We start from the raw sequence: 288,358 nt of genomic DNA, 5'->3' as shown, positions 1-288,358 counted from the left end.
CAGTCTCATTAAATTCATTACATAATCTACATTTCATATTTACATTTTGATGCAAAATCACACATTGACGCTTTCGATAGGGAAAGCCTTCTGTTTCACTTTTTAGGCCAGACGACTTCATCCAAGCAAAAGCCTCTACAGGATTGCTGATCTCCTAAACACACTGCACATAAACTCGATGCAGCAGCCGTTCAGATAGCCTCTCTTTTAAAACCTGAGTCTGGGCCGATTTAATATGGCACTTCGTTTGGTTGACACTCATTTCTGTACCGTCCAGTAGTACAGAACCATCTACAAAATCAACACCGACATTGAGATTATGTCCCACATCCTTGTCTCGTCCTATAAAACTGTGGAATGCCTTGTTTTCATCATGGGTATTGACATGCTTCACAAAAGGATCATCAGACAAATTAATGTGTGCAAAAGTGCACAAAACAATTCTATCATGAAGAGCCCCAACTTTAATCAAACCACGCCCTCCCATAATGATTGGTACATATAAGGGATTGAGGGAAGAGCGAGGGTGGTGGGATCTATTGTGTGACATGATTCTTCGTGTGAGGGTGTCAATATCCTGAATTTCTTGTTTCGTCCAATCACCAAACACCAAATGAATATGAAAGGACGGGCACAGCATACATGTAAGTATTTGTGGCTTTGACTTTGAACTCCAGATTTTCTTAAGTCTACATTTGTACTCTGCCCCAAGGTTTTCCTTGATATGGACATTCTGGAGTTATCCCTGATCTGCATCCACAAGTACGTATAGCCTGACATTATTATTATTATTATTATTATTATTATTATTACTATTATTATTATCATTGTTATACTCCGAAAAAGTTGTGTTCCTCATGATAAAGACGTTGACATCCATAAATTATCTTGCTTATCATTATTACTGCTGCTACTACTACTAGTAGTAGTATTAGTATTAGTAGTAGAAGTAGTAGTAGTAGTAGTAGTAGTAGTAGTAGTAGTAGTAGTAGTAGTAGTTGTTAATGTTGTAGTAGTAGTAGTTGTTAATGTTGTAGTAGTAGCAGTAGTAATAATAATAATGATGTAGTGCCGGTTTATAGACATCCTCATAGCTGTGCTTAGTCTTGCGAACGAAATATTGTTCGTTACAATATTCATTAATGCATCGTGACATGTCAAGGTTACACGTGTATGAGTACAATTTTTCCTTACCTAGGAAGTGTTTTATTGCACCGACTTCTGTTTGTGATTTATGACATAACAAAACAACAAGCGCGTTCGAATACTGGACTGCTTTCATAACATCTTTCACCACCATTGCCATCAATTATAGTACACTGTATATGTTTTGTAATTACCACCCAAAGGATACTGCAAACTAATTAAACTTCCTGACTAGAGCCTGACTAGACGCTCATGCCAACTGACTAGAACTACATGCCAACTGTCCCCTGCATCATGACCTAAGTGTGACCCTGGTAATAATGCTATACCATTTCCAGTGATTCATGAGTGTTTCAGCTTCAGCCTTGATCAGCCGGGCGCCAAGACGAAATCAAGCAACATGCGAGCAATTTGCTTTATATGACCTGTTATGATACAATATGTCACTAATTTGAATACTAACATGTAAGTTGTTCTACTTGTTATATGCATTGTGTTTCAGGAAGTATGGATATGTGTAGTTCAGTCAGCACAACAGTGAACGGGTCGGTGTACCTCCATTCCCCGGGATTCCCTGACAGTGTCGGCGTGAACGGCAGCTGTGTTGTTAGGATAACAGGACAGAATATACGAGTAACATTGGTAGAAGAGCGGACAAAGCCAGGGACACTTAACATCTCAGGTGACGGGAGACAGATCTGGACAAGCATAGTAGTAGACCAGTACAACAGGGTGTTGCTGGGAACAGCTGCCGAAATAGTAATAGTCTACGATAACCATGATCAGACTGGGTCAAATGTATGGATACGTGTTGATGGTATGTATGAGAGTATACATCAAATTAATCTTTTGACGTGTCTCCTTATTTGATAACAATTAATTTATCAATAAATTAACAAAAAGAATCTACCGGTCTTGATTTGAATTGTGCCTCGCTTTCAGAGAAAACGTGTAAATATTTCAATATACTCCAGTGCGATCAATTTAATGATAAAATTCATTTCATGAACCAATATATCCTGACAATAAAATATACATAGTTTCTGATTTCTTCAGTGTATTATATTGAAAAATACAATTGTGACAGCCTCTCCAGAGCTGCTGGTTCCATCAAAGGAAAAGTACGGTGTAGCCATAATGAAAAGAAACCATATTTTAACAATTTTCCGTAATATACTAAGACAATAGTATGTGTTGACTGGTATGCAGTAGGTTTCAACATATATTGTACTGTATTCACAGTTATTTGCATGGTAACAAGTTCCTCAGTAAATAAATGACATGACCTACGACTCTATGGTCAGCTAGTTTCCGCCGTGTCCAGAAGTTGCATCACTTTTTTAAGATCAACATGGAACTCGAACCTAGAGACTGCTACAGAAATGATTGTTCACAGCTTCAGGTCAAATGAACATAACTAGGCGACAAACATTGGATGTATCAACCACCCTATCACCCACGCCAACACAGCAGCCATCACGTTCACAAGGTACAACCAGTCGAAGTACTTTGGACACACTGACCACTGCAGCAACAACAAGTACACCTTTGACATTTTTGGGTGAGTGGCACCTGATGATGTTTCATGACCCTTCTCAACGGTGATCAGTTGGATTACCATTATATTTGTGTGGGTATGAGTATAAACATTTGTGATGTCACGCATTTGAGAAGACTAGTGTGGCCCATGGCAACAGTGTTATTACCTTGAGTTTTCCTGAGTCTGTATCTAATTACTAAAACATGTAATAGCTAACATAGACTGCCCTGTACAATATGCTAAAACATCAGTACAGCACAACTCCAGAAGGTGTAATCCGAGAGCCTGACTGAAGGAAATGACAGGGCGGTTTGTCCCATGTTTAATTAGTAACGAGAACGGAACTTCTATCCCTATCTATTGTTCCTATTCTGTTAAGAGGTCGATATATAGTTTGATTTGGTCTCTGTGTGTTTGATTGCCGTACTATTATTGCAGATACACGATGGCGGTTTGTAAAAAATCGAAACTGGACCAGACAATCCAGTCATTGTTATTTGTGAGCAACGATCCACGCCATCAGGGTGCGTAGATACGCAATCAACCAAGTCACCGGGCCTGACCACCCCGATCCATTTGGACGCCTCTTAAGACCAGCCACGGTTTCTTAGAACCTCATGTATTCTTTTCCGGAATCCCCACGACGGCCATGCATACTGACCACAGAGGAAATCACTCATTATGTTTCATTTACCATACAGATTCACTAACTACGTCAATAGCCACACCGCTATGGATATCCAACGGCATCACTACAATGTCTGGTAGAACTACCTATACTACTGCTAAGGGATCAACCGACACAATGACATCCCTTACTTCTACAGCTCTGTCATCAACACACACAGGTATCTATTTGTACATATAATAACGACAACCAATGACATTGTTATACGAAATATGGAAATAATTTCGTGTAAGAAATGCACTTGTAAGCCCAAGTTGTGCAATGAAGGCACGGACAAATGAGGAAATCTTCACGTTAAAGGCTTCATGTATCTCGTTTCAGACAATGGAAGTATTGTTTTACCCTTAGCATTGGTGTGTGGTATCATGGGTCTCATCAACGTGGCGCTCATCATATATATGTAAGTACAACAAACTGTTTGATTTATAAATGTGATATTATGGCACTTGGCTATGAAGTCAAAATGCAACCTTGTAAATATTATACAATGATCGTATGCAAAACGTCTATTGCTGCAGCATGGTAAACAGGCTATTCAGGAACTCGCACGGTAATCCATCTAATACTGAAACGTCAGTTCATTATGGCGTGCAGAGCATCACTAATGGATCCCAGGGAGAAGATGACCTTATTCCCACCAGTGGCACCACCAACACATATTCTAGCCTCAGCCATGATTTTGAAAGAAATATCTACAGTGGAATACAACGTAAAGCAGGTGAAGACGGTGACGAGCATAGCTACGGTCACATAAACAGTTCTGAAGGACCTTCCTACGTCAACTCGGTCAGTGGAGATGGTCCATACATTAACGCCTAAAGACAACACACAAGCTAGAGTTTCAGATTGTTACAGCATATACCACTGTTCGCAGGTATAAGATCAGTCAGTGCGTATTTGCACTTATCAAGTATAACATGTAAAGTTTATTTTGTAAATTATGTCTCTATATCATGTTCCATATATACTCAAAGCCATTGAAAACCCAATTCAGTGTTCAGAAGGTGTGTATGACATTGCAGTAAAAGATAACCAAATGAATCCAACCAAAATGACAAACACACCCATCACATGAAATGTTAAAAATAATGTCCGTAATAGACACGCCCGTGGATGACGTCACGGAGGCTCAGAACGAAGCCGGGACCACCCAGGATCAATGGCGGACATGTCCACCATGTCCACTGACGTATGCCTGTAGTCGCCGAGGCATGGACTGACAACTCAGGAAACGTTGTTGAATGTTCTGCCAGTGATGTTGTAGGGGTGAGTGAGTATGGTTTTACGCCGCTTTTAGCAATATTCCAGCAATATCATGACGGGGGACACCAGAAAAGGGCTTCACACATTGTACCCATGTTGGGAATCGAACCCGGGTCATCGGCGTGACGAGCGAACGCCTTAGCCACCAGGCTACCCGACCGCCCCTGATGTTGTAGGAACTGTGTTAACTCTGCCACTGTCTGAGGCGGTTGCTGTTGAGTTTGAACCTCCGTCAAAGCTTGTCCCACAAGTATTCAATTGGATTCATGTCAGGTGACATGGCAGAATGTTGTTCCTGGTCAGAAAGTCTCCCGTGAACCTTGTGGACGTGCATTGTCATGCTGGAAGACACGCTAATGTAGGGCGCAATGTTGAGCCAGTAATGGCAATAGTGCTAGGCGAAGGGTATCATTCACATAATCTCGAACATTGAGGTTGCCTTGGATAACCACCAACTGTGGGAACGAAAATTGATGGTACATCCGATGCCATTGTACCGCCTCCTCCAAAGCGACACCTTTCCAAAACACAGCGGCGTTGACGGGTCCCAAAAGTACCAAAAGGTACAAAAGGTTGAAATGATGCCACAGTCGTCTGGCGACGATCACTTGAGTTCCCCCTTCTTGCAGCATTCCGATCGCTTGGTTCCTGCTGGCTTGGTCGAGTCTTGGCATATTGAACAAGTGACCGATGACCATTTTCGTGTGTGCTTTAAAAGAACCTGGGATCTAGCTTTTCACGTGCAGCATGTGTCCAGCAACAGTGATTGTGTTTCGGTGCAGTGTGCACAGTTGCGTTTTTCACTTTCTGATTCATGGCTCAAAGATGGTTCGAACCCGAACTGTCACAAGGGGACACATATCTCTCACACCACTATCATGCTGTTTAAAAAGGTTTTGGGCAATTGCTCTTTTCACAAGTACTCTCATCAAAAGCTATTGTGTTTTCAATGGCTTTGTGGTAAATCCTCATTCCACCACATTTTTCAAAGTTTCGTTTATCACCTGATCAATCAGCTTGCTTGATAATTATATTTACTTTACCTGCTTTGTTATGAATTAATATCATTCTTAGCTTTGAACATGTCTTGTTATGCTTTTTCTCATTTCTTTGAAATAAAATAGTCGTCTGTATATTCAGTGTGAGACTAACCAGTGTTTCTATAAAGGCGAACGTATAATATAGACTTTATTTTGGTAATTATTTCTCTAAAGTTTGAAATTGTGTTCCATATTTGTTCCATATTATACACATTCCGGTAAATCCTTATTCCATAACATTTCACAATATTTCATTTATCAACTGATCAATCAGCATGTTTGATACATATATTTAGTTTATCTGCATTTTTAAAAATTATTATTACTTTAAGCTTTGAACATATGTGGTTATGTGCTTTTACATTCCTTCCGAAATAAAATATTCATATTCCAATAATTATTCATCATCCGATATTTTCTGGTTAATAATTCAACTAAATGTCATGACGTTAGACAGTTCTTAGATAAATCTGTTATAAGTGTATGCAAATGTTACATGTATATTACTATCACATGTTTATTAACCTCTTTCATCTAATTTGATATCAGAACAAATTTGACATTAAATGTGTGTCGCTGGCAGGGGTCTGCATCGAAAGGCTATCAAAGACATGGAAATAATTAAATAACCATTTCATTATATATATATATATATATATATATACAATAATAATAACAAATCTGCATTGTGTGATTCTGACTATATCATTAGTGTTTATGAATCTCTATCAGGTGGTGATGATACCAGGTGTTTGTGAAAAGGTAGGTGTATCCTGCCCCTACGGTGACACCAGTCACATGCAAAGGCAACCTAACTGTTTACCTACAGAAAAAACACACGAAACATAACGGTACAAGTCAAAATAGGGAATTGTAACGGACATGAATTTTGTCACTGATATTTTAGTAATATAGGATAGTACAAATCGGGGTGTTTGCGTTTTGTACATTTCAAAATCTGTTCTTTTAACGAACGTAGGTTGTCAAACATAGACGTTTAGAATATACATGAGAATCATCAAAATATTGTCAAAAAGACATTGTTTAAATGCTTGGGATCTTAGCCATGATATAGAAGGTAAGGCCACTCGGACCTGCGTCTCGGGTCTAACTGACCATGTCAACGATTAAACACCGGGTGTTCGTGGTCTTAACTGTAACCATGCTGGTGGGGAAAACTAACTACATAATTCACACAGTTGCGTCAATCTTGTTAAGGATTTGTGACCAGATATGTTTCTTCTTATTTACGAAATACTGAAGTCACGTTTACACTGACATGTAAATACATTGCCCACATTTTCCTGGTATGATAACATTCTATGCATACTACTATGCATACGATCATGCCATCTGTTGCGAACTTTCTCTCTGTGTAGTGTCATGCTTTTCATGTAAATGTCACAATGTGTTTAAAGGTAATGTTGCATTTCATATCGAAAATTCAGCAACACTAGTCAGAAAGTAAGAATTATCCTGTTCGATTTATGTTGTATACTTGAACACGATACCATCACAGTAAATAAATTAAAAAAGACTAGTCATATTTTTACGGAAATCATGAAAATGTAACTTAACATGATTAAGCATTGCCTACAATGTGCAAAACACTCCCTTTCGAAATAAAAAATCAATTTCCATTGAAACATCTTTGTTCATAATCCAGTATTTTCTTTTTGTTATCAATTCGACTACAGGTCGTAACGTTAGACAGGTCTTAGATAGGTATATTTTAAGTATACGTGAATGTTTACTTTCACATGAAACAGATTATGTCGATGATGATTCAATGTTTATTTTTGTCTGTCATCTAATATGATGAGAGAAGAAAATGACATAAAACGTGTGTTGCCGGCAGGGGTCTGCACCCAAAGGCTAAAATAGACATGGAAATATGAGCGACCTTCCCATAATCCATGGTATATATAATAATCGCGTGTTTGTAAATCATTATTAATTAGTAATGGTGAGAGGTTAAGATGGTAAGGCCACACGGATCCCGCGTCTCGGGGTCTAACCCATGTAAGACATCGCGTCCTCGTGGACTTAACTGTATTCGTGCCGATGAGGGAAACTATCTACATCATTCACACAGTTGCATCAATGTTATTGATGATAAGTAACTTGATACGAAATAAAGAATGCTAAATTGGTGACAGACATGGTGTTCGAGAGCAAATGAGCAACATATGTAGACAATTAATTATGACACAAAGAATACTTTTCTTCAAGAATACATTGATATGTAAATGCATGGCCAACATTTTCCTGGTATGATATATAGCTCTGTGACAATTGGTTCTCTTACTACATCATGCAGTATGTTGCGAACGTTGTGTTATGTCATGCCTTTGCCCGCAAATGTCATAATGTGTTCTATTGCAATATTGCCCTGAATACCTTTAATCCAGCAACACTTGTCAGAAAGTCAACATTGTCTTGTTCCACTTGTTATATATACTTACACGCGGTACCATCGCAGTCAAACAAATTTGGAACACACTGTCATATTTTTACGGAAATCTAGGAAATTAAACTTAGCAATATTAAAGATTGTTTACAATGGACAAAAGGGTCATGTCACAACAATTACCTATGTCTGAACCCATGTATACATCACCACTGCTGAAAGCTGTCACAAGCATTTCTCATACACTGAAAATGTTTTTTTATATTGCCTACAATTGAGGAAACCATGTTTGTATATATTTGTAGTTTACCTTTTTCAGATAACAATATCTGAACTGACGATGTCTATTCTTTGAATACCTTGGCCGCCACCAATACCAATTCAAGCTACCAATCCTACTGTATGCTGTATATGGTAGTGTAAAAGAATTCTACATTGTTTTCCGCGCGGTTGTGTACTTACGTTTACTTACAAGTCAGGAAAAATAACTTTAAAAAGTTAAACTGTGGAATAATTCATTAAATATATCTCTCACATATTAGATATACCACACATTACACATATTAGATATACCACACATTATTCTATTTATGCTATCTTAGATATGCAATAACGCCTGCCATCATTCTAAAGTCATCCTCTCATATGACCTCTCTCTCTCTCTCTCTATATATATATATATAACGGCAGCGTTATGGTATGGGGTGGGATAACAGCAAGACAGAGGAGCCGTTTGATAGTGGTAGAGGGAATTGTCAATGGACAGCGTTCTACCGTTTTTTGCGTCGTCATGGCCCAGGCATTACTTTTCAATATGACAACGCCCGGCCTCATATTGCTCGACTTGTTCAGGATTCTCTTCAATCTGGCCGTTCGCTCCCCTGATCTCTCACAGATGGAGTGAGTGAGTGAGTTAAAGCTTTACGTCACATCGGCAATATTTCAGCCATATCGTGACGACACACTAATCGAGCACATGTGGAATGAGATGGATCGGCGCCTTCGACGCCAACCACGTGTTCCACAGATACTCCAGGAACTTTGAAACATGCTCCAGCTGATATCGACAGATATCCCACAGGACGCCTGGTCCATTCCATGAGTCGAAGATGTGTTGCTTGCATCGCAACCAGAAGTAGACATACACGCTATTGATTTGTAAATTGACATTTTGGCCTGTTCAGGTTTTTTATGAAATCACGCATTTTCTGAAGTCAGTATGGAAAATTAAACGATTTGAATACTTACAGGAGTCTTTTATCTGTTGCAAACCGAAATTGAAATTTGCATTAAATCTTATTCAATGTCATGGGAACTTTTGTTGTTCAGTATATATGCCCGTTGTGTCAATTTTGAATGAACAATATCAAGATCAGACATTTAAACTGCTTGAACATCCGAACACAAGCAAACATTTGCTGTATCGTAAAAACTGTGTCGAAATATATAACTTCCGAAACTTCCACAGTTTTTCGTCAATATATTCAGTAAACCTAACGCTTACTCACATCAGAGAGTCATAGTTCTTATGTTTTCCGGTCATCATCGGTCTTATATTACTCTACCACTGAAGATGATTTATGATATGTTTTATTCATCAGTCGCAAAACAAACACACACCAATCCTCGAGTATTTAGATTATTGTTACGCGCTTAACATGATGTCACAGTGACACATATGGGAAGTTATCTCCATTTTACAATACAGGCGTGAGTCAATATGTGAGTCAATTCATATATTGCCTTTATAACATTGTTATTACTAATTATAACCTATTATCAAATGCCCACATATACAGGCACATACGTCTTTAAGCAGTTCAACACTCGTAATTGAAAGTTCCATACATTCTGCCTCATTTGAAGCACCATAACCTGCTCATGGTGGATGTTAAATAAACACTCTTCACAGTTGTAAGTAATGTAACGTTTCGATGTATACAATGTATGCACAACCATCCAGCATGAAAATCAGTTCACTCGCAGTACCAACACCACACCACCCCGACACACATATACACACATGCTACCCCTACCTCTACTCACACACCACCATCACCCTCCTCACATCCCCACCCCCAGCCGATTGTTAGCTATAATGCTAATATCCACAATACTTTGCAAAATAACCTTTGTTGAACGGGAATACAAAAACAAGCACAAGGAAGTTTTTTGCTGTATAGCAAGAGAAGACCTGGCCGACGAGAAAAGGACAGTGTGCTATATATATATAGTTACATGTACGCTACATTAAACATACATGTTTACAGTCATTTTACTTCCCTGTTCGTTGATGGCAGTGGTGGTGAAAGCAGTCCATTATTAGTAGGTCCGTGTTGTTTTGTTATGTCATGTCAGAAGTTGAGTTTACCCATGCATATTTGCTATCAGCAATTCTGAGCTACCTGTTGAGGTTTTCGTGTTCGTATTTACATTGTCTTGGTTATAACATTTCATTTTTCAGCTTACATTGAAATACTACTTGTCGCCTGTGTGATATGTGTAAGACTCAGGTGTTACGTGTTCCTGTATACCCGGATGATTCATGGGGACGGGTATTAACACATTGAAGTTGTCTCAGGAGTGATTACGTGCTGACATGAACCTACGAAAGTTGTAGACATTGCCTGTGATTCTGTTGCGAATGTGTGGGACATTCCTACAGGCGACTTGCTACATACTGAACACAACAGTTTAACGACAGGTCATGCCTGAATAGAGTCGGCGTGTTGTGTATCCATGGACATACAAAAAGGACGTAGTGTGCTCCTGAGGACTGGGATTTAACAGCTATGCATGCTGAAAGAGCACTTGTGCTTTGCGTGTATTTCTTACTGGCTGTACACGGTGAGTAAAAGATATACGTTCATTTGGTTTGTTTACTTGAGTATGGGTTGCATTGTTTCTTTTGGCAACAACGATGTATATTTTCATCAGATTTCAATATTAAAAAAGTGGCAATCCTGTTCGTTTGTTTATAAAACGTAGAATAAGATCCAGAAATTGCGACAGCTTTTGCGATATGATCTTGGTACCTGTGATTTGTTGTGACTGAAAGGACAAGTATACAACAATACAAATGCTCAAATGTTCAACCCCTTGATGTCACTGAATGTAACAGCGCACTAGCATTTACACTTTCTAGTGTTGCTGCACTATGTATCTAGGAAACAGAAAGGAGTATCAAACAGCATGAATATATAAGAAATTCAAACGATGTATTAGATGTGGAGATAGAGTCAATACTTTATTTGCGCAAATGCGATCTTTGGATTCCTGATAGGTTATGTACTTTTGAGATCATTACAATTTTCTAAGGGGTAATGTAATAGGCGTTATCAGACTTAGAAATGTCAGTCATGCATCACTTATGTAAAGTACAACGGGATTCGTCTGTGTGAATTATCATAAGCATTATACATAACTAGTTACTTATGAGACATGAAAGCTCTTAATAAACCACTCAACAGCAGCATATTGTGTATTCCCACATTATGATTTCTCATTAATGTTTTATTTGATAGCTACATGATTACAGCTTTTGTTTATGCACACGGCGTTACCTGCCACTGTAGTAAAAATGTTTAGATCTTATTAGCGAAGTATATTTGAACGAGTTATAATATATTCAAAGGTGACACCAGAACTGAGAACATATGTATAGAGAGGTTGTTGAGGACCTTCACAATACAGCTTCAGTGTTCTGCCGATGAATGGATACATGTCGAGCATGAGGCGTATGGGGATGGAGACGCCGCGATATGTCGTCTGAAATCAGCAGAGCTGTGTAGTAAGGTTCACAACAGCAGCCAGAATGGCCTGATCGCCAACTGTAATGGGAAACAGTCATGCCGTGAAGTCATGATCGCAACACCCAAAACAAACTGTAACTTTACAGATACTGCTGCTGAAGTAAAGTATACCTGTATCAAAGGTGAGACGTAAATTTAGTATCTGGTCAAACTGACACAATCAACATGGTTTGCTTTTAATAATGAGGTACTGATTCAATAAAAACCCATGTATGATTGTAGATATAAAATCCAGTAGTCATAGATGCATATGTGAATTTTAGAAGAAAACAAAATGGTACGTTCATGACACAAGGTATATTCTGTTTTCTATCGATCGATGATATGTCACATTATGTGTCTGCCACACATTCGATCTGGACGTGCACAGCATCTCACCTCGTTCTTAGCAATCCTTCTTATTGTTAGCACATCACACAATACATCTATACATGCATTTACCCCAAGGTGATTATTGGAGTAGAATACCTTAACACCCATACAAGTAGCAACGATCGGAAGAATTTATGCGTTAAATTTTTACGTGTTGGTAATAATGGAAAATATACTACCTGTCTCTATCCATGTGAAAACAGATGGAGAGACATTAGGGTAATGTTGTGCATTTGTGTTTTTCAGCTTTTAGCCTGAAGTTGTAAAATATATATTATAATAAGAGGTCATGGGTGATTCTGTTTCAATTTGAGTGTCAGAAACCTGTGAACGTATGATCTTCTATGATTGTTTCTAGTTTCCTTTGTACCATACCACTGCTTGTGGGTTACGCCAAAGTGGTAAACTCCTAAGACCTGTATTACGTCGAGCTTTGCCACCACATCAGGCTGATACCCTGTGATATAATTGAAATATTATTTAAGGCTGCGATAAATCCAGTTCACCCACGTTTATATTATAATTGAGAGCTCTCTTGAAGATACGGGTTATAAATGGTCTTCAGCAATCAATGCTTCTAGAAAGAGAGTTGAGACTCGCGGACATGCCTGATGTAGGCCATCGTATCCCAGTTGCGTAGATCGATGCTCACGATGTCAGTCACAGGATTGTATGGTCCAGACAAGAGTATTCGCCGTTGTGTATATTTCTGAGTGCGGCGTTAAACAACAAACAGCTGATATATTCTTAAGTTTGATATGAGACACTGCCGGAATAGATTAAGACTAGTAAAGAATGTTTGGAAGATGTTTGTCTAAACATGACAATATGTAACTGACGTACAACACACAAATATGTTTTGAAAAATAAAGTTAACGCAACAAACAAGACCAGTGTATATCGTCTGTAGATTGTTGATGTCATTGCAACATGGTATGTTCGCCTGTTGATGTCATTGCAAGACTTACTGATGAGCCTTATGATCATGATGGACTCGTGGATGGAGTGTCTGCTTGGAGATCGGAACATGACAACATGCAACTGACATACAGTACACGCACATGTATTGCAAGTCAGTAAACGGAACAAACACGTGTATATTTTCTGTAGAGAGTTAACATATGTGTTATCAAGGATTCGCGGTTCAACGTATCATGCACCATGTGATAACTGTTACTGGTTATGCATGTCTGGATTGTATCGGATCGGAAACGTCGTCCGTGACATCTCGAGGTGAGCGTGTAGTTCCTTGAGGCCACCGCCACGATTTCACAACTGATTGAGGCAAAAATGTAATTACATTTACAACATCGATCGTGTCAAGCTTCTGGGATATGAAAAGTAAGTCACATGGGACAATATCGACATTATCGTGATCAGCCACATATTTTCACTGTGGCTTTGTGCATCTATTGTGTTGATTATTTCGCATCATCACTATTCTAGTTTCTTCCATAGTTACATGTACGTATGAGATACACATATGGTAACAAGCATCATTTTACAGATAATTACACAGATTGTTATTATTTACAGATTAAAATAAAAAAATGCAGCAAAGAGTGTTTGGGTGATCAGGCTGGTCAGGCTCATCATCAGCTAAGCGCTGCCTAGTCAAACCTACCTAACTTTTCGGAAAATGTGAAGATTCCCCAACATTGCAGCCTTCTGCATTACCCAGACTGTCAGAAGGTCTGTATTCCTGGTAGCAAACTAGGGTATTTACCCAATGTCAGTCAACAAATTAGGAGGTGCCAATCCGAAGGCACCGAGAACAATGGGGAGTCGGACAACTTGGTACTTGGGATGCAAGCGTGACATTTCGAAAGCGCAGTCCGCATATTTGCCATGTTTTTCCTCAATCTTGTCAATCACATTAGTGTCAAAGGGGACAGAAAATTGAATGATATAAATTATTACATTGGATTTATCAAAGGGGACAATTATTATTATTATTATTATTATTATTATTATTAGGGCTCCAAGCCGAAAGGCTGTAGAGCCCTATTGAAATCGTTCGATTTATTATTATTATTATTATTATTATTATTATTTATTATTTATTATTCCGCCGATTTTTGTACCAGACCTAGCAAAATAACCACTTGCTCGATTCTGTTCAAATTTTGTGTGTGTATGTAGACCGTTGGGTACTAGTGCCCGCCAAAAACCCAAGGCCGTAGGCCCAAAGGCCAAGGGCAGATAACCAAAAAAACAGATTTTTTTAAAGATGTATTTCGACCTATTGCTCGGCAACCGCTTATCCGATTACTTTGAAACCTTGCATGTGTCTGCTGCTTGAGCTGCTTGACATTTTTTGTTCTTTGGCTTTTGTCATTGGTCACGTGGTTTGGCAGCCATATTGGATTCAAGGTTTTTACAGTGTCTTTTGGGTACCTGTCTTCAAATGCAAACAACTTTGAGTCCACTGCATGAAATGCTTTCAAACTTTCTGATAATTGTCTCCATACATAACACATCAAACGTTAATAGCCGATTTTGGATATCTTTTTTAGTTGCGGACATATTGGATTTTGATTTTGATCATTTTTTCACCGAAATGTTACTTTTAAGATCATAGCTTCTAAGGTTCTTAACAGAAACTATTGAACGTTTGCATAAAGTTTTAATACTATATGTACCTAATTTTATTTCTGGGTTGCATACTGAAAGCTCCACCGCTTGGTGGTAGTATTTGATTTTAGTAAAAAATTAGACTTGAGTACAAATACTGAAGGAAGCGCCTCATAAATCTACCATAAACCCCCATTCACTGGCTTTGCAGATACCCAAGCGTTCTCCACAGTCCTCTTTAGTATGATGTGTACTACCCTGAACGATCAGGGTAAGAATTGGCCTTTTTCAACCGATGCTTGTCTCAAGAGGCAACTATGCTTTTCACAGGAGGCGACTAATCGGATCGGGTGGTCCGACTCGCTGGCTTGATTCTTCATTTCTCAATTGCCAATTGCTACGGTACCTTATTTTTGACGGCGTTGTTAAAAGCAAACTATTTGCGGATTAGAATATGGTTGAGGTCGGAAATTGGTTTAGTACACTCTGGGAAACTGTGGCACACGCCAATTTGGTAGCGGTAATGTCCTGCAAACGGTGACTATCTTTTGTTGGTACAAGCAAACTATATGCGGATTCGAACATGGTCGAAGTCAAACATGGGTTAAGAACACACTGGTACACATGTCGTGATGTCTCACAAGCGGTTCATTACATTTTACGGCGTTGGTACAACCAAACCATATGCGGAATCGAACATGGTCGAAATCAAACATGGGTTAAGAACACACTGGGACACATTTGTTTATGCCTCGCAAGCGGTTCCTTACAATTGATGGCGTTGGTACAAACAAACCATTTGAGGATTCGAACATGGTCGAAGTTGAAAATTGGTTAAAACATCCTGGGACACTCAGGCACATGTCAATTTAGTAGTGGTGATGTCTCACAAGAGGTTCTTTACATTTGACGGCTTTGGTACAGGTAAACCCTTTGAGGAAAGGCTGAAGAGTCCCAGTTTTAGCGTTTGATTTAATATTATTATTATTCCGCCGATTTTTGTACCAGACCTAGCAAAATAACCACTTGCTCGATTTTGTTCAAATTTGGTGTGTGTATGTAGACCGTTAGGTACTAGTGCCCGCCAAAAACCCAAGGCCGTAGGCCCAAAGGCCAATGGCAGATAACTAAAAAACATAATTTTTTAAAGATGTATTTCGCCCTATTGCTGCGCAACGGCTTATCCGATTACTTTAAAACCTTGCATGTATCTGCTGCTTGAGCTGCTTGACATTTTTTGGTCTTTGACTTTGGTCATTGGTCACATGGTTTGGCAGCCATATTGGATTCAAGATTATCATAGTGTATTTTGGGTACCCGTCTTAACATGCAAACAACTTTGAGTCCACTGCATGAAATGCTTTCAAACTTTCAGATAATTGTCTCCATACATAACACATCAAACGTTAATAGCCGATTTTGGATATCTATTTTAATTGTGGCCATATTGAATTTCGATTTTGATCATTTTTTGTCACCGAAATATTACTTTAAAGATCATATCTTGTAAGGTTCTCCACAGAAACTATTGATAGTTTATGTGAAATTAGAGTGCCATATGTACCTCGTGTTTTGTTCTTTGACTTCGGTCATTGGTCACGTGGTTTGGCAGCCATATTGGATTCAAGGTTTTCACAGTGTTTTGGGGATACCTGTCTTAAAACGTAAACATCTTCGAGTCCACCCAATGAAATACTTTCAAACTTTCTGATAATTGTCTCCATACATTACACATCAAATTCTGTTAGCCGTTTTTGGATATCTTTCTTAGTGGCGGCCCTATTGGATTTTGATTTTGATGATTTCTTTCACCAAATCTTTTCTTTATGTAAACATCATATCTTGTGAGGTTCTCCACAGAAACTATTGAAAGTTAACATGAAGTTAGTCGGACATATGTACCTCATCTTTTGTTCTTGGCTGCATGCTAAAAGTAACACCGCTTGGTGGTAATACTGACAAAATACCGAATGAACTGCTCTGAAAACCTAGGATTATCTCCCTTTCACTGTCAAGTGTCTTTTGCAGTGTGTATACTACCCTTGAAGATGAGGGTAAGAATTGGTCTATGCAACCAAATTGAATGCTTGTCTTAAGAGGCGATTATCGGGATTCGAACATTGTCTGGGTGGTAAATGGGTTAAGAACACTCTGGTTATCTCTGGCACACTCCAATTTCGTAGCGTTGATGTCATGCAAACAGTGACTATCCTTTGAAGGAGTTGGTACAAGCAAACCCTTTGAGGATTCGAACATGAGGATTCGAGGTCGGAAATGGTTTAAGAACTTATTGGGGTACATGTGATAATGTCTCGCAAGCGGTTCCTTACGTTTGACGGCGTTGGTACAAGCAAACCATATGCGGATTCGAACATGGACGGCATCTTAAACCTCGCTTGATGTCTCGCAAGCGTTTCCTTACATTTGACGGTGTCGGTAAAAACCAACCATTTGGGGAATCGAACATGGACGAGGTCGGAAACAGGTTCAGCACTTGAGCATTGCGACAGAAACCCGAAATCAGAACGCTAATCCATTTGACTGTAGCTCAATTGACAAATAAGTTACAGCCTGTTAAATAGGGAACTCTTGACCCCCCTGAATTACACTGCCATATAAGCACACCTGAAATGCTGCAGAACCCTGTTGTTATCGTTCAATTTATAATTATGATTATTCCGCCGATCTTTGTACCAGAGATAGCAAAATTACCACTGGCTCGATTTTGTTCAAATTACGTGCGTGTATGTAAAACGCTGAGTACTGGTGCCCGCCGTAGGCCCAATGACCAAGGGCAGATAACTGAAAAACAAGTATTTTTTAAAGATATATTTTGCCCTGTTGCTCCATAACCGCTTGTCAGATTACTTTCAAACCTTGGTGTATCTGCTGCTTTAGGTCTTTGACATTTTTTGTTCTTAGACTTTGGTCATTGGTCACGTGGTTTGGCAGCCATATTGGATTCAAGGTTTTAACATGGTTTTGGGGGTACGTGACTCCAAATCCTATATCCCCTGAATCCACTGCATGAAATGCTTCCAAACCTTCTGAGAATTGTCCACACGCACGACACAACGAACTCTGTTAGCCGTTTTGGGATATCTTTTTAAGTTGCGGCTATTTTGGATTTTGATTTTGATCATTTTTCTCTCCGAAATTTGACTTTAAAGATCATACTGACTATTTGACTGAGTATGGCTTTACGCCGCTTTTAGCAATATTCCAGCAATATCACGGCGGGGGACACCAAAAATTGGCTTCACACGTTGTACCCATGTCGGGAATCGAACCCGGGTCTTCAGCGTCATATCTTGTAAGGTTGTTCACAGAAACTATTGCAAGTTTCTATGAAGTTAGTGTGCCATATGCATCTCATATTTTGTTCTTGTCACCCTGCGTCACTCCTGAACACGCAAATTTCTTAGCGACAATGTCCCGCAAGCGTTGCCTACATGAGATGGCGTTGGTACAACCAAATCCAACATGGTCAGGTCGGAAATGGGTTAAGAACATCCTTAGACACCCTAGCACATGTCAATTTCGTAGTGGTGATGTCAAACCATTTTGGGATTCGAACATGGTCAAGTTGGAAATGGGTTAAGAACATCCCGGGACACCCTAGCACATGCCAATTTCGTAGTGGTGATGTCGTACAAGCTGTTCCTTACATTTAGGATTTTGCTTCTGATTGATTATTCAAAGAAATAACACCAGGCTGAATGATACATTTTTTATTATATTTCCAGTAACATGATACATAACAGAACATGGAACATTGTTATTCAAAACATTTAGCCACTGTGTAACTTTGTTGTGCTTAACATAAAAAAGTTGTTTTTTTTAAAAGCTATCATTTTAGGGGATAGACTGAAATATCCCCATATCTCTTACAGTCTACAAATTTAGCCAAGAGCAAATGCGCTTTGTTCTGATCATAAAATGTTCACAAGATTGATCAGTTGATGCAAGTAGCATGTTTTGGTGTACATCCCACTCTTAAGAACAGGAAATTATGGCTTGATAAAGGTTTACGGTTTAAGTTTCTGCACAAAAATTGCTCTTGAAAAGTAAGATGATTAAATAGTCAATGGTATTGCTATGCGCTATATACCCTCTTGGGGAGAAATTAGGGAACACTGAAACTACGGAAACATTGCTATTACATAAAATTCGATTTCTTATTAAAAGAATTGATCATGGGTCAGCTATGATAACATGAGAACTGGAGCTTGAAATGACTTCTTCAATGATGAACACTGATGGATTTGGAACGATGTCCCTGAAATCACAACTGTTATACTAGTGCTGGACTAGTTACTGACAACACTGTATGACGTGACATGGTGACTTTGGATTACAATTTCAAACATTGGTCCAATCAAATTGGAGACAAATTCAATTGTTCACAGTCAGGAATCCCGTTTAAGGTTGAGTGAGCACACAAAGCGTTGTCATACATCTGGCACCTGTCGTCAGTAAAGGTAGAGGTCACGACATTCTGTTACTCTCACACAAGTCAACAGTTCTTGTTCAGTTTCCATATGTACCATCTGATGTCCTCTGGTTGCATCAGAAAGATAACAGTTTTGGTTGATAGAAGATATACTTGGTAATAGATGACAATTTAAGGTCATGGTCGTCCTCAGGTGATTCATCATCTGTTAAACTCTCATTGAGTCTGGAGGTAACGTCATGCATCTTCTTCATTTACTTGTAAAATGATGTCTCTTCAACTGTCATATACTGTATTTGAGAAATGTTTTCAAATACAGGGTAACACATTCAGTTTTCAGTCCAGAAACTTGTCATCACAACATATTTTGTTTACCGTTCATTGAACATGTTGAAGCAGAACCAATCAGTTCCAATTTAGATCGACCCGGTAACAATGTGGAGAAATCAGTGATGTTTTCTTCATTGCCACCTGTTCATACAATAATACAACAGGAGATTGTTGCCGAGATAAAATACTTCTACTGAACTTTTTTTAAATATTAGCATGATAAGTATTCCCTAATTTCTTTCGGACATCACACGGCAAGAACACATGGCTAAGATAAACATTACACAATCATAACAAGCGTATATCTGACGAAGTCATCTATATCCCCCGCCCATTTTAACACAGTTTCATTGGAAAATATTAAACGGCTTATGAGTCAAGCTCTGGAAATAATGCCCAGTAATATACATTTCGAAAATTCTTAAATAGCAAAAGGCAACAATTCAGCATGTGTCTGATAGGTGTGGAAAATTTCATCCGGAATCGAACCCTACCCTTATGGTTTTCTAAGTCCAACTTGTTGCCATGGAAACGTAAAATATAAAAATTTCTAAAAGTGCTAAATATCAAAAGGCACCAGTTCAGCATGTGTCTGGTAAACATGCAAAGTTTTGTTAGAAAGACTTGAATGGGTTTTGAGTTATGCGCCGGAAACAAACTCTACCCTGTAGAACCGAAGTCCAACTTCTTGCCATGGAAACATAAGAAATACAGATTTATAAAATTCCTAAAAATAAATAGCAAAAGGCATCAGTTCAGTTTGTGTCTGGTAAACATGCAAAGTTTTGTTGGAAAGAATTAAATGGGTTTTGACTTATGCTCTGGAAACGACTTCTACCCTATAGAACCGAAGTCCAACTTGTTGCAATGGAAACAAAAAAAATTTTTTTTCTAAAATTCCTAAATAGCAAAAGGCACCAGTTCAGTATGTGCCTGGTAGACATGAAAAATTTTGTAAGAAACTATACAACAGTTTTTGAGCTACGCTCTAGAAATGAACACCACCTTAGTCCAACTTCATGACATGGAAACGTAAAAAAATAAAATGTCTAAAATTCCTAAATAGCAAAATGCACCAGTTCAACATGAGTCTGATAGACATGCAAAGTTCCATAGGTAAATATTAAACGATTTCTGAGTTTTGCTCCGGAAACGATTTCGGGACGCACGCAGGCACACACGAAACCAATTCCAATATCCCCCGCCAACTTCGTTGATGCGGGGGACAATTTAAATCGTCAAGTCTTACACTGAAACAGACACATGCAAAAATGTCATAATCTTTCATGAAACAGGGAAACAATACATCAATAAGCATAACCAGCTCACCTAATTGACATCGGATTATTCATATGTCAGTTGATTTGTACATATTTACAATGACATTTACACATGATAGACATTTTCTGGCGTACCAGTATCTACAGGGGGGGCCTTCCAGCTCAATGCCCCCTACCCCCTACCCGCCTGGCTTTGATTGTCATTATTACGTGACAAATCATTCGTTTTCATCATTTGTACAGTTTAATTCAGAGTTTGATTTCAATAGCTTCATGGTAACCATAATAAGTTGGAAGAATATGCACCGATACATTCGCAAGTCCTCGGACATACACGTGGTCAATAAGCGTTCCACTTTCAGTGGTAGATTCTGAAACCATTTGGGTAAAACCATTTGATTCCATCAAAGTCTGTATGGAAGATGATGAAAAGACATTCTCATTGAAATCACCCATGATAATCGATCGAGCAGAATGTTTGTCAAGTTCCTGAACAAGTTGCAATAAATACTTTCTGAAAATATCAGCTTTGAATGAGTTTGGCCTGTAGATGATAACAACATGAGCTTGCAGTTCCGGGACATAAAATGCCAGATACTCTAGATTGGATACTGTAAACAGAGGAAATTCACAGGTTTTGTGTTCACTACAATAGACTCCAACGCCACCATGACTTTGATTCTTTAATTCCATCAGTATTGGTTCAGACGATTCATAGGACTGTGCTCTGGGTTTATGATGCAATGTAAATCCATCAAGTTTTGGTTCATCAAGTGGATGTGTATCAGATAACCATGTTTCTGTCAAGCAAATGAAATCGGCCTCAACAAACCTCCTGTCATTCTGCAAATCTTGAATATGTGATTGAAGGCCCTCAATGTTTTGCATAATGAATGTACATGTAGCATGAGCATCATTTAGTGTCTGATTTGCATTCATGAACTTTGGCATACAAGACACTGCTGCCTCGACCTTTTCACTGCTGTATATGACTGACTCTTTAAAATTCTCAATGATTAGACCTCCAAGAGAGGATACACGACTTAATGCCACATAAGCTTGTCCTGCTGCAAAGATCTTGCCCAATGAAACGACAGCTTTGTTCACTGTTATCCCTTGTACTTTGTGTATGGTGCAAGCCCAGGCTAGTTTGAGTGGAAATTGTCGTCTAATGCCTCCATTGTTTGAAACAGTTTCTTCAAGTGGTGCGATTGGAGTACTGTTTGTTTGTAATGCAGATGCTGTCCCTTTCAGGTTTCGTAGTTTGTGACCAACTTTATCATTGTCAAACACAACGTATATTCTCGAAGGAAATGCTTCACCATCAGTCAAAGATATGTGGCTAATAGTTCCAAATACTCCATTCACAAGACCATCTGATGTATCAATATTTTTTGTGATCATCACACGAGCACCAATTGCTACAAATAGATTTTTTGGTAAGACTGAGTTATGAACTTTCACATGAGGGTTTTCTCTCTTTTCAAGTTTCCTTGTTTTCAGGTTTCTTGAGAAATCTTGTGCTTGAATGGAAATTGGATCTGTGCATTTAGAATGAAGGGCAGTGACATTGAATTCATCAACCTGAGCGTTTGTTGCAAAAATGTGAATGAAATTGGCATCGTCTTCACCAGTTTCTTGTTTCATGAGCATATTGATATCACTTGTTTCAAGAGGCTCTGATCTTTTTCGTGTTCGTAACCGATTCAGAAGTTGTGCAAATGCAGGGTCTTTTTGTCTCATAATCGTGGTCAATTCTGCGATAGAGAAATTGTCATTCCACAGGTCAAATCCATTTGTGCCAACATATAAAGGTCTACCCTTAACGGGTGGTAACTGATAAAAGTCTCCAACAGCAATTACAGATACATTTCCAAATGGTGTATAATCACCCGTTTGTTTGATCTGTCTCAGTCTACCATGAATGTAAGATAACAGCTTGTGATCAACCATTGATATTTCATCGATGATAAGTATGTGAATACTTTGCAGCTTTGATCGAAGGCTATTGACTTTTTCCTCACCAAGTGGCTGGTATGGCAGTTTTGCATCAATTCCAATTGAGAGTGCACTGTGTATTGTGGATGCATTAATGTTAAATGCTGCAACACCAGTTGGAGCTACCAAAAGTACAGAGATATCATCTGGATTGTTTTGGATGGGGGCTAGAAGTCGTGTAGATTCATAGCAAATTGCCTTGATCAAATGGCTTTTTCCAGTACCAGCTCCACCAGTCAGAAATAGGTTAAATGCATCAGGATTTTTGCCATTCTTTTTATCCAAGCACCATTGTCTTATTTTGTAGAAAACATCAGCTTGTTCCTTGTTCATTGATCTCAAAATAGTATCAGCTTCTTGCCTCGACAATGTACTCTGAAGTACCTCTGTTTTAGACAGTGTGTTATCAGACTGGAGCAAATCAGGCATATTTCTAACAGATTCAGTTTCTGTTTCCTCATCGGACATACATGTTTGTGCATCTTCACATTCTAGTCTCTCAGATTCAGTCTCTGGACAAATTTGAGCCCAAGCATCTTCCAATTGACCACATTGTTCAAACAATTCCTCTGCGTCATCAATTACGTCAGCATCCTTCTCAAACATTGCTTTGTTTCTGTCAACAATCTCTTTCACAGTTTCTACAGGACAGTTTGCAATCTGGACAGCACCTGTTCGATAGAAATCTTCATATGAATTGAAGGCGGCTGGTTTTAACTGGGTATCAAATGTATATGGCAAGAATAGCTGCAGCATACTGTGATAGTATTTTTCTGGATCTTTTGTACGAGAAAATCTGGCATATCTGATAACTGCTGCATCAGTTCGAGTACGTTTTTTCACATGGCCAAGGCCATTTTGCAGTGTTACTAGTGGACTATGCCGTCTTTCATCAGACACCCTTGTTACTTCAGATTTTGACACCACTCTGTACTCTGAGCAAAAAGTAGCTAGACACATGTTATTGAACTCGTCACCTTTTGGTCTGCTCTTGTATCGATCAACAATGCTTGTCATCCACATTTCATCTTCATCTAGTTCACCACTCTGTTGTTTGTTTTTCAAAGTTTTAAGGGGCAAACTCATTCTGACAGGGTCTACGGTTGGTATGAACTGTACTTTACGTGATCCTTCCTTCAATCTCAAATTGCAAACTCGAAACACAGCTTCCTGAGCACTCATTTCTCGATTGTGTAAGTACACAGCACCAATTTTCTTCAGAGCAGATTTTGCATCAGTATTGTCCTTATTTGCTTCTTTTTGTGCATGATTCAACAGTAATCCCATTTCTCTTTCTGCCTTTGAGATATACGAAATGATGTACACAACACAAGAGTAGGCATCAACTACATACTGAATGTCCATGTTTGCGTTCCAGCATCTTAGGAGATCAGGATTGTACTGATTTATCCATACATCATTAGGATTGCGTTTCAACACAACATTTGTTTTTGTGGCTAGGGTTGCACATGCCATTTCAAACATATCTTGCGAAATCCCGATAGCAGTGAATAATGCATCGACTGACTCAAATGTTTGCTCATCATTTGTTAGTGCTTGCCAAATTGGTTTTAAAATTGCTTTTGCATCTTTGTTGGTCATCACTTTGACAGATTCACATGTTTGTTCCAAGGTTTTTGGCTCATCTTTATTTGCCATATCTTGACCGCCTGGTCGTGAAATGAAAGATTCATTGCTTGGTGGACGAGGGAAATTGAACCTGCATGTTGTGCCATTTTTCTTACAAGACTTTGAATGTCTGGTGCTATGTTTCTGCACACTGCTGACAATATTGTACAATTCTTCGTCATTCTCAAATGAAGGCATTTCACATGTAATGTAGTTGTCAATAAAGGATTTTACTGCTTCATCATTGTCTTTATCAATCTTTGGGGCATTCTCAACCCAGAAAAGGCAATGAGTGTGTGGGGAACCACGGTGCTGAAATTCTACACGATAGAAGTAATCTTTTATCTTTCCAATTGGTTCTGCAGGAGACATGATAACCTCTTTCAAGAAGCAATGAAATCTTTGGTCAAACATTCGAGCTGCTGTCACGGGATTCTTTCTCAGTACAAAACATTTTTCTGACCAGTCAAGTTCACAGGCTTTGCGTTTATCCCCTTCTTCTCGAAGGATTGATTCGATCATTTCTGGCCACCTCATATCAGCTGATGAGAATGAGCAGAACCAAGTTGGTACACCCAGTTGTCTCAACATTGCAAATAAATCTTTTTGAGCAGATTGCCAAAAAGGTGGAGTTCCTCTTATGGGTTTCAAGAACCTGTAGCCTTCATCACATTTTAAAATCTCTCTCAGAGAATCAGAATCTGTAAGATTTTCAGAGGTAACATTTTTTCCATGTGACTGTGATCCCTTGCGCATTGCAATGGAAACATTTGACATAACTTGTTCAACTTCAGAAAGATACTGAGCATAAAATATGTAGTCAGTGTTTTGAGCAAATCGACGATCGGCGTTCATGAGACGTGTGTGCAGGTAACGTGCTAGTGTTATTCTCTCTTCACGATCATCATGGAATGTCGGGGTCCCTGAAGGGAACAATACTGGGAAAGACCTCGCTTCATTGCTCTTGTCTGTCAATACTCGTACAGGACTATTTTCCTCAGCAGGTGCAACACAGGTTATCTTTTCAAAATGTTGATCAAGAACTTCTTGGCCAATATCAAGAGGTTGCAGACATGTATTCATGAGTAATCCATGCTCTTTCTCAGACTCAATATTGTCAGTAATTTGTACGTTTGATCTATCCTTATCAAGATCAGGTAATGTGTCAGTGTCAGTTTCAGAATCATATATTCCATTTTCTTCATCAATAACTGGTAAGGGATTGACCCATTCTTCATTAATAGTCACATCTCTGTACCATCTGTTGCTTGTTTGAAGATATTCTAAAGCATTCTCAACATGAGCCTTGTTGACAAACTGATATTGATAATGGCCTTTGTAAGTTATCTTTCTCTTTAGTTTCACTCTGATCATCTGATCATCTACGTCACATCTCGGTAAGATACTGGTGCTTTTCTGAATGTTAGAAGGAACACATACTACAGGTCCGTGTACGCCATGTTGTCCACCTTTCGGTAATGCCATCATTTTCATAAAAGGGATATTCAAGGCAATTAAGTGCTGCTCTAGTTCATTTAGACATTGCAGCGGCATAGGAACAGGACTCAGTTCTAGGTTGTTCACAACAGCTTCTCCAGGCATTTTACCAGACAAAAGTTTTCTATGACAAGTATAGCAAATCCACAATGTGCCTATAGGACAATTGACAAACGAACATTGGTCATCACAACTGTCTGTGCATTTGTGTAGGTAAGTGTCAGTGATGCATTTCTCAGATACAGATGTTACCTTGCTTCCTTTGCTTTCATACACAGTTCTTTTACATTGAACTACTTGTTTTTTTAAAAGTCTTCGATGACACACTGAGCAAACAAATTCGGGACCTTCAGAAATGTTCTTCACAAAAGATCGTGTAACATTCGCCATTATTTTCGTTTCTTTTGCTGTTTGCAAAACCCTGACTGACTGTCTCTCTTTCAAATTCTCTCTATGTTCGCTACTAGTTTTGTACTTTGCAATGCTTGCTGATTTAACGGATTCCCTGTGGGCTGTATCTTTGTCATATTTGTCTGTGCTATAGGTTTTTACAGTTTCCCTGTGTTTGGCATCTTTTGCATATTTGTCAGTGCTATAGGTTTTTACAGTTTCCCTGTGTTTGGCATCTTTTGCATATTTGTCAGTGCTATAGGTTTTTACAGTTTCCCTGTGTTTGGCATCTTGTGCATATTTGTCAGTGCTATAGGTTTTTACAGTTTCCCTGTGTTTGGCATCTTGTGCATATTTGTCAGTGCTATAGGTTTTTACAGTTTCCCTGTGTTTGGCATCTTTTGCATATTTGTCAGTGCTATAGGTTTTTACAGTTTCCCTGTGTTTGGCATCTTTTGCATATTTGTCAGTGCTATAGGTTTTTACAGTTTCCCTGTGTTTGGCATCTTGTGCATATTTGTGAGTGCTATAGGTTTTTACAGTTTCCCTGTGTTTGGCATCTCTTGCATATTTTTCAGTACTGAGAGATTTCAATTTTTCCTTGTGCTTTGGATCTTTGGCATACTGCAGACTGCTATATGTTTTAAATGCTGCCCTGTGTTCAGAATCTGTGGCATATTTCTCACTGCTGTACATTTTAAGTGTTGCCTTATGGTTTGCATCTTCAGCATATTGTTTTCTGCTGTAGTTTTTGACAGATTCCCTGTGTGCTTCATCATCTCTGTATCTACTTGAACTGGCTTCTTTCTTTCTGTTTCTGAGTTCAGGTACAGTGTTGTACTTTTGTTTCTCTTTTGTCAGTTTACTCTGTTTCACATTCAAATTCGATGTCTCAGACATATCTTTCTCTGGTTTCCTTTTGGCCTGGATATACTCTCTTTTGGCTTTAGCAAACTTTTTTTTGTTTTTTGTTTTTTGTCCCTCAGCAGGAGTCACTTCATGAGAATGAATAGATACTGCACTATCAAGTTTATGTTTTTTCAAAACTGGTTGTCTGTCATCTACAGGTAAATGGTCAGCTTTTCTCTTCCTTGTTGTACGAACACTGCTGTTCAAATGTTTCTCACAATATTTGTCCGTACACGAGTTTCTCAAGGCGCCAAGAGTGTTCACACAAACCACCACTTCATAATGTGAACCACAAACATGATTTAGATATATGCATCTGCCAGTGTTTGGTGTGCCTGTGTTTATCTGACTGCTTGGATATCTCAACCATCTGTTATCAGTGAATGTGCATATGTCAATTCCGAGTAGATTTGCAGCTGCAAACATTTCTAGTTCTGTTGCCCATGTTCCAACATACCACATTCTTGATTGAGAGATGTATTGTTCAACAGAGTCATAACCTGCTCTTAAGAATGGATGGAAGCTTTCAGCATGTTCCCTTAGGTGTGCCACAACAGCCAGTCGGACTTTTCTGTGATTGTTTTCTTTGCCAGAGATTGCAAAGGACAAACTTCTAAAGAAACAATTGCCATCACCTTCAATAGGTACTGATCTACATGGTTCACCAATTTCCACACCAAACTCATGGTCTTGACAGTTTGATAAACAGTGATGTTGAATATTGAGTTGTTCACACAACTGTTCACATATATCTGATGATATTGGGCAGAAAAGCATTGCATTTTTGTCAATGTCGATTATTTCCACACTACCATCTTGTGAGTTCTCGTGTTCATCAATGTGTACCACATCATTTTCATTTTCATTTTCATTTGTTTCACTTGCGGTATCAGGCTGATTATCAGAGTTGCTCAAATCCTGATCATTCACATGTGCCTCAACATCAGAGGTGATTGTCATGCCCGTCACTTCAAATTGCGTGTCTGCATTTAGGTTCATTGAACGTGCAAGATTCATACAGTGTTGCTGGACCTTAAGGAAGGCTGTGTACTGGATAAGAATGCTAGCCCCATTAGGCACTTGTAAACCTGCAGTGTTCCGAGAATGGGAATCAAACACATAATATTTCTCATTGCTTTTTGTAACTGCAAATGTTGCTCCTCCAAATGTCACAAATGCAGAGTTATGTTCTGAAAATACTGTGTGAAGTGCAGTATCGAGACACTTGATTTGTGGAGTATCTACACTTTCAATAACATCCTTAAGCACAAAGCCACTAAAAGATTCACCACGGCTGAATGTATATTCTTTATCAAAGATGTTTACGTTTGCAGGAATCTCAGACACAAGGAGGTATGGATTATGAGTAGTTGATGATCTCTCATCTAATGAATCTCCATAGAGTTTATTTCCTATGCAAAGAACGTTATCAAGATCATAACGGTCCCACGAGGAAATATCCAAAATTTGGTTGAACAACATTGCAGATGCACTGTTAGCAACACATTGTCTTCCACTGTTTTTGCCAAATCTAGGATGACCTTGATGAAAAGACCCTTGAACACACAGTGCTTTTCCATTTACACGCAAGTCGTACGATGTTTGGGCATTACCAGTCGACTGATCATGACTTTGTGCAGTGCTTGTAGATGCAAAGTTATTTTCATTCATCTCATTTTTGCAGCTAGCAATATCCCTTACAGGTAATGGTTTAGGTGTGTGACCAAGAATATGTTCAGTGTTTGCGGTTTGATGACAAATTTTAACGAGGCTGACTTCCTCAGTATCATGTTCAAGGATATGTTCAGGGTAAGCTTCCCCCTGATGACAATTTGTATCAAGACCAATTTCATTTGTTTGATTGCTCAATTGCTCATTCATTTGATCACTCATTGGCAAATTCTTGTGTGATTTTCTAACGGGGTTTCGTTCCCCGGTATCTTTTTTAGGGAGGTGATACTCCTCCATCCGCTGCTTCATGGCTTGCACCTTCCTCCAATTCTTCCTCCGTGCCATATCTGAAACGAAAATATGAGTGATAACCACCCCTAGGACCCGTGAAGATTCCGGGGTAGAATAGGTCTTCAGCAACCCATACTTGCCGTAAAAGGCGACTATGCTTGTCGTAAAAGGCGACTAACGGGATCGGGTGGTCAGGCTCGCTGACTTGGTCGATTCATGCAATCGGTCCCAATTGCGTGGATCGATGCTCATGATATTAATCACTGGATTGTCTGGTCCAGACTCGATTATTTACAGACCGCCGTCATATAGCTGTAATATTGCTGAGTGCGGCGTTAAACAACAAACCAACAAACCTTCCAACAGGTAAACACATGTGCTTTGTTTATTTGTTGTTTAACGCCTCACTCAGCACTATGAGGGCGGTCTGTAAAAAAAAAAATGGACCAGACAATGCAGTGATTGACATCATGAGCATCGATCCACGCAATTGGGATCTATGGCATGCTTCAACCAAGTCAGCGAGCCTGATCAACCGATCATGTTAGTCGCCTCTTACGACAAGCATTGTTGTCTTCCCCGTATGTGTTACCATGTCTCTGCACATGGCAAGACTTTCGTGTGGTTTCTCACATAATGTCTCAGTTTCATAGCAATGAGATGCTCGGCTGAATAACACCATGATCAGTAAGAACCAGCCTAGAGATGACGGGTCATGACAGGGTGTTCAGTTTTCTTGACATGTTTTCACCCTGACCTTTCAGCGGCGTAAAACCATACTCACTCACCCACTTGTCCGTTGACGGGGGCTGGGATTTTGTATTGAACATTAGATATTTTTACATCCACACCTTTATTTATTTAAAACTTTATTTTATATATATATTTTATTTGAGGGGGGGGGGGGGGGGGGGGGGGGAGATACATTTCAACAATGACATTTTTTGTCCTTTCGTGTTTGTTGCAATATTCCGGTGGTCTAAATAATCGAGTCCGGACCAGGCAAACCAGTGATTGACATCATGAGCATCGATGACATGCTTCAAACCAAGTCAGCGAGCCTGACCGCCCGATCCCGTTAATCGCCTCTTACAGCAAGTATGGATCTTAATTGTGAAGAATACCTGTATTTAACAAACCAATCGTCTATGATATGTGTCTCCCAGACTATAGAAAATACATTAATTGACTACAATTAGTTGGCAAGTCTAGATTGCCTCAGCAGTGAAATTAAGAGTTTGGGTTCCTTTTACTTTGATAATATTTTACTTATTTTGTAGATACAAAAAAAACCTTGTTATTAAAAAATATGTGACTAAATGTCAATCTATCTTACCTAGTATTGTTTTAGAAATTACAATGTTGGTTTTGAAACCATTTACTAAAGTTTAAACATCGAAGAATCTAGAAATTGACACCTTATTTTCTCCACCCTAAAATTGCAAATATCACGCAAGATTCTTCATTTATCTTCTACAACTTCAAAGTGCAAAAACTGACAACACACTTTTCTTCAATCTTGACTATAACTGTAAAATATAGCTGGAATATATCAATTTATTTGGTGGTATTACTTCACACTCTGCAATATTCAAGCTTTTATGAGTGATGTCATGAGCATCGATCAATGCAATTGGGATCGATGACATGAATCAACTAAGTCAGCCGGCCCGACCACCCGATCCCGTTAGTCGCCTCTCACGGCAAGCATGGATCTTAATTGTGAAGAATACATGTATTTAACAAACCAATAGTCTTGGATATGTCCGTCTCCCAGACAATAGAGAATACATTAATTGCGGAGTCAAACTCAAGTCTAGCTTGCCTCAGCCATGAAATTAAGAGTCTGGGCTCCATTTGGATTAAATGTTACTTATTTTGTAGATATATATTATTAAAAAACATAAGTTTATTTCTGTGACTAAATGTTTATCTCTGTTACCTAATATTGTTTTAGAAATTACAATGTTGGTTTTGAAACCATTTACTAAAGTTTAAACATCGAAGAATTGAGAAACTGACACAACACCTTGTTAATGTTAATCTGTTACCTAATATTGTTCAAGAAATTACAATGTTGGTTTTGAAACCATTGACTAAAGTTTAAAACATCGAAGAATCGAGAAATTGACACAACACCTTGTTTACTTCACACTTTAATCAAATGCAAATATCACGCATGATTCTTCATTGATCTTCAACAACTTCAAAATGTAAAAACTGACAACACTTTTCTTCACTCTCTACCATAACTGTGAAATCATAGTTTACTTATTTTGTAGATATATGTTTTTAAATAACATAAGTTTATTTCTGTGACTAAATGTTTATCTGTTACCTAATATTGTTTAAGAAATTACAATGTTGGTTTTGAAACCATTGACTAAAGTTTAAAACATCGAAGAATCAAGAAATTGACACAACACCTTGTTAATGTTAATCTCTGTTACCTAATATTGTTCAAGAAATTACAATGTTGGTTTAGAAACCATTGACTAAAGTTTAAAACATCGAAGAATCGAGAAATTGACACAACAACTTGTTTACTTCACACTTTAATCAATTGCAAATATCCCGCACGATTCTTCATTGATCTTCAACAACTTCAAAATGCAAAAACTGACAACACTTTTCTTCACTCTTTACCATAACTGTGAAATCATAGTTTACTTATTTTGTAGATGTTTTTAAATAACATAAGTTTATTTCTGTGACTAAATGTTTATCTCTGTTACCTAATATTGTTTAAGAAATTACAATGTTGGTTTTGAAACCATTGACTAAAGTTTAAAACATCGAAGAATCAAGAAATTGACACAACACCTTGTTAATGTTAATCTCTGTTACCTAATATTGTTCAAGAAATTACAATGTTGGTTTAGAAACCATTGACGAAAGTTTAAAACATCGAAGAATCGAGAAATTGACACAACAACTTGTTTACTTCAAACTTTAATCAATTGCAAATATCCCGCACGATTCTTCATTGATCTTCAACAACTTCAAAATGCAAAAACTGACAACACTTTTCTTCACTCTTTACCATAACTGTGAAATCATAGTTTACTTATTTTGTAGATATGTTTTTAAATAACATAATTTTATTTCTGTGACTAAATGTTTATCTCTGTTACCTAATATTGTTTAAGAAATTACAATGTTGGTTTTGAAACCATTGACTAAAGTTTAAAACATCGAAGAATCAAGAAATTGACACAACACCTTGTTTACTTCACACTTTAATCAATTGCAAATATCCCGCACGATTCTTCATTGATCTTCAACAACTTCAAAATGCAAAAACTGACAACACTTTTCTTCACTCTTTACCATAACTGTGAAATCATAGCTTACTTATTTTGTAGATATGTTTTTAAATAACATAAGTTTATTTCTGTGACTAAATGTTTATCTCTGTTACCTAATATTGTTCAAGAAATTACAATGTTGGTTTTGAAACCATTGACTAAAGTTTAAAACATCGAAGAATCGAGAAATTGACACAACACCTTGTTTTCTTCACACTTTAATCAATTGCAAATATCCCGCATGATTCTTCATTGATCTTCAACAACTTCAAAATGCAAAAACTGACAACACTTTTCTTCACTCTTTACCATAACTGTGAAATCATAGTTTACTTATTTTGTAGATATGTTTTTAAATAACATAAGTTTATTTCTGTGACTAAATGTTTATCTCTGTTACCTAATATTGTTTAAGAAATTACAATGTTGCTTTTGAAACCATTGACTAAAGTTTAAAACATAGAAGAATCAAGAAATTGACACAACACCTTGTTTACTTCACACTTTAATCAATTGCAAATATCCCGCACGATTCTTCATTGATCTTCAACAACTTCAAAATGCAAAAACTGACAACACTTTTCTTCACTCTTTACCATAACGGTGAAATCATAGTTTACTTATTTTGTAGATGTTTTTAAATAACATAAGTTTATTTCTGTGACTAAATGTTTATCTCTGTTACCTAATATTGTTTAAGAAATTACAATGTTGGTTTTGAAACCATCGAAGAATCAAGAAATTGACACAACACCTTGTTAATGTTAATCTCTGTTACCTAATATTGTTTGAGAAATTACAATGTTGGTTTTGAAACCATTCACTAAAGTTTAAAACATCGAAGAATCGAGAAATTGACACAACACCTTGTTTTCTTCACACTTTAATCAATTGCAAATATCACGCATGATTCTTCATTGATCTTCAACAACTTCAAAATGCAAAAACTGACAACACTTTTCTTCACTCTTTACCATAACTGTGAAATCATAGTTTACTTATTTTGTAGATATGTTTTTAAATAACATAAGTTTATTTCTGTGACTAAATGTTTATCTCTGTTACCTAATATTGTTTAAGAAATTACAATGTTGGTTTTGAAACCATTGACTAAAGTTTAAAACATCGAAGAATCGAGAAATTGACACAACAACTTGTTTACTTCACACTTTAATCAATTGCAAATATCCCGCACGATTCTTCATTGATCTTCAACAACTTCAAAATGCAAAAACTGACAACACTTTTCTTCACTCTTTACCATAACTGTGAAATCATAGCTTACTTATTTTGTAGATATGTTTTTAAATAACATAAGTTTATTTCTGTGACTAAATGTTTATCTCTGTTACCTAATATTGTTCAAGAAATTACAATGTTGGTTTTGAAACCATTGACTAAAGTTTAAAACATCGAAGAATCAAGAAATTGACACAACACCTTGTTTACTTCACACTTTAATCAATTGCAAATATCCCGCACGATTCTTCATTGATCTTCAACAACTTCAAAATGCAAAAACTGACAACACTTTTCTTCACTCTTTACCATAACTGTGAAATCATAGTTTACTTATTTTGTAGATGTTTTTAAATAACATAAGTTTATTTCTGTGACTAAATGTTTATCTCTGTTACCTAATATTGTTTAAGAAATTACAATGTTGGTTTTGAAACCATCGAAGAATCAAGAAATTGACACAACACCTTGTTAACGTTAATCTCTGTTACCTAATATTGTTTAAGAAATTACAATGTTGGTTTTGAAACCATTGACTAAAGTTTAAAACATCGAAGAATCGAGAAATTGACACAACACCTTGTTTTCTTCACACTTTAATCAATTGCAAATATCCCGCATGATTCTTCATTGATCTTCAACAACTTCAAAATGCAAAAACTGACAACACTTTTCTTCACTCTTTACCATAACTGTGAAATCATAGTTTACTTATTTTGTAGATATGTTTTTAAATAACATAAGTTTATTTCTGTGACTAAATGTTTATCTCTGTTACCTAATATTGTTTAAGAAATTACAATGTTGGTTTTGAAACCATTGACTAAAGTTTAAAACATCGAAGAATCAAGAAATTGACAACACCTTGTTTCCTTCACACTTTAATCAATTGCAAATATCACGCATGATTCTTCATTGATCTTCAACAACTTCAAAATGCAAAAACTGACAACACACACTTTTCTTCACTCTTTACTATAAATGTAAAACGCCAGATTCAACAGTATTTCAGCTCTGTGATAGCAGTCTGTAAATAATTGATAATGTTTTGGACAATCCAATGATCGGTCACAAAACGGTTGGTTGGTGGTTTAACTCCTCACCCAACAATATTCCAGCTTTTTACAATATTCCAAATATATCGCGGCGTGTCAGCTTAATGAGTGAGTGAGTGAGTGAGTATGGTTTTACGCCGGCGTGAAGAGCGAACGCTTTAACCACTAGGCTACCCGACCGCCCCTGTCAGCTTAATGTGGGAGGAAAGAAGTGATGCAGGTCTCAGACATTAACCACTTCTGTGAAACCCACGAGCACGGGTATGGTGCTGACAAACCTACAAACGTAATCGCAGCGAACCAGGATTCGAACCCACAATCATAGCTTTCTGGCGTACCCAAGAGACGCAGTTCTGCACAGCAAATCAAGGCGCCTTAGGCAACTGGGCCACCCATGCCCCCTATTCAAGATATACGACGGAGGTCTGTAAATAATCGAGTCTGGACCAGATAATCCAGTGATTGACATAATGAGCATCGATGACATGTTTCAACCAGGTCAGCCGGCCTGACCGCCTGATCCTGTTAGTCGCCTCTTACGGCAAGCATGGATCTTAAATGTGAAGAATACATGTATTTAACAAACCATTGTTGTTTAACGCCAGATTCAACAGTATTTCAACCCTGTGATAGTTTCTAAATAATCGATAATGGACCAGACAATCCAATGATCAGTCACAGAACGGAGTCGAAATCCAGTGTTAAATAATAAAGTCTAAAATAAATAAAGCTGTAAAAATATCTGTTTGTTCTTTAACGCTGCACTCAGCAATATTCCAGTTATATGACGGCGGTCTGTAAATAATCGAGTCTGGACCAGAAAATCCAGTGATTGACATCATGACCATCGATCCACGCAATTGGGATACAGCTACATACATCAATAAAGTCGGAGAACGTGATCACCCAATCCTGTTAGTCACCTTTTAACGCAAGTATGGGATGCTGAAGACCTATTCTACCCTGGATCTTTACATGTCATAAAAATGTCTTATCTCCAATACAAAATCCCAGGCTACTGTCAATGGACAAAAGATAATTGTCATTGTTGCAATGTATTTTTCTTTTACAAATAAATCAAGCTCAAAGTTTGAAATAAATAAAGGTGTGGCTGTAAAATATCTTTCTTCAAAACACTACCCCCACCCCCCACCCTTCCCAATTTGTTCAATCACACATTGAAATAAATGAAATTATCTTGATTCTAAAAAATTCTTTTGTTGCAATGTAGTTCTCTTTAAAAAATATACAAGCTTAAAGTTTTAAATTAATAAAGCCGTGTCTGTAAAAATATCTAATCAAATGTACTTTTGTTTAACAAAAAAATCAAGCTCAAAGTTACAAATAAAATAAGCTGTGGCTGCAAAAATATCTAATGTTCAATACAAAATCCCAGCCTCCATCAACAGACAAAAGTGGGTGAGTATGGTTTTACGCCGCTTTTAGCAATATTCCAGCAATATCACGGCGGGGGACACCAGAAATGGGCTTCACACATTGAACTCATGTTGGGAATTGAACCTGGGTCTTCGGTGTGACGAGCAAACGTTTTAACCACTAGGCTACCCAACCGCCCCCAGGGGACAAAAGATAATTTGACATTGTTGCAATGTAATTTTCTTTTACAAATAAATCAAGCTCAAAGTTTGAAATAAATAAAGGTGTGGCTGTAAAATATCTCTTTCTTCAAAACACTATGCCCGCCCCGCCCCCCCAATTTCAATTTGTTCAATCACACATTGAAATAAATGAAATTATCTTGAATCTAATTTTTTTGTAATTTTTGGGACATATGCATTGAATACCTATTAATTATAACAGATACTTGTCTGGATAAATCCCTGAAGTCTGGCATCATCCTACTTTGTGGTTGGTGGCATTGTGTCCTGTTTTTGGTCCTAACTCCTATTCGAGCATCCATACAAGTTCAGCACGAGGCCGCGCGACAAAAGTAAATGATGAACTTCTATGTATAATATGAAAAGTTTGATAAAATGAATTACAAAATTGCATGAACTATAGAGAACACGAATAACCATAAAGGTTAGTGAGCGCGGTTTATTCCGTTCAACTTACATGACACGTACTGCGATAACCGAGAATGCATGCTTCACGCTACGATAAGCCGAGAGCCGCGACATGACCCAAGGCTACGATGTAATTTTCAAAAATCTCACATGTCTCCTACATTATGGCTACATGTAGTCAACATGAACATCAAATATCTGTTTGTTAACATATTTAAAGGAAAACAATGATGGCATAATACTTATTTGCCGTATTATGTCAGTTTCAATCATGCACAAATATGACCTGTCCTCACCTGCTGAAAATGTCGATCGAAAATGAGGCATGGGGTGAAGAGAGTTACCTCCCTTTTGAGAATTTTGCGCCAAACCGGCTAGCAGCAAAACGGACCATAATTCTGACGAAAACTGTTTGTCAAAACGGACCAGTGAACTACCAGATTGAAAATAAAGACCATAGTTTACTCATATGAAAGTAATTATGAACACCGATACAGCACATTCATCAATAAATTAATACAGTTTTTTCACGTGTCATAATATTTTAAAGTAATTTGCAAGATATTTAGTCTGGGCTTCCCGCCTTATAGCTGTAATAATGCCGATGTGACTCAAACGATGCGATCCCGTCTCAACCCAAGCCGAGTCGGCGCGACCGTCCTGAGCGGGGCTGGGTGTCACGTCTTTGGCTGCGTTTGATTGTCCGCAAATGGGCCCTACGGCAGTAAACTCCCTTCATTCAGTCACTGAGGCTCATTCGCTTTGCGCTAAGTGGTATTAAAACTGTCGTTTTTGTGTCCTATACGGCCACACCATTGTGAAAGCACCATTTATCGTTCGCTCAGTTCTTCGATTATGTTTAAATTGTGTATGCGTATGCAGACAGTTGAGTTCCAGATACTTTTTAAATGCCAAGGTCGTGCGTTCGTTTTTCCGTACGTTTGTGCGTGCGTGTCACTCGGAGCCCGACATTGCTGCATGTATGTTTATTATTATTATTCCGCCGTTTTTTTTGTTCAAGAGCTAGCAGAAAAAAACACTGGCTCAATTGTGTTCAAATTTTGAATGCGTTTGCAGATAGTTAAGTACTAGATACCACACAAATTCCTAGGCCGTGGGACGAAGGACAGATAACTGAAAAAAACAAGTAATTTTTAAGGTACAGTTTGCTCTATTGCTCCGCAACCACTGGTCCCATTACTTTAAAACTTTGCCTGTATCTGCTGCCTTTAGTGCTTGACATCTTTTGTTCTTTGACTTTGGTCATTGGTCACGTGGTTTGGCAGCCATATGGGATTCGAGGTTCTCACAGTTTTTCTTTTGGTATATGTCTTCAAACCCTCTCAACCCACTGCATGAAATGCTTTCAAACTTTCTGAGAATTGTTTCCATGCATAACACATCAAACCCCATAAGCCGAGTTCTCACAGTGTCTTTGGGGTACCTGTCTTCAAATGCATACTCCTCTGAATCCAAAGCATGAAATACTTCCTAACTTTTGGAGAATTGTCTCCACACACAACACAACAAACTCTAATAGCCGTTTGTCATATCTGTTTTAGTTGCGTCCATAATGGATTTTGGTTTTGATATATATTTTTTACCGAAACTTTACTTTAAAGATCATATCTTGTAAGGTTGTTGAGTAAATGTAACACCGCTTGGTGGTAATATTTGATTAATATTTGGGACACCCCTGGAACACACCAATTTAGTAGCGACGATGTGCGGTGACTATCTTTTGACGTCGTCGGTACAAGCAAACCTTTTCAGGATTCGAACATGTGCGAGGTCGGAAATGAGGCTCATTCGCTTTGCGCTAAGTGGTATTAAAACTGTCGTTTTTGTGTCCTATACGGCCACACCATTGTGAAAGCACCATTTATCGTTCGCTCAGTTCTTCGATTATGTTTAAATTGTGTATGCGTATGCAGACAGTTGAGTTCCAGATACTTTTTAAATGCCAAGGTCGTGCGTTCGTTTTTCGGTACGTTTGTGCGTGCGTGTCACTCGGAGCCCGACATTGCTGCATGTATGTTTATTATTATTATTCCGCCGTTTTTTTTGTTCAAGAGCTAGCAGAAAAAAACACTGGCTCAATTGTGTTCAAATTTTGAATGCGTTTGCAGATAGTTAAGTACTAGATACCACACAAATTCCTAGGCCGTGGGACGAAGGACAGATAACTGAAAAAAACAAGTAATTTTTAAGGTACAGTTTGCTCTATTGCTCCGCAACCACTGGTCCCATTACTTTAAAACTTTGCCTGTATCTGCTGCCTTTAGTGCTTGACATCTTTTGTTCTTTGACTTTGGTCATTGGTCACGTGGTTTGGCAGCCATATGGGATTCGAGGTTCTCACAGTTTTTCTTTTGGTATATGTCTTCAAACCCTCTCAACCCACTGCATGAAATGCTTTCAAACTTTCTGAGAATTGTTTCCATGCATAACACATCAAACCCCATAAGCCGAGTTCTCACAGTGTCTTTGGGGTACCTGTCTTCAAATGCATACTCCTCTGAATCCAAAGCATGAAATACTTCCTAACTTTTGGAGAATTGTCTCCACACACAACACAACAAACTCTAATAGCCGTTTGTCATATCTGTTTTAGTTGCGTCCATAATGGATTTTGGTTTTGATATATATTTTTTACCGAAACTTTACTTTAAAGATCATATCTTGTAAGGTTGTTGAGTAAATGTAACACCGCTTGGTGGTAATATTTGATTAATATTTGGGACACCCCTGGAACACACCAATTTAGTAGCGACGATGTGCGGTGACTATCTTTTGACGTCGTCGGTACAAGCAAACCTTTTCAGGATTCGAACATGTGCGAGGTCGGAAATGGATTTAGAACAGACTTCTGCACACGACAATTTCGAAGCGGCTATACCCTGCAATTGGTGCCTACATTTGACGAATGTGGTACAAGGAAACCCTTTGAGGATTCGAACATGGACGTTTGTGCACAGCGTTACTTGGAGCCCGCCATTGCTGCCTGCAGCTTTAATTATTATTATTATTATTATTATTCACCTGATGTAAGGTAGTGGTAGTAGTAGTAGTAGTAGTCGTTGTTGTTGTTGTTGTTGTAGTAGTAGTAGCAGCAGTAGTAGCAGTAGTAGTACCGGTAGTAGTGCCGGTATATAGACATCCTCATAACTGTGTTTAGTCTTGCGAACGAAATATTTTTCGTTACAATATTCATTAATACATCTTGACATGTCAAGGTTACACGTGTATGAGTACCATATTTCATTACCTAGTAAGTGCTTAGTTGCACAGACTTCTGTTTGTGATTTATGACATAACAAAACAAAAAGCGCGTACGAATACTGGACTGCTTTCATAACATCTTTCTCCACCATTGCCATCAATTATAGTATATGTTTTGTAATTAACACCCAAGGATACTGCCAACTGATTAAACTTCCTGACTAGAGCCTGACTAGACGCTCATGCCAACTGACTAGAACTACATGCCAACTGACTAGAACTACATGCCAACTGTCCCCTACATCATGACCTAAGTGTGTCCCTGGTAAAAATGCTATACCATTTCAGGGGATTCATGAGTGTTTCAGCTTCAGCCTTGATCAACCGGGCGCCAAAACGAAATCAAGCAACATGGGAGCAATTTGCTGACCTGTTATGATACAATATGTCACTAATTTGAATACTAACATGTAAGTTGTTCTACTTGTTATATGCGTTGTGTTTCAGGAAGTATTGATATGTGTAGTTCAGTCAGCACAACAGTAAACGGGTCGGTGTACCTCCATTCCCCGGGATTCCCTGGCAGTGTCGGTGTGAACAGCAGCTGTGTTGTTAGGATAACAGGACAGAATATACGAGTAACATTGGTAGAAGAGCGGACAAAGCCAGGGATACTTAACATCTTAGGTGACGGGAAACAACTCTGGGCTGGCGTGAACGTGGACCAATACAACAGGGTGTTGCCGGAAACAGCTGCCGAAATAGTAATAGTCTATGACAACCAAGATCAGACTGGGACAAATGTATGGATACATGTTTCTGGTATGTATGAGAGTATAAATCAAATTTATCTTTTCCCGTGTTTCTTTATTTGATAACCATCAATTTATCAATAGATTAACAAATAGAATCTAATGCCGGCCTTGATTTGAATTTTGCCTCGCTATCCGAGAAAACATGTAATTATTTCAATCCACCTTCAGTCAGTCCAGTGTGATCAATGAAATGATAAAATTCCTTTCATGAACCAATCTATCCTGACAATAAAGTATACATAGTTTCTGATTTGTTCAATTTATTATATTGAAAAACACAATTGTGACAGCCTCTCCAGAACTGCTGGTTCAGTGTAGCCATGCTGAAAAGAAACCATCTTTTAACAATTTTCCGTAATATACTAAGAAAATATAATGACTTGACTGGTATGCAGTAGGTTTCAACATATATTATACTGTATTCACAGTTATTTGTATGGTAACAAGTTCCTCAGTAAATAAATCACATGACCTACGACTCTATGGTCAGCTAGTTTCCCCCTGTGTCCAGAAGTTGCATCATTTGCAAGATCAAGATGGAACTCGAACCTAGAAACTGCTACAGAAATTATTGTTCACAGGTTCAGGTCAAATGAACATAACTTCTAGGCGACAACCATTGGATGCATCAACCACCCCATCATCCACGCCAACACAGGCGCTATCACGTTCACCAGGTACAACCAGCCCAAGTACTTTGGACACACTGACCACTGCAGCAACAACAAATACACCTTTGACTTCTATGTGTGAGTGTTACCTGATGACGATGTTTCATGACCCTGGTCAACGGTGATCAGTTGGATTATCACTATATTTGTGTGGGTATGAGTTTGAACATTTGTGATGACACGCATTTGAGACGATGTGTGGACGATGGCAAAGTGTTATTACCTTGTGTTTTCCTGTTTATATCTAATTACTAGAACATGTAATAGCTGACATAGACTGCCCTGTACATTATGCTATAACATCAGTACAGTACTACTCCAGAAGGTGTGATCAGAGAGCCTGACTGAATGAAATGACAGGTCGACTTGTCCCATCCTAGCAAACAATTCTACGTTCTGACAACGTTGTGACAACGTTGATTTTTTGTTGCTAAAACGTTGTGATGTTATGTTGTCACAACGTAAATCTGTAGACTCCCAGATGCTACAACACTGTGAGTAAACCAAAATACAACCAAATCAAGACGTTGTCACAACGTCTATTTTTTACGTTGCTACAACGTTTAACCAAAACGTCGCGACAACGTATGTGTCGCATACAAATGGCGACACAACAGCCATTACAGGACGTTGTTGCAATGTCCATGTAGATTAACGCCTGTTTTCTTCCTCAGTACCTCCCAGGCAGCCTGACAATTTTGTACCAATCTAGTTAAGACATCAGGTACCAAGCAATACATTCTGCAAGCTGAATTCACTTTAACCCTATCCATGAAACAGCAAGTCAATGAAATCACTCTCTTTTGGCAGAGTTTGAAATACGGCCAAGATATAAATCTAAATGTTTTTAATTTCATGTACAATTTGGTTATATAATATTTATTTTCCCAAACAATTTTCAAGGCTATGGGCAAATTGTTCACAAATGTTTCAACACAGTTAAATTATTTGATTTTCCCACGAATTTGCAAATGAAAAACCATCAAACAATAAGCCCTGCACAAATTGAAACATTTAAATTTTCTTGGCCTCACCCCATACATTCAGCATTGAGGGCAACACTGTGACAAACAGAATAGTCTAAGATCCATTTCTCGGGAACGAAATGACAATAGAATTCTGGTTGAGGCTATCTTTATTTATTTATCAAATGGCAAGTCAAAACTTGGGCTGAGTGGCTGAGGAGCCTTTTCAGCCCTCAAATGAAAAGTCACAGGGGTGATCTTCAACTCTATCCATAGTCTCTACTTATGCCTTGGTAACTAAATAAAAAATGTCACAAATGTTATAAAACGGCAAGGCAAGGGACATATTTCTGACATAACAAAATAATGGTTGCATTCCCCAAAATAATATTTTGATGTCTGTTAAAAACTGCTGAAAGTGCGAAGAAGGCGCTGACAGTGATACCACGATGCTCTTGGAGCATACATAGGCAGAAAGGCTTTTAGCACTGAACTGAACAAGGCAAAAGGTGAGCACAGCTCATTAATAGCCCAAACTCCATCATATTTCTAAGTTCAAAACATAAAAAGGCAATATTTTCTCAGAAAATCCACTCATTGAAATCACACTTTGCACTGTACTTTTCCTATTAGCATGGAAAGGGTTCTTTAAATTTGAAAGCATCCATGCAGTGCGCACAAATGTTCAAAACAGGAAAAAAAGTTATATATTGATCCTATGGGTATCAAAACTTTATCCCCTATTGGAAAAGAATCTATGAAATACAGTTCAAGGTAAAGGTCGCACAAATGTTGAGATAAAAAACAACATTTGAAGTTAAAAACATGTAAAGAATCATATTTTTTTCAGAAAATACATGATGAAAATCAAACTTTGCACTGCACTCACACCAAAAAACGTCCTCAAGAACGGAAGGACGGACGAACGGATATCACTGGTGTAACTTTATACCTCCGCCCTTTTAGATTGTGGGTATAATTTAATAAGAATCATCTTAATGTTAATTCTTGAAGATGTTTGTTTATATTATTGCATCATACATACATTTCTGTCAGTGATGTACTTTAAACACATATGCTTCAACAATACTGTTTACTCCACCTGAAAGAAAAACAGAAACCACAAAGTATCACATTCTTAAAAAAACAGTACTGAATAGATACATCCCATTTTCTAACAGTATCATGTAACTGGTGTTAATATTGGCAAATCGTTTTATCAGTCAATAGATCAACTGTAGTTATTCAAAAGCAGTAAATTTACCTTTCTGCTGTATCACAAACTAGTCATTCAAGTGAATATGTTTATATGAATAAACCTTATTTGAAAAATATATACATAAATCAAAAATATATATTGCCAGATAAAATAAATAGTTCCCATATTTGAAGCATGAATGTTGGATATTAATTATGAATTGACCCACCAATAAGTGATAGAAGTGTTAACACTTTGGGGTATTTATCCTAATTAAATTTGTGGAAACACTGCCAACCACTTCCAACGTAGGGCCAACTTCTGAATGCTATCTGGGAAGGTTTGACATGAGGTTTTCTATGTAAGAAGATTAATATTTCTCACAGTAACGTATAAGGTACGTTGTTATGGAGGGGGGCAATTGCGTTCAGGCAGTTTTATTATATGCACGGGATGAAAGTCCTAATGCCGAATATATAGAATAGTAATGATTTGTTTTTCTGACGAAAATCAAGTTGATTTTGATGAAAGATTCCAATTTCTATGACCATCGCGAACGAAGCGGTATGACGTCGCAACAACGTTCTAGAAACATACATACACAACGTTTTCACAACGTAAATATGCAACGTTGGTATAACGTTGTGAAATAACGTTACGCAGAGACGTATTTATAATGTTGTGACAACGTTACCAATCTACAACCTTACCACAACGTTGTGAAGACATAGTGTGTTAGCTGGGATGTTTAACAGTAACGAGAACTGAACTGCTATCCCTGCATAACAACCACAGAGGAAAACACTCATCATTTCATTATGTTTCATTTACCATACAGATTCACTAACTACGTCATTAGCCACAACGCTACGGATATCCGATGGCATGAGCAAACTGTCTGAAACAACTACCTATACTAGTGCTCAGGGATCAACCGACATAATGACATCCCTTACCTCTACAGCCCTGTCATCAACACACACAGGTATCTATATGTACATGTAATAACGACAAACAATGACATGACAATATTAACATAATTGCCTTTAAGCGTGTGTACGCATGTGTGTGGATATACTCGCGCGCACACGCGCGCGCGCGTGCGTTTGTGCGTGTGTGTGTGTGTGAGCCCAAGTTGCGCAATGAAGGTAGAGACACTAACAGAAATCTTCACGTTAAAGGCATCATCATATGTCGTTTCAGACAATGGACATATTGTCTTACCCTTAGGAGTGGTGTGTGGTGTCCTGGTTCTCATCATAGTGGCGCTCATCATATATATGTAAGTACATCAAACTGTTTGATTTATACGTGTGATATTATGGTACTTAGCGATGAAGTCAAAATGCAACCTTGTAAATATTATACAATGATCGTATGCAAAACGTCTATTGCTGCAGCATGGTAAACAGGCTATCCATGAACTCGCACGGTAATTCATCTAATCCTGAAACGTCAGTTTATTATGGTGTGCAGAGCATCTCTAATGGATCCCAGGGAGAAGATGACCTTATTCCCACCAGTGGCACCACCAACACATATTCTGGCCTCAGCCATGATGTTGAAAGAAATATCTACAATGGAATACAACGTAATGCAGGTGAAGACGGTGACGAGCATAGCTACGGTCACATAAACAGTAGTGAAGGACCGTCCTACGTCAACTCGGTCAGTGGAGATGATCCATACATTAACGCCTGGAGACAACACACAAGCTAGTGTTTCAGATTGTTGCAGCATATACCACTGTTCGCAGGTATAAGATCAGTCAGTGCGTATTTGCACTGATCAAGTATAACATGTAAAGTTTATGTTGTAAATTATGTCTCTATATCATGTTCCATATATACTCAAAGCCATTTAAAACGCAATTAAGTGTTCAGAAGGTGTGTATTTTATTACAGTGAAAGAAAACCAAATGAAACCAACGAAAATGACAAACACACCCATCACATGAAATGTTAGCAATAAAGTCCGTAAGAAACACGTCCATCGATGACGTCACAGAGGCTCAGAACGTAGCCGGGACCACCGAGGATCAATAGCGGACATGTCAACCATGTCCACTGACGTATGCCTGTAGTCGCCGAGGCATGGACTGACAACTCAGGAAACGTTGTTGAATGTCTGCCAGTGATGTTGTGGGGGTGAGTGAGTATGGTTTTACGCCGCTGTTAGCAATATTCCAGCCATATCATGACGGGGGACACCAGAAATGGGCCTCAGGAAACGTTCTGTGATGTTCTGCCAGTAATGTTGTACTCTGCCACTGTCTGAGGTGGTTTGCTGTTGAGTTCGAACCCTCAGTCCAAGCTCGTACCATGTGGATTCATGTCAGGTGACATGGCAGGCCAGATCATCACAGAGATGTTGTTCTTGGTCTCCCGTGAACCTTGCAGTGTGTGGATGTGCATTGTCATGCTGGAAGACAAGCTGATGTAGGGCGCCAGTAATAGCAATAGTGCTGGACAAAGGGTATTGTACACATCACCTCGAACATTGAGGTTGCCATGGGAAACCACCAACTGTGGAAACGAGAATTTATACCATACCATTATACCGCCTCTTACAAAGCGATCCCTTTCCAAAACACAGCGGCGTTGACTGGTCGCAAAGGTACCAAAAGGTGCAAACGAAGGATATGACGGTCTTGGCGAGATGTCGTGACAGGTGCTGCACCAGGTCTCGGGCGTATAGCAGCTGTTCCTGCAGCGTTGAAACGATGCCAAAGTCGAGTTATCGTGCATGGATGGACGTTAAAATGTCTGGCGACGATCACTTGAGTTGCCCCTTCTTGAAACATTCCGATCGCTTGCAATTGGTTCCTGCTGGCTTGGTCGAGTCTTGGCATATTGAACAAGTGACCGATGACCATTTTCGTGTGTGCTTTTAAAGAACCTGGGATCTAGCTTTTCACGTGCAGCATGTGTCCAGCAACAGTGATTGTGTTTCGGTGCAGTGTGGACAGTTGCGTTTTTCACTTTCTGATTCATTGCTTCAAGTTGGTTCGAACCCGAACTGTCACAAGGTGACACATATCTCTCACAGCACTATCATGATGTTTGAAAAGGTCTTGGGCAATTGCTCTTTTCACAAGTACTCTCATCAAAAGCTATTATGTTTTCAATTATTATTATCATCTTTTTACAAAGTTTCGTTTATCACCTGATCAACAGCTTGCTTGATAATAATATTTAGTTTATCTGCTTCATTATTTTATATTATTATTATTATTATTCTAAGCCTTGAACATATGTGATTATGCTTTTTCATATTCACATATAATATTCGCCTGTATATTCAGTGTGAGACTAACCAGTGTTCTGTATAAAGGCGAACGTATACATATAGACTTTACTTTGGCAATTTTTTCTCTAAAGTTTGAAAATGTGTTCCATATTTGTTCCACATTATACATTCCAGCAAATCCTTATTCCATAACATTTTACAATATTTCATTATCACCTGATTAATCAGCATATTTGATAAATAGATTCAGTTTATTTGCTTTGTTATGAATTAGTATTACTCTAAGCTTTGAACATATGTGGTTATGCGTTAGTACATTACTTCCGAAATAAAATATTCATATTCCAATAATTATCTTTGTTCTTCATCCGATAGCTTTGTGTTATTATTTCAACTACATGTCATGACGGTAGACAGTTCTTAGATAAGTCTTTTATAAGTGTATTCAAATGTTACATTACTTTCACATGGAACAGATATGTCTCCGTCATGAAATGTTTATTAACCATTGCAATCTAATTTCATATCAGAACATATCAAATATGTGTCGCTGGCAGCTGTCTGCATGGAAAGGCTATCAAAGACATGGAAATAATTGAATAAACATTTTCATTATATATATAATAATAATGATAACAAATCTCCATTGTGTGATGCCGACTACATCATTAGTTGGTGTTTATGAATCTCTATCAAGTGGTGATGATACCAGGTGTTTGTGAAAAGGTAGGCGTATCCTCCCCTTACGGTGGCACCCGTCACATACAAAGGCAACCCAACTGTTTACCTCGAAAAAAAAACCCACACATAACGGTACAAGTCAAAACAGGGAATTGTAAAGGACATGAATTTTGTCACTGATATTTTAGTAATATAGGATAGTACAAATCGGAGTGTTTGCGTTTTGTACATTTCAAAATCTGTACATTTAACGAACGTAGGTTGTCAAACATAGACGTTTAGAATATATATGAAAATCATCAAAATAATGTTAAAAAGACATTGTTTAAATGCTTGGGATCTTAGCCATGGTATAGAAGGTATGGCCACTCGGACCCCGCGTCTCGGGTCTAACTGACCATGTCAACGATTAGACACCGGGTGTTCGTGGTCTTAACTGTATCCATGCTGGTGGGGAAAACTAACAACATAATTCGCACAGTTGCGTCAATCTTGTTAATGATTTGTGACCAGATATGTAACTTGTTATTTACGAATAATAGACTTCTAAATTAATATCAGATGGCGACAAGCACAATAAAAAAACAATATTTTTCCTGAAGTCACGTTTACACTGACATGTAAATAGATAGCCCACATTTTCCTGTTATGATAGCACTGTGACGAGTGGTACTATTCATACGATCAGTCAATCTATTGCGCATTTTCTCTTTGTGTAGAGTCACGCTTTCCCTGTAAATGTCACAATGTGTTTAATGGCAATATAATTACATTAGATATCGTAAATTCAGCAACACTTGTCAGAAAGTCTGCATTGTCTTGTTCCACTTGTTTTGCATACATGGACATGATAGCACGGCAGTAAAACAAATTTGAAACACACGGAACCCGTGAAGATCCGGGGTAGAATAGGTCTTCAGCAACCCATGCTTGTCTAAAAAGCGACTCTGCTTGTCGTAAGAGGCGACTAACGGGATCGGGTGGTCAGACTTGCTGATTGGTTGATACAGACAATCGAGCTCGTCCAGTTCAGACTGTTTCTTAACTATGCCTTGTTGTTGGGCAGCAGCAGCAGTCCAACTTCTCCATCAACTCACTCACAAATGCATCCTTCTCTGCCAAACGGGTATGAAAGGCAATGGTAAGCATGACACGGTAAACCTGACGCCTTGAATCATATAACACTTGCACTGAATATTTAAAAAATGCGTGAGTATTTCAAGCAGCACATATCAATTGCCTTTGTCAAATTTATTTGTCCGAATTTGCTTCTGTTGGGTAGAGATCGAATGTACGAATGCAATGAATATGTGCATATTTTCTGTACTCTATTTAGAAATGCCCCTGATAATATAACACAAGGCAACTACATGTATATGATTAACTTCCGCACTCTATTCTTCTTCGTCCGATAACATTGTGTTCATAGAACGCACTAGTTTGACATATCACAACTGTGATCTAACAGGCATGTTAGTATCACAAGCATTGCCAAGAATAAATCATGATTTTGGTTGATTATCACCGGATTTAGTCTTTATCACAGACCGCCCCCGTGGTCTTGTGGTAGAGCGGAAGATCCCAGGTTCGATATCCAGCCACGTCATACCAAGAGACTTTGAAAGATGGTACTTCTGTCTGGCGCTTAGCGTTTTTGTACCATGTATTTGAAAATTACTATATCTGATTTGAGGTTATTAAATGACAATAAACACCCTCTGAGTGAAATAGCTGATTTGACGGCCGCATCACCGCGGAAGCGAATATTCATAGAATAGTACTTTTTAGTCATTGTCGGATGGCATGTTTAAATAATTAAATCTACAATTAGAGGTTACAAAATTTGCGGTTACTATATTTCGTGCAGAAAACACGATATAAATCTACAAAGAGAATGTATTTTAAATTTTGGGGACAACAGAGAGCTTGGAATTTGGCGTATTGCGGTGTAAACACACTGCTTGTGTATATACTGCGCCATATTTTGTTTTACAGGCTGTTGTCGGTGATTCCGTATTTCAGAACGACAACCCACTCAAAACACTCGACTCAACCAATGACGCTTCAATCAATATATTTGCTAACACCAAAGTGTTCGCGGAAAAGTGGAGATAAACGTTCGGTTCCAAATTCAGTTTAGCGCAGTTTAATCTACAGGTAACCTAGCTCTACATTGAAAACAGTACGTTTGTCTCCTATATATATAAAAAAAACTACCTTCACACGTACATTTTGTGCTTAAGTACTCTTGTGACCCCTCGGGAAGGGATTTCTATTCCTGTGGAGACAATATGTATCACACCGATCTCCTCCCATGCTCCAAGCACCAAGTATATCATCTTGTCATAATTGGATAAATATTCTCATTTCATTAGTTCAAATCCTTTATTGTAACAAATCAAGGTTAAACACCGTTTCTGGTGGAAAAAAGCATGTTCCGTGTGGACACTTTGAAACTGCAGTAGTAGTGGTAGTAGTAGTAGTAGTAGTAGTGAACATACTTGTTGAGATGGTTGATTTTCACGTCATGGTATCGCTGTTGCGTGGATCGATGTTCCAAATGTGAATCACTGGATTGCCTGGTTCAGACTACGATATCTTACGACCGCTGTCCAATACAATGTAGATGGAATATTGCGGAGTGCGGCGTTAAACAAAAAACAAGAAAGACTATGAAATGGAAACGGTAATGTGTTACCTAAACATAACCTACAACATGCTACATACATAATGCAGGAGGAAAGACACATTGGCGAGCACCTGTTTGACAGTCCACCAATGTTCCTCCTAATCGGGACGAGCCACTTTGAGCAGTCTGATCTCGGTACTAAGGGGAACAACTCTTCACAGCCTATGGTGGACCTAACAACACGCGACACAGGCCCCCAGCAATTTTTCACCGCAAGTGATCCCGTGTAACTGTCTTCCTATCTATGGACGAGAAAACCTGAAGCCACAACCCAGTTCAATTCAATAACACAATTTATCCTCCCACAAAGACTCTACTTTATTGCTTGAATAACACTGCTCTTCCCTTTGTGTTGACCGTTGGGCTTTCTACCTCGTTTGTAATGAAATGTGTTGTGTTTAGTCTATACGCGTGTTGAAAAGACGCAGAATGTTGATCTATTCAATGACATTTGCTGTTAGAAACGGCCAAGGCGCTGTCAGTTGTTATTGCAAATGTTATGATTTATGAGGGCAGCCTTTATGTATAAAAGAAATATAATATAATAACGCATTTACGTATGTGACTATATGTGGTGTCAGTGTGACATACGATTGGTGTTATATATAGCGCGACACCACACTACCGCATACAGTGGATTCGGTTGTTGGACATTATGGATGTTGTCAATCTGTTTTAATGTTGGAATTTACCAGGAGACATCCAAAATGAGTGAAAAACAACCACTATCAAAGGTAGGTGAAGCATTTGAGACATAAACTGCAGCGCAAGAGAAGGTATACCCCTATTAATGGTGGCTGAACGTGAAACAAGCAAGAAATGGCAATTCGACGGCGGTGAATTTGATACCAGATACCAGCTGGGTTTTTTACTTTATGGTTGTAGTGTTTCGGCAACTGTTTCAGCCGCGGGACGTTTAATTAAACATTTTTTGGTCAAATTCAATTTTCAAGTGTATGTATTCCTATCATATGCCGTCAGATTATATACATGGGTGTGCGATATGGTGCGCGTGTATGTGGCTGAGTATTACTACATGATTAAATAGTGTTATCTAATAACATCATTATCGAACTCCGTCCAACTCTTGTATTCCCGAGGGGGCGCGGGTGGCCCAGTCGTCTAAGGCGCCGCGATTCGCTGTGCAGAGTTGCGTCCCTTGGGCACGCCAGAAACCTATGATTGTGGGTTCGAATCCCGGTTCGCCCCGATTATGTTTCTAGGTTTGTCAGCACCATACACGTGTTCGTGGGTTTCACCGAAGTGGTGAACGACCTGCAACACTTCGGGCTTCCCTCCCACATTAAGCTGACACGCCGCGATATAACTTGAATACTGTTAAAAGCGGCGTTAAACCCAACTTACTCACTCACTCACTCTTGTATTCGCGCCCTTTAATATTGTCTTGTTCTCGTTCATGACGTTACCGAATCCCCGATTATAACTATATAATATCATTTTATCTGCAACACGATTGCTACATACCATACAAAATGTCGCATTTTGAAGTTGGGACACTGCACAACGTATAATCTGTTATGAGGGATTTATATCTATCATAGATCTCCGACTACGTGATGGCAGGTATATCAACTACCCTTATAGAACAAAACCTTGTTAAATTGAACAAAAACAACAGCGAATTATCCGAAGTAACACCGTAGTCCAGATGTAAACATATTGCAAACCAGGACTTTGATGGGACCATTCGATACATTGTCTTAAAGGTCTAGGTACATCGAGCTGACCCGGTTTATATCGTATATGTTTGGAAGATAAACAGGATGTATATTTATCCAAGTTATAACCATTTTGACTTTCCTTTAATATATGCCTGAAGCTAGGTACACTTTTTATTAATATATTCATTGTTGCTATTAAACTTATTCCATATATAACAAGGGTGGTGGAGCATGCTCTTGGTTAAAGCGTTTGCTTGTGACACCAGTTCCATTCTCCACGTTGGTACACTGTACCTGCCTCGGTCGAGTATAATCCTCTCTAAACCTTACCAACAAATGACTCCAGCTGTTACCATTCAAGCAGCATGTAACAGTCTGTGAATCAATACTTCAATCAAAGTATGGATTTAAAAGCTATATTGACTTTGATTACATCTACCAATCTGACTATTACAATCCGCTAGACATAGTACTAGACATGATCACAGTAAAAGTGTTTCGACATTGGTGGAACATTTAAGAGGCGTGGTACTAAGACAACTGGCCGTCGAAGCAAGAGTGAATGAACTTATTCATCATCTGCATCCATGATCATGTATTTATCATAAAAATCTGACAATGATTCACAGAGACAATGTCCCAGATTCACCGATGGTACTACTTATAATGTTTGCACCCAGGCAGTCAGTGGGCATCATGCCGTTCAGAATAAGCCCTCTTTAAACTGTAAAGTTCTGAAAAACGCCAATAAGGTACATTTTGAGTATTAACGTTTCCTCTGTTCCAGGTATTTTTACAACATTTAGTATATTATGCTTTATCTTTGTAAGAGAAGGTGAGGTTTGGTAGCCTAGTGGTTGAAACAGTCGCTTGTCAAGCTGAATGCTCGCGTTCGATGCCTACATGGGTTCAAGTTGTGATTCCCGTTTCCGCTGTCCCCGCCCATTCGTGACCAACTCATATTATTCCGGGTTACGGAAAGGGGCGAGTGGTGACAAATGGTCCCCGTCGTGATATTCTTTGAATAAATGCGGCTTAAATCCCAACTAACTCACGCACATCGTAGGAGGAAATATGTTTTTAAACTTTATGTCTGTCGTTCCAGAAACAGCTCAAGCTGAGGAGTGGTAAAGTTGTTCCGCCACTTTTCCCCGAGGAGGTACTGCCACACACGAATAAGCGTGCAGTAAGATATTCCTCCCTCGATAACTTCCCTGACGCCAGATCACCAACACGATCTCTCGGCAATGCCCGAACTCGGACATCCAAGAGCGGAACACAATCGGAGAGAGACTTCCTACTCCTCCGGAAGATGATTGAAATGGGAGAATTCCAACGACCCAATGAGAAACTTCCTTTCAAAAACAGACGACTCAAGGCCCAGGAGAAGAGAATAGACACTCCCCCAACCCCAAAGCCATGTCAAAGACAACCAGTACGATCCAAATCTACTTCCAGGAGAGTGCCGGACCGATTCAACATGGGACAAATAAAACGGATCTCCATTGCTGACTTTCGACGCACGAAAATGCCCGGATTTCTGAGTTTCGTTTGTCAACGAAAACACGCACCGGTGGATCTACTTGAGAAAACACGATCGATTCACTGTGACCTGTTTGGTCCGGGTTTGTGTCCAGATTGCCAGAAGTTGGAGAACAGGTATGACTTTACCCAGGCCCAAGATGACCTGTTTCCTTATCTGAAGGTCACCTCCCGATCCTTGGTCGCGGCTCCTAAACTGAAGAACCAGCCAACGCCGATCTACCTTCAGGGTAAATGGCATCTTTCCGAGAAGAAGGAAGCTGGGACTAAAGCCCTGGGGAGTGTGTACACTCAGCTGGATCTGTATCACAGGATGGTCAGGGACAAGGAGGGGAACAAGAGATGGGATCTTATGACATATGGCTAGCTAATGTTAAGCCAATTCCGATATGTACTCAACAATGATCATCAGGATTTATTTCCTTCTAGAATTACATTAATGTTTATGGACTTCGTGGCGTTTGAGATTGTGTGACTTTTAACCTCGGATGATGAAAATCATCGTATTGCCTCACCAGAACTGCACAGAACATGCTATAGTTTATACTTTGAAACAGAGGTATACAAGTGTCAATTTACAGATTTCTTGTTGAAAGTAATTGTTCGTTTATTACGCATTATGTTTTTTATCATTATGTGAATATTATCAATGTGTACAACATACTACCTTCCGATGAATGTTGTTATCTCCTGACAGCATGTTTGTTTGTTTGTTTGTTGCTTCAGGCCGCAATATTCCAGCTTCATGAAGGCCGTCCGTAAATAATTTATTCGGGACCAGATAGTCTAGTGATTGCTATCATTAGCACCGATGCGTGCATTTGAGATATGACATGCATCAACCAAGTCAGTGAGCCTGACCACCCAATCCCTTAGTCGCCTCTTACGACAAGCATAGTCGCCTTTTACGGCAAGCATGGGTTGCTGAAGAACAATTCTAACCCGGATCTTTACGGGGTCGATAGCTTGTCGTCATTGACACGCAATAAGCCAGGTGAGACATTTCGACTGAAAGTCTGCTTGTGCGGCAAGCATGGGCAACAAGAGACCTGTCCTGGTTCGGAATTCCAAAGAGGTCGTCTAGTGCGCTGCTACTGATCAATTACGATCGATTAATTGCAATATTAATCAACATAAATGGTTCAAATGTATGCCCCTGAAATTGATAATTTGGTTAGAAATTATTTATCTGCGACAAGAATATGACAGTAAATTGAAAATGATGAGCGGAATTTCACGCTATCAAATATATGAGGTCGAAACTGACTTGAAAATCAAATATACGAACGCTTCAATGTAATTTAACATTATAAGACTTCCACCGACTGGTAGCTATTATTATTAGTTTGCCAACATTGTAATACATATCTTACATATTATGTGTCTCTGGAACAATATTGATCAATATTTTCAATGCAATCAGGAAGGCTCAGAGCAATAACACATGGTCAGTTGTGTAAATATATATATGTCAATGCAAGAGAATAAACAATCTTGATTATCCACCGAAATTGGTTCTAGTTAGCGTAAAGGGCAAAAAAGATGTGAAAATTATATATAATGGACCACTGAAAATCAGTGATGACATCAGGTGAAGGCTTTGTCATGAATTGGTTCATGAAGCGCCAGTAAAAGTAAATCATTCGCTTGTTACGGAGTTGGCTGTTGGAGCGGGTTTCTTCACATGCTGTGCGTGGGTGTAAGTATAAGTGTTCTGCGTGTTTAAGACATATCTCTGTAGAGCCGCATCATTAATGTTTTCTATCATGTTTCACATATCACAGCAACAACGATATATTGTTACCGCCTGTTATTTTTAAATGTTATGTTGCACCATTCGTATCTGCAAGTCTTTCTTCTTACTGATCAAATGCACATATGGAGAGTACTATTTTACTATTTGTGAAATACCAAAATTTGATATTAGAATTATGTCAAGAAATCCCCGAGGCCCAACTCATGCTTGTCGAAAGAGGCGACTAACGGGATCGGGTGGTCAGGCTCGCTGACTTGGTTGATGTATGTCATCGTATCCCAGTTGTCTAGATCGATGCTCATGATGTCAATCACTGGCTTATCTGGTCCATAATTAATTATTTAGAGACTGCCGAATATTACTTGGTGCGGCGTTAAAAAACAAACAAAACTAACAACCCAAGGCCTTGTTCCTGTATCAACTACCTCATATGTCAAGCGGTTATTTATAAACGAATATTATTCAGTTACGCATAAATGAATAAATTACAAGCGATTTTCCTGGCATTTTTTCTTTTGTGTTTCCATTAACCTTGAAACAATAGGCCACGCCCACTAGCGGGCTACTGTTTACTGACTGGAGGATAATAGAGTGGGCGGGACTTGGTTGTATTGTTATGATGAACTACGTCACTGATTTCGCATTGTTGTGTACATTTTTTTTTTAATTAAATAGCCAGTCTGTGAAGTTATTTTTGTTGACCTCTTTCTTTAAAATAAGTGGTATTTATTTGTGTGTGTCCACCTGTTTTTACGTTCATATTTCGAAAACAAATTGAAGACAATTCTTTGTCTGTTTTCACTCACTCCATCATAGAGTTCCATTCAAGCTGATTTGGGCCACACTTTATACAGTATTATACTTCTATTGGGGCCTATCAGTTTAATGAGGCAGCAAAACATGGGTCGTGGACTACTAAACCGTGAGGCACACACAGATACGGCCTGATATATGGGATTATAGGATAAAATGCTTCATAAGTTGTCCTCAGGTTCACAAACATCAAACTAACCGTTCACTTGAAAAGAGGAATGTGTGAAAGAATAACAGCGGCATACAAGCTCACTCACTCACTCACTCACTCACTCACTCACTCACTCACTCACGTAATTGTCTCCCATGAGAAGTGTCCATATCTTTACGTGACTTACAAATGCTTAACTCAAAGCTAATACACTATCTACCTGAAAAAGGATTAAGATTACTCAACATACACAGTCGCATTTCAAGAAAGCAGGTTTATTCATATGAAAGGATACAGACATTCACTTTGTAATACAGGATCAGATAGTCTTCACATTACATCAAAATATAAAGCTCATACAATCTTGAACTGCAATTAATATCTATTGAAAGAAAACTATTCAAGAGTTCCTTCCAATGATACACAGTTATATTTAAACAACCATCATCCATTTGCTACACATATATAAAACAGTAGGCACTACATATAAATAAAATACTAATGTGGATTAATGACTAATAATTGTATCTAGCACCATAATATAGACAATCACCGTACAATCAAGTTCTCTGCTTATAAAAAGTCCACGACTATCTTCAGCTGAAATGTATATGAAATGTATATGATAGACACATCTTGTTCCTGCTATTACAATTGGACCAGACAACTTCTAAGGGTAACAAGGGAAGCAAACGATTGAATGGCATGAGGTCTGAGGACGTATACCAAAAGCCTCCCTCATCACCCCCACTCTCATCTGGAAGTAGAACACACTCAACAATCGCCCAAACAATGTGTTCCTGTCTGATACTGTCATCAAAGGGGTCGACCATTTGATATTCCGGGCAGGAACTGGAGCTGAATCTGGAGGGTCCCTAACGGAACCGAGGCAGCATCAGCACCAATAGAACCACATGCAACTGCAAGCTGTCAAGGGACCATTCTCGAAACAATAATACACTGTGTTATTTTCGCGCGTCAGTTAAGATATTGAGTGTCATACTAAGTACGCAATGCCATTAAAATGTGAGCAGACAATTCGTCAATCTGGATTGTTATACTACATGATACAATGGATGGATAAAAATGTTTAGATGACAACTGAAAATAACGCGAAATTGAGGTAAAACATTATTCTTAAAGCGTAAAGAAAGGTAATTATGGGATTCGAGTCCCATTTTACAACATTCGCATTCTGGTTCCTACAACCCATACGTTTCAGGAGCACCAATTCCATCATCAACTTGGGAAAGAAACTTGCTCAACAAGGTGAATTTTCTGCAAATGTGAAACGACCGTGCGCTATAATGTAAGCATGTTCGTTAAACCAAGCATCATGACATGAATATGAACAGGTTGCGTTTGATATGACCACTAGCATATCTACCGCCAAACATAACCTTTTCCTATCATTGGGAACTGCGACAATGTCCGTTGAGGTAGAAAAGGAACAGTCGCCATTTTGGGTAGGGAAATAACTTGCTGAACACAGACACGACATCCGCTACCGACGCAGCAGCACTTGCTGGAACCTGGGCATTCTCCATCGTGGCTGCAGGAGTGTCTCCGTGTACATACCGCAGAGCTGCGAGACGCTGGACACACTCCCGGTTTGATGGTAGGGATGTAAGGATAAGGTTCAGAACAAACTTGACCACAGCCAGAACTACAACACTTCTTACTACCAGGGCATTGGCTGTCATGGTTGCATTCGTTGAGGCAGAGTGAGAACCCACATGGTTTCAGACAAGTACCTGGTTTGGTGGCGCTTACGTCATAAGATGTTGGGAGAGGAAACGCCGATGGTTTGAGAGCCCCGGCTAACTCAGAACCACCATTTTGCATCGGAGAAGAAGATGGTACGTTGGATGTGGCAGGTGCAGTTTGGGACACTCCAAGGGCCGAATTTCCTTGTGGATTGGTTACAGAAGGAAATTGTCCGAAATCAAATCCAGAAAGAAGCCCACTAAGTGGGACTTGTGATGCACCACGCAAACCCTTCAGAGTCCCCCGAACTCCAGATCTACTCTGAGTAGTACCCTGGACATCGAAGAGTGCAGCGCCATGATTTCCAGTCGAGGGGCCTAGATTACCCCTTGAACCAGAATCCACTGGATATCTACCAGCAGCAGCAGAACTATATTCTCCTGCATTTAATCCTAAATCCTGAATTCCAGAAGCAGCTCTAGAACCTGTGCCAAACCGCCCTGGACCCGAGCTAGATGCCCCTGTATTCAAATGCAAACCATTATTCCGACTTATACCAGAGTTTCCTGCAACTCTTCTGATACCAGGCGCAGGTCCGTTTACAACGACATTCCCAGCTGCAATTGCTCTGGAAGCTGTCGACCCAGCAATGGTGCTTCTTGACAGAGAGGATGTGCCTGGATGAACAAAGGGGTCACTCCTTGTTATAGTTGCAGACCTTGCAGCAGAAGACCTGAGACTGTTCCTAGAACCAGAAGCCAGACTTGAGGGTGGTAGATGAGAGGTATGTCTGTTCACAGGTTTGGGTTGTCTGAGATTCTGTGACCTTGGTGCATTCATGCTAACAGTCTTTCTAATTTCAGGACGTACATCTGGGCTGGACCCAATGTTGATAGATGTTTGAAGCCTCGGATTCCCAGCCATACCCATGTTTCTTCCATTTCGATCAGTGTCAGCAACATGATGGTTTATTTTGACTTCTTGTCTCGAATGAACACCACGACCTATGTTCACAGATGTCGAAAAATGTTTGGACCCATTTTCTATTTTAACAGATGTTGACGTGTGTTTGGATCTGGCAGAGGCCCCACCAACATTAGATACACCACTCTCCGAATGGGGCCCAAAATGGGTTGTTTCTATTTGAACGTGAAACCTTGGTTGACGTGGATGACTTTGTTTCGGTGAACCACGCTGGGCTGTTTGGAACAATCCACTGGATCCAGATGGTGATGGTGTAATGCCATTGCTGAGAAGAGATCCAGACCCGCCGACAGTACCTGTATTCATATTCTGCAGCCCATTGGCACGAGCCTTCCCACTGCTAACTCTCGCATTAGCATTCCCAGAGACACCTGCAGATGATGCCATTGCTCTTGCATCACTGACTGCTCCCACCTGACTGCTCCCAACTACACTCACATGATTATTTGGGTTATTACCATGGCTTCCCGTTGGACCAACACCAGTACCTATTGCACCAATCTGTGCGACATTTGAAGCAGGGCCAGAGAAGCCGGGTTCTGAAATGGCACCACTGATTGCTCCGCTCAAAGCTCCGTTTCCTGCTAATCCATTAGCACCAGTACCACCAGTCAGGGTACCGATGTTACCAGAGCCTCCTTGCTGGTAAGTTGGTGTTCCCAAAACACCAGAGTGTATGCTATCAATACCTAAAGAACCTACTGCACTACCACCGCTGACTCCACCAATAGCATTTGCTCCTACAAGTCCATTGCTACCTAAGACATCAGTAACAGCTAAAGGGCTATCCAGAACTGATTGAGACAAACGTCCTTGTTGATCAGGGATACCATTCGGTAAAATGGCAGACTGGCTAGTTGCACTAACCATATTTCCCAAATCCCCAGTGCCAATACTGACAGCGTTGCCATTACCAGTAATTCCTTGGTCAACAATAGTTCCTGAAGTTATTGGATGGGTCTCAAAGACATTTGGTGATAACCTTGTGTCTACATTTGAGATGCCAGGAATGGCGTTTCCATTCAAAGGCATTCCTGAATTACCACCAGGATTGACAATTTGACCATTAAGAATACCCATGCCATTATTCCCGGATGCATCGATAACAGTTCCTACACTCTTGGAACTGACACCCCCAATATTTGATGACAGACCTACGTTATGCTCAGCACTGCCACCACTTACTGCTGCCCCAGAAACAATATCTCCTACAAACCCAGTAGTTCCTGTACCACCAGAACTGACACTTGGGTCGCTCAGAGTGTTACTTGTCCCCAACGGGCCAGCATCCAAAGTAGGAGGGAGTGTGGGGTTAGATATGGCGACTGAAGTGTTGCTAGCATTAATGGTCCCTTCAAAAGTAATGTCCCCTATAACATTACCACTGGAACCAGAATTTACATTGTTCAGGTTTATATTTCCAGATTCTTGCGCATTAATCACAGTGTCAAGGGGAACTGGTGTAGCCCTATCTATAACTGAAGATTGGCTAGAGGCACCCTGCGCTGAAATGGTGCTACCTGAAGTGCCATTAGTAGCTCCACCAGTGTTACCTGTACCAGCGACATTTGCAGTAGCACTACTACTTGCCGCAGCGGTTACATCAGTACCAATATTCAATGTTGCAGAAGATGCACTATTGGCTGCTAAAGAACGACCTGTGCCAGCTGCAGCATCCAAATTGGAAAGAGAAGGTCCTGTGCCTCCAGCATTGATATAACCATTGGAATCTGCTACCGACCTGGACAAATGATTTGTGACGTTTGTGGGTGTAGGGGGTGTATGACCCACGTTCCCACCCAACGGAGCACCTGATATGCTCTCTGCAGAATTTCCAACTGCAATTGTATCCATATTTGTTTTAACAGGATTGTTAGGACCATTTCCGATGACATTTCCGATGACATTTCCAAGCAACGTTTGTGGATTAATCTCCGTGGAAGTTCCCAAATTGTTCTGGGGATGAAGAGCATCCTGAGAAGCAGCTGTTCCATTCCCTCCTGCAGAACCACCAACTCTACCAATGCGATGTCGACCCAGCTGAACAATACCACCTTTTGTCACACCTGATATCACCGCATGAGATCCATTAGCCCCATGGTTTAATATGTCAACTATAATATCTCCAGGCTGTATACGACCTAAGTCTCCTACACCAGGACCAGACTGCTGTGGAGGGACAACCGTCCCCAGATTGCTGACAGGGATATTTCCCCCCTGAACATTTGTTGGCTCTACAGGTCCAGTGTTAAGACCATGCGGTGCCTTTGAGCTAACACCAGATACTGTATCAATTGCAGATCCAGTGATACCAACTGATCCCTGACTGCTCACACCAGCATTGTTCTGATGATTAGATGCTTGCCCCACGTATGTTCCACCAGGAAAGGGCGCTCTTAAAATATTATATGCTGCATTGGCTTCATTAACATGGTTACTGTGTATGGAATTAGCGCCTATTGAATTACCAACCTTAAACCTTTGATCATTGGAAGGAAACAACTCCTTACCAGACGCATGTGACCGTCCCACTACAATATTGACACATACCCTACATGTCCTTGATAGAAAACAGCACTGAGACCCGGAAGAGCACTGACTATCTGAATTGCATGAAGTGCTGCTTGGACAGGAATCTCCTTTGCCTAAAACAGGACAAGCACCTGCTACTTCTGGAGCGGATGCTACTGGGTCGGCACAAGTTGTGCCACAACCATTACTGCAGCATTTCTGTAGTCCAGCACAGCTGCTGTCGTTGTTACAGGCGTTGATGCAAGGACTTTGTTGGAAGGATCGCGGACATTCACCTGACTTCTGTGCACCAGGGTTTGGAGCCGAAAGGAGGTAACTGGTAGGTTCCAGCTTAGATGTGGCGGGATAAGCTTCGTGTCTTCCTGGAATAGGAATCAAAGAGAATTAGGGAAAGAATATTTCAAGTATAAGTAAGCCATTAATATTTATTACGCAGCCTGCAATATAAGGATGGTTTATGACTGAAGGATCCTTAACGTGTATCTAGACAACTTGTGATGTAGTTTCTATAGATTAATATTTACATATTTTGAATAGTTAACTGCTCATGTTTACGATTTACGACGAATCTTATTTTAGCAAATCACCGTTTAGTTGATGTAGGGACAGAACTTGGGTCCGTCTAGTCATGATTACCGACTGACGATTCTATTAAAGGATCGGGCCAATTGGCAGTCCTAGCAAATGTGATAAAAGTCATGATTCAAAACACCTTTTGTCTGTCTGAACAGTAAAATAGTATGTATATCATACGCTATGGTTACCCTAATTAAACAAGGACAACGTGTTAGTGTGAAGCCAACTATATACAAGGAAGGTAATGGAACAGTAAGCAATACGTAAGCGAATATTACAACATAATAAAATGGTATTCATGACACATTATTTTGTTGGTTTGTTGTTTAACGCCCCACTCAGTTATGTTCCAGCTATATGACGGCGTTCTGTAAATAATCGAGTCTGGACCAGATAGTCCAGTGATTGATATCATGAACATCGATTCACGCAATTGGCATACGGTGACATGCTTCAACCAAGTCAGCGAGCCTTCATGACATATGAACTGATATAGCGAAAGTTGTAACATCATGCATCATTATTATTGAAATAATTGGGAGTGGGCGCGGTTGCGGGTACAGTGATATGATTGTCCTGCATGTTTTGTCCTATCATGTGTAGCCTAGTGGTTAAAGCGTTCGCTCGTCACGCCGAAGGCCCGGGTTCGATTCCCCACATGGATAAAATGTGTGAAGCCAATTTCTGGTGTCCCCTGCCATCATATTGCTGGAATATTGCTAAAAGTGGCACAAAACAATACTCGCTCGCTCACTCCTACCAAGTGCTACTCACCTGTCCAACAGCAAGTCGCGAAGCCGGATGTCTCGTCACAGTCCGAGTGGGCGGGGCAGTTGTAGTCGCCTCGAGGTCCACACGTTGAGGGGTTGAAGATGTCATCATATACAGGGTGCCCAATCAGACACTGAACTGTCGCTGGTGGTACAGCTGGCATAAAGGAAATACAAAACAGTTACAAAAATTGGCCTTTCTGGCAGCTTGTTCAATATGGCTTACTATGGGCCCGTTAGGTTCAGTCTTGAATAGTATTGTATGACTTCAGTTATACTTAACGCCACGCCTACCTGCACAGGTTGGGACAGCTGGACAGCGGAGAGCTTTACACTGCTGACGAACCAGAATACAATGAGGTTTCTCTGCCGGACAGTTGTAGCCCTGAAAGACATGACGAGTCATATATGTACCATTGTGACAATTTAGCTAATCTTTATTTACCACATGTATTTTTTAATATAATATATATTTTCTACAATATTCGTAAAATGTAACCCTTATTAATACTGCTATAATTGCATATACTAGCTATTCGTTGCATATTCTAGCTATTCGTTGCCGAGACCCTCATAATTCATGTCTCATATGTCGAAACATTACAAACTAAACATTTCTCTTTCATTAACTTACATCACAAGGGTATGGAATGACAGTAACTGCAGGTGAAGTCCTTGTGGCTGGTGACAGCGTATGTTGGGCCTGGTGCAAGCTAGGCCTAGCTGCTGCTTCGTAAGGCTGTCCCATGGGTAGTTGTGATGGTGCTGGCTGTGCTTGAAGCGTAACACTTTGGGTTTGGGATGTACTTGTGCGTGATGTTGTCGCAGTGGGTCCTGGCTGTCCAGACACAGTGTTTTGTCCAGCTCCGCCTGTTGTTGTAAGTCTCTGAGGAGTTTCGACATGATGACCACTAGATTGTTGCGGGTACAGGGGATCTGTCTGATTTGATACTGATGTGTTTCCCATGGGTTCCGGCGTTGGCTCTGATACAGTCAGGGGTTCGGGCACTGGTTGTCGCAGTGGCGGTGGATGTGTTAGTAACGCCGCCGAAGCCGTTGCCAATGCCAATGCTGACGCCGATGCCGATGCCGATGCCGATGCCGATGCCGATGCTGACGCCGACGCCGCCGCGGTGATGTTGTACTTGTTTAAGAGGCCATCAGGTCGTTCCGTGGTTGTATTCGTAGTTGCACCGGTTGATGTGCCCGCTCTGTCTGGCGTCGGTGGTATGGTTACGAATGTTGCTGGTTGTTTTCTTGAGATAAAACCCGTTGTGCCGAAGACGCAAAACACCTTAAGTGAAATGGAAGCATAGGTATTCTTTTAATAACTGTGACAACACTCGCCTTCCTAACCGTACAGTGGTTCGGTGCTTCTTGAATAATAATGTGAGGGAAATATCGTCACGACTTCTTTCTAAATCGTTTTAGTATTGCATTGGGCAGTTTGTATCAATGTTCCAGTGGCAATATCACGACTGGGACACCAAGAACGGGATTCATAATGTATACCCGTGTTAGGGATAGCACCTAGCTCATCGTCATGACGAGTAAGTGAATGAGTGAGTATGCTTTTACGCCGCTTTTGGCAATATTACAGCAATATTAGGGCGGGGTACCAGAAATTGGTTTCACACAGAGTACTCATGTGGAGAATCGAAACCTGGCCTTCGACGTGACGAGCGAACGCTTAGACCACTAAGAGACCTCAACGCTTATCCATTTGTACAAGATGCTGCATTCAAATTATGTCTTTGCCCTATAATAAAAAGACTAAATCTTTCCCAGACCCGAAAATACTCTTGGCTACAAGTTTCCCCGGTATCATTAATTAATTTGCCTCGTGAGTGACCTAACATGTAACATCACATCAGCCGTATCTGAGCCAAACAACGACGGTATATAAGCAGTGGGGTAGCCTAATGCTTAAAGCGTTCTGTCATTGGTTCGAATTCCCTAAACGTTGAAGACAATCCTTGATGTACGCCAAACTCATTTACTCGTCAGAACGGCATTCTGTATTCGACAGTATTAAGTAGCATTCTGGCATAAGAAACGGACATTGTAAATGTCCTTTAAAACCATTAACAAATATTAAAATATCAGTTTACCAGATTACCAGCTATGCACAAATATCAGATTTCAGATCACTGAATTATCGGTTAAAGATCACAGCTTTTAATTCGAAAAGTCTATATGTATCTTATAGGTATCAGTTCTAATTGTAGAATGCATGCACTGGAATAAGATAAAAACGATTGTATTCTCAGCCTTGTATATCCACAATAGAAATTACACGAATATAGGCAGTAATGTGAACTTATAGATACAACGAGTGTAATATGATTATCGCATTTCTGCACTACAAGAATGGAAGTAAACGCCAACCCTAAAACTAAATACAGTAACTGTTTAAGGTAGAACGTTCCATCATTCTAAGCACGCTTTAGGTGTATTCTACCATAAAGTATGTCCCCCGTTGAAATATTATCGTCCACTTTAGCAAGTTAAGAACTACTTTACAGTGAATACAAAATTTAATCCACAATAGGGGACAATGAAAATCGAACCAGATCCCTTGATTGACGAGTGAGCACTCTACCCACAAGACTTCAGACCTTTGCGTTGATTTAAATATGATTTAGGAATCAGGGGAGAAGGGAGTACAAAGGAGTATTCTTTTCCGCATCACCGTAAATTAATATATGGTAATCTGTCAATGAATAAGACACAACCTACTGTAATCGTCCACTTTAGCAAGTTAAGAACTACTTTACAGTGAATACAAAATTTAATCCACAATAGGGGACAATGAAAATCGAACCAGATCCCCTGATTGACGAGTGAGCATTCTACCCACAAGACTACAGACCTTCGCGTTGAATTAAATATGATTTAAAAATCAGAGGAGAAGGGAGTACAAAGGAGTACTCTTTTCCGCATCAACGTAAATTAATATATGGTAATCTGTCAATGAATAAGACACAACTTACTGTGACTACAACCAGCCTCCTGATGCCCGTTAATGCCATTGTCATCTCCTTGCACCACCCTCACGTAATACAGTGTATCCTTCTGCTGGCCGGTGCGAGCCAGGGGGTTTTATACTACACCTTTCTGACACTGACGTATTGTGATCAATCAACTCTCATCACGATAGTGATTATTATGGCTGGCTCGGAGATATTTCCTCCACATGTCCTCAAGTTACACGTGCAATCGTTTATCTTACAACGTTTTTTAGCACTGTCATTTTGTCTCTGAAATTACACAGGGTGTCTGTGTACTGGGTTGTCCTTTCTGGTGCACGTCGTGTCTGAGTTAAAGGGATGAAGTCAACATGTCACATATCTGTACATGGTTATTATAAGTTGGTTGGTTGGTTGGATGGTTTAACGCCGCACTCTGCAATATCAAGATATATGACGGCGGTCTGTAAATAATCGAGTCTGGACCAGACAATCCACTGGTTGATATCATGAGCATCGATCCACGCAGTTGGGATCAATGACATGCATTAACCAAGTCAGCGAGCCTTACCAACCGATCCCGTAAGTCGCCTCTTACGACAAGCATAGTCGCCTTTTACGGCAAGCATGGGTTGCTGAAGATCTATTCTACCCGGGATCTTCACGAGTCAATTAGACAGTGGACGATGGTTTTTCTTTTTTTTTTTTTTCTTTTTTTAGCCGCGGCATTCTGCTGCCAGAAGGCTCTTGTATGGTTAAGAGACCTCAGGCCCAAAGCTATCTCCGAGCCCCCATCGCGCATGTAGACTTCATTTTCAGAGCTTGCGCTCGATTTGAAAACCCTAGGCGACCCTGATGACACCGTGTTGACCACGGTATAACCCAAGTTAACCTTGGCTGACCAATGTGCAAACTGATCAGCACATGCTAACTGATTTACGTCATAGGCCGGTTGACCTACGTTTCCCGTACCAACAAAAACCCTGGAATCCGGTACTTTTGTTAGCAGCCTACAAGTAACGTCGCCGTTAGAGTGGGCGAGTGAGTATGGTTTAACGCCGCTTTTAGCAATATTCCAAGCGGTGGACACCACGAATGGGCTTCATGCAGTGAACCCATGTCGGGAATCGAACCCGGGTCTTCAGCGTGACAAGCGAACGCTTTAACCACTAGGCTACCCGACCGCCCCCGTCGCCGTTAGAGCTAAATTAGTTTCACTTATTGCTTCAATCATGAATGAAGACATTTTAGTGAGTATAATGAACTAGCTATTGATATTATATATATATATACTCACATGCGTTCAGAGAAAATAAACTTTCGATTGTTTATATTAATTCTTGAGAATCCAAAATTCAACCCTGATGGTGATTTTGCATACCTGTTAGATAATTCACGCGTTAATTTGAACTTTCTTGACATTTTACATGCATTTGATAGAAAAGGTATATTGCAGCTTTGCCAAGCAATGAAACACTTATCAATATACATAGTTGTTTGTCACAGCAATACACACATCTTTCAGAGGCAAGCGCGTCCATCTATATGAAAGTCTGGCTTCTAAACTAGGCTTTGATCATGATAAAGGCCTCGGGAAGATGCAGTGCACGTGGTACTTGTGTTTTTCCTCCTGATAGCCTTATTTTACGATTATCTACGATTACATTTTATTTCGAGTACTGCCTAACACCGTATAACTCATCAGGTTGGACCCGTGAGGATCAGGGTTCGAATTGGTCTTCAGCAACCTGTGCTTGCCAAAAGAGACAACTATGCTTGTCGTAAGAGGCGACTGACGGAATCAGGTGATAGACTTGGTTGTTGCATGTCATTGTATTCCAATTGCGTAGATCGATACTCATGATGTCAATCACCGGATTGTCTTGTTCAGACTTGATTATTTACAGACCACCATAGCTGGAATATTGCGGCGTAAAAAGGAAAAGAAAAAGAAAACAAACAAACAAACAAAACTCATGTTGAATCTAGTCAATCTTGTCAGAAATATGATACCCTCCGTTGACTGAAGACCCTCAAATTTATTCACGACGGCATTGAAATATTCCAGAGTCTAGCATGAAGATTATGTGGCCATACCTAGCTGTCTCATCGTCAAACAACATTCGTTCACATAACCTTGCAGACATAATTACAAAATCTAAATAGCATGAGTGTGTGAGTGATACCAAGAATGGGCTTTTTAAATATACGTTCATACCCTTTAACCTCGAGACCATCTCAACACCATGGTGCAAGTTTGGGGGGAATTGGGTACTGGTGTTTTTGCATCTGCGTCATGTACAACACAGGTGGCACCAACAGCCGAAGGCCGTAAACGAGTTTCAGACACCCATGACAAGATGAGGAAGCTATAAAAAACTGCCTAGTGCAAAAGCCATGTTGGAATTTGACAGATCAGTCACTGTAAATCAGGATGATGTCTTCGCAACGTGACACGTGTTGACGTAACTACTAGTTTTTAATAACACACAGATACTTATTAAAGAAACAACATGACGATCATACAACTATTTAAGCGTAATACACATGTACGGTAGACGATAAGGGCAGCGTAGTATCCATACATGAGACGGCCGCCCCCGCATTCAGAGTGCAAAATAACATGGTCAATGGGTGGTGAATAGTGACGCAAAAAGTGACAAAATATATGTGATTTATGTTAATGTCCCTTAGGTATTTGTTTCACTGTTCTCATATCTTGTATCATCAGGTTAGAATAAGCTTCGAATTATAGTATTTAATCGTAATAACACGGAACAATTCGCGAACTTCATTGCAAACAGTGAAAGTGCAGTGGATACTTGTCTTGGTGGGGCACGGGTGGCCCAGTCGTCTAAGGCGCCGCGATTCGCTGTGCAGAGTTGCGTCCCTTGGGCACGCCAGAAACCTGTGATTGTGGTTCGAATCCCGGCGTTAAACCCAACTCACTCACTCACTTGTCTTGGTTCTCTGTTTCGAAAGTATACCTGATTTAAAAATAAATCACAAGGTGGTGTTGTCTGAGTTGAAGAAACTCGTTGTGCAGCGTTGCGTCCCTGTTCGTGCCAGGATCCGCTTTTCGCGTGTTTGAATCCCAATTCCGGCTCGATTATGATTCTTGGTTTGTCAGCACCATACATGTCGTCATGGGTTTCACCAAATGGCTCACTTGCTGTTCTGACACTTTCGTCGCTACCCAAATAAAAGTACGCCCATGCACCTCGTCTCTGTCTTGTATTTATCAAGAAGTGCCTCTTCTAACAATGATTTCAAATTTGATTTCAACACCAAGAGGAATCATTGGAAATTTTTCGTTGTTTTTTTCCATATGGTGACCGAGAGGGGACAACTTGCATTCAATTAGGGCCGCGAGAAAGCGATAAAGCGATAACACGAGACGAGAAAGCAATATACATATCGACTTGCACTTTCGCTTTCTCGTCTCGCGTTATCGCTTTCTCGTCTCCCTTGTTATCGCTGTCTCGTCTCGTGATATCGCTTTCTCGTCTCGTGTTATGGCTTTATCGCGACAGTAATTGAAGGCGAGAAGCGATCTCCCCTCTCGGCCACCATACTTTTACGTTTGCTACTTTAAACTTTACTTGAAATTGACCGTGACCTTGCAGATCTAACTATTCTACTGTCCGGTCTGGTCATGTAGCCAACATCGGTGAGATGGTGGACTTGGTGTAAGGGCGATTTGAACAGCATTCCACGTATATTACGGCATGTCAGCTTGATGTGGGACGAAGCACCAAGTGATACATGTTTTAGCTATTAACTACTTTTCTTGAACCCACAATGAAACAGTAACACCCAAAAAGAAAATAGATCAGGGGGAACAGGTTCCTCAATGACATACCTAAGGGACGCAACTCTGTATACAGTAAATTGCAATACATCAGACAACTCAGTAACTCTTGCCGCTAGCCATACGAGTCTACCGGCAGCGTAGTGCGTCAAAGAAACAGCTCAGGGTGTTTTCTCGTATATCAACATGCAACCCACACGAGCGCCGCACGTCGACATCATTTTTTCCGATCGCTCAAAAAAATAGTTAAACAGCTTGCTGCGGGGAATCCCCTACTAGTTACGTCACTTCCTTCAGTTCCCTGACAAGAGGATGGGCACAGTTGTTATTTATAGTTTTGCATTTCACCAAATCAATTCCAATATCGCAAATGTGTGAGTGAATGAGTGAGTATGGTTTTATGCCGCTTTTAGCAATGTTCCAGCAATATCACGGCGGGGGACACCAGAAATTGGCTCCACACATTGTACATTGTACATTGTCGGGAATCGAACAAGCAAACGCTTTAACCACTAGGCTCCCCGACCGCACCGCAATATCGCAAATGAAAGAATTAATGTTGGCAACAGAGGTTAAGAAGCACCCCCATTTGTTTGACGTTGAATCCCGGTGCTCCAGGGCACTGGGGGGCACGGTGGCCCAGTCGTCTAAGGCGCCGCTATTCGCTGTGCAGAGTTGCGTCCCTTGGGCACGCCAGAAACCTGTGATTGTAGGTTCGAATCCCGGTTCGCCCCAATTGTTTCTAGTTTTGTCAGCACCATACCCGTGCTCGTGGGTTTCACCGAAGTGGTAAATGTCTGAGACCCGCATTACTTCGGGCTATCCTCCCACATTAAGCTGACACGCCGCGATATAACTGGAATACTGTTAAAAGCGGCGTTTAACTCAACTCACCCACTCACACACTCACTCCAAAGCACAGATATGGCAGGGAATGTTTGGAAAGAAAAATGTCAAATCTTTGAATGTAAATGGTGCTGATGCATCATTATCTCCTGCAAAACACAAACATCCTCGATCGTTCAGGGTATTATAACATTTTTTCCAGTCTATAATGATAAATTACCCGTGAACATCCGGGTCTTCAGCAACCCATGCTTGTCCTTGAGGCGACTAACGGGATCGGGTCGTCACTCTCGTAGACTTGGTTGATGCATGTCATCGTATCCGTAATATTGCTGAGTGCGGTGTTAAACAAAAATCCCACAATAATCATAACTCCGCATAACGATTTGCTGTGCCTTATGGGCCCTACATACTATTAAAGTGATGCGTCAAAAGCGCACTGCAATGCGTCAACTCTCCCCGTTATTCCGTACCCACATCAAAGAAGCAAATCAACGAACTGATAAACACGGGCAAGAAAACCACGACCTTTCTCTTGACCCCGTTGAATATGTATAAGCGGCATTGTCACATATTTTTCTTGTCCGTTAGTTTAGTGCGGTAAATTGCCGAACTAACACAGCAACGGACATATGTGTGATTAAAATAATTATGGTTTAATGCTCAGTGCACATATTGTGATATCTTGTAGCTTAAAACTGGATGTGGATAAGCTGTGTCGATATTAAGTGGCATTAGCTATTGGTGTATGTTTATGTGTTGTAATTGTCAGTGGCAGCAAATGACTGAAAACCTCGTAAAATATCGGGTGCTGTTGTGGCCTATCTGCACCGGAAGTATGATTTAGAATTACCTGCCTTTGTTGTAAACAAACATCACAGATTTGATCATTCGTAAAGTTTGTTGTTCGCCGGAAGTGTGATTTAGAATTACCTGCCTTTGTTGTAAACAAACATCACAGATTTGATCGTTCGAAAAATTTGGTGAAGGCGAGCTGTACCAATATAAGAGTGACACGAGGGCTATTTGAGGCCTTCTACGACCTGACTTGCGTCTTATCTTCTTCCCAAGTGCGAACGGGATACCTGTCTGAAAACACCGACTTCCTGTCAGCTTCCAACAGTATGACGAATACAAGAAAGGAGCACGTGTCTGTCTGAAGACAGACGACAGTGACACAGTTTTGACATTCATGGTGCGCACACACGTTATAATGCCTGATACTCAATGATGATGTCATATATTTGACTCGTACAGTGCCTTTTGTGACAGTTAACCTCTTCATGTGTGTTTAATATAATTTGTTGATTAATCATTGATCTGTGTGGTCATTTACCGATTTCAAAATTTAGCTCTGTGGCTAACCTTTGGCTTTCAATTTGGATATAATCTCGTAACAGTATCCACGATGGAAATACTCGCGTAAGAGTAACTGACACGTGCATGCCTGCAATGAAGCGTGTCGAGGCTGTCACATGGTCACATCTGGCTCGTGCTTTGGGCACATATTCCAACCAACCAATCACTGAACTCGGCCAGAGCACGTGTTGTCCACACTAGTTTGCATCTCGAATCACAGTTTAAACATTTCTGTGTTTGCCAGTTGAATGCCTACTTCGGTGGAGAAGACGTTAAATGTTTCTACTGCTTGGACCGTTTAGTCTCTGGACAAATGAGACCCATGAATAATGGACCTGGCAGAATTAATAATCTAATTTCCTAATATTCACAAAAAGCCCAGTCTGATCAGTGATAAGATGTTCCAAAATAACTAATCCAGTCTGTTGCCTTAAAACATACAGATGAAAAACGCTGAATAATGAAAATAGAATGAATTTGATTCTCACATTGGAACATGTGTAAAATATGTGCTATGAGGCATATTTATATTAGCATATAACAACGCATACATGTATATTTCATATCATTATTTAATTGTTTCAGCATTAAATCTTTTAAATTATCTTAACTTTTAAAATCGCTTTACTATGATTAGCAAGTCAACCAAGTTTTAGTAAATGTCCAACAGCATTCAAGGAATGCCAGCGGAGTCTTCGAATTCTGGCCCTGGGCAAACTGATCCTTCAAACTAAGCAGGCGATTCTCAATCTCTATGCAGACTCGTTTTCTGTTGCTTGGGGTTACTTCAAAGTTCACTTGGATTATCTTGGCTCTGTCTGCTGACTCAGTCTAGGTATTGACCGCGATGAACCGGTAGATGTAAGGGTGGTAGTGGGGACGTGTTCTGTTGAGACGGCTGTAGAAGCCTTCTAAGTTTTTATTTGTTCTTGGTCTGATGTAGCATTGTGGTCCAGAGGGTAAGGAGGGGAGACATGCATCGCAATCTACCCAGTTTACTGTCATGTAGTCTTTGAAAGATTCTGCTTTCTCGACATCGGGTGTTCTATTCCTTGCTTCCAACCATATCTCCTGGACAGCTTCTTGGGGGGAGGGAGGGCAGGACCAGCAGCTCTACTCACCCATTGTTATACATCTAGCTTCTCCATATACAGCAGACCCGTGAAGATTCCGGGGAAGAATAGGTCTTCAGCAACCCATGCTTGCCGTAAAAGGCGACTATGCCTGTCGTAAAAGGCGACTAACGGGATCGGGTGGTCAGGCTCGCTGACTTGGTTGATGCATGTCATCGATCCCAATTGCGTGGATCGATGCTCATGATATCAATCACTGGACTGTCTGGTCCAGACTCGATTATTTACAGGCCGCCATCATATATCTGGGATATTGCCGAGTGCGGCGTTAAACAACAAACCAACCAACCATATACAGCACGGCTTCACTCAGCTCCTGGGTCAGGCTAGATAGCTTGACAATAGTGGATGTGGCAACCTTTCATTTCTGCATTCAGGAAGGTATTTCAGCAGCATATGTTGCTGCTAGTTCTAAGTCTATCTGTACGGTGGGGACGATACACGGCTACAGGGCGGTTGATTCTGTGTTGGGCCTCTGTCTTGAGCCGTCCGAACTGTCTGATGTATGTGGTCATCTGGCGGCCTGGCAAGAGTACATACACTAGAGGATAAGTTGTAGATACGGTTCTAGCATGAATACTGTAGACCTGCTTCCGTATGGTGTGGAATGAGCTGAAGGTGCCGTCCTTGTAAATGGTGGCAGATGACTAAAGTGATTGAAGTTTTTCATAAGTTGAGATCGGGATCTTTTCGCCGTCGTTGAACGAGGTACGTTTGACCGTCTGCTGTCTCAAGCTGAACGTCTGCTCCAGTTTGAGGATGTACAGGAATCACCCTCCTCCTGTGTCGGCAGAGGGCGCTACACAGCGAAGGAAAGAAGGGAAGACGTGGACACCTGCTGAGTCTAGGCTGGCGTCTTCATCAGTGAACATGGCGTACATCTGTGTTGTCTTTTCTTCTTGGGCCATCATCTATATGAGTCCTTTTTTTTATCTTCTGATGGACGATTGTTTTCAGTCGCATTTCTCAATACATTGCTTACAGAGATTTCACACAAAGCCAGTGGATGCCTGTCCGTCTTTCAACATGCTAGGTGTGGGGGTGGCCATCAACTAGCATTTGTGGTTTTCCTTTCTGCGACGCCACAAAGTCAATATTCCTCAAACCATCAATGGTGATAATTTTGTCTTTACTCATGCCAAATATTTACATCATAGCTACTTTGATCTCTTTTTAATTTGTTTTACTTACTTCTAATTGATTAACTCGCCCAATTCAACCTCTTATATCAAATATATATGTATTCTTTTTATACACTCTGAACAATGTAATATCAGTAAGTTTATGTTACTATATGAATATACTTGTTTGAACAAACTTCTAGTTAGCATGAGGGCATCTTTCTCAACTTAATCGCTTTCAATTTCTGCAATCTTGGACGAGTGATACGAAAAATTCATCTGAGGTATACATATAACACAAAGGACGCTCCCTCTTTCGAAAACTACTTACTTCTTCCAGATTATATCTGAAAAAGACTATGCCTTTATTTTAGAACAAGTAATGATGTATATTTAAATTGTATTTTTGTACCCCGTCATGTACAGTTGGCTTCTTTCTGTTATCAATCAACTATTAGCTTATTTCTGTTACTATTTTAGTCAACCCTTATCCTTTGTTGTTGTTGTTGTTGTTGTTGTTGTTGTTAATTCCTTTCATTCATACCCTCATATTGATTTTGTTTATCCTTATTTGATGTATATAACCCCATACTGAGCTGTCTTTTCATTCTTGCTTGACGGTATAAGGATCTATACCGAAACGTCGCATCATTATAGAACAAAGAAGTTGTGAACTATTAAGTATCTTGTCGTTACTGTTTCAAGTAAAGCTAGATTTCCCATAGAAACTGGAAGACGGCTGAACCTGGGAGTGTGTACTTTATGTGATTTACAATTAACTGGAGATGAATTTCATTATTATTTTTTAAATCCCCACACTTGATTTACGGTCTTAAATCATTCTTAAAAGACAACAACTGAATATGGCCTAACCTTAAGAAAAGCGTCAATTATTCTTAAACAACAAAACCCCCACCATTAAAAAAGTATCTCAGCTCTTACACGTGAAGATCCGGACTAGAAATGTCTTCAGCAACCCATGCTTGTCGTAAAAGGCGAATGACTATGCTTGTCGTAAGATGCAACTAACGGGATCGGGTGGCCAGGTTCGCTGACTTGTTTGATGCATGTCATCGTATCCCAATTGCATGGATCGATTTTCATGTTATCAATCACTGGATTGTCTGGTCCAGACTCGCTTATTTACAGACCACCGTCAAATGGCTGGAATATTGCTGAGTGCGGCGTTAAACAACAAACAAACTAAAACACGTTATTTTCAAATAATACATTGCCATCTTGCTTTATATGTTGTATATTACAATATTTTATTTGTACTCATGTACCATCGATGTAGGTTTATTATTTGAGTATTAAACTTGATTGATTGTTAGAAGTCAGGTACTGCATCAATTGCCGGTAATCCCCGTCACGTTGCGTCCATATGTACCCAATACCCTTGGCTCGTTAATACGTGCTAATTGAAATCAGTTTTGGATGCTTATCCGCTTATGTTAATTACCGGTGTTCTTTTCATGCACCAATTAGAAGGTGATTGTTTTCGCTTTTTAATTCGCATTTGATGTATTAAAATGATGACAATGGTTTCACTTTTCCGTTAAAATGGAAACAATCTGTAATAATGTTAAAAGGATGAATGTAGTGTACCTTGGTCTACAAGGTGGGAAGAAACTTAATGAGACCATAATAAATGTCCCCACGGCCCTAATCACATGTACTAATAACCAGATCTTGATAGAATCGCGTGAATTCAACATAATCAGTTTATTTACGTAGTTGCTGGGGCAACTATATGTCGTCCTGTGAATTCTTTAGCGGTATGCCTGGTTTAATCATGGAGTAGCCTCCCTTACAGATGTGACGTAAACTAACATAGGAGCAGTCAGTCAAGTGCAGTTTGTTTGTTTGTTGCCGTTTTAGAGTTCCATTTCAAATATATTTTCCGCTTTGTGTGGTTGGATATTACCATCATATCTTCTATATTCAAAGGATTTCAAGATTGTGGCCAATGTTTCAACTGGATTGTAATGAACATTCAACACAAGGTGGCTTCCGGGGGCAGACGACACGATGAGAGCTCGGTTTTGATTTTTCTCAGCTGTCAGCCACAATGAAGACAGGAGTTTAACTGTTAGTCACTGCAACCTATCATTTGAATACCTTCGCAGACAACGATTAGGCTTTTCCACCGTTTCCACAAAGCCTTCCTAGACTTCTCACATCCGTATTGTATTTGTAAACACTCAGGTTTGAAGTCATTCGATCAGACATTCTCACGTTCACCGTTGATTCAGAGCTTCCTATTATTGTTCCTCGTCGTATCTGGACGACGTACCGACTGCATGATTTTATCGTATACGTCATCAACATCTGGATTTTACTACATGGTATGTCAAAAACAACATTGAAAACAATACTGACTGGAGAAAATCAAGTGGCAATCAGCATGAAGTAAATGTTGCCGAGTGATTAAGACAGAAGAGGATATACATTTTTACATCATGTCACACAATTTAGAGGATTTTGGAGAAGAGACCAGAGGTGGTAAGCATCTGTTGCAAGTATTCACTGTAAACAAATTACTTTGATTGAATGGATCAGTAAATTGTGCTATTCAGCTGCATATATAGTACGATATAGTGGGACGAGGCATCGGTGGATTGCGATTATGTACTTCTTGATACAAGTTACAAGTATCAATAACAGTTGCACACTATGTTAAAAGTATCGTTTCTTACATTAAATGGTTGCTTTCGTAACAGTTACACCAAACACTAAGTAGTAGGGAAAATTAGTGGTGAAAACATAAATATTTTGATCCATTGCACCATATGTGACACTGCTAACTGTAAATTGTCAGGGTGACAGGTATTTGGCCCTCCTGTCTGTGAAAAAGATGGCTCACACTCCACAGATAAGAGTACATTCAAGTATCGTGATATGTATCGGATGGTGAGCAAGGTATTGTGATATGTATCAGATCATACAGTTCTTGAATCATCCGACCTCAAGCAGTTAGTGACCCGTGAAGATTCGGGGTAGAATAGGTCTTCAGCAACCCATGCTTGCCGTAAAGGGTGACTATGCTTGTCGTAAAAGGCGACTAACTGGATCGGGTGGTCAGGCTCGCTGACTTGGTTGATGGATGTCATCGATCCCAATTGCGTGGATCGATGCTCATGATATCAATCACTGGATTATCTGGTCCAGACTCGATTATTTACAGACCGCCGTCATATAGCTGGAATATTGCTGAGTGCGGCGTTAAACAACAAACCAACCAACCAACCAAATCAAGCAGTTTGTGGTATTATGTGGGCAGTCATTAGTTGAGCTTGCTAGACCAAACAGAATTTTATTTGGCTCGGGCTTCGGACTAGTGGCAAAAGTTGTAGACTGAGTTTTGTGTAAATGTGTGAAAAGGTGAATAATGTTCACACGGATCGTTCATTGATATGTATATATCTTTGTCTTCACTTGTAACCAGTGTGACTGGCAAACAATCAAAACAAACTGTCTGCAACTTTATCAAGCAGTCCAAAGCCTAAGTCTAGAGAAATTGTGTTTGGTCTCTTACATCAAGCATAACCTATAAAATAACACTGAAATTACTGAAAGTGAAGCTAAGACCCAATTTGGGGCTAGAAGACTCCAATATTTTGGAAACTAACTGCATGAATAGTGAATAGACCATATATTCCAAGCTGTTACAAGTGTTTAATGATTTTTTTCTGTTTTTTACTGAACATTGTCATTGGGGTCTGAAGTGAGTCTGATTTGCAGAAGATAACTGTGTGACTATGACATATCCTTCTCTTGTGACCTTTGACCATTGAGGTCAGATGTCATCATGGTCTGGAGCATTCAGTCTCGGAAGTATGACGCTTGTAAGAAATGATGTAACACTCAATACATACAATGGGAACTCCTCCTTCATATCCATGCAATATATTTGAAGCTGACAGTATGAAATAACAATAGCTTGTGGCCACGACCCATAAATATTATGGTGCAACAGTATCAGACTGAGACCTACAGCATAAATATAGCATCGGTTTATCACATTAACTTTTACTGAACATGAAGGAAATAGTATTCTTTATGAAATGTAATTATGTAAACAAATAAACACAGTGATCAATGCCATTAGAAAAGGAGCATGTTATTGTTAGGATTTGTAGCAGTGTTAGAACTGCAGAGCTGTCCTAGAGCCTTTAACATGTTTAAAGATCGAGACTGTTGTAATGAATCTAAGTGATTGTACAAAATTTTGACATACAATTTACATGATTTGTGGGACCTTGTTATCAACATGGTTTTGTAAAATTAATATGAAAGTTCACCAAGAACACAGGCCATTAAAACCACACTGGTCATTCGCCAAAACAAAGATGGTCAATAATCTTGAAATTATGAAATTTTGACAATCTAGATGGGCCATCTCCTTTATGTTTCAGAAAGCTTTTTATAATATTAACTGGTCACTTTCCAAAGGGCCAACAGTTAAATCAACCCATGCACAATAATCATTGTGACAAGAAATATAAATTTCCTGTAATTAATGTAATTATTAAATCTTACAGTACAGTAAACTACACAGTTTCATAACGTAACAGGACCCTCATGTTTCCTGTAAGGACCCTTGAAATGAGCAAATGGGGTCCTCTGGATCCTTTGTTTTGAGGGTCAAGGTAAAACCCAGAGACTGTATTTTATTGTTCTGGCCAACGGAACATTGTTAAATTTTTATTTATCACGTGTGTGGAGATGATTTGTAAAAGAATATATTTTTTGTGTGTAACTTTGAGAAAGGGTACCTTAGGTCCAGAAATGTTTTCATTGTATATTATATAATTATCATGGTACCAAGATGGGTGGATGTTCTGATGAAATGTTAAGCCCCTGTAAATTGAGACAGTAGCTGGTATACTTTGACACCTATGAGATACTTGAAAGTTAGTGTAACCTGATTAGTTTTTATATTAGTGATGGACTGATGTTCCAAGATGGGTCAACATGCTGATGATTTGTTGAGCCCTTGTAATTGAGATAGTATCTGGTATACTTTGACACCTTTAGCTGTTTAGCATACTTAAAAGTCAGTGTAACCTGATTAGTTGTATGTGTACTTTGAAATAGTGTGTTGCCCTAAGTGTATCAGGCAAACTTTCTTTGTTGTTTAATGTTGCACTCAGCAATATTCCAGCTGTGTCATGACAGTCTGAAAATGAATTGAGTCTGGACCAGACAATCCAGTGATTGACATCATGAGCATTGATGTACAAAATTGGAATACAATGACATGCATCAATGGAGTCAGCGTGCTTGACCACCTGATCTTCTTTGTTCCTTTAACAAGAATGGGTTGCTGAAGACCAATTCTAACCTGGATCTTCACAGGGCTTACCAAAACAGTATGACATGTGCTGCACATGTATGAATTAGGCTATATTAACATGATTAATAATACCGTAATCGACGTAATAAGCGCCCCACTCTAATAAGCGCCCACTGTCATATTTGCTAATATATTGGCTAGTGAACAATCCCTGGTAAATTAGCACCCTTGCATTTGATCAATGTACCCAAGACATTTATTCGTGGATATTAAATTCTGGAAAAATATATCTGTCAGGCATATTACGCACAGACTTTTCTTTTGTGTCATTTCAGGCTGTCAGCATAAACCACAAAATTTACGATCTTTCTACTCTTTCTCGAAAATTATATTCTAAGAAGAGCTCCCTATTTTTAATTTTGAGTGCGCCCTGGGCGCTTATTACGTCGAATACGGTAATCTAGTGCCAGACATTTTCCACCTTGACAATAGTGATTGTGTTCATTTCATATGAGGTATAAGGTAATTCCATGCATCAGGCATTCTTTCATGAAACTATGTATTGATTAAAAACAAATTCATTGTGTATTAATCATGTTGATAAGGATATTTTTGTATATCATTATATTCTCATACCACTGAAAAGGGGAACTATTGAGTTCCTAAGCTTGTGAAGTTGTATTTGTGTTATCTAAGGACCTCCTTAATCTTAATCTACCAGTAAACATTGGTATTATCATGATTATAAAACATCTCCCTGATTTTCATACCATTTGTATTTGTTGTAACTTGTACACATTGCTTAATATTTCACAAAAAACTAAAGTGTAAACAACAAAAGTGGATATAGAAGTAATCAGAATATATAATTTGTAATTATTAATAATAACCTGATGCTACCCAGGTATCAAGTCATGTTTTAATTCTGTATTATTTTTCTAATGAATATTTTCAAAGTTTTTAACTACGGGCCAACTTTTTACAGTACCGCCTATCAAGAAACAAAATGCTAAATCTTATAAAACTAATCAGTGTTTGATATCAAAGGGGGTCCTTGGGTCCTTTAGGTTTGCTGCTATAGTAATTAATCCAGAAACCCCCTAAATCTTCAATATTACTGGCATTAACATTCAGGTTATGACAATGTCTCCTATATTTCCATGCTTAACACTGCTAATGCATAATACTGTGTGGATGAGCCTGAGCATTTCCTGCCTAAACTGTGCAAATTAGATTAATTAGCGCAATATGGATTGTACAGTGACTGAAGTATTGATACATTAATCTATGCAGGAGGCGGGTGTATCATGACACTCTTATTGGAAGGGCACAGGTGGTCCAGGGTATATGTTAATAGTAACAGGGATGCACTTAATTGGAAACCATTGATAAGACTAACATATATATAAAGACATCCCCCCTGAAGAATCCAAAATTCTACTAGCCCCTGGGGTACCTATGATATTATCTCCAAACCTGTACAGGCTAGCTGAAGAGTGCCCATTGACATCCCACCTTCCCTGTAGTAAAGAAATATTAATGTGGATATTCAAGGATGCCACAGTGCCTGCTGAATTTGCATACTGATCATGCTGATAGGATGTGGAGTGATGACCTGCTGGGGGGAGAGCAAATCCCCACAGTGATGAGACTTATTGACAATATTGTGCAACATCATGTAGCCATGGCAGTGGGGATGTAATCAGAATCTATCTATCAACCACTGATTTGTCAGCAGCTCCAGGCCAGATTACACTGCTGTAGTAAAGCCAGTATTCAAAATTATGGAGTCCTTAGGATCTGAGGTCATCTGTTGTAATATTTGACTCTTGGGATCCCTGATATAGGTTAAAGTTTAATCAACTGCCTCATTCATTTACAGATTTCCAAATTCACTGCTACGCCATACCTGCATCAATGTTTAATGATTTGGAGAAATATGTTTTATCAGGTCAAACAAAGTATTTTGCATGACAGTTGCAAAGGATTAGCATGATAAGGTATAAAAATTAAAATGAAATAAAATGACAGTATGGTGTTCATGTCATCTGTACATCACTTGTATATCTAATTAGAACAGCAGTAAACCCCTGTTCAGAAAACTCAAGTAATAGTAGCAGAAACTGCTATGGATTGCAAAAATTGCTGAGTTTGCATTTCCACACTAGTCTTTGACGTTCCCATGTATATTAAGAGTAAATATATAATGGTACTTCCAGACATTTTGTGGAACTGAGGAACATTGTCATGGACCATCGTAGGTAATTTATTTGAAGAATTTTGCATCTGCAATGATACGATCAGTGTGTTTTAGTTCTCTCATGTTAATGACCCAACTTTAGGTCCTGCATGACCAGACTGCAAAATTACTCTGAAGGAATGAATGTTTCTAGTTCTGTTTTGATGTTTTGTGTGACCATTATATTCAGATAATTGACATGATTAATGTTTTTGTACAGAACTGCAGAAAGTCTATGCTCCAAAATATATTTATTCTGTCAGTACTGCTTCAGTGAAATAACTTTAGTCTCCAAACATTCCAGTAACATCTGTCAGTTAGGTGAATGTTCTAAATATAACCCTGTATTATATTTATCAGTAACAGATGGGTGGTTGTTCTTGTGTGGCTATTTGTTTCATTTTGGTTTCTTCAACATTGTCAAGCAGATGTTTACTTTGCATTTATAAGAATTTTTTGCAGGATTACTGCATTGTCGTTATTCAAGACCTAAGAAAATATCAACAAGATCATTTGATTATTTGGATACAAATTAAAAATTATTTAAGCCCTACAGCTTATGCCTCACACACAGTCACAGCTTGCATGTTAAAGCAGCCTTAGAATTTTTATTTTTTTTAAGATTTGACGAGTCCAGAGTACTGATAGTAAACCTTCATTCACTAGTTATCAGAGACAAAAGTGTTAACTATTTGTGCATTTCTTGTCAGTTATCTTCATGTCCAGTTTGTAGCAAAATTGATGCATTGGGAATTATTATGAGTCCTCAAATTCTTCTTGTCAATGACTACCATCATTGGATTGTTACTTGTCTTCAGCACAGTTTAGTAGTCTCAGGCCAGAAGACTAGCGTAAATTTTGAAGGCTGAAAGAATCATAATCCTGTCTGGCTTGTAGAATTTGGGGCTTTTTAGGCTGTGTCCTTATATGTTATCTGAATATCAGGGCTAGAATGCATCTGCACTTTAAAACCCAAGTCAGTGTTCCTCAAGAATGATTTGACAACCAAATATTTTCTCATATTCGACTACAGTCTAACATGTTCTGTCAACTCTGAGTGACACTAAATAATTATTGATAACATATCTTTTCAGGTACTTGCATTATGCAAGTACCTGAAATGTTACTAAGTGTTAATTGTGTAAATGGTTTCGTTCGATTAAGGATGTACACTGACAATGAAATCTTTGCTTGATCATTGATTCTTAACCATTTTTATCGCTTTGACACCAGGCCTATTGTGGACAGGCAGCCTGATAAATTTGAGATGGTTCAGTTTTTATATTATTTGAAGAAAAAACCCTCTAATGTCTTGATATTAGTAGTTTTTAACACTGTATGCAACCAGATCTATCTTTTATAGTTTTTCTGATGTGTGATGTTTTCTGTGTTCTCCCTCCACAGCATTCGGTGATGATGCGGCTGGCGTTGATCCCGAGTTGTTCATGAACACAGATGAACCCGAGTTGGAGTTTGATGTCGATGGCACAGAGCTGTCCTCTACAAAAGAAGGTGAAACTGTTGCTCAATCATCAATGCCTGTTTTGTTCAAATAACCCCTCTGTTCACAGTGATGGTTTTATGTTCAGTAAGATTACAAACGATAGAGTTGCAGCTGCAGGATATGTTTGAACATGTGACCTAAGTCTAATTACAAACCAGAATTTCTACTGGGAAACAGATAACTGTGTGGCCATGCTTATGTTCAACATGTTCTGACCCTGAGTTTGGCTGAGAGTACTGTACAAAAGCTAGGTCATGGTCAGTTCTAGTTGTGTTTGTATTGTGGTTTTGTTTGAAGCTCTTTTTGAATGGAATCAGGTATATTGGCAATTTTTTCTTGGTGTTTTGAATTTGGAAATGTTGATGCACGAAATGATCCATTTTGCAGTCTCTTTCCTCAGACCACAGGATACATCAATAATGGTTTATTAGTTCATTTTCAGAAAAGGAGAATGTTAAGGAATAAATCAGCTCAAGACTGAAAACATTTTTATTATCATATGGAATATTTTAGAAATGTAGAAATGTGTGCAAATTAATGTGTAAATGGTTTCTCTCAACTAGTCAAGCTAATGTGGTAAGAGGATATAGAAATGGGAAAATATATAGCAACATGCATGACACAACGAGCATGTGTTTGTGTCCTACATAAGTACCAAGCAAACTTTGTATAGCCGAAATTGATCACATAATTTCAAGGATTAACATAACTGACATAATTAAGGCTCTGCAAGTGACCTCATAAGGTTAATCATGTCAGACATGTTAATCACAGGATGATGTAAGTGGAAGTGATGTAAGTTTGTCAGTGGTTGTGTAACAAACATTGGTGCTGTAGAAGTGTAATACATTTGTAAGTGATTTGAGTGACAGGAGTTGATTGCAAAGGGACAGATCACTGACTCAGTGATTGACACAAAGTCTATATGTTTAGTCATTCCTTGAAATAAGAATGTTGATGACACGTAGATGTGAAGCATCATATATAAAGCTTGTGTATGTGTATTATGATAAGATTCACTGCTAATTAAATACTAATAGGTCCAAGGTAATGATAAGTAGGATTAATAGGGTTGTTAGGTGTGGTATTTTAGAATAAACTACAACAATAATAGACTTTTTGTATCTTTATGAATGTATGGACTATAATTTTCTTTTCTCAGACTTCAGACTAGTGGATAAAGTCGCAGACTGTACATGTGACCATTTTCTGAAAGATCTGCAAAAAAATGTACATTTTTTTTATGTTTGGAAGTAAGCATGAAAGTCAAAGGTCCTTCCCACATATCTATTAAATGTTAAACATTAAAGATTTAAGTTTTCCAAGTTTGAAATACTATAGCAGGAAACTTCAAGAACACCAGAATCTTTATTTTAACTTACAGGTGTGGGTAGGACTCCTTAAACATCATGCTTAATTTCAGACAATGTACTCCAATATAGAATGATTAGTGTGTCTATTACTAAGATAAGTAACCACTGTTTCCATGGCCTATGGTATTATGATTTATAGTATACTGCAGAGACACACAGGTCAGATATGCACACCTGCTGCTATGCAAAGGAATATGTTCATTGTATGAATGATTTATTTTTGGAACTCAGTCAAGATTATGCTTTGTTTCATTAACAGACAAATTAATTATTCATAGACACAAGTATGTATTCAGAGAATGAAATTAAACTGGATGTGGAGAACATGAAATTGGTGACTGAAAAAATACTTACTTGAACTTGAACATAGGTCTCAAAGAGATGCGAAGTATTAATAATAATTATCAATGTTTGTAGTTTGTGAAGGCATGATTTAACAAAGATTTTCTGATGTGTTTATAAATCTGTTGAATTTACTATTTTGTTTATATTTTTACATAATGATGATTATTCAGTTACATCCTTTGCACAATAATCTGTTTCTTTCCAGCATGTCTAGCCAAAGAGAAGATTATTGTGCCATTATACCTCAAAATGCTGACATTTCAAGAATGTCTGACTATGTTTAATTGTCCTTGTGGGATTGATTGTGTTTGTCATGTTTTAGTTTGTTGCATGAAGTGAATTTGTTTTTTCATCTTTTGTCAAAACAGCTGAGCTCGATGCAGAGTTAGATGAAGGTAATTTGCATGAGATGTTGTACTCTCGGTATCAGATATTCTCATTTCTCATGTAGCTTCTGACTAATTGCCACTTTTGTTAAGGGCATGCTTTAGTTTGATTTCTTGGCAATGGCTGTCTATTTGTCTCTATTATTTGATTAAACTGCTGTTTTATTTGGGGCTATGTTGCATATGGATGGATATGTTGATATATTGCTGCATGTGCTAAAGATATTTTCACATTTGTAATGTACAACTATATACATGTCTATTGCACTATAGTGAGTGACAGGTTGTCATGTAGACGTGGTAGCTAGCATCTAGGCATCTATTGCACATCTGGTTTAAATGACTGGAACAATCAACTAGGAATGAAAGCACTAACCAATATCTGTGCCTTTACAGCTAGAACTGATGTATGGGATGATACCGGAATTATAATCAATTTAAACAACGGCATTTCAATCCTGTGATATGACTAACATCTGGAGATTGTATAAATGGTTTTGAGAATCTCTCTAAAGTTAATGGTTTATTCATAAAGTAAAGGCTTTATTTATGATATCAGTTGTTGAAACAATACAAAACATGAAGATAACATGAAATGCAATGAAATACTCTATCGAATCAGGTATGCAATATATATTATTTACCATGTTTACTGCAATGATGATTTGGATCAGGATACCAAGTCTGTGTTGTTGCTAGCTCTTAAACCATGTGTACAAGGATGCTAGTAATGTGTCCATTCTATCATTGAGGTCTTTCCTCAAAAACAGTATTTTATTTGCAACATCAAATTTCTTTTTATCTAAATTTTAGTCAACAAGTTCTTCATGATTTTTTATTCCAAAATGAAAATGGTTCTTTTCCACCAATGAGCCTGATTTTTGGTGTAATTAGGAAAGTAATGTTACAGTTTAGTATTCTGTTAACCACAGATAGATGAGTTATTAAACCCCTCTGCCTGCTGTGTAAACATTAAAATATTCCTAGGAATATATTTACTAAGGTGTGACTCGGTAGGCCTTAGGCTTGTATGTTCATTGATATATTAATATAACTCAGTTACAAAAACAGTAATGGGTTTAATCATTAGAGCGTAAATTTCATCCATTTTTTAACTGAAGAGACTTTCTAATAGAATAATTTGAGGTTTTCTGTAGTAAATATAAAATGAAACAACTGACCTAAGATATTAATGTTAAGTACTTTTAACCAATGATTGTATGCTCAGAGATAGGTAAGTAGCACTAACAAAGGTGTACTGAATTGACTGTACTACTTGACATGTATCACTGTAGATATATCAGGTGTCCTCTCATAACTATCCATAACCTATAGTTTCACCTGTCACATTATATGATATTATAGATATGAATTTCATCTAGTAGAATGTTCTTGTCTCTAAAACTTTGAATTAAGATTATGTTTATCATATATTTAGATAATTCATGTTTTATTGGTATTTTCTGTTGAAATTTGACTATTAATCATTTGATTTGTATAAATATTTTATTTTGTTTTCACTCAAAAACAAACGCATGATTCTTATAACTTTATGACAAGATAAAATGAACACAGCTAACATGTTGATGATGCAATTTAGATGGTCTAGCTTGCTCTTGATGTTGTCAAGCTGTCTGTGACTAGACAAATGTGGACGTAACTTTAATACGTGCATGCGTTTTTGCTATGAGGTTTTCCAGAGAACGACATACATGTGCCTCAGCTAGACTGGAATATTGGTAAGATTGCCTGGACAAGCGTTGGTGTTGTTTTCTGCCATAATACTCTGTGCCAATAACATCAGCATTCTAACAACTGTCATACTGTATGCTCACGTTCACATTGTTCATGCCACTAAAACATGTCGACACACTTAACAGCATGGGACTTGTTGATGTTCTGATATGAAACAGTTTTGTTACTGACAATGATGAACTTACACTTACAATTCACTTTGTAAAGGCCATGTTTATTGTCACATGCAGGGTTTAATGCAATGTGTTGTTGCTGTCTATGTTTCGTTCACACACAACCATCATGGAGTATCAGGGAACACTGATGCAGTGACACAAGGCAATGTTGGGTTCAAAATACTGTACACTGTGACAATATTTTACATTTTCATATGTTATCATGGAAGTACTCAAAGAACAATATGGTAGAGAATACTTTAGCTTTGCTGGACACATGACCTTAGGACATTCAGATATTTCAATGACATAATGGTTTTGATAGGACATTATCTTTAAGACATTTACAGAATACCGAAAATTCTTCAGGACAGTTACGTTTGGAAAAGAAGTTTAAGTGAAGAAGAAAAAGAAATCCATTCCTACTATATAATAGAAAGTATTTGCTGTACTGTTGGGCTGGCTTTTATTTTCACACAATTCTTTAGGAACAGTATTCTTGGTATTAGAAATGATTCATCCGGGAAATAGATTTTCGGTATCCAATTTCTGGTTCTGTCAAACCTGTTGCAAAATAACAAACAGAAAGATTCATTCTGTCCTGGGCCCACTTGCACAAAGCGTTCTTAGCGCTAAGATGATCGTAACGCCCATACTTTAATCGTAGCACTAACATTGCTTTGTGCAAGACGGCCAAGCACAGTACTTATAATTCATCTCACTCTGTAGACATGGTAGAGTTTAGTTATTAACAGCTGGATTTTCTTGAGACTTGCAACACAAATCTGATCTTATGGTTATGTTAATTATAATTTATATATTCAAATATAATAGGCTACTTGAAATACAAGTACGTTCAAACATTGATAACCTTCACGGTGAAATGTATCATAACATTGTCAACACTGCAGGATGTATGTTCATATTTCAACTGATTCAGAGCTAGTGCAGGTACATGGCCTCTTGTATATGTCAGGATTAAGGGCCTTTGTCCCTTGAAAGTTGACTGCATGATCATGCATGCATCATTTACCACTTGCATAACATCACTCTGTTTCCTTTTCATTACCACATTTACATTTATAAAAATATTAATATATATATATTATATATTAATTAAATATGTTATACATTTGAATTACTTGTTTCACCAGTGGCAGTATAGTTGCTAGATTAGACACTGTTAAGACACTGACCTATATTAGTATGGCTATCTAATACTCAGCAATGCTTCAGTGTATTTTATTTCTTTTAGGTTATATCAACCTTGAGTTGTCAAATCCATTATTAGGCATTATTGATGTTATCATACCAAGGAAATATAAGAAATCTGTGAATTATTTGTATTAACATTGTAGCATGTGCAGTGAAATATATTTTCATAACAATGTTTAAATATTGCCAGTCATCAGGATCATGCAACAATTTCTGTGATGATCAGTATCACTAGTCCACAATATCAGTTAAATTTAGTTTACACAGTTGTTATACTTACATGATTTGATAGTCTTGTCAAAAAAACATCATGCATGTAGTAGTTCCAGGATAAAACTGATCGATGTGCTTTCATAAAAAATGAAAACTGTTAAAAAAGGCTGACTGTACATTTTTTATTGATAATGAATTTTATGAGTCCAACTCTGAACTACCTAGCGCTATATTAGAAGTTAGTAGGTTGTCTGATTTTGTTTGACATTTAATTTTAGATTTTCCTAAATTTGTATTTGCTTATCACCAAACTAAACGAAGGAAGGACAGCTGGATTGAAGCACTGCCAAAAGCAGTCTGTGCCACGCAATGACCTACGAGTCTACTAACATGTCTTTTGACATCATTTTGAATAGATATTAGTTAATATCTGGACTGCTAATAAGAATATGCTGATCAGACTGAAAGAAAGCTTTGGACTACTCACTAAAGTAGTACGCTGTAGCAGGGAGTCAGGATGTCATACACCTAACAGTGTTGATAAGTTTTTCTGTAATCACCTACTGATTCTCACCATAATCTGATAATGGATATTGCATTGCCAAAGAAAGTGGGGATTGCAGCGTTTTAATACCATCCACCAACTACTTGAGACAGACATGGTCTGACGCTTAATTAATGTTGCTCAGATAAATAAGACACAGACACTTATACACACTGATACAGTACAGTTCTGCACATGTAATATATTTATTTCTTCCTTTCTTTATGCACCTGGAATGTAACAAGTCATTACTAATAATTCATCCTCATTCTTTTAACCAAATGCAATATTCTGCAAGTAGCATGACTGGTTTCATTGTCAGACTGCCTCTGTTTGGCTTGTTCATACAATCAAGTGCCTGCATTATACAAAGCATAGATACTCTTAATCATCGTTTGTTAGTACTTTACTTTAAAATCAATACTTCAACAAGCATTTATGATTTGGTTCAAGTCTTGAAATGCATAGGAATATAGTTATGCGAATATGTTGTCTCAGAGACTGAGGTGAAATGGAAGTCTCATTACTTGTTATCATGGTTATACAAAAGTGAATGATAATTTTTGCAATAATGAATGAAACAGGTTTAAATCTCGGTCATTTACAGGCTGTTATGATATAGCTGGAATATTGCTGACATAAATTTTATTCATCCACCCATTCTTATGGCCATATATGATGCATTGTGTTTATGGTAAAGGCATCAAGCCTGATTTGTTGTTTTGGAAAGAAAATGAAGCAGAAATAGTGATCATAAACATTTTGTAGATATGAGTTAAATAGTAACATACTGTGAACATGGTGAGTTGCATAATACTTTTTTGTTTTACTGGATATCTTGGTTATGACAAAGGTGAAGTCGTTGTAGGTAATTAATGTACAAGTCAGCATCCATCCCTGAATCAATGTATGATATGCAACTGAGAAAGTGGCATTCAAGGAAATAATGGCAAACCTTTGAGATTATTGTCAGTGTTATATTATTGATGACAGGGACAGGGACAGACAGCTCATGTCGATCCAACCACAGTAACATAAACTGAAGATCTCTCCTGGACTAATATCACATGCCCGTCATCATGGTAACATTGCTTTATTGTTTTGTGTATGATGCACATTTTTCCAAAAAGGTTTTGTTTAAAAATGAAAAATGAATTTTCTAATTTAAAACAATTCTTCAGATGAAAACAACAGTAACTGTACACATAAGTAATTCAATTGGTACACTTAGAAATTTACTCTGAACAGGGAGTTCAGATGTTGGTTAGGATGCCTATGTTTCCAACCTGAGCTGTTGATAGCATATGTTCACACATTGAAGGTTTAGAAAGCATGACCTGTTCATTGACCTGACAAGATGTAAACAGCTGGGACATGGCCTCCAATCAGACTATTGTTCATAGCATGTACTGTAGCATAGGACCAGCAGAACATCTGTGTGTACTGGATTGTCTCAGGTTTGTACTTGTAGTGGCCCACAGATGTATAACTCTTAGTTCCTGGCACTCTCACTGAAAGAAATCAGCAACATTAAGTCACTCTGGGCACAAAGACACTGAGTGTACCAACCAGAACCCATCATTCGTTGTAGTTTGTTAGTATGTCAGATTATTGTTAACTGTGTTTAGTAGATCGGTAAAATTTCTCTTGGGATTCTGACAAGTGATTTAAGTGCCAGACTCATTAAAGGAATTCCTTGGGCCTAGGGACATGTAAGAGGTTTACATAGTTTGCAAACATTTGCTGTGGGTACACGGTTATCATTAGTTACTTTGGAATCTGAGTCATTTTCCCTATTGCCATAAACACCTATAGGATTCTTGAAGAATAAAATATACTGATTTGGGAATTGTATTACATGCTGTGTAGGGCAAGTAGAATGGGCGTTGGTTGGCCAATATTGCAAGGCATGGGTCTTTGTGGATAGCACAAGTTGGATGGGTCACCATATCAAAATAATAACTCTCAGATGCAGCCACACTGAAATCTGTTCATCTGTTACCTGGACAGAGGTTTTGATCATCACACTGTCAGCCACTAGTTTCCCCACCCCAGACCAAATAACATATTGCAGGTTTTCCATGATCAAGCTGAAGTGTTGGTACAACAAACTACATGTACCATAACTGTGACATGATTGTGTTGTTTTTTTACGTGGGAAAATGTGTTGCATGCTGCTTTAATTGGTACATATTGTGATTGTATTATGTTGATTTTAATATATGTTGTCTTGTAACTCTAAGTTAATTTAAGAAATAAATGACAAGTGGGCGTGGCTTATTGTACAATAAAACACTGCAGGGAGAATAAACCATGAGGGGCCCAGCCACAGTTGTTTATTCTTCCTGCAGTGTTTTATTGTGCAATAAACAAAGACCATGAGTCGTTTATTTCTTATATAAGATAGCAAAATATTGTTAGCCTCTTTAAGGATGTTGATACAATGTACAAGCTTTAAAAATATTTACCCAACTATTAATAAGGATGACTCTCTGAATAGAATCCAACCTCAGCAATGTCGGATATGTCCATTTTATGAACATGTGGGTTAACTTTGGTATTTCCTGCATATTCTCACAATCCTCACGTCGATTAGCATGATTAGCTGTACCTTTTCTCCTAATACCGATTGTCATATCTCTCCCACTTTTGGATGTGATAGTTTGGCAACTGTGTTTTTCTGCATAGCCCAGCTACATCTATGTGGAAACAGCTTACTAGACACTTCGCTTTCAAAAATAACGTTGTCCAATATATGACGTCATCAAGTTGTGAGCGCATATTCAAATCTCCAGAAATGACATCCTGGTGGAGCAATGTTGTATCGTGAGGTAAACCATGCTTCGTTCTTCATTGTTCTTTGCGATTTATGGAGCAGCTGTCCCATTATAGGGAATAGGAACAGCAGTGCAGGTCATTTTCAATGTTTATGTTGCCAAGTGTGAGTCTGCAGGGACACTATTCTGGAAATGTTCTTACTTTGCTGTAGATGATTGCTTTCCTTGTCATTTCTTCATGTTGTTTAACAATACTTCATTGTCAGCGTCTAAATATGGACCAATGTCATTTGTATGCTTTTCATGGGTCATTTTTGGTGAAGGAATTATCAATAAGCTGACCAAGCTAAAAACAGATTGTCTTTGTGACACAACTTCAATAGTTGTACTGTCATTTAGATGTTTGGAACTTATGATGGTTGCCTGTGGTCGCAATCTCATTAAAATCAGATCTTTTACTCTGATCAATTCGCTCTGTGTGAAGATCTGAGGATGCTTCCATATGAGGTCGTGTCTGGTGAAGTTTGTAATCAGTCAGTCAGAATCAAGGCTTCTAAATCCTTGGTATGAGTGAGTGAAGCATTCAGACAAGTATAGTATGTTGTTGCGGATATTTTATACATCCTGTCGTTTGCTAGCTCCATGGCATCTAACGCAGTCGAGGATATATTTGTGTTCTGTTGCAGATTTCAAAGGCAGAAATTGAAATTTCAAAATCGAGGTAGTAAAGAAATGGAGCTGAATAGAAAGCTGATGTATGATTTGATCAAAACCCCACACATCCTTCATTTTAATTGGGTGGTGAGGATTTGCTTAGGGATTACTAACGTCACCTTTCATGAAGGTGTTGTCAGATTTTGACACAGAGAAGTAAGTCAAAGATCTTATTTTAATGAGATTGGTTCATTGTAAAGTGCTAATTACATTGGTTGTTCCTTTGCTAGTTGAAGTTATTGTTCTTCAGGGTTCATACAGGCTTGAAAAGGCCTTGAAATTTAAGGTCGCTCTTGAAAAGCGTTGATTATTAGTGTCAACCTTGAAAAGCCTTGAAAATCACCAACATAGCATGAAAAGCCTTGAATTTGTACAAAATAACATATATCTGTTACCGTATTTGACGTAATAAGCGCCCAGGGCGCTCTCAAAATTAGAAATAGGGTCTCTTATTAGATATTATTTTGGTGTAAAAACAGAGTTGAAAGTTTGTAAATTTGGTTGTTTATGCTGACAGCCTGAAATGTTTATATATATACGACAGATATATTTTTCCAGATTTTAATTGTGAGTGTGCATTATAGGCGAATAAATAAGTCTTGTGTACATTGATCAATCGGAAGGGGTGCTAATTGGGATTGTTCGCTAGCCAATATATTAGCAAATATCGCCATGGGCGCTTATTAGAGTGGGGCGCTTATTACATTGAATGAGGTAATAATAATAGCACACAAGAATATGTACAAAGGATATTTAAGTGAAATTTATCACAGCGACAGATTGGTGTGCCAAATACAGTGAAGAAGTCATGACAAACTCAATTTAATTCTTTGTTTGGTGTGAAAATATATCTTGTCATAAATGTCTGATGGTCATCCTGCTTTTTATTGTATAATATAATAGTATAGCATGATGGAATCAGTTAAATATTGACAGACTAAGACTATAAACCTTGAAAATGCCTTGAATTTTATTGTTCCATATCTTTATGAATCTTGTTCTTGTCAAAGGTACATTCAAATAGGTGTATGGTATTCAACTAAATGCACCTGGTCAACCCAATGGAGGCTGTTACTAACAACAACCTTGCATAACAAACAACAAACTATGTACAAGGTATTGTAAGTTGATCTGTCACAAATATACTGCTATAGTAGTTTGAACTTTGAACTGCTATGGTCATACTCCTAGTCATAGCAGTATCATGAGACAACGTTGTGATCAATGGTATTCAAACCTAGGTTATATCCATAGTTATGTGTTTGCCATGATTATACAATGCAGTAGAATATATCCATGACTATTTTCCTGAATTTAAACTCAGAAGTGAAATATGATATAAATTATGCATTTCAACATGTGGAGATTTATGTTTTATCGAAATGAAATCTCCTTGTTTCAACTGGCCAAGATGAAGGACACCTTTCAGCTTCAGCCTGTCATTGTCAAAGTGTAGAAATGGAGATTAATGATTTGTAGAGATGTGCATGCAGGCAGTATTGTGACATAAAACAGATACAGCAGTGTATTGATTGAGCTGCATCAGAATGTCCTTTATACATCACCAGCTCCTGTAATCTTAATTGATGCGGTCTGGCCATGATGCTAAATGCATCATTCATGGGGTGTTGGAGTAGTACAAAAAGAGATTCTTGCATTGATTTTGGTTCAGTTTTGATGCACTAAGACAGGGCACATAAGTTTAAATCAGGATTGTAAATTTTTCCTTTTTGTACAGTTTTCAGGAGGATTTTATTAGGAAAGTAGACAGGAAATTCTACATGCAGTCAGAATATCCACTGATATCTGCCTCTGCCTATTGGCAGGTGATCAGGATTCATGATCATGTATTGGAAAATATCTATTCATGAGCAGTGTCCACATTTATGTCTGAGTGTCTTAGTGTCCATTGTCAGGGTTCGAACTATTTCTTAAACCCATCTTGTCCTGCAGGGCAGAGAGATTAATAATTAATTAGTACTCGTCCTGCAACATTTCCACTTATCAAGTTTTATGTTCTCAGTTGTTTTTTTTACCCATTTTCTGTAATTAGCCTTTGAGTTGTTAATGTTTTTACAGTCATACTGTTTTTTTATAAAAAATTCCTTTTCGGCCTGTTTGGTAATCAAATCATGTTTTTGTTTGTCAACCCCACCAACCCTAAAATTAAAAACTTATATCAGCTATTTCCCTCACAAAGTCATTCACAAAGACATTAATTTTGAGAGTCAGTAATCAGTCGTTTACAGAAAATAGTAAGCATGATTACCTTCCTTTAACAACTAGTCTTGAGACCTTATTCGTTTATTTCTTCAACAGACAGTCCCCAAGTATGCCATCAATTTATCATATATTTTGTTTATATTAATTTACTAAGAATGTATGAGAATTAAAAAGGTACTTTAGGCTCCAAATTATCATGCATATTTTATTGAACGATTAGAGATGAATTGATATGATTCAGATTTTTACTCGCCCAGTAGGACGGGTGTTTCTTTACTTCCTTCTCGCCCACACATGCTGTCACTCGTCAATATGAGCGGACGTGTGGATTTTCCGAGCCCTGATTGTGGTGTCGAGGCATTGCAACATTTTAATCCAAGAAATAGGATGACAGTGACTTTGTGTCATGACTAAATCTCATGTCAGTGGTATAGTCATATCTATATGATTCTTTTCATTGATTGTTCAAAGTGTAATGATTGATTCTGTGTCTGAGTGAGCTTTTGGTTAGAGGCATATTTACTCAGCCATTCAAGTCTCAGGGTGTATGGATCTTTGTTACAAGATCATGGTTATACAAACATGAAGCAGTCCTTTAGTTCTGTTTAGGTTGTTTTGTTATGTGTTGCATCAGGAATAATGTATGTTTTTGGTTTTTCATATTAGAAACAGATGTAGATCAAAATATGCAATATGTGTGTGTAAAAATATGTGTGCATCGAAGACCGGTATCGTGTTGGGTTCATGCAGTTGCGTATAAGGGTTAAAGTATGTGACGACATGAATAGTAAAGTATGTTTCAATAATTGAAATCATTGATCTATTTACTCAGTGGAGTGGCTCAGGTCAGACTATGTAAGTAATCAGTATATAAGACTGGTAGCTGCCTAGTCTCCTGTTGAGGTTCAATTTTATGATGGCTAGGTTGTCTTTGAGTTAGAGTAGGGGAGAACATACCAGTAGAGATGATGAATAGTGTCTATAACCTGTTTCAGCCATGTCACAGCAGTGTCAAATGACCAAGTCTGACTTAGATAAACAAGTGGTTGATAGCATGTGCAACATTCCATGCCCTCAAGACAGTGTCCGAAATAACTGCCTGCCCGCCTGCTGGTGAATTTTCTGTGGGGTTCCATGAAATTTTCCTCCACCTGCATAACTGTCTTTCAGATGATTTTAAGACTACTTACATATTCAGTTTTATCTGTCTGTCTGTCTGTCAATTTTATCATAACTCCTTGTCGATTCTCATGTAATTGTTTGCATCATTTCAACTGAGTCAAAATGCGATTTGTGTCTTATTTTTTCTCAATTTTTCAATGTTTATAATGTCTGAATGTGGGCAGGTAGCTTTGAAAGTTGGCCAACATTTTTTAAGGTAATCTGCCTGACTGTCTTTTTGAGTTTTAAAATAGTTTCAAACACTGCCTCAGGATATGATGACTAACGGTCAGCTAGATCACACATTGTAACCAACTTATTAGTCCTCAATTTAGTCTCTCATGCCTAGCAAAATTGGGTGCTGGGCACATACTCTGCTCAGGAATCCTCATGGACTGTTGGATGAGAACAGAAGGGGAAGCAACTCTCAGTACTGGTCCTTATTCCTTGAGGAAGTTGATTATTGCTCATTGATCAACCTCTTCCTTTTCCTTAATGCTAGATTTCTCATTGTAAGCTGGGGCACGGGTTGCCAAGTCGTCTAGGACGCCGCGATTCACTGTGCAGAGTTGCGTCCCTTGGGCACGCCAGAAACCTATGATTGTGGGTTCAAATCCTGGTTCGCCTTGATTATGTTTCTAGGTTTGTCAGCACCATACCCATGCTCGTGGGTTTCACCACAGTGGTAAACCTCTGAGACCTGCATCACTTTGGGCTTTCCTCCCACATTAAGCTGACATACTGTGATATAACTGGAATACTGTTAAAGGCGACGTTATACCCAACTCAATCACTCACTCACTCATCTTGTAAGTCACAGCGATATAACCTTTTCCTTTCTGAGTACATTATAATTTGACTCTCTCAATGGTCAAGGTTCGTTTCCTGAAACATTCATTGTGACTGCTCGCCTTCATATCATGTATACATATGACTAGATATGTTGATCTTTTCACTCTCCTTTTAGCCACATTGTGGTTGATCTAAAGATGTAAATATTTTAAGTGAACACAGAAAATGTGTTTGAGGCACCTCAGTCACTGATGTCACAGTGGCACAGCCCCACCCCAGTAAAGTCAAATCAATAATCATATCAACTTCTTGGTATCACAAACTGTTGTCCATATAATACAGTTCCAACACCTTAATGGGGGCCACACAGTTGTCTGACATACAATTATCTCAAGCAAAGCATGGTATAAGACAGAAGTTGTTGAAGAACAGAAAAAAATGTCTTTGCATTGATCTTAGCAATGTGTCAATTTGCTTGTTCTGGTTGAATGTGAGCTGTCAAGCTGTAGATTTTGTCACCAGTAATTCCTGTCTGTTGGCAACTGTAATATGGTTGTGACTCAGACACAGCCTTTGGTGGGATCAGAAACTCAGAGTTCTTCAGTTGGGATTAATGTTTTGAGGACAATCTGTCCAAAGGGCAATTGCACTGCCGCTGTATTTGGTTCCATGGGAGGAGGATGAATAAGCTAAACTTGATGTTGCTAAAACATGGCTCAAGGTGATAGTTGGCATTGTAATGCTTGTTTAAAATTGAAGACATGAATTATGTATTATCGAAATAAGTGACATTTTTTTGTGTGCGTCAACAGTTTGTGACATGATAATGATGAAGTTATAACTTCAGAAGAAGTGCTTGTGTTTAAGACAGGATGGTGACAAAATATTATACAGAACTATAATTTGCTGTCATATTTTGAGTCTGTGGTTTTGAACTGATCAATAGGGCAGTCGTTTATATTACCAAATTTGAAATAGAATCTTCAGGAATTATTGGATGACAGTTGGTAGGTATCCTTGAATTTCGATCCTATAAATGCCATGCCAATTCCCGTGGGTTTCTTAAAAGGGATACTTGTCTTTAATCCATGTTCCATTAGACTGTAGTCCCACATCAGTGAGTGAGTATGGTTTTTCACTGCCATTAGCAATATTCCAGCGAATAGTCAAGTGACACCGAAAATGGGCTTCACACATTGCACCCATGTGGGGAATTGAACCTGGGTCTTTGGCATGACGAGTGAACGCTTTGACCACTAGGCTACCCAACCGTACCATTCTCACATTTAGCAGACATGGTTTATCGTCCCACTACTAGTGGATACAGCTTTTTTTTAAAAAAAGGTTCAATAAACATCTTTTAGAATTAGAAATTCTTTGGAAAACGGTTGTGTTTGTTCGACATAAATTAGTCAATTAAATGTTATTGTAGTTGAAAACATCACAAAGGATTAAGTTATAATATTGTTTAGATGTCAACATGATTAGTATGCTTTAAGCTGTTACAATGAAGGTATGTGAACACACCTGCACCCCCTCTGGACCTGTGTAGGATTACACATTCAATTACTACTGTGTGGAAGTGGACTGGCATTTAGTTGTGGTATGATCCTTTTCATTATGAAATTCAGCCATGAAAAATGAATTATTTATTTTTTTAAGAAGACTGTCAGATCAGCAAATGTGTTGAATGAAGACTTCGTGGTTTCATTGAACTTGTGGACATTCCATATATAGACTGACAAATACAACTTTCAGTCGACACAGGTAACATGTGTCCATCACTTTCCTTTGTCTTCATATAATGTGTTTTCCAATGAAATCAATACTGAGTCATATCCGTTCATTATTCACATTGGTAGATAATAGGCATGGCCTGTTAGTGTTTCTGTTATTTTCTGCATTCAGTTTGCCCTCTGCGTGTTGAGTTGAAGTACAGAATCTCATATCCACATTGTTTGGCAACAGATAATTTCCATGTACAAACATAAGCCAGTGAAAGTAGTGTACTTTCCTCTTAGATTTACGTTCAAGCATCCAATGTTTGTATTTCTGTTGTCCGGTATAGTACTGTGCTGTCAGCACAAATCTTTATTTTCTATCACATGTGTCAACAATGCTGACACCAGTATTCTGTTGGTTGCAAGTACTGATGCCAGCATTGCTCACTCTATGTCTTTTTCAGACCGATACTAACAGAGTTTAAGATGGCCACCGGTCAACAGTCATAGGCCGATAAAATGTCAATTTGACGGATGGTTTGTAAAAGTAGTTAGACTTTTGACTAAGAGAAACCCTGAGCAATGCGTCATGCATTTCATAATTTTACAATTAATAAGTAGTAAGGATATCCTTTGGTTTGAGTAGCCACAGTGGGGGAAATGGCCGTCTTGGAGATTGTCTGAGCAATAAATTTTATTCATTGCTCTTACATTGATTAATATGATGATCAAGCATTAACCTTGGTTTACTGGTATTGAAATACTATTGAATCACAATCCCCAGAAGTCACCCCTAACCAGTACATCATTATAAATACATGCAGGTACACATCATGTGGGTTTCCCTGGGAAGATTCTGAGAGAGAATATGTCCACAGTATGATGTTCCTCATGTTAGTCATAAGAGCTCATGTGAGGGGAAGTTGTATCAATGTGTGAGTGGCTGATGGTGTGTCATCGTGCTAGTCCCAAGGCGTTGGTCATGCTGTCAAACCTAGTTCAACCCTGCCTTGAAATTGATACAAGTGTGTGAAATTAAGCATGTTAATCAAACTGTTCTGGCCATAACCTTCATGCTAAAGTTTAAGAATTTAGAGGGTGCCTTGATGCAGAATACTATAAGAGCTATGAAGCAGCAAACTTCAAGGACCGCCTTTTTATTTCTAACATTGATAACTAATACCGGTATTACTCTAATTATAATAATATATAACTGCTTAATTGTGTGTCATCGTTTCCTGATGATTAAATAGCTGGAATATTCCTGAATGCTGTGATAAACAACAAACAAACAAATGATTAACAAAATATTCACTCTCTGAAGTCGTTTGAGTATTTTTGTCACAATGTTCTTATCAGGACCTTAGTTGCTATGTCAGCGTAGAAACTAACATTTTTGCTCCACTGTTCCTTCTAATGATAACTTGCAAAACCTTTAAAAATGACACATTTCTACGAATCCTTTTGAAACTCTAACTATTGGGCAGTTTGGCAAGGACTATAGGACTAGAGCCAATTTGTAACGCTGTATGTAGAATTTCATGACCACCTGTGGTAGGTATGGCACAGACAACAAGGTCCTGATGAAATGACAGGGACGTACTGCCCTGAGGTCACCTTACAGCTTGACCACCATATGGCCACATAGTAATTACTGTGGGACGTAAGTACGTCCTCGGGGAGGATATAAATCTCGTACAGCCTTGCAGTTCATTATTTGGCCATCGATATTAGATTGAATTTTGCAAGTGTTACAAGTATTTTCTAACAAACTGGATCAATGACATGTTCCATGTCACTAATTAATTGAGTGTACATATTGCATATATTGCAAATAAGTAATTAGATTGTCTGTAGATTGATCTATTTCATCAAGATTATTTTATTTAATTCAGAGAAACGATGTTTTCTGGCAGCTATTGTGTGAATAAGGGTAACTACTGTAATTAACCATCGTCATCTCTTCATGGATGCCTTGACACAGGTAGATATGAGGGTGCCAGATAATTTTCCTTTAATATCAATACCGGCTGTTAAAAAAGTGTTTGAATCTACCAATCAGACTTATCTTTCAATTGACATCATCTGCTGGTCTTAATCTGAAAATTTGGTCTAATATTATCTGATTATGTGTACCATATTCGACATAATAAGCGCCAGGGCGCTCTCAAAATTACAAATAGGGAGCTCTTATTGGAATATTACTTTGGTGAAAAAAAACAGTTGAAAGATCGTAAAGTGTGGTTTATTCTGACAGCCTGAAATGTTTATATACGACAGATATATTTTTCCAGAATTTAATTGCCCATAATTAAGGGTGAATATAGCATGTATAACACTCGTATTATACACAAATAAATAAGTCTTGTGTACATTGATCAATTGAAAGGGGTGCTTATTAAGATTGTTCACTAGCCAATATATTAGCAAATATCGCCATGGACGCTTATTAGAGCAGGGCGCTAATTACGTTGAATACGGTATTAATTTACAGTGTTCAACATCAAGCATGAAAGTCAAGGTGTCCTTGTCATTGTCCTAATGTTAAACGTCAAATTTTTATTGGATCCCTAGATTCAAATACAACAGGAGTAAACTTCAAGGACCCAAGGAACCGCCTTAATTTTGAACACTGTACCCAGGGTACTTAGATCATAGGACTGAAATAGATAGTGGGATCTTGTGTTATGGATAAAGACAAGGAAGTACTGCCACTATGATATTTTTTATTGAATTTAGAATAGGGATATTCTTTAGACCATCAATCTGATGTGCAAAATGAGGTCTTACATTGCCAATCACCACAGTCAGGATCAGTTTACAGTGAAACTTCATTAATATGGATGGTACCTGATGCATGCTCAAGTGAAATCATCATATTTGCTATGTATAATATATTGCCAAGGGAAATGATCCTGCTCACTTTGATCAGACATTCCCAAGTGAAGTCATCCTGTTCAATATAAAGGGACGGTCGGGTAGCCTAGCGGTTAAAGCGTTCGCTCGTCATGCTGAAGATCCAGGTTCGATTCCATTTCTGGTGTCCCCCCGACGTAATATTGCTGGAATATTGCTAAAAGCGGCTTAAAACCAAACTCACGCACTGTTCACTATATATGATATGGCCAATTTAAATCATCCTGAAAATATGAAATCACCCTGTTCACTATTTGAAGACATTCCCAAATGAAATCCCCCTGTTCACTTCTGTTCACTTATATAGACATTCCCAAGTGAAATCACCTTTTTAACCCTACTGGAATTTAATGTTTCGAAGGGAGTTAAGAGTGCACACTGACAGAGATTAACAGTGTTCTCCAGCGTCTTTAAAGCTCTTGGTCATAATTACAGCTTATAGGAAATTAACTATGCTCAGATACTTGATGACTGGGAATTTTTTTAATAAGATAACAGTATTCAAATATATTGAAATTAAGTCAGCAGTAAAATAATCTGCCACACATTGATTTGTTGGCACCTGATTTTGAAGAGTCAAACACCTGATTTCCTGGCAGTTTGAATGTCCGTGATACGATGGTCTGATATATTTGACGGTTTGATTGATGAGGAGTGTGGATCTGGTTGACAGTCCTGACACGTCTTTGTATGGTCAGGGAGATGGTGTGAGGAGCGGTCTACCTCCCCGTCATCTTGTGTCATGTAGCTTGCCTGACAGGAGGAGTCTACATGTTGGATCATGTTCACACTAGAATAGACTGTTAAAAATAGTCCTCGGGCATTCTGCACATGTTTTTTTATTTTATTTAGAATATCTTGTATAAAACTTAGATCAAATATGTAGCCATAAAATATTGTAGGGGAGGGGAGATAAACTTATTTATCATGCGATGACTACAATTCTTGGAAAGATAAAGCCAACAAATAAAAACAGTATCTGTCAGGATAAATATGCTAATAAAATAGGTTAGGTCCTTTTTTTCAAATGCATCCTTTCATTATGTGTATAGTGTTTTTCTTTTTGCTTTATTTCTGCAAAACCTACAGTGGGCTAATCTTTGCATCAAGGGATTTTCAATTGCTTTCCCTTCCCCCCTGCCTACCGACAGGTATTTTCCTGTAATAAAATCTGTAATTAATTGTTTTTCGGTCTCTTAGGGCCATTCCAAAAGCTATTGTAGTGACAAGCTGACTGTAACTCCCATACTTTAACATTGACTTACGACTGTCGTTGAGCTACACTCTCTTTGTTGAACAGGGCTCAGGGCAATTGTTTTGCGCTTAGATGTTATGGCCCTTAAGATGATAGGATGTGCTTTACATGTTTATTAATTATTATAAATATTCAACCTTCCTGAGCAAACGTTGGTGTAAGGTTTTTTTATGAGCCTCCTCGACCATTAGCCTAGTTCACATGGTAATATAATGTTTTACAGGGATGACGCTATTTGAGCACAATTGTAAGTGTGAAGCAGCCATACTGACATACCTCTAACACTGTGGTAGTACTAATGGATCAACAATTATTACCCTGGAGACTTATGGGAACTGACATCTGTCCATCACAGCTGAGATTGTGTTACGTCTTACAAATACTGTTAGCGTCACAAAGTTGTTTGTTCTCTCAATATATAATACGCAGTTGGACATTTCAGTGCTGACTTGTGTCACATTTAAGTTTGCAACTGAAGCATGTCATGTTGATGATGAGTGATAGAAGCATTCTTTTCTTTGAAGAGAGCTATAATAAAAACCAAACTCTGGTGATCTTTGCACTGGGTGTCAAGGGTTATTTCCTGAACTAGGGTGTACTCCTGTAAGTTGGGTGAAGCTACAAATTTGTATTGTCTCAACATTATATTTATAAAATGAGGTCAGACCCTATTCATTATTCTCAAATATTTGTGGGATTTTTTGTTGTGTTTCTGTTTCTTTTATTTTCATTAAAAATGTTACCGCTTTTTTTTTAAATAACATAATTTAGATATTTTCATAAAAAATGTTATGAAAATTAATTTTGAAAATAACTTGAATAGATATTTCTGTACAAATCATTAAATGGTTTTGATGATCACTATAGATATTCAAAGTTAATATTTCTTTGAAAATCAGAACTAATTCTAATGTTTGCTGGCATTTAGCTCCAGGGGAAGTTTCATCACAGCTGCAACAAAGTCATTTGTTTACTGTATTGCCACCAACTGTTGCACATGATCTACAGTCAGATGTGGCTGTATCCATCAAGTATAATGATCTGTATCCATGATAGGGTCCATGCTTCAATGTCCACTGGCCATGTTTCATGATTGCAATGGTAAACATATATCAAAGTGTATATTGACATTTAATGCTTGCAGATATAATGCAATATTGTGTCAAGTTGAAACTCATAGACATTTTGCTCTGGTGAACTAGATCAGAGAAGATAGTGAACAGATTAGTGATACTAATCCTAGTAATGACATTTGTAAACATTCATTATGCATCTTTCTGTCTCGACCTAGACTCTATACCTGGAATACTGGAATAAATATCAGACAGTAGATTTATGCATTAATATCAGTGTTAGAAATTAAGCATGCAAGTCAAAAAGATTCACTCCTTGTCATAAATGAATCTTGAAAATTAAAATTTAGTGGACCTCTAGCTCCTTATGCTTGTAATGGAATAAAACTAGAAGGAATCCAGGTTTAACACATTCATATTTTTAATTTGTAAAACACCAGTTCAGTTTGTTAGCATATGTTTTTTTCTGTCAATCATTGTCTTTTTCTGTCAATCATTGTCTTTTCATCCATCAGACTAATTGGATTTGTAGTTATTTCTGTGATTTTGTATTTTCTTAAGGTTAAAGAGAAATAGGACAATTTATAGTAATATTAGAAATTGTTTGGCACTTAGTTTCATGATGAACATGACAGTGATGAGTGGCCTGGTTTTGACTTCGTTTGACAGGTTGTGACAGTTTGTCTATTTGCTCTGACATGCTGGTTTTAGCATGGAAAATATTTGACCTTTCGGCATGTCCTTAATTTGAGGAAACACATGTTAACTGATGGCGATATAAGGTTAGTAGGTCAGGACATTGATCACTGCTTGGTTTTCAAGCAAAAAGAATGTTACAATGCTAATTAAGGCTCATTATAACTATGGAAACTCAGAACTCTGAAACATAGGAACAACATGTCAGGGGTAGAAACACCTGTTGATCTCATATTGTTGTTTGTTGCATTGTAATTCATAGAAGGAAAATTTAGAATTTGGAGTCTACATAGTTATTGATATTAACATTTTAATCTCCCCCATGTAAGGTAGGAACCCTGCCCCCATTACACTGCCCAAAGCCTGATGGATCTGCTGATGGGAGGGTCTTAGGTCTGCCAAACCTAAGTTTGTAGAAAATATTCCCTATGATATACCTTGTCTGTATGTGTGTCAGTTTCAGGTGTTTTCAGGGTTGAAGTTGACTGAAGGGTTCCTGATTATATTGTGTAATCTATATAAGTAGTCTGAGTCTGTATTTAATAAGTAAATTCATGATTGGTAGTAGCTTATTGATTAGCATTTATGTGTTATGTTTTACAGATAAAGGGAATTGTTGAACATTATGAATAAAAATTCAATATCAACTAGCATGTTTCTCCATGTTAGTATGGACACTTAAGATTCAATCACTGCATTGGCAAAGGGTAGCTTATCAATCATCAGTTATGTTAAATCATTGTCACACCACTGATTCATGACAGTGAATTGTATTTGATCCAAACATGATTACTAATCATAAAAGTGAGTGCTAATTCAGTGTTAGAAACTTACGGTTTTAGTTCACTAGTCCTCGTTATGAAAGCATGTAGCAAAACCTTTTAAAAAGGCAAATTTCTACTAGTCCTTATGATACCTTAACTATATGGCAGTTTGGCAAGGACTATGGGACTAGTGCCAATTTCTAACGCTGTAATTTGTGTAGGCCTGATTTCCCTTCAGGTGTTATTTGCTAATGCAAGACACACTTAGTAAGGAGGAAGATAAACAGTGTACATCAGACCCAGTGTACATGTACCCGGCAGTCATGACCAGGATGTGAAGAGCTGGTTTTGTTGCCTGTCATGTTTTAAGTCCATGGTGATGAAAATATTGTTTCATGTTGTAGCCTTTGTTAATATATTTGTATTTGATTATATAAATACTTGGTTTCATAGTAGTTTGATTACTAATGGGTTTTGTTTTTTTGTTCCCCGCCGCGCAAAAGCGTGAAGCGGGGGATATAGTATTCATGACCGTCCGTACGTACGTCTGTACGTCTGTCCGTACGTCCCAGCTTTTTGTTTCCGCGATATCTCAAGAAGTAAACACTGGATTGTCTTCATATTTGGAACTATGGTGTATATACAGACTCCGCAGACACTAGTCGGTTTTGGTGACCTTGACCTCATTTTCAAGGTCACAACATGCAAATCTGCTTTTGGAGTTGGAAAACGGTGTTGCTGCGATATCTCAAGAACTAAACACTGGATTTTCTTCATATTTGGAACTATGGTGTATATACAGACTCCGCAGACACCAGTCAGTTTTGGTGACCTGGACCCCATTTTCAAGGTCACAGCAGGCAAATCTGCTTTTGGAGTTGGAAAACGGTGTTGCTACGATATCACAAGAACTAATCGCAGGATTGTCTTCATATTTGGAACTATGGTGTATATACAGGCGGGGGACATTTCGTCACTTTGTGACAAATACTTGTTTATAATAGTACTGATGCAGTATTTTACATGAAGTACATTTTTCAATGTGACAGTGCATATATATTGAAACATTCTTTCATAAGTACACTGAACATAATAAAGGTGATGTGTTTTTTTTATCTGAAGACATTTAGGTTATAACATTAGGACGCCATGACTTATTTCTTTTTTTACATTGTTTTTTTTTTTTACACTTATGATCTATAAATACAATTCTTTTGTACTAAGAATGTATATATATATATTTAATCAGTATTAAATTTTTATGCATTGCCATGGTTTGTTTCAATCTCATTTAGCGTTGTTCCGTTATCACTATTTCTATAATGAGTCAGCTAGCTGTTTAATAATGTAATTGTCTGAAAGCCCAGACTGTTCTCATGCATATTAGAGACTTTATACTGTGGCAATACCTCCTATATGTGATAATCATATAGCTGGAATAATGCTAAGTGTACAGGCAAACAGTCCTATATCAGGGACTCCGTATGGCTTGCTGCCTGCCTTGAGAAAGGTACCAGCAACGTCACAGCAGGGGACATCAGAAACAGCTGTTCACACATTGTAGCCGTGTGGGGATTCAAACCCAGGCCTTCTGGGCAAACACTAGGCTACCCCACCGCCCCTTAACCTACTTACCGATCTAGGAATAAGGCTGATGTCTATTGATCTATGCAACGATAAAAACTAACTGTTTTAGCCCACGGGTCCTTATGATGAGAACATATAGCAAAACCGTTAATAATGGCCAGTTTCAACTAGTCCTTGTGATACCTTAACTGTTGGGCAGTTTGGCAGAGACGGTGCCAATGTCTAACGCTGCTATGTCCATTAAGATTGAGTGAGTGAGTTGGGTTTACAATAAATAATAATAAATGAATAAAACAGTATTCCAGTATAGCATGTCAGCTTAATGTGGGAGGAAAAGCCCGAAGATGTCAGGTCTCAGACATTTACTACTTCAGTGAAACCCATGAGCACGGGTATGGTGCTGACAAACCGAGAAACAGAATTGGGGTGAACTAGAATTCGAACTAACAGTCATAGGTTTCTTGCATGCTCAAAGGATGCAACTCTGCACAGCAAATCACTGCGCCTTAGACGACTGGGCCTCCCGTGCTTCCCATTAAGATTGACAGACATTAATGATCACCGATATGAAAAAGGAAGCTTATGACATTGACTCAAAACCGTGACAGTAACTAGTTGTAGAGTTTCAGATAATTTTTGAGTCATTGAGTATTTACTCACAAGTTATCATTCACATTGGGTATTGATAATTTTCTTTGGGTATTTAATATAGTTTTACTCCTTTGGGTCCATAATACAGGGTATTCCTTTTTAAACCAATGAGAACACATTTTAAAATATATTCTGATTAATATCATATTTCAGATGATCTGTAATTGTATCTGTTTATGTGCAGCCCTAAGTGTGTAACATGTCACAAACAGCAATATTCATTAGCAATACCGGTAAACGTGAGGTAGCCCCTGTTTTATGCATTATTTGCCTAGTAGAGATCATGCATTTGTGATGCATGCATTTGATCAGTATATGAAGATCTGCAGAGAAATACAGGTACTTAGGTTAAAAGTCTTTCATTTGGTATTTACCATTGATTACGCAGAATGTTGTACTAGTGAGTTATTACATTATCATCTATCTGTCCATCTGTCTGTCTATCTGTCCATCCATATTTTGTTTCCAGGGCATAACTTGAAAACCGTTAAAGATATGTCATCCAAACTTGGTCCATGTATTAGCCAGGGGCTGAAGTGGTGCTTTGTAGGGGCCCCTGGGATTTATCGTCTTTTGATGACTCTTGTTTTATGTGTATTTGTGCGCAAGCAACTGAACTTTAACTGGGTAATGGTGATTTGTTTTGTAAATTTTGTACGTGTGCAGTTTCCCGGAGCTGTTTCAGAGACTATTATATATGATATGGGCACCATGAACTCGTGTACATTTGATTGGATAAGGAATACTTCAGTGTTTGGTCATGTGTTTATTCCCCTAAGAAATGTTTCTAGATTTGGTCTACAAATACTGGCAGCTGTTAATTTTGTGACTATTAGGCCATGTCAGTCTACGTCAATGTCATGGAGAACCCAGAGTCTCATCATTAATTTTCTTTCAACACTACAGTACAACACATGGAAGACTATTAGAACTACATGTCCATGTGAAACGAGGATATTTGCTTTAGCGTTACGTGGAGGAAAGTTTGAATACAAGTTCAAGCTATTTCAATAGAAAACTAGGAATAAGTGGCTTTAGTTTCAGCAGGTATGCTACAGCGGATTTGCAAGAGAGTGGCCAAGGAAGTACACAGGTTTTAGGATGCGTTAGTTAATACTATTATTAGCGCATGGCAAACGGACAGGTTATGGTGATGGAAAACTAGCAAACATTTCACTTGATTATTCTTGCTTGTAGCATATTGTGTGAGCTTGACATTATCTATTTGAAATCATATTCACTGTTCAGTAATATTCCACCTAATATTATGATCACTTAAAGTTAATCTTTTAGACTTTATTGTTATTTGCCTTATTTTATTACTTTACTTTTTCCTGTACACTTGAAATAATTTTTGTTTTCAATTTTTAGATTTTGTTTAAAGGGTTGAGCTAAGAATACTCTCAAGACTACTTATGTACAAAAGCAAATATGAGACCGTAACATTAAGTGAGAACGACCTATACCATAAGTAGAATACATCATTTCTCTGTTTGATCATGCTGCTGTGGCCAAATGAAGGTAAGGTGGGATCTTACCAAACCAGACTTTCTGTGAGCTCATGAGATTGATTTTGTGTTCCAGAGTTGGCAAAGGAGGCAGAAGGTGGAGCATTCAGGAGCGGGGCAATCACACCTGATGGCATCATTGAGGAAGACTTCGAGAAGGTGCTGGGCACGCCCCAGGTGAGTACAACTGGGCAGTATCGGTTGTATCAACTCACCTCACAAGCGTCAGGCAGGCTGTGCCACCTTAACACAAATTGCTTTTCTTTTGTTATAAATATGAAAATATGTTTTTATTATCTGTACCTTTAGAAAATTTCGTTGTCATGTCCAGATTTGATTATCTACAGACCACTGTCATGATATAGATGGAATATTGCTGTGTGCAGTGTTAAATGGCAAATAGACAGACACCCACACATATTAAAAAATATCAACATATGTAAATGCACAGATTCTTTAAATAATTAAAATAATAACTCAAAACTACATTTCATTTAAAGCAGTTTAGAACCTCACTTACTTCATGTAAGTTCACCATTGTACAGATGGTTTTTTTTGTGCAAGTTCTTGTTCTTTTCTGAAAGTGTTGACACAAACCCTTCTGACATGCATGCCTTATAATTCTGAACAAAATAATGGATAACATTTGTTTCAGTGGTTAAATGCTAGATTTTAGTTTTAGTGTTAAGAGGAGTTCAGAAAGATGCATTCCTTGTCTGGGTTTAAATGAAAGTGAAGCAGTCAATGTTCAGTCTGTTGATGTTTAGATTTGCTTAACTCAATAATTATGTTTTGTTTGAGGAAATCCCCATCTGTGATATCCAAGTCATAAGGCTTCACAAATATTTTGCTTCTTTCTTGTTTGTACAGTAGTCACTGTTGGAAGCCAAACCTAATTACATATACCCCCCAGGACTCAAACTAGATGGCCAATGATGAAGGACAGTCGGTTTGAATTGTCCCTTGTTGTTTCAGGAGGAGGAGGCACAGAGTGAGTTCAGTGATGTGGAGAAGTATGGGATCATCGAAGTTGCAGGTTGGTAGTTGTCTTCTCATAGTAGACAATTCTGCAATACCTTTCAGTGTCAGAAAAGAGTGATCATGATTACTGGTGTTTTCTGAAAGAACAATTTTACGTAATGGTACTTCTTGGGAGCGGCGTAGTAGAGTAGCGAAGTTGTTAAAGACGTTGCTTATCACGCTGAAGACATAAATTGATTCCCAAAATGAGTACGTACTGTGGAGTTGATTCTGTGTCTTTTGCTTACATGGTTAGTAAAAAAAATTGAAATACATATAATAATTCTAAAATATTCATTTTCAGGTGACGATTTGTGGGGAAGAAAGGTTATTGTGTTTTCATCGTGTAAGCTGCCTTCCAACAAGACCTTTGATCACCAGAGACTCTTGCAGTAAGTGGTTTTAAGACAGGATGTGATTATCTCTACTTTATGTACGCCAGGTCCAAACTTTGATGTTATGTATCTCTCGTTTATAAATTATGTGCCCCAAGTCCAGACTTGTATTGTTGTGTATTGTTGCCCCAGGTTCAGACTTTTGATTTTGATGTACCTGTAGTTTATCTACTCAAGTTCCAGTCTATGATCATGAAGCTCCTCTGGTTTATAAATGTGCCCCAGGTCCAGCATTGGGTTGTTGTATATGATATTATTGTATGATCAAGATGGAATGTGGATGACTGGCGTGCTAAGCAACAAGTAATTGATGACTGCCCTGTTCCAGGTACATACGCCACACTCTGGACCAGTACGTGGAGGAAGATTATGTGATAGTTTACTTCCACTATGGCCTCTCCAGCAGAAATAAGCCCAAACTCTCCTGGCTCATGCAAGCATACAAGGAGTTTGATAGAAAGTAAGTAGAAGAAATTGACCTTACCTTTGCTAAGTATTTTCAAATGAATTGTTGTGTTAGAAATACATCGAATCTGTCGATGTACATCGAATACATCAACAATCTATTTGAGATCAGATCTTGAACTCTGATACAATACCTCTCTGCATTTAAGACCTAAGCACCCTGAGTGACCTTAGACTGCCAGATCTAAATGAAGGATGCATTGGGTCTTGAGCCAGCTTTCTAAAAAAAATATCTTCTCTCTACTACTTTGAATTGTAAATTTTGATATTAGCATGATTAGCACACAAAAGACACTAAAAAACAAAAAAAAGACACTGCCCACCTGCACTATATTTTCAAAAATCATTGTCTGAGAACCAATTTTTATATATTTTTACATCTTGCATAATGTTCAAAAAGGATTATGTGAAAATAAAATATCAGTTGATGATTTGCTTTGATACATAAAGTATAAGCTTTGTATCACAGAGGAAATGTCTTGGTAACATGACTTCGGCATATCATTTCCCCCCAAAATGTATATATATAGCCTTATGATAAATCTCCATTTGAAGTATTGATTACATTCTACATTTGAAACAAGATTACATGCCCCGAGAACTATCAATTGCAATAGAATTGTTTCCTTCTCACGCTCATTGAAACATTGCAACAAAGACAATAATTTCCTGGGTAATAATAATGACATAAGGCACATGATCAAAACATAAGTTGAAAAGAAAATGTTATTTTTTCCTGGTGCCTTGTGAACTGAAATATTTCCTCTTTCAGGATTTATTTATTGTTTCTAGCACATCAAGGAGACATTACAGTGAAATTATAGGGTTCACTTGGGGTCAATGTCTTTTTCAAAATAAATATAGTTTTTAAGAAAAACAAGAATTTAAATTTTGTCGCTCACAGAATGTGTGTGAGGCTGCTGTTATTTCCGCAGGATAAAAAAAAGTGTCCAAACAAAACAAAATATGTTGCACTGTGATTAAAATTAAGGGGGTTCCTGGGGTCGTTGAGGTCTTCTCCTATAGTATTTAAATCTAGCAACCCCTAAATCTATGACTTACTACAATAGGACTTTGATAAGGACCCCCTGGCTCATGCTTAATTTCAACGCCCATTATCAATAGTTACTTAAAAGTGAGCAATTTCAATTTTCAGAACCTTAATATTTCCATTCATTTCATTTAAACCTGTTCTGCACATTTAGTTTGTGGCAGTGATTCTGAGGCAGAATATTTCTTTGATCATGTTAATAGCCCATGCACCTCACTAAGGCAGACTATTCAGCATCAAGTGATCACAGTGTATGACTGTGTATCTTCAGTTCTGGAGTAGATCGTTTTCTGTGCTGGCCAGTTTCGATTATTCACAGGCTACTCAGCGGTAGTAGCTAACATTTTTAGTCCACTAGTCCTTATAAATAATAACATATAGCAAAATTCTTGAAAATGACAATTTCTACTGGTCCTTATAATACCATAACTATTCGTCAGTTTGACAAGGACTATGGGACTAGTGCCATTGTCTAACGCTGCAGTACTCATCCTCTATATCTCCAGGGCTAGCATTTGGGTAAACCTTCACTAATCCCTGTATCCATTCCCATGGTTCATGCGATCACAAATTACCAGCCCTGGATTTTCATAAACATTTTACCAACCAACAAACGTGGAGGTAAGGGAGGTAACTCGTGTTGCCATGTTGTTGATTTCGCCAATCCATTGAGGCTGGTTTGCAATTCACACTCTGATTAGGCTTAGTAGCATAGCAAATCAAAAATGGTTATGAAAATCAAGTGTGGGTAATTTGAGATGGCCAGAACCTTGTGGGAATGGATCCAGGGTTTAGTGTAGGTTTACTTAATGCAAGCCCTGGATATATAGAGGAGGCAGGCTACTGTGATAAAGCAGCTGACTGTTGCATTAAACAACATTCACACATTCATGAACTTAATTTGTTTTTCAGATACAAGAAAAATCTAAAAGCTTTATATTTGGTGCATCCTACAAACTTCATCAAGATTCTATGGAACATCTTCAAGCCATTTATAAGGTAAATTTATTTATATAAGAAATATGACTAAGTTCTTATGAAATCATAATAAATATTATCTCAATGAGAAAATGATTCATGCCAGTTTATTTTTGTTGTCTCATATGTAACGTGTCACCTGTGTGTTACTGCAGTGCTAAGTTTGGCCGGAAGATGATGTATGTGGACTACCTGATGGAGCTGAAGAACCACCTCCACTTTGACCAGCTGTCTGTCCCGCCTCCGGTTCTAGAGTGAGTCTATCATTGTAACATGCAACAGGGAAACAGTATCAAGATAAACCCCCAAGTGGGATTTGAGGGGCAAAATGGTCCCCAGTATGTACAGGTATACCATGCTTTTGATTAGAGCTGACGAACAAGATTCAGTTGGTTACAGTGTGAGACCTGGCTGATTGCATGTCAGGATACCCCGGTAGCAGTGACTCTTGATCGTGTTGTCATCACTTCTTTGCCTGACCAAGTCCTGATTATTTGCTGGCCTCTGATTAAGGTGTAATAGTGCTGTCTGTGGTGAAAAACAACATTCCCTCACTCACTGTTAAGAGTTTTCACCCAGCTGTCCTCAAGATTGGCTGTTTCTTCTGTATTTGAATTCAATGATTCTGTTCAGTTAGCAGTCTTTGACTTTACCAACTATTCCGAAGTCCAGGTCTAGATATATTTTGTTTGGTCTAGTAAACTTTGGTTTAAAAAAGTCCATATATTATCACTAAGATCTACTAAGTATCACTGGAATAAGCTGAGTAACAGAATCTGTATCACCAGTTCCAGACGAAAATAAGACAAATCATAATTTACTTGACTTGGATTCAGACTTGCCCGTTTATGGTGCAATATTTTGACAAGGTGTGTGTATGTAAATCATCATCTGCTGCAGTAAACATAATTATCATAGATGAGTTGAACACAGGTCATCTTGTGGTCTAAGACTCTGCAAATGGCTGTGTAGATTTGTATCTCACAGCCATGCCAGGATGCACAGGTCTTGAGTTCAGATTGCAGAGTTGCCCTGATTTTGATTTCTGGTCTGTCAGCACCATATCATTGCCTGTGTAATATTAACATCTGTGACCTTTATTGCCTTTGTCTTGTTAAGATGCCATACCAAGGTATGACTGCTGTACTGTTCAAAGTTACTTGTACTCCAGTTCATTCACCCACTTGTATAGTATGTGTGACTTCTCGTGGCTTTCAAAGACAGCTCAACACTCACCTGTTCCAGATATGATGCAAAGAAGGTTGCAGCCAGGAAGCCTCAGTATCCATACAACCAGGGCACCTCACAGACCGATGGTGGGCCTCTCAAGACACAGCAGTTTGGGGTCACATTACAGTTGTGAGTACAGACTATGGCAAACTGACAGTCTTAGGTTAAAAAAAAATAGTCTTGGTTCTGAGGCACCGTCCGCAATATCATAAATTCTGTTGCACATTTAGATTTTTTCCATTTCAAAAACAAACAAAAAATCCTTAAATATTCCCCATCTCAAACACTTGGCCCCAGCAGTGAAATGCTACAAAACTTAAGAACAATGCGATCCAATATAGCCTGCTGTTACTTCCCTTTACATGTGCACTACTTTTACTGCACATCTCCTATTATGGTCATGGCGGTAATAGGCGTTTGTGTACTTGTTTTGCTGTTTGCAAATTTGGTCAATGAAAGCATGAAATTTACAGATTCTGTGGTATTTGTAGTCTGTATGCCGGACAGTGTTTCATATATTAAGATTACATGTATATTTTGTAAAATAAGCCGAAAATAGTAATCAGCTGTTCACACATATTCTTCCCTATCTATGGGTGATTTAGTTTTAAAATTACTTAATGTCATGGCCAATATCATAACTGAAAAAAAATTCAATTCAGTGATAGGAAGACCGAAGACTTTGTATCTCTAACAACTAATGTTCCTTTTTAAGGCGAGTTCATGGTGAGGTGAGGTGATTTGCTGATCGGTTCATACACGATTTCACCAAAATTAATTACAAAATTGAATGAAATTTTTTATAAAAGTAATATAATGAATTACAAACGGAAGTCCAGATACATAATGAACACTTTTATGGTCAGATGGTGTAATAACAGGACTAACTTGCGCACTTCAGTACAGATTTGTTGACATGCTTCTCCCAGTGTTGTGTGCTTACGATAACGTCTTCGTGTTGTGAAATAAAAAAACAAGACACAATGTATGTGTGTATTGTGCACACACTGGTTGCGCAGTATTTTGCTCATAAAGGAATACATTTATGTAAAAGGCCTTTTCCAAGGTTGATTGTACACAACTGTTTATTTGATTGCATACTCGTTTGACCAACTAAACCGCCACACTATATTTTCAAAAGCCATTGCCTGAGAGCCAATTGTTTTACTTCTTTCAACCTTAGCAAGCCTGAATCAGCTCATTCAGACACACTGTACCTGTCTGCAAATCCATGTTTATTGTCTAAGACACACACAATAAATGGTGACCCTAGTTACATACATTTCTCAATGTCACAGAAGGCACTGCTAATAACAGTGTGTAGAACTAAACTAAAAAAACTATTGTTTAATGTTTTTAAGAGGAAATGCAATATATTTGTATTATCAGTAACAGTAACATGGGCACCTTCAGGTTATTTAATGCTTTGTAAGTCAAAACTAAAATGTTTTAGAAAACTGGAATGGAAATAATTGACAACAGTCGTGTTGGCTGCTTGAATCATGATGAATGTGTTCCATATCCAACCCTGAATGCAGTGTCTGTTGTGCTGATTGTTCTGTATGAAACTGAAGAACCTATTTCTGTTTCAGCATCAAAGAACATAGTGGGAGAATAATTCCAGTTGTTGTTGAACAAACAATAGAATACCTCAATGTTCATGGTAATGTCTTATTTTTATTTCAAAAGCAATTTCCTATTTGCATCCTTAGCAACAGCTTGCTATTGCTAATTCAAGATTATATTCGACCTCATTCACTCAGCTTATCAAATGATGTTTGAGTAAAATTACTGGTCTTGTTGACGAAAGCATGCTTCATTCTGTATTTACAATTAACCCTTCACCTCTCTTTCAATAGACTATAGAAAATGGCATTATGAGGAGGGAAGAGAATATTTTTATTGTTTAGTTGTATCAATTGTTGTTTTTCTAATATTAAACTTATTATTATTATTATTTCTTAATTACTACTGAAGATTTTGTATGTCTTCTTCCTTGACTACATTCTGATTTACAACTGTCATTCCAGGTTTAGAAGTGGAGGGTATTTTCAGAAGATCGGCAAATGCTGCCACGTTAAGGGAAGTCCAGAAGAAGTACAATAACGGTATGTTTTGAGTCTCATTTTCCAAAATTCACCCACCTCAAATAGAACCATATTTATGAATATACTATATAATCTAAATACTGATTCTTGATGAAATTGTAGAATTACTACTGTGATAATAAGTACACTTTGTCAATCAACAAACAAACAGCATGTGACCTTTCAACCTGACACAACTGTGTGAAGGACTTCCAAACCCTGAACCCAGTGGACGATCATCTTGAATACAAGTTTCTTTTGTACACATGTGACATTGTTTGCCAGTTGTGTGGATCGATGGTCACAATATGGACAATTGGTTTGTTTATCAAAGTCCTGAATACGGACTGCGGGCTCCAAAGGTACTGCAGAAATACTGCAGCCTAACCCGTCAAAACCAATTCACTGCCTGATTGACTTGCTCAATGTAATGGACAAAGGGAGATAACTTTTGAAGATCAAATGTGTTGAAGTTTCTTATCTTAGACTTCCCTTTGTCTTTGTACAGTTTTGTGTATAATTTAATCATGATCTTTCTTATGTTCATGTTTAATTCTAAATTGATACATTATTTGACAAGGGAAGTAGTGCAGAAAGCATAGTGAATTAAGTTTTCCTTACAAGCAAAATGATCTCCCCTATCCTTTCCGAACCGTAAAGATCCAGGTAGAGAATAGGTCTTCAGCGACCCACGCATGCCATACAAGGTGACTAAGCTTGTCTTAAGAGGCGATTAATGGGATCGGGTGGTCAGGCTCGCTGACTTGGTTGATGCATGTCATCGCTCCCAATTACGTGGATCGATGCTCATGATGTCAATCACTGGATTGTTAAGACAGACGTCATATAGCTGGAGTTGAGTGCAGAGTTAAACAACCAAACAACCAACCCTAGCATTGCCAGATGTGCTTTTGGGGTTGAAAATGGTACATTAGTACAGTAACATTAACTGACTGTTTTTTGTGTGTGTACTGTTTTGCTGTTATGCACATGGTACATTGTTTCTCATTTACAAATATATTCTTCAAAGTTCATAAAATTGTTGCTTAAGTTCTTATATGATTAGCTAAAGTTCATGGTCTGTATCCTTGCATTTGTAACTATTTTGCAAACTCCACATTACAGTGTGTTAAGTTTGAAATTGCAGCTCCCAAAATTTACTAAATGTCAAATCTTAAAAAATGTAACAAAGATGCTGCATGTATTTTAGCATTTGTCCCTGAGTACACTGTACAATGTTAAACCCTATTTGATGTCAATGTTAAACCCTATTTTGTCTCACCTCACCTCAAGTACATAGTCTCACTTAACCTCACCTCACCTCAAGTACACTGTATGCAATGTTAAGGCCATTTTCATCTAACCTCACCTCACACCATGTATTCCATTGTTTACAGGGGAACCAGTTGACTATAATTGTGATGCATATGACGTTCACACCGCTGCTGTGATACTCAAGACATTCCTTAGAGAACTTCAGGAACCTATCCTTACATTCGACCTCTTTGAACCGGTCACAAGGCTGAATGGTGAGCTATTAGGATAGTTGAATGTTGTTGTTCCTTTTGTGGTAGAGGTTTTAGATAAAGGAAATGACATCATGTCTCATTACATGTCCTCTTACTCTATGGGTGTTGTGGATCTCCAGCAAATCATGCTTGTCAATGAGCTACAATGGGGTTGGGAAGTCACAAGCTTGCCTGAATGTGGTTCACTCTAACTAGATGGCATTGATCGTTCCTCATCCTTTTAGTCACTGGTTGCGTTGTCCAGACCCAGTTATATTCAGCTTGAATACTTCTGCCTATTGCTGTAAGTTAAAGTGCTGGCTTGGCCTGCTAAAGAGCAGGGTCACCCAAATGGGTGTGTGAAGCTCATGTCTGATCTCTCCCTACCGTTTTATGGCTGGAATATTGCTGAAAGCGGTGCAAGAAACCTACTTGCACACTCACTCGCCCAAAAGTGCAGAAACACTGGTATGCATGTTTTTACCCAAATGGAATAGTTTGTTACAGTATAATTAATGTTAGGAATAGAAATTAACCTAGAAAGTCTATTAGCCTGAATAGTGATTTAGGAACACCCCTCATCATGTTCGAAGTTCTTCTATCCCTTACGACACCTTAACAAAAGCAATATTGGTCCAGGCTAGCGGGCTTGTGCTACTTGTTATCCCTGTTATGGTCCTGACTAATGTTAAATGTCCTATTTCAGTGATTGACAGCAATAAGCATGTGTTCGAGACTGAGCGTATGCTGAGGGAGGAGCTCCCGGAGGACAACTACATTATCCTCAAACACATCGTACATTTCCTGACTGAGGTAACACTCACATTTGAAGAGAGAGTCTAAAGCATATTTGTGAGAGAGTGACCGGTACCGATAAAATTAAATTCTCTGTCACATTCATTTTTATGATGCAAATGCTGCTTGATGGAAATTCCTTAGGAAAATTGATAAAAAGCTCATATACCTGTCAGAAGATATACTAAGGTTATAACAATTACCAACATTTGAAGGGTTCCAGTTTACTCACCTGTCATGAAAACTACAGAGGCAAATGGTAAATATGTAGTATTCCATTTTCCGACATATTCCTATCTAAAAACGTATCTGATCTCAAATGTGAATAATTTTTGTGTGATAATGAAAAGGCGAAGGGCCCAAGAACCCCTTGGAGATAATCAGTATGATATGGTCCCCTATGTAAAGACCTGCATACACTCACTGTAGAAGACTGCAATATCTGTGGCACTGTGCTTGGTCATCTGTCACATCCATGGGCTAACAATTCAACACCATTACCTCATTGTTCTGTTCAGTAAACATCATAACCTCTGCTTGGTATTTTATCTAAAAAATACATGATAAATCATCAATCCTGCCCAAATTGGCAGCCTATCCACAATGGTTCTTGATTATTTTACCATTCAACTTCAAGATTTGTCACTGTCACTGTGGGTTTCATTGATGCACAGAAGTTTCATTTGAAATAAACGGCAATAGATGGAGGTTTCAAATGTAAAAATGTTTGGAGTTTAAATACTTGATAACACCCACAAATCTATAAAGACATAATGTTTAATGACATTGCAAAGTACAAAAGTTGTCAGTCATACCGGGGTATTCTGAAACACTCTCACTCAACATGAATTTTCAATGTTGTGAGATAAACATGATGTCACTCTAAAATGCTATGAAATCAACATGGAAAGAGATACTGTCTTCATAGAATGGATTATGTCACATGCTTTCGTGATAACTAACTCGGCTGGTTAGCAGAATGTGGACAAAAAAACCTTGTTGAAGTTGTTCTGATAAATATTGTTCAACCCTAATATTTAGTTGACATTTCGCCAAGCCAGATGGCATGGTTTTTTTCAAATTTAGGATTGAGAAAAAGAGAAAAAAACAATAAGTATTCATATGCAGTGAAATGACCGAAAGATCCAATTCCTTTTAACAATGTTTTTCAACCAATCAGATTGCAGAACTCAGACACAATTCATTTTACAATCATTCATCTTTCTACTTTCACAGGTGGTGTCCCACTCTGACGTGAACAAGATGACACCTATGAATCTTGCCATTGTGTTTGGTCCCAACTTGCTGTGGTCTAAGGGCCAAGCTTCACTATCAACCATGGGTGCTGTCAACAGCTTCGCACTCATACTCATTAAAAACTTTGAGGATGTTTTCAAGAGATGATTTTATCGAATTGTCTCATATGTATAAAGTGTATAGTCTTGTCATCTTACTGCGGAAGATATGTCAGACATCTTATTGAGAGCAAAAGACTAAAAAAAGTCAGAGGTAGAGTCTTACAATTTGAAGGTGAAAATGAAAATTGACAGTTATTTAATCATAAACAAATTGGGATTCATAAGCATTTTCTGTTTTGAAAGCAACATTTTCACAAAATATAAAATTATGAATATTTCCTTCTTTCTATTTGAAACTTTGGAGAAGAATTTAAAGTAAACCAGTTGTTTTGGTACAGGTGGATAATATGATTTCCAGACATTACTTTCCCAGCGGATCTGTTGATGATTGCATTAGAAAGAACGAGACTTGGTACTCAAGAACAATATAAAAGACAAACCTTATTTTGTATACCTTATATAAAATGTTTATTCTTAAGTAGAAAAAATGATATTAGGATATAGAACTCACTGGATAGTTAGGCTTATGTACAGAAATGTTACTGTTGAAGCTACATTTAAGCATGTTTACAAGCTACAGTGCTACCTAAAGTCCTTGAATAAACTCTTTGGATTGAATTGGAGACGTTTTTGCAAAGATTGATGTAGTCTGAATAACAGTTATTTCAGGGGTAGAAACTAACATGTTTAGTCCACTAGTCCTTATAATGACAAATTTCTATTAGTCCTATTACTAATTACTATTGGGCAGTTTGGTAAAGACTACAGGACTAGTGCCAATTTCTAACGCTGTTAATTGTATGTGTTTTAGTGCCAAGGACTTTTGGTATGTGAACTGTGAGTAGATAAATACATATATGCTGAGTAGGTTGCATCTAGTCTTTGCAATGACAATTTTCCACTCCTCATAGTTTGTTGTCTATATTTACTTCAATTTCAAACATATTTTTAGAGGTTTGGGTACATTTCACTCACATAACATCTTGTTTCTGAAGAAGTGAAATATATTTTCATATAAAATGTAATATACCTTGCATAAACAGTCCCATCAATTTGTAAGACATTTTCGCATTTGGATTGAAAATAAGCAAAAGGTCAACAATTTTTTTGTCACTTTGCACAATATAATTCAGTGTTATTTGTAGAATTGGAGCACAAGGTTTCAAATCCAAATTGAACAAGAAAGAATAAATACAGCATTCAGAAATATATCAATTCACACTGAAGTAACACATATGACCTCATTTTGTATTTACAACAGTTTCTAGGAATGCTATGTACTAGAGTAAACAAGACTATCATACAGATAAGAATTGACCAACACTCTTCTTGTTCAACTTTCTTTTTGTTACCAAAGGGACATTGAAATACTCAACTGTGAGAAAGAAGACAACACCATGACAGAGGTTGGTGAACTAGTACTTGTGCAAATTTGCAGACACATGGATATATGATACATATATGAGAATAGGTTATGATACTGAAGTCTCACACTTTTCTGAATTCTGGATTGCCTGGTGTCCTAAGAAGTTACTACATGTGTGAGCATGGATACAGGCAATAATGTTCTCTGCCATCTTTATGTGCAATTATTGTGTGCATTTGCTTATTTTTGATCCACATAAAAAAATGTTTGGGAGGCCTTATAAAACTCTCCTCTTCTTCAAGCATGGACTGATGTGATGGTTGTCTCATATTGAAAGCAACAAGAATGCTGGAGTGTATTTCTTCTCATAACATCTGTTTCTGTATTCGACGTAATAAGTGCCCCGCTCTATTAAGAGCCCACGGCGATATTTGCTAATATATTGGCAAGTGAACAATCCCAATTAGCACCCCTTCCGATTTATCAATGTACACAAGACTTATTTATTTGTGTATAATATGCACTTGTGTGTTATATGCACCCTTTTATTATGGGCAATTAAATTCTGGAAAAAAAATATATCTGTCGTATATATAAACAGTTCAGGCCATCAGTATAAACCACGAAATTTATCTTTCAACTCTGTTTTTTCCACCGAAATAATATTCTAATAAGAGCCCCCTATTTCTAGTTTTGAGAGCGCCCTGGGCGCTTATTACGTCAAATACGGTAAATCCCCAATTGTTTGTCTCATTCCAAGATCCCAATAGCAGGGAGAGTCCATCTGAAGGCATGAAGGGTCACATTATTATGTATTCTGACTGGACATAGAACAACATTTGGTGCCTTGTGATTTGTTAGATATGATGAATGTTACGACAATTATGCATACATGCAGTGTATATAGTCTGTTTTATTCTTGTTAGATAATGCAAACTTGACATTCCTTACTTCAGACAGGAATGAAGTTCTGCTTTGATGACAGCTATTGACAAAAGTGTTGAAATTTAAGGACATTTTGAAAGGTTTCAGAAGTTGTTACACTAGGTATTGTTGAATTATTTTTCAGATTGTTGTAGAAAATCACGAGTTGGGAAAAAATATGTTGATGCATAAAGTTATTAGTATGCTACTTTAGCTTATTTCCTCCTTGTACAATGTTGTATGTATATGTAAATATGTGTACCAATATTTGTAAACATTTTGAAATAATGTTTGTGAAGCTAGATGATACACAAGGCTGCAGTTATTTTAGTTGTGTTGAATAGTTCACATTGTATTCAAGATGCACCACTAGAAAGGAAACCACTGAGTAACGTTTACACTGGGACAGTGAAAGATTGAAAACCTTCATATGTGTGGTGTAAGTGATGTAACTCTGTGGTACCAACAGAAACCTCATCAACAACATGGTATATTCTTGTCACATCTTGTCTTGCACTTTGGATAGCTCTATTTATCATATTGTTATAATAATGTTCCAAATAAGTTTAGACAGGGTTTTTTCCAATGTGTGGGTGCTTATGTAGGCAAACATAGCTCCAAATCATTTGGCACTATGGGGCAGTTCACACAAACACTGTATTCATACAAGGTTTCCAAAATTTACTTCACCAAGCAAAATTATGTTTGAAATTTCCTTTTTTGTTAAGATTGACATTCTATGATAAAGAGATTAATACCCTCTTGTGTGTCTGTAACATAAATATAAATATTAGGAAAAGAAAATATGTATTATACTCACCAATACAATTCTATTCGTAAGATATAATTACGATACGGAAACACACTCCACAAATTATCACGGTACTTTTGTGATGGTCTACAGAACTTAGACTTAATCACATTTCACTGTATGCTGAAGACAGAAAATAATTTGTATTTGTCAATGAAATATAGAATTTAAGTCAGACTTAAATAAAGACTAAAATAACTTTTTGAAATGTCTGTAAACTTGATTTTGATACAAAATCTATTCAATGGAAAATGTTTGGAAATTTATCAATATGTTCTTGATAGGTATGTATTAAGAAAATCCTAAATTTTTGGGGACAAGATTCTAAAAACTAGTTACGGTGAGAAACCTCAAGCTCGCTCACAGGGAAATCTCAAACTCGAATGATATGGTATGTCTTCAATGGTGTAATGATATAACTTTAATGGTTCCAGGCAAATTCATATTCATATTTAATTCTTAAATTATTGGAAGCTGAAGATATTCTTGCTGGTCCCCGGGACTTCCAAGTTAATAAGGTTTCACATTGCCCCCTGCAGTAGAGTATGCTAGTTGAATTGACAATATACATGTACCATGTATCAATAGTTTCCATGCAAATTATCGATGACAAACCCATGGATGATTATGATGTTTTGTTTGTAATAGTCAGCATGATTAAGATAAACACAATTCTATATGTCATAATATTGTAAGGAGTAGCTATATTTCCAGTGTTTTACTGTGTCTGCTGTGTGTACAAACCACGATTTAGTGTAGTCCGTGCTCATAGCTTATAGCTTGGGTATTCCCCTTGTTTGTTGGTGCTGATTCTTTGTTAATATATAATGTACACATTTCAGTATTTAAACCTAGTTTAGAAACTATTTATTTATTGGAAGTCACATGTTTGACCTGCAGAAATCACAAATTTTGTCATGAAAATTCGACTTAATATTGGTTTTGTCTTGAATGTTTTAAGAAAGACATTATCACCTAATTTTTCAAATTTATTTTGTCAGGTTGAAGTATTTCATCTTTAATCTTTGTTAAGTTAACACATTCACAATTAATTTAGACGTTTTACTAATGGGTAATCATTGGAAGGCTAAAAAGTAGAGTTTTTATGTAATTTTTCTGAAACTTTCAATGACATTTTGACAATCGTTAGATGGTGCTTTTATAGATGCCTTCCCTCACATGAGAACTTCCTTGATAAAGGTGATTGTATTTCTTTCTTAAAATGTCCACAAAGCTATTAGTGTGCCAACTGCATGTTGGTACACACACCTGGCAATATTAGTAATCTTTTACTATTGAGAGTTAGGTCCATCGTGTGCTTCATTGTCACAAGCGCAACATCTTTTCACTTTGATAGGGCTATATACTATTTGTTTCGTTCGCTATGTTTGCAAGTGAATCCAGTACTTGACATTATTTCTGTATGAGAATATCATGTGTATAATCTAGTTTATTGTAACTCCAGGAAATTGCAATACCAAAGGAAAATAGAGTCCTTGGTTAACGTATATGAAATATGCTTTTATCACAAGATATTAGTTTTATAATAAATATCCACTCAAATCTAAACTATGAATGATAGTTACACACATTGTTGTGAACACAATGAAATCTTAGTATGTATATGTCAGATTCCATGATATTATTCTTGTGTTCTTTGTGAAGGACAAATATTTCTTACTTAAGTTTTCAGAAATTTACATGAAATAATTTTAAGATTTTAACTCAAATCAAAATTAACTTATTCAGCTGATTGATACATAAACATGGAAAAGTATGCAAGCCAGACCTATATCTTTTCTTTTTTGTACAGACTTTTTAGGCTGTATGTCAAGGTGCAAATGATGAGAAGAACAAAAAAGCATTTCAGGTTATTAATTTGAATTTATCTTGATGGAGCGGTTATTAAGAAACTGCCAACATATATCAGGTTGAAATAATATCTAATATAGAATCTGTTTTATGTTTTTGGTCCTATTACAAATTTAAGGGCAGGATGCTTCATAAACCATGAAATGATTTGTTATTGCTTACGCAAGAGTTGGTTTAAAACTCTCAGAGTTTTTCTTTTCTGTTAAGGAAACATGTCTATCCCTAGATTAAAATGTGTTTGAAAGTTCTTTTCATGCTACGAACCATTTTGGCTGGCAGTATCAGAAATCCAAAAAAAAATACTTATGGAGCGATAGTTCTAATTCTATTTTTTCAGAACATAAGATGAATGAAGGTTTCCAAGTATATACATGTACAGAAATGTTGTAGCTCCTGTCATCATTCCACACAATCTAAGTACATGGAGACAGTTCCCGTACACAATATATGTATTCTGTATACATACCCCCGTGCAAAAGTAGCATAGTTTGTTACTTGTCATAAGTACTGTAAAAAACAATGGCATGAACTCATCCTGCTCCAGAGGGTATCACTTGCTTGAAAGACATGTACAAGTTCCTTCTGCAAAGTTTGTATGGTGAAAGGGCCTAACTTTGACATGCCTGTCATGATATAAACACTGTTTATATCGACATGTTTTCAAATTAACATTCTAATCTCTGTATCTTATAAATGCTTTTAAGAGTTGAAAGATATCTGTGATAAATCTCTTCTTCATGGAGACCAGGTCATTTGGATGACAGAATCTATAATGTTTTCATTGAAATTGAAGAAAATGTTTTCCTGTCACATTAAATTGTTCATTTTTGAAATCTGAAAAGTGCTTTAATGAGAGCAGGTATAGTGACATTGAGGGATCTTTTTAGCTACGAATTCATCGATTGGTAGTTAGAAATCAAGGTGTGACTGGCTGACATTTTTGTTATAATTTTATCTTGAAAGGAAAAATGTACCTCTCACAAAGATTTGTTATTCTGCTGGATAATTGTCAACTGTTTGTTAAATATGATTGTTTTCACTTAACATTTTTGTAATTGTGTACATTGATGCAGTGAAACCGTCCTGTTAGTAATGAAATTTCATGTTGAAATTTATTTTGTCTTTTCAGTGTTTTCTGTCAAGTGGCATTCTAATTTTCGTCATGAAAATGAACTATCTATTTAGATGAAATCATTTAATTCAGTTGTATTTATTTTTATGCTATAGTTGACAATGGTGGCTTATTGATTGGGTTATCATGTTATTGAATAACCTTCTGTTTGCAGAACAGAAATTCCAACATATCCATATAAGTCTTGATTAAGGAATTCTTAATACGATAATGAGAGATGTAATGGATAGATTTTGTGATTTTATGGAGATAATGAACATGAAGGCTGAGGTCAGAATCTCACTGTTGATCAGGCTTAGGCACAGACACTAGTCTGCTAGTTCTGAGACTTGTGAAAACCTGGACTTGATTGCACCCAAATTCTGTTACATAAACCATGAGTCAGGAAGGAACTGTGGACTAGTTGTGTTTAATGGTGTCTACCCCTGTTGATACTTGATACACTCATGTTTGATATTAAGATGCAGCCTCCTAGAAAAGCTATTATTTATATGATTATAAGACTTTGATATTTGATTTAGTTCGATGACATTTTGCTACCAAGTTACAAAGATGTTTCAGGACAAAACAAACTTAATATTTATAATTTGGAAATTATTATTTATTTCTCCCCAAACAACCATGTCTTTCTCTGGCAAGTGTTTTTTCTGATCATATTAACTATTATTAAGTTTGATATGTACTTTTGGGAAAATCACTGTAAAAATCATCAATTTATTTTAGATCAGATTTGAATCAGACTGCCGAGGTTGGATCAGGCTGAAAAGTTAACGCAAGTCCATCTTTACCATTAAACACTTACTGATGGTAATTGAGCTTGAGATTATGGCAATGTGATGTATTGACATGCCTACAGATGCAAAAGTCTGTAGTTTTATTGAGTTATATCTCTTTATAGTTGAGCCACCTGCAATTATATTTGGTTATTAGGATGTCTATTCAAGGAGCTTGTTTAAGTTTTAGGTGTGGTAGGTGTGCAATTAGTTGGCCCTTTCTGTTGTAGATTCCATCATGACACGCACTGGGAGTGAACTGTAAAGTGAGGGTATTGTCATTACTGAATAAAATATACGTAATATGATTGTCTTGCCTGTTTTTTTTTATATTATCATCATTTAAATTGAAATGGTTAAACAGCTTTTACATGTTCTATTCCCTACATTGAAGGGTGAATCTTGTTAAGAGGTTTGTTCTTGAGGTCCATAGTTTGTGTTAACTAGTTTCAATTACTCGTTCACCACATGGGTACAATGTGTGAAGCCTATTTCTGGTGTCCCATACCATACTTTTGCAGGAACATTGCTAAAAGCAGTGTAAATTTAACATTCACTCAGTTACTGATCGAATACAAGAAAAGGTCAGTTACTCTGAAGCCCTTTAGGTTCATAAAGCTGAAATTAAACTTTGCCCAGTTCATCCCAGAGGTGTTCCGTGAGACTAAGATCTTGTGAACATCCTGGACAACACATTGACATTGTTCTGTGAAAGGAAGTTGGTATATATGCGTGCAGAAACACGTTGTTGTGATGAAACATGATTATGGGACACGCAATCGATACACGCAATTGTGATCGATGACATGCATCAACCAAGTCAGCGAGCCTGACCACCCAATCCCGTTAGTCGCCTTTTACGACAAGCATAGTCGACTTTTACGCCAAGCATGGGTTGCTGAAGACCTATTCTACCCAGGCGTCTTCACGGCGATTATTTACAGACCGCCGTCATATAAGTGGAATATTGCTGAGTGCGGCGTTAAAGAACAGACCAACAACCACCCATTGCGTACGAACACGCTTTTTTGAGTACGAGATATTCAGTTGATCAGGTACCGGTGGGTACAGGTTATCCAACATTTGTGTACGAGTCCTCAAAATATATAAGGAACGGATCTCTGTGGGTACGGATTGTCCAGTTCCCGCTGAAGCCATGGTGTTACTCCCTAACAGCCGGGCATCAGCACCATTCAAAGAAATTAACTCTTCATGACAGAAACTGAATTCTTATTAACAGCCACAGATCATAATAACAAGACTCTAAGGCAGATATTTCACCCAACTTCGCCTAATCGTCCTCTTTGTCAAAGTTTCTGCTTTAGGTTTGAGAACACTTTGGTTACAAGTCAAAATATTATGAATTCAAAATTAAATTAATCAGATTCAATGTATTAATATTTCAAATATGTTTGAAAATATTTCAAAAGTATTGACTCAATCGCTGACACAATTGAATTCTTGATAACATTTTTTCTCAAAATTGAAGAAAGAGGCAGGCATGAATTCCTAAATTTAGCAAAAACCACGTAACTCTTTGATACAATGTAACTTGCCTGCCTGTTGGGCCACAAAGGTCTGCTTCATATGCCACGAGATGCCAGTGCCCAAGAAGTAGTTCCTTTTAAAATACGACCACGTTTGTCTGGTTCTGGACAAAAATTAAGGTACATAACAAATTGTTGCTCTTAGTTCTCCTTGACATGAAGTAAGGTTATAGTTTTGAAACAATTTAAGTAACCACGTTTCAGTTGTCTGGAATAGAGTGGATGTAATTAGTTGAATGTCTACCACATGTTCACTGTACTATTAAGAGTTTTTTATTCACAATGCATATTTAGTCCTCCATTTTGCCACCCATAGAATGTGTACATTTTTGATTCTCCGAAACGTCTTGAAATTCAAAGTCTGTGTATATATTTGCTACTAAAAGTATTTCGCGTTTGTTCAAAGCATCAAAATTGTAATTTCAATATGGCATCCAGGTAGCCATATTTGATTAAATAAACTCTCTCCAGTTACTCCCAAACTTCAAGGGCAAGAAGTCTGATAGTTGGTCACTATATATAGATATAAGTTATTCGAGGAAATATGATGGAAAATCAAATATGGGCAGCTAGCAGATATACGGGGAACAAAAGGGTTCGGGCGGTTAGGCTCACTGACTTGGTGGATGCAAAAAGGTATCATGAAATGTTTAGAGAATCTGAGAACCATCAGTGAAAATGCATGGTATCCTAAGAAAGAATGGCTTAAAGACAAAACAGATAGTTCAGCACATCCTCACCACTCAAGTTATGTACAAAGGCGAGCTTCTGAATCAGTACCTGTGGTATTGCGGATTAGGTTGCTTAGCCTTTTCGTATGCTCTAGTTTTTCCTGACACTTATACACAACCTGAAGTTCTTATTTTGCTGGGTAACATTTCTTGATTAATAAAAGGGAAATAAATAACAAGTGGACATAGGTATCACGAGATGGAGTTTGATCCCTATAATCATCAACCTTCATCGCTTCTGAAACGGCTTTCTGGGCAACGCTTGGCTACGACCTGGGAAGCAATACTGGCCCACCGGTGGCACAGCATATGTGGAATATTATAAGGAAAGTTATATAAAGTGATCCATTTTATGACCATCCAAAGTCATTCATCAAGTGCCACATGATTGGTAGGCTTTTTGCAAAGTTACAAATTGCTTCTCCGAAGTGTTTCCATGGAAGGATATTGCACATGAAAGATACCCAGTTTAAAGATAGGATTATTGTCATAACGACATGACCAGTTTGGTTACAACACACAGTATTATCTAAAGAGAGGGTCACCAGGCCGCAAAGAAGTCAGTCGCTGTAATCACATGTAATGAACCATTCAACTTTTCAATAGTCAACTTTCCCTTCGTGTGGAACAATATTCAACAAGCTCCAGCCTTTGGTGTTTACATTTCACAACTTTTTAGATACAATCGAATATGCTCTTTCTAAAAAGATTTCATTAGTGTCCTACGACTCTCAACGTCCTTCGAGCTGCTCAAAAGTTGTTTGATCGGGGTTACATAATTCAATCCATTAGTAAAGTTTTCAAAACATGCTATGGTAGACACATGGTGGACATTCCAAACTTGATGCACCAGTGACCAAACTGATGTCCGATGCAATTCTCTATTTTGACATTTACTCCCTTTTTCAGGTGATTACTTGACATGCCTTTGCATGTGTTTGTTACGGGTACCGCAGCTGACGCAGTATAGGTTCAAGAAAAAACTGGTATCGTCACTATTTGATAGTGATTCATAAAACAGCCAGTAATGTAGTCGGAATCGTACAGTGAATCCACTGCACAAGGTTTATTCAGTGCATAAGGTTTATAGTTACTTTACCTCTTAACATAAGTACACTCCTGTCAGAAAACTCTGCTCATAAGTGCTTCTGTAAATCCTGTTATACGTATAACTTAAACATGCCCCTAAACATGGTGCACCCAGTTAAGCTGTTTGATCTGTAAAATAATACTTTGTGAAACCTTTTACAATTAACATGTCGAAATCGAAGTGTTAATCTCCTTAACAGAAAAACCAGGCCAGAGCTGTTGGATTATCTAGATTACGACCAGATTTCTCAACGAGACCCTCTAATTCTATGACCATTAAAGCTACTCTATTTCGCTCACACCTATACACGTCGTCAGTAGGCGACTGTAACTATGGAGCGGAGGACACAATACAGAACGCAGAACAGAAGCTGAGGAGTCCCACACACACTAGTTGGAGTTCCATGGATACGATTAAGGGATTTCTTTGAGACATAGATCGTAGCTGACATGTCATAAGATGTCCCCTGACGGCAAGACAATTATCGTGAGTGACCTATCGTTCTGGAGGTGATGAGATACCAATACTAGCCCAGAGGTGACATCGTAAAGACACAGGTCAGCTTCGGATCTACCTTAAACCTATGTGACTTGGTCCCTACGGCTCGTTCTTTGGAACATGTCCACGGACGTTAGTAGTTATTGAACGTTACAAATATTTAGGTCAAAGATTTGTTTGGAAAACATTATTGAAATATGTTATGTATAGTACAACGTGCGTGTACGTACATATGGTATTTATGAAATGCAGGAATAAGACATTGATGTGATAATGATCCAGCAAAACAGAGCAACAATAAAACCGTCAGATCAGATGAGAAGGTGAACGTGTGTAAGGAGTTTCAGTAGAAGGTCTGGTTGACAATGCTTCGTTCCAAGAGTGTGGAGGACCTTCCCTCCTTCGCGGATGGGGATGATATGGGCTGGAGCGAGGAGGACACAAGACAAGCCATGCTGGACATCATACAATCAGATGGGTAGGTGAACACACCCCACTGCACTCATGTACAGTAGTCCGTAATAGTCAAACCAATAAAATTCTCCAAACATTCCCGTTTTCCATAACTGACTCAAGAGTTCTCGATACCATTATAACAACTAGAACAAATGATGTGAAGATCGTTTACAATCGTTAGCTAAATTAGCTTTGTGCAATATTGGCAACTTCATTAACAATGAAAATACAATCCTCCCAGAACATGTCATAGCTTCAAAACAGGCTGTTAAACAATGGAGTATAAGGAGTACGTACGAGTAGTTTTTATGACACAATCAGCCATATTCAAACTATATCGCGACGAACTGACATAATCGAGTATAGACGAGGCAAACCAGTTATTGAAATAATGAGCAACGTCCCGTACCGACGGTGTACGATTACAATGAGCCATCAGCCATCAGCCATTGATTTTGCAGACGCATCTTAAGATCTTTGTTATCATGGAATATTGTGAAATAGGTTAACATGCAATGCAAATCTCCTTCAAAACGAGCGAATAGGTATCAGTGTCATGTGGCTGAAAAGTGAAGATGCAGGTGTTAGACGTTTACCACAACGAGCACTGTCAGGTGCTGACAAACAAATAATCATTATCAGGGTAAGGTCGCGATGCGATACGTGATACGCAATACACTATATACTATACCCGTTACCAGATACGATAAACGATACCTCCTACGCAATACCCGGTACATGATACCCGATACAACATACGATACACGATACGCGACACACGATACCCGATCGACGATACACCTTGTCGATCCATCCCTTGTTATTCGTGGAGCTGGGAGTATTCGTTGAAATCGTCATATACATTGGTCTAAAAGATTACATACAAATTGATTTTTTTAATTTTTCAGCGACCTTTCCCTTTTGGGGTCTCTGAATCCCCAGAGGAGCGCCTGTGAATGGCGGGGGACAGTGAGGGACAGAGAAGGGGCGATGTGGAGTTTCACGGAAGACAAAAAGGCGGGGGCTACACCGAGAAGGACAGCCAAATCTAAAATGGACAGACAGTATGTATTCCGCGACACATGTCGGTGTATCCTAACACATTTAAAACACGATTACGAGTACATGTTACATATGAAACCTTCTGTTGGGCTAGAATTTAATACTTTGTGACACTGCATTCTTGCCATTCCGATCCAAACCTCTGTTTAACGTGATAGCATCGTCTTGATTCAGGTGCAACATACATGACTATATTCCCAGACTGGTATCACCCAGATAATGGAAATGTGGTTATGAAGACATTGTTTCAGATTTCAGTGCAATCATCATGTTTCTAGTCTTCTCCTTACAAGTATTCTTCTTTTTAATTATGAATTGACTGTCATTACCTTCAGGTCGATTTACGACTTCGATCGTCTGGCAACACCCGGAAGAGAGTTACCTCCCTATAGACCTGAGAGGCCAAGGACAAAGTACACTTCTGAGGTTGACGTGGACACTAAAAGGGAACGAGAATACATCATCAGATGCAACCTCCCGCGTTACTCTCGAGGCCCTTTCAACAAAATGATACTTCAGACTTTCTACAAAGCTCCCAAATCCAAACCAATTGGGTACGGAATGCCTAGGCCCTTCACCAGGGAAGCGAGCGTGCAGCCAAATGCAATATCATCCATTAACTCAAAGACTCAAAGCTACATCACAATAAACAGACACAGGTCTCTGTGCCAACCTCACCCATGTTCAAATCATGACGTGCACGATCAACAGTACTGCGATATTCTTGGACCAGGCACCTGTTCTAGGTGTATAGAGAGTACCAACCGTCACATTGCAGAGGTCATTCAGAAGAAGATGTTCCCGACTATTGAAGTGTCAAGCCATTGTTTGGTCGTTCCCAAGTTGTCCAGGTCTCTCAAAGAAGGTCACATGAAACAGATTCGGAAACGACCTCTCCAGGAGTTCAACCTTCCTGACTTTGGCAGGGGTCCCTCGCGCCAGATGCAGCATATGAACTGGGAAACTCTTCACCACAAGTCCCCCAGTAGCAAGATATCTACGTGTGGGTCAGTACCATCCGTGTCCTGTACAACGGCTATAGGTTCCTTTAAGTACGGGTATACTGGAGAGTGAAGTAGACATATGCCTGTTGGGATCTTGAGGAATGCCATGATTTTTTCTTAATTTGGACTTGTTTCTTCCGCCAGCAACATTGTACCTACATCGCTGAAAAGAATAGTCAATGGACAGTGCCACCTAAAATACGATGGGTCTGTTAACAAACACTATTATCCATAACGGATTAAAGAGCAAGTGTAGAGAATTTCAATATTTGCACATGTGTATTTTAGCTATTCTGGATATTAATCAGCAGGTTCAAAGACGAAATATGACGTCACATTGTTGTAGATAATGTATGACATCATACTTTGTTCATGACCTCACATATTGATAGCATTACGCAATCTGAATAACAGGTTGACATTGCTCATGGTTCTTCTCTAAATAAAATACACAGGGGAATGAGCATTTACAAAAATGCACTCGGTGGAAGATTAACAAGCAAAAATATTTGGCGAGGGTTAACAAATAAAATGACACACATGGAAACAGTACATAAACAAGCGTAACATGATACCTAGGGGAAGATTAACAAACAAAATGACACACGTGGAAACGGTACATAAACAAGCGTAACATGATACTTAGGGGAAAAATTACAAATAGAATGACACACATGGAAACGGTACATAAACAAACGTAACGTGATACTTAGGGGAGGATTAACAAACAAAATGACACACGTGGAAACGGTACATAAACAAGCGTAACATGATACTTAGGGGGAAAATTACAAATAGAATGACACACATGGAAACGGTACATAAACAAACGTAACGTGATACTTAGGCGAGGATTAACAAACAAAATGACACACGTGGAAACGGTACATAAACAAGCGTAACATGATACTTAGGGGAAAAATTACAAATAGAATGACACACATGGAAACGGTACATAAACAAACGTAACGTGATACTTAGGGGAGGATTAACAAACAAAATGACACACGTGGAAACGGTACATAAACAAGCGTAACATGATACTTAGGAGAGGATTAACAAACATAATGACACACATGGAGACGGTACATGAACCAGCGTAACATGATACTTAGGGAGGGGGTGTGGGGGTGTGTGTTAACAAACAAAATGACACACATGGAAACGGTACATAAACAAGCGTAACATGATACTTAGGGGAAAAATTACAAATAGAATGACACACATGGAAACGGTACATAAACAAACGTAACGTGATACTTAGGCGAGGATTAACAAACAAAATGACACACGTGGAAACGGTACATAAACAAGCGTAACATGATACTTAGGGGAAAAATTACAAATAGAATGACACACATGGAAACGGTACATAAACAAACGTAACGTGATACTTAGGCGAGGATTAACAAACAAAATGACACACGTGGAAACGGTACATAAACAAGCGTAACATGATACTTAGGGGAAAAATTACAAATAGAATGACACACATGGAAACGGTACATAAACAAACGTAACGTGATACTTAGGGGAGGATTAACAAACAAAATGACACACATGGAAACGGTACATAAACAAGCGTAACATGATACTTAGGGGAAAAATTACAAATAGAATGACACACATGGAAACGGTACATAAACAAACGTAACGTGATACTTAGGCGAGGATTAACAAACAAAATGACACACGTGGAAACGGTACATAAACAAGCGTAACATGATACTTAGGGGAAAAATTACAAATAGAATGACACACATGGAAACGGTACATAAACAAACGTAACGTGATACTTAGGGGAGGATTAACAAACAAAATGACACACGTGGAAACGGTACATAAACAAGCGTAACATGATACTTAGGAGAGGATTAACAAACATAATGACACACATGGAGACGGTACATGAACCAGCGTAACATGATACTTAGGGAGGGGGTGTGGGGGTGTGTGTTAACAAACAAAATGACACACATGGAAACGGTACATAAACAAGCGTAACATGATACTTAGGGGAAAAATTACAAATAGAATGACACACATGGAAACGGTACATAAACAAACGTAACGTGATACTTAGGCGAGGATTAACAAACAAAATGACACACGTGGAAACGGTACATAAACAAGCGTAACATGATACTTAGGGGAAAAATTACAAATAGAATGACACACATGGAAACGGTACATAAACAAACGTAACGTGATACTTAGGGGAGGATTAACAAACAAAATGACACACGTGGAAACGGTACATAAACAAGCGTAACATGATACTTAGGGGAAAAATTACAAATAGAATGACACACATGGAAACGGTACATAAACAAACGTAACGTGATACTTAGGGGAGGATTAACAAACAAAATGACACACGTGGAAACGGTACATAAACAAGCGTAACATGATACTTAGGGGAAAAATTACAAATAGAATGACACACATGGAAACGGTACATAAACAAACGTAACGTGATACTTAGGCGAGGATTAACAAACAAAATGACACACGTGGAAACGGTACATAAACAAGCGTAACATGATACTTAGGGGAAAAATTACAAATAGAATGACACACATGGAAACGGTACATAAACAAACGTAACGTGATACTTAGGGGAGGATTAACAAACAAAATGACACACGTGGAAACGGTACATAAACAAGCGTAACATGATACTTAGGAGAGGATTAACAAACATAATGACACACATGGAGACGGTACATGAACCAGCGTAACATGATACTTAGGGAGGGTGTGTGGGGGTGTGTGTTAACAAACAAAATGACACACATGGAAACGGTACATAAACAAGCGTAACATGATACTTAGAGGGGGATTAACAAACAAAATGACACACATGGAAACGGTACATAAACAAGCGTAACATGATGCTTAGGGCAGGATTAACAAACAAAATGATATACTTACGGGAGGGATAAGAAACAAGATGCTTAACAAAACAATGACATACTTAGAGGAAATCAAGAAACAACATTAAATGACACTTTTGAGGTTAACTAACGAAATGACATGGGTCTGTTGGAAAATATAACGAAACGAAATAGTACAGCTCTATTGGAAAGGCCAATAAACAAAATGACATGGTACTATGAGAAGGGTAAACAAACACTAAAACGGTTAACAAAGGAAATAACAAGTAACTATGACGTTAACACACAGAATGACAGAACTGCGGGAAGGGTTAACAACCCAATGGCATACTTTGGGGATGGTAACTAACGGACTGATTTGGATCACATATGTGAATGGCTAGACGTGACTAGCATATATATATATATATATATATATATATATATATATATATATATATATATATATATATGGATGCTAGTCACGTCTATATATATATATATATATATATATAGTCACGTCTAGCCATTCAAGGCTATGGAAAATCCCATATCTGAAATTGCCCAAATATTCTTTGAGAATTCCCGGACACATTTCTGGCGTACGTCTCATATTTAGACAGTGATACTCGTGATACTCTGATAAGACTGAAGTCATTCATTTAACCTGCCAGTTGTTATCTAGTTTACACTGAACATACTTATGGGACGGGGGTAGCCTAGTGGGCAAAGTGTTGACCCGTCACGACTAAGACCCAGGTTCGAGTCCCCTCATGAGACCATCGTGTGACATTGCTAGTGTCATGCTGCCGCGATACGACTTAAATGCTTCTAAAAGCAAGAACACTATTCTCACTCACTCCTTATACCGTCACGTATGATTAGTCACATTTCACTATTTTCAGTACAACAATATTATTTGAAATCTTCAAAACCTCCATATTTCCGTCAGGTGACAGTTAAACATGACGACAGAAAAAGGTACTAACTTCGAGAATGGGGATGAAGCTATGTTAAACTAAACTTGGCATGCCACTGTCATGACGACATTCAAATGACAGCCAATAGCTAATAGTGTATTGTTTGTGGGTGGGGAAACTACGTACAGTCGTCTCTCTTCCGACCCTGACATAATTGTGGGATAAATGCATAGACACCTTCGTGTTCGTGGACCTGTTTAGGTAAGCGTCATGTTACAAAACGGCGTATTAAAATCATCATGTTCGAGAAAATGTTCCATTGCCTTAGGCCAGAGCAACCTATTTGATGATGTTTCAATTTATGGTATAATCGGAATTTCCTCACGAGTTTGGGGACATTGGGGATATTTCGGTATTTCGATACTTAAATACCCAAACTATCCCAATAAACTCTCTCCTTAAAACGAAGGAAATCACTTAAATATAATATCCATTATATCTAAAAGTTGGTACTGCATCAGTTTATTAGAGCATTATACCAGCTAATTGATGTACAAGAGAAATATATTGAGCTTTCTGTTTTTTTTGTTATATTTGTATAGCAATGTAAAGGCCACAAATCGTCCAGTATCATTGCAGTTGTCCACGAGACCCGATAAAAGCCCAATGCATTTCCTTCTCATGTGCATTATTTGTATATTTGATTTACGAGGTGCGGTGGGAGTAGCGCCATAGGCAATGAATGCAATGAAAAGGTTTCTTTCTCTATTGTATACATGTAGAGTAATGTTTCTGGTGCTTGTAAAACGTCTTTGAAAAGTAGCAAACAGGGTGGCCGATGCCATATGCATTTTCTTGAAACAATACATCACCAGCACCAATAGCACATGCATCAATTGCCAGCTTCAAAGTTTTCTCAAAATCCGGTGCTTTCATGACTTGAGAATTCATGAGTAGGGCTTTAGCTCTGACAATTTGGTAGCTAATGTCCTAAATAAAACGTTGTCTTTTTGGACAACAAAGTAGTGAGAGCGGATACTACATCAGAGAAAGTTTCGCAATTTTTGGTGTTGTTACCAGCCAAACCCAGATGTCGGGAACTTTATAGCTTCCAGTTGACCGATATTACCTGACCGTGACCTGACAACACAGCATGTGACAAATCAACCCTTGGCAAGATTTACAGTTAATTTCGCCTTTGATAGTGTCACAAATTCAAGTGTGATTGGTTATTAAGTCCCTGTCTATAAGTGACCCTGTGACTAAAGACTAACTCTAACCCTAAGGGACTGAAGCCTTGTGATTCCTGACTGCCTTCTAGCAAACATTCTTCAATCCAGTCATTCTCAGTTTCAAAGCAGTTAATCCTGATAATACTGTAAGAGTCTGATGAATGCTCGCTGATGTACCTTGTGACTCAGGGTGACAAGCATAAGATTTACCCGTATGGTACAAATATTATAATATTGTGTTTTTCATGTTACATGTTTCAAAATGCTTCTAGAATGTGTTGTAATAGTTCGTGACGATTAATTAACATTTTGAAGGAAATCATACTATTTAGAGGTACTGAATTTAATTAGGATCATTCTTTGTTGAGTGGAAAACCTTATTTTTATCATGGTCATGTTGAGTTGGTGTCTGACAAACATCGTAAAGGTAATACTATTGTTACGGAGCTATGCTCAAATGATCAGGGGTGTCATAAATATGAATAAAGTAAAAATGAAAATTTGGCAATAGGTTCACAGGTTCATAATAACTGCTAATAGTAATAATAGATGACAATAAAACATCAGATAAACCCAATCAGCGCTTACAAAGATCACTGGTTAATTACATCAGAGCAAACATACAAGCGGCTTAACTAAGCAACTGAATTACAGTAAAACCATTGCTAAAAATATACCGATGCGTATACAGTCAACTAAGTCAATTAACACCCGAGTCAATTAATTCATGAGTGAATACCCTAAATAACGGGAAATAAACACAGAGTGCCTATCCCTAAAATAAGTCACTTAGACCGCAAAATAGACGAGCACGTCAGAATATTAAGAAGTCTTAATCGACTAAAGACTAAATCACGGGAGGTTGGTTATCCATTACCAGCAAAACTGAGTATTACAAACCCTAGTAACTAAGTTTAATTCAGTTCAACCAGACTAAGTCAGAATCTAGATAGAACAGTGTCCCGAACCCTCTTACTGACGAAACCTAAGTTTCGACCGTGACCACTCCAGTAGCAAGACAACTGTGAACGATTTAACAAAACCTGGATGGTGAAGACACAAAATTAGACCGAAGTATAAATATACAGCGTGCGGACGTCGGCGGTGACAATCTCCCCTGTGGACTGCCAGGGAATGAAACAGAGTGGGCGCTTAGCCAACGTGTGTTATTACAGGGCATGTCGACTTATTGCTGAACAACCAAAGTGGCATACCTTTAAAGGAAAAACATAGGCATTTAGAAGTTGGAGTACTAAGTAAGGATAAGAATTTATGGATGAACAACTTCTTTATTACAATTAAAGAAGTTGTTCATCCATAAATTCTTATCCTTACTCCACATTATATTGCCCACATGTGGTCAAAGCCTGAACGTTGTCTTGCGTTGAACATGAATAATATCTTTGCACCAGAAGTCAGATTTATGCATAATACATTTTGAGTTAGAGATAAAAAGGAGTTGTCACAGTGTATGAACAATTTGAATTAAATTTGCTGCCAATTTGCCTGAGCCTCCACACTGTAACATAACTGGGTTATGTACTGTGTATACAGACGAAGGTTCATCCGGAAAAGATCTCGGATTCCCCACTATGGGAAAGCACGTTTGACATGCATATCACTGGGTCATCTGTGCGCCCCGGAACGAGGAGACGCCTTTTGTTTGTGATTGCACAACCATAATGCACTCAGAAGCTTTCTTTCGAGATGAAGTTTGAAGACATCGTGAAGCTCCTGGGTGACTTTGGCCCCTATCAGAAGAGGCTATACTTCCTGCTATGTATCCCTGTGATATCATCCGGTGTGCAGATAATGATGCTAGTCTTTACACTGGGAGTACCAGACCACAGGTATATAGAACTACATAATATGCTTATAAATAAGTTTTATTTATGTATCCTTCGACCAAAAAGTTCACAAATTAAATGTTTTAGAAATAATTTAGTTTTACCATCGGGTGCGCCATCACGGGAACTTTGCCTTTATATTCCAAAGGAACATTTATCTTTCATTTACTTTGTTTAAGCTTCCCACGACCAATAATATGTTTTAGGGATGATTTTAAGGAACACATATCTTTATTTCAGCCATCGAACCTACGCTTTTGTCAAAAACATCCACGATCCAAGTCATAAGAAAGATGGCAATGAAAAGGTTGAGGAGTTACTCGACATGCAATATTGATGGTCTTCCCATAGACCTCAATTGAACATAGGTTTTGTTTGTTTTGTTGGGGGATTGACCGTCATGTAATGTCCACGGTCTTCACAATGGTTGTCCTATTTTGAATCCAATAAATTTACGTTTGATTCTGTCTAGGTGTGCCCTCCCAGACTGGGACAATGACACATACACCATTCAGGGCGAGCAACATGCACGTGCCGTCAACGCAGCCATTCCTCTATCAAATGAAGGGGCACAACTCTACTCTTCTTATTTCATTAACAATGTCATCAATGGCACAAGAGGAGATGTGTTTTACACAAATACTTCAAGAAAATGTGAAAAATGGGTCTACGCCACAGATATATTCAGTTCAACTATTGTCACAAAGGTTTGCCTAAAACGTTTCCATATTTTAAATAAGTCATTTACGTAAAACCATCCCTTTTTCGATTTTGGGTATGTATTGGTCCAAATCTACATTTAAATGTTGATTTGTGCACCGTTAGACCCAAAGACAAAACAAGCAAAATGTAAAACCAAGGAAGTGAATTGGAAATTCCCTGACTTACGAGGTCATACAATAAGTGCTACATACATGGAAGAGAAATTGTGGATGTCAACTTCTTTATGAGGAACACAAAATTTCGGAGGATATGCTAAGTCCTTCATCAGGTAAAAATAACCTGATGAAGCAGTAAGCTTATACTCCGACAGCTGTGCCCCGCATAATAAAGAAGTTGACATCCACACATTCTCTTCCTTCAAGGTCACAGGTATCTCATGATTGAAAGTAAGAGCCTCATGAAAGGGGAATCGGCTGGTTATTTGCATCGGCTGTTTGACAAGCAAGCCATCAGCGCGGCTTCTTGCTCATGCTTTCAATCACTGGTCCAAACACTTTCTATGCAAATGCCTCTGCAATATGTAGCTGGATGTTTTGTTGATTATAGCGTTAAAACAACATGCACTTCATGTATGTGTATGCATGTATTAATATTGTATCTACTTTTATGTTGTTGTTCCGGTAATGTCCAGCACACAGATTTTGCTCCAACATTTTCAGTTTGGATGGGTATGCGACATGAAGCTGACAAAGACTCATGCCCAGACGATGTCCATGCTAGGACTATTGGTTGGAAGTGTGTTGTTGTTGCCCCCGGCAGATTTGTAAGTATCTTGTCATAGAAAATAATTCGACCATAAATACAGAAAACACTCAAATAACATTAACAAACTCTGATTCAAACAATTGATTTGGCACCCGTCACACAGATAGATACATTGATAGACCCAACTGAGTGAGACAAGTTTAGACTCAAACAGAGCCTTAGAGCAACTTCAGAGTGGTGGAGGTTTAGAACTCATTGCCTTTAGGACGTGTCCAGTTAATATGACACACTTTCAAAGCATGTCATATATCCACAATATTTTGTTGATCCCACCTATGGTATATGTCTTGTCTGCAGCATCGGAAGGAAGAAGATGTTCATGGCATCAATCATCCTGCATATTGTGTCCGCCATCTCGATAGCCTTTGTCCCCAGCTTCGACATCCTCAGTCTTCTTTATTGCATCAACGGGATGTCTGGGGCAACGGTTTTGTTGTAGGTAGGAATGCCTAATCCATTTCCGGATCTGGAGACCCTCTGTGAATGTTGTGACAGAAAGCTTTCTCTTCCTGATGCAAAACCAATAACGTGTATAATTAGGAGACCCGACATTTGGTATTCATTAAGTTTAGACAAGGGAGAGAAGCTTCCAGAAGTGTCACTGGGAAGAACCACTTAAACTGACATAAACAAGCCAGAATCTCCCTTGTGAGCACTGCAGACAGAAAGACCGTTGAGAGACTTTTGACTTGCAAATCAGTCTCAATTTGAATTGGACTCCTTTTTAATTATTTTCTTAGGTCTGGCAGACAGACTACAGCCACTTGTTCATCAGCTATTTAGCAGATAGAAATGGAGATTAGGTGGTTATGATCACAATGTGTGAACTGACTGAAAGCTGGCTCTGTGACTCCCTGGCGGGGCTTGTTACATTAATTGCGATCAACCGTCGTGTATGTGGATCATGGTTGAATGTGACGTAAAACAACATTTGCTTACCCGCTCAAATAAAATTATTTTGACAAATGATTGGTGTTTGATTTCAGGTGTCGAGTTGGTTGGGCCTTCAAAGCGAGTATTGACGGGCATCGTATGTGAGTTTTTCTGGACATGCGGTTCATTCATAACAGCTACACTGGCATACTTCGTGAGAGATTGGCAACACCTGCAGCTGATAGTTTCTGTGCCAACGGTCCTGTTTCTAGTGTATTACTGGTAAGCCTTTGTGAATATAAAGTGTCTGAGAACTCCTTTTAACGATATCTGTCTGTGTGCATGTTTTGTCAATAACAGAAACAATTAATACAGCTAAAGATTGATTTTACTTCTGATAAGGATGAAGACTTCAATCACACATTTTCTTGTAACACTTTAAAAATCGTCATTAGGCACGCCCATGACACAGCAAGCTTTCCGGGGATCTTGTAGATCAACCTCATTGGCGCTCAATAGCATTTACAAGCCGTGTTTCGTGGAACGGCAAATGAATAATGGAAGTTTGGTTATTGAAGACCAATAATTTTACAATCCAATTTGACCTGAAGGCTTGCTGAAAGTCACTTTAATTCCTGGTGTTGCGAAGGGGATCTTAGATCCCTTCTTGACCTATACAGATCACACATACTGTCTAAACTTGAAAATGACCCAAGGCCTCTGTTCACCTCTTCTGCTGACAACGTGAAAGTTTATGATGGGTACTGAACAATTCCTTTAATCAATAAATGGTATCACATCAGTCAAACCCAGAAGACGATTGCAATTTCAATTCTCTACACGTGTGCCTGTTTCATAGGAAATCGAAAGAAATTTAACCCACCACTTGGGATCGTGGTGCTGCTAAAATTTATCTCAATATCATATTGTAAATTCAAGGGATGTGGGTCCATGGAAAAAATAATTTCATATTACTCCTACGAAATTGGTCTCCATAACACACTGTTAATATGTGTATCAGTTACATGCTGTTGATGCAGTGCTTATAAAGATAGCCTAGCTATGTTTTACTTTGATGAATCTGGTAATATTTACCATACTGTTTTATTGTTGTATAATCGATTTTACCCCACTCACTACAGAACAATTCTATTCATTAATATACAATTTAAAACTTCGTTTAAGGCTTATATCAGAGTCTCCACGCTGGCTGATCAGTAAGAAGAAGTATGAGGAAGCGGACCAGCTATTACGTCATGCTGCCAAGGTCAACAAGAAGACATTACCGTCTGACATATTCAGTGAAAACATGTTAGAACAGAAGATGGAGGAACCACTTTGGCGAATATTCACAAATCCCTCTTTGGCTGTACGGACACTAGTGGTGATATTCAACTGGTAGGGATCAACAACACTTACTTCGTCTTTAGATGCATTATGGATAGATAGATAGATCGATTGTCTTTATTTCCTCCAGTATTGAAGATACAGTATATCAAATAGATACCTGAATGTAATTAAAAACTAAACAATGTAGTTTCATGTCATAGTGAAGCGGGTATGAACGAATGCTGCCACTTGTTAACATAATGAGAGACTAGTAACATAGTTTCGCCCCATATATCAGGTTCAAGGCCTTTCATGCAATCATGCTGTTCGTCTAAGAGGAAAGACATGACAGCATCATCAGCATTCGACCAACGTGCAACGTGCATCACCATTAATTGCATGAAGTGACCTAAGCTCTGCACCGGGAATTGCAGAGGATCTCAGTGCTGAGGAGACGTCTCGCGAATGTCATCCGCGAGAGGGGTTCATTCTCAAGATACTGACTCCATGGTCATGGTGTTTCCTAAGTTGACAATAATCGTATTTCACTTCATAATTTGACAGTCTGTTACATGGTGTTGTATGGGTGCTGATACCCTTCAGCATTGTAGAAATAAACGATTTTAGACTTCTGCGTGTAATGCCAATATATTGGTACTGATTGCTAGTGTCATGTTCATTATTAGTGTGATGGTAGTGTCAGACTTTGTCAGTTTACCACTCTTTTGTCGTCACGGTGTTTCCAGCAATGAATCACATCAATCATATTTTAATGTGGCACATTTCCGAAAACGTGAGTGGTGCTCAATTAATGCTTTATTGTCCCTGATTACCAGTTCGAGGAATAATCAGGCTATTCTCTTGCTACTTTGGTTTCAGGTGTAATATGAAACATTCATGGTTGAGATATCATCAGATATTGCCAACAGTTGAAAAATAGCCATAGCCATTGTGTATTAAATATGTACTAGTAAAAGTATGGATGATGTCCTTCACAGTGTTCACGATGGATCACAACCTGCTGTAGATTCGGTCGAAAGCCTGTCGTTCGCCGGTTGAAAACAAATACTGACACGCAAAACGTCACATGACGTATTATGTCATGGTATTTACTATTTAGCCCAATATATAACAAGAAACATGTTGTAGCGTAATGTACTATGCAGTGAAATATACCATATCCAAGAAAAATAACATGCAAAGAGTGTCTGGCAAATATGCAGATGTGGTTTTGATTGAAGTTGGAATGAGGTATTCTAAGAATTTGAAGGATTCGTCCCAGAGGAAAATGAGGTAAGACGAACTTGCACCTTCTTTGCATAAATAGGCTAGCACGATAGCGCCAATATGTTATCATGGTCGCACTGCCCTGTGACGATGTGAAATGGTGTCGTGGTGAGACAACTTCATACCATCACTGATCCACCCCCATATATGTCATACTGGTACCCACAGACTACTACTCCAATAAAGGGCGATGGGCAACAATGTGGCGATCAGTCAAACGTGAAATGCCACATGGCCGGCGAACACGCAGATGAATGGTGATTTCATTGGCTGTTTGTCCTTGCCTCCGTCAAGCCTAAGAACTGATACAATCATGGATGAGGCGAACGTTGTGGTTCCAGCTATAGCTATCGTTCTCTTTTCTAGGATTCTTGGAAAAAACAGTTTTAACTTCCTTGCACAGCTTAGTAGAACAACTTCAAACACTTCTAATCCTCCAGGTTCGTTGTTAGTATCGGCTTCTTTGGCCTCGGCCTGAACGTGGCTAATCTTGGCGGGAGTATCTACACAAACTTCTTCATTTCATCCGTGGCTGAACTGGTCGGCCATGTTGCGAGCCTTCTTCTCCTCGACCGCATTGGAAGGAAATCTTTTCTCTGCACCACCATGATCCTCGGCGGGTTGTGCTGCACAGCGACCATTCTACCTGTGCTCTATGACGATATGTGTAAGGCATAATTATCTTGATATGTTGATGTATGTATCTTTTCACATATGGAGTGTGTTATTGCTTACACCTATAATCTCCACCTATGTGGTGGTTCCAGGTTATGATGGGTCACCCGTAACTGATTATTGTCGAAAGAACCAGCTGAAATGGGAGAAATGTGGTCAGGATATATATGTGACTTGGAGCGTTGTTTCAGCTTGTAGTTACCGGTTTGCTGGTTAGTGCACCTGGTCCGCTCTCGATTACCTCCAGGCCGACGTAATATAGCTGGGAAAACTATTGCTGACTGAGACGTCACTCACTCACTCACTTACTTTTAGAAATGTTGCCTTCGAAGTTTACAGATAATTTGTCAAATATATTTGAGGGACAGAGTGAATATAGATTATGTATTATTAGTATGTTCTATATTCTCCCCAGCTCTCAACTGGCTGACCATTGCCTTAGCTTTGACTGGTCGGGGTTTCGCAGTGGCAAGTTTCGACGTCATCTGGCTGTATTCTTCAGAACTCTTCCCTACTGTCATCAGAAACTCGGCTCTCGCAGTTGCTAACATATTCTGCAGGGTTGGAGGAACTATATCGCCTTACATTGCTAACCTGGTATGTTTTTCTAAACTTATGTCTCTTTATTATTTTCACAAAAATATAAACGATATTTTAATGTGTGAACAGATATGTTCCGTGGACAACATAAAACATTGTAAACAGTCGGGAAAAAAGAATATTCGTATATATAAAATTGGATTTATACAAAATATCACAAACGTTAGCAAAACGCACCTTGGCTAAAACCGTGTACAGTCACCGAAGCACTGTTATCTTAAGGTCCAATTTCGCCTGGGCACCTGTGATACCCGTATCAGACACATATCCTTCGAATAACCATATCATGTTTGTTTCATTTTGAGCCATCATCGACATGGGTGTGTACTTTCTTTCACCCGGTAGTTTAGTATTGAGACAGCATAGTGGAAATATGATTTCTAGAGAACATGGACAGGAGACAAAATGCGCATCAAGCAACGTAACAAGGTTCATGATAAGGGTGAATCCTGGATGTGGACAACAAAGTCCGTTCGGCATTTACATCAGGGCGATCGTGTCTGTGTGTCTGTAAATTTAGATGCGTATCATGTCACAATAACAGCTATCGTTTTCATACGGAATCATTTCTGTTGTTAAACAGGCTCTAGTGGTATCAGGAGACTTTGGTCGGGCTGTCCCTCTCTTTTTAATCGGTACGTCCATGCTATTGGCGGGATCTGCAGCTCTAGCGTTGCCCGAAACTTGGAAAGCTCCACTCCCAGATACTATTGATGATGCTAGGCAGATGCAAAGGTACGTGTTAGCAAGACATTTGAGAACACTTGAACAGTTGATTTGATTTATGCCACACACCTGGTATGTAAGTGACTTACACACCTGGTATGGGTAAAATGTTTTGGCTTTGACATTGAAGGTATTCTGGTTGGAGTAGGTCCCCGACACTTTATTGCGTGTCGTAAACTGTGAACACATTTGATCGATTGGTCAGGCTCATGATATCAACCACTGGTTTGACTGGATCAGAAACATTTGTTAACAGAAGGGCGCAATACAGTTGAACTATTCCAGTGGCATAAAAAAAGAAAAGTGTGACAACTTACATAAACATGTATGTGAATGTACATGTAAAAGTCTCTGAAAGTCTCTAAAGACATACAAAGAGTTACAAGGACCTAATTACCACACAGAATTGCGTGTCCAACGACACTGAGACACTGCACTTTAATATTATCATATAAATGAAGGCTCTTAGTTGGTGTGGAAAGCTTGGTGAATGAATGGATGAATGAATGAATGAATTTCCTCCAGAGTTGAATCCGAAGATTTTACAAGGGCAAATACATTATTTACAATACATCAATTAGAAATTACTTGACTATATACAATGACATCATGTTATACAGTGCTATGAATAAACAATTTACAATGTACATTTTGAGAGCAGTAAGGTATCTAGTAGATATACATAAGGTATTTTTTTAAATTCCATATGAAGTGGCAGAACAAGTATCGTATTCATTCATTCATTCATTCATTCATTCGAAACAGCTTCCCAAGTGTAACTTACTCACTAATATCGGTGTGATTAATGTGTTTGTTCAAATTTGACCGCCGATTCTTCCCAAGCAACCTTAATATGTAAGAGATTTCATATCTGATATAGCTCTTGTATATGACTGTTCTTTCTGAGATAATAAGGCACATTTCAGCCTGTTGAGATGAAGCTATATTCAAGGTTACTTTATAGGTCATTCACTCATGGAATTACTTGTAAACGGTTTCATGCAGAAAGTATTGGTAAGTACTGTATTGCATCTCCATATTTGTAGCTTCCTATTGTTACGGGGTGATTTCAAAATTCAAATACCGAGGTTAACCCTGAAATCGGTATGAACAGATCTAAACTGTGGAAGCACTGCATATCCAAACAACATCAATAATAATGAACACACAGTTCATTTATTTATAGATTTATATTCACAAAAGGCCAAACAATGAGTCAAATACGTGGCAACGGCAATATATAGCTGGCCATAGAATAAATATCAGCACTCACGAATTTTTAATTGTCGAATGTCTTAAGTGAGGCACGTGCTCTGTTCTTGATTCCGGAATCAGTGTTGAAAACTGGCAGGAAGTCGACACATTCAGACAGGTTTCCCGTCCGCGCTTGGCAAGTAGATAAGGCGCGCACAAGTTAGATCGTAGAAGGCTTCAAATCGCCCTGGTCTCGCTCTTATATAGGTGCAGCCTGCCTTCTTGAAACTGTCACATCACGAAACTCCTCGAATGATGTAGTTTGTCCTGGAGCATACAAACAACCAAGGGAGGGAACTCGAAATTAACTCGATTGCCAGTGTTGCCAATAAAAATATCTAGTTACATTGTACGAACGCTTCCTTCGTTGTCACTGACCATTGACAGTACCCACAATACCATAATATAACTATGTATCTGGAACTGTTGTAGCAGGTTATTGGCCCAGATTGTCAAGATGAAGATCACTTCTTACACCACAAACCCTTGAGGCGATGTTTATATAACTCTATAAAAAAAGTTGACTAACCTCAAGAAGGGATTAGAAATAAAGTCAAGCCAAGGTCAGTGTCACACGTCAGCTAGTTGTAAAAAATGTCGTAAAACTGAGGGTCACTTTTGAATATTCATCCTGTCTTGCAGACAATGGATGGGATTGAAGCTCAACGTCATTAGAACAGAGCATATAACTGTCTTATAATCACAGCTGGCGGTATGGATGATAAATGATGTCATTTCACCAAATATTCATATTACTTTCCAGTGAAAAAGAAAATATCATTGGGCTTTCTGTTTTAAATTCTGCAGTTTTGGGGATGTGTTTTCTAGACCGGTAGGGGTGTCATTAAAACGAAAGTGCATATATCTTAAACAGAAAGAGGCATGAGGTTTAAGACAGTCAAAAGTTGAATAAAGATATATATTGATGCGGCTCAGTTATCACCGGAGTTTGTGAGGTCCATATGATTCTTGATACATCGTTCTCTAGGAGGTTTGGGGGCGTTCAAGAATTTTACATTTGATTACTTATTTCAGCAGAATGTCAGGATCAGTGTTAAGGGAAGTAAGGAAGTACGATGGCTGTACTGTGTCAGATAATTCCTTGTAACAACCTACTGTAGAATCATCCATGTCCAACTTGCCGTTTATCTTGTGTATGCAGTTTGACGAATGGCCAGTGAGTGAATGAGTGAGTGAGTTGGTTGGTTTTGGTATAGCGCCACCTTTGATATTAATCCAGATTGAATAAAGTCCGGAGTAGTGAAGGTCTCAGACGTTTGCCACTGTGATGGATTCCACGAGAACGTGTATGGTGCTGACAAATCTAGAAACACATCGAGGGGAACAGGGATTCGAACCCACAATCATAGGTTTCTTGCAAAATGGCCTTTGTTTCGTGCAGAGTCCCCACATATCGTTAAGTCAATGCAGTTGTATTTCTATTTTCAGAACGAGCCGACACCCTGACAATTCCACAGGTCTACCCGATCTATAAGAGAGAAGGTGCGCGAGAAAGTGTAGATACGGATATGCCCAAGCCCACAATATAACTACATATAGTCGAACCTCGTTGTGTCGAAAGTCGCGGGGACCAGGAAACATGTTCGAGTTATCCGGGGTTCTCGACAACCAACAAAGTGAATTTCCGAAAATAAGAGACTATTACATATAATCTAGTCATCTTTGGTTTCATTGTATGTTCCAACGTTGATAAACAGATTGTAACAATATAATAGCAATTCATTATCACGTCGTACTAGCTGGAGACCACCTACGTGGTCTAGTGGTGAATCAACCGCCCGGAGAGCGGAATGTCCGGGGCTCGATGTCCGGCCACGTCAAGCCCAAAGGATGGTATTTGTTGTTACCCTGCCTTGTACTCACCAATAAGGGAGTTAAAAGGTAGTTGTTAATGGGCTAAAACAAGGACTAGTCGGTTCGGAGTCGTGTCGGAGGGAGGTATTCATGTTAAAAGTGCGGCATGGTATATCAGTGGGCTAGCATTATAAAATCGGCATTAGTCTCAACTAGAACAAGCAGCCACACACACGCACGCACGCACGCATGCACAAACAAACAAACACATATACCATGCACGCCGCTATATACGTACAATAATCTTGCACGCGACTTTAAATCGCATTTCTCATCACCTCACGGTAACAGCTTGAGTGATACTAATATCAACTGCAATTAAGGATTCGTTTACAACTGAAACAACAGTCTGTGTAATTTAGTACATAATTGGCAGCCAGATTTATAACTGCCAGGGGACCTTTACCGATATCCTCTCTCTCGAGATTGGTGATAATATACTAAACCGAACCGTTCCCCCATTTCTTGACCTATGAAAATCCACCCAGATCGGATAATTATAATACGATTCCACAGTTACAATACCCTAGACACAATCAGAAAAAACCCCGCTACAATTGATAATGTCTTGCTCTCCCTTCATCTTCATCCCATGTCCTGTTTATACAGTGTACATAGAGGGCATACATAGTATAATAATAATTACAACATACAATATTATCGATGTAGTCTTGCAAGGCTTACGAGCCAAATGCAATTACAAAGTATAACACTGTATAACACAAGGTGACAATGGGCATGCTACATGTACACTTGACAAAAAGAAAAGGAAGACGTCAAGTCAAAAGTCATCGAATCACTCGCTAATCCTTCTTATAAAGGGGCAGTCAACCTTCTGGATTTTATCCCATCAGAACCTCAACAAGGGTAGATAGCGCTAATTCTAGTACGACAACATTCCAGAAAGCTCCTCTCGCTGTCAGCTTCTGTTCAAATCTACCCACTACGGCACTTGCGATAGTTTTTCCAGTAGTTTAATCACTTGTTCCTACTGGCATCCACCAAAAGATAACTAAGCAGGCCATTGTAATATGTAGCCACAAGCCAACTCATCTCGCATCCAAACACTGGTCTGTGTATTCGCGGGCAAATGTACGCTGATCACTGTGTCGGATTAAAGAGGAGACTGATTAATGAGTGATTTCGGTAATTCGTTGCAAATTAGGTGTGCCGGAGTGCGAAACTGTCGGATTAACGTGTCTAAATAGCACTGATTTAATCGGTTCCCATCATTAGTGTCGGATTAATCCAATTGTCGGATTAACGAGTGTCAGATTAATGAGACTTGACTGCAAATGTAACATAACTTTAAAAAACCCGTTTGTATTGTATTTTATTATTAATATTTTAGGTTTTATGTTAAGAGACTTGAAATATAGAGTTGAATATATGTTGTACACACTTGGGTAAAAATAGATCGATATCAAGATGTTCCCAGTACCACAATCAACCACGCGTTTCTTTATTTTTCTTCAGGGCAACATTTGGTAGTGTACATCTACGAAAGAAAATACGAGGATCAATGACACACACCAAACTGATGTCATCTAAATACATATGGAATGACTTATCTCGACATCCCAATCAAAGGTTGAATATTCGACAGTAAAGCCTCGCTAGCCTGGACCAGGCTAGCCTGAAAATCCAGGCCCCTAAAAGAGCGACCTTTCACTTTACTCAGTATTCAATAACCTCGAAATTGCTAACCCGGGCGATTTACCTGGACCGATACAGTCCGGAATATCGAGGTTTCACAGTATATGATATTTTGTTAATTATCATGCAAATAGTTATTCCACGGCGGCGTGTAATAGTTCTGTTAAAATATGTGGGGTTATAGGGGTTTATGTGTAATTGTATAGTAAATTCATGCATTTCTAATTTTGTCTGTGGCAATTCATTTGTCGTGCCTGAGTTTCACACATTTCAGGATGTTGTTAGGTGTTCCGATTTTCTTTTAACGAAACCCTTAAATTCATATTATAAATAATTTGACGAACAAAGAGCTTTCCGCCGTGTGCATGCACCGCATCAAACATATATTATCTTGTAAAATGTGTGAGAAAAACCACCAGGACATTACCTCAAGCCAGCTATTCATATACATGTACAGGATATCGATTATCACTCAACCATCTACTTCTTGGTTGTATATGAATGACACCCCACGTAATTCACTACAGAGCAGTGCATCCAAAACTGGATTATCATGGACGTCTTGCTGACTCTCATTGTACTCACACTGCCGATAGTAATTTCAGGTAAGACGTTACCATATATTTTACCTAATAGGATGTGTAATTCATGGGTCCTCAGTCAAGCATTGCGCTTTAAATGGCGATGACTAAGATTTGTCGCTCGTTCTGAGGCAATCATCTGTTCTAACATTATCAAATGTAAGTATACTACCCGATGAACAGTCAGTGACTAAGTAATATAGATGCTTACACACACACGCAAACACACTCTCACACACACTCACAAACAGGGCGGCCGGGTGGCCTTTTGGTTACAGCGTTCGCTCGTCACGCTGAAGATCCGGGTTCGATTCCCGAAATGGGTACAATGTGTGAAGCCCATTTCTGGTGTCCCCCGCCGTGATATTGCTGGAATGTTGCTAAAAGCGGCGTAAAACCAAACCCACTACTCACTCACAGACATAAACATATACACACACTCAGTCACAAACGTAAACACGTACATACACACATGCACACATACCAACACACGTCATCTTTACTACATCACATGTCAAGTTAACAGCACATTCTTGGGCGAACCGGTTGTGTGTCAATGTAGTATATAAAGGCGATCCACTATTGTTACTGATCCTTGAATTCTTTCATACTATACACTGAAGACGGTCGACTGTGCCGGTGCCAAGTCACTCGCCACTTCTACATTACCAAAGAGTAGGTGAATGAGTATGATTTAGCGCCGCGTTTAGCAATATTCCATCAATATCACGTCGGGGAGACAGCAGAAATGGGCTTCACACATTGCACCCATGTGGGCGCTTTAACCACTTGGCTACCTCATTGCCCCTACATGTACGACCAAAGAGAATGTGTTTGTTTTGTCATTGTAGAATCTTGTTGAGATCAAAAGAATATGTGTTCACTATAGGGGATCGCTACATGGCTGAGATACTGAATCAATTTTACCTCACTCATTTCGATTACAGAAGTAACATAATAATCACATAAAATTCAAATTTTAAAACTCTAAAAGAAAAAACCGCTCTCTGTGCGATGATCTCAGGGCACCCCGTAATAGAAAGCTGACATCTGATTGGCTTAAGATTGTCTCTGATTGCCGCACCCTTCATTTTGATTGGACGGCCAGAGTTCGTTCAGGGTTCAATGTATTTACAATGTGAAGAGATTTATGAACATTTCGTGGTTTTGGTAGCATGCGATCGCGAAGAGGCATGTGACGGTTATCCTAACATGCGTATCGTGGTTTCTCTTTTGTGTGTATTTGATGTACTGTACCACCGTGTACCTGTAGGGTGTGGCCTCAATAAAAATAACGGTTCATTTATTCTTAAGGTCTACAGACCTGCTCCTCTGGAACTGAGACAAGTTCTAACCAAATCATACTGGATGTGTCTACAACACAGATCAACACTGGGGGAGGGATGTGTTCCTGTAGACTTACCGTGTCACAGACAACAAATGTGGATATGATCACCACTAATGGAAGGAAACAGTGTCATTCCAGCATGACTATACAGAAGTGGAACATTGGAACCACTTGTAATATTTTTCCAAAGTCTCACATCGTCACCACTGGTGAGGAGATATGGGTACTGGTGGTGGCTACATCTGGAGCCAGAAAACTGTCAGGACGGCGGCAGTTCAAGCTTATACCATCATCAGGTGAAAGATGTTGCCAGGCGTAAAAGAATCCAAAACAATGCACTGATAATGTTGCTTTGGCATCGTCACGACTGGCGACATGCATACTGGCGGTGGCTACTTCGCTGTCAGAACAACTGCAGTTTAAACTTAAGACGTCATCAGGTGTATTCATACTAAATGAATACATGTTAAAGGCTGTCACATAAAAAAAATGTCTTTCGCATCACCAAAAGCCTAAACTACTGCTTTTTTCCTGTAAAAGCGAGGTACCTGTGTCATAGTATCCTTTAATATATTTCTGTTGTAAATATAATACTTCCTTCTTCCAGGAAACAATTTCATAATAATGATTTCTCTTATTTTGTGGATTTTATCAAAATTCACAAATTACTCAATTCCTTTAACAGGATATTTCAAATTGCTGACGAAAAATGTGTGATGTAATATTAGTTCAATAATTTACACTCACTTTAGTAAATTCATTCAAGCGTTACGAATAGTTGTAGTTTAATTTGGCTATCGCAATTTGGCTATCGCAATTTGGCTATACGACAACCAGCTTGTCATCAATAACAAACCCATCTACCAGAGAGTAGCTTTGATAATTTGTTTTCGTTTGTCAACAGGTCAGCTAAACATTGAATGTTTTGAGCCAAATTCGAACAGCTCCTCAACTACAGTTTCTTCAATAAACTCGGTTTCAACAACTCCGTCACCAACAACTGTTGAAACAACCACTTCTCAAACAACAACTGCAATAACCACTGATACAGAGGAAGGATCAATTGCAAGGACAGGGACTATTAAAGCCAATTCAACTCAGATCCTCAAGACAGAAAGCCAATTGTGTAACAGTGACTTTCCAGGTAAACATCCCTTAAGATGCCCTTCCCGCATATATATGGTTGAAAGCATGTAAAATCTCAATCCATATTTGCACCAAGGTACCATTGGCACCCGGCACTGATTCTCTCCTACAGATACAACTGAGGTTGACAAAATATTTGTGTTTTATACACATTTGACAATATTCGTGTAGTACTTCATGCATAGCACGCCCTTGCATTAAAGACCTTTTGATATCATATGCCCTCATTTCCCTGAAATGATACATAGGGTACTCAAAATTAGTTTTATCAACCATCAACTCAGTGATAAAATATGTGCATGTATTGGTGATAAGTATAATATATTGTTCATTGAAACTTTATTTTAGGAATTTTGTCTTTGGTGTGTGAACCACGAAATAACAATAGTTCAGATACACTGCAGTTTGGAATTTCTGGTGTCCTCCGCCGTGATATTGCTTTAATGTTGTTAAAAGCGGTGTAAGACCATACTCACTCACTCACTAATTGTAATGGGAGAGATAAGCCTAACGTGGTGGTTGTCTTAGATTTGTTATACTGATAAACCATGGGTCATAATCGAAACAGATGTCTATACACTCCAGAGCAGTCAGTGGATCCGGGTACTGATACACGATCGCGAGGATGAAGGTGTGATAATCATGGTAATTGTTACAGCATCATGGGTTTTATTGCAGGTGGCATCTTTGCTGCTGGAGTTGCCACATGTGTCGGGCTGGTCGCCATTGCTGGTGGACTATACGTCCTCATATCAAGGTGCAGACATCAAAACCAACTGACTCTAAACGTCATCTTCAAACGTTATCTTGTCATTACAAATGTAGAATACTTAAAAGTACATGTAGCTAAACCTTGCTTATCAATAGCGAACTACTCACTTAGGATTTTACGTAACCATTGGTATTAGTGGAAAATGTGGCTTTAATTAAACATGATTAATTATGTTTTGTTGTAGACGAAGATGGTGGACATCCCGCCGTGAGAAGCCTGATGACATCCCGGTCTCTATTGTCCACCCCACCTACTCAGGATTCACATCCAGAACAGAAGAGCCCAGCAACGCATATGACATATTAGATCCCACAACCTCAGACAGGGGGACGGCCAATCAATATATCAACGTGTCTTAGGGATTTTTGCCTTGCGCCTCTGATTAAATCCACAATGTGGACCCTTTGTTACCACAAGTGAACATAAACATTATGCTTATGAAGACTCACGCGATGTGGGTATGAAAATCCGAGGCCGGTGTCTCCCTTCATGTTGTGTGGATATGGCCATCTGTACCTGTAGATCCAGGGCCGAGGTCTTACCCAATAATGTGTGCATATGGACATATGTACATGTAGATTCGAGGCCTAAGTCTTACTCAATGGTGTGTGCATATGGACATATGTACATGTAGATTCGAGGCCTAAGTCTTACTCAATGGTGTGTGGACATTGACATCTGTATATGTAGTTCCTAGGCCCGAGTCGTATTCAAAGTTGTGTGGGCATTGACATATGTATAGGTCGACAACGTCGTAGCTTATGAGGGTTCCTGGTTGGGGGATGTCGAGAATCTTCTTACAGAATTCTGACGAATCTGTCACAAAGGACTTGGCAGTTTTGCCAAGAGGTGCGAGGAGGCGGGCTAGGTGCTGGGCTGTATTGTAGTGGACGGTGTCTCTGGAGCAGACTAGGAGACGGGCTTTGACGGGTCTTTGTGAATTTTAATGGTTGCCCGGGCATAAGGTGGCTTGGGGTGACTGGTGATGAGTTTTTTGTGGAGGGTGGGGCCGATTTCATTGCTGTCCCGAAGTTGGTTGAGTAAGGTCTTGTGCTCTTTCTGTAGGATGTTGGTGGGGTCTTTCTTTAGCTGCTTATAGGTTGATTGATCGTTGAGGATGTTGTCGGTTAAGGTGTTGAAGTGGGTAGTGTCCATGATGACAGTTGCCTTGCCTTTGTCTGCAGGGGCGATGATTATGGTGTTGTCAGATTTTAGGTTGTTGAGACTTTTCCTTTCATAAAGAGTAAGGTTGGGTTTCTGGGGCTGATCTTTGTTTAGTATGTCAGCAATCCCAAGCCACCTTATGCCCGGGCAACCATTTAAATTCACAAAGACCCCGTCAAAGCCCGTCTCCTAGTCTGCTCCAGAGACACCGTCCACTACAATACAGCCCAGCACCTAGCCCGCTACTGTCTGTGCCAACTGTTCTGTTTGTGGCATATTACTGGTAAGCTGGTGTATTTCAAAGGTTTGGTTTGGTTTGTTTGTTGTTTGACGCTGCACTCAACAATATTCCAGCTATATGACGCCGGTCTGTAAATAATCGTGTCTTGACCAGACAATCCAGTGATTTATATCATGAGCATGGATCCAAGCAATTGGGATCGATGACATATATCAGCCAAGTCAGCGAGTCTGACCACCCGATCCCGTTAGTCGCCTTTTAGGACAAGAATAGTCACCTTTTATGGCAAGCATGGGTTGCTGAAGATCTATTCTACCCCGGACTACATTTTCTTCAGATGGACCTGTAACATAAGGGACAGCACGATATTTACTATTCATCTTCATTCATTTTACGAGCACCAAAATGTTTCTCGTTATAGAAGAAGTCGCATTCTGGACACATCAAGGTCTGACTCCCGGCTCTTAAAGGGGTGCCCAGTAGAATAGTTCCCCGCATTAGCTGAAAACGTATATGTTACATAAATTCGACCCCTATACAACAATCCTTTCGACAGTGTATGAATTTTATGATTCAAACACAATTCGACACTACCTGGCCGATAATGTTTAAATAAACCCGTATGACTTGGATCGTTTCTCATGATGTCAACGACTGATCATGACTTGCTTTATCCTAATTGTTCTGTTATCTATACTACTCATATTTAGTTTTATTCACATATTCATATTGTATTAAAAAAACTCGTTTAATTTAATGATGGCTGTAACATCTGCCATGATAAGCTTGCAAGCAAAAATATGTCACTGTCGAATGACTATTTGGACTGAATAAAAGCTTGGCATAGAAGGGGGATACGTGTGGAATGAACAGACGTTTCCTTGAAGATCGTGTTACAGCAAACGAAATATCCTATTTGTGAGTACACATAGTTTCTTGATGAAATGTTTTCGTTTATACTAAATCTACCACTTGTACTGTCGACATTACATATCTCCATTTTAGAGCTGGTAGTCAATCCTTGATTTGTTCAGATGGAGCCAGTACAGAGAGGGGGTATTTATAACCATACTAACAACAATATATATATATATACCTATGATTGTGGGTTCGAATCCCGGTTCGCCACGATTATGTTTCTAGGTTTGTCAGCACCAAACCCGTGCTCGTGGGTTTCAGCGAAGTGGTAAACGTCTGAGACCTGCATCACTTCAGGCTTTCCCCCCACATTAAGCTGACACGCTGTGATATAACTGGAATACTGTTAAAAGCGGCGTTAATCCTCAATCACTAACTCCAATTGAGGGATCGATGCTCATGATGTCAATCACTGGATTGTCTGGTCCAGACTCGATTATTTACAGACCGCCGTCATATAGCTGGAATTTTTCTGTTTTGTTCCCCAATTTTGCATAACCTTTTTTGTCAAAAGTGGACTTATTTTCCTGAACATCAGAAAAGATTGGACTGAAAAAATATTGTCACATTCACAAAGCCTTCTTGTCTTCCATTATATACGCTCGTAATGCTACATTAACTCAGGCATCGGTGTTTGATAAAGAGTTGAATACAATCAGGTGGAAATGAAGTATATGTGTCGGAACTAAGAAATAATTTGTGTTCCCCTCTTATTGAACGCCCCACATGCCACACCGATCGTCAATAGATCGGGTACATACCATGTAGAAGCTATGATAAAGTATATTGGTTTCATGTTTGTGACCAGATTTCCACGTCGTTTTCAGAGTGTTGGGAAGCAATCATTGTTTCTCTGTTTATATGTCAGTGTTACCATGGTTGACGCTGACTACGTTCTATGAAATGATAAGTCGCAATAACAAAAATGAGCAAATGAGTGAACAATGTTATTTGTACAAGCTCAATATAGTCTAATGGGTTAGGAAGGCCCTAAGGAATTGTGATTGTTTTTGTTGTTTATGTTCCATTTGATCTTGCAGATATATGACCACACAAGTTAGCATTCTTTTCAGATTCCAAGATGAAATTTGAAGACATTGTGAAGCTCCTGGGTGACTTTGGCTCTTATCAGAAGAAGCTTTACTTCCTGTTGTGTATCCCCACGATATCAATCGGGATGCAGACAATAATGACTGTCTTCTCACTTGGTGTGCCACATCACAGGTACATATTAGTAGGCGCCATTGATGTGGTCACCATGCTACCTCTCAAACACGGCTATACACTGCATACGCAAAAACGTCGTTTTTTATATGGTCATTGGGCGGGAAAACAACGCTATTTGGACGCTTTCAAACCATCGTTTTTCCGTCCAAATAACGTCGTTATTTGACATCGGAATTTACCAGGAGTACATCCAATGATCACTCATATTTATCACCACTATCTATGCTAACCGCTTCATTCCTTTTGTACTTTGAACTGACGTATGAGGTGATTTAATTGACGGTTCTTTTTGTCTATACGTATCAGACTAGTGTTACTTAAACATGTCTATGGAGAACCGACGGTTTTAAAAGGTACTGTTTCAGAAAACTTCGTATTAAAAATACAGGGCAGTGGTATTGATTTCATATCTATATATTGTGTGATGTCAAAACCAATTTTGGAAGCCTTTTCTTTGCTTTTGTCGAGGTGTTCGCTTCCTGACTGGGATAATGACACATACGCCATACAAGGGGACCAACATGCACGTGCTGTCAACGCAGCCTTTCCTCTCCCCATAAAAGGGACACAATTTGACTTTACCTGTCTCATTAACGACAACACCAATGGAACAGATGGCGAAACATTGTACAGTAATACTACTCGCAAATGTGACAATTGGGTCTACGACAACGAGCAGTTCGGTTCAACTATTGTTACGAAGGTTGAAACGTTTGCTAATTTGAAAAAGGATATCGATAATACGTTAAAACAATAAGATACATACGAATGAAGTATGGCATACAATTACATGTATGAGATTGTAGGAGAATGAGTGCATAAGACCTGACATTTCACATCGAGTAAGACACTGCGTCTTATAAAGGAAAGATGTTCACGTTGCTGATATGTCTTGCAATTGTATAAACCTTAACTTTCAAAAGCTTTTGTTATTAGACGTTCCATTAAGTGATCATTGCATAGCGCTATTGACCCAATATTGTGTTGTTTTGTTCAGTTTGGTTGGGTGTGCGACTTGAAGCTGGCGAAATTTCATGTTCAGATGTTGTTTATGCTGGGTTTCCTGCTGGGCAGTCTTCTTTTGGTTGCACCTGCAGATTAGTAAGTTCCTAATAGCTCCTAACTGGTAGTTCATGTATTTTATTGGTCACGATTGTGATTGACACGTTTATTTACTGTTTACAGTTGTTTAAAACAATATCCGCTTTTTTCTCTTTGTGGAATAGAAGTATATTGGTGAAAATAATTGTTCAATGCATTTACTTTGGGTGTAAACATCTTTCCTTGGCATTTTGGGCAAATGAACAAATAAGCATGAATGCGCTATACCTGTAAAAGAGAAATGATAAAGGAAATGTAATATTGAAAGTGCAATGCTGATGCTGATGTCTCCGAATTGTCTGTGTGCAGCATCGGACGTAAGAAGATGTTCATGGTGTCAGTTGTCTTGCACATAGTATCCACCATCTCGATAGCCTTTGTCTCCAACTTTGCCACCCTCGGTCTCCTCTACTGTATTATCGGGATGTCATGCATTGGTATCTGGAGCAACAGCTTTGTTGTAGGTGGGAACTACTTTGTTATCCTAATCAAGGTGATGGTGACGCTCGACCTGATGGATTGTTACAGAAAGAGTTAACATATTATGGATCCAATGTGCTTTAAATTTTTTACTACATGTAACCCGTGAAGATCCGGGGTAGAATAGGTCTCCTGCAACCCATGCTTGCCGTAAAAGGTGACTATGCTTGTCGTAAAAGGCGATTAACGGGATCGGGTGGTCAGCCTCTCTGACTTGGTTGTTGCATGTCATCGATCCCAATTGCGTGGATCGATGCGCATGATATGAATCACTGGATTGTCTGGTTGTGACTCGAATATTTACAGACCGCCGTCATATAGCTGAAATATTGCTGAGTGCGGCGTTTAACAACAAACTTTCAACACAGTATTCTCTTTATGTACCAAATGTATTCATAAGAAACGTTTTATAATATGTATTAAGTTAAAATTTGAGATGGTCCCTAACACTTTATTTTCGTCAGCATATTCAATCTCAAGGGACAAAGAACTGTTTTCGATGTTCATAGGACAATAGAAAAAATATTTTGAAATATCTCTTAACTATATGCTGACGATATGTCTTGTCAATGATACTAATCTACAGCAGACAATTGAATGTTACACAAACGGGCGGTTTCAATTACTTTGTGTTACTGGTTTTTGAAATGGTGTGAAGCAAGGGCAAGTGTAAATTGTGTACATTGTGTACTTCTATTTTCCATGTTTGTAATTAAGGGAACAGCGTAAATCTATTTCAGTGCCAAATAGGGTTCCCTTTCCACAATTTACAAACACACACACGCACACACACACACACACACACACACACACACACACACACACACACACACACACACACACACACACACACACACACATACTTACATCAAGCCCATGATCATGTACTTGGGAAATAAGTATTTGAGATGTTTCATGATTTTATCAATGACCATTCGAATGCTAAACATGCTGAATGATATTAAATAACATATCGTTGATTTTCACGTAGCGCCATAATCAATAATTAAAGCAACTCCATTGATATGACAGACTAACGTATGGTGTCTGTGTACCGATACCAACCCCTGCATCAATAGTATGTGATTTGTGTGGAATATAATGTGTTTAAAGACACTTTCCTGCTAATAAAAAAACAATGTGCACTATGCAGTTAACATAAATCACCCGTACTACGTGCCCACTATGGCATGCAGGGACTGAATAGGTACCCAGTATGCGACATTGCTTATTGACATTACTCTTGCTATATGTCAAGCCCTGATTTACCAGGCATATAGTAATATGTTTTACAGGGTACCGTGGAATAGCTGTAATAATTTGACTGCGGCGTGAAACAACTTTCACTTCTTTCCATGTAGTTAACTCGTCTCATGGTGTCTTTGGTTTCAGGTGTGGAGTTAGTCGGGCCTTCAAATCGTGTTTGGACGGGAATCATAGTTGAAACATTCTGGACAGGTGGATCTTTAATTGTAACCACTATCGCATATTTTGTCCGTAATTGGCAACACGTGCAGCTGATAGGTTCAGTGCCAACAGTTCTGTTCTTGTCATATTATTGGTAAGTCCCTCGGTACACCTACAGGGCTTGCTGGGATCATCTTGTATAATCATTTTAAGGAACTGAGGACTCATGAATATCAAGTGAACAAAACACAAGTTTTGTTTGAATAGTCCAATATAAAGTGACAATTTGCTGCATTTTGATAGTGATTTCTAAATGGTTAATAACTAAATGTGGTATGTCTATATTTTTCATTTAAGCAAGAAAAGTGGTGTTAGGTATCATGCTTTAGCAATCATTTAAATGGGCTCGTGTCTTCCTAATATTCCCACAGGTGAATTTTTCTTACAAACTGCAATACACCATTTTAGGTTGATGCCGGAGTCTGCGCGCTGGCTGATCAGTAAACAGAAGTATGAGGAAGCCGACCAGATATTACGTCATGCTGCCAAAGTCAACAAGGCGACCTTGCCCTCTGATATGTTCAGCGAAGACATGCAAGAGCAGAAGACGGAGGAACCGCCCAGGCAGATGTTCAAACGCCCCGCTTTGGTTATCCGCAGCTTCGTGTTGTTTCTTAATTGGTAGCACTTATACTTAAATAGTTGTATTACCTGTTTAATATTAGTTGTTTCATAAGGGTTAGTACCGCGCGAACGGTTTCACTGCCACAGACGTGATACATGCTACATGCCATAACCCTCCCATCACAGATTGTAGCGTTAGAGTCGCTCTCAAATATTGGTTGACTCAGCCCAGACGAGATTTCTTGTATGGCACCTTGTCGCTGGAATAATATGGTGTTAAGCTACATTCTCTCAAAGATCAGAATGGATAATGAAGAAAATGTAAAAACACACAAACACCTGGGTATTATATTGTCGTCATTCGGCAAGTGGTCATGTCAAATTGATTAAAGGTATTAAAAGATGATTTATACAATGAGAAAGCTAAAGTTTATGCTCAGTCGTAGTGTACTGAACAAGATTTATGTATTATTTGTTAAACCACATTTTGTATATGCATGGGAAGTTTGGGGCGGTTGTACCTTAGAGCAGAGTGACAGATTAGAAAAACTCCAACTAGAAGCTGCAGCAATTGTAATATGTTTACCGAGCTGTACTTCTGTCAAAAAATTATATTTGGATACTTCCCATGAGCCCTTATCAGAGCGTATGAGTAAACGGAAATTGTGTTTATTTCATAAAATAAATAAAAATATGAAACTGTCATACATTAAAGATGTAGTACCTCACTCTTTCGGGACAAAAATAACAAACAGCCGTAGAACTGCTCATAATATAACTATGCCTTCCTTATGTACAAAGATTTCTGAATTGTCGTTTATACCATCCCCTATTAATTTTTTGAATACATTACCCATTCAACAAAGGAATATTGAAACCTTCTCTCAATTTAAATCCAGTTTTTAGAACGGGTAAGTTCCATCATATTTCTTGTAAATATTGACCTGATGCTAGTGTGCAATGCAGTTGTACCTACTGATGTGAACGAACACATTTTTTAGGAATGTACATACATGTTTAAAGAAAACAAACAATGTTTGAGTGAACAATGTTAATGTACAAACGTGTCTCTATTTCTGTTCTTCCCTTTCCCTTAAGTTATTAATATAAAAAAGCACATATGTAAATCTACGGGAGAGGGCGTTCTTGGTTGTTATAACTTGTGCCCAATCCTTTTCATGAGAATATAATGTGTTTAAACAAACAAAGATCAGAATCGGACAATATTTCGCTTTGTGTTAAACATGTCCTACAGATCAAGAAGTCACAATCTCTCCTTCATTTACCGAGGTACAGACCCGTGATGCCGCGGTATCAGGAATCAAATCATTGCGTCATGTTCCAGGTTCGTTGCCAGTATTGGCTTCTATGGACTCGGCCTCAACGTAGCCAACCTGGGCGGGAGTGTCTACACTAATTTATATATTGCTGCTTTGACTGAACTAGCCGGCCATGCCTCATGCCTTGTACTCCTCAATCGCGTTGGGAGGAAGTCTTTTCATTGCTTCGTAATGATCCTCGGCGGGTTGTGCTGCACAGCTACAATCCTACCTGAGCTCTATGGAAATGGATGTAAGGACTCATTCCCAATTTATTTTTTCCTGGCCAACAAGCTAATGAGTCATAAAAACGAGACACAATAATATAATGCAATCATCTCCACTACAAGTGAATTGTCAGATGCCAAATACTCGGATTCAAGACAACTATTAAGGAAGTATTAAAGAAGTGACTAGCCACCACGGAAAGTAAAAAAATAATACAATTGTTTGTTTAGAATATCTACAAGTATTTGAAAACCCTGCTGTGCTTAGACATCTGCAGGATATGTCATTATGTTGTCTGGAAACCATGGAATCTTTTTCTTTTAAATTGGTAAGTCAAGTCAAAGGTCAAGGTCACCTTCAAGGCCACTACCTGAAAAACAGTTCGTTTCAACGCTAATTCAAGAAGAATTTACCGGACGTAAAAAACCCAGTTCAGCTTTAGGGCAGGGTAGAGATTTCAAGAGGTTGAAGATGATTTGTAAAGTATTTTACCATTTTCTTTAAAATGCAAGATGATTGACTAAAGATCTGTTATTCCGGTACTATAATTCTCTCTTCGTGATAATCTGACGACACATCCAACGAAGGTTCCAGAGAACCCTGACCGCCTAATCAACATGGAGGCTGTGTGGGGTCATGATCCCATGTCAACAATTCTGCTTCATTGCTTTACCCCCTGAATTAGAAAACATCGAGTTTTATAAACATAAATCACACGCAGAGCAAATAGTGCGTTGGCTGTAGACAACAAGATACAAAGAAAAGCCAGGTTTCCACAACAATATAATGGTGCGTCGTCTATCATTTACGATCGGAACAGGACGATTTACGTTTTCGAGATATGCTGGTCTGAATGTTTCGCTCATTCATTCCGAGAATTTAGAACCATGAACGCGAGAGATTGATTGAGATAGACCAAGCCTTTTGCACTTAGTGGCCATTCTTATGTATGTCAGGTGGAGATAATCGTTATATATCAGTAGAATGTCATGGTGACCTACTCTCAGTGAATAGCATATGCCATACTCTCTGTTATACGGTGATTTCCAAATTTAAACTCAAAAGTTAACTCAGAAATCTGTTCGTACAGAACTAAATTGCGAAATCAATAAAAGACCACACAAGACAAAGGAATAATTAACAATTTTTTTAAAATTTCACCTTGGCGAACTCAATGTATGTGTCAATATCATGTATTCATTCAGCATTACTCATAACTATAATGGATGGTTAGTTACTCGTATTTTCACCGCAAATCATTTACCTAAAATATATATACCTACTCCCCAGCTCTCAACTGGCTGACCATTGCCTTAGCTTTGACTGGTCAGGGCTTTGTAGTGGCCAGTTTCGACATCATCTGGCTTTATTCTTCGGAGCTCTTCCCAACGGTCATCAGAAGCTCGGCTCTCGCAGTGGCAAACATATTCGCTAGGGTTGGAGGAATTATATCCCCGTACATTGCTGGCCTGGTATGTTTTTAAATCATTTGTATTTGTTTAGTTGTCTTTTGTGGCAACGTTTCCTTATAAGCTGATGGTACATGTTTGGTAATAGGTTTGGACTTGTCCGCAAAGACATGTTCAGAGAACCACACGATCATGCCACATATAACAGAGACGGGCTGGTCTAAACATAATTTTTATAGAACAAGATCAATGAAAAACTGTTATTAGTTGAGATGTATTTCCAGCACTAGACATGCAATATCTATCTATCTATCTATCTATCATCTCTTATGTGCGTGTGTGATATCAGTTGGCAGCATTGCAGCATCGTCAAGTAAAATTTGATTTGCGAATGATATGGCCAAACCAGGTCTGATATACTGACAACGTTCATTGCCAACTGTCTGATCATGAAACAAATACTTCATATCTCATGTTATGATCGATTTTTGAAAATATATTTGTGATCGATTCAAAACCCAATTATGTTTGTCACAGGCTCTCGTGATTTCTGGAGACTTTGGTCGAATTGTTCCTCTCATTATTATCGGAACATCAATGATTGTGGCGGGTGTGGCAGCTTTGGTGTTGCCCGAAACTGTAAACAACCCACTCCCCGATAATATAGATGACGCATGGCGGATGCAAAGGTAATAACGGCATTTAATACCTAGTCAAAACTATACACACAGCCTACTCCGTAATTAGAGGTGGTGTGCTAGCTAGATGGTTGAAACGTCGGCATGTCGTGCTGATGGCCCGTGTAATATTCCTCAAATGAGTACAATGTGTAGAGCCCTTTCCTGGAGAAACCTTTTTGCAATATGGCTGGAAACCTACACTGCTATACTCGGCAGCTTGAGACTCTATACCTAAGACTGTCACTCCAGCCTACAAGAGCGTGCCTACCCACACATACATCACTCCCACAGCGTCAGAATCCACAACTACATACATTGACAGGGCTGTGTGTCAACCCACGGCGATATGACACAGAACTATGTGACTGTGAAGATGTCAGCCTGACCAGCTATAGCTACAATGCACCTTCTCTCACAAAACTATGTAACAAATGAGAAATTACTTCTCATACATAAATACTTTACGATGAAAATATACCAACTGAACCCGGTCGAGTTACACCCACGCCGGTAGTATAATCATCGACCTGCTCCACTAGGTATTTCATGATCACAACATCTACATCTCGAGACATTTCACCCATTTAGGTATCATCAATAGCTTTTTTGCTCAACAGACGCCTATATGCGGCTTGATTTAGTATTCCTGACTCCATTCTTTTTCTTTCATCAGGAGGCGCCATTCTGACCACACAGGGGCTGATTTTATCGACTCACATGGTGACGAGAGTGTGATTCTACGACCAGTAGAGACTCACGAACGAACTACGAGCAATAACGGAGTATCAACATCGGCCATCAGAACACTTGAGCTTTTATGAACGCCACTAATAAACATCATCAGAAATAACAATAAATACAGCCCCAAAACAGGTAGCTCGAGTGGAGCTTCCTTTTTCTTCTTCTAGCTTACAGCTTGGTTGTATTAACCTTTGCACTCGTTCGATGACACTTATCCTTCCAGCGAGTGATATATATTATCTGTACCTTTTCTCCTAATACCGACTGTCATATCTCTCCCGCTTTTAGATGCGATCGTTTGGCCACCGGGTTTATCTGCGTAGTCCAGCTACATCTATTGGAAAAACTTACAAGGAAACTTCCCTCTCATTGATAACGTCGTCCAGTATATGATGCATCAAGTTGCGAGCGCATGTTCGAATCTCCAGATTTGTCAACTAAACAACTCTTCATTCTTCATTGTTCTTTATGACTTATCGCGTAGCTATCTTAAATACGCACATGTCTCTCTCTGAAATACTAATATGTTTCATCATTGATAATATGACATTCATTGAAGCATTGGCAATGAATAGTGTCTTTTGTGCATTTCAATCGTGATCGTAATGTAATATCTACATGTAGGTGGTCTTATGTCCGAACATTATCAGCATGAAAATCTTGAGCACAATGCTTAGGCTATGACGACATCTCCTTGGTAGATCGGACACTGGTGGCTCGAGCTAAGAATTGCTTACAAATGACAGTCATCTGCTGCCCCTGACCTCACACAGACGGCACCACAGTGTACTAGTCAGCTGTAGTAGCTAGGTCATTTATTGATACAAAACTGTGAGGCCACAGGCCCATGCAACATTTAGGAAGGTCGTGTAAATCATAAACTAATTTCTAATTGACATAGCATGATAAAAATATACGGAAAAAAAATCGTATAACATCAATGTTAACTGGAGATATTAGAGCGACATATTTTTGGATGTTTGGATTCACATGAAACTTTTCTGTATTTACCTCTTAGATTGTAATATACTGAACCGCAAAAGAAATGTCATCCCAAGTAACAATGCATAAAAAAGTTGTCATTTAAATTTCTTGGTCATTTTTGTCAAAGTTTCTAAAACTTATCATTACCTTGTCCGGAAAAATGAAATTTGATGATAAAATAACAATTAAGCAGATGACATTAAAACTGATCGCCCAAACGCATCACGGCAACGGCCATTGTAACCCACTGCACGTGAGTTCCGTGCAAATTGAAATGCACATGCGTTCCCCCATTTCTTGCCCTATAAAAATCCACCAAGATCGGATAACATTCATTCGTTATTGAATTGCTACCACATGCCAAGATTGACAAGAAATCAGCAACACCAAGCCCTTGGATGATTGTAAGAGGGACAGATCGCCCGGCAAGTAGCCAATGCATTTCAAGTCCACGTAATGACCATATACAGGCTCCAGTAACGGTAACCAGACCACCAACAGTACAGATGACTGACCACGTAGTGGAAGAACAAGGGTCACCACCCGACGTCAGGATCGTCAGATTGTGCGACAACATCTCCAAGATCGCTTTGTTACTACTGCGGAAAGTGCTCGACAGACCATGGCGACACATTAGTGCGTCGACGGTTGACGAACAGACACCTCCACTGTCACAGGCCACACCAAGGACCCATTCTGACACCACGCCATCGCCGGGACCGTCGTCATTGGGCAACACAGCACCACCATTCGCGCCACCAACAGTGGAGAAGAGTCCTCTTCTCAGACGAGAGCCGTTACTGTATCTCAACAGCAGATGGCAGAGAGAGAGAGAGAGAGTCTGGCGACGCCATGGGGAACGTTATTCGGATGCTTGTATTCCTCTTGGGGTGGTCCGAGCATCATGGTGTGGGGTGGAATTAATCTTGCACAGAGGGTCGGCCCTGTGATCTTCCAAAATCAGTCAAGGGAGAGGCAATGGTGTCACAGCTGCTCGTTACCTTGATCAAGTCCTGAGACCACACGGCATACCTCATTTGGCACGTCGCTGCAACCACTAGTTTCAGCATCATAACGCTCGTGCCATCACTGTTAGAGCAACAAGAGACTTCCTCCAGCAGAATGGCATCAGAACCATGCAGTCGCCTCCCCTCACTCCCGACTTAAATCCCATTGAGCACCTGTGGGGCGAGATTCAAAGACGGCTGAATGAATGATGACCAAGGCCGACAACTACAGGTGAACTGCGTCAGGCGTTCCTGAGAGTGTGGGCGCAAGTGCCTATGGCCTTCATCAACCGACTCATCCATTCCTTGCATCGACGTTGCATGGCAGTCATCAATGCACATGGCGGACATAGGAGATGCCATTTTCTCAGACTAGTGTTGTGTGTCACTTTAAGAACATTTGACACTTTAATTTTAACCTTGATGATCAGTTTTGCCAAGTTTCATCTTTTGATTATGTCTCAAAGTATGTTTACAGTGTTTGGACAAATAAGGTTTCTCATATATCTATCCATTGTGACGTTTCTTTTGCGGTTCAGTATATTTATATGGCATAAAAACAGGTCGTTATTTTCATATTAAAAAAAGATCTGGATTACATTTATTACAAATCTTAACTTCTTTGAGTGACATTTAGGTGTTGGTACACGGTGAACACGGGAGATAGTTCTATGGGCATATAAAGTCTTCATTACAATGAATGCGACGATTCGGTATAGATGCCAACACCATTGTCAAGCATGTGATGTACATAAATAATAAATAGGAAGATTAAACAAATGAAGTTGAATTATGTTTTACAGAAGAAGAAGAACATTAGTTTATTTATGTGTCACTCAGTGTACAGTGACGAAGATGCAGTAGTGAATACAATACTGTAAACTGTCTGGCCAACATGGGACATGTACATTAGAAGTACATTGTCATTAGAAATTGCATTTCAACACAAAACATGACACTACATTGCTATAAATCATGGAAGGCTCACCCGTGTCTACAGTCATCAACCCCATCACCCGTGTCTACAGTCATCACCCCCATCACCTGTGTCTACAGTCATCACCCCCATCACGCGTGTCTACAGTCATCCCCCCCCCCATCACTCGAGTCTACAGTCATCCCCCCATCACCCGTGTCTACAGTCATCCCCCCATCACCCGTGTCTACAGTCATCCCCCCCATCACCCGTGTCTACAGTCATCCCCCCCATCACCCGTGTCTACAGTCATCACCCCCATCACCCGTGTCTACAGTCATCACCCCCATCACCCGTGTCTACAGTCATCACCCCCATCACCCGTGTCTGCAGTCATCACCCCCATCACCCGTGTCTACAGTCATCACCCCCATCACCCGTGTCTACAGTCATCACCCCCATCACCCGTGTCTACAGTCATCACCCCCATCACGCATGTCTACAGTCATCACCCCCATCACCCGTGTCTACAGTCATCACCCCCATCACCCGTGTCTACAGTCATCACCCCCATCACGCATGTCTACAGTCATCACCCCCATCACCCGTGTCTAGTCAACACCCCCATCACCCGTGTCTACAGTCATCACCCCCATCACCCGTGTCTACAGTCGTTACCCCCATCACGCATGTCTACAGTCATCATCCCCATCACCCGTGTCTACAGTCATCACCCCCTTCACCCGTGTCTACAGTCATCACCCCCACACCATACCCTTTTACCCATACCTCCGCTCAGCCACCCGTCCATCCACCCGCTCCCTCTCACCACACCTTGCCATCTTTTCCTACGTCGAATCAGCCATCCATACACACTCGCCTGACCCACACTCACGCCCTTATCCACCCTCACATCTATGGACCAATCCACCATCACACCTATCCCTCACTCAAGTATCACTACAGCCATGCACCCACCTATGCGCCATACAGCCATCCACTCCGACATCCAACGATGAGCCCACCCAACTATGCACCAACCGTCCACCTCTCCTCCGTCATACTTGCATACCTGCACTCACACAGCCATGCTAACAACCACTCAAACACATGTTCACACATACATATATACATAGGTATGTCAACTTATACATAGGCATGTAACACTCACTCACTGAATCGCACTATCTCTCTTTCACTCACTCACACACACTCACACACACTCACACACACACCTACGGTAATATACTCAAACTAACGAACACATAAAACTTAAGTAGTTAAATGAGACTTTCAACATCTAAGCATTCTAGATATGAGTGCAGCGAGGGGCTGGCATACATTAGAGTTGAGCATGAGAAATGTAAAATGGTCAACTGGTGTTAGGTGTAGAAAAGAGGGATATAATACCGTTACGACGTTCCAACGGCCATACCTCAAATCTGTAAAGAGTGTAAACCAGGTAAAAAAGTGAGTTTATCCTCAATGCTATTACTATTGCATAAATTACAAATTCTATTTTCTAAGGATACGTTTGGGCATGCAAACCTTTCCAACTCAATTTGCAAGGGCAGAGTGCCTGATCGTAATTTACTCAGAACACTGCGATATGATCTATGTAGAAGAGCACTGGCGTATGGTTCAACTGTTAACATATCCTTAAACAGGCGGTATGTACAAAGTTTGTTGCCATTCGTTTGCCCTCTGTCATTCTACCGCTGGTGCAACCAATCTTGATAATCTAATGATACTAACCAACTTTTAGCATGATAAAATTTAACTGATGAAATGTTGAAAATATCTGCAGTGGGCAGGAAGTCATTAAAGAAACAACACGATTATACAAGGACTTTCAGAACATTTGGGACCATCTGCTAATGGCACTAAGTATTCTTGCTTCATCAACAGAATGCAACCGGCGCCAGAACCGTAAAATTTCAACTCTTTGTTTTGTTAGTGGAAGCGTCCAGCCACAATCACCACGGACAGCTAGATTTGTGGTTTTACTGCCCACGGCTAGAAAATAAAGGCAGGCACTATTGTGAACAAAATTGGTACAGTTGAACTGCCTCGTTCCCAAAATCGTCGATAAAATAGGCTGAACTTAACTTTCATAAAATGTATTGTAAACACAATAAGCCGAACCACCGGCGGACTTTAATTTACAAATAATGAGATCTAGCTATAGTGCGCAACTAGCCGACCTAGCAATTTCATTAGATGTGAAATTCAGATCCAATTTATCGTGAAACCAAAGGCCAAGATATCTATAAGCATGGGTATAATCGATGATGTTACCAAATATAAATACGAAATCAGATGTGCGAAACATAAAGGGCGATAATGTAAATCTTAGTTTTCTTGGTATTAACCAGTAGGCGCCAATACATACACCAGATACACAGTCTAATATTCGCTGTAAACAGCGTTGGAGCCAAAAGTGCAATGTCATCTGCATATAAAAGCAGGCTTAACATTGAGCCATCAACATATATGCCACAGTTCAAATGATTCATTTCTTTCACATGATCATTTATGTAGACTGCGGTACATGTCCTATCTGCGGTATACTGCTGTCTTCAAGATGTTCTTCGGACAGAAGACTTACAAGCCAGCCATTGACGTTCTGAAACGCATGTTTTTCCTCACTGAATATGTAGGTCATTACACCAGTATGGCTTGTAGCGTGATTTGGGGTGTTTTCCGCTCCCGTTCTGCCTGGGTTTAATCTGGGCAACTTTATCAAGTTCCGAATGAACATATGACACAAAAAAAGCTGTATGCTGTTTTGATGTTTTCCTGAGAATTCTATTCTGTTTATGGTTTCCTCAATAACAGTAATAGTTTCTTCATTCTTCAAAAATGTGGTTCCAATTTTACTCTGATTATAGCCCTTTAGTTGATTATACTGGACACATACTAGCGTTATTGACATCAGTACCCCCCGAAATGTGATGCAGGGGGCTGAATGTTCCAAGACAGGATGGAGTGATCAGATATTGAGTCTGGAGTACCCTTAATGTAGTCACTATCACTTCCAACTCTGGCACTGAAGTCCCCACAGACACAAAGAACCCCTTCATTTTGATACATACATGTATACAGTTTCACCAATAGAGTGTTGAAAAACCCTCCATTGTTAGTACGTGAGGAGCACGATAGGCGTAGATAGCAAACAATAAATGCAGTTGTAAACTTGTTGTCATGGCGAGACGAATGTTTATACCCGATAATATCTTCATATTCGCTATATTGAATAGAGTGTTTCTGAAAACAGCACTTACACCCCGTTTCGCTCGTCTGTGAATGGTTCGTTGTACGGTTCTGTACATACCTGGTGTATCCCGCCAAGGAAGGATTAGTTTTACCTCTCAGGAAAGTTTTACACTGTCCATAAACGTCATAGCGTTGTTTAGACAGAACAGATTGCCTAAATTTAGTATTAGCAGATTCCCTCGAGGCCCAGCCACCAGTGTTCCAGAAGCATAGCTGCAAACCCTCTTATTCCTTTCCTCTCTCATATTACAAACTTTTTACAAGATTGTCTGTGTCTGGGACTTTGCAATCAGCTCATCTCGAGGCACTGTCAATATAAACTTGCGGATAGTCTTTACTGTTTTGGGTGTTTTTATTCTGGAGTACATTTTGATTCTGTTCGCAGCTTTCCAGTGTGACAAGCACCAAACCAGGCTTGTCGTCACTTCGTGGTTTCAGTGCAGTTTTCACAGGACGCACATCTGAGACTTTAAGCACATCACGAATAACCTGGTTAACACGGTTGCAGATAACTTTTCCGTCATATCTTTCACGTTTGGCAACAGGGAGATTTCGCATAGGAACACAACATTTTACATTGTCCTCACGATGTCTGGTAACTGCGATCCCAGGCCTGCCACACGGTTCGCCAAAGTTCCCACCAACTTGTGGCCTTTCTCGCGCTCACTAACGTGAAAAGGTTCCGTCTGTTTGATTTTGACAGTGAGCTCTTTAATTTGTAAATGGAAGTCTCTTTTGAGTTGTCATTGTCTCTGATCTCAGTGCTCCTGTGAGTTTTTTGTAACCCTTGCGACTAGGTCATTCAGCTCGTCTTGAAATAAGCACTTCATACTGTTTATTGCTGCAAGGATATCATTGTTGGAGATGTGCGCCCCTTTTTCATTCACCACATTGTTGAGGTTGTTTGTAACGTCTCTGGGTAGCGAACTGCCTTGTTCGTCAATTTTAAGACTTTTAAAAGCTCTTGGCTCACATGATTCATCTGTAATTACTGCTCCGCTCATGCCGTTGCTTTGAGACATGACAGCACTGACATAGTCACTACAATGGGTGAGTGCCCATTCCTATATTGATCTTGCTCTTCGACAATTTCATCTAAAGTTTCGGACCACATTATTAATGTCAAGCGTATAGAAACAACTGAAATAAAACAAATTGCTAAATGTACTTGAAAGTGTAATTCCTCTGTAATTATTTGAGGAACAATGACCCCGACTACCTAATCTTTGGGAAAGGAAGAAATGTCTAAAATAGTGAATAATAATTCAATATATGATAATATTGCCTCAAGAGAAAATTAACAAAAGTCCGATATTAACCCGTGCATACCATGGCTTATATTGTTTTCAAATTTTGAACAGCAATAATTTCGTTAGTGGTTATTGGTAGAATAAAATGTCAGTGGACAAATTAAAATCATTTTCAAATCCCATATTCCATGGCATCGCATCTGAAAAACATCTACTACTGAAAATACTTTTGAAATATTCAAACTAATCCTCTATTTCGTCTTTCGTTTTTTTCGTATTATTGCCCAGAATTCTTTTGAAATGATTCTTTCCAGCATCTCTTTGTTTTGATCCCAAAATAATTGCTTCTTCAGTCTACATGTTGTCCTATAATTATTTCTAACTCTTATGTGTGCAGAGAATGCTCCTTAAACTTTGTTCTTTTTCCTAAAAAGTAAATACATCTTTTCTTATAGAGTAACTCACACTCTTGGTCTAACCAATGGTTATTTTCTCTCACTTACTTTCCTTTTCATAATTTCACCGGCCAGCATAAGCGCTTCTGTAAGAACCTCAACACGATTTGTAAGTCGTAAATATGTCGGATTAGAATTTTTTTATTGACTCAAATAAGACGTGAAACATAGTGGCAGAGGTAATGCATGAAAAATAACTATACTTCTGTTACTAAATACAGAATTATTTAGTTTGTTGTTTAACGCCGCAACCAACAATATTCCAGCCATAGACGGCGGTCTGTAAAAATCGAAACTGGACCAGATCATCCATTGATTGACATCATGAGCATCGATCCACGCAATTGGGATACGATGAAATGCTTCAACCATGTCACCAGCATGGTCCCCCGATCCCGTTAGTCGACAAGCATAGTCGCCTTTTACGTCAGGCATGGTATTATCGAACTTATAAGTAATAATGAATGATCACTTATGATTGTATATCGCAAGATACTGCCGTCACATAGCTTGGATATTGCTGAGTGCGGCGTTAAACAACAAATCAACCAACCAACCAACCAACCATAGCATACCTACTATGATTTTACTTAGTCAGTTTGCTCAGATGAATGAACGTTAATGCTCAAATCCATGACAGAAAACAATTAAGTACATTTTGTTTATACTGCTACTATACCCGTGAAGATCCGGCATAATTAGAATAGGTCTTCAGCAAACCATACATGCCGTTAAATGCGACTATAATATGTAGGCCCGTCGAGATATGCTTTGTAGATAACAAGACTGTCAACTCAAGCCTCTGGAACGTCCAAACACCCTTTGCTAGACGGTTCACAGTTGTTTGCACATGACAAAAGTGATTGCTGTTGGACAAACTTTTTAATGGAAAAAAGCAGAAGATGAAATATCTCGAAAGTACGCATCAATCATCCGTAATACCGATTTTAACATAACTTTAGTCAAAGGTTAAAACTGTACTGCGTCGGGACATTCATCATGATAATTCAACGTGCACTTGTTACTTCTAAGCTTTTTCAAATTTTAGTTCTCACTTCCAACGGTTCTTAATTTAGTTGCACTGTTTGTTGAATGCGGACGTGTGCTGGATCGGAAGTGCTGATATGATTATTGGCGTTCACTCTCCCAGATCGTCAGGCCGACTTAATACACAGATTATTCTGATTCAGCCCCTAAGTTATCTATATCTTCATACTATGCTTCATTTACCGACTCTCCCAATCAAACTGTCGTGCTTGGGTGGCAGCTTTGGTGCCGTTTTTTTTATTTATTTAGTCTTGCTTTTAAGAACTAGAACAAAAACAATGTAGCTATGACATAGCCTCATCCAGCGACACAGGGGTGCAACCCAAGGCAAACGGGTTGCCCAATTTGGTCGACTTTTACGAACATCAATGGGGTGCTGAGGACCCAGTCTACCCCGGTTTCCCATGGGGCTCACATTGGTTAGTGCTAAGTCGTGTCAAAACTTTTGTGTCATAACAACTGGCAGTCTGTCACTGATGGGTGCCTTGTATACCCTGGGCTAGCATGAGTTGCACCTGCAATTCAATTTTGCCGTGAATTGATTGCAGCCAGGGCCAACGACCCTCATAATACGGCGCTGTTGAACATATGTCAAAGACGTAATCGTCCGGGCATATGGATGAACATGATGTCACATTACATATTCCCGAATGAAGCAACAGATTACATTCTTATGTCAAAGCGTTTACATCTGACGTTTCTTAAGCGATTCAGTATACATGAACTAAATGTCGGCGATTATTTCATGTGGAGCAAACTTCGAAACAGATGGCAATCGCTTATAGCGCCATTTTGATGAATCCTATGACCGGAGTTTTTGTCATCTTCAAGCACGAGATGGCAACACATGCACACGCATTCGCACACAATGAAGTACACCACTATGCTAACCTTGATACAACTGCAACAGAACAAAACACACGTAATGTGGTATTTTGTATGTGGCGTTCGTTGTGTATCATCTGTTATCGTGGGTTTTAAGCTCACCTAATTGCCAGTCACGAGAGCTTGTATTGTGACGAGATCATTCGTCCAGTTATCGCCCAACGATCCGATTTTTCCAATTACTCTGCATGCATCATAATGAAACATATGCAAATTAACGCATAACATGTTGTTTTGCATATTTGTATTCTTGACCGAGCTAAGATGCTTAACCTTCACATTGCCATGAGTAATACGTTTGACAGCACTTTCATAATCGCCTCTGAAATTATAAGGTATAATATATTGTATGAAGATGTTTCTATGGTGTCGTCACAACCTGCACAGAGAATCTTCTCTTGACCTCTTGAGGGGGCACGGGTGGCCCAGTCGTCTAAGGCGCCGCGATTCGCTGTGCAGAGTTGCTTCCTTTGGGCACGCCAGAAATCCCGGTTCGCCCCGATTATGTTTCTAGGTTTGTCAGCACCATACCCGTGATCGTGGGTTTCACCGAAGTGGTAAACGTCTGAGACCTGCATCACTTCGGGCTTTCCTCCCACATTAAGCTGACACGCCGCGATATAACTGGAAGACTGTTAAAAGCGGCGTTAAACCCAACTCACTCACTCACTCGACCCTTTGGAATACTTAAATGGCATTTATATAAATCCCCCCGTATCAATGGTGACATCTTTTTGCTATATATTTTCATATTCTTAAAAACCGTTGAAATTCGACCTCTGTATAGCCAGTTATCAATGCTTCATTTTGTAAGTACGTATGCTTTGAGTACGTGTGTTTGGTAGAGAATTCTGATATATTTTGTGCTTATCCTTCTGTACCCCAGTATGACACATTCGGTTCTGATATAATATTCTAGAGCGTCAGGTGCGCCAGAGAGCTTTGTGACTCAAGCAGATAGTTAATCTGTATCAGGAGAACCAAGCACAAATGATTCAGGTACACACACCTACATGTATATCATACCTCAACAGCATTTACAGATAGTATGAATAATCGTTAAAATAATATTCAGAAACTATGAAAATTAGTTTTATGTGTGGCACTAGTTGTGATTTACACATATGTGTGCGTTAATACATTCCTCTCGCTACTACAGTGGTAGTCACAATAGTGACATAATTATTGTTGACATAATAATGTTATGAGTGGTTCCTATGCCCCTCCAGACCGCCCGATCCCGTTAGGCGCCTCTTACGACAAGCATGGGTTGAAGAATAGGTCTTCAGCAACCCATGCTTGCCGTAAAAGGTGACTATGCTTGTCGTAAGAGTCGACTAACGGGATCGGGCGGTCAGGCTCGCTGACTTGTTGATGCATGTCAATTTCGGGGATCGATGCTCATGATGTCAATCACTGGATTGTCTGGTCCAGAATCGATTATTTACAGATATATACGTCATGTAGCTGGAATATTGCTGAGTGCGGCGTTAAACAACAAACCAACCCATGCCCCTCCCCTCCTCCAACAGAGAGAGAGAGAGAGAGAGAGAGAGAGAGAGAGAGAGAGAGAGAGAGAGAGAGAGAGAGAGAGAGAGAGAGAGAGAGCACAATGCAAGTAAGTAAAGGCTCGGTTTGAGAAGGGTTTGTGTCTTTGTGGATTACATATGCTCATATTTTCACATTAACAAATGAAGCTCCAGTCCATCAACCTTCTGTACTTGCCTGTACGCTGTGCCTTCAACATGAAACTAGTGGCACCATGTTAGTCCTCTATATGGTAAGCTGAAGTACAATATGCATGATGTCGCCCGGGGTATATCTGAAACATGTCACATGGTGTGTGTTACTTGGCACCAGCTGTACTGTTTGTGACTTTACAGTTGCATACGAGTCTGTAATTCAACGCAAGGATGCGTTCACATATAATGTACATTCATGTGAAACTATGTTACTGAAGCCACTGATCCTCAGATTGTACAAGTAAGTGCTTACTCGTTGTTGCCTAAAATATGTTGAAATTAATATGGGACATACTCGTTTGGCCTGTTCCATCCTAAAATGTAAACTCGAATCAAGGTGCACTAAATTTTACATATTCAGCTTTGATATATATTTCCTGCATAGAAAACGCCTGCCTATTATTAGTCAGTGGAGACATTCGTCAACGCTACACAGTTCACACAAGGCACTTTTCATTACTTTGCATTTTAGGCCCGTGAAGATCTGGGGTGGAATAGGTCTTCAGCAACCCGTGCTTGCCGTACAAGGCGACTATGCTTGTCGTAAGAGGCGACTGACGGGATCGGGTGGTCAGGCTCGCTGACTTGGTTGATGCATGTCATCGATCCCAATTGCGTGGAGACCCGTGAAGATTCCGGGGTAGAATACATTGTAGGTCTTCAGTACCCATGCTTGCCGTAAAAGGAGACTATGCTTGTCGTAAGAGGCGACTAACGGGATCGGGTGGTCAGGCACGCTGACTTGGTTGAAGCATGTCATCGATCCCAGTTGCGTGGATCGATGCTCATGATATTAATCACTGGATTGTCTGGTCCAGACTCGATTATTTACAGACCGCCGTCATTTAGCTGGAATATTGCTGAGTGCGACTTTAAATAACAAACCAACCAATTGCGTGGATCGATGCTCAAGTTGTCAATCACTGGATTTTTTGGTCCAGACTCGCTTATTTACAAACCGTCGTCATGTAGCTGGAATATTGCTGAGCGCGGCGCTAAACAACAAACAAACAAACTTTGCATTTTATTACTCTGCTGGAAAAAGCGCGCTGAATGAGACAGATATGAAATTAGGGTGGGAATTTAAGGTTTATTTGTTTTCTGAATGTAAATACGGCTTCAGTACGAAGTCATTACAATAGAACATGGTTACGGCGGCATGGATGCAATAACAAATAGCATCATTATTTATCTTCAAAGAGTATTCATACGGTTATCAAATGTCTAATGAATTAACGGATACACGTTACATGTACCAGTTTGATCTATCGTGCGATATAGAAGTAGTATTCAGTTAGATGTGTAACAAACTAGCAAGACCTATGTTGTGCAAGTCACCATCTCAACATGTACGTGGCACTTGCGTGTATTTCGTACACGTTAGAGAATGTCAGTTTGTGTCACAATCTTCGCTCAGTCCAATCAGAAGCACATCATCATCACAACTATGTTTTTAAAACAGCTATATAAACGACGACCAATCACAAACTTTACTGCTTAGCAAATATTTTTTTTAAAATCACCACCCCACCTGCAGTGGATAACAACAGCAGATTAAAGGTGTTCTCGTGCACCAGTCGGAAGCGTGTTCGTTTGCTGCCTACCGACTGTACATAGACGTACAAACTAAACACATCCGTCACTTGGAAAATTCGATATAGCGCTTTTATTTGAAAGCTACAAATTATAAAGCTATGAATATTATAATAATCATCCTGTTTTTGCTTTTGCCATTGTGGCGAGCCAAACTTCCCGGGAAGGGTTAAGTTTACATATATTTAATTTAATATATTCATGAAATACAGTAAACCACGGTTATATCGAACTCGAGGGGACCACTATTTTTTGTTCGTAATAACCGTAGTTCGTTATAAGCATACATACAACATATATACAAGAAATGGTCGGGACTAAAAACAAAGTTCGTTGTATAGGTCAGGTCGTTATAAGCGTGTTTGTTATAAACGTAGTTTACTGTACCAGAATTCCAGCCACAAAGCATAAAACTAGTAGCAAATGTATAGCAGGGACTATCCAGGAGATACCTCTGTGGTAGAGAACATAGAATAGAATAGAATATAGACAAACCTTGATGGGCTATGGATGGTAATGACACTCTATGTATCTGACAACGTATTGTTACAGAACATGTTGAGAACCAAGGTAGACAGTATATATAGAGAGAAACAGCAACCAGGATTTTAGCACATTCAGATGGTCGAGGAAAAGACCTAATGAGCGGGCAAGACTTGACTATTCCTTGTTTCCAAATATCACAATTGACACTTCGATCTTGCCCAGAAATCTGACTATTCTGTGTCACAATGACATGGTCAAATGCCCTTATATAGTATAGACAAAAGTCGAAGTTATTGAAACAATACACATCGCTACTTTATTATAAAGACTTTGTTAAATCAGTAAATTAAAGAAACTGTATTTGTAACAATATTAGAATATTCGTTCAATAACGATGACAGGTGAAAATGGAAACAAGAGTTTGCCACTAACGTGGCTATATCCCCCGTCCCTGTTGCATAATTTATGACATAATGAAATCTAAACAAACCCTAACCTTTTTTAACCGAGGGGGAACTTGTCATGGAAATTGTAAAAAATAGAAGAGTTTGGAACCTAAGTCCATCTTGCTGCCATGGAAACGTAAACAAATAAAAAATTCTAAAATTTCTAAATAGCAAAAGGCACCAGTTCAGCATGTACCTGACAAACCTGCAAAGTTTGATGAAAAAATATTGAACGGTGTATGAGTTATGCTCCGGAAACGAACACTACCCTCGCAGAACCTAAGTCCATCTATTTAATTTTTTTTTCTAAATAGCAAAAGGCACCAGTTCAGCATTTACCTGACCTACCTGCAAAGTTTGATGAAAAAATATTGAACGGTGTATGAGTTATGCTCCGGAAACGAAACGTGACGGACGGACGGACGTACGGACAGACGGGCGGACGGAGCCCGTTTATGTATCCCCCGCCAACATTCGAGCATTTCGACAGCCAGAGAAATAGTTTATTCTCCCTGCAGTGTTTTATTGTACGAGTCATGTATTACGTATGTGAGATCAACATTATGTACAGCAACTTCAAGGGCATTAGTAAAATGTACAAGCTTTAAAACAAAGTACCCGTATGTAAATAATGATGACTCCCTGGATATTATCCAACCTTGGCATTGTCTGAGAAGTCCATTTAATGAACACGGGATTAGTTTGGAATTTCCCGGATATCCTCACAATTTCAAGTCGATATTATGTACCTTTCTCCCAAAACCGACGGTCATATCTCTCCAAAGAATTTGTTCTACGCAAAATGCATGCACTATTGACAACACTCGAGTCTGATTATCCCGAGCTCCACAAACAGCTGGTAACGTCACTGTAACTCTACAATCATGTATAACAGATGGTTTGATTTGCCATTTCAGTATCATATGACTTAGGTTTCATTTTCTTCAGATAGAAATATGCAGAAATTGTATTAAATATATTACTTCAAAACACACCCAGTTCGGTACGATTCTTGTTGGTTGAATATTAGGAACTAGCAACAATGATATATGAATCGATAAATATACATTATGAAATGTTATCTGGACACTGGAATATCAGTGACAATTAAACCCAGAAATATTTTAGAATGAATATTCAAATTACGTATATACATATTAAACTGTTTAGTTGGACCAGCAGCTGTGAGAGTGACTATAACAGCTGACTTTTGTGGACGGATCGGTTTCAGAAAGGCAAGTATGAATACTTCAAACGCACTAACGAGTTTTCATTGGATATATTTGTGTTCTAGTGTTTACACGAGTGGCATGAATAGAACATTCCCATAAATCAAAATGTTGCTATCAACAAGGTCGTTTAACACCAAGATGCATACATCTTTTTTTCACGACTATGTTCGAAATGGTTTGCTATTTTCTGTCTTCATGGTGATAGTATATGATATATGCTATAATCTCTGGTATTGCGTTCTATATGTATGAACATTTGTACATTATATCTTCAGATACATATTAACTGTATAATGATTCTTACAATGATGCAGACACTGTAAACTTGTGTTTAGGTATAAAAAACCACGCGAGCTGTAAACCTGTTTTGGATTGTGTGTAAGTTTCAAACCAAACAAAGGTTGTGTGTGATTTAATTGAGTACATGAAAAGGAGCCCGAATATCATTGCATGCCCACATCCCCCAAAACTAAACATTAGCCCAAACAAATATTTACGAAAAGATGGCAAAATGATCACATATATACATACCTCTTTACGAGTTAACAGGCGGTAAGCCGTACAACTAAAAACGTAAATGACCGTTCGCCAATGGGTGAATGCGTTCCTTTTATTGGCATAATTGGTGTAGAGAGGTAGAGAAGCTAATATTGGTAAAATTGTAGATTTATGTAGATGATCCACAAGAACAGATCATTTGAAACTGTGCATTTAGAAGGCTGAAGCCAAAATAAATCGAATTTGTTAATGTTGCCAAAGTTGGGATACGTTTTGAAATTCTGGTAACATGTTTCATCATGTTTTAACATAAATTGTCTTTGAACACAGAGTCATCACCTGTAAGGTCAATCCAACATCATCAGATATGAACCAGCATGAATTGTTCCCGAGCTTGACTCGGAAATAGCTGGATAGATGCTTATAGCTGTAGGATGGGGCTGTGGTGTCTATCCTCTGAGGATCATTTGCCGCCATGTGTAAAGTAGATGACGTAGGCAGCTGACGATAAACTTGTACGAGTTAGTAAGTGAGTGAGTGAGTATGGTTTTACGCCGCGTTTAGCTATATTCCAGCAATAATACGGCGGTGGACACCAGAAATGGGCTCCACACATTGTACCCATGTCGGGAATCGAACCCGCATCTTCGGCATGACGAGTGAACGCTTGAACCACGAAGCTACCCAACAGCCCCTAAACTGGTCAGATATCTGGTGGAATAATAGTGCACATCTCTATAATTCTTAATTGAACAGACCCATTATGAAGTATGATGACATACTGAAAGACCTTGGGGAGTTTGGAACCTACCAGAAGAGGCTGTATGTCCTCCTCTGTATCCCGATGGTGTCCTTGGGAATACAGATCATGATAACCGTCTTCACACTCGGCGTCCCGGATCACAGGTATATATGTTCAGTTGTGAGTGGAATTAATACCAAAGGATTTGTTTGCAATCCCAGTGTAATGATGTCAAATCATTTGATTTTTTAACTGTGTGCCACTTGTCCATTCCACACGACACTAGTCTTTAGGGAAATTGAATTCCTTGATCCACAGGGAATTTGTTATAAACGTCGTGACCATAATTTGTCAAAACTGAAAGCAAATGACACCTGAGAAAACAATATGTGAAACGCTGGACTTCCTCATTGATAACATCTTTGAGAAATTTGGGGATAAGACATTAAGGCAAGAACTAGGTATCCCCATGGGCACCAATTGTACTCCCCTTCTTGTTGATCCATTTCAGTGTAGATCTCAATTTCTGGCACAACCAAACATGGGAATTTGACCTCGAAAGTGTAACTTAATCCATTCCATTCAAAAGTGGCCAAATAGACAATTTCCTTCCATGAATGTAATTACAGGAACTAAAAAGAAAAGAGACCACTGAAACCGCCCAATCTCTTTCGAATATAGATATATGCATAATATTTGGAGCGACAAAAGCTTCTATCCAGATGACTATGTGACAACAGGGATGACTTCAACTTTCCAAAATAGGCATAGGCACTGATCATGATTTACACAAGAAATAAAAAAAAGACCAGTGAGACCGCCTCGTCTGTTTCATACTTAAGTTCATGTACAAAGATTCAGAGCGACAAAAAAAACTCTCCACAAGAGTTTATGACAAGCTTTTTTAAGACGGATGACTTCAACTTTCCAATAGCTTTTTTAATAGTAAACTTTCCCTTTATGTCGAGCAATATCCCTGCAGCTCCGGCCTTTCGGGTGAGTGAGTGAGTATGGTTTTACGCCGCTTTTCGAGCAATCTCACGGCGGGGGACACCAGAAATGGGCTTCACACATTGTACCCATCCGGCCTTCGGCGTCTGCATTTCGAAACTTCTAAGGTACAATCGTATGAAAGCCTAATGGTGCACTTTGGTGACATATATATCGTTTTCAAATCGGAAGTTCACGTTATTTTAAGTATCTGTTTTTATCTCTCGAAATTCCGAGGTTTTGTTCACGTTATTTCGATTATCTTCTCGTAGTTTCGATTAAACAATCGATTGTGAAAACAATCAAAGTAACAAAAAAACAACTCGAAGCAACGAGAAAATATTCGAAATAACAAGAAAATAATCGAAGCAACGAGAAATAAATCGAAATTTCGAGTTTTTTAGATAAACTTGAAATAACTGAGAAAATATTTGAAGTAACAAGAAAAAATTCGTTATTTCGAGAAAATAATTCAAATAACGAGAAAATTATCGAAATAACGAGAAATGTCGAGAATATAATTGAATATAAATTGTCAATGCAATATACTAACCAGCCTAGATTTTCTGCCTAAACAGATTCCATTTGGTGTGAAGGGCAAAAAAGCTGTGGAAATTATATGAATGGACCACTTAAAATCAGTGATGACACAATGTGTTCGCGAAAAGGATTAGCATCCGCCATTCATACAAGAATAAGAATTTTTGCCCAACGCCACGCGACGTCAGCCTGTAAACAAACCCGACAAACCAGTGACACGATAGTACAATTACTAATTTTGTTGAAACTAATAAAACATGTTAATTTTGAATTAACTGTCTGCTATGGACAAGTGGCACCATTAGGCTTTCGTACAATCGAACATGCTCTAGCTCCGAAGACTGTAAATAACGTCATACGCATCGAGGGTGATTCAGGAGAAGGATAACAGCAGATCACATATATTCTCCATGGATCGCTCTGAGCACTTGTTTGAAAAAGGTGAGAGTATATGGATTGTAAGATTAAAATACGGTTTTCAGAAGGCTTTGTTTGACCATACGAGTCTCTTGATTGTTTAACTTTCACACATCTGTTCTCAACTCTATTCCTAATGTTTGTATGTTTACCTTGCTCAGCAATGACTTATTATCAGCAAATGAAGTTACATACGAGTGATGGAAGCTTGTTATGGTACGTTTACGTACGACCATGTAGGAATCAATGACAACTTGGAGACATGTATATTGACAGCAAAGCTTATGATAGTCAATTGGCTTATGATAGTCAATTGAGGTATTGGACCAATAACGATGTTAGTTTGTAATATGTTGTATTTGAAGGTGTGCAGTACCTTGTTTGGATAACGACACCTACGCCATACAAGGGGAACAACATGCCCGTGCAGTCAACGCCGCTATACCAATAGACAGTGAAGGAAGACAACTTTATTCGTCCTGTCTCGTATATAACGTCATCAATTCCACAAGGTCGGGTGGTGCACAATATACCAACGCTACCCACTTGTGCAATCGATGGGTGTATGACGAAGGAACGTTTGGCTCGAACATCGTGACAACGGTATGACATCCGGGTTTTCATTTGATTTAATGCATTATGGTATGTTTAGATAAGCATAATTTGCGATCCCAAAGACAATGAATACTTTCTGTGGAGCTCATGAGGTTGATAACTGGATTTAGTTAAAAACATGTGCGCAAGATTCATAACTTATGCCCAATCATTATACTGAAAACTCCGAAACAAATGCATATACGTAAGCTTAGAATGATATACGAGTGTGCATACGTATTTCAGCTAATGTGCCAATATCACAGGGACACACATAGATGAGTACCATAAGACTTAAATGTGAATTTGTCTCTTCAATCATTTATGTTTGTTTTGCACACATCTGAATACATACATGTAGCTGAACAACAATCTAATTTATAATTTATAAATTTGCATTTTTGTATCTTGGAGATACATATATGAACATATCCACAGCATTGGTGTTTAAGTTCCAGTCTGCAGGAAAACATATTTCAATTGCATATGAGTCTATGTACATATAAATGATCCTTGTTTGACCATCATACATTTGCGACTGTCTGAACTTTCATTAATTCCCAATATGGCTCTTCAATTGTAAATTGTTTCTTTGACTATGATGCTATTTTTTAGTTTGACTGGGTGTGCGATCTGAAGTTGTACAAGTCCCACATACAGATGTTGTTTATGCTGGGGTCCCTGGTCTCTAGTGCCTTACTGGTGCCTCTCTCAGACGTGTAAGAATAACCTCAGCTCAAAAGTTCTTCAATTCATCAAGAGCTAACTTTTTTATCAGATTACTTAAACATTATACTTGACAAGAAAAGAACATCTCAATGTGAGCCATATGTCTCGTAATATTAGCAATTACTATCAATTATTCTGCAATGTATTTATGATGAAAATGTTTTGTATTGAGTCTAAATTGTCTCAGACTGTTTCAATTTACAAACACGAGGAACAGCCGATGAGATCTGATTACATGATGTAAGATGTGGGGACTGTTTGGTTTTGCAGCTAGGGCAATAGTTTTTCGAAGATTGAAAAACGCGACTGTGAAACTGCTGCTGCAGTATTGCGATACAGTAAGCGGAGTTTTCATGTATGAGTTTGATGCTTGCGAAGAGGGTGTTTGTCGCAATAATGTGGACTTCATTACTTTGTTCAACGTGATGTCAAGGCAAACAGGTTCGTTTGTAAAGTAACTTCTTTGAGAGGCATTTAACAAAGACCCCCCAGAACCCTACTGGACTACCTAAACTCACAAAACCCACGTATGGTTCACCATGGAGGACAACTCTAATCGTCAACTACCCTTCCCTGATGTACTTGTATAGAAAGATAATAACTACAACCTCCAGACCACTGTTTACCGCAAACCAACCCACACAGATCAGAATCTTCACTATGCCTCCAACCAACCACTTCAAATCAAGAAAGGAATCATCTCAGCCCTAGCAAGACAAGGTTATTTTGTTCTACCAAGCAACACCTTACCATTGAACTAAGGCACCCAAAACAAGTTTGCACACAGTACAACCACTACCGCGAACAAGCTAGTGCCACAGACATCACAGAGCAACACCAAGAAAACCAAAAGGTCACGTCGTCAACAGTCTGCACCTTTGTGATAGGCCTCCCATGCATTGGAACCATAAGCCATAAAATCCAGAGACTCTTAAAGAAACAGGTCAACATTGATGTAGTTTTCAAGAGAAGTAACAGCAATCAGAACATAATTAAAGCCGCAGGAAAACCACTATCCATCCAAATGCAAGACCAATCAGGACCAGTGTACCACATTCCGTGTAATTGTGGATAAGCTTGCACTGGCGAAACAGCAAGGCCAATCAAAACCCGAATTAAAGAACATCAAAGCTCAGTCTCCAAAGTCGACTCTAAGTTAGCTCTATCAGACCATGTCCTTGACAACACAATCCTAAGCATCCAGTGGGACAAAATCCAAGCCCTCACCACCTCAAAGACTTCAAAATCAGAAAACTACAAAAAAGTAATCAACATCAAAAGACTGAGGCAGGGCGGGACAACTTCGACAAGGCCAGCAGTCCGAACCTGACCACACAGAAGGAAGCGAGCTACAAAATTTTTTTTTCACTCCAACCATCAATCAACCGCGATCAATGCATTTACATACCCCCTGCGTTCCATCACTTCGTCGAAGGCCCCAATCAGTCCTAATCCTTTTCTTCGTACTACTGCCTTCACCTGTTGAGATGTTCACCTAATATCACCCCTTTTGTGTACATAACAGGCTTAACCATTCCAGTGTAACTACATCTCATTCTACTCAACTGTATAATCACTGACTCACACCTACATATATGCTTGTCAACCATACTCTGTACATCCTTGCTTTTTAACGGTCACAAAATCTGCACCAAAAACGTCGCTCATAATCGCTTCATAAAGAAGATGTTCAACCTTTTATCTTATCCTTACTTAATTATGAACATGGTGTGTTTTGGATAAACAATGAATGTAACATAACATATAAAGCTACATGCACGTGTGGTCATGGTTTTTAAAGCAATACTCAAGTCGTTAAACCATTTAGGTGTGTGTTGAACAGCGAATCTGTCACACAATCTAACAGTTCAATTGCCATTTTCGAAAATTTGTGTCACACAAATCCTTTCTACGTTGAACTGAATATTAGGTTGCATGAATAGAGTATAAACGTGCGAGGGTTCGAACCTTTGTTAAATTACTTGTCGAATTCATATTGATTTCCAGAATAGGGAGGAAGAAGATATTTATGATGGGTGTAATCCTTCACTGCCTTGCATCAATCACCGTCTCATTCGCCCCGGGTTTTGGCGTCTTGGCTTTCCTTACCTTCCTTAACGGTATTGGAAGCGCAGCCATATGGATGAGCGGTTTTGTTGTTGGTAATGTTTTTCTCTATCATATACGCCTAGTGCATGAGTCGAGCCTCTTGGAGAATCCAGAATGGAATACTAGTATGTACTGATACCGTAGGCTTATACTTGGTCGGATAATGAGAACGGTGTACTTGTAATCGGATCAGGACCAGCAAATCTAGTGGGTGATAACATGAACAGCGTCAGGTCACACAATACCAACATGCGATCTGTGAGGTATGCACATGTGGATTTACATTACATATAAAATGTACATGATGAAAAACATTTAGAATAAAACGAATTTCTGTTGTATCACGGCACCTAAACCAGCTGTGCAGAGTTGCACCCCTTTTGCGTGGCAGATACCTATGCTCGCTGGTTTTAATCCCAGATTCGCACTGCTTATGTTTCCAGGTTTATCAGCTCGAGGGTTTCACTTGAATGGTAAACGTCCAAGTCCTGCATCACGTTTAGGGGCTTTCCTCCTTCATCAAGCTGACACGTCATAACTAGAAATGCAGACATATGCTGATAACATGATAATTAAAACATGCTAGGATATAACAGGTGTGTGTTAATTATGGTATTTCATGTAAATTATTAACTTAGCAATGATAACGTTCCAGGTGTGGAGCTAGTTGGCCCGTCTAAGCGTCGATGGACCGGTATGATTGTTGAATTCTTCTGGTCCTCGGCGAACTTTGTCGTTGTTGCCGCCTACTTTATCCGCAAATGGCAACATCTACAACTGGTTCTGTCAACACCAACAATTCTCTTTCTAACGTACTACTGGTAAGCACAGAGTTTACGATACATTCTAACGTTTAAGTGAAGTTCAAGAAAGTGACATTGTTATGTGAATGAATTGGGTTTAACACGGCTTTGTTAGCTACAGATTGCATGACAATACGCTTGGCTTTTAGGGGTGCAGGAGGCCCATTGGTCTAAGGAGCTGCAATTCGCTGTGCAGATTTGCGTCCCCTAGACGTGATCGTAGGTTTGAATCCCGCTTCTCCCTGAATGTGCAACTGGGTTTACCAGCACTACACCTGTGCTCGTTGATAGTAGTATTCTAAAGTGGTTAACTTCTAAGACCCACAACATTTCGGGAACTCCTTCCATATCAAGCTAATTAGCCTGATATGAATGAAATACTGTTCAAGGGGACCTTAAACCACATTTAATGATGGTTTTATACCTCGTACAGGTTTATGCCGGAATCTCCCCGCTGGTTGATCAGCAAGAAGAGATATGCAAAGGGGGATGCAGTGATACGCCATGCTGCGAAGGTCAACAAAGTAACCTTGCCGTCTGACCTGTCCCTTGGAAATATACTGGACAGCGATAGATCAGAACCTATGTGGACCATATTAACAAGCCCAACCCTTGTAGCAAGATGTACCATTGTCTTTCTAAATTGGTACGTTTGTTTATCACTCTTTATAATTATTCACGTGACCTGAGCTTTATGGTATAACAATGATAAATGCAATATGTGTCGATTTACATATTTTCCTGTCTGTAAAACCCCAAGCAAGTTAATGATAAGATTTCAATTCTGTCTGAGAATTTAAAGAAGTGTACGCATTATTTTACATTTTTTAACGACCGTAAAGCATGTTTAATTTATTCGCTGCAAAATATTTTCTCCCAATGATGGGCGTTGGTTGTCTTGAAACCTTGTTCAGTGTGTATGTCTGTTTTGGTGCTAACGTTCGAACACAGCTATTTGTTGGTTTCATACATATAAGCTGTTTACGCATGATAATTCTTTGTAGAAGTTATGTTACTGTCTGAAATATCGCAGACCCTTAAATCTTCGCTCACTCATTCAGCATGAAGCATACGTGTATATCTAAATGAGATGGCGTCATGTTTTCAACAACACTAACCGTTAACTGACCAACTTGGGGCTAGCAAACGAAAATTGTTTCAGAATTGTGTGCATATTTTACATTCTACGGATGAAATTTATGTCATACGTTGAATATCTGAACACTATTTTGGATTTGGTTAACTGTCAAATTGTTTTGCATAACACTTTACCGAATTGTTTGTGCTAGATTGAAGTGCTAGGTTTAATACTTCTGTTAATTGTTCAGGTTGGTATGTAGTCTGGGGTATTTCGGTCTAGGCCTCAATGTGGCAAGTCTCGGTGGCAGCGTCTACGCCAACAGCCTCATCGCAGGAGCAACAGAATTCGTCTCCTTCACCGTCTGCATTCTCCTTCTGGACCGCATCGGCAGGAAGTCCCTACATTGTGCGTCCATGATCCTTGGTGGCATCTGCTGCACCGCCACAATCCTGCCCGTCCTGTATGGATCTGGAGGTAAGTAATTATGAGATGAATAAACTGCTTACTGTTTAACGTCTTTGCAACTATTCAAGATGGGATTTAGGAGCAACTTTATTTTCAGCCATGAATGAGGGAGTAGGTCTGTACGCCACTTAAGCTACATTCAAGCCAGATCACAGCAAGGGACACTGGAAATGACCTTAATCCTTAGCCTGCTGAATTGTTTCAGCATAAGGTGCTGCAGTGAGGGTGGACTTTCAAACAGTGTGTGCTTCATTATACAAGGGACAATTGAAGAGATATTTTGCACATTCATTCTCGATAGAAAACTACACACAACTATATAAAAATATCCTGATGTTTTCAATCATACCAAGGTTAAGGCCAAAGCGAACATAAAATTGGTAAATTTTCGTAAACTTACCTAAATTACGTGATTGAAGGTGATATGCGTTTCATGTTAGGAACCTGTCTAAATCGTTACATTTGGGCTAATTGGTTTGAATGATTACATCTCTGATATCTTATTTTTAACTGAGTATAAATTCGATTTTTGTATCGGTAAATAACAGCGCGATGGTAAAGTATGAACTATTTTAGTAAATTTATTATTCAAACGTTAAACAGAATAAAAAAATAATTTTCGAGGTCATCATGTCAGTTGCAGAAATAAGAACATTCGGGTTAATCTTACGTGTCATTTTATAATATTTGCAGAAAACAATAAATTTTAATTTCTAGTGCTTTGGATGAATGTTGACGTTGTACGAAAATACAAATCCCCAGGAAATCAGTTAAGTGAATAAGTAACTATTTTATAATTATGTTATTATTCAATTTAGTATTTTATGAATAATAAATAAATAGATAAAATCCTTAACATATGCTTACAAACCTCATATGGACATTATTCTTGTGTATTAAGTGGTTTGTTTCACAACAAAACATTTCTTAAACATAACTGTAATTTGTATATGATACATTAATTTCTTGTAACAGTACATGAGATTTCTTTAGTTTAATCAAAAGAACCAGGTTGGCACTTAAACTCGCGAGGTAGCCATATATCTATAAGAGAATGTTATTTTTTGAAAAAAGAATAGGGCACATATATGTTCATTGATAATTTTGGCAGTTATGATCGTTTGGAGAAAAAGACAAGGACATTATCATACCTTATGTATTTTTTCTGGGTTCTCACCAATGAAATAATGTGCACAAGTTTGTTATCTTATGAAAAAGGAATAGGGCACATATATGTTCATTGATAATTTTGGCAGTTATGATCGTTTGGAGAAAAAGACAAGGAAATTATCATACCTTATGTATTTTTTCTGGGTTCTCACCAATGAAATAATGTGCACAGGTTTTTTGTAGTATGCTCATGCTTGTCCCTAATGGAACATGAACCAGTGTAAACTGTGGTCAAGACGTTTTCGTCTATCAGTCAATGTGATGTACACAAATTCAAAATAAATGCAGATCACACTGAATTCCGGCAAGCTTCCAACGTTATTCCAGATTCAAGAACGGAGCATGTCCCTTTTCAAGACATTTCGACAGTGACAAAATTATGTACATTCGTGAGTGCACGAATATTACGTTGAGAAGGAACGTTTAGGTGTATTCAACTTTGGCGTTGCTGATTGAAGAAACATTGAAAAGTTTTGAACTGATCCATGTGTTAGCCTTGAGCCGAACAATTCACAAAACACTGGACTACTTCAGAAAGAAATTCAAAGTATATTTCCTTTATGTACCGTGCCATGCACATGGCTAACACGATCTCCCAGTAGATTTCAAATGAGAATGGAGACCACTTGCTTCTGCTGAAGATGAGTGTAAAGGTTTTTACCAAATTGTGAACAAGTGGTGAGTTCGGTCCGCGAAACTAACATCTATCTAGTGTATATTACCTGGAGTCACAAGGCGCAAAGGAGAGATTTCTTCAGGCTTTTTGAAATATGATTAGGAATAACTGATTTGAAGCTGGGAAGACGTTGGATACAAGCATTCCTTTCCAGTTATGGGGTCAGTTCAGGAGTCCCTTAGAGTTTAGCCTTTGGTCACATGGTCAGAAGACAACTTATTAATTTGAAAGAACAATGGCCTCATGATCAATCAGATTTGAATTTACTTGATGTTCTTTCCAAAGTAGACTTCTGACAGCTACTGATGATTCCAGGGACAATTTTAAGTAATAACAGGACGAAATTAAAGTCTGTTATGACAACAATTCAGTCCTGGCAATAGTGTGGTACCTGATCAACTGGAGTTTACCAGTTAGCATGTGCAGTTTGATGATGTTGAAGAGAAGGCTAGCTAGTCTTAAAATTCTGAGGTATCAAACAATCTTGATTTGAAGTAAGCTCTTCTTACTCCAGAACAAAAGTGACAGATGCCAGATTTAAATCACGTATGTCCATTTGTTTCTAGAAGTATGTGGTCGTACCAACTTAGTTAGGCATGACAGATATATAGATTATGCACTGCCTATGAATAAATCATCCTAAGAGCATGAACCCTCACAAGCTTGAGCTTGACCAAAATGAAATCAAGTTTATGATAGTGAATGACATCAAACCCAGCGAGAGCGAGTGGAGTTCATCATGCATCCTGGTACCCAAGCCCGACAACACCTTCCAATGATTTACCAACTTGAAACTGAATCGTTCCATACCAAGAATTGATGACTGTTTTGACAGAATAGGTCAAGATCCCACTAACTGAGCGTGCAAAGAATATTGATAAACTTTTCAGTACAAAGGTATGCCGTCTACCTTTCAGTGCCTCGTCAATGACATCACTCAAGGTCTACACGATGCAGTGTCTTACATTGACGACTTGTTGTTCAATGGAGTGGGGCGAACATTTGACTTTCACAGACATAATTGACTGCAAATCTTGCAAAATGTGAATTTGCTCAGGCACATGTGTCTTAGGTCATGTTGTCGGTCAAGGTCAGGAACAACCAATTAAAGCACAAGTAGAAGTTGTTGCAAATTCCCCAGTTCCAACAAACATAAAGGAACTTAGGTATTGCACGTTACTACAGAAAAAATACCATTGCCGGGAAGACTTTGCAAGAGTAAAGGCCATACGTATGAATTCTCTAGTCTTGAAACACCTCATTTTGAGAATTTGATGAAAGTGAAATGCCTACTGGCAGTGTCACAGAACAAAACAGCATTGATCACCCTGTTTGTTACTTTTGAAAGAAATTTGAAAAGCTCCAGAAAATATATTCTACAATTGAGAAAGAAATCACAACTTTGCTTTTATCATTGCACCATTTTGAGGTGTATTTGGGAGGTGTCCACAAATCACATGAAGAAAAATAATGAGATTGATGACGTGAAGTGTGTCTTTACAAAAGTTTAATCAAGGATAGAAAGACATATGATTGCCGATGTTCTTTCTAGAGTAAGTTTATTGGATAAGTACACAAACGCAGCTGTGCTAATTATACAGGTGTTCGTCTTAGAGTGTGTTATGTAAACTGTATCTGTGAAGTGGTCCATTTTAAAGGTGTTCACTCTATTCACAAACTTTTTTATCTTAAACAAAAGTGTCGAAAACTGTTTCCGTACTCCTAAGAAATATTTATATCCAAATACACATGTTAGCTGAATACCGGTTGATTGTGAAGGGCTAAAGGAAGTGAGTCGTCACTGAACAAGAAACATTTTATACTTCTAAACTTTTTTTCGTCGTCAGATCTCAACTGGATAACCATAATGCTGGCACTCTTGGGTCGAGCTTTCGTATCTGCAAGCTTCGCAGTTGTCATTCTGTACACTTCTGAGTTGTTTCCAACGGTCGTCAGGAACTCAGTGATGGCCGCTGCATCTATATGTTCGAGAATAGGTGGAGTCATATCACCCTATATCGCCAACTTGGTAACTAAACTTTGGTTTTCATTTTACAGTAATAATTGACTGCCTAGCCTCTTTGGTCATTTCTCTGAGGTTCTATCCATCCCCAGAAATTTAAACTATTTTGTTATGCTGTTAATATAACATGAGTGTGTGAATGCATATTAGAACAATATCACCTTTCAAATTCCAGAACATTTTGGGTGAAATGTAACCGATTTGTTTATTCGGTCAACGGAAAGCAGCTGAATGTGAACATATGACACACGCCACCACAGTCGCTGATGTCGACATGATCATGATATGTCTAAAGTAAAATGTATAGGCCATCAGCAGTCATTGTCGAGAGTGCTGAACCCGGGACTTAAGAACTCTTCATGGACGCAATGGGATTGGTAGTCCACTCGGTGTGTTGTGGCAGTGCAAGCTGTTCCAGAGACTGCGACTGTGGTTGACTCCGTCTATCAAACTCAACCCATGAATGTTCAATGGGGTCATTCTTGATTATCAAGAGTGTCAGGTTAGGACCTGAATAATGTTCTTTTCTGGGTATGGCAGTTATGAATTATGCTTTATGTAATCTGGCGTTGGCGTTTTGCATAATTAGTGTGACCTATGGATGCCTTATTTCACTTGGTACCGATGTTGAGTTCAGTTGCAATGAACGTGAACCAAGTTAGTCCTGCGATATTGCGAGATATTTGTCCACCATGACAGTAACTCTACTGAATGTGTCGAGTTCCCGTATGCGCAAAACCTTCTCGCCGATGTCAATACACACGAAATACTCCATCTTCATGACGAGAAAAAAGCATAACGCGTCACTGAACCACACAGTTCCCAACTGCATGTGAAGCCATATTAAGTGTAGTCGACGATGTTGGCCCGTCAAAACAACACTTCGAAGCCGTCTTGCTTGAAGACATTCCCCACGTCCTGACCAATATTCTTGGCAAACCTGGTATTGGGGATGCTGAAGATCTGTCTTGGTGGTCTTTTGCCGAAGGTGATGAACCCTCAAATAGCGGCCATAGGCTGTAGCGGTCACAGGTGATCTGCCAGATCTGGGAAAATCACGTGTTGTCCCTTGGTGTTGGTAACGATTCAATTGTCTGGTCATGTAGCTTGGGGAAACATGAAACGCCCCGGCTACGGCCGACCATGATTCACACGTTTCCAAGCGACCAATAGTGTTGTTTGTTTCTGTTTCTGAATCGTGTGTTTGCTGTTGTGCACCCGCCCGAATGAAGAGGTCAGGTAAAAGACCTGACCCAATCTGTTAACCCAGAAATCTGAACGTAGAATAACTTAGTGTGAAATTAACAAAACAACCAACAAATGGAATACAAGCAAGCAATGTATACTAAACAACAAAAGTTCCTGTGACATTGAAAAAGATTTAATGCAAAGTTTTTTACCAAATCTGAAACAATTTCGGTTTGCAACAGATAAAAGACTCCTGTAAGTGTTCAAATGGTTTAATTTGCCATACTGACATCAGAAAATGCGTGATTTCATAAAAAAAACATGAACATGCCAAAATGTCAATTTACAAATCAATAGCGTGTGTGTCCACCTCTGGTTGCGATGCAAGCAACACATCTTCGTCTCATGGAATTGACCAGGCGTCGCACAAGGTCCTGTGGGATATCTGTCCATATCTGCTGGAGCATGTTTCGAAGTTCCTGGAGTCTCCTCCCATTAGTAAGACAGCCCAGTTGTGAGACACCTTAAAACAACAATGTCATACCTGGTTGCACATGATAATCAGGTAATGAACCCCTATCATGAAAATGGACTTGTCTTATTATAGACAAAAGAAATGACTCAAGATGCTTGATACCCTCTTCTACATTATTTCATTCAACATTTTAATTCATCCATCCCTTAAATTCATTGTTTTAACATATTCGCCACTTAGAGTTCAGTTAAAGTTAATATCACAGTTCACATCACAGTTCACATCGAGGTTGTCACACTGACACAACCTTAATCCATCTTCAGAAGTTTGCCAACAGCATCTTAGAACTGGAGTGGTGTCTTGACACCCTGGGATAGCTGATCCTTCAGTCTGGAAAGTCGATTGTCAATCTCCTTGTACACACGCTTTCTTGCTGGTGGAGCTGCACCTAGGTCTTACTGAGATAGCTTGGTCTTCTCAGATTTCTCAATCTTCTTGATGATCTCGATGAACCCGTAGAGATTAGGATGACGATGATTCAGTGATGCAGTGATGCGACTGTGGAAACCTCCAGGTTGTTGTTGGTCCTTGGGCCGAATGTCTAGTGATGGTTCCACAGCAAAAGAGGGAGTCTGGCTTCATAATCCACCCAGTTTGTGACTATGTAGTCGTTGAATTCGTCAGCATTCGGTAAATCGGGAGACTGGTTCATGGTGTCAATCCATGCATTCTGAACCTGTTTAAGAGGCAGCAGAGGCAAGGCAGCAGCTCGTCGGATCCACTGGAAGAAACACCCCGAAACACGCCGACTGAGCTGAAGGAGGGTAATACAGTTGCAGCCTCCGGATCATGTCTCAAGACCTCGTCGTTGTAGAGGGCTAGCATAGGAGTGGTTGGTTCTTCTCTTGCTCTCTTCCTCAAGCTGCCAAGGAACTGGATTCTGCTGGTGTCTTCTGGTGGGTGGTTGTGTACAGTGAAATTTCTACCAAAATTTCCAACTGTTGTACATTTGCCAATGCAGGTCTTAACGGTACATCGCCAATGAGTACCAGTTTGTCTTACTTTGTTCTTGTAGTAAGACGAGTTCTATGGATAGAACTCGTCTTACTTCATCACACCAACTTCTAAATGCCACTCAAAGAAGTTTGTTCTTGTAGTGGAGATTTCCCTGAAAGAGGACCTGATGAACTCAACATGCGGCAAACCTGCCATGATTGTGCATGAATTGTTAATTACTTACTTACTTTGGAGATTTAACGTGCGCTTTCCGACTGATGCGTATTTCGCACACGGGCCCGGCCAGGCCATTTAATGTGTTTCCGAATTGTTAGCAGACTAGGGGGAATTTATATGTGTAATAAGTAAGTTTTAACAAAACATGCATCTCAACATTTTGAGTAAGCTCCTACAAGCTCCTAACTCATTTATTTCCTGAGAATATTCAAACAGAATTAATGGCCTACTCTTATTAATTAATCCGCTAATCATGGGCTGTGACCATTGTTAAGTGGGTAGACTGGCTGTGTTTGTTTAATTAATCCCACCTACTCCACTGTCTTAAAATGGGTGTCTCATTAATGGGATGTCTTACAAATGGGATGTAACCGTTTGTGGAACACGTGGTTGATGTCGAAGGCGCCGATCCATCTCATCCCACATGTGCTCGATTGGTGAGAGATCAGGGGAGCGAGCTGGCTAGGGGATGACTTTCACGTTGTTTTGTTGAAGAGAATCCTGAACAAGTCGAGCAATATGAGGCCGGTCGTTGTCATGCTGAAAGGTAATGCCTGGGCCATGACGACGCAAAAACGGTAGAACGAGACGGCCGATGATCTGTAGTCAATTGAGATTTCCCTCTACCACTATCAAACGGGTCCTCTGTCTTGCTGTAATCCCACCCCATACCATAACGCTGCCGCCCCCGAAATTTACAATTCAATACAAATTACTGCACATCAATTACAATGACAGTAAACAAAAGAGTGGTAGTACAATATTCAATGACAGTGTTGAATATGATGACAGTGGTCATTATCAAATACAGATAAAAGATTGAGAGATTGCTGTCTCTGTGGACACTCCACCAGAAGCGAACCACTACGGAGACGGGTGACGTTCTTGACCTCACCGCAAATCCCGGAAACAGCCTTTGAAATAGCAAAAGGATTTAATTGGATGGGTAAATTATCAGCAGCCTCAATCACCAGGAATTTAGCCCAGGAATCAATATTTTGAGAAAGATTTCCATTTGAAATATCAATTTCCTCCAGACGTCTCCTTTTTCATTTTGAGATAAACCAGATTTTTGTTGAGCCATAATGAAAGAAAATGATTCAGCACCCCTATTCCCCACCCGCCATTGTGTGTCAACGAGGACAGTGTTACACTACTGCATAGAAGTTCATTCCCCTTACACGCATGGGCAACGCGTTACGCAACCCGTGTGCACCCCTTGGTCACCCGTGTGAAACCCGTCCGCCACGCGTGTGATACCCGTGTGCAACGCATTCATGTTGAGTCTCTGTTGAACTTCATTCCTTAGCAATCGGAAAAGTCTGGAGAAGGTACCTATCTGACGATCCGGCAGTAAGGCATAGACAAGAGGGTATGCTGTAGAGCCGTCCACAAACCAGGGCAGGCGGTGAAAGCTCTATGGTTGTGTTCTGTAGAATTCCTAAGGGTATTACCAACTGCGGTCACTTCCCCTTTACAGGTGGTCTTCACACACTTCCAGTGAATACAAGTTTGTCTCTCTACATTCTTGGTGTGATGATATCCATTGAACAAAACGTGTGTGCTGCCTTTCTGTAAAACAATAAACTCAACATTCTGGAGACCGGCCATATTGATATGCAGTCATTTTTTCACAACGCTTACATTCCACAGCTAACGTACGCTTAATACAATTGGTTGAAAATGGTTTATTTGAATACTTTAGGTACATTCATGTACAACCTTTACTCGGTATTAAACCAATTCCCGGAACAGTGTTTAAATAAGCAAACCTGCTTGTTCACCAATTCAGGTTTCTTTGGAAATATTATATGTTTAAACAAACCAGTCTTAAGTTAATTGATATAATCTTTTACTCAGTTTCAGTCAATCTTTCCATATGTTAATCCAGCTTTCTTGGTTCATCCTTTACACTCATGAATTAAATAGTCTTTGGGACTGTTCCATTATAAGAAGGTGAAATCCCTTAGGGGTACTGGTTTGTAGGGTTTTTGGCATGTAGGGGCTTTTGGAGATAAGCTTTCACGTTGCACATGCAGATTGCGAAGATGCAAAGGTGACGTGTTTTGCTAGTAGATGCACTTTAGCGACAACTGATGTTTGCGATTTGGCGACTGTAACAATGGTCATATGTTTGGACGACCAAAATATATATTTGTGATTCCTGAATCACTGTGTGTCTTAATATATAACTGATTTCATTCATTTTGCGTTTCCATTTCCGTGGAGTACGGCTGGTAATATATGAATGATATGCTTAGTGGTCGCTCAGGTAATAATATAGCATTAATATTGTTGACTACAGCGTCAACTAAACGATTTAAAATTCTCACTGAGAATTGCCTAAAGTTGGAAAAACCCAATGTACATATATGACGAACTGCTAATGCATTGACATTTCCAAACAAGGCACTCGTGATTCCTGGCGACTTTGGACGAGCTGTTCCACTGATTATATTCGGGGTTTCGATGGTTGGGGCTGGTGTGTTGGCCTTACTTCTACCGGAGACACGCAACAAAAATCTCCCAGAGTCCATAGATGACGCCAAACAGATGGGGAGGTAGCTCTCATACATTTGTTGTTTTATTTTGTTTTAATTATCAAGGCCTGTCACATCATATTACTTATACAAATGATCATGACCCACGGCAGTGCACAATACTTTTCACATTGCACAATATAAACATGTTTTTGTTTGTATGTTTGTTGTCTAACGCCGCACTCAGCAATATTCCAGCTGTATGACGGCGGTCTAGGAGGGCAGTTGAAACCAATGTATCATTTGAATGTGCCTGAGAGTTGAGAGAAGGAATTTGTTGAAGTTAATTGAAGATACTGATCATGACATTACAAGCTTTCTTTTAGGGTCAACCACACGTTTGATGCATCCCATGTTGATGTTAACAACCATGGATATTGCGAGGAAGGAATACATTTGAATGGCGAACAGAGTGGAGGAATGCAAATCATCATGGACAACATTTAGACAGACAGATTCAGCTCTTATATGTGGTCATAAGGTCAAGGGCACAATGGTATTTTGTTGTAGAAAAATTCGTCGCGGAGCACCATTTGTATATAGGACCTGAATAGATGTACACGTTTTGTTTAATTAATTTACCAATATATCCTCTTTCTTTCAAATGTCTTTTCATTAACTGTATACATTTTTTTAGTGTTGGATACGCATAATACTAGTCAGGCAGGGATCTAATTCTTATATCTACATATACTGGACATATACTCAACTGCAAAAGAATGTTTTTGTTTGTAAAATACATACAATGGTGATTTGTGAAAAGAAAGTATACAAACGTAAAGAGACGCTCTGAGGAAACACTGTTCACTATTTCCATCATTCATTTTGAGCACGTCTCAGGAACAAGTCGTTTCGTCTAGGCGCAGTGCAAACAAATCACATGCTAAAATGCGTGTCAATAATTTATATGCCACCATATTGACAGGTACCATGGTTCGATTAACTGAACTGCAGGGGGGTGGGGGGTGGTGTGTGTGTGTGTGTGTGTGTGTGTGTGTGTGTGTGTGTGTGTGTGTGTGTGTGTGTGTGTGTGTGTGTGTGTGTGTGTGTGTGTGTGTGTGTGTGTGTGTGGGTGGGTGTTTGGGGGGGGGGGGGGGGGGGGGGGCGTTGCCATTGGGATCTACGTCAACTGCAGTGGCGAGCCCTGGGATGGGGATGCCCTGTTTTCGGGGAAAATTTCAATAAACACGAATGGTTGTCATCAAACAATCAACGCCCATTTGTTATCAAATGTTGTCTCTGTTATCATTTCTTAATATAATCTATATATAGTAGCCACATAAAGAAACTGTGCACGGAGAAAATATATTCTGGATTGAAATACAACACAGCAAGAACAAAATGATGCAGACGCTGTAGCAGCTGAATGATCGGACCATAAGAAAATGTCAACGGGACCTGAACAACATCTGTTACGATGACGTCAGAAGATCAAAATGGAGTAGGGGGTCAAACGACAAAGTCACAAAGTCAATAACGGGTATGACCACCCTGTGCGTGAATCACAGCAGTGCACCAAATGGGTATGGAAGGCCTGGGGAATGGCCTGCCATATCCTACTCAAATCCTGTGCCAAGTCACGGACGTTATCTGGAGGATGTGGAAGACGCAGACGGCGCTCCATTTCATCCCACACATGCTCTATTGGGGAGAGATCTGGATAAATTGCAGGCCATGGCAGTAACATGACATTGTTATGGTGAAGGAAATCCATTGCGACCCTAGCCGTGTGAGGACGAGCGTTGTCCTGTTGAAATGTCAATCCCGGGCCATGACGTTGCAGGAAAGGAATGACCAATGGGCTCAGAATCTGATCTCTGTAGCCAACACCGGTGAGATTGCCCTGAACAACCACCAAAGCGGTTTGGTGCCGTGCTGTTATCCCACCCCAAATCATCACAGAGCCACCTCCAAAACGATTCTTCTCCACAATACAGTTGCGTGCATAACGTTCTCCCAAACGCCGGTAGACACCTTGGCGCCCGTCACTGTGGGAAATGTTGAACCTCGATTCATCTGTAAAGACAACAGTTCAGTGTGGCCTGTAACAGTGGAGGTGTCTGCTCGTCAATCGTCGACGCACAGTGTCCGCACTAATGTGTCGCTGTTGTGTCCCCATGGTCTGTCGAGCAGTTTCTGCAGCAGTAACAAAGCGATCTTGAAGATGCTGTCGTGAAATGCATTGGCTACTTGCTGGGCGGTTTGTCCAGCCTGCAATCATCCGAGGGCTTGGTGTTGCTGATTTCTTGTCAATCTTGGCATGTGGTAGCAATTCAAAAACGAATGAATGTTATCCGATCTTGGTGGCTTTTTATAGGGCAAGAAATGGGGGAAAGCATGTGCATTTCAATTTGCACGGAACTCACGTGCATCGGGTTACCATGTCCGTTGCCGTGATGCGTTTGAGCGATTGGTTTTAATGCCTTCTGCTTTGTTTTTTTATCATCAAATTTCATTTTTCCGGACAAGGTAATGATAAGTTTTAGAAACTTTGACAAAATGACCAAGATATTTAAATGACAACTTTTTTATGCATTGTTACTTGGGATGACATTTCTTTTGCGGTTCAGTATATTACAGTCTAAGAGGTAAATACAGAAAAGTTTCATGTCAATCCAAACATCCAAAAATATGTCGCTCTTATATCTTCAGTTAACATTGATGTTATACGATATTTTTCCGTATATGTTTATCATGCTATATCAGTCAGAAATTAGTTTATGATTTACATGACCTTCCTAAATGTTGCATGGGCCTGTGGCCTCACAGTTTTGTATCAATAAATGATCTATCTACTACAGCTGACTAGTACACTGTGGTGCCGTCTGTGTGAGGTCAGGGGCAGCAGATGACTGTCATTTGTAAGCAATTCTTAGCTCGAGCCACCAGTGTCCGATCTACCAAGGAGATGTCGTCATAGCCTGAATATTGTGCTCAAGATTTTCATGCTGATAATGTTCGGACATCAGACCATCCACATGTAGATATTACATTATCACGATTGAAAATGCACGAAAGACACTATTCGTTGCCAATGCTTCAATGAATGTCATATGATCAATAGTGAAACATATTAGTATTTCATGCGCATCGTACTAATATAGCTATAGGCAGTCAGAATACCAGTGAGGAACCAGGGAATCAATTCCGACAAGTCGGTTGTACATGTGAGACGCCTCCTACAATTCAACATACGTTATGAGAGAGAGAGAGAGAGAGAGAGAGAGAGAGAGAGAGAGAGAGAGAGAGAGAGAGAGAGAGGTGCATATTTAAGATAGCTACACGATAAGTCATAAAGTACAATGAAGAACGAAGAGTTGTTTAGTTCACGAATCTGGAGATTCGAACATGCGCTCGCAACTTGATGCATCATTTTCTGGACGACGTTATCGGTGAGAGGGAAGTGTCCTTGTAAGTTTTTCCCATAGATGTAGCTGGACTACGCAGATAAACCCGGTGGCCAAACGATCGCATCTAAAAGCGGGAGAGATATGACAATCGGTATTGGAAGAAAAGGTACAGATAATCGACGTGAGAATATGCAGCAAATGTCCACCTGTGCACCGAGCTACCTATTTTGTGGCTGTATTTATTGTGATTTCTGATGATGGTTATTAGTGGCGTTCATAAAACCTCAAGTGTTCTGTTGGCCGATGTTGATACTCCGTTATTCCTCACAGCTCGTTGAGTCTCTACTGGTCGTAGAATCACACTCTCGTCACCATGTGAGTCGATAAAATCAGCCCCTGTGTGGTTAGAATGGCCCCTCCTGATGAAAGAAAAAGAATGGAGTCAGGAATACTAAATCAAGCCGCATATAGGCGTCTGTTGAGCAATGATTATACTACCGGCATGGGTGTAACTTGACCGGGTTCAGTTGGTATATTTTCATCGTAAAATATTTATGTATGAGGAGGAATTACTCATTTGTTACATAGTTTTGTGAGAGAAGGTGCATTGTAGCTATAGCTGGTCAGGCAGTTATCTTCACAGTCACATAGTTCGGTGTCATATCGCCGTGGGTAGACACACGACCCTGTCAATGTATGTAGTTGTGGATTCTGACGCTGATGGGAGTGATTTATGTGTGGGTAGGCACGCTATTGTAGTTTGGAGTGAGTCTTAGGTATAGAGTCTCAAGCTGCCGAGTATAGCAGTGTAGGTTTCCAGCCATATTGCAAAAAGGTTTCTCCAGGAAAGGGCGCTACACATTGTACACATTTGAGGATCTAACCCGGGCCATCAGCACAACATGCCGACGTTTTAACCATCTAGCTAGCATACGGCTCTGCCTCAAATTACGTAGTAGACTGTGTGTATAGTTTTGACTAGGTATTAAATGCCGTTATTACCTTTGCATCCGCTATGCATCATCTATATTATCGGGGAGTGGGTTGTTTACAGTTTCGGGCAACACCAAAGCTGCCACACCCGCCACAATCATTGATGTTCCGATAATAATGAGAGGAACAATTCGACCAAAGTCTCCAGAAAATCACGAGAGCCTGTGACAAAAATAATTAGGTTTTGAATCGATCACAAATATATTTTCAAAAATAGATCATAACATGAGATATGCAGTATTTGTTCCATGATCAGACAGTTGCAAATGAACGTTGTCAGTATATGAGACCTAATTTGGCCATATCATTCGCAAATCGAATTTTGCATCTGACATTTTACTTGTAGTGGAGATGATTGCATTATATTATTGTGTCTCGTTTTTATGACTCATTAGCTTGTTGGCCAGGACAAAATAAATTGGGAATGATTCCTTACATCCATTTCCTTAGAGCTCAGGTAGGATTGTAGCTGTGCAGCACAACCCGCCGAGGATCATCACGAAGCAATGAAAAGACTTCCTCCCAACGCGATTGAGGAGTACAAGGCATGAGGCATGGCCAGCTAGTTCAGTCAATGCAGCAATGAATAAATTAGTGTAGACACTCCCGCCCAGGTTGGCTACGTTGAGGCCGAGTCCATAGAAGCCAATACTGGCAACGAACCTGGAACATGACGCAATGATTTGATTCCTGATACCGCGGCATCACGGGTCTGTACCTCGGTAAATGAAGGAGAGATTGTGACTTCTTGATCTGTAGGTCATGTTTAACACAAAGCGAAATATTGTCCGATTCTGATCTTTGTTTGTTTAAACACATTATATTCTCATGAAAAGGATTGGGCACAAGTTATAACAACCACGAACGCCCTCTCCCGTAGATTTACATATGTGCTTTTTTAAATTAATAACTTAAGGGAAAGGGAAGAACAGAAATAGAGACACGTATGTACATTAACATTGTTCATTCAAACATTGTTTGTTTTCTTTAAATATGTATGTACATTCCTAAAAAATGTGTTCGTTCACATCAGTAGGTACAACTGCATTGCACACTAGCATCAGGTCAATATTTACAAGAAATATGATGGAACTTACCCGTTCTAAAAACTGGATTTAAATTGAGAGAAGGTTTCAATATTCCTTTGTTGAATGGGTAATGTATTCAAAAAATTAATAGGGGATGGTATAAACGACAATTCAGAAATCTTTGCACATAAGGAAGGCATAGTTATATTATGAGCAGTTCTACGGCTGTTTGTTATTTTTGTCCCGAAAGAGTGAGGTACTACATCTTTAATGTATGACAGTTTCATATTTTTATTTATTTTATGAAATAAACACAATTTCAGTTTACTCATACGCTCTGATAAGGGCTCATGGCAAGTATCCAAATATAATTTTTTGACAGAAGTACAGCTCGGTAAACATATTACAATTGCTGCAGCTTCTAGTTGGAGTTTTTCTAATCTGTCACTCTGCTCCAAGGTACAACCGCCCCAAACTTCCCATGCATATACAAAATGTGGTTTAACAAATAATACATAAATCTTGTTCAGTACACTACGACTGAGCATAAACTTTAGCTTTCTCATTGTATAAATCATCTTTTAATACCTTAATCAATTTGACATGACCACTTGTCGAATGACGACAATATAATACCCAGGTGTTTGTGTGTTTTTACATTTTCTTCATTATCCATTCTGATCTTTGAGAGAATGTAGCTTAACACCATATTATTCCAGCGACAAGGTGCCCTACAAGAAACTCGTCTGGGCTGAGTCAACCAATATTTGAGAGCTACTCTAACGCTAAAATCTGTGATGGGAGGGTTATGGCATGTAGCATGTATCACGTCTGTGGCAGTGAAACTGTTCGCTCGGTACTAACCCTTATGAAACAACTAATATTAAACAGGTAATACAACTATTTAAGTATAAGTGCTACCAATTAAGAAACAACACGAAGCTGCGGATAACCAAAGCGGGACGTTTGAACATCTGCCTGGGCGGTTCCTCCGTCTTCTGCTCTTGCATGTCTTCGCTGAACACATTAGAGGGCAAGGTCGCCTTGTTGACTTTGGCAGCATGACGTAATATCTGGTCGGCTTCCTCATACTTCTGTTTACTGATCAGCCAGCGCGCAGACTCCGGCATCAACCTAAAATGGTGTATTGCATGCAGTTTGTAAGAAACATTCACCTGTGGGAATATTAGGAAGATACGAGCCCATTAAAATGATTGCTAAAGCATGACATCTTTACGCAACAAGGTGTATGACCTGCGTATGTTCTAACACCACTTTTCTTGCTTAATTGAAAAATATAGACATACCACATTTAGTTATTAACCATTTAGAAATCACTATCAAAATGCAGCAAAGTGTCACTTTATATTGAGCTATTCAAACAAAACTTGTGTCTTGTTCACTTAATATTCATGAGTCCTCAGATCCTTAAAATGATTATACAAGATGGTCCCAGTAAACCCTGTAGGTGTACCGAGGGACTTACCAATAATATGACAAGAACAGAACTGTTGGCACTGAACCTATCAGCTGCACGTGTTGCCAATTACGGACAAAATATGCGATAGTGGTTACAATTAAAGCTCCACCTGTCCAGAATGTTTCAACTATGATTCCCGTCCAAACACGATTTGAAGGCCCGACTAACTCCACACCTGAAACCAAAGACACCACGAGACGAGTTAACAATATGGAAAGAAGTGAAAGTTGTTTCACGCCGTAGTCAAATTATTACGGCTGTGCCACGGTGGTCTGTAAAAAGTATTACTATGCGCCTGGTAAATCAGGGCTTGACATATAGCAAGAATAATGTCAATAAGCAATGTCGCATACTGGGTACCTATTCAGTCCCTGCATTCCATAGTGGGCACGTAATACGGGTGATTTATGTTAACTGCATAGTGCACATTGCTTTTTTATTAGCAGGAAAGTGTCTTTAAACACATTATATTCCACACAAATCACATACTATTGATGCAGGGGTTGGTATCGGTACACAGGCATCATACGTTAGTCTGTCACATCAATGCAGTTGCGTTCACTATTGATTATTGCGCTATATATATATGTTTGTAAAATGTGGAAAGGGAAGTTCAACCATATACCGTATTCGACGTAATAAGCGCCCCGCTCTAATAAGCGACCGCGGTGATATTTGCCAATATATTGGCTAGTGAACAATCCCAATTAGCACCTCTTCCGATTGAACAATGTACACAAGAATTATTTATTCGTGTATAATACGCACTCGTGTGTTATATGCACCCTTAATTATGGGCAATTAAATTTTAGAAAAATATATCTGTCGTGTATAATACGCACAGACTTTTCTTTTGTATCATTTCAGGTACATAAACCTAGAAATTTGCGATCTTTCAACTCTGTTTTATATTCTAATAAGAGCCCCCTATTTCTAATTTGGAGAGCGCCCTGGGCGCTTATTACGTTGAATACGGTATATACTCAACAACAAAAAGTTCCAGTGACATCAATAATTTAGTGTATTTTTCAAAAAAGTAAAGTTTGGTTTTCAATATTGTAGTACATGTATGGAATGAAGTCACAAAAACGCAACTGCTACAGAAAAGCATGTATTCCATGCAAAAGTTGACTTATATGCAAGCCCCATGCATTTCACTACCCAAGAATGGGTATAAAAACATGTGCGTTAACGGGATTCCATATGCATTGTTTAGCATCGTGCTGACAACAGTCGTTCAGAAAAACAACAAAATTACGCAATTATTCAACACTACGAAATGCCACGCCTGTCCGAAAATGAGCGTCTATGAGCCATTGGTATGCTTGAAGCAGGATCGAGTCAACGTAATGTTCAAGACAATTTAACGTCCACAGAAACACCATTTTGGTGTTTATGGCAACGTTGGCAACAGTCAAATGCAGTCAGAGATCATCATCGGAGAGGCAGGCCACGCGTAACCAATAATCGACAAGACAAGTGGATTCGAACATCACACCTACGAAATCGATTCCAGCCAGCAACAGTGACTGCAAGGAGCATCCCCAGCCTTTGACGAATATCTTCACAAACCGTCGCCTCAGATATGCAGGGATTGTCGCCAGAAGACCCACCAGACGTATCATTTTGACAGGAAACCTACGTCAAGCAGCACGTCTACAGTGGGGCAGATAGCGTCTACGCTGGAGGGCCATGCAGTGGGAACAACTTCTATTCACTGACGAGTCTGGTTTTCAGCTCAGCCACAGCGATGGACGGATTCGAGTGCACCGACGTCGAGGTGAACGTTACGGCAATCATTGTGTCATGGAAGAAGATCTGTTCGGGGGCGGCAGCGTTATGGTATGGGGTGGGCTTACAGTAAGACAGAGGACCCGTTTGTTAGTGGTAGAGGGAAATCTCAATGGACAGCGCTACTGCGACGAGATCATCGGCCGTGTTGTTCTACCGTTTTCGCGTCGTCATGGCCCAGGCATTACCTTTCAACATGACAACGACCGGTCTCATATTGCTCGACTTGTTCAGGAGACTCTTCAACAAAACAACGTGAATGTCATCCCCTAGCCAGCTCGCTCCCCTGATCTCTCACCAATTGAGCACATGTGGGATGAGATGGATCGGCGCCTTCGACATCAACCACGTTGTCCACAGTCACTCTTGGAACTTCGAAACATGCTCCAGCAGATATGGACAGATATCCCACAGGACTTTGTGCGACGCCTTGTCCATTCCATGAAACGAAGATGTGTTGCTTGCATCGCAACCAGAAGCGGCACACACGCTATTGATTTGTAAATTGACATTTTGGCATGTTCATGTATTTTTATGAAATCATGCATTCAAGTATGGCAAATTAAACCCTTTGAACACTTACAGGGGTCTTTTATCTGTTGCAAACCTTGCTTAATAATCATATTCAATGTCACAGGAACTTTTGTTGTTCAGTATATATATATATATATATATACTCTTCAAAAAAAGAAACTTGACACTGACTTTCAAAATGGAATATAATGCGATTGTTTCAAAGTAGGACACAGAAACCATAATTGAAACACTGTTTGAAGATCAATGTGCACAATGTATCACAACATTAATCGTGTCACCTAGACAGACACACGTACACGATACAGTTAATGTCACAGGGGCAAAGTTGGAGACAAAGGCTATCGAGATGGTGGATACTATGTGCAAGACAACTGACACCATGAACATCTTCTTACGTCCGATGCTGCACACAGACAATTCGGAGACATCAGCATCAGCATTGTACTTTCAATATTACTTTTCCTTTATCATTTCTCTTTTACAGGTATAGCGCATTCATGCTTATTTGTTAGTTTGCCAAAAATGCCAAGGAAAGATGTTTACACCAAAAGTAAATGCATTGAACAATTATTTTCGCCATTTTACTGCTATTCCACAAAGGGAAAAAGCGGATACTGTTTTACACAACAGTTAACAGTAAGTAAACGTGTCAATCCCAATCGTGCCCAATGATTTGGTTGGTTTGATGTTTAACGCCGCACTCAGCAATATTCCAGCTATATGACGGCGGTCTGTAAATAATCGAGTCTGGACCAGACAAGCCAGTGATTGACATCATGAGCATCGATCCACCAATTGGGATCGATTACATGCATCAACCAAGCCAGCGAGCCTGACCACCCGATCCCGTTAGTCGCCTTTTACGACAAGCCTAATCGCCTTTTACGGCAAGCATGGGTTGCTGAAGACCTATTCTCCACCGGGATCTTCACGGGTCTAAAGTACACGAACTACCAGTTAGGAACTATTAGGAACTTACTAATCTGAAGGTACAACCAAAAGCAGACTGCCCAGCAGGAAACCCAGCATAAAAACCATCTGAACATGAAATATCGCCAGCTTCAAGTCGCACACCCAACCAAACTGAACAAAACAACACAATATTGGGTCAATAGCGCTATGCAATGAACACTTAATGGAACGTCTAATAACAAAAGCTTTTGAAAGTTAAAGTTTATACAATTGCAAGACATATCAGCAACGTGAACATCTTTCCTTTACTCGATGTGAAATGTCAGGTCTTATGCACTCATTCTCCTACAATCTCATACATGTAATTGTATGCCATACTTCATTCGTATGTATCTGATTGTTTTAACGTATTATCGATATCTTTTTTCAAATTAGCAAACGTTTCAACCTTCGTAACAACAGTTGAACCGAACTGCTCGTTGTCGTAGACCCAATTGTCACATTTGCGAGTAGTATTAATATACAATGTTTCGCCATCTGTCCCATTGGTGTTGTCGTTAATGAGACAGGAAAAGTCAAGTTGTGTCCCTTTTATGGGGAGAGGAAAGGCTGCATTGACGGCACGTGCATGTTGGTCCCCTTGTATAGCGTATGTGTCATTATCCCAGTCAGGAAGCGAACTCCTCGACAAAAGCAAAGAAAAGGCTTTCAAAATTGATTTTGACATCACACAATATATAAATAAGAAATCAATACCACTGCACCGTATTTCTAATACGAAGTTTTCTAAAACAGTACCTTTTAAAACCGTGTTTAAGTAACACTAGTCTGATACGTATAGACAAAAAGGAACCGTCAATTAAATCACCTCATACGTCAGTTAAAAGTACAAAAGGCATGAAGCGGTAAGCATAGATAGTGATGATAAATATGAGTGATCACTGGATGTAAATTCCGATGTCAAATAACGACGTTATTTGGAAGAAAAAACTATGGATTGAAAGCGTCCAAATAGCGTCGTTTTCCCGTCCAATGACCATATACGGAAAAACGACGTTATTTGCGTATGCAGTGTATAGCCGTGTTTGAGAGGTAGCATGGTGACCACATCAATGGCGCCTACTAATATGTACATGTGATGTGGCACACCGAGTGAGAAGACAGTCATTATTGTCTGCATCCCGATTGATATCGTGGGGATACACAACAGGAAGTAAAGCTTCTTCTGATAAGAGCCAAAGTCACCCAGGAGCTTCACAATGTCTTCAAATTTCATCTTGGAATCTGAAAAGAATGCTAACGTGTGTGGTCATATATCTGCGCTATCAAATGGACAATGAACAACAAAAACAATCACAATTCCTTAGGGCCTTCCTAACCCATTAGACTATATTGAGCTTGTACATATAACATTGTTCACTCATTTGCACATTCTTATTATTGCGACTTTCGCAGTTATCATTTCATAGAACGTCGTCAGCGTCAACCATGGTAACACTGACATATAAACAGAGAAACAATGATTGCTTCCCAACACTCTGAAAACGACGTGGAAATCTGGTCACAAACATGAAACCAATATACTTTATCATAGCTTCTACAAAGTAGTGCATGGTATGTACCCGATCTATTGACGATCGGTGTGGCGTGTGGGGCGTTCCAAAAGAGGGGAACACAAATCAGCTCTAAGTTCCGACACATATACTTCATTTCCACCTGATTGAATTCAACTCTGAGTGAGTGAGTGAGTGAGTGAGTATGGCTTAACGCCGCTTTTAGCAATATTCCAGCAATATCACGGCGGGGGACACCAGAAATGGGCTTCACACATTGTACCCATGTCGGGAATCGAACCCGGGTCTTCGGCGTGACGAGCGAACGCTTTAACCACTAGGCTACCCGACCGCCCCTGAATTCAACTCTGAACATAGCTGGAATATTGGTGAGGGTGGAACAACAAACTAACAAACAAACCAACAAACAAAACAGAAATATTCCACCTTTATGGCGGCGGTCTGTAAACAATCGACCAGACAATCTGTAGACCAGACAATCCAGTGATTGACATCATGAGCATCGATCAACGCAATTGGAGTGAGTGAGTGAGCTTAATGTGGGAGGAAAGTCCGAGGTGATGCAGGTCTCTCACGTTTACCACTTCGGTGAAACCCACGAGCACGGGTATGGTGCTGACAAACCTAGAAACGTAATCGTGGCGAACCGGAATTCGAACCCAAAATCATAGGTTTCTGGCGTGCCCAAGGGATGCAACTCTGCAAAGCGAATCGCGGCGCCTTAGACGACACATGTACTTCATTTGTTTGTTTGTTGTTTAACGCCGCACTCAGCAATATTCAAGCTATATGACGACGGTCTGTAAATACTCGAGTCTGAACAAGACAATCCAGTGAGTGGCATCAGGAGCATCGATCCACGCAATTGGGATCCATGACATGCATCAACCAAGACAGCAATGCAAGACTTTTAACCGAGTAAGTTCGTCATTTTAATTTTTGCTAAACTTGATAATCGCCATCGTGAAAGTCTTGCTTGGGTACCATGCAGGTAGCAGAAGTATCGCGATTCCCTATGATCCTTGGCGTGATCGCCTAACTTTGGATGCTGGCGATCTATAGCCCATTTTTATATTCTGTTGTTGAATGATAGGTTGTTCTTTTAAATGCTCTCAAACTAGTTTTAACTAAAATCTGTGATAGTCTAGTTATTATACTGTCCTTTGGCGACAGAATTTTTATGCAATCGAAATATATTTGTTGTCAATGTTTGACATTGTCTCGTCACGATATGGCTGAAATATTGAGGATGTTGTTTGTTGTTTAACGCCGCACTCAGAAATATTCCAGCTATATGACAGCGGTCTGTAAATAATCGATACAGGACTAGACAATCCAGTGATTGACATCATGAGCATCGATCAACGAAATTGGGATACGATGACATGCATCAACCAAGTCAGCGAACCTGACTACCCGATACCGTTAGTCGCCGTTTGTGCGGCGTTAAAAAAACAAACAAAGCATCCGTCTGATTCGGGCAAAGTAGATCGTGAAATTAATACAGATGAGGCTCATACAATACTAAATTATTAAAGATATTAGAGTATAATGACTTTACAATAGAACAAATGGTACTACTGAATTCTGCCCGTGTGTTTTAATCCTTCAGCCCCGACTGAAAATATTGGCTTGTGTATGAATGCACTCACGATCGTTTTCGAAATGTGCTTTCGGTAACATACGAAAAAGAAATGACGGTTTAGAAGTCGTTTACAAACAGTCGACTTGTGTTGCATGGTAGTCTGCATGAACAGCTGTTAAGTGAAGCACTGTCACGATACAGATACGTTTTTTGATCAACTAAAATAAACTGTGAATTCGATCGGCCTGACGATACGGGCGATTCTTCTCGCACTATTCCGGATTCAACAAACAGAGCAACCCAGTTGAGAACTGTGCATTAAAATGCAGAACGAAAATCTGAAATATTAGCAAGATGAATGCCCCTATAAAGTGTTATTTCAACGGCTGACTAATGCTACAACATGTATGATAAAATTACCAAGGGTTGTGTGTTTTTTGGTCAATGCGAAACATTATTGAATTTCACCTTATGAAAAAATGTTTATCTGTGGGGGAATTTGGTGGCGATGGTTGTGAGTGGCAGAAGTGATTGAATATCGAGTAAAAATGTCAAAAGTACTGTCGCGGCCAGCTTTCAACAGCAGTCGACGGCAGCGAGTGGACCTTTCTAGAATGTAGTCGTACCAGGATAAGCGAGCTGTGCCTTTGTTGTGCACATGAAAATGTCAGGCTTGATCGTTCTCGAAGGTTCTTGATTGGAGAGTTTCTGGTGGGACAGTGCATGTGTGCGTGCATGTAAATAACGTGTTTCTAGTTCTTGTTTTCTTGTGCTATATAATTATATATGTTATGCATTTGTATTTTAATGTTTCTCGTAAGCCTAGTAAGGATGTTGTTGTTATTATAATTATATATGCTCCCTCTCTGTACTGGCGCCATCTGAACAAATCAAGGATTTACTCCCGGCTCCAAAGAGGGATATGTACTGTCGACAGTACAAGTGGTAGATTTAGTAGTGCCCTTCAAACATATAAAGGTGTCCACACACGGACAAAGAAAACATTTCATCAAGAAACTATGTGTTCTCACAAATAGGATATTTCGTTTGCTGTAACACGATCTTCAAGGAAACGTCTGTTCATTCCACACGTATTCCCCTTCCATGCCAAGCTTTTAGTTAGTCCAAATAGTCATTCGACAATGACATATGTTTGGTTCCAAGCATTATCATGGCAGATGTTACAGCCATCAAACCATTAAACGAGTTTGTTGAATACAATACGAATAGATGTTGAGTAAATGATATGAATAATGTTAAGTATGAGTATTAGATAATAGAACAATTAAGATAAATCAAGCCAGTAGTTGATATCATGAGAAACGATTCAAGCCATCCGGTTTTAATTAAACATTATCGGCCAGGTGGTGCCGAATCGTGTTTGAATCATAAATTTCATACACTTTCAAAAGGATTGTTGTATAGGTGACACCAATATTTTAGTGTATTTTTCAAACAAGTAAAGTTTCGTTTTTAATATTGTAGTACATGTATGGAATCAGGTCACAAAAACGCAACTGCTACAGAAAAGCATGTATTCCATGCAAAAGTTGACTTTTATGCAAGCCCCATGCATTTCACTACCCAAGAATGGGTATAAAACATGTGCATCAACGGGATTCCATATGCATTGTTTAGCACCGTGCTGACAACAACCACTCAGAAAGACAACAAAATTGGTGCTGACAGCGTTTTCGCTGGACGGCCATGCAGTGGGGACAAGTTCTATTCACTGACGAGTCTCGTTGTCACCTCAGCCTCAGCGATGGACGGATTCGAGTGTACCGACGTCGAGGTGAACGTTACGCCAATAATTGTGTCATGGAAGAAGATCGGTTCGGGGGCAGCAGCGTTATGGTATGGAGTGGGATTACAGACAAGACAAGACAGAGGACCCGTTTGAAAGTGGTAGAGGGAAATCTCAATGGAAAGCGCTACTGCGACGAGATCATCGGCCCTGTTGTTCTACCGTTTCTGCGTCTTCATGGCCCAGGCATTACAACATGACAACATCACATGACAACGCCCGGCCTCATATTGCGACGCCTGGTCCATTCCATGAAACGAAGATGTGTTGCTTGCATCGCAATCAGAGGTGGACACACACGTTATTGATTTGTAAAGTGACATTTTGGCATGTTCATGTATTTTTATGAAATCACGCATTTCCTGAATCAAGTAAGCCAAATTAAACCCTTTGAAAACTTACAGGGGTCTTTTATCTGTTGCAAACCTTGCTTTATAATCAACTTCAATGTCAAAGGAACTTTTGTTGTTCAGTATATATTAAATTATAGAAACCAGAATTGAAACACTGTTTGAAGATCAATGTACACAATGTTTTATTATGAAATCACGCATTTTCTGAAGTCAGTATGGCAAATTAAACCATTTCAACACTTGAACGTCAGTTTGGATGGGTGCATTGAAGTGTGAACGATTTAAAAGTGCTGGTTAAACTGTGTGAACCTCCGAGCTTGCGTTTCGTTTATAATAACTACTCCATCACCTCCTTCAGCTTGGTTTCGTGGTGAGTTCACTATCCCCATCTCTCTCATCACAAAAACTATGCAAAATAACTTCTCTCGCTCACAAATGATATTTACTTTGACGGCTATTCAACACGATAAAAGGGGTATGTAACACACTGTATCAACAAGGATTGTCTTTATTCGGTCTAACAATAGCATTTGGACAGTTCCTCTGTCGTTGTGTTATGGATGGTTGTGGTAGGAGGTCATGATAGTGTTGATCGTAGCAGGACAAGTCTTTCTTAATCGAGATTGCATAAAGCGATCTCGAAGATGCTGTCGCACAATCTGACGATCCTGACGTCGGATGGTGACCCTCGGTCTTCTACTACATGGTCGGCCATCTGTAATGTTGGTGGTCTGGTACCGTTGCTAGAGCCTGTTTTTGGTCCTTACGTGGACTTTTTTTTTGGTCAATCTTGGCTTGTGGTAGCAATTCAATAACGAATGAATGTTATCCGATCTTGGTGGATTTTTATAGGGCAAGGAATGGGGGAACGCATGTGCATTTCAATTTGCACGGACCTCACGTACGTCGGGCTACCAGGGCCGTTGCCGTGATGCGTTGGGGCGATCGGTTTTATTGCCATTTGCTTTGTTGTTGTTTTTTATCAAATTTCATTTTTCCAGACAAGAAAATGTTACATTTTAGAAACTTTGACAAAGATCACCCAGATATTTAAATGACAACTTTGCATGCAACGTTTCGTTTGTGGTTCAGAATATGAGTAGTTGATAATGAACTTTCATTCTGGTAAAGCCAGTAGTTGATATCATGAGACACGATTCAAGCCATCAGGGAACATTAGTAAACTAATTGTCGGTCAGGTCATACAGTATGATCGAGCCATCATCGTGTATATGCTTGTTCATAATATACCGAGTCAGATTAAAAACTTCACATTTTTAAAAGTGATCCATATATGATCAGAGAAGGTAATTTTTAATCATTAATGTCCAAAGAAGGATTTTAATTAACGGTGGTAACCATAATTTGTTCCAAGCACCTACGGTATTCGGTAATAACATCAACAGTTTGAATCATAAGTCCCGAGCACGAGAATCTGATGGCACACAAGTTCAGTAGCGTGTATGGCCACCAAGTGCGTTGACAACTGCCACACAACGCCTCCGCATGGACCTTGTGATGCTTGTGAACACATGATTGGGAAGACGACGCCATTGTTGCTTCGAAATGGTGCCAAGTTCTTGCAAATTCTGTGGTTGGTTCTGGAGAGTGCGCAGACTTCTGACAAGAGCATCCCAGACGTGTTCGATGGGATTGAGGTCGGGAGACCTTGATGGCCAGTCCATGACGTTGACTCCCGCATTCTGAAGGCTGGCATAGTCGTGTTGGAAGATCAAACCGGGTCCATGTGCTGCCATAAAAAGCAGAAGTTCTGGTGCCAGCACCTGGTCGCGGTAAGCAGCAGCGTTGAGGTTGCCACGGATGACAAGAAGCCTGGAACGTGCACTGCCACAGAAAGCACCCCACACCATGACACTTCCGCCTCGAAATCTGTCAACTTCCTGTACACAACACTGGGCGTAACGTTCATGACGGCGCCTCCACACCCTCGCCCTACCATCAGCAAATCGAAGCTTAAATCGGGATTTATCACTGAAGACGACTTGAGTCAATTGTAAGTGTGGCTGACTTTGACGTGTGTGTAATTGAGTCAGAATCGGTCCGCAGTATGGCCGTCGTGCTTGAAGGTGAGCAGTTCTCAGACGGTTTCCAACAGTTTGCGCACTCAGTCTACCCCTAAACAGTTCATTTCTGGTTGATGTAGCCGTCACAAATCGGTAACAGAGGTGACGTAAGACAATCTGACGATCCTCTGCATGTGACGTCACACGTGGTCGACCTGGCCGAGGGCGATCAGCGGTGGTACCCGTTTGCTGTAGACGCGTCTGTAAATCATAAACAGTCCGTCGACTACAACCCATCGCCCTGGCGACTTCAGCTACGGGCGTTCCCGTCTGCAACATGCCGATGGCACGTTCACGTTGCACATTTGAAAGGCGTGGCATGATAAATGGCCGTAAAAACTTTTGTTTTTTGTGTTTGTTTTGTTTTGTTAATGACTGCTAACAAGTATGGCTGAAAACACGTGCGGTATTATGGCCACGTGACCAGTTGCACGTGAAAAACCACTTTTGCCACTATAGTGCTGTGCACATGATTTTGATCGATTCACCTGCACAAAAACGGGTGTTATCTGAAGACAATACGTGGCCATTACTGTTTAAATACACAATAAGGGCCCACAATGATAACTGGTCAAAATGTTAAAATTTTAGGATTGTGAAGTGTTTAATTTGACTCAGTATATAAATCACATCGAATGACGTTTGAATTATATAACTGATACACTGTGATGAGGATTGGTGTATAAACCGGACACAAACTTCAGTCCAAATAGGCGTCCAATCTGTATAACACATATATCTTCAGCTGATGCGGGTACTATACTTCTGGGCATGTCCCGGGGTACATTTCGCCGTACATTTTAGCCAGTTTTAGAGCCGGGAGTCAGTCCTTGATTTGTTCAGATGAAGACTCCTTCTACAGTAAGAAACCAATCTGGGGTGCTTGTAAAATAAAAATGAAATATGCATGGTAAGTACCTACTGACCCAAACAGTTCCATGTATTGATATGTAGTGTTAAGATGAACGTATGTAGCTCATTGTGAGATTCAACTTCAGTTAGCATATGAAATGAACTTAACAGGTGACAGATAAAGACAGAATGTATGAATCTTAATTGAAAAGTATGTTGTTTATTCTTGCTAATGATTGAGTTACGCGTAGTTTGTATATGTTCTTATGATGTGTGCATATATATATATATGTGTTCATGTGCTGAATCAAAGGAAATATTAGTTTATATTATTGCATCGGAATCAGACAACACAAACGGAAAGTCACCCAGTGTACGGTGACAAAGTCACTTGTGAAGATAGGGGAGGCTACATTAATGACAGTGTCGTCTAAAGGCACCACAGCCTTGATCACAGCTGTACAGCCACTCATCATGCTTCTGACAAGTGTTTTGATGCCTGGAATGGTAATGTTGGTTCATTCTTGAACAAGGGCACCTTAAAGGTTGCACACATTGCGAATATACGACTGACGTTCCCGTACTGTCTTCCCCAGGGATCCCTGCATATTTTATCGGAGAAAGGTCCGGAGCTCTTGCTGGGCGGTTCAAAACACTAACCTGGTTTCACTAAGGATATATCGGGTAAAGCGAGCTGTATGGAGCCGGGCATATATTCTTGTTGGAACAAGAGAAACCCAATGCAGCAAAATGAATGGATAGACCACTGGTCTGACAATTTTGTCACAATAACGCTGAGCATTGAGATTCTAATTAACGATCACAAGATCAGTTGTTTCCATTACCATACATTCTACCATGAATTTGAAATCTACTCTATTCTGAATGGTCAATAAGAGGCTATTGAATCACTATGACCCCCCCCCTGATTGAAACATCTGGTTTTACGACCGCATCACCGCGCAAGCTAATATTCATAGGATAGTACTATTTTCAGTCATTGTCGGTAGGCATATTTAAATAATTATATCTACAATTATAGGTTACAAAATGTGTGGCAATACATTTCGTGCAGAAAACACGATAGAAATCTACAAAGGGAATGTATATACGTTTTGGAGACAACAGCGAGCTTGGAATTTTGGCGCTTTTCTATATACGACTGTGACGTCATATCTTTTGCGTCACAATGAACGACATGACGTCATTATGAAGACGTGCGATGTAGAACGATGTAGCCTTGCAAAGTTTGCTTAGTTTTCTTTAGGGATGCCCACCTCATATTAGCTTACCAAGTTGCCGTGCTTATATGCTTTCAATGGCTGTCATATGTTCGAGTGAAGTATCACGATGTGAACAAACTGCTTGAGTATATACTACAGCGCCATATTTTGTTCGGTGATTCCGTAATTCAGATCGATAACCCACTCAAAAGACTGTACTCAACCCATGCTGCTTCACTCAATATATTTGCTAACAACAAAGAGTTCGCGTTTTATTTAGTCACGGTAGAATGGAGATAAACATACTGTGTTTTCAATGTAGAGCTAGAATACTATTAGATTTAAGCGCGCTAAATTGAATTTGGAACCGAACGCGCATTGAAAACACAGTATGTTTATCTCCTAATTCCCACACCACACCATAACGCTTTAATCGTGATGACGTCACCAGGTAGCGATTCTCCCTTTGTATTGTCGCATTCTGTCTATCCGAACGTGTCCTGTTTGCTGTAGACGATGTCTTAACCATGGTATGGTACAGTATACATCAGAGATCTTATGCAAAAGAAGTGGGACACCCAAGTAGGTATCAATAAATTACATCAAATTAAGCCAAATATCGGTTACACCTACTTGGGTTGTCAGTCCAGATTTGAAGAGGTCATTTTACGACGATGTCGAATTGGCCATTCAAGATATACAAATGAATATTTATTAAAAGGTGAAGATCCTCCGTTCTGTATCCCTTGTGATGAAAGAATCACGGTCAAGCATGTCCTGCTTGACTGTATTGATTTTTCCATCACAAGGGATAAGTATTTCAAAGTTTCATCCATCAAGGATCTTTTTAATGATATTAATTCTCATTTAATTCTTGGGTTTTTAAAAGACATAGAATTGATTGATAAATTTTGATATGTATTGTATAAAGTATGTGCTTTTAATTTGGTAAAATGATTATATAACTGTGATTGTTAGTGGCTGTACCTTTAAAGGGGGTTGAAGTAACATAAAATAATTGTCCCCCTGAGAAGGTATGTAAGTCCCATTTCATTCAAAGTATTTTTCATTTTCCATGTTTTTAATCGTAGAATTCTTGTTGTTTTTAAATGTTTTGGCTTAAACTTGCCGACAATCACCAGTAGCCAGAGGGATGGTGTAAATCCTGCTGGGTTACCATGTAGGTAGCAGAAGTATCGTAAGTCCCCATGGTACCTAGTATGGTGACCTACCTTTGGTTATTGGTGATCTCTAGCCCATTTTTATTGTGCACTGTTTTGAATTGTTATGAATTTTATTATACTATGCTAGTTTTACAATCTACATCTGTGATAAACTAGTTGTTTTACTGTCCTTTGTCGACAGAATTTTATACAATTTACATATATGTTATTAAAGTCACATTTTCTCTCGTCACGATATGGCTGCAATATTGCCGATGTGACGTTAAATATTAACTCACTCACTCACTCACTGGTACAGTAATACACACTGACATGGCAGGATACCTCGCGTACACTTTGACCACTTTTCACAATGCCGATGTTTCTGTATTCCATGCTGGTGTCACATTGTACAATTGTACAATTTTGCCATGGTTTTCATTTTAATGTTTTGGCATAAGTGACATGCGTTGACCAAGCTCTTAAAAAAGATTTTCGTGACTAACAGAATATACAATTTCACGTGCGTCATTGTCGGGTTAATAGAGTTCTGAGCCTTTTTTATGCGACAGTGTTGTATGCACTTTAAGCTCTTATATAATTATGCTTTGCTAAACGCATTTGATTCAGAATACTGTAGGCCCTCATGCTGCTTTGTTTTCGTTTGAAGTAGTGGCACAAATCAGAACAACCATGCGTTTTCAAATGTCGTTCTTATCGTTACATCCACCTAGCATTATCTGCAGTATCGGGCAGTGGATCTTTGCGAGCTTCAGGCAACGCCAAAGCTGTAAGTTCCGTCATTACCATGGAAATTCCGAACATAAGTTCGAAATGCAGATAGAAACAGATAGAAAGATTTCAAGCTCCCTGTTTCCACAAACCAGCAGCCTCATGGTCGATTTCAAATATGTGTATTTAAGAGTTCATTTGATAATAATCTGCCGGGCACTTGAATTTGATTTCACAAAACCATTTGAAACGTTACTAGACTGAAAGCCCCGAAGTACATGTACATGACTACCGATCAGGAATGAGATGGACAAATGTTTCTATTTCTTATTACCTTCAATCACTTCTTTCAATCTAAAGTTGTTATTGGAAAATTATCCCAATTCGTAGTTGAATTGAGTTTGTTATACTTCAGGACATTCCTCCCCAAACATATTTGTATGTACCTGTTGCTGACACACCAAGTGTGAAGACAGTCGACTGTGGTCAGGCACACCAAATGTGAAGGCAGCCGACATAGCGATCAAGACAACAGCCACGACTTACAAATCTGGCAATCCCTTCTTACCCATATATTTACATGCTATCTGACATACCAAGCATGAAGACTGCCTTCATTGATTTACATGACGGCAAACCCCCATTCAATATGTTCCCCTCTACTTTCATAACTAGATTGACGGATTTATTAACAAACAAACTTCGAATTAAACGACACCATAAAATATGAAACATCAGTTATTTACCCAAACTTGAATGCGTGTAGGGCCTGTGAGTCAGTGAGTTTGAATTTTGAACAGCGTTCCAGATAAATTACGATGTGTCTGTCTATTGAAATAGAAAAAAAACCGAGGTGATGCAGGTCTCTGACGTTTACCACTTCAGTGAAATCCACGAGCACGGGTATTGGGCTATCCAAAACTAGAAAAATAATTTGGCGAACCGGGACATATAAGTACATATACGTGTACATATAAGTGTCTAATTTAACTTACTCACTGTAAAAAATATCCGTGTTTGGTCTACTAAGATATAAAAACATTTATAATCATGTTTATTTGTGCAATAATTTACTCAAATTACGGAAATATAAGATATATGATTAAAGAAACTATTTATTACAGTAAATCAACTGTTCACCCGAAACGTCCCAAGGGAACATATATGGTACAAGTCAAAATAGGGAATTGTATCTGACATCATTTTGGTAACTGAGGCCTTGAATGTGGTAACCTGATCAAACAATTTTTGTTTGTTCGATTGTACTTAAACACGGTTGTGAAACGTAGACTCCAAAGTCTTCAGCTGCTGAAATATTGGTTGACATAAAAGAAAAGCTGAATATTGGAAGATGTCTAGATCTTGTCGATACCTTATTGTAACTCGCCTACTTTGCTCTAAGATTTTAGGTGAGTAAAGCACTTGAAGACAGGTGACATTTTGACAATAATTGAATGATATCAGATCATCGAAACATGAAGCTTCAGTAAATCTTCTAGACCACATTCCCGTGTTTTGCCAATCGTGGCAGAAAGTCCGTTTCATTTGCATACAGAAACGGATCAGCAAGGTGTGGTTCTCATGCGGATGCCCACTTCTGGCCTAAATGTCCTAGCCACTAATTTCACATATATGTTATCGATGAGGAAGCTCAGCATTTCCCGTATTGTTCTTTAAGTACACTTCAATTGACATTTGCTTTATTTTTGTCCTGAACCTCTGAAGATAGTTTTGTATCAATTTCACCACCATAACCATGCGGTCACAACGTTTAGTGACAAATGACCCAGGGATCAAGGATTGCAATAACGTCATTAGAGTTAAAGAATTATTAACGGTTGACATACCAAATTTAGGATGTGCAATCTGCTGAACTTTCTTTCCAATACTTTTATCACATGCATTCACTGTGATACGGCTTGGCTATTGTTGCCAATGAAACACATATGTTGAATGTATTTAAAATTACATAGAAATAGGAATACTTGACTGTAAATCTATCGTTGCTAAAACTGATAACAGAAGCCAGTTTATGCAGCTAAAAGATCAGAATTTCATTTGAAGCCCTCATTATGCTGAAACCTACTGTAAATCACTTGACACTCATTTGTGACGGAAATGTTCTGGGATATAATATCTCCAACTTATGATGATTTCAATTAAAATCAAACACATGATAAAATCAACTGAGTTGTATAGTTTCGTTTGCCCCTCAGTTTACTATTCGTCCTCTGTCAGTTGTCAACATAAGTGGTGATCAAATTCTACATTGTGACCACGTTTGCGGGAGACGTGCAGACATCGTTCTCACAATCGCGATTTGGTGTTGCTCTTGAAACAAGAAAAGGGGTCCACAAAAAGAAAAGACGTACAAAATGATTCAATGAGACTTACCCAACATCAGGACAGTGTGTGCACTCACAAATAGAATGTTTCAGATGCACACTGTCGTCATGGAAACTGTATCTCAGCCCATCAGTGTGGGACAGCGAGTATGCAACAAAGTAGGTGACAAGCATGACCAATATTCGTACATGTTTGCCAGGCATAAAGCGTGTTACGAGAGTGTTTTGAATGATTTGTGAATAGTTGAATGTGGGACACATAATTCGGAAAACTATTGTAAATCTTAATTACAGATATATAACATTGAATCGGGACCATGTAAACATGTCATAGATTGCAAGAACACGATCGATGCCATCGGTATATAATGACACATTATCAGCCAATTGGACACACATTGTGACCGACTGATCCTCCTCATTTTATGACTGAAATGCCGAGTGGGGTGAGTGAGTGACTTTTGTTTGACGCCACTTTAATTTGAATAGTAATGTGAGGCGAACACAAACCAAGACATAGAAGTCACATGTCATTCTTTCTCTTTTCAGTGTGCAATATCCATGTTTTATAGGATATTAGTTACTATATGTTCAATTTATGTGTCCGCGTGTTTATTGTGAGAAAAGCATTCTAATTTTTTTTTTGTTATCTTAGAACATTACATGTGTTGTGTCTTAAATAGTGGTTATATTCCTGCCCGTTGTGAAGCGAAGCTTTACCCAAAGTGACGCATGTCTTAGAAGTAGTATAATTAAAAACAACACAGGGTATCAAGTCACCTTGAATGTATGTTTTATACTTATTCATACTGTAACTCACATAGAATTGTTGAATATGTCGTCTCATGTATCCGTGTGATAGAATGGGATGGTGATATTTCTGTTTTGAATTTAACCATCTGTCATAAGGATATTTGTATGGTGCTAATTGTATACTAAATGATATGGACTGTTGTGTCAGACATTTCAGTTGTAAACGAATCCGTACTCGTTCCTCGTTGTTGACATTATCATTCCATCTTTTTAAAGCTTTTCCTTTATGACAATCTGTTTGAAGCTGTTACGACGTGATAACGAATTGTTTATCAGTGCATATTGAATTATATGTTGAATGTTACAAACAGTTGAATATTTTTTTATTACATTACACATGTATTTTATGAGTTGTTACAATATGTTTGTAGTACACGTAGTATGATATCAAAGATGACGAGATTACAAGTAATAATCGCTCATAACATTATAAAATTCACTTTTTTTTGTACCAAGGATAACTCGATATTCAAGGACGAGTTCGACACAACTGTGTTGGACTGTATAGAGACATACTATGGGCTTGGGCAAATCCTTATCCAAAATTAGGCGTCCATCTAGTTTTTAGAGTGGGTAGACAGAGTCAGGATGTCGGTTCCTTCTGAAACAAGAAAAACAACTGCTTTGACTTGACGATATGTGGGCACGATGCATTATTGCAAGTATACATGCTTTCCAAATGCATGTGCAACATACAGGGTGGACATGGATGATACATCGGTAGGTTATCATAAGGAATAAGCTTACACATGTATGCAATCGTACTTCGTTATTTCCCTCCACACACTCTAATTTGTGTTTAGAACGTTAACATATACAGGAAATGTCTGGGGTCAAAACACATGAAATAAGCTTAGTCCTATGACCTGAACGCCGCCTAAATACAACATTCATATAGTCCAAATATGCAAAGTCAGATTAGGGGGCACTTGCAAAACACATATACCACCAGGGCTTACAACGAACTTGGTACAACATCAACATGAAGATGGACAAATTATCATGCAAAGTTAATAAATCTAGTAAAACTGACATTTGTGACATCTCCGTTGCACAGGTGGTAGCGCGAAAGAGAACAAACCAATATGTAAAATGTATTTTATATATTATATATCTCTTTAACATAGAAAACGGAAGCTGGCAATGAAAGTATGATTACTACGATAGACTCTTAACTTATTTAGTTAGGCCCACTGCTAAACTACAAAACGCCCCCTTTTTTTATATTACCTACAGATAATTTCAGGGAAGTGGGATAGTGTTCGAGTCTTTCCACATTCAGGCCCTAAACACGTTTAACGATTAATCACCTGAAAGCGTCAGAATTATGGGACAAGGAACGTGTTTAGGTTATGTTTAGAATCTGAACACAGTTTTAACAGTGCAGATCGTGACATTGTAATAAATGATATCATTAATGTCAGAAAAAACAGGAGCGTATAAGAGCTATATCAGGTATAGCCTTACTTACACATCGACCTTACCCCATATTTGAGAACACATTTGGGACGGCGGTGGGATTTGATCAAACTCATTGAGTACATTGATCGTTGCAAGCATTTGTACATGTACAATTGTTTGGAGGTAGGGAAGTGTTAATTAGTTGATAACGTCATGCTTCATTGTCGGTTGTTGCATTATGCTATACAAGTAGTTATATGTAGCTCCTAAATAAGAGAAAAGTGGAAATTCGGCGTCGTTTTCAAATGAAAGAAAAAATGTATGGATATTGTAACATGAACCATATTTACAATCGATGTCAGGAGGAACTCTTTTATTGAACGCAACCAAACTGTCTTTAGCAAAACATTCCTCATGCTTATCTTTGGCAGCAGGCATGACTCATGAGGTACTCACAGTTTCTTGCCCATTTGTCAGAAAAATATATAAAAAACATAATAAATTAAATTATTTATCACAGTTCTTTTTCTCATTTGTTATTTTTAGTCATGTGTCTTTTCAAGATACCGATGATTAAATTAAGAAAAGACATACAGATTGTATGACCCCTATCCTTTGATGTGGTGACAGAAACAAGTGACGTCAAACATGTGCAATTTTTTCAGGCATGCTGGTTAACTGGGATGGAAAACGATGTTTACTGTTTTATTAGAATTGCACATGTGGAAAAGACCATGGGAATAAGCAGAAGAGGTAACTTGGAAGTTATTTCCTGGAGCAGTGGACAGTTGCAGGCTAGTTCTAGCTTGGACAGGGAGAAAAGTACGGTCGTTAGCCAGCTGCAGTCGTCTCTGAAGAATGCTTTAAGAGTGTCGTTTCTGAGCCGAGCTCTGGTAGTGAGTTAAATACGACTTCTAGGACTCATCGCTTTTGTGATCTGCTGTGTTGCAAATATCGCAATTTTCAAGAGCCGTTGCAAGAAGTCATTGGTTTGTTTTGACTTTCTTGAGGACGGAGTTGGAAGATATTTCTTTTATTATGTCGCCAATAACATTTACACCAACGCGCTTTGTGATGTACATGTACCATTCAGTGTCGTCAACATGAACTCATCTCTTCGTTTTGAGAACCATTGTAGGGATTGAGGCGAAATATGTTGCTTTTTCATGACAATACCGGACAGAATTGTTCTGGAGTTGCAAAAATGCGTTAGTTGGTCCCATTTGAGTCTTTGAGTTTTCTTTACCACGACTGGCGAAATCCGAGTGTAAGGTCGAACCACACTTTACGAGTTTCAGTCTCAACGTGTTGCCTGACCAAGGTCATCGCGCTTAAGCTTTTTTTTATCATGTACAGATAAACACTGTTTGAAGTGTGTAACTTTCGGTAGTGGATAATATTTATGCTGCGCTCAAAACTTGATTTGGAGTAAAGATTTATCTCAGTCTGTCATTCAGTCGTGATCCAAGCGGGTAGCTTTTCGAACTTTATATTAGTTGACACTTTGGCCATCTAGCCAATCTGGAAGTGAAAGGATTGCCTTGTTCGAGATGGAGGTTCCCATCCACGATATCCTGCACTGATTTCGCATCAAGGGATGCGAAGCGATCTCTGGACTTTTAGAAGCCGGCCGCTCCAGAAACGCTGACTGCACGTTGGTTCAGGGGCCGTCTCAGGACGGTTTAAAGCTTCAACAGCTGTCGTGAGTATTAATAATAACAACATTAGGTTTGTGTCTAAACTATTCTGAAAAAGTCAGAGTTTCAATAAATGTTGTTGTTTCTGTATGTTAGAAACTAGTAGGTTTGACTTTTTTCTTTTGGCCAAGCCCAAACAAATTACATTGTTCATGTTTATTTGTTTATGAGAAAAAGCCAATATATTTACCTTCAATGACTTGCATTATCTCAGAAAAATGTGTTGTCGCCCTATTCACTAAATATTTCATCGAAATCTCAGATTAAGAAAACAGGGGAAATTGCCATCAGGATCTGATCCTTGTCATTTTTTTCGTTTGAACGTGAATGTCTTTAGAGTCTTCCCACATATTCTTGGATGTTAATGTAGGTGGTCATACTATTATTATTTAGTATGTTTTATGCCGCTGCTAAAGTTTAACTGCATCATTCCAGACAAAACCAAAAGTCAACTCAAAACCAAAACGTTTACCCATATCATGTGTGCAAAGCATAATAAATCAACTTTTCAAATGGTCTGAAATGTCTTGCTTACAAGTACCTTTTCATCTGCCGGGCATCATCAATAGTATCTGGGAGTGGAGCTTTTCGAGTTTCAGGCAAAGCTAGAGCTGCCAATCCAGCCAATACCATGGATGTACCGAAGATTAGGAGAGGAAGAGCCCGACCAAAGTCTCCTGATATCACGAGAGCCTGTTTGATAACAGATTTTGTCATGAGGACAGCTGCTATTGTTACATAATATGTATCTCAAGTTCCCGATCTCTAGAAATCATGTTTACACTATGTTGTCTCTGCTGGGCAAAAGAAAGCATACACCCTTGCTTGATGGTGGCCAATATAAACAAGATAGGGTTTTTCGGGTTTGTTTACGTCTGTCACTTTTTCGTCAAATCCAATTTTCAATTGTGTACTTTCTTTTGCCTGTCAGTTTACATTGTTTAATAATGAATGTGTTATTCGGTGAACAATCCTTTTCAATCTGTTGAACCTTCAGTCCACATAATAAATATTGTTTATATTTTTGTGAAAAATAATATAAAAAACCAAAAACATACGAGATTAGCTATGTACGGCGATATAGTTCCTCCAGCCCTCCCGAATATGTTAGCAGCTGCCAGAGCCGAGTTTCTGATGACAGTGGGGAAGAGTTCTGAAGAGTACAACCAGATGACGTCGAAGCTGGCCACAGCGAAACCCCGACCAGTCAAAGCTAAGGCAATGGTCAGCCAGCTGAGAGCTGGGGAGAACATAGTGTATACATCATTTGAGGTAAAGTCTATATTTGCTCAGATAACTCTAACTCGCCAATATATGTTTGTTCAATTATTTGTACACTGCCAACTTGGAGGTCAATTGCCAACCATGAGTAAGTGATTGTCAGTCGGCCAGCCAGTCTGTCAGTGAGCAAGATTGTAATTTCGTGGCTCGTTCGAAGCGCCATCTTGGTGTCCCTATAGACCTCCTATTGACTAATAAGATTCCACCATCACTTGCATTTGCTTTAGACAACTGGCGATGCCCAGTCAGGACAATCTGGTCGATAATCAAGACCTTTATTGCAATAAAGTGGGTCTTACCTAACGAAGAAAAACGAATTACTTAACTCCCTTGCCTCGGGAAGATGTGATCAACCAGAATCATCTAGGCGGAGAATATTGCATAGTATATGAGAAAACATAAATACATTAATATATCAAGATAATTATGCCTTACACACATCGCCATAGAGCACAGGTAGAATGGTCGCTGTGCAGCACAACCCGCCCAGGATCATTGTAGTGCAGAGAAAAGATTTCCTTCCAATGCGGTCGAGGAGAAGGAGGCTCGCAACATGGCCTACCAGCTCAGCCACGGATGAAATGAAGAAATTCGTGTAGACACTTCCGCCAAGATTGGCCACGTTCAACCCGAGGCCATAGAAACCAATACTAACAACGAACCTGAGGGATCAGACGATGGTGTAAAGTGTTTCAAGTTGTTTATATATGGTGCAAGAAAGTCAAGAATACTAGATTAGAGCATGATCTACTTTTAAATATTTTGACAATATTAAAGACGCGTAACGTAATTAGCTTAGCTTCAAACTCTTTGACATGCCTTCAGGCCATTAAAAGTGAATTATTCTAGAGATACTTATCCAGTTTGTTTAAAAAGTATGTTTAAGTATGGGATATCGATAATCATGTAGAGTACTTTTTTTCTTCATAAACGACTGGGCCGTAATCTAGAAATAAGACCACTTGGTGTTTGCTCATTTAGTAATAACTAACGGTCCAATAAAAAACCTTCACAACATGTGCATCATTTTGGAACAACACTTTAAGTCGTTCAAAGCTGACGGAAGGGCTTCACACAACTGTTTAAACACAAGCTAGAACCACGATTTTATCCAGGATTAAATCCACATACACACTCAAATGTTTGGCGTGGTGACCAGCATGACAAATCAATGGGTGGTTCAGGGATGGTACTCTATGTAGTTGTGTCACGACGACGCTATTTCACATTGTCCATGGATGGATCTGTACTACCCGTGAGAAAATGACGAGCTCACTGTAGTTGGACTGTCACTGCATACCATCACCACAGTACCATAACCAGCACCATCTGCATCCGCTAGGCACGTGTGGGACAACATCGGAAGACGCCTACGTTGTCATCCTCTCAAGGCCAGGCGACAAGAACTAGGTCATGCGCTTCAAGAAACGTGCACGTGATACAGGATAACCCAAATGACCATTGAACGTTCATTAGGAGCACATCACTTCGTATCAATGAATGCTTGCTGAATCGTGGTGGGTTTTACCAATAACTAATGGACACACATATTTTTCAGAATGCAGGCGTCGTGACGGTGGTGAAATATTTTAACCTATTGCAGAACGAATCGTTTAAAATATGATAAACGAGAAGCCTTCGAACGCATGTACATGAAGGGGACGGTGGGTCCATCATGATTACTGTGTGGGACATCATCCATATATTTACTAGTATCATACTCCTTAACTTACCAAACACACCATGGCTTTGTTTATCAGTTGTTGGCAACAGCTGATCGTGATTATAACTCAAGCCTGGATGTTTCAAATGACACCTATAACCGAAGTGGCAGGGATATACCCCAATGATTGCTTCCCTGGTAACTAGTCAATCAGGTACAATATATATCGTAAACGTTTGGGACTTTTCAACGTTGTGATATTGTAATACTGTTTAAGGTTGTGAAAACGTTATTGATACATTTCAATTCCAAAATGCATATGAAGATGCAAAATGTGTTGTTGGTCCCTACCAGTTGAATATCATCACCAGGCTCCGTACAGCCAAATTCGGATATGCAAATATCCGCCATAGCGGTTCCTCCGTCTTCTGCTCTAGCATGTCTTCGCTGAAAATGTCAAAGGGTAAGGACTTCTTGTTGACTTTGGCAGCATGACGCAATATCCTGTCAGCTTCCTCATATTTCTTCTTACTGATCAGCCAGCGTGGAGACTCCGGCATCAACCTAAAATGGCATTTGTAAGTAGCTCTGTAATGAGTAAGTGGGTTAACATAGATAGTAGAACAGTAAAACAGTATGGTAAATATCACAGAATCAACAAAGAACAACATAGTTAGGCTGCATGTGTAAGAACTACAATGAAAGGTGACTTACTTTAAATGTGTAGCATCTGCTCTGTTTCGTTGTTATGTTGCAATTGGATACATCATATTTGGTTGAAATGCATTTTATTTGTTTGACCATTTAAGTGAGAGTAAGATAATATTTCTGATGACACCTGCCAATGGAGAATATTAAACTTATTAATTTTTTTTAATTTTGTTGTCCTGGATATTATATGTCGCAGTAACCAAGTAACCGAGCATGACCACCCAATCCACTGTCACCTTTTAGGATAAGCATGGGTTACATGACACCACAAACCAGGGAATCCACAGTTCTGAATCCCTTGATTTCCTATCTTTCTAGGTGGATGGGATAAAAAATGCCGGTACGATGAAATGATATTGAGATCAATTTTAGCAGTGGTGTGTTTGGATTCCGATCTCAAGCGGTGAAATCAATTTGGATTTACTCTTTTGGGATGAAATGGGCACTCATATATGGTTGATCTATGGGATCCCCGCAAGGCTTGCAGTGTCACGAGCGTGCGAAGGGTCATTATGAAAATATGTGGTTGCAATCGTCACGCGTATCAGATGTGAAAGCGTCATAACTCATAACGTCCATCCGGACACTTTACATACAAAAGGCTTACCAGTAATATGCCACGAACAGAATCGTTGGCACAGACAGAATCAGCTGCAGGCGTTGCCAATCTCGCACAAAGTATGCAAGTGTTGCTGTTATGAATGAACCGCATGTCCAAAGTATCTCACATACGATGCCCGTCAATACTCGCTTTGAAGGACCGACCAACTCCACACCTGAAATAAAGCAACAATCATTCGCAAGATACATTTTATTGAGAGGGTAAATACATGTTGTTTTACATCGCATTCAACCATATTCTAGATATACAACCTCGTCAGAATCAGATGGCATTCTTTGAGCCAGGCCACACAGAACGATTAGATCCGACGATATCTATTTTTATCTGCTATATATCTAACGCATAATTGAAAGTGCATTTTTAGCCGGTTCAGTTAGTGTCAAGCATGGTATCTTTAAGTGGATTAGGAGTTCCCACCTACGACAAAGGCGTTGCCCCAGATGGCCATGCCGGACATCCCGTTGATGCAGTAGAGGAGACCGAGGAATTGGAAGCTAGGGACAAAGGCTGTCGAGATGGCGGTCACAATATGCAGGATGACTGACACCATGATCATCTTCTTCCTTCCGATGCTGCAGATAAGACATAGACCATAGGCGGGTCTGCAAAATGCTGTGAGTATATGACACGCTTTGTGTGTAACATAAACTGGACACCTACTAAACACAGTGAACCTTGCAAGATTTAGTACTATACTCCACACCACTGTGACTTCACAATCATGTATAGAGAAACATCAACTTTGAAGCTCTCTTTGACACTGTAACCTGATACCTCCCTCGGTCAATTTCTTACGATGTATCTATCTGTGTGACGGATGTCATCTGTGGGTAAGATATATTCGCTGTCAACCAATCACCAAGCCTCATACCCGACTGATGCATCGTCCAACATGCATATAGTGTTGGTAACTTGGGAGCAATTCTTATCCGAAAACCCTACAGAGGATGATTATTAGATATTGATGGGGGATTCCATTACCTTTCGCATGTGTTTAGACGGGTGCAGCCGGTGGGGTAGGGTAGCATATGCTCATCGTACCCGATCGTGGTATCGTCACTCTTTTGTAGTGATTGATAAACACATGCTTATGATACAGATGGAATCTTTCAACGGCTTTCTCATGATTATGGAAAGGGTTTTTGTCAGTTGTATTATTACAACCTACACTTGTTAAAATTGTTTTGAGTAAGTACCTACCTACATGTATAATGATTGAGAACGAAATACTTTTCAACACATATCAGCTTCCGTGACGATCAGATCATCTGTTTTAAGCAGAAGTTGTGATTGATATCAAAGTATTTTCCGATTTCATGGTCGAACTGTTTTCTTTGACTAACAAAGGACTTACAAATCTGCCGGGGGCAACAACAACACACTTCCAACCAAAAGTCCCAGCATCAATAGCGTCTGGGCATGCGTCTTCGTCAGCTGCAAGTCGCATACCCATCCAAACTGAAAAATGTTAGAGCAAAACGATAAAATTATGAACGATAAAATGGTGCTTCGAAAAGAAAAAGCATGTTATAGGTTCTAATTTATCATAACCTGTGTGCTGGACATTGCCGGAATAACACATTAAAGGAAGATAAAATATTAATAAATATATATAAATACTTGCACAAGTATCACTTGTCCCCAACTTGTATTTTCATGATTCAAATAAAGCTGTTTTCTCTAAAAAATCCAACAATACATCCAGCTACGTTCAGAGGCGGCATTTACATATATAGTGTCTGGACCAGTGATTGAAAGCGTCTGCAATGATCCGCGCTGAGGGGTTGCGTTGGCAGTCAAACAGCTGATAAAACTGAGCAGCCGATTATCACTTTATGCGGCTCTTGCTTTCAATCATGAGATACTTGTGACCTTATTTGTCACGGAGTTCCCGACTCACTACCTTGGCTTTACGCTTTGCTTGGTTTGTTCTTGGCCTAGTTCAAAGGTAACTTTAGACCAATTCTTTGTCGGAATCACAAAAGGGACGGTTTTACGTAAGTGACCTCTTTAAGATATGGAAACATTCAAGACAAACCTTTGTTACAATAGTTGAACTAAACATATCCGTGGCATAGACCCATTTTTCACATTTTCGCGAAGTATTTGTGTAAAACGCATCTCCATTCGTGCCATTGATGACATTGTTAATGAAACAAGAAGAGTAGAGCTGTGTCCCTTCATTTGATAGAGGAATGGCTGCGTTGATGGCACGTGCATGTTGTTCCCCCTGAATGGCGTATGTGTCGTTATACCAGTCCGGGAGAGCACATCTACACAGAATCAAATGTAACTTCAGTGGGGACTTTCGAAATGGGACAACCTGTGTGAAGATCGTCAACGCTGCTTTAAAGACTAAATGAATATATATATATATATATATATATATATATATATATATATATTTAGTTTTACCCTCCACCAATGCCTGCATTTTCCCGTAGTCTATAGGAACAACAAGTGTTACGACCGTCCACGTTGCGTGACGGTCAACACGTCCACCACATATTGGCATCTCTGTTTTGGTAGTTGGTGATGCGTGATTTCTACAAATCATAAAAATATGTTTCTTCTTTAAATGAGCCCGATAACATATTAATAGTCTAGGAAACATAAACAAAGAATATATGAGAAAAATAATTCTTTGGAATGAAAATGTAAAGTTTTACTTTAGTCCTGTTTTGGAGTGGTCAGTGGTAAGAAAAAAAGATTTTTTTAAAGGTATAATTTGTGAACTGTTGGGTCAACGGATACATTAACCAAGTGTATGAAGTTGTATGTACCTGTGGTCTGGTACACCTAGTGTGAAGACAGTCATCATTATCTGCACACCGGATGATATCATTGGGATACATAGCAGAAAGTAAAGCCTCTTCTGGTAGGGGCCAAACTCACCCAGGAGAGTCACGATGTCTTCAAACTTCATCTTGGAATCTGAAAGAAGGCTTATGAGCACATTTGGTTTTACTAGCACATACATTAGACGTCTCCTCTTCGCGGGAACTACAGATGAGCCAGTGGTATGGATGTCAAAACGTGCTTTCCATATACATGCACAACCCCACTCGTAGCTGAGCTCACTGACGTGAATAATGCTGAATATAGTTGATGCTGTTTTAAACAGCGACAAAACACACTGTAAACCTGAAAAACAGTTACTTGTTAGTCCGATCAGACGCTAACAGCTACCGTTCCATCATTTCAGACTCGTTTTGAATGTAAAGATGTGGGAGGTTAATGATAAAAGAGATGGAGACAGCAATGTAATATAACAAACGATGCTTTTGTAGCAAATAGTAAGTATGTACTGCAATAAACTTTTGATACACACATACCCTACATCTTTATTCTTGTTTTATCCGCTCAAACTATGTGCTCCGTCAATTGTCGACAGTACAAGTGGTAAATTTAGTATTGACCTTTCAAACAGAAAAGGGTGTCCACACAAAGAAATGCTGAACGAAAACATTCATCAAGAAACTATGTGTACTCACAAATAGGATATTTCGTTGGCTGTAAAAGCGTATCCTCCTTCAACGCCAGGCCATCATTCAGTCTATGTAGTCAGGTGACATTGCCATGTTTTCAGCATGTTACAGCAATAAATCTTTTTTCAGCGAGTGTGTTGATCATGTCCATTTCATGTCCTGATATTTCCCCACTGACCAGTTCATCGTAGTTTTTTCAGTTATGATAGTCTATTTTAGAATGTTTTTTCTAAAAAAATAGTTATTTGATTTTTTTTTTCAGATTTAAAAGTTCTCTGAACTTGGCATGCCAATCATCAGCAGTAACTCATGTCTACAGCAATAGTTCTTAATTGTTTTCCAAAATAAGTTACAAACTTTACTTTTTGCAGCTTTTACAAATTCTTCAGAAACAGATTTCTTTCACAGGTTGCTTCAAAAAGTTTTATTGGCGTTTGAATACTCACTGCAATGTTCGCTATCATTCGTAATGTTAAACCTTGTCTCGCATTACCCATCAAACCACTGTGGCTGGTGTCGATGTAGGTTATAATTGATATAAAGCAATTTTTTTAATGATCTTGTGACATTTCTACACTAGAATATAAATTCTTACGTGCTTGGTCCCACCGAAATCTATCTATGCTGTGAAATGTGCAGCTTGGCTGTGCTTGTTCACGGGATAATCAGATTCTGTTCCAGTTACTATTTTAAAGTTTCTAAAGCATTCATACATAGAAGAGGGCACAATACAATAATTTACACCACTATTACCTTGGATGCCAATAAACGTAAAATCCCCCTCTACGTCCGATCCTCATCTACCATTTATTACATGCATGTTCATATTTACACACAGATGGAGTTACTGTTTTCTTTGGCTATTCATAATACTGTCTTTGGACGTTCTGGGAATACCAAATATGAAAATCATCATATTCATAGTTTAACTCATCCACATCATTTAACATTTCCACTCAATAGTAGCAAAACTCCAGTTATCAGCAACATCTGGACCTGGCGAGATCATAAACAACCACATATCTTAAATCCGTGTTCTGGTTCTGGTCCTGACCCTACAGGCAGGGTATGTAAGCCTATGTGGGAGTTAATGAACTTCAATATTGACTCTCATACCTGCCGACACGTCTTGCTCACGCCATTACAGGTGGTGCTCCTCAGTCATGACATCACAAGCTATCTTTCAGGGTTAACCACACGTTTGATGCATTCCATGTTGATTATAACGGTCATGGACGTGACGAGGAAGGGATACATTTGTATGGCGAACAGTGAGTAAGTGAGTATAGTTTTACGCCGCTTTTGGCAATATTCAAGCAATATTACGGCGGGGGACACGAGAAATGGGTTTCACACATGTAACCATGTCGGGAATCGAACTCGGGTCTTCGGCGTGACGAGCGAACGCTTTAACCACTAGGCTACCCGGCCGCCCCGAATGCCGAACAGAGTTGAGGAATGAAAATCATCATGGTCAACATTTAGGTCTTGTTTGTCGATGTTCACCTCAGGAACAGATGTTCAAACTTTATGAGGACGCCCTGTAAATAATCGAGGCAGAACCAGATTCACCAACACTTGATATGGCCAACGTTTCATGTCGTTGGGGTGTGACGACGCGCAATCTACCGAGCCTGACCATCCGATACATTTAGACTTCTCTGACGACACGCATCGATTGGCGGAGACCTATACATTGAATCGGCTATCCCCACATGAGAATTGCTTTTTATGATACCCAGTTGTTCACTATTTATTTACTGTTCTAACGCCGATTTGTGTTTGTATGAACCAACAATGATTTTGTTTGTTTAACGCCACTCTCAGCAATATTCAATATGATCATGACGGCGATCTGTAAATAATCGATTCTGGACCAGACAATCGAGTGATTGACATAATAGGCATCGATCTGTGCAGTTGGGGAACGATGACTTGCATGAGCCATGGCAGCAAGCCTGACCAACCAATCCCGTTAGTCGCCTTTATAATAAGTATGGGTTGCTGAAGACCAGCTCCAATCCGGATCTCATGAAATCATGACACACACAGCCACGGATTTCCAGATTTTGTTATTACCTTTGGTTTGGTGAAATACATGCATACTGCAACATCGGCCTGATTAAAAAGCAAAGACTATAATTTTACAGCAGATAGTCGTCTTCCTCTTGTTACCTTAAAAAAAAAGTTTTGCCGACTTCCGGTTGCGGAAACAATATGTTGGACAACATAAGCCTTGACATAAATGAAACTCAAAGCGAAATTACTACAAACTGACTGACTGACTGACTCAGTCATTATCCTGAAACGTTCTTTGTACATGGCACCGCTTGCAATTGTTATTTGCTTTTATTCAACTGCGCATACTTCAGAGACAAGTATATACGAGCGTACATGTAGTTACAATAAGGGGCACCAATACCGGCAAAATAGTCCCATATCATGACTTGACAGTGAGTTGCATTTTAATGTCTCATGCTTCAGACTCCTGACTGATAAATCAACAGTTAATGGAATGCTTTGATCTGTGATTTAGGTCACGGCCATCTAATGTACTTACTACGTGCCCGGTATATTATTTTATTCAGGACTGGTCTACACCATCCCTCATACATGCATATGTTTATTCACGCAGTCACAAATGCAGCCATTAAAAGTTAAATGAATAATTGGCCTTATTACAAAAATGCGCTCACGAATATCGAGTATTTATGAATGTATTGAATGTGGCACTCGCTCCGTTCTCGAGTCAAGGAGATATATTTTCAAAATCAATATGAACAGCCGGCTGTATGCAGGGTTGGTTGGTTTGTTGGTTAACGCCGCACTCAGCAATATTCCACCTATATGACGGCGGTCTGTAAATAAACGAGTCTGGACCAGACAGTCCAGTGATTAATATCATGATCATCGATCCACGCAATTGGGATCGATGACATGCATCAACCAAGTCAGCGAGCCTGACCACCCAATCCCGTTAGTCGCCTTTTACGACAAGGATAGTCACCATTTACGGCAAGCATGGACTCTTTAGAATATTATTTTTGTGATGAATTGATAATTGGATACGGTGTTGTGTAAGAAATGGCTGATCGAGCTCAACATACAAACTGTCAATAGATGTTCTGAAAGACCCTTAGACCTTGATGGTGGGTAGAATCTAGCAGTTTAAGGTTACTTTGGCATGCGTCATCTTTTTGTCTATTCTTTTTCTAGTTTTGTCTTCTCTTCAGTGGCAACTGATATAGAGACAGGGGGATCTCACATCCATAAAAAAATCTGAAACAAATCAGCTACAATGTCAACAAGAACTATATATGTTGAAAAGAAGATTTGATATTTACAAATATATATTTACAGATTGGTCAATCGATGGTGACACAGTTGCTAGTGCCACTGTCATTGGATCCAGAACATATCTTGAAGATTCCCAGATTCATTCCATTTTCAAATCAAAATCAAATGCCATTTTAGCATATAAAAATACAAACATCAAAGATAAATTTTATCTCACTTCCTCTGTTGAGTCCAGGAAATAGTGTTGTAAACATGCGCAGAAGTTGGTGTTTTACGATAGTCATAAAGTCCGCACTGGGAAAGCAGATACATGCAGGTGAGTGAGCGAGTTTGGTTTAACGCGGCTTTCAACAGTATTCTAGTTACAATACGGCGTGTCAGCTTAGAGTAAGAGGAGAGCTCGAAGTGATGCAAATATCAGACGTTTACCACTTCGATGAAACCCACGGGCACGGGTAAAATGCTGACAAACCCTGAGAAACATAATCGGGGCGAAGCGGGTTTCGAACCCTCAACTACAGTTTTCTGGCGTGCCCAAGGGACGCAAAGAAAAGCCTAGAACCAGGTAGTCATCTCCGGAAATGTAAACGAACCTGTAAACGAGCTCCTCACAACGCTCTCTATACATTGAGGCTTATGTAGGAGTCAAGCGCTGGGAAGTGTATACTGAAAATAGATAAAACTATTTTATGAATTGCTCTGGGCATGCCACTAACAATCATCATCCACATAACACGTGGCAATGTCTGCATTTATTGAATATTTCACAGTATTTGGTTTGTTTGTTGTGTTGCTCAACGCCGCACTCTGCAATACTCCAGCCATATGACGGCGGTCTGTAAACAACAGATGACGACCGACCCTAAACCAGACAATCCACGGATTGGCATCAAGCGCATCGATCCACAAAGATGGGATACGATAACATGCAATCCACTAGTCACCGAGTCTGATCATCAGTTCCATCTAGTCGCCTCTTACCACAAGCATAGGTTTGTTTTGGTTTTTTAAATATTTTTTAATATGTTTTATTCAATTCACTATATGACATTACAGAGTGAGTGAGTGAGTATGGTTTTACGCCGCTTTTAGCAATATCCCAGCAATATCACGGCGGGGGACACCAGAAATGGGCTTCACACAATGTACCCATGTCGGGAATCGAACCCGGGTCTTCGGCGTGACAAGCGAACGATTTAACCACTAGGCTACCCGACCGCCCCGACATTACAGAGTAATACATGGAGTATCACGTCTTGTGGCATACTTGTTAGGTATAGGTTACCTATACAGCTGACAGCAGGTCAGCAAGTTTAAGTTCGCTACAGGTGTCCAACAAAAAGTTTACAAATAGTGAAAACGGGAAAATATTTGCCATATCTATTAACTAAGTGTGGAGCTAAATCCTTACAAATTGGTTGAGTAAAAAAAAATATATTAAAAATAAAAAAAATAATAAAAAGATTAAAAAAATATTTTTATAAAGAAAAAGAAAAGACAGTTCATTTGCCAAATCTTACCATTTTCTGTCAAAGAGGTTGTGATAGTACTTCTTCAATGTTTGTGGAAGTAGTTTTGTGTCTTCTATACAGTGTTTCCCAAGCAGACAAAAACATTTCTCCAGTAAGGGTTAGCTAAGTGCATACATTTTTCAATATTGGCCCCAACTAGGAAATTGTTTTTGAGTAGAAAGATGCTAGGGTTATTACAGTTTTTATTTTGGAGATGTCCTTTTTAGAACTGACAGTTTTAGAGCAATTATAAAAGACTTTACCTCTATCATTCTCAGTCCGCCTTCATCATATTTTCTAATTAAAGATGTTCGTTTTATTTTGTCCCTTTCGTTATTCCATATGAATCTGTACAATATTTTGTTAAGTTCATCAATAAATTCACTTGGAGGGTTTGGACGAGAAGAGAATATATGCACTAAGGTTGATAGGGCCAAGGTTTTGACAACAGTAATTTTACCTATCAGTGTTAAAAAAATTTTCCTCCAATTCCCTAAAATTTGGTTAATAATTTCAATTCTCGTCTTTGTATTGATTACCCACAGATTGTTTAAGTTTGAGTTAAGCTTTATTCCCAATATTTCAAAGTCCCCACTGTGCCAGTCTAGTTTCAGGTCCTGACATAATTTGATGTCACTGCCTGTGATTGAGCCGACCCATATTGCTTTTGTTTTAACAATATTAATTTTTAATCCTGACATTTTATAAAAAATCATTTAGGGTGTCAACCGCTGTACTTAAACTTTCGTCAGTCCCATCTAGAAATATTTCAGTATCATCAGCATATTATCCAAGTACCTTTTATTGCAGTATTATTACGAATCATTATTCCCAACGTTTCTACAACAAGCAGGAACAGATATGGAGACAATAGGTCTCCTTGTCTACACCCCCTTTCGTTACAGAAGACTGTAGATAAGTGTCCATTTTGGATGATGCAAGATGAAGCATTATTTATAAATATGTATATCCATTTTCTTATATTAGGTCCAAAGCCAAACTTTTCCAGTGTCAGCATGGTAAATTGTTTTGAAACAGTATCAAAAGCTTTTTCAAAGTCTATAAGTAATAGTAATCCAGGCTTATTTTGTAAATTTGTCTCAAACAAGATATCATATAGTAGTCGTATGTTTTCGCTAATACATCTTCCGGGGATAAAGCCGGTTTGGTTTTCGTGTATAAGAGTATTAAGTGTTGTTTTAATTCTGTTTGCTATACAAGTACTCAAAATTTTACATAGTGAATTTAAGAGAGAAATTGGTCGCCAGATTTTGAGTAGTTGTTTATCTTTAGTGCCTTTGGGTATACAGGTAATGGCACCTCTATTCATTGTTAGACTTAAAGTGTTATTTCTAAATGTTTCCGTAATATATCTGTATTCCCATATTCCAAGATCTTTCCAGAAAAAAATTGAAAAACTCTACAGGGAATCCATCGATATCTGGGCTTTTGTTATTTTTCATAGATTTTACAGCCTTTGTTATTTTATTCATGTTAATCATATCTTCGAAATAATCAAACTGTGATTTACTAAGTTTTGGTGTGTTAAATTTGTGTAATAAATTTTTGGATTCATTAGTTATTTCTCCACTTGAGGAGTATAGTTTCTCATAAAAAATTCTTTGTTCAGTTAAGATGGATTGTCCATCGGTTATTAACTCCCCTTTTTCATTTATAATACTGTTAATTAGTTTACTGGTATAATTCCTGTTTTCAAGATGACAAAAATATTTTGATGGTTTTTCTCCTTCCTCGTACCACTGGATTCTGTTTCTTATTTGTATTCCACTTGATTCTTGTTCTTTTAATTTTTCAAAAAGTACTTTATAATTAGACAGGTCTGACAGCTTTGATTCACTTATATTCTGAAAATTTCCCCTAATTTCCTCTTCCATTTGCTTTATTTTTTCCTCTAAGTTTTTACTTTCTTAATTTTTGGTTTTCTCTAAATAAGTGGAAAAAGATATTGATTTGCCTCTCACTTTCATCAAAAATATTTCTAAAAAAAGAGTATCACTGATTTCTCATTTTAAGTTTAGATCTTTAGTTTTTCTTGCTTCATCTTTGGAATATTTACTGCTTGAATATTCTAGCTTTGTTTCTTCTAGTGTATCTTTCACTATTTTGATATATTCATTGTTAAACAGTAAAGATGTATTCAACTTCGAGTAGCCCCTACCTCTTTCTTTGTTAAGTGTATTTGAAAAGTTAAAGTTATTGCTGAGTGATCAGATTTGTATCCTGGTATAATTGTAGAATCAATAGTTATATTTGCAATGTCAAGTCTAGCTTGTTGTTTAGGCTTTTTCTTCCGCCATGTGCATTTCTTTGCATCTAGATTTTTTTCTCTCTAAATATCAATTAGATCAAAGCTTTTCTTTTTTTTTCAAATACTAACTTTCTTTCTTTGGGATTGTTGACATGTTTATAAGTTTCCAAATCGACATCTCGATTTAGAACCAAGTTCCAATCTCCGCATATAACCATTGATTCGTTTTCAAATTCGTCAATATTATTGAACAAAGTATTGTAAAAAGCAGGTTCATCTTGATTTGTCCCATAAATATTAGTCAGAGTTAACCTTATGCCCTCTATTGTGATATCTGCTATTATATAGTTTCCATTAATATCTTGCTTAAATCTGTGGAGTTTTATTTCTACAGAATTACAAAACAAAATGGCAACTCCTCTTGCATTTGACTTGTAAGGTGCTATTATAATTTGAAGTCCCCATTCATTTCCCATTAATGTTTCGTCTTCTTTAGAAATATGAATGTCCTGTAAACATATAATAGAAATATTCTTCTTTCGCCATAGGTTCATTACTTCTTTACGTTTCCTATTATCTGCTAGGGCCCTGCACTTTGCTGATACTATTTTTATTTTGTCATCCATATTCCTTTTCCAAACTAAACAGATTCATATTGTTGTTAAGGTTGTTATGTTTATCATACACTGGTTCATCACCTACTGAATTGAATGTTTTTTAAACTTTGTGGGAAAACACAGATTGTATGAAAACATACAATGATAATAAAAACAAAATAGAAAGGGTAGCGTTTCCACAAGCTATATCCACCATGGGTATTATAAATCAAACAGTATTACCATGGTCAGAATTGGGTGTGTTACTATCGCCATAAACTGACCTGTCTTCAAACTAGGCCAAGGAACGGAGGTAACTCACGTGTGAACATGGTGATGTGAGACAATAACACGTCAACACAAGAGTGTGTTTCTAATGGCATTATAAATCATACGTAGTTCTCAGATATTTTCTTCAGTCGAAGAATTATCGAAACCTATTGACAAAACACCAATACAGATAGTTACATACCGCAACACACTTGTAGGCATTAAGCCCCCACTGCTCCACGCGGACAAGCTCCTTCCCTTCGTTACGGCACAAATCGGGAATCGTGACAACCCCAGGCACGTGCAGAATACAATAAAGATTTCCAAACATTCTTCAGAATGTCCACAAACCTTACATCATCCAGAGATGTATGAATATAGTGATACAATTAGGATCAAATATAGTAAAATGAAACAGCTCCGGGAACGGGATATCGCTGTGAGGAGCTTGCCTTGCGGAGTGTACAAGTCACGTGATCTGTAGTACCGGTACACGTCACAGAAAATTATAGCGCTATACGTCAAAATTCAATAACATTGATTCTGCCTGACATACACCTTTTCCAGTCGGTGGTAAGATTCAAGAGAGATACATAATCTCGCGAACATGGACATGTAAGACACGCTAGGTTCTTGATAAAGTGGGAATTTTTGAAAGTTACCACAAGCATAAGTTGCTGTGGACATATCTTGATTGAAAGTGTGTTATGATGGGTTTCATATGGAAGGCCAACACGGACGTTGAGTCTTTATTAGGGTGAATCTACGAATCAAACACACGATCATGACGCCTGTAGCCGAGCAATAAGGTACACATGCTCTGTGATAGGACTTATGTCTACATCTACTGTGGCCCAATTGTACTGTACCAGTTGAAATTTCTTCTATTACTAGTACAGTTACATATGCTAACGATAAAAGTTTTTGATCCAAGCACGCGCTAAAATCAACTGTTTCAGAATAAATGTTCACTGATTGAGCTTGTGGAACGGTAATACACACTATATTCAAAACACTAATCGCTATTGTAAACCCATAGAAAGTGTGTTCTGTGTTGTGATTGGCTAATTTGGGTCACCTGACCAAATGTCAGAGGGTGAAAATATGATTTGAATTCCCTGAAGCAAGCGACCGAATCACTGTGTAGGAATACATAATTACTCAGCATTTTTTGCATGCTAATTAACAATGGACGCAAATTGAAGTACAAAATTCATAACAAATATTTCGATTTTCTCTATTCATGGGAATTATTGGAATTTTAAATTTTTAATTAAAAAAATTACAATGAAATAATTACCAAAATCACAAACACCATAGCGACTAACGCGCTCCTGGCGAATCCTGAGATATCACTATTCTGTATATCAAACGGCACTGAAAAATCCAAGACCAAGCCAATTCTTCAAGAAATGTGTGCACATAATTTAACGAAATATAATATCGATTTTGGTTAAGTTATATCGTCAATTTTAGTTATAAAATAAAATGAAACGGCTATTCATGGACACTGTTCATATGAACTTATAATATTGACTATTACACTCCCTAGAAATACATACAAGATGAAATGTAAATGTACCTGTCACATGTACACTTGTTCAAATTAAAGAAATATCGTATACGACACTATAAACTTATCAACTTCATATGTGAACATTGTTCAAACAAACAGGAGATAATCAAACGTTCATATATGTTGTGGCCTATATCTATGTATGCTATCGTATTGAACATTAATTAATAACCAAAGTGAAATTAATTGTGTGAAAAAAATGTACAAAAGATACGCAAGATCTACATCATGAAACAGTAAAAAGCAGTTAACAATGATCGTGTGTACTTTCATTCAAGGATTTTCACCTCAGAGAAATTACCAAATATGTATACAACAAATATGTTGAAGTTTGACATCACTACCGGTGACCGAATTTTACAAAATGGCGTGTTGACTGTCAACAGTGAGCGGGATTTTACGAGGGGACTTTCGTTGATTCAGGGTTCGTATATATACTCGGACCCCATGGTACCGCGGCATTCATCGTATCGCGGCATTTGTGATTTCCGATAGTTCACGCGGGACACGTCTCTTAGTGACTGTCTATTAATGCAAATCAGTAACCAGGAAGTGCTCACTTCGTAAACAATTTCAATTTCCTCGGAATGTTCCGTCTGCTGTAAGTAAGTAAGTTATTAATCCGTTGATACATATTTCTGGCATCTGTTGTAATATTGCCTTACCCCCCATCTATCAATGGCCAACGATATAACCCGCAGTTCCCCTAGTAAACTTTCTCTATCGACCTGAACTAGATCATCTGCATATTCATGGCGTCTAATGAGGTAACGGAAGTTACGTAGTCCGCACATTTTTTCCCGCTCTGTGCCCAGAATCTATTGGGAGATCATAAGGGCCATAATGCCCAACTTAGAAATACGTTCTTCACTAGTAACCAAAAGATAAATACATACTTTGGGCATACTAGGAGTGCTTTTTATATATTTATTGTTGACTTTTAACATTTTTTCCATTTTGTGACAAACTATTGTCATCCAATTTTTTTAAAACAATCTTAAAATATCATTTCTGACATTTTGTTTTTGACCTATAAAAATATTTTTCTCTTACTTTTCGGTAAATATGCATTGAATACCTATTGCTGATAACACATTTAGAATTTTACTTGTGCTGTCTTTGCACTTGTCTGGACAAATCACTAATGTCTGGCATGATCATACCAAGTGGTTGGTAGAATTATGTCCTCTTTTTGTCCAATTCGGACCTCCATACACCACTTTTCTCTGTACCGCGATACGATGGAGTTCTCTCCCTTGTCAAACAGAGCGCGAGGCCCGGCTTTTACTCAGAGCTACTAATGTAAATAATGAACTTTTATCAGTAAAATATACATTGTTTGATAACATGAATGATATCTGATACAGGGAACACGAATAAACATAAAGGTTAGTGAGTGCATTTTGTTCCGTTGAGCGTACATGACAAGTACCGCGATATCCCGAGGTTGCAGGATACATAAATGTGACATGTAAGTAATCAGAAACATTCTGACAATCTGTGTACTGTTTTTTGTTGTTGTATTTTTCATTGAAACCAACGAAAATAGTCTGAAATTCTGATAAATACCGTTGTCGTTGTGCGTGATTTTGCGTCAGTCATGGCGTCACACAGGACGGGAACTTCGACAAGTTCTGTTGAAAATATCAAATTATTGCAATGTATATATGTTTAATTCCCTAATTCTTCCTACGATTCTCTTCCCGTGTATATTCTGAAAATGCATATCCGGAGCCAATGTACTCAACGAATAGACGAATGGCTTTGTTTACATTTCCAACAAGTGCAGTTTTTTCAGCGTTCGTTTTCACACCTCATTTATTTTGCTTCATTACATCTAGACAATTTGTATTGGTGACAAAGACCATTTGGCATTTGATTCTAAAATGTATGAGGAATTCAAGGATGTAGGTATCGCAGCTGAAATATACGTGATGGTACATGTATTTGCGTCTCATTACCGGTGTACGTTATTACCAAAATCACAATCACCATAGCAGCGACAGAACGTTCGATGTTGACGCCTCACAACCGAGTAAGTACGAGGTGTTAGAGAGTGCGCATGTTTTTTTCTAAATAAAACAATAGGTTTACAATACCGATAAATACTATGTGTGTGTCTATTTCCGGGATTTTATCGAGTATTTGCATCTTGGAAATTTTCATTCGAGCCCCTCAAGCTAACGCTTTCGGGTCTCGAGATGAATTTCCAAGATGCAAATACTCGATAAAATCCCGGAAATAGACACACACTTAGTGTTTATCTTCTAAATATCCATATATATTTATGCATATCGTAAATGTGTGTAACTCAACCAACTGCTAAATGGGAATATAAGTGTTATTGTTGTTGAAATATACTCTTAAAAAAACGAAACTTGACACTGACTTTCAAAATGTAATATAATGCGATTGTTTCAAAATAGGACACAGAAACCATAATTGAAACACTGTTTGAAGATCAATGTACACAATGTTCAAAATATTAATCGTGTCACCTAGACAGACACACGTATACGATACAGTTAATGTCACAGGGGTACAGAAAATGTCAGTATCGGTTGTGCCAACCACGTGCATCAATCACCGCTTGACACTGACGACCCATAGATGCAATCAAGTTGTCAATAACACGCTGTTGGATGTGCTGCCATTCATGCTGAAGTGCATCAAGAAGCGCCGGAAGAGTTTCGGGCGGTGGATTCCTTCTGCGAACGTGTTGATCCAACTGGTCCCATAGATGCTCAATCGGGGACAAATCTGGTGACCTGGCTGGCCAAGGTAATGTCTGGATGTTGTTATGCTGGAGGAAGTCCTGACAAATACGTGCAATATGCGGTCGAGCGTTGTCCTGCTGGAACTGTCCGCCATGAACGCTGACGTGAGGAAGAACGTAAAGATCAAGTCTCTGTAACGCACACCTGTCAATGCATCTGCCACATGCACGAGAGGCGTCCTACCACTGTGATGAATTCCGGCCCATACCATGACACTCCCGCCGCCAAATGGGACAACCTGCTGCACACAGTTGGGGGCGTAACATTCAACCCGACGTCTGTAGACACGTGCGCGCCCATCAGCGTGTGAGTAGGAAACAGGACTCGTCAGTAAACAGTAAATTTCTCCATCTTGCACGTGCCCATCTAACCCTCTGTTGGCACCAAAGCAGACGGTCCGCCAGATGACGTGGGGTCAATACATGACGTCGAACAGGTCTTCGTGCTAAAAATACAGCCTCCCTCAGTCTGTTGCGTACCGTTTGATCTGATATTCTGCGTAGCCAAGGGATCTGTGTGGTTGTAGACGTGGCTGTGATAGTGCGGTCTCGGAGGTGTCGCAGCCGGATGTATCGATCTTGTGCTTGGATTGTGACCCTTGGACTTCCGGACCTTGGTCTGTCGTCAACTGTGTTCGTGTTGTATCGGGTCCACAGTGCGGAGATTGTCTATCTGGATACGCCAAAGTGCCTGGCCACTTCTTGCTGAGTTGCCCCAGCTTGTAATCTCCCAATGGCGTTGTTCCGTTGAGCTGTATTCAGTCTTGGCATTCTGTCACCGCCTCTACTGCCGTTACAAGGATTGTATGAACAGCCGTTGATGTGGATTTTTACCCATTCAGCAGTGGGGCATGCATGCCTAAACGCAGGATCCTTTACTGCACTTTTTTTACAGGCGGTTGCGTTTGGATGAAGCTGTAAAATTGATCCCCAAACGCTACGTTTATGTGCTCTGCATGTGTTTTCGCGAATTATAGACACATCATCTTTCTGTTTGACTTACATGGTTCTCATTTAATGTAATTAGTTTAGATATTTGGCAAAAAGTGGTTTTACATCTATGTCAAGTTTCTTTTTTTGAAAAGTATATTAAAGAGCTTCTATACCCGGAGACTGTGACTAAACTTAATGTGTGCTCATTGCACATTGCTGTGAATTGTATTTCGGCGTTGTACATGTGTACAAACATCTATCGAACATGATGTATTGTAAGTTAGGCAATACGGCATGTCCTATCACAGAGCTTGTGTAACTTATTGTACGGCTCCAGGCGCCATGCCTGATTTGTTACTTTTGCTAAAGTACATGGTGGAAGGGGCCATGGTTGATTTGTTACATTTGCTAAAGTACCCCCGCCATTGTGGCTAACTACGAAAAGGAACGTAAATACAGCAAAATATATTTCACATTCATCTTAATCATGGACTTAGTGCCCAATAACCAAATGTTGGTCTTCAGCAACCCATGCTTGCCGTAAAGGGCGACTAACAGGATCGGGTGGTCAGGCTTGCTGATGCATGTCATCGATCCCAATTGCGTGGATCGATGTTCATGATGTCGATCACTGGATTGTCTGGTCCAGACTCTATTATTTACAGACCGCCGTCATATAGATGCAATATTGCTGATTGCGGCGATTAACAACAAACCAACCAACCAACTGATCAAATGAACCGTAATTCGTTAATTACATGTACCCAGTCTCAAATTTGAGGCATCAGACACTAAAGTGAATGTCCGTTGCAATTCCGTGTTTTGTCTTGTACCATAAGTACCAGTGTTTTTTCAGGTGAACACTGTACTTGCCTTTGCATGTATTTGTGACGGGTGTCATCGGTGGGGCAGGATACGCTTACTTTTTCGGGAACACCTGGTATTACTTTTTTATAGTGATTCATAAACACATGCTCATGATATGGTCGGAATTGTACAATCGACTTTACTGTAAAATAAATACTTGTGAATACGAAAAGGATTTTACCGTCTTTATTTTCAACATTGATGTAGCTGTCACAAGGTTTGTCGTTTCCGTGAACACAATATCACAAACATTGCAGGTCCAGGGAAAAACGAATCAGATATAAATATTGACATGTATATATTATTGACTCAACGTTGAGCAACTTCATAGATATAATTCTGAAACCTCTAACGAAGAAAGTTCCAAGTTTTGTTCGAGATGGTATAGATTTTTTAAGTCACCTACCGGAAGTCATACCAACGGATGCTGTGCTAGTGACCTTTGACGTGAAAGGTTTGTATACTAATATACCTTATGATCTAGGACTTGAAGCGGTGCACTATTGGTTGAATAAGAATCCAGATGCCATCGACTGCAATTTCACGCATACGTTCATCAAGGAATCTTTGAAATGTATACTGGAGAACATCACGTTCTATTTCAACAACAAGTTTTATCAGCAAATAGGCGGAACAGCCATGGGAACAAAAGTAGCTCCCACGTGCGCCAGTCTGGTAATGGGATACGTAGAAGAAATGTTATATTCCAAAGTAGAACCTTTGATGGATGTAGATACAGCTAAACATATTCGTGAAACATGGATTTCCTCTGATTTCATTCACTATGGAATGTGACCACAATGAGATTTCATTTTTGGACGTGAAACTTACTAAGCAAGGAGACCAAATGAAAACGGATATTTACTGCAAGCCTTCGGACACGCATCAGCACCTAAAATTCAATTCATGTCATCCGTGGCACACTAAACTTGATATTCCATCTTCGATGACAAGAAGAGTGTGTACTATAGTTACGGATGTGGACACAAGAAACCGAAGATTACAAGAATTAAAGACATATCTCCAACTGCACGTGCAGTGGTTAAAGACGCTGTAAATAAAGGACTGAAAATTCCACGAGAAACATTAAAAATAACAAAAGAAACAGATTTAGACATGGACATTCTTCCATTTGTGTGTACCTACAATCCTAGAAACTGTAAAATTATGCCCCTTATAAAAAAGCCAATTTTACAACAAAGTAAAACTATGAAAACATGTTTATCTAAGTGTAAACTTATACGCAGTACTAGACAGCCTCAAAATTCCAAACAAATTCTTTGTCCATCCAAATACTCACAAAATACAAATACTGTCAGTGTAACAAAATTTAGCATACCTCGATGTGGAACTTGCCCAATAATAATTGAAGACTGCGAATTTCAATTTTGCGAAGATAAACTCTTAACCTTTAAAAATAACCTGAACTGCCACAGAAAAGATGTTATATATGTTTTAACATTTGCGAGATGTGTTGAGCATTATATTGGAGAAACTGGTATGCAGCTAAATGACCGAATCAATGTGCACAGACAACCAATTCGAGATCCAAATGTACGTTGTATAAATGTAAGCAAACACATTGAGTAGTCATTTTACTGTCTTTCCGTTTTATGAATTGTTTACCAATGACAAACATTTACGAAATTCAAAAGTATAATTTTCAAACTTACCCATGTAGCTCAACGTGTGTATTTGTGCACTCACGCCATAATGTATTCATGCCTCCCACTATAATCACTAGATATTTAAGTTATGCTAAGAAAAAACAACAACTGAATGTGTTCTCGAGGAATAGAAGCTTTGTATGCAATGTGTGATTTAACATTAGGGTTTGATTACATGCACTTTGTATATAATCATAAAAAGCTATTCGTCATGGACGATAAACTTATTCTATTTCTTAAGATACTTTTCTATTAAACCAATGTACATGTAGCTCGTAACAGATAAAACTACACCTAACTTACTCAAATACATCATCGCAATCGCACAAATGTCATTCTGGCTGGAAGTCACCACACATGTCCATGCAAGTGGGTTATCTGTTAACAGAGTGGTCCATAGTATAATGGATTCGATATCGAAATACGACTTATTCGTATTCATTTACACGCATTTGGAAAGGGGCATCATATGAAAGGGGCACAGCATAAAATATTGGTGTAATTGATTTCGATAATAGCTCCTTAATACATACAACGTATCACTTAAACCTAAAACTTGTCCTGAGCAGCCTCCCTTTTCATCAACTCTCATAGTTTTCAGATATACACGGGTGGCCCTGTCGTCGAAGGCGTCGTAATTCCCTGTGCAGAGTTGCGTGTCTTGGGCACGCCAGAAACCTATGATCGTGGTTCGGATTCCGGTTCATCCAGATGATGTTTCAGGGTTTTTCAGCACCATACCTGAGCTCTTGGGTTTCACCAAAGTGGTAAACGTCTAAGACCTGCATCTCTTCGGGCTTTCCTCCCACATCAAGATGACACGATGTGATATAACTGGAATGCGTTCAAGACGGCGTTGAATCCAACGTACTCACTCACGTTGACATACATATGCATGACATCACTTTGCGATTGAGAAAACATAACTATAATGAAGAGAAATACACATGCACAGTGAAAGTTCCCGGAGAGCTTCGAATCAAAACTCAACTAACAACGTTACATTGCGGTGCAAACTCCCATTCTGTGTCAAAGAATTCCAAAGCATTTTGTATTTATCATTTTCAATGACGCCTTTCACATATTCTGGGTCGGGCCATGGATGGACCTCTGTGTTTAAACCACAAACATAGCGAAGACGGTAATAAAATAATCGAACCATTCCATAATGTCGCTTAAGATGCTGTGTTTATGCCAAAGCTGGGCATCCACATGTGTTGCACAGTCTCAGTAAATTCATTGCATATTCTCCCACTGTCAGTCAACCGATTGGGAGGTACCAAACCTATGGCTACTAGTGTTACTTACATATTTCATTATTGTTCATAAACATTTCCACTGGGAGTTCATCTCCACCCTGCTGCCCATTGTGAGGAAACTTTCAAGTAGCTAAGTAAAACGCAGCTTAACACTATAGGAATAGGAATCAGGAAAAACAAAACATAATACTTACATTTGGTGAAACAGAGGAAGCAAGTCTGACAATAATATATATTCACCAATATGTCGAAACTCATTTAGACATTTGGATGGTTTTAGTAGTTTGTGGTGTTGCAAGTGATCATGAAATCATGGCCCTTTTTAACTTTGACAGAAAGATATATTTTCAGGAAATTGGGTAATACGGGTGACACATTAAATAGTAATTTCAGGGGTACAATCTCCGATTCCACCCTTGATCTTTCCTGTATTAAAACATGCACGTGGGTCAGTAATGGAGAAGCCTTTAATCAAAATAGCTGTACATAAATAGGGAAAATTCATGTGTACTCACTGCTTACATCATACCGATATTTTACACACGAGTGAATAATTACTAATGTAATGATGTGACATATGTGAGGTACAATTTGCATATTGTGAATAGTTGTACGAAGTTCATCAACATAAAAAAATCCAAGACTGACTGCTGTATTTTCTGGTAGCATTCTGTTGGGGAGAAAATAAACCCCGATTATATTGACTTTGTTGAAGACACCGGGGAACAAATCGGATAAAATTGTTGCATGTCTTCAACAGAACACATTCCTGATTGCAGTATTTCGGTGTTGCCATGTTGTCGGGGAGAGAAACGATGGTTCAGGCGTTCTTAGAGACACAGGAAAGAAAACATCGTACAGGAGGAGGTGAATGGTGAAGCACGAGAATGATGTTTTTATCCTTTAACCGCCTATATGGAACTCTCGTCCGATTATTAACGCCATTTATTTATTTAGATGTTTTCATGCAGATATTTGAAAATTGTTTGTCACGACACATGTCTTGTATCGAAATTGTTCATGTTCTAGTGTTCAATGTTTTTTTAACCATTTTTGAACCATTTTAAATACATTCTAAAAGTTTAAAAGATATATTCTTAATATACCCTGACATACATGAGAAACGTACACAGGTGTTACAGGAAGAATGTCTCAAGTCTCAAGTGCAGTGCAAGTCGTCGACGCTATACTCTTTGGTAAAGCCCACGAGCGTAAGCGAGGTGCTTACAAACCAAAGATTGTAAACATGTCTGGAATTCGAACCCACAATCATCAGATCCCAGAACGACGACCTAGACAATTGATCCAACCGTGCAGCTAAGTGAGTTGTTGGGTAACTGCTATTTAATGAAGAGCAGCTAAACCAAGTGTCACTGATCAATACAGCTTGTCAAGACAGATGACAACCACAGACATGAAATTAAAAAAAACCCGTGGCCTCAACTGTTACAAAATACGTAATAACGTGTTACATGGATATTGAATATTACCTTCCAACATATTATTCTAATCATAGATTAAGGAGATATGGAACACATTTATTTAGGGTTGAAACTCACATCCAGCTTCATGTTATAATATGTAACACGTCAGTGTCCGATTCAATCTGATATTAAACAAGATTTTTCTGGAATATATAACACTACACTAGATCTCGCAGGCATTCAGCATCATCTTACATCCAGAATCTCCCAGCCTGAAAGATGATACCGCAGAATAATGACATAATTCAAATGTTAATTCTTACATTCCGGACACCCCCACATACCTACTGGGTATTGTTAATCCATCAGATCATCGCCATGAACTTTCCACTTTTCGAAAGGCAAAACCATGTATAAATATTTCAACAGGCTGAAAGATAACATATACCGTTAACCAAACAGATATTCCTCTATGAATCATAGACATCAACACCACTTCAAATATTCGTCTAGCAGAGCCACTGTCTTCAAACCCGCAAAAGTAATAGAACAAAATGTTAAATTCTTTGTGTTATGTTTTGGGAAGGGGACGACGTTAACTAGTTTTTTTATTTTATTTTATTCACAATCAGCAAATTCCAGCTAAATATTCGAATATTCGAATGTTGACCTGGCTAAACAGTGAAACAATGATCGAGGATCCACGCCATCGGCGCACGATGACTCATCAGGTCACCGAGTCTGACCACCGAAACCTTTTAGTTGCCTTTTATGGCATGCATGTGTTACCAGGGACCAACTCTAGTCTGGCTCAATTCTAGCTTCATCGCATCCGAATTAGCGTTTTTATCAAATACATCTACGCAAGTACGTCATAAGGCCATTAAAGTTCTTATTGTAAGCTACTTATATGTTCCAATGAAAACGAGCTTAACTTAAAAATGTAAATGATATTGCAAGACTACGAAATGTAAGTTTATGAGTCAACTTTTGTTAAACTCACCAGTTAAAGGGCCCAATACCACAGTGAACCCTATTAACAATGGAAATGAAGTCAAGAAACACGGGACACGGGGCACGGGCAAAACCAATCAGAGGCAACAACCACGCCACCTGGGTCCTCTTGCACAAAGCGATCTTAGCGCTACGATTATTGTAAATCCTTAAGATCGCGATCTTAGGCTTCGGCTGCAATCGTCATCCACTTGCACAAAGCGATTGTAGGCTAAGATCATTGTAAGCTACAATCGAAACTTACAATTGGTCCGGACCAATCTTAAGTAGCTAAGATCGTTGTAGTCCCTGAATAAACTTGACAAAATGGCGTGCAAGGCTTAGTCTGTTTCACATAAATATTCTGCTTTACGTTCAAACCATGCCTCTTTATTTTGTTAAACTTTATAATTCGAATCGACACTTTAACAACATGAAGAACGCACCACAGATTTAACGTCAGAAATATTGTTAATTACCACAGTTAAACACGGAACTATCGAGTCGATAGCTAAGAGGAATATTCCCATCCGACTCAACACTGAAAGAAATGTGAAACAACATACCTTTCCGCTAAACAAGGGAAGGATGAAAACCTAAGTCGTCCTGCAAGCGATTTGTAACGTCCGTGACCTTTTGGATAAATCAAGGGCAGCTAATTTTAGTTTCTACTCTAGATGGGAGTGGTTTCCCTTTGCATAAGCCCCCGTAGAGTAAAATCTACCTCACCCAGTGTATCAATGTTGTTGAATCGTAATTAGGATTTTACGAAAAGCTCCCCCAAATAGATGAAGATCATGCAAATGGTTGTAGGAAATATTATTATTATTTATTTTAATTTTCATAATAATTGTGTTACTAAATAATGTATTTATTCGTATTTCAATACTTTGAATAAAAACATGAGTAGGTATTTCTCTTGTTGAAATAGAAAACAATTCCTAAATCACGACAGTATTAATGCCGACAAGAATATATGCCTTTATTCTAGTAATCGTTTCCTTCAAATGATTGGAACCTTTCTTGAAACTGTGCAAAGTGCGATGGAGGGAGATTACCGGTTCCACGTATTGTATGCGCAGCAAACTATGCCCGTTTGCAGACAACTGTAGACAGGAGTCCAGTTTAAAATATTCGTACCTCCACCGTTGAAGATTTCAATCTTAGCTAAGATCGCGATCTTAACGCGTCTTACAATCGCGCTAAGATCGGTTTGTGAGAGTGGAATAGGACAATTGTATGGTGATTGTAAAGTTGATTGTAGCCGCCCAAGATCGATTGTAACTAAGATTGTTCTGTGCAAGTGGGCCCAGGTGTCCAGGAACTTGTAAATCACGTGCTCGCCTTGTACGATGTGCGAAAGGAACGAAAATGCCAATTGAGAATGCCAAATATGAACAGACAGTACTGGATATTGTGGAGCAGGAGTGTGTATCCCTTAATTTGACCGATCTTGCAGCATACTTTGTCTTTACTTTGTAGTTCAGAAGCACCTGAAAGACACGGTTATTGCCTTCCTCTGTTGATTCTTAATACCATCAACATATGTTTCATGTTGCTGTATTAATAACAACAATACCGTATTAAAAGTCGAGAAAGATTGTCGCCCGTAACCCCTGCTTCACATATTGCCTTGGTGAGGGCAACCTAACCCTACATTAAAGATGTTTTAATACCTCTAGCCAGAGGTTATGACTCTTTTAAATTTAGGATGCAGGGGTTATGGGCGGACGTTTTTCAAAGCTGGGAACAGACAACCCCACACACATAGGTATTTAATGTATAAGCCTTTGATCTAAATATGCGTTAGTCGTCTTAGGTACTAAACAATATTGACAATTCAAAATGTTTACTCATCAACATAAAACAATCCAAGACTGACTGCTGTATTTTCGGTTGGAGAGACAATACGATTGTGTTGACTTTCTTTAAGACAACGGGATAAACATCGTGAAGTAGGAAGTAATTGGTATTTATTTAGATATAATCGATCCAGATTTGTTTTGGCATTATTTGTCATGTCGCATGTCTTCTTATGAAAGATGAGATTCCAAAGGAGCAAAAGGAAAAATAAAGTGTTATATACACTGACATTTGTGAGAAATGTACCCAGAAACAAACACATTTGTGACTCAGTTATAGGTGATAAGTGGATGGGTAGATGGGGGATTGAGTGAAATATATAATTTAAATTGTCAATGCAAGAGAATAACCAGTCTAGATTACCTGGCGGAACAGACTCCATTTGGCGTAAAGGGCAAAAAACCCGTGAAGACTGTATAAATGGACCACTGAAAATCAGTGATGACACCAGGTGTTCGCGAAAGTGTAAGCATGTCCTACCCTACCGGAACCAACAGCCATTCACGCATTTTACATAAAAAAGTAAGTATTCATTGCCTGACATGGTACAACCATGCAATGGCTGTCTGTAAACAAACGAGAACAATGCTTTGAACTGAGCTATTTTATTTCGAGGCCCGTCAGATATATTTGGGAGGAATGCTCAAAGTGTCGCAGGTCGAAAACGTTTATCTCTTTTGAGAAACCCAAAACACTAGTTTGGTGCTGACAAACCAAAGATCATAACAAAGAATCTGGAGTTCGAACCCACCATCATCGAATTCTAATACGACCATCGGATGCGACTGCAGAGCGAATCACATCGAATTAGAGATGGTATAGAAGCTAAATCATATCAATGATCGATACAGTCTGTCAAAACAGACAGAGGCCGACCACAGACAGCTGATCAATGTTGAAATAACAACTTGACAACAAAATACACAATAACATATAGTGATGATGAACAATCTTGTAACATATCACAATCATGTACTCCTGAAGGTGCCCTCCAAACTGTTGACTATAGCAGTTACATTGTTCCACCAACGTGTATATATCATGAATTAGTTTCTGCCATCCGAAAGCAGCCAAATATCTGTTGTGTAATAATACACTGTGGAGCCATTGGTAGCCTTTGTATGCATGACACATGTCCTTGTATTTCGTATCCGTTTATGTTCATGCTGGCCTACCTTTAGAATACAGTACCACAAACTTTCCAAACACGTGACAATACCCTATGTCGTAATTTTAGGTATGTTGTTGCCAGTCACACCGGCGAAACAATTCCCTGTGACGTCAGGGGCCCTTGAGTGTGCATAGACTCCTCCCAGTGATCTATCATCTCTACACGCAATGTCATTGAACACGCCCAGCGGTGTTGAGAGTTTGGAATATTTGTTTACTACATATAGCCTGCGGCTGAGCATTTTATAGCAAGCGCTAGTTTATGGAAGCACTTATATTTTTTATATTTTTTTTTATTTAGTTTTTCTCGTAATTCATGATCAAGTGGCTAAAATGATTTTAAATGCGAACTTATATATATATATTATTTTTTCGGTTCATTAATTTTCATTATTATGCGCAAGAATGCAGTTTATGAGGAATTAATAAATTACATTGGCGCTGAACACATCGAAATGTCGCCAGTGTTAGGGTAGGTTACCCCGAATTCTATCCTTAGCCCTTGGATCCCCTTACGATCAATCACCCCTTTACGATCGTTAGGGTTAGGTACCCGTTTAGTCGCTATTATAAATTCCATAGCGGCTCCTAATATTCTTCACACAGAAACGTCGAGTAAAAATGATGAAATGGTTTTGTGTCGAATATTTTTGCTCCTCGAAACGGTCCTGGAAAATTCACACAAGCCACTTTCACCGGCTACATTTTTCCGTACTGATTCAATAGCGAACTCACCGTTTTGTCGTCACTGGCCATGCTCATGCCTCCCTCGTCCCTTACTATTATCCCCATCGTCGTTACAGTGTTCCCTACCACACTGTTCTGTCAAAAAATCCACCCGACGAATTATTAAATACAATGTCATTCATGCGTACTCGCGAATTGACGTCTGACGTCTGGAGCCGTTTTCAGTTCGCGCCATATCGGCTCCTCATGACTCGGTATCTTGTAGATTACGGAATGGGACGAGTGTACCAAATGACATCGGGATCATTCGTAAGTGTCCGTAGGCTATAGTCACGAGACTCCATGCCTACCCGTCACCTTCGTAAGTGTCCGTCCCCTATTCGACCCTTTTCGTTCAGTAAATTTGCACTCAGTTTAACAGTGTGGACGTAGCTCAGTCGGGTAGCTGTCGGGCTAACAATCAGAAGGACGGGAGTTCGCGTCCGAAGGACAAAAACTTGTTGCTTGTCTTTGAGACATGTGGCCTACGACAGAGATCGTCCTCACAAGAAGTTGTGGTACTGTATTCTTAAGGTGCTCCTTCATTCATTACATACAAATCGCTACGAAGATAAATTGATGATTGTCACTCAAGCCGACTTGCCAACTGTATTCTGAAGTTCAAATTCAAAATTTACTCGACCTACATCGTATTTGAAATAGTGCATGAACAACCTTGAGACGAAACGCGTTGAATTTACGAATTCACATTGTGCAAAAGCTTACACATCACATATAATTACACACTGATTCTTTCAAGCAGAAAGATATGTGAAATTCCCTAGGCCTCCATTATCAATTGATGTGTAACGCATAATTTATGGGATAACGCGCCACATCCATCCTCCTCCATCTGGTGTTTAAAACATCTGTTCAGGGAAGAACCTTGTGTACTTTACCTGATGTGTAACACATCAGTTCAGGGATCACTTCAAGCTTCTTCCATCTGGTGTGTAACACATCAGTTCAGGGATCACTTCAAGCTTCTTCTATCTGGTGTGTAACATGAGTTCAGGGATCACTTCAAGTTTCTTCTATCTGGTGTGTAACACATCAGTTCAGGGATCACTTCAAGCTTCTTCTATCTGGTGTGTAACACATCAGTTCAGGGATCACTTCAAGCTTCTTCTATCTGGTGTGTAACACATCAGTTCAGGGATCACTCCAAGCTTCTTCTGTCTGTTGTGTAACACATCAGTTCAGGGATCACTTCAAGCTTCTTCTATCTGGTGTGTAACACATCAGTTCAGGGATCACTCCAAGCTTCTTCTGTCTGTTGTGTAACACATCAGTTCAGGGATCACTTCAAGCTTCTTCTATCTGGTGTGTAACACATCAGTTCAGGGATCACTCCAAGCTTCTTCTATCTGGTGTGTAACACATCAGTTTAGGGATCACTTCAAGCTTCTTCCACCTGTTGTGTAACACATCAGTTCAGGGATCGCTGCAAGTTTCTTTCATCTGTTGTGTTACACATCAGTTCAGGGACCACACCCAGTTTACTCTATCTACCCAGTTTACATAATATGAATAGCCTTCCTTCGCCCACACTTCGAAGTTTCATTTGCGATAAAACCATAATACCACCGCATATAGACAAAGCCCCGGCTGTGTAGAAGGACGCTGCGTATGTCCCCGTGACATCGTACAACCAGCCTGGAGAAAATAGCATGATTTAAATATTATGTGGTGTGTCTTACATTCCGAAGTAACACAAACATACCAGTTAAAGTTCATCCATGAAATTATTCCAATACACTTTCCACACGAATAGCAAACTACATGTATAAATATTTCAACATTCTGAAAGGAAACTATATAGTTAACTCATCAGCGTTTCTCGTTTCCACTCCTAGAATAGTTAGAGCAAACACCAATTGCAAATTCCTCTCAGCGTAAATAGCTTGAGTGCATCTATATTTATTTTGGGCCACATTTTTTTCTTGTGCTCAAAGTTCTGTTTTTAAAAAAGCATATTCACAATACACAACTACCTGCTAGCGGGGAACTAATGAAGCCAGCCAATCCTTGTAGAAACAACATCAGACCCAGGGCTTTGCCCAGGTTTTCAAGACCCACCACATCTACCAGAGCAACTGTCTTTAACCCCGTCCAAATGCCTGTTATGGAACAAGATGTTGAATGCTGTGTTACTGTTTCATGGAAAGAGAACAACGTTAAACAAGTTGAAAGAATAACATGCAAAAAGTGCCTGAAAGCACGTTCAATGCCATCAGCGCACGATGACACGTCAAGTCATGGGGTCATAGTTGCCTCTTATGACATGCAAATGTCCCCAAGAATCAATTCTACCCCGAATCTGCCCCAGAATACAAAAAAACATACATGAACTGGCTGCAGTCAGTTGAAATAATATTGCATTCATTATACTGATCCTTACTAGTACTGTTATCAGTCTGAAAACATTCTGGATTCGCTCCATCCGAATGTGCATGTATATAAATTACATTGGTACTTGATAAAGCAAAAAACGTTTAGATTGCAAGATATTGATACATACCGATGAAACTGAATGTGAGTTAAGGAATATGATATTCCAAGACGTTTTAACAACTTACCTGATAAAGGACCAAATATCGCAGCGAATCCCATTAGCAATGGAAATGATGTCAAGAAAGGACACACAATCACACAGAATCCACACAGTATATTAGACCACGCCCATAAAACCTTGATATTGACACAACTGAAATCCCCAATCCAACCGAAGAACAGTCGTCCTGCTACACTGGCAAAACCAATCATAGGCAACAACCAAGCCACCTGGTGTCCAGGAACTTGTAAGTCACGTGCTCGCCTTGGAAGATGTGCGAAAGGAACGAAAATGCCAACTGTAGATAGGGCATTGCCAAATATGAACAGACAGTACTGGATATTGTGGAGCAGGTGTGTGTATCCCTGGATCGGACTAATCTTGCAGCATACTTTGTCTTTACTTTGTAGTTCAGAAGCACCTGAAAGACAGGGTTATTTTTAAATAAGTATTGTTAAAATGATACAAACTGAGTCGTTGGTGTGGTAATTGTTGCTGTCTTCCTCTGTTGTTTCATAATGCCATCAACCTATGTTTCATGTTGCTGTATTAATAATAACAACAATAACCAAGGTGACTTCTCTTAATGTGCCATTTCAGCGCCAGATTGTGTACTCCATCAACGTTTTCTTTTATGCTCCAGGTGGTATGTGGCCCATGCTAAAATTCTATCATTGAACGTCTTTTTTGGGTGGCACTTGATGGACCTGCCTCCCCATAATTAAATTGCATCGTCCATCAACATAGTTTGGTGATAGTGAGTGAGTATGGTTTTACGCAGTTATAACAATATTACAGTAATATCACGTCAGGTTACACCAGAAATTGGCTTCACACATTGTACCCACGTCGGGAATCGAACCCGGGTCTTCGGCGTGACTTTAACCACTAAGCTACCCGACTAGTTTGGTGATAGATCCTCTAAGTATATTTGAAGAATGATCAATACTCAGTTTTTCCATTTCAATGTTAAAGAGGTACCTCTAAGGTAGCTTAGGGTAGCTTAAAGTCGTAGATTTATTATCAGCAAATCACTGAACTGAATCACGCCTAAATGTGAAATACGTCTCATCAAACACAGGCAAATGCCAGCCTCAAAACGTTATTATATCCCTTCGTATTATGTATACGATCCTCAGTGCTTTAAGATGCAAATGGACAACTTATTATGCCCGTTTGTCATGTGAAAAGATAGGCTAGTAATTACATATACACGTATTATTAACATAAAACTCCCGTTACATGTAACCCATCCCTACCTTCAGGTGCAGGAGATAAGGCTTTCTGTCTTTGTTTCTTGGGACGATACAAATATCCACAAACTGCTGCATTTAACACAACCGCTCCAGAGATGAGAAACATGCCGCTTAAGCCGTAGGCGGTTCTGAGTGCTTGGAACATTGCTGAGAAGGTCATTGTTCCAGCGCCTGATCCCGAGGAACATATACCATTAGCCAGAGCTCGATGTTTCTTCATGTACTGGTTTACTATCACCTTGGATGGTAAGAACATCAGACCCAGACCAATTCCTAAACGAGATGTAAATTCATGTAACCATTTAAAACAACCATCAAATAAGGCTCTACGAAACTCCTCATTTTGACCTGATTGTGACGTGTTTTAATACAACTTGACCCTCATTGAATCTTATTCTTTGAAGCTCACCTACTAAAACTCCATAACTGATATAGAGGTAGTTAATACTTGTTGCAAACGAGCTGATCACAAATCCTGAAGAAGCAATGACAGCTCCACTTATCGTAACAGCACGACAGTCGTATTTGTCCGTGAGGATCCCTGCCACTGGGGCTGAGAAAAAAGAGCAATTATTGTAAAATATGTAAACCGATACATGTACACGTTAGTCATGAACTTAGCGTCCAATGATAAGGGAAATGCTTACCAAATAACTTGAAACATTTGTGTTTACAGATGTCACAACAATAACAATCTTTTGCCATGACAAGGCATCTCATTTTCGGAACAAATATCCCAATAATTTTCATTAAGGGCAAGTTTGTTTGTTTGTTTATTTGTTTGTTTGTTGTTTAACGCCGCAGTCTGGACCAGACAAGCCAGTGACAACGTGAGCATCGATCCACGCAATTGGGATACGGTGACATGCATCAACCAAGTCAGCGAGCCTGACCCCACAATCCCGTTAGTCGCCTCTTACGACAAGCACAGTCGCCTTTTGCGGCAAGCATGGGTTGCTGAAGACCTACTCTACCCCGGATCTTCACGGACCCAATACGGGGAAAGTTACACATCAGAATTCGGAGTGTGTATTTGAAGTTTCCGGGATAATGGTGAGCTTGAAATTATGATCGTTTAATATCCGACTGTGATGTCATATAATTTGCGTCACAATGAGCGAAGTGACGTCTTGATAGTGACAATCTGTGTAAAATTAAACCTTTCCAGGATACCATTAGTTTATTTTGGGGTCCCACATTTCAGTTAGTTTGAATATTTTTATTTTCATTAAACCAAAGTAAGACCAATGTCTTACCATATACCGTATCCTATACCTTGTTTAATAGCTACGTATCAAAACACGAATTCCTAAGTAGAGAAAAGTCCAGGTGTTCAATCACATGTCATAACACTTACCTACCATACTGAGGAGACCCGTTGGAATTGAGCCAATCCAAGCTGTGTCTCCGCGATTCATGTCGAAGTATTCCAAAAGAAATACGTATATCACACCAAATGATAGATTTATACCTAAGAACATGGCGTGGCTAAAGAAGGACGCGAAAACAATAACCCATCCCAGACCCGAATCGGACTCTTCAGAAGTTTGTCCGTTCCTTGACAGCAAATGATGTGCCTGAAGTTCGCTGTCATCCTCTGGCATGTCTTGTGTCTTTTTAAAGTTTTCACGATCAAAAGATGTCACTTTTTGTCAAAAATCTTTGAAGAATTTACAATATACATGTATATATATATTTTTAATTATTGTGTCATGATATGTGCTCTTGGTGCGTTTTAAATGGGTAAAGAAAGCATTTTTGTAAGTATTTTCATTTATGGGATATTTTTGTTGTTAACATATAAAAGAAATTCATTTAGGAGTTTCAGCGTGTAACTTGAATCAAATTTATATGATTCCTGAATAGAAATAATATATAACCATGTCCTTGATGTTTGTGACTTACCTGTAACACGAATAACAACCTTGGAATAATCAATTATCCACTGTACAATGCAAACTGTCCTTTTGCAAACAATGCAAACTACATTTGCAGGTAACTATGGCAATGACTAATGCAGAGAAAGTTTGGACAGAATCGCGACAAAGATCCCGAACGTACATGTAGATATTTTTACCTGGGTGATGAGGAGAGAACATGTCCTAACGAAAACTGGGAAAAGAGGTCTACTAAAACATACACGAATAGGGGCAGTTTAAGGAAAAAGATTCACCACCTTCACCAGGTTACGTCCTGTTGGGCAATTATTCCAAACCCAAGTGATCTCAGTTCCTGCTCACATAAAGTAATGTGAAAACTCTAAATTTATTGTTTCTACTACTGTAATCAAAGCGGACTCACAGCAAACTTGTATCCATGACATGTTTTGTGATTCATCATCTCCAACATGTATGTGTCAGAAATGTTCATAAAAATGGACAGCGAAAGTGGAAGGTGAATATGAGTAGGCTACTGATGGAGAGAAGATGAAGGCTGACAATGAAGGAGCTTGTGATGGAGAGATAAAGGCTGGCAATGAGGCGCTAGTGATGGAGCAAAGGTGAAGGATAAGATAAGGCTAATGGTGGTGAGATGTGAAGGCTGTAGATGAGGAGGCTGATGATGAATGGTAAACGCAGAAGATGAGGTGGCTTGTGATGGAGAGAAGATGTAGGCTGATAATGAGGGGCTAGTGATGGATAGATAAAGGCTGGCAATGAGGCGCTAGTGATGGAGCAAAGGTGAAGGATAAGATAAGGCTAATGGTGGTGAGATGTGAAGGCTGTAGATGAGGAGGCTGATGATGAATGGTCAACGCAGAAGATGAGGTTGCTAGTGATGGAGAGAAGATGTAGGCTGATAATGAGGGGCTAGTGATGGAGAGATAAAGGCTGGCAATGAGGCGCTAGTGATGGAGCAAAGGTGAAGGATAAGATGAGGCTAATGGTGGTGAGATGTGAAGGCTGCAGATGAGGAGGCTGGTGATGAATGATAAACGCTAAAGATGAGGTGGCTTGTGATGGAGAGAAGATGTAAGCTGGCGCTAAGGGGGTAATCATGGAGAGATAATGGCAGAACATGAGGGGGGCTAGTGAAGGAGAGACGGTGAAGCCTGAAGATGAGGGGGATAGTGATGGAGAGATAATACCAGAACATGAGGGGGCTAGTGAAGGAGAGACGGTGAAGGCTGAAGATGAAGCTAGTGATGTAGAGAATGTGAAGGCTGAAGATTAGGAGGGTCGTGATGTTGAGAAGGATGTAGCGTAAATGGTGGAGAGAAAGTTGGAGATTCGGATCAATCTCAATACTAGCTTTGCAGCCGTCCCTGACACAAGGGGATGTTTAGCCAAATATGTCATTATTAATTACGATTGAATATCGTAACTCTGTTGGTTTGTTTTAAGAGGCAGATGAATCTGAAATTTGTGTCGAATGAATGCATTGGGTTGGGAAGAAAGTAAGGAATGACTTTACTGGCCAAACACACTTAAAAGACAAAAGCTCGAACGACAATGACAGTGTGCTGGCAATCACCCCAAAAGCATAGAAGATTCCAGGATCATCTAATTGCGAGGTGGACAAAAGGTTTAATCTGTAATTAAAAGCCATGTTCCGCATTGTCCATTCTACAAGATGATCGAGTATTCAATGCAACAAGTGTACCACAACGTTTTAACTACATTTTTTCAGTATTTCTCAACATAAGCAATAGGTACTCAAAAACGTTATATTGTTGTTGATCATAGAAGCCACGACATGTTGACCATTCTCTTAATGTATTTCATGTAACATAATATTGTTTTAATCATAACTGTCTTCCATCACATCAATCTAGAAAATGTATACTCAGATGGAAATAGAGCCACACCTTGAGTGAATTGCGAATTGTGTGTTTATTCATGTATGGGAGGCCATAGGCCCATGTACATTTCAGGTATATATAGTAATATACAATTGAGACAATTTACATTGCAAACAATCTTAAGGGTATAATATTAGGACTCGGTACGTAATAATAGGGCTTCCTTCACATACTTAGCTACATTTCTGAGTATACAGTCATTTTTGCTATTTAAGAGATTACTAAAAGTCTTAATACATGGATTGTTATAGAATCTTACAGGAATATACTTTTGTCTTAATGTTGCGTAAAACGGGCAGACAAACACAAAATGGACTTCGTCCTCAATACAACCATTGTTACACAGCCGACAAAAGCGTTGTGAAGAATCAATATCCTCTCTTCTGCCCAGATTACTCCGTATAGGCAATTCACTTAATCGCAACAGGCACATCATACGTCTATGGTCTCTATTTCTGAAAGCTGTAACATAATATTCCATATCCAATAATATCTTGACGTGTGAATAATACCTTAATTTACGAGACTCATAAATTTTGATCTGTATACTCTGTTTGTTGCAATCCAACAAACGTTGTCTAAACAGCTGCAAGAAACACTTAACATCACCAATATTCTGTTCGAACCACACATTACCAAATCCATATATGTCGAGTAAATATTTAACATGAGTTGCCCAAGTAATTCTACCACATTCATCCAGCTTCTTCATTAACAAATAACACTGTCGGGGATATCTTTCATCATTCATTCTAATCAGTTTACACCAGTATTTAACACACTTCATATGATAATCCACATGCAAACCATTTCTTCCACATTCAGCTAATATTGCCGTACTTGATACATATTTACCAACTCCTAAAACAAATTTACAAAACTTAGTATGAAAAGTTTCGACAATTTGACTACCTTTGCAGCCGCAGATCTCAGCACCATAAAGAAGAATGGGCTTTATCTTAATATTAAACAATTTAAATAAAATATTATTAACAGGCATATTTACAAAGTGAAATTGCAATTGTTTAATGGCAAACAAAGCCTTATTGGCTTTTATCTTGAGAGTATCAATGCATTTAGTCCAAGACAATCTATTTGAAAACAGAACACCCAGATAACTATAGTAAGTACTAACATTTATACGTTTATCATTCAAAAACCATCGTTCATCATACCTTAAAGTACCACCTCTTCTGAAAACCAAAATTTCGGTTTTAGACATGTTAATTTCAAGTCCCCACTTTTTACAAAAATTGGATAAAATATCAATTTTTCTTTGCAGACCTATTACTGTGTCATCAAAAATACACAAATCATCTGCATATAGTAAAAGTAATATGTCCATAAACTCCTCTCCAATAAAAATCCCTCGCATATCACTACTTTCTATCATTGACTGTAATTCATGGATAAACATCGTGAACAGAAAAGGACTCAACACGCAGCCCTGTCTTACACCACTCAATGATTCGAAATAATCTAAAAGAGAGTTATTTGATGTCCTGACAGCACACTGAATCTTAGAGTATAGATCCTTCAAAACCACCAATAAACGACCATGTATTCCATTTTTCATTAATGAATACCACAAGAGATTTCGGTTAATCGAATCGAACGCTTTACGGAAATCAACAAACAAACAATAAAATCTACCCCGACGTTTAGAGAGATATTTTTGTGCTAAACATTGTAATGTAAATATATTATCAATTGTACTGTATCCGCTTCGGAATCCTGCCTGAGATTCAGGGATTGTATCATAAACGTCGGCAAAGGTCTTGAGTCTATTATTTAATACTGTTGTCATCAACTTTCCAAATACATCCATCAGCGTTATTCCTCTATAATTATTGACATCATTTATATTATCTTTCTTATGCAGGAGAACTACTATACCCTTTGCCCACTCGTAAGGGAATACACCACTTTGCATAATCCTATCAAAAAATATAGTTAAGTATGATATGATTGAAGTACTACAACAATCACCATTTCCGGTAGAATTCCATCCGGTCCAGCCGATTTACCCAGTTTCAAGTTATGCATAGCTGATGATACTTCTTCTTCAGTTATATCAACATTAAGGAGATTATTCATAACATCATCATTACAGTAATTGCACTCATTAGTATCATGATTGTTCATAAAAGTTTCTGCCTCATCTAGATTGTCCTCATCCACAAGTATATCAGTTAAATTAAACACATGCTGGAAATATTCGGTCCACTGTATATTGGTAATACCTGGGTTCCCTGTCACAGAAGGTGAAGAAATAATATTGTTGATGCGTCTCCAGAAGGATTTACCACTTTTACTATTATTGACCAGATCATTTATACAATGTTCACTTGCTTCAATCTCTTCTGTCTACACATTTCTCTATATTTATTCTTAATTACAACATATTCCTTCAAAAGTTCCTTACTTCCTGAGATTCTGAATAGATCAAGTTTATTAAACTTTTGTCTTTTTAATTTCATACACTCATCAGCGTACCAATTCTTACTATCCTTAGTCCGGCAAACAGTACTATACTTCTTTTTTAAAAGACAACAAGACTCAGCACAAATATGAAATACATCAACCAAAGCTTCTACCGCAGACTCGATATTAAGTGGAACCTGGTCTCTGTCACTATCTAATACATAAGGTGATAACATATCGGCGACAGACTGCCGAAAAGTTTCAATAACAGTGTCCTTCCAAACATATCTTAGTATATCTGACGATGTATTATTTTCCTCGTTTTCTGCCCCATACTCCGTTGTACTGTCGGTATGTACTTGCAATGACATAACGATTGGAAAATGATCAGACTCACACTGTGTACGTACAGTAAAGTCAATATCTCTGGTAAATAAGTCACTGGAACATAAACAGTAATCAACCAAGCTTGCTCCGTCTCCTTTAAAACAAGTAAAGCTACCCTCTGTATCACCCGCACATCTCCCATTCAACATGTGAATGTTATGAGTTGAACATAAATCTAGGAGTTCCTTTCCATATTCATTGCATACATCATCACGGCTTCGTCTTGGCATGTCAAAGGAATCAGACACATAGTCCATGTCCTCAAAGCTCGGTATGTACCGATTCCCATCATGCACAACAAAATCGGACTGATTTCCACACCTGGCGTTAAGATCCCCAAATACTATAAACTTACCATTTGGAAAATGATTAGTGATAAATAAAAAGCTTTGCTCGAGATAATCTATACCTTGCAGTGGCCTAACATCTGTTACCACAGAGGAACCAGGAGGGTGTATATATGTAAATACAAAGATGTAATCATACAATGAACTGAACAAACTTTTCTCAAAGACTACCAATATAATATCGGTGAAATCTAGACACACATACTTGATATAGCGCTCAAGTTCAGACCGAACACATACAACCACGCCGCCTCGCGGATTGTAATCTCTGTAATTTACATAAACACAATAACCGGGGAACACTGTTGCAATCATGTCTTTCTCACAGTTTCTCCAAACTTCACGTAGACAAAAAATGTTGAACTGTGAACAAAAATCAATTACAATGTAGTTCAGTATTATCCAACTTACTCCTTAAACCATTAATGTTCCATGCCATAAACTCGAAATGTTTAATAATAAATTGACAGTCACTCACGTCATCATTCACAGATACAGTGTGATCATCGTCATCAATATCGCTGTTGTGGGCCCGGCCACATTCCTATGTAGTATCACGTGAATCCGTGTTGACATTCTGATGACTACCCGCACGTGCAGATCGGGAACCCCGACGCCGATCTAATTCAATCACCCTATCCTTGTCAACATCGTACGTGAAAACCTGGTCGTCAATTATCAGCTTATCAAAGCGCAGAACCGCTCTACGATTTTCTTCCCTGGCTTTCGTCAACATAGGTTTAAGGTTTTTCCGCTTTTCACAGACTTTAACTTTTTATTAACAATGCAAACTTTATTTCACATTGTCAGTAGTGTACCGCCTTAAAGGAGAGCTATAGAATCAAAGTTTTTTAACATCAAATTTCAAAACACAGTATGTCCATTTTACCATGACGGCAACAACACTTGCAACGCATGACGACACAGGGTACAAGGGACGCTATCAGATGCGTGTATTGTTGCTTAAGCGTGTGTGTTCTGAAATGAATTTCATCAAGTTTGATCAGCTTTTGTAACCAAGTTCTTGGCTGTGCGGTGACTTCAGTGATGTTGGGACATTTTTGAGTAACCTTTCGTATGACAATTTCTAAATGCATATGGTTTTACGCCTCGTTTAGCAATATCACTGTGTGACAATTTATTTCATTAGTGTCGCCGAAATACTACTTTTAATCCAAGAACAACGAAGAATACATACATTTTCTTTATCGGCGATGTACAACGTCATTGTGTGATATGGCAATGGGCTTGGGACCAACCTCTTTACGTACAGAATTGATTGTGTTCAAATTATGACTGCTGATCAAATGTATTTTCATTTTCATTTTAAGGATGTTGTAGGAGAAATATATAAAATCATATCTGATCTTAGTTCTGAATCATCAGACAAATGTTGTTAGTATCATGAAAAATAAAATATAGCGTGAATAGTGTACCAATCGTATCCCTCAAGGAGAAACGTCCGGTCACCAGTCGATGTCCAAGATGACAAAACACCCAGGATGTAGCAAAAGATGTTCAATTGGTTTCTGTGACAATAGTCTCTCATACATTAGCCGTGGTAGACACTCTGTCAGATCGTAGTTCAATGTATGGCTTGGGCGACCATGTCGACTTATGAAAATGTCTATGTCTTATCTACAAGTTTCACTTTATATAACCCTACAGGACCTTTTAAGCGATCTTAATTTGAGTATATATACATAAACAACGACGTTTGAAAAGTGTAAATGTTTGTAACATACCTATATAAATGTGTCTATCGGTAAAGCTGCCCCTTTGAAGTGTTGACGCGTCTAATGTCACGAAGATATCCTACCGCTTCACAATGGTGACCTCTCCTAATGCTATGGAGATAAGGAGGTTTATAGGTCACGAACTGATGACTGTATATTTTCATTTAGTCACCCTGTGCATTTATTCAACACCAGGGCCTAATGTTTAACGATAAGAAATACTTTTTATCAAACAGTATTATTGAGAGTTTAATGTTATAATCAACAGTATTATGGTCATTTCAGGTAGTATGTCAATGAAATTGCGTCAGAATACTTACAGCATACATCTTTTGTACTTGTTGCAAGTATACATGGACAATGCCATTTCACAGGTGTTGAGGGCTAGTCTAACCATTTGTGCTTCTGTCAGTATTCTAATATTAATTATGTTAACTAATGTGGAGGCAGAGTCAGTACATTGTGTCTGAGTGAGGCATTTATGTAGACACAAGCTACCTATAAAAGCATACTGACCCTTGCCAACATGATGTTTTCTTCAAAGTTTTAGATAGTAAAGTGATGTCAATTTTATTGTATGGTGCCGAAATATGGGCACTAGAAATTGACTAAGATTGTAAGTTTAGCAAAGTTATTGAAGGCGTTTATGTCCTGGCATGCAATTTTTTTCTTGGTGTGAAGTCGTCAACTCCAAATCATGTTGTACGTAGTGAATGTGAGAAATAGCCTGTATAAACTTATGCCTACAAGCGATGTACAAAATATTGGTATAAAATCCACGCAGTACTACTAGATCTACGATTACTTCGGATACAACCAACCACTACCACCACAGCTTCTACTACGACTTAAACTTCTATGATTTTACTACTACTACTACGACTACTACTACTACTACTGCTACTACTACTACTACTACTACTACATCAGCACCTCTATTCTATCACTACTGCTACCGCATGTACTACAACTACTTCTATCACTACCACTATCATCCTGATGTAAATTTCAATCATAATAATGGTCGCTGTACAACTGCTGTGACATGGGCCGATAGCCTACGTAACCTTGCAGAATAAACAACAAATCAAATCGAAATCGAAGCATACTGATGGTACTAGTAGTACTATTAACAAAGCTTTATGCATTTGGACATACGCCTCATAAGATCTCTCTATCCCCAGGCCACAATATGGCAACATATCAACATAACTAGTGAACAGTAAAATAGTAATTTGCTCCATTATTCTTAGTCATTCGTCATACGAAATGTGTCATAGAATAGAACGCATACTTTGTAGATTCCTTCCTGTTCAAGATTAAAGCTAGATGATTTAGTCTTTCTGTTTCAAACTCTGTACAACATTAAGCAAATGTTAGAATGTGTTTTCCTAAACCGGAAATGATATTTCAACATTAAACGGAGGATATTTAACGTTTTTATTAAGGCATCAGATTAAGATGATGACAAATTGCCTATATTTTTTAAGTTTTCCTTTTTACTTATCCTGAACAATTTTCTCATCTAAATTGCAATTGTAGTTTAATAGCTTTGAGTATTTAACAAAGGTAGGCAAATACATAACACGTAATGAATTTTATGTTCTACGTTTAAACATGAAATGGAGTTCCTCCTCGATGTATCTGCTGTCCCACAGTTTACATCTACATGTACCACTTAATCGTAGAAAATCTTTTCATTTTGTTATTACATTTTTAAATGCATATTCCTTGACATCTTGACTATTTTACTATATGCGGCATTATTCATCAGTGAATACCAAGTGAATTTATATCATGAGACAACCGTTTTAAATTCTACAAATTAACAATAAAATCTCCAACCATATTTCGAAAAATATTTCTGCACCAGACATGGTAAAGCACATATGTTATCCTTTTCGGAATCTCGCCTGTGCTTCTATGCTCTTCTCAAAGTAATCTGCCTACCTTCGTAATTAAACGATTATCCCAATTTATACAAAATATGAACTCTAAAATATCCATCAAAACAATATATCTATAATTTACACAATTTCTGTTACTCTGTTTAGGAAGAGGAATAATGATTCCCTTCTCCCATTGCGTTGAAAATATCCCCGTTTGCATAATAATGTTAAATGTAAGCAGTAAATATGACAGAAACAAATGTTCACAACAAATAATCATTTCAGCTTTAATTTCATCTGGACCAGCTGCTTTACCTTGTCTTTTACGACAGCTTAAATCTCTTGTCACTGATCAACATCATGTTAACATCGTCACACAACTGTTCATCGTGGTTGTCCACGTCTATGGGTTGTCTGAGGTTTAACACATTCCTAAAGTAGTTAGTACACTCACCACACATGATGTTTGCAGCAGACGTACCAGCATTAGTGACTTAACCAATTTCTCCGAGAACGCTTTACTGTTATTACCATCACAGCCATGTAGAGTTCATTTATTGTTATTTCCTCATAATCAGTAGTCTCCTTTTTTTATAGTACCAGCCCACTGAGATACCAGGCCGCAGTTTAACACGAATACCCCACTGAGACACAATGTACTGAATCATAGCCGACCAGTCCTCTTTTGTCTCCTTAAAACCGAGCGCCAGGCAGGGTAACAATAAGTCCCATCTTTTTTGACAAACCCAGTCGTTGAAATTATCGCTGATTCCATGAAAGCAGCCTCAGCCCCAGATTTCGAGAAGTCCAAAAATATCATGATCCAAACCAGGGTAAAAACTGAAAAATCAGATAGTTTGTCTCTGAGACAGTTTATATTCCAACATAAGCAGGAGAAATTCAATGGTTTGATGTTTTATGTTTGTATGATGTGAATATAGATATTGATAAGGTCTCCTCCTGATTTAGTAAAGCGCAGATGGTTCAGGATAATGGTTATGGTTGTCACCTGGTATTCAGGAAAAAGGTGTGGATGAGCCTGCTTGAATACTGTAATTCAAGAACAAGGTGGACGTTAAGATCGACTGGTCAGTTGACCAACTTCGTGCTCTGATGTCAACCTCGACCTGGCAGAACCGTCTTAAGACCTTCCCAAATTGTGAGAGTCTCAATGTTTTAGCGACAAAGTAATCCATCAACAATGACGATTATAAAGTCGCGGCTACACCATGGTTATGCTATCAATATTTCAGCTACAATGTAAATAATCGAATCTGTTTCCGGCAGACCAGTGGTTGACAGCATGGACAAAGATTCAACGCTTCAGGGAATCATTCGTAACCCTGGTCGGTACTAGTTATACAAACGGGAATATAAAACTTACATGTAGTTAGTGTCTGAACTTATTACTATGAGAGTTTCAATGTCATATCAAAATGAATGTTCCTTCATCGAATTTCGTATCTAGCTACAAATGTACGGTATAATTACCTGTGGTCTCTGTCTACTTTGTTGGTGATCACATTCTTACAACAGGCTAAAGACACAGAATAAGGGTACAACTTCTGAGAATAACCAGTCACCTGCCCAAACATATTCCATTTGGTGTTAAGGGCGAAAACCTGTGAAGACCACAGACCTGTGAAGTGTAAGCATGTCCTGCCCTACCGGAAGCAGCCACCATTCACACAATTTAGATGAAAAAGTAAGTATTTATTGCCTTACATGGTACAGCCATGCGATGGCGGTCTGTAAACAAACCAGAACAATGCTTTGAACTGAGCTATTCTAATTCGAGCCCGTCAGATATATTTGGGAGGATTGCTCAAAGTGTCGCAGGTCGAAGACGTTTGCCTCTTTGGTGAAACCCAAGAACACAGGGTTGGTGCTGACAAACCCACGATCATCGAATCCAAATACGACCATCGGATGCGACTGCAGAGCGAATCACATCGAATTACAGTTGGAATATTGCTGTTAGATAGAAGATAAACCATATGTCAATGATCGATACAGTCTGTCAAGAGAGAGACCGACCACAGACAACTGATCAATGTTTGTCTTTTACATAACAACTTGACCACAAAATACTAACTTCAGCAGTTTCATTGTTCCAGCAACGTGTATATGTCATAAATTATAAATCTGAAGTTACAACTTCATTCAAAATTAACTCGACCAACGTCGTATTTTAAATAGCTACATGAACAACCTTCATGCGAAACACGTGGAACTAATGAATTCACATTGTGCAAAAGAACACACATCACATATAGTTACACACTGATTGTTTCAAGCGGGAAGACAGGTGAATTTCCCTAGGCCTCCATCATTAATTGATGTTTAACGCATAAGTTAGGGGATTACACACAACATCCATCCTCCTCCATGTGGTGTGTAACACATCAGTTCAGGGATCACCCTCAGTGTACTCTACCTAATGTGTTAGACGTCAGTTGAGAGATCACCCCAAACTTCTTCTATCTGGTGTGTAACACATCAGTTCAGGGATCGATCCAAGCTCCTTTCATCTGGTATGTAACACATCAGTTCAGGGATCACTCCAAACTTCTTTCATCTGGTATGTAACACATCAGTTCAGGGATCGCTCCAAGCTCCTTCCATCTGATATGTAACACATCAGTTCAGGGATCACTCCAAGCTTCTTCCATTTGGTATTTAACACATAAGTTCAGGGATCACTCCAAGCTTCTTCTATATGGTGTGTTACACATCAGTTCAGGGATCGCTCAAAGCTTCTTCCATCTGTTGTGTAACACATCAGTTCAGGGATCCCTCAAAGCTTCTTCCATCTGGTGTGTAACACATCAGTTCAGGAATCACTCCAAACTTCTTCCATCTGGTGTGTAACACATCAGTTCAGGGATCGCTGCAAGCTTCTTCTATCTGGTGTGTAACACATCAGTTCAGGGATCACATCAAGCCTCTTCCATCTGTTGCGTAACACATCAGTTCAAGGATCACACCAAGCTTCTTCCATCTGGTGTGTAACACGTCAGTTTAGGGACCACTCCAAGCTTCTTCTATCTGGTGTGTAACACATCAGTTCAGGGATCACTCCAAGCGTCTTCTATCTGTTGTGTAACACATCAGTTCAGGGATCACTCAAAGCTTCTTCCATCTGGTGTGTAACACATCAGTTCAGGGATCACTCAAAGCTTCTTCCATCTGGTGTGTAACACATTACATTAGGGATCACTCCAAGCTTTATCTATCTGGTGTGTAACACATCAGTTCAGGGATCACGCCCAGCTTTCTCTATCTGTTGTATAACACATCAGTTCAGGGATTGCCCCAAGCTTCTTCGATCTGTTGTGTAACACGTCAGTTCAGGGATCACACCAAGCTTCTTCCATCTGGTGTGTAACACATCAGTTCAGGGATCACTCCAAGCGTCTTCTATCTGTTGTGTAACACATCAGTTCAGGGATCACTCCAAGCTTCTTCCATCCGGTGTGTAACACATCAGTTCAGGGATCACTCAAAGCTTCTTCCATCTGGTGTGTAACACATCAGTTCAGGGATCGCTGCAAGCTTCTTCTATCTGGTGTGTAACACATCAGTTCAGGGATCACATCAAGCCTCTTCCATCTGTTGCGTAACACATCAGTTCAAGGATCACACCAAGCTTCTTCCATCTGGTGTGTAACACGTCAGTTTAGGGACCACTCCAAGCTTCTTCTATCTGGTGTGTAACACATCAGTTCAGGGATCACTCCAAGCGTCTTCTATCTGTTGTGTAACACATCAGTTCAGGGATCACTCCAAGCTTCTTCCATCCGGTGTGTAACACATCAGTTCAGGGATCACTCAAAGCTTCTTCCATCTGGTGTGTAACACATCAGTTCAGGGATCACTCAAAGCTTCTTCCATCTGGTGTGTAACACATTACATTAGGGATCACTCCAAGCTTTATCTATCTGGTGTGTAACACATCAGTTCAGGGATCACGCCCAGCTTTCTCTATCTGTTGTATAACACATCAGTTCAGGGATTGCCCCAAGCTTCTTCGATCTGTTGTGTAACACGTCAGTTCAGGGATCACACCAAGCTTCTTCCATCTGGTGTGTAACACATCAGTTCAGGGGTGACTCCAAGCTTCTTCCATCTGGTGTGTAACACATCAGTTCAGGGGTCACTCCAAGCTTCTTCCATCTGGTGTGTACCCAGCTAACACACGACGTTGTCACAACGTTGTGGAAAGGTTGTGGCTTGGTAACGTCGTGATATTACGTTGTCAAAACGTTGTTATAACGTCAACGTGCAACGTTGTTTCACAACGTTGGACATTCACGTTGTGAAAACGGTGTGCATTGGACATCACACAACGTTTTGTAGCCACGTTTCTGAAACGTCGGTGAAACGTTATAGAGTTTGCTTCTCGATAGTCATAAAGGAATAGAACTGCTTTATCAAAATCAACATGAATTTGTCAGAATACCAAGGCAGTAATGCATTACCTTTCTATATATTCGGCATTTAAATTTTCATCTCTTAATACTAAAATTTCCAGAACGTAATTGCGTATCTCTATGACAACGTTATTCCACAACGTAACAACAACGTTGCAAATTAACGTTGTGATAACGTTGTGCTTTGGACATTACAACACTTTTTGTAAATGATGTTTAGGAAACCACTTGTAGACCTACCATCTCTTAGTTTTATTTTTTTTAAAGATATATATCTATAACGAAGTTATCTGTCCACTAAATGTTGTCACAAGCAATATTACAGTTAAAAACAATTGCGCCCATTTTTTGCGGCGTGAGAGCGACTGTTGAAAAGTTCAGCCTGTTGCCTCGTGAAGTGACGTCAGAATGACGTCACATTGTCGCGGAAGATTTGTTGTCACCAGCCATCTTAGTTCAAGCTCACTAAGAAGTCTACAACCAAGAGATTGTGCAGCAACTGGAACTGGACAGATGATCTGTGAATTCGGATGAGGTATGTTAATTTTTGAGAGGCAGCCTCCGCTTGTTGATATGTTTCTGTACAGGCAGATCGTCAAATGATTAAATGTATCGTATTATTCAGCAGTGACAGGGTTTAGAATGAAGTTTGCCGGTCACTTTCACTGAGCGTCAGTGACGATATTAATATTTGATACACAGAACATAATGTATATAGAGGCGAAGGAGGCCCAAGACATTTTCCCATATTATTATTTTATGGATACCAAGGGTAATTACCAAGGGCAAGCAGTAGATATGTTTGACCAGAATTCAGTCTGGCGGCGTTTTGTGGCCGTCATATTATGTTCGGGTTTCGATCGTAAACGTGTAGGTCTGTAAATAGGCCTAACTTATGCATCGCTTACTGACCACTGACAGTTATCGCCATTTCTTCCGTGTTATTTCGGAAATCATTACTTTTCAAAGTTTAATTGTACTAATCCCTCGGACTTTGATTTTTGTGAAACAATGTGGCTCATTCAGGACATGGGAAAGGTTTAGTAGATTTCTCTTATACAGCGAAGAGAGGGAATCAAAACAATGGAAGTATTTTCAGATCGACTCTCTGTAGGCTACTAGTTATAGCCTTAGTCTTAATGCGCTCAATGATGTTATGAAAAGTTGTATTTTCGGGAAGAGATAGAAACATACTTGTTGTTTCCGAAAAGGCCTAATTAGCACAGACTGAAGTAGCCTAAATGTGGACCATCAGGTTGTTGGTGCTGACTATACATTTTATTTTAGCAAGGCTCTTATCATGGTGTATTTTTATTATTTGCAAAAAAAGAATCAATTCATCATTTTCCAATAACTAGATATATGTCCGACTCCCTTCTAATGAAAACGAGCAATAGTAAAACGAGTCTCTCGTTGCGCGCTATAACGGGGTGTTTGCGGTATTGTCATATTGGTGATGATAAGCTAGTCGATAGTCAAAAGTTAAATATCACCATATATTGTCAGTGAGTTGGTCATCGTTTGTTGATTATTAAGGTCAGATAGGTGTAGCCAATGTGCACCAATGAAAAATACAATGGAATTGATAGCAACCCTATTCGTTCGGTTTTCGATCTCCATATGTTGCCACGTATAGGCTACCATACTAGGTCTACAGAATTATATATAACGATATTAAACTGTATTATGTTAATAGACGTAGTAACAAATAAATTTCAATAAATATTTACTGAGCTGTTTCAACTTCGTCTGGTATTGTATAAGCTATTGCATTTTGTTAATTTTCCCATGTTTTCTAGATCTATCTTTGTAAATATTACAACATAGATTCTATATAATTATCCTGGCTGGCATATTAATATGGAAAATATTAAGGTTAGTATTAAAAAAAATAATCACAATTTTAATTAGGATAAATACCCCAAAGTGTTAACACTTCTATTCATAATTCATATTCAACATTCATGCTTCGAATATGGGAACTATTTATTTTATTTGGCAATATATATTTTTCATTTATGTATATATTTTTCAAATAAGGTTTTAGAAACTTGGCCAACATATTCACTTGAATCACTAGTTTGTGATGTACAGCAGAAAGGTAAAGTTACTGCTTTTGAATAACTACAGTTGATCTGTTGACTGATAAAACTATTTGCCAATACTACCACTAGTTACATCATACTCTAAGTAAATGTGAGTTATCTATACAGTACTGGTTTATTTAAAAATGTGATACTTTGTGGTTTCTGTTTTTCTTTTAGGTGGAGAAAACAGTATTGTGGGAGCATATTTGTTTAAAGTACATAACTGACAGAAAGATATGTATGATGCAATAATATATACAAACATCTTCAAGAATTAAAATTTAGATGATTCTTATTTAATTATACCAAAAATCTAAAGGGCGGGGGTATAAAGTTACACCAATGATTCAGTGCTAAAAGCTTTTCTGCTCATGTATGATCCAAGAGTATCATGGCATTACTGTCAGCGCCTTCGCACTTTCAGCAGTTTTTAACTGTTTAAAGACTGACATCAGACATCAAAATATTATTTGGGGAATGCAACCATTATTTTGTTATGTCAGAAATATGTCCCTTGCCTTGCCATTTTATAACATTTGTGTCATTTTTTATTCAGTTACCAAGGCTTAAGGAGAGACTATGGATACAGTTGAAGATCATCCCTGTGACTTTTCATTTGAGGACTGAAAAGGCTCCTCAGCCACTCATCCCAAGTTCTGACTTGTCATTTAATAAATAAATAAAGGTCACCTCAACCAGAATTCTATTGTCATTTCGTTGCTGGGAAATGGATCTTAGGACATCAGATGCATAGACTATTCTGTTTGACACAGTGTTGCTCTAAATGCTGAATGTATGGGGTAAGGCCAAGAAAATTTAAATGTTTCAATTTGTGCAGGGCTTATTGTTTGATGGTTTTTTAATTTGCAAATTCGTGGGGAAATCAAATATCTTTTAATTGTGTTGAAACATTTGTGAACAATTTGCACATAGCCTTGAAAACTGTTTGGGAAAATAAATATATAACCAAATTGTACAATCATGTAATTTAAAACATTTAGATTTTTATCTTGGCCGTATTTCAAACTCAAAAGAGAGTGCATTTCATTGACTTGCTGTTTCACGGATATGGTTAAAGTGAATTCAGTTTGCAGAATGTATTGCTTGGTACCTGATGTCTTAACTAGATTGGTACAAACATTTCAGGCTGCCTGGGAGGTATTGAGGAATAAGACACGGACATTGCAACAACGTGCTGCAAAGTCTGTAGTGTCGCCATATGTATGCGATACCTACGTTGTCGCGACGTTTGGGATGAACGTTGTAGCAACGTAAAAAATGGATGTTGTGACAACGTCTTGATTTGGTTGTAATTTGGTATACGCACAACGTTGTAGCAACCATTCTGTGAGTCTACAGATTGACGTTGTGACAACGTTACATCACAACGTTGTAGCAACGAAAAGTCAACGTTGTCACAACGTTGTCACAACGTAGAATTGTTTGCTGGGTAACACATTGCATTAGGGATCACTCCAAGCTTTATCTATCTGGTGTGTAACACATCAGTTCATGGATCACTCCAAGTTTCTTCCATCTGTTGTGTAACACATCAGTTCAGGGATCACACCAAGCTTCTTCCATCTGGTGAGTAACACATCAGTTCATGCATCACTCAAAGCTTCTTCCATCTGGCGTGTAACAAATTACATTAGGGATCACTCCAAGCTTTATCTATCTGGTGTGTAACACATCAGTTCATGGATCACTCCAAGCTTCTTCTATCTGGTGTGTAACACATCAGTTTAGGCATCACTCCAAGCTTCTTCCATCTGGTGTGTAACACATCAGCTCAGGGATCGCTCCAAGCTTCTTCCATCTGGTGTGTAACACATCAGTTCAGGGATCACTCCAAGCTTCTTTCATCTGGTGTGTAACACATCAGTTCATGCATCACTCCAAGTTTCTTCTATCTGGTGTGTAACACATCAGTTCAGGGATCACATCAAGCTTCTTCCATCTGTTGCGTAACACATCAGTTCAGGGATCACTCCAAGCTTCTTCCATCTGGTGTGTAACACATCAGTTCAGGGGTGACTCCAAGCTTCTTCCATCTGGTGTGTTACACATTACATTAGGGATCACTCCAAGCTTTATCTATCTGGTGTGTAACACATCAGTCCATGCATCACTCCAAGCTTCTTCTATCTGGTGTGTAACACATCAGTTCAGGGATCACTCCAAGCTTCTTCCATCTGGTGTGTAACACATCAGTTCAGGGGTGACTCCAAGCTTCTTCCATCTGGTGTGTTACACATTACATTAGGGATCACTCCAAGCTTTATCTATCTGGTGTGTAACACATCAGTTCATGGATCACTCCAAGCTTCTTCCATCTGGTGTGTAACACATCAGTTCAGGGATCACGCCCAGCTTTCTCTATCTGTTGTATAACACATCAGTTCATGGATCACTCCAAGCTTCTTCCATCTGGTGTGTAACACATCAGTTCAGGGATCACACCAAGCTTCTTCCATCTGGTGTGTAACACATCAGTTCAGGGATCACTCAAAGCTTCTTCCATCTGTTGTTTCTAGGTTTGTCAGCACCATACCCGTGCTCGTGGGTTTCACCGAAGTGGCAAACGTCTGAGACCTGCATCACTTCGGGCTTTCCTCCCACATTAAGCTGACACGCCGTGATATACATTGTAACTGGAATACTGTTAAAAGCGGCGTTAAACCCAACTCACTCACTCACTCACTCAGGGACCACACCCAGTTTACATAATATGAATAGCCTTCTTTCGCCCATGTGTAACACATATATTAAAGGTTAATCCAGTTTCCTTCCTCCTAACAGGATTAAACCTGATATTCAACATTTTCCTTCTGGGATATATGCCACACCAAACTTGATCACCCTAGCATAAATCCTACTCCTACATTTAGGACATCACTTCAAATATATGTTACACATCAGGGTTCTTAGTCATCACACTTCACAGGGTCCACAACACTGACCACTGTAAACTTGACATCAACTCCATCTGGTCCTCTCTGTTTACATACATTTCGAAGTTTCATTTGCGACAAAACCATAATACCACCGCATATACACAAGGCCCCGGCTGTGTAGAAGGACGCTGCGTATGTCCCCGTGACGTCGTACAACCAGCCTAGAGAAAACACACACACACACCAGTTAAAGTTCATCCATGAAATCATTCCAATACACTTTCCACTCGAATAGCAAACTACATGTAGAAATATTTCAACAGTCTGAAAGGAAACTACATAGTTAACTAATCAGCGTTTCTCGTTTCAACTCCTAGAATAGTTAGAGTCAACACAATTGCAAATTCCTCTCAGCATAAGTATCTTGAATGCATCTATATTTATTTGTGCTCAAGGTTCTATTTATTAAAAAAACATATTCACGATACTTTTAGCGAGAGAGAGAGAGAGAGAGAGAGAGAGAGAGAGAGAGAGAGAGAGAGAAAGAGGGGGGAGAGAGAGAATGAGTGAGAGAGAGCTTGTTTTAGTGTCACATATTATTTACACTTCATACTAAAACACGTACACAAACAATAAAATATAACATCCGATCAGGTATGGCCGACGACACTAGACATAAAAGCAAATGTATAACGTCATGATCTGGATAAGGTAAATTAAGACATTTGCTAACACAATGTTTAAAGTTAAGATTGGGTTATGAACACGCACGCACACACACACACACACCATACGTACAATATACGCCCCCCCCCCCCCCCCCCCCCCCCCACACACACACACACACACACCCCAGACACACCCAACACATATCCAGCACAGAGATGCATTTACCCTCACCGACACTCAACATAAACATTACAAATATAATATTGATCACAAGCAGAAATACTACTATTCGCAAGCAAAATAACATACATGTAGAAAAGCGCACACAGAACTAAATGAGTGTCAAGCGTCTTTGGAACATTTGATCAATTAACTTACAAAGACTTTAACACCCATCTGAGTAATGTAATACATTTCACGGTTGAAGATAAGTTTAAGAAATTCGGCATACATTCACATACATGTATAGCGTTCATTACATTATAACGTAAATCATCATACATGTTACAATCAATTAAAAAGTGGACCTGAGTCTCTACTGAGTTAAAACAAAAAGGGCAAGTTCTATCCTAAAGGGGTACAGGGGGACGACTGTACCTCATTTTTTCAATGTTAATGGGGAGGGTGCCACTGCATAAAGGTGCCAAATATTTTCTGGTGTTTCTATGGATATAATTTGATAAGACATAGGGCTCAGGCGCTAGATCCTTCTTAAGCAATCTATAGGTCCTCAGCTTATTACCATTAGGGTTATTAGCATCATTCCACAGCTCTGAAAACCACGCAGTTTCATCCACTTGAAACAATTTTTGCATAATCAGAGTGAACTGACCACGTGTCATCGAATGGACATCGATCAAGTCGACGACGTTTAAGTTTCTAGCTAGCTTATAAACCTCCTTTTCCCATGAGCGCCCTCTTTTGACCAAGCATGAATGACACGGGGCCATCTTGTAATTTCCATACTGTTGATGCGGAAGAATAAACGAAATACTTCTATGCGTTGCTTGGTGACACATGATTTCCAACCCATGTCTCCCCTGGCGGCAACATTTGACGCATTACGTCTAAGGCCGAGGAAAAAAATACATGCTTTGTTTTGTAGAGTGTTTAACTTTTTATGTTCATACAACCCCCAGATGGAAGCACCATATTGCATAAGAGGCTGAACCAAGGATTCATACAATTTAGTATAAATTGCATAAGTAAAACCACCAGCATCAAAATATTGTTGTACATAAAACACCAAAAGCTCGATTTGCCGATTTAGCCAGTTCATTTATTGTTTTCTTAAAGTCCATGTGTTCGTTGAGCCACAAACCAATATTTATAATTGTTACTGTACTTCAAAAGAGTTTCACCAATTGAAGTGTTGGTTGTGGAGCAATTTGTATCTGTAGGCCTAAAATGAACAAGCACAGTCACCTACCTGCTAGCGGGGAACTTATGAAGCCAGACAATCCTTGTAGAAACATCATCAGACCCAGGGCTTTGCTCAGGTTTTCAAGACCCACCACATCTACCAGAGCAACTGTCTTCAACCCTGTCCAAATGCCTGTTATGGAACAATATGTTGAATGCTATGTAACTATTTCATGGAAAGAGAACAACGTCGAACAGGTTAAAAAAAAAACAACCAGCAAAAAAGTGCCTAAAAGCACGTTCCATGCCATTAACACACGATGACACGTCAAGTCATGGGGTCATGGTCGCCTCTAATGACATGTGTATGTCCCCAAGGACCAATTCTACCCTGAAACTAGCCCAGAATACACACACATATGCTTTTAATATACAAAAACATACATGAACTGGCTGCAGTGAGTTGTACAAATATTGCATTCATTATACTGATCCTTACTGTTATCAGTCTGAATACATTCTGGATTCGATCCATCCGAATGTGCGTGTATATAAATTACATTGGTACTTGATAAAGCAAAACACGTTTATATTGCAAGGTAAAACGGAATGTGAGTTAAGGAAAATGATATTTCGTGACGTTTTAACAACTTACCTGATAAAGGACCAAATATCGCAGCGAATCCCATAAGCAATGGAAATGATCTCAAGAAAGGACACACAATCACACACAGACCGCACAGTATATTAGACCACGCCCATAAAACCCTGATATTGACACAACTGAAATCCCCAATCCAACCGAAGAACAGTCGTCCTGGGACACTGGCAAAACCAACCATTGGCAACAACCACGCCACCTGGTGTTCAGGAACTTGTAAGTCACGTGCTCGCCTTGGAAGATGTGCGAAAGGAACGAAAATGCCAATTGTAGATAGGGCATTACATAATATGAAGAGACAGTACTGGATATTGTGGAGCAGGTGTGTGTATCCCTGGATTGGACTAATCTTACAGCATACTTTGTCTTTACTTTGTAGTTCAGAAGCACCTGAAAGACACGGTTATTTTTAAATAAGTATTGTTAAAATGATACTGAGTCGTATGTTTCATGTTGCTGTATTAATAATAACAACAATAACAAAGGTGACTTCAGCCCCATATTTTCTCTTAATGTGCCATTTCAGTGCCAGATTGTGCACTCCATCAACGTTTTCTTTTATGCTCCAGGTGGTATGTGGCCCATGCTGAAATTTTATCATTGAACGTCTTTGTTTGGTGGCACTTGATGGACCTGCCTCCCCACAAATTGCATCGTCCATCAACAGAAGTTTGGTGATAGTGAGTGAGTGAGTATGGTTTTACGCAGTTTTTAACAAAATTACAGCAATATCACGGCAGGAGACACCAGAAATTGGCTTCACACATTGTACCCACGTCGGGAATCGAACCCGGGTCTTCGGCTTGACGAGCTAACGCTTTAGCCATGATAGATATTCTAAGTATATTTGAAGAGTGATACTCAGTTTTGTCCATTTCAATGTTAAAGAGGTACTACCTCTAAGGCAGCTTAGGGAACCTTAGATTCGAGGTCAAGTATCAGCAAATCACTGAACTGAATCACGCCTAAATGTGAAATCCGTCTCAACAAACACAGGCAAATACTTATAAATGTCACACGTTAGCAAAAACAAATCCAGATATGCCAGCCTCAAAACTTTATGATATCCCCTCGTACTATCTATACGCTCGTCAGTGCTTTAAGATGCAAATGGACAGCTCAATATGCCCGTTTGTCATGTGAAAAGATAGGCTAGAAATTACATATGCAAGTATTATCAACATAAAACCTCCGTTACATGTAACCCATCCCTACCTCCAGGTGCAGGAGATAAGGCTCTTTGACTTTGTTTCTTTGGACGATACAAATATCCACAAACTGCTGCATTTAACACAACCGCCCCAGAGATGAGAAACATGCCGCTTAAGCCGTAGGAAGTTCTGAGAGCTCGGAACATTGCTGAGAAGGCCATCGTTCCAGCGCCAGATCCCGAGGAACATATACCATTAGCCAGAGCTCGACGTTTCTTCATGTACTGGTTTACTACCACCTTGGATGGTAAGAGCATCAGACCCAGACCAATTCCTAAACGAGATGTAAATTCATGTAACCTTTTAGAAGAACCATCAAAATTAGGCTCTACGAAACTCCTCATTTTGACATTATTGTGACATGTTTTAATACAACTTGACCCTCATTGAATCTTATTCTTTGAAGCTCACCTACTAAAACTCCATAACTGATATAGAGGTAGTCAATACTTGTTGCAAACGAGCTGATCACAAATCCTGAAGAAGCAATGACAGCTCCACTTATCGTAACAGCACGACAGTCATATTTGTCCGTGAGGATCCCTGCCACTGGGGCTGAGAAAAGAGAGCAATTATTGTAAAATATGTTACCGATACATGTACACGTTAGTCATGAACTTAGCGTCCAATAATAGGGGAAATGCTGACCAAATAACTTGAAACATTCGTGTTTACAGATGTCACAACAGTAACAATCTTTTGCCATGACAAGGCATCTCATTTTCGGAACAAATATCCCAGTAATTTTCATTAAGGGCAAGTTTGTTTGTTTGTTTATTTGTTTGTTTGTTGTTTAACGCCGCGCGCAGATTATTCCATCTATATGACGGCGGTCTGTAAGAAACCGAGTCTGGACCAGACAATAAATTGATTAACAACATGAGCATCGATCCACGCAATTGGGATACGATGACATGCATCAACCAAGTCAGCGAGCCTGACCCCACAATCCCGTTAGTCGCCTCTTACGACAAGCACAGTCGCCTTTTACGGCAAGCATGGGTTGCTGAAGACCTATTCTACCCCGGATTTTCACGGACCCATTAAGGGGAAAGTAACACATAAGAATTCGGAGTGTGTATTTGAAGTTTCCGGGATAATTAATGGTGAGCTTGAAATTTTTATCTTTTAATATCCGATTGTGATATCATAAAATTTGCGT

The 288,358-nt window shown here is 39.0% G+C and overlaps 14 protein-coding genes and 3 pseudogenes across 17 annotated transcripts in view; 10 read left to right on the top strand and 7 right to left on the bottom strand.

Annotated features, from left to right (window-relative positions):
• LOC139476043 (uncharacterized) overlaps positions 1–4,193 on the top strand; it is an 8,287-nt gene extending 4,094 nt beyond the window's left edge. Inside the window, exons 3-7 of the mRNA XM_071259282.1 lie at positions 1,649–1,963; positions 2,543–2,707; positions 3,388–3,534; positions 3,696–3,774; positions 3,893–4,193. Coding sequence (XP_071115383.1) covers positions 1,649–1,963; positions 2,543–2,707; positions 3,388–3,534; positions 3,696–3,774; positions 3,893–4,193 — 1,007 coding nt within the window. The remainder of the gene's footprint in view (positions 1–1,648; positions 1,964–2,542; positions 2,708–3,387; positions 3,535–3,695; positions 3,775–3,892) is intronic.
• A 6,686-nt stretch (positions 4,194–10,879) lies between these two features.
• LOC139475145 (serine-rich adhesin for platelets-like) lies at positions 10,880–45,522 on the top strand. The gene is made up of 7 exons (XM_071258401.1): positions 10,880–10,934; positions 11,722–12,021; positions 40,652–40,966; positions 41,541–41,708; positions 44,632–44,778; positions 44,997–45,075; positions 45,194–45,522. Exons 1-7 carry the CDS (start codon positions 10,880–10,882, stop codon positions 45,510–45,512), a joined length of 1,383 nt encoding a protein of 460 aa, XP_071114502.1. The 3' UTR covers positions 45,513–45,522.
• A 5,522-nt stretch (positions 45,523–51,044) lies between these two features.
• On the top strand, positions 51,045–54,433 carry LOC139475073 (uncharacterized). The gene is made up of 2 exons (XM_071258302.1): positions 51,045–51,146; positions 53,200–54,433. The coding sequence occupies exons 1-2, from the start codon at positions 51,072–51,074 to the stop codon at positions 54,001–54,003; spliced, it is 879 nt and encodes a 292-aa protein (XP_071114403.1). The 5' UTR covers positions 51,045–51,071; the 3' UTR covers positions 54,004–54,433.
• A 3,306-nt stretch (positions 54,434–57,739) lies between these two features.
• On the bottom strand, positions 57,740–58,993 carry LOC139473642 (uncharacterized). Its single transcript, XM_071256320.1, has one exon. It carries the CDS (start codon positions 58,991–58,993, stop codon positions 57,740–57,742), a length of 1,254 nt encoding a protein of 417 aa, XP_071112421.1.
• A 38-nt stretch (positions 58,994–59,031) lies between these two features.
• On the bottom strand, positions 59,032–63,828 carry LOC139475442 (PE-PGRS family protein PE_PGRS5-like). The gene is made up of 6 exons (XM_071258654.1): positions 63,733–63,828; positions 63,220–63,310; positions 62,930–63,082; positions 61,711–61,941; positions 59,213–61,332; positions 59,032–59,067 (listed from the first exon to the last, which is right to left on the bottom strand). Exons 1-6 carry the CDS (start codon positions 63,826–63,828, stop codon positions 59,032–59,034), a joined length of 2,727 nt encoding a protein of 908 aa, XP_071114755.1.
• A 12,164-nt stretch (positions 63,829–75,992) lies between these two features.
• LOC139473586 (rho GTPase-activating protein 8-like) lies at positions 75,993–120,640 on the top strand. Of its 4 annotated transcripts, none has more exons than XM_071256242.1 (16): positions 75,993–76,669; positions 83,107–83,214; positions 85,293–85,319; positions 87,011–87,049; positions 109,107–109,207; positions 110,006–110,066; positions 110,355–110,442; positions 110,774–110,905; positions 112,874–112,960; positions 113,095–113,193; positions 114,185–114,298; positions 115,762–115,832; positions 116,200–116,277; positions 117,654–117,785; positions 118,471–118,577; positions 119,796–120,640. In XM_071256242.1, exons 1-16 carry the CDS (start codon positions 76,627–76,629, stop codon positions 119,961–119,963), a joined length of 1,455 nt encoding a protein of 484 aa, XP_071112343.1. In that variant the 5' UTR covers positions 75,993–76,626; the 3' UTR covers positions 119,964–120,640. The 4 variants fall into 4 exon arrangements, with proteins under 4 accessions (XP_071112343.1, XP_071112342.1, XP_071112344.1 ...); XM_071256241.1 differs by having other exon boundaries at positions 87,002–87,049; XM_071256243.1 differs by lacking the exon at positions 87,011–87,049.
• Positions 120,641–131,026: 10,386 nt separating this feature from the next.
• LOC139473705 (uncharacterized) lies at positions 131,027–133,253 on the top strand. Its single transcript, XM_071256421.1, has 3 exons — positions 131,027–131,139; positions 132,026–132,181; positions 132,515–133,253. The coding sequence occupies exons 1-3, from the start codon at positions 131,027–131,029 to the stop codon at positions 133,251–133,253; spliced, it is 1,008 nt and encodes a 335-aa protein (XP_071112522.1).
• A 6,665-nt stretch (positions 133,254–139,918) lies between these two features.
• On the top strand, positions 139,919–149,785 carry LOC139475441 (organic cation transporter protein-like; annotated as a pseudogene).
• Positions 149,786–152,374: 2,589 nt separating this feature from the next.
• On the top strand, positions 152,375–156,027 carry LOC139475440 (uncharacterized). The gene is made up of 5 exons (XM_071258653.1): positions 152,375–152,426; positions 153,717–154,046; positions 154,655–154,894; positions 155,575–155,653; positions 155,853–156,027. The coding sequence occupies exons 1-5, from the start codon at positions 152,375–152,377 to the stop codon at positions 156,025–156,027; spliced, it is 876 nt and encodes a 291-aa protein (XP_071114754.1).
• A 3,045-nt stretch (positions 156,028–159,072) lies between these two features.
• LOC139476039 (organic cation transporter protein-like) lies at positions 159,073–166,479 on the top strand (annotated as a pseudogene).
• A 3,694-nt stretch (positions 166,480–170,173) lies between these two features.
• On the top strand, positions 170,174–170,998 carry LOC139475439 (uncharacterized). Its single transcript, XM_071258652.1, has one exon. The coding sequence runs from the start codon at positions 170,174–170,176 to the stop codon at positions 170,996–170,998; it is 825 nt and encodes a 274-aa protein (XP_071114753.1).
• A 12,789-nt stretch (positions 170,999–183,787) lies between these two features.
• Positions 183,788–201,246, top strand: LOC139475438 (organic cation transporter protein-like). Its single transcript, XM_071258651.1, has 10 exons — positions 183,788–183,930; positions 186,079–186,316; positions 186,923–187,026; positions 189,044–189,198; positions 189,801–189,966; positions 190,382–190,594; positions 191,277–191,503; positions 195,188–195,369; positions 200,669–200,820; positions 201,126–201,246. Exons 1-10 carry the CDS (start codon positions 183,788–183,790, stop codon positions 201,244–201,246), a joined length of 1,701 nt encoding a protein of 566 aa, XP_071114752.1.
• A 3,177-nt stretch (positions 201,247–204,423) lies between these two features.
• LOC139475437 (organic cation transporter protein-like) lies at positions 204,424–212,166 on the bottom strand (annotated as a pseudogene).
• A 13,819-nt stretch (positions 212,167–225,985) lies between these two features.
• Positions 225,986–235,722, bottom strand: LOC139475968 (organic cation transporter protein-like). The gene is made up of 10 exons (XM_071259186.1): positions 235,580–235,722; positions 234,835–235,069; positions 234,151–234,254; positions 233,214–233,398; positions 232,782–232,950; positions 231,815–232,027; positions 230,236–230,462; positions 229,578–229,759; positions 229,061–229,212; positions 225,986–226,022 (listed from the first exon to the last, which is right to left on the bottom strand). Exons 1-10 carry the CDS (start codon positions 235,720–235,722, stop codon positions 225,986–225,988), a joined length of 1,647 nt encoding a protein of 548 aa, XP_071115287.1.
• A 24,911-nt stretch (positions 235,723–260,633) lies between these two features.
• LOC139475436 (monocarboxylate transporter 13-like) lies at positions 260,634–265,614 on the bottom strand. Its single transcript, XM_071258650.1, has 8 exons — positions 265,593–265,614; positions 264,649–264,936; positions 263,701–263,844; positions 263,295–263,564; positions 262,061–262,456; positions 261,476–261,601; positions 261,031–261,137; positions 260,634–260,660 (listed from the first exon to the last, which is right to left on the bottom strand). The coding sequence occupies exons 1-8, from the start codon at positions 265,612–265,614 to the stop codon at positions 260,634–260,636; spliced, it is 1,380 nt and encodes a 459-aa protein (XP_071114751.1).
• Positions 265,615–267,226: 1,612 nt separating this feature from the next.
• On the bottom strand, positions 267,227–268,521 carry LOC139475931 (uncharacterized). The gene has a single exon (XM_071259143.1). It carries the CDS (start codon positions 268,508–268,510, stop codon positions 267,227–267,229), a length of 1,284 nt encoding a protein of 427 aa, XP_071115244.1. The 5' UTR covers positions 268,511–268,521.
• Positions 268,522–283,323: 14,802 nt separating this feature from the next.
• Positions 283,324–288,358, bottom strand: part of LOC139475435 (monocarboxylate transporter 13-like) — a 5,563-nt gene continuing 528 nt past the window's right edge. Inside the window, exons 2-6 of the mRNA XM_071258648.1 lie at positions 287,608–287,751; positions 287,201–287,470; positions 285,980–286,375; positions 285,392–285,517; positions 283,324–283,514 (exon numbers count right to left, since the gene is read on the bottom strand). Coding sequence (XP_071114749.1) covers positions 283,324–283,514; positions 285,392–285,517; positions 285,980–286,375; positions 287,201–287,470; positions 287,608–287,751 — 1,127 coding nt within the window. The remainder of the gene's footprint in view (positions 283,515–285,391; positions 285,518–285,979; positions 286,376–287,200; positions 287,471–287,607; positions 287,752–288,358) is intronic.

The sequence above is a fragment of the Haliotis cracherodii genome, unplaced genomic scaffold, assembly GCF_022045235.1.
Source record: "Haliotis cracherodii isolate W230 unplaced genomic scaffold, xgHalCrac1.p SCAF_3, whole genome shotgun sequence".
Lineage (NCBI taxonomy): Eukaryota > Metazoa > Mollusca > Gastropoda > Lepetellida > Haliotidae > Haliotis > Haliotis cracherodii.
This window is presented reverse-complemented; position numbering and strand designations above follow the sequence as displayed.

Bases quoted from the DNA above. Each gene is read 5' to 3' on its own strand.
- LOC139475440 (XM_071258653.1), top strand. From the start codon at position 152,375: ATGGACGTCTTGCTGACTCTCATTGTACTCACACTGCCGATAGTAATT. The intron at 154,047-154,654 runs GTGAAAGATGTT...GTTTGTCAACAG, and splicing joins CAAGCTTATACCATCATCAG to GTCAGCTAAACATTGAATGT. The intron at 155,654-155,852 runs GTGCAGACATCA...GTTTTGTTGTAG, and splicing joins CTATACGTCCTCATATCAAG to ACGAAGATGGTGGACATCCC.
- LOC139475968 (XM_071259186.1), bottom strand. From the start codon at position 235,722: ATGAAGTTTGAAGACATCGTGACTCTCCTGGGTGAGTTTGGCCCCTAC. The intron at 232,951-233,213 runs GTGGGAACTCCT...GCTTTATTTCAG, and splicing joins GGGCAACGCCTTTGTCGTAG to GTGTGGAGTTGGTCGGTCCT. The intron at 232,028-232,781 runs GTAAGCCTTTTG...ATGCCATTTTAG, and splicing joins CTGTTCGTGGCATATTACTG to GTTGATGCCGGAGTCTCCAC.
- LOC139475931 (XM_071259143.1), bottom strand. From the start codon at position 268,510: ATGTTTATCCATGAATTACAGTCAATGATAGAAAGTAGTGATATGCGA.
- LOC139475145 (XM_071258401.1), top strand. From the start codon at position 10,880: ATGCATGCTGAAAGAGCACTTGTGCTTTGCGTGTATTTCTTACTGGCT. The intron at 40,967-41,540 runs GTATGTATGAGA...TATTGTTCACAG, and splicing joins TGTATGGATACATGTTTCTG to GTTCAGGTCAAATGAACATA. The intron at 44,779-44,996 runs GTATCTATATGT...ATGTCGTTTCAG, and splicing joins CCTGTCATCAACACACACAG to ACAATGGACATATTGTCTTA.
- LOC139475442 (XM_071258654.1), bottom strand. From the start codon at position 63,828: ATGTCGAAACTCCTCAGAGACTTACAACAACAGGCGGAGCTGGACAAA. The intron at 61,333-61,710 runs GTGCTTGTCCTG...CAATTGATACAG, and splicing joins ATCCGCTCCAGAAGTAGCAG to TATCTGGTGTTAGCTCAAAG. The intron at 59,068-59,212 runs GTTCAAATAGAA...CTGTGAACATAG, and splicing joins CACGTCAACCAAGGTTTCAC to GTCGTGGTGTTCATTCGAGA.
- LOC139475436 (XM_071258650.1), bottom strand. From the start codon at position 265,614: ATGTCATGGATACAAGTTTGCT. The intron at 263,845-264,648 runs GTAAGTGTTATG...CTTTTTTCTCAG, and splicing joins GGGTCTCCTCAGTATGGTAG to CCCCAGTGGCAGGGATCCTC. The intron at 262,457-263,294 runs GTAGGGATGGGT...CCTGTCTTTCAG, and splicing joins CTTATCTCCTGCACCTGAAG to GTGCTTCTGAACTACAAAGT.
- LOC139475439 (XM_071258652.1), top strand. From the start codon at position 170,174: ATGGAAGGCTCACCCGTGTCTACAGTCATCAACCCCATCACCCGTGTC.
- LOC139473642 (XM_071256320.1), bottom strand. From the start codon at position 58,993: ATGGGTATGGCTGGGAATCCGAGGCTTCAAACATCTATCAACATTGGG.
- LOC139475073 (XM_071258302.1), top strand. From the start codon at position 51,072: ATGTTGTCAATCTGTTTTAATGTTGGAATTTACCAGGAGACATCCAAA. The intron at 51,147-53,199 runs GTAGGTGAAGCA...CTGTCGTTCCAG, and splicing joins AAAAACAACCACTATCAAAG to AAACAGCTCAAGCTGAGGAG.
- LOC139473586 (XM_071256241.1), top strand. From the start codon at position 76,627: ATGTCACACAATTTAGAGGATTTTGGAGAAGAGACCAGAGGTG. The intron at 112,961-113,094 runs GTAAATTTATTT...GTGTTACTGCAG, and splicing joins ATCTTCAAGCCATTTATAAG to TGCTAAGTTTGGCCGGAAGA. The intron at 113,194-114,184 runs GTGAGTCTATCA...CACCTGTTCCAG, and splicing joins GTCCCGCCTCCGGTTCTAGA to ATATGATGCAAAGAAGGTTG.
- LOC139473705 (XM_071256421.1), top strand. From the start codon at position 131,027: ATGCTTCGTTCCAAGAGTGTGGAGGACCTTCCCTCCTTCGCGGATGGG. The intron at 131,140-132,025 runs GTAGGTGAACAC...TTAATTTTTCAG, and splicing joins GACATCATACAATCAGATGG to CGACCTTTCCCTTTTGGGGT. The intron at 132,182-132,514 runs GTATGTATTCCG...CATTACCTTCAG, and splicing joins AAATCTAAAATGGACAGACA to GTCGATTTACGACTTCGATC.
- LOC139475438 (XM_071258651.1), top strand. From the start codon at position 183,788: ATGAAGTATGATGACATACTGAAAGACCTTGGGGAGTTTGGAACCTAC. The intron at 186,317-186,922 runs GTATGACATCCG...GCTATTTTTTAG, and splicing joins GCTCGAACATCGTGACAACG to TTTGACTGGGTGTGCGATCT. The intron at 200,821-201,125 runs GTAGCTCTCATA...GCTTTCTTTTAG, and splicing joins GACGCCAAACAGATGGGGAG to GGTCAACCACACGTTTGATG.